At 42.4% G+C, this 288,358-nt stretch overlaps 1 protein-coding gene across 1 annotated transcript; it reads right to left on the reverse strand.

The window, feature by feature from the left end:
• Positions 1–62,786: 62,786 nt before the first annotated feature.
• NECTIN1 (nectin cell adhesion molecule 1) lies at positions 62,787–240,058 on the reverse strand. The gene is made up of 6 exons (XM_040325528.1): positions 239,560–240,058; positions 99,396–99,746; positions 82,322–82,624; positions 81,380–81,497; positions 77,137–77,288; positions 62,787–64,884 (listed from the first exon to the last, which is right to left on the reverse strand). Exons 1-6 carry the CDS (start codon positions 239,654–239,656, stop codon positions 64,358–64,360), a joined length of 1,548 nt encoding a protein of 515 aa, XP_040181462.1. The 5' UTR covers positions 239,657–240,058; the 3' UTR covers positions 62,787–64,357.
• Positions 240,059–288,358: the final 48,300 nt, after the last annotated feature.

Raw genomic sequence — 288,358 nt, forward strand, 5'->3', positions numbered from 1 at the left:
AAAGCATTTCCCCTGCTGACAGGAACGAGAGCTGTGTGTTTATACACACAGCTCCCGTTCCCCGCTCTGTACCGAGCGATCGCGTGTGCCCGGCGGCGATCGCGCCCGCCAGGCACACGCACGGGAGTCGGGGGCGAGCGGGCGGCGCGCGCGCGCCCCTAGTGGCGGCTGGGAGAGAGGACGTCATATTACGTGCTCTCGCCCAGCAGAGCCACCTTGTGGACGCATTTCGACGGTGCGGCGACGGCAAGTGGTTAACTGAATCTGTGCTCTGCCCATGAAGGGCAATGCAGCATTTTCACCTTAGTGCAAACCTCCATGGATGCATATGCGTACCTCCTTTTCACTTTCCTACTGTTCTGATCAGCCAATTATTTAAGTCTGGTTTTTAATCAGGGAATAAAAAGAAAGCTCTGTGTGATTTGCAAGTCGCTGGAGTCAAATTATGAGGTTATCAGCTTCTGTACTAACTAGCCCAGGGCTATTGTCAAGGGTCCATGGTGGTGATCCTTGTGGATTGCCAACTCAGGGTTCCCCAAGGCACAGAGTCTAAGCCCCAGCCTGCTTCTTCACCAGGGGTTCTAAAGCTGGGGATGGCCTTGCAGCAAGCTGGAACCAGGTCAGGGCCCCCAGGTACGCCCAACTGAGGATGTGGAGACTACATGTGTGTGCAGAGTAGAACAGCAGGAGACAAACGGAAATGAGGAGACAAACCAAGGTCAGGACGGGCAGCCGACAATCACAGACAGTAGACGGAGCTGTGATCGTTACACGGCTAGTCAGAAACAGGATTCGTGAGTAGTAGCAACCAGGAGCTCAGAAAACTGTGATGTTGTTCAGGCAAGGAGCGCTGCATTGAGCACATGTACAGTATATATTTATAGGGAAGCAAAAAAGGAGGCGACCCAGAAAATAATAGGAGGGAAAAGGATATAAATCCACAGTAGAGCAGGTGATGCCCATAGGTGAACACGGGAGCCAGAAGTACATGTGAATGAAATCACAAATCCAGAACCACTTGCGCAAAAGATCAGATCTGACCCCACTATTTTAGGCATAGAATTAGGAGGACACAAACACAAAATATGCCTATTTGCTGACGATATCCTCCTATTTCTCTCATCCCCCCAAGTGTCAGGCCCTAATCTCATCCCAATCCTGAATCATTTTGCAACATTTTCAGGCTTAGTAATCAATCCAAAAAAATGTTTAGCGCTGAATATATTCCTTTCAAACATAGAACTGAGTGCGGCCAAAACAGGCCTCCCATTTGAATGGCCAGAAAAATGCATCCCTTATTTAGGGATACATCTTACTGCATCCATATCAGATTTATTCTCACATAACTATCCCGCAATTCTAAAACAAATATCAAATTTAATGAATTCATGGACCCATCTCCCATTATCATGGTTTGGAAGAATCAATGCAGTCAAAATGATGATACTACCAAAACTTTTATACCTCTTTAGAGTGCTACCCATCCCAATACCTGCATATTACTTGAGGATAGTTCAGAAGAGAGTTTCATCTTTTATCTGGGGTTCTTCCAAACCGAGAATAAAAACACAAACTCTATACCTCCCCAAAATAAAGGGGGGACTCGGATACCCCAGCTTTGCGCATTATTCAGAGCTGCACAAATAGCAACACTTGCTAAATATCATGCAAAACAGGAAATACCTCTCTGGGTATCAATAGAAGCAATTGACTGTGATCCCATTCCACTATCCAATGTGCTGTGGGTCTCTCCCAAAGCGCGCAGAAATATAAGAAACCCCATTATTAAACATTTACTTTCCCTATGGGATAGATTCAAAATAAAAAACCAACTACAATCTCCCCACAATCCATTGTTATCATTCTATAAAAATCCGGCATTTTATCCTGCATGGGTCTTTCCCAAATCATTTAAGGAATGGGCTGTTAGGGTTATCCTGTACATCTGAGGGGGGCATTCAAGGGAAAAAAAAAACAGCATTTTTGTTTGTACATGATTAGAGGATAGAAATCAGCAGAGCTTCCCCTTATTTCAGATCTTACCCTCAGATCTACAGCGACTGCACTTGCAGTGCACTTGTAGTGCAGAGTGTATTTGCCTTTATTAATACACAACTTTTCCAGCAATTTTTCCATTTTTCGTCACATCCCTGGAAGTCTTCAAGTGGGATGGTGTTCAGAGCCTGCGTAGGTTGACTTTTGATTTGCTCATTTGAGCCTTTTTGGGGCAAGGTGACGTGGGCATGTGCCATTCTGACTTTTGTTTCTCGGGATCCTACTCAAACACCCATGATTCATCTCCTGTGATCACTTGACTCAAAAAATCAGGCTCTTTCCAAACAGGCCAACAGGTCTTGGCAAACAAGTTGAGGGTGTTCCATCTGATCAAGTGATAAGTTTTGTACACATTTTTCTCATGTTCAAATCCTGAGTCACGATTTCATAAACAATTGACTCGGTAATTCACGTTTCTGCTGCAATCATTCTGATAGTGAGCCGTTGAGAACAGACCTCACCGCACAGTTTTTGACAAAGAGGGGCATCCTGATTGTTGTTCGTCTTCAACACGTTCTCATCCTTCCTTGAAGGCCTGGTGCCATTGATATACTTATGCAGATGATAGCACAGCTTCTCCATAAGCTTCCCTCACCATTTCAAAAGTTGCTGATGCACTTATCACATAACGCTGTTCCAAACTCGCTTGCATTTTACTTTATACAAGGCACTTGAACAGGGTGTCACAAAAAATAATGTTTCGACTCTGACAGGGCTGGAATGAAACTGATCAGTGTTCTAATGTATACTTTGCACCCCACCCAAAGTGACCTTGGCCAGCTTATCCCTTCACAGAGCCCTTTTCGAGTGTAGGAAATTCATTCATATCATATCCTTGACCCACCTTGTATGATTACTAGAGATAATGACAAAACTTGCTTTAAGGCAGAACTTCGCCCTAAAATGAAGTTCTGTTTTATGCCCCCCCTTCCTGTTCCAACTTTGGCACTTTATTTTTATGGGGGGGGGGTGAGTACCTAGCTTTGGCAGGTGCCCGCTCCTACTTCAGGGAAATGCCTAGGCAATTCCACCAGAAGTCAAGAGCTTTCATAACAAGATACAGCTGGAGACTAAAGCTCACAATATTTAGCTCTTAATCCCTAAAGAGCTGCTGAATTGTTGGTTCCTTCCCCTGTCTCCAGTGACAACCTGCCCTGAACTGGGCCTGAAACTTACTGACACATCAGTAGCCTTAGGCCTCGTACACACGACCGCTTTCCTCGACAGAATCCATCAAGAAACTTGGTGGCAGAGCTTTTTTGCAGAGGAAAACTGTTGTGTGTATGTTTTTCATCGAGAAAACTGTCGAGAAACTCGACGAGAAAAAAAGAGAACAAGTTCTCTTTTTCCCCAATGGGAGTCTCAATTTCCACGTTGTATTCCTCGTCGGGCTGGTTTTCAACCAGAAACACGTTCGTGTGTATGCTAAGAAACCCGCGCATGCTCAGAATAAAGTATGAGACGGGAGCGCACCTTCGGTAAAAGTAGGGTTTGTAATGGAGATAACACATTTGTCACACTGTAACAGTCTGAAAAGTGCAAATCGTCTCTTACCAAATTTTTACTTAACACGCAGTTACATGAGATTAGCAAAAGCAGCCCCAAGAGTTGTGCCAGTGGAATCGAACTTCCCCTGCCGCTGTATGTGTTGTACGTCACCGCGTTTGAGAACGAGGAGATTTGGTCTTGACAGTGTGTACGCAAAGAAAACTTGTCAAGTTTCTCCACAAGCCTGACAAGGAACTCGGTCGTGTGTACGAGGCCTCAGGTGGATTCATTTTTAAAAAGGGAAGACAGTCCTGCAATGAAACTTTAGTCCAAACAATAGCAACAACAATAACAACAATAAATCAGACATTGTACACTGATACAAGCAATACAAAACTGCCATCAATACAGTAAAGCAAGTGGCTCTTAAAGGGAACCTTAGGGCAAATAAATCAACAGTTTGGCCTTTCTACAGTTTTAAGGCCCCAACTAAACCACTGGCCAGTAGAAGTATGAGTGTGCCAGCAGTGGGCACCTCAACTCTCACAGGAATGCTCATTTTCAGGAGAGTATTTGCAATCCTCTATAAGGAGATGAGTACTGCAGTTTTATTAAACTACCTCTGCTGCCAGTATTCACATCCTTACAAAGGCAACAAGATGGAACTACATAAACTTGGCCAGATACTAGATAAGTGTTCTTAGATCTATTGTCAGTCCATATACAGTCAAAGATAAGCCATACTAAGGCCCCATACACACGATAGAATCCATCCGCTGAAAAATCCCAGTGAATGGGTTTCAGCAGATAGATCCTATGGTGTGTACACTCCAGCGGATCTGTTTCCGCGGATATTTATCCCCTGGGATGGATTTCCAGCGGATAAATATTTGATGACATGCTATCAAATCTATCCGCTGGAATCCATCCCAACGGATGGATCCGCTGGTCTGTACAGACTCACCGGATCCATCCGTCCGAAGGATCGCCAGAGGATTTCGGCGCGGATTTCGATTCGATGGTGAGTACACTCCATCGCATAGAAATCCGCGCAAATCCTCGAGAGGATTTATCCGTGGAAACGGTCCGCTAGACCGTATCCGCGGATAAATCCTCTCGTGTGTATGGGGCCTTAGGCTCGATTCACACCTATGCATGTTGCTTTTGAGCGTTTTTGCACTGCTTTTTTGCGGTCCTTGCTGCGTTTTTTGACGTTCGTTTTTAACTGCGATTTTGCCGCGATTTGCGTTTTCATTTTTTTTACATCAATTTAATTTTTTTTACATTTCATTTAAAAAACAGGTAAAAAAAACCTGCAAAAACGCAGCAAAATTGCGGTAAAAACGCGGTATTTGCGTTCTGGATGCGGGTCCATTGACTTCTATTACATACAAAACGCTGCTTTTTGCGGAAAAAAAGTCCCAGACCCTTTCCAAAAACGCAGAGGCACAAAAAAGCATTGATGTGAACATGTTCCATAGGAACCCATGTTAAAAAATGTCCCTGTTTTTCTGCAAAATGCAAAATGCACCAAAAAACGCATTAGGCTAGATTCACACCTATGCATTTTTTTGTGCTTTTTGCATTTTGCAGATTTGTACTAAAGAATGTGTTCCATAGGAAACCATGTTAAATGTTCTGTAGTGCAAATCTGCAAAATGCAAAAAGAACAAAAAATGCATAGGTGTGAATCCAGCCTAAGTGTGAATCGAGCCTTAGAGGGTCCCCTTCCTAACGCGTACATTCTCCCTCAGCGCACGTTGCAGATGGGACCAATGGGGTTCTGTCCTTTACGTGCAGAACTTAGCACTTTGCACCTTTCTCCATGCTTTGTGCACTGTAGCTCTCTCGCAGCACCATGCAGAAGCCTTGTTCTCTCCGTTCTGCAACCTTGTGGTCCACTCTCCAATCTAAAGTATGGACACTCTCGCTTAGACCAATGGGTATGGCTAAAGTCCCACCTTTAGAAAAGTGGCCAATCCCAGTCTCTTCTGGTCTCCACCAAAATGGCTGCTGCTCATCTTTATCTTCTCCAGATCTCGTGCAAGTGGGTTGGGCTAAAATCTGGCCAGGCTGCACATACAAAATATCTATATGCAAATTTGCACATTTATTAAAAATATCCACAAAAACTCTGGTGCATGCACAGGGAAAGGACTGTTTTTGGTGTTAGAGAATAATCCTTTAGAGAACGCAGAGATTTTCCAAAAGATTTCAAAATCTGTGCTTGCCTTAACAGGCGTTTATTTGTGCATGCTTATTATACCTCACTAGGGTGCCCGGACATGCTCAGAATGAAGGATTTGAGGCTTGTATGAATGGGAGTATTTGTGCGTGACTCAGTCACCTGTTATATAGTGTCAGATAAAGGCCAGGTCTTTAGAATTTAACAAGTGTGGAAAAAGACATCAGTAAAGAATGAAAAAAATCAAATGTGAGCTATATGTTGTAACATGACCCAAACAGACATGAACACATTCTGTGACTTTTTTAGTAAAACGCATAAAGGATTGCGAGATTTCTTTCTTTGTCACAGTAGTCATTGCGCAGTACCTAAATGTGTGATTATATTATATGTCTGATGTAAAGTATAATTGTGTGTGACTGCCGTGTGAGTCAGTGTCTTTGTAAGTGTGTTTATGTAAATCCCAGGAAAACCGCCATCTGTCACACACTCTTATTGTAGGTGGGTCCACATTTACTAAGCATTGCTTTTCTATAACGCCTCTTATGATGCTGGGCAGATCTCTTTCTTCCCAATAACATCAATGAATCTGAACTTAAGCAGGTTTCTAAACAGCTATATAAGGCAGCGTATAAAACGCCAGTCCAGCTTATTGCACTTAGGCTGAACTATTGTGTGTGTGTGAGTTTAAAAATCTTTTGTAACAATTATACACTTTGTTTATTTCTCTAGTTTTTGGAAAATGTGTTGTAGCGCTACTCCCAAAGGAGCCACTGTATTGTATCTGGTTCTTTCCCAAAATAAATGCAGACACACATAGGTAGATTCAGGTAGAGTTAGGCCGGCTTATCAGTAGATAAGCCGACCTAACGCAGAATCTACGCCGACCTATGTTTAACCGTATGCTCAAACAGAGATACGCTTAAACATATCTAAGATACGACGGCTTGCGCCGTCCTATCTTAGATTGCAATATTTTGGATGTCCGCTAGGTGGCGCTTCCATTGCGGTCGGCGTAGAATATGTAAATGAGGGGATACGCCGATTCACGAACGTACGCCCGGCCGCCGCAGTCGATTTACGCAGTTTCCGTAAGGCATTAGCAGGCCTAAAGTTATTCCACCTATTAGGTGGAATAACAATGTTAAAGTATGGCCGCCGTTCCCGCCGTGAGATTCAAATTTTTTACGTCGTTTGCGTAAGTCGTCCGCTAATCGGGATTTACGCCGTTTACGTCCACGTCGAAATCAATAGGCCCGTGCGACGTACGTAGCCGCAATGCACACTGGGAAATGTAGGCGCCCGGCGGATGCGCAGTTAAAAAAAACGTAAAAAACGTGAGGTCAAGCCTCATTACCATTAAACACGCCCCCTCCAACACATTTGAATTCGGCGCCCTTACGCCCGCCCGCTTTAGGCTACGCCGCCGTATATTAGCAGGCAAGTATATTGAGAATCATTACTAGCCTAGCTAATTTACGGCGGCGTAGCCTAAACACGCTAAGCTACGCCGCCGTAACTTTAATCCAATGTACCTGAATCTACCTAACAGTCAGCAACAGTTCAATCTCTCTGGCTCAATAATCAGCATGGAGCAGGGCTTTTTTCAGCTGGAACATGGAGGAATGCAGTTCTGGCACCTACATTACTGAATGTAGGTAATGGCAAAGTGTGCTGGAGGGTCTACTGAGGCTGGCTGCTGGGTGATCTATTGCTGGAGAAAATCTATTTTTGTGTGATCTATTTTTGCTTGGGGGACTTATGTTGCTGGGGGGGCAGCTGTTGCCAGAACGTATCTACTGTTGAGGGAGGAGTCTATTGATGCTGGCTGCTCAAAGATCTGTTTCTGTCGGTGGGGTCTATTGTTGCTGGGGTTGGTCTTTTGTTACAGGTGTTTGTTTCTGGGGGGGGGGGGGGGGTCTTTTTTATTGCTTGTTATCATAAACAAATTCCATACAGATTACTTTGCACCACTAAATTGTACTTGACTCTGTATTCTTAAAAAGGGGCAGTACTGGGAGGTGAGTAGGGGGTGAAAAACAAGGGACGGTGTTCAGGGGCAGGTAGAGCCATCCCCTTGTGTGTAGCAAAAAGGCTCTTAGAAAATGTAATCCTGGGGTGTGCCTGCATCAACAGGAACTGAGCTCCCAGACATCTCACCAAAGCCCCCCCAAAAATATAAAAATGATTTATGTAAAAAAAAAAATAAAATTTAAAAGTGTAAAAAATAAAAAACTGATGCCACTCTCCCCTGCCCTAACAACACTGTGCACTGCCCCAACTCGCTCCCCCAAAAAGCATTGTGAAAAAAAAAGAATTAAAAACAAATAAAAAAATTGTAAAAAAATCTATTATTAAAAATAAAAAAATGGTTGACACCGTACACTGCCACATACCTCCCATCAGTGGCAGCTGGTGCTCAAAATTTTTGGGGTGGCACAAACAAACTGAGAAAATTCGGAAAAAAAAACACCATCAATTGCAGCCACACTGTGCCCATCAAACGCAGAAACTGTACCAAACGCAGCCACTGTGCCAATCAAACAAAGTCACTGTGCCCATCAATCACTGCCACTGTGCCGCAAATGCTGCCACTGTGCCCATCAAACACTGCCACTTTGCCCCAAATGTTGCCAGTGTGTCCATTTAATGCCGCCACTGTGCCATAAATGCTGCCACTGTGCCCCAAATGCTGCCAAAGTGCCTCCCTCCCGCCTGCCGTCTGCCCGGCCCTTACTCTGTCTCAGGTGGGTTGTTAATCAGTTTCAGCTGCTTTGCTGTTAATTGAAATTAACAACAGGTGCACTAGATGTGCAACAATGAGACGACCTCCAAAGCAGGAACAACAGAGAAGTTTATCGATTAGTGTCTCTAAAGTGTGCCACATCCAAGTGATAAATCAAGAAAAGAAGGGGTATCCCCTAATGGACTTTAAAGGCACCAAAGTATGAACCATATATTCAAAAACATGTATATAAATATAATTTATTATGCGTGTACACATACAGTAGGTGTGCGCAGCCTATTGCATTAGGGTGTGCACACCAAAGCTCAAACACACATGTGTGTGTAATATACCATATATGGCAGTGGGCAAGTCAGTAGGGCTTTGTCAGCAGGGCAGAGATTGGTGTCAGTAGTTTATCTTTATTTGTATTATATTATTATTTTTTTTACAATTTTATTTTTATTATAATTTTTTCGAATATTATGTCTTTTTTTTAGGAGCCCTGTTTGGGGGCTTTGGTGAAATTACAGTGGTCTAAACAGAACCCTGATGTCTAACTTTTGAGACAGAGAAAGGGACTGATGACAGAGATTCCCCAGTCCCTTTCTCTGCAGCCAGGCAGCAGGGGGAATCTGCATAGTACAGGGTGATTAGGGTGTGCCCAGGCACACCTTATACCCTATGTGCGCACGCCTATGCGTGTACAACAAAATCATACATTAAAATTTAATCATATATGGAATGATTACAAAACAGTCTGAGAGTAACAACCCAATGAAACAACGAAATATACGGGACATGATAATCCAAAAAGAAACCCGACGTTTCGGAGAATTGTCTCTCTTTCCTCAGGGGTATATGGACGAATCAGCCCGTTATCTATAGAGTGTACAATAATGCGTTAGCATATAATATTACAGGATATAATGGAATTGGTATTTGCAACAAAAACAATATTATTCATCACAATACTCACAACTTGGTAGTTATTCTCCATATATAACATTCCATATAGCGTATTTAAAAACAGAGAGGTAAGCAGTGTAGCGCCCTGGAATTGCTGGTACGTCCGAAAATAAGTGAGTGTGGCTGAATTAACGCTAGATGCCCGCTAACATTCAAATACACAAATGCTGGAGTCAGAACAACTAGGCCCTGTAAATGAATAAAGTATTTGTAATGTGTAACTCACCATGAGTATAAGGCCTCGTACACACGATGGGACATGTCCGATGAAAACAGTCCGCGGACCGTTTTCATCGGACATGTCCGCTGGCGGATTTTGGTCTAAAGGCTGTACACACCATCAGACCTAATTTCCCGCGGACAGTGAACGCGGTGACGTGGCCGCGCCGTCGCGGCGACGATGACGCGGTGACGTGCGCGACCCTGGAAGGTCAATGCTTCCACGCATGCGTCGAATCACTTTGACGCATGCGAGGGCTTTCGACCGAGCGGACATGTCCGGTGAGTCGTACAGACGACCGAACATGTACGACGGACAGGCTTCCAGCGGATATGTTTCCTAGCATGCTAAGAAATATTTGTCCGCTGGAAACCTGTCCGATCCGCCGGAAAATTGTCCGGTCGGCCGTACAGACGACCGAACATGTCCGCGGAAACTGGTCCGGGGACCAGTTTCAGCAGACATGTTCGGTCGTGTGTACGAGGCCTAATGGAAATGTTAAGTTACAAAGAATGGTTGCCACAAATAAGTCACCCTGGATGTGCAACTATAACTAATACCCACTGCACCATAAAACAGCACATGCGATGCAGGAGTTTGCTTTATGTCACATGACTGTCCATTATACACTTTATGTGACATAAAGCAAACTCCTGCATCGCATGTGCTGTTTTGTGGTGCAGTGGGTATTAGTTATAGTTGCACATCCAGGGTGACTTATTTGTGGCAACCATTCTTTGAAACGTAACATTTCCATTATACTCATGGTGAGTTACACATTAAAATGACTTTATTCATTTACAGGGCCTAGTTATTCCGACTCCAGCATTTGTGTATGGGAACGTTAGCGGGCATCTAGCATTAATTCAGCCACACTCACTTATTTTTGGACGTACCAGCAATTCCAGGGCGCTACACTGCTTACCTCTCTGTTTTTAAATACGCTATATGGAATGTTATATATGGAGAATAACTATCAAGTTACCAAGTATTGTTTTTGTTGAAAATACCAATTCTATTATATCCTGTAATATTGTATGCTAATGCATTATTGTACACTCTATAGATAACGGCTGATTCGTCCATATACCCCTGAGGAAAGAGAGACAATTCTCCGAAACGTCGGGTTTCTTTTTTGATTATCATGTCCGGTATATTTTGTTTTTTATTGGGTTGTTACTCTCAGACTCTTTTGTAATCATTCCATATATGGAATTTTAATGTACGATTTTGTTATACACGCATAATAAATTATATTTATATACATGTTTTTGAATATATGGTTCATACTTTGGTGCCTTATGCCGCGTACACACCATCACTTTATGTGATGAAAAAAAATGACGTTTTTAAAAACGTCACTTTAATTGACTGTGTGTGGGGGAAAACGTTGTTTTATGTCTTGTAAAAAACGACCAAAAAAAATTGAAGCATGCTTCAATTTTATGTGACGTTTTTCAAAAGTGCACTTTTTACTTCACAGAAATTGACCGTGTGTAGCAAAAAACGTCGTTTTCTAAGACGTTTTTTCATCCACGCATGCCCAGAAGCTACTTATGAAGCAAGCTTCAATGGTAAAACGTGGTGGAACGTAACCTCGCTTTGCAAGATCATTGTGAGAAAACGATGGTGTGTAGGCAACTTCGTCTTTGAAAATTGAAGTTTCAAAAACGTCATTTTTTACTTCACAGAAAGTGTCGTTTTTTTTCATCACATAAAGTGATGGTGTGTACGCGGCATTAAAGTCCATTAGGGGATACCCCTTCTTTTCCAAAACAGGAATGTTTTTTCAGGTGGAGGTGTCTGACTGTTTTTCACTAGTTTTGCATTTGGCTAGGGTCAGTGTCACTACTGGTAGCACAAGGCGATACTTGGACCCTATAAAGGTGGCACAGGCAGTCCAACTCCAGGATGGCACATCAATAGGTGTCATTGCCAGAAGGTTTGCCGTGTCTCCCAGCACAGTCTCAAGAGCATGGAGGAGATTCCAGGAAACAGGCAGTTACTCTAGGAGAGCTGGACAGAGCCGTAGAAGGTCATTAACCCCTCAGCAGGACCGGTCTGCTCCTTTGTGCAAGGAGGAACAGGATGAGCACTGCCAGAGCCCTACAAAATGACCTCCAGCAGGCCACTGGTGTGAATGTCTCTGACCAAACAGTCAGAAACAGACTTCATGGGGGTGGTCTGAGGGCCCGACGTCCAGGGGAGGGCTGGCAGCCTTAGGCCTGGGGGGCAAGTCCAGTCAAGTGGCCCATAGAGCGTGGAAAAGTGATGGATCGAGGAACACAGTTTAAGATTTTTCATGATCACAAGAGTCCGCACAGAGGCCCCCTTACATCAGAGTCCGCACAGAGGCCCCCCTTACATCAGAGTCCACACAGTGGCCCCCCTTACATCAGAGTCCGCACAGTGGCCCCCTTACATCAGAGTCCGCACAGTGGCCCCCTTACATCAGAGTCCGCACAGTGGCCCCCTTACATCAGAGTCCACACAGTGGCCCCCTTACATCAGAGTCCACACAGTGGCCCCCCTTACATCAGAGTCCGCACAGTGGCCCCCTTACATCAGAGTCCGCACAGTGGCCCCCTTACATCAGAGTCCGCACAGTGGCCCCCCTTACATCAGAGTCTGCACAGTGGCCCCCTTACATCAGAGTCCGCACAGTGGCCCCCTTACATCAGAGTCCGCACAGAGGCCCGCAAAAACAGCGTTTGGTAGTGGCGGCCGGTGGCTGTGCATAGTGTCACCAGCCCTGGGGGAGATTTCCACCCTGCCCCCCCTGCCAGCCCTCCCCTGCCGACGTCCTCTAGTGTGCTCTGTGCTCAATGCCGGACACTGTGGAGCTTGATTGGCATTTTCCATTGAACACCAGAATTGGCAGGTCTGCCACTGGTGCCCCATGCTTTTCACAGATGAGAGCAGGTTCACCCTGATCATATGTGACAGACGTGACGCTGGTGCAGTGGGTCCTGGGTTCCTCCTGGTGCACGGCAATGCCCGGCCTCATGTGGCGAGAGCATGCAGCCAGTTCCTGGAGGATGAAGAAATTGGTACCATTGAATGGCCCCAGATCTGGGAGGAAATACCCCAGGACACCATCTGTCGTCTCATTAGGAGCATGACCTGATGTTGTCAGGCATGCATACAAGCACTTGGGGGCCATACAAACTACTGAGGACCATTTTGAGTTGTTGCAATGAAATTTCAGCAAAATGGACTAGCTTGCTACAATATATTTTCACTTTGATTTTTTTTTTTAATTCAGCCCTCTGTAGGTGGATAATTTTTATTTCTATCAAATGATGTGCCATCTTTTCATTCCTAACACATTACCCAGTCCATATTAGTATAAATATCCAGCATGAGATTTTTGCCCATTAAGATCTGATATGTTTTGAAAGTGTTTTTTAGAAATATATATTGTGACATACAGTCTCTGTGAGTGGTAGAATTTTGAGGTTCATGAGTTACATGGGTGGCAGTAAGAGGTCTGTAGCAGGATGCTAGGGGTTAAGCTCTGGCCACACCTTGCATGTAATGTATCTTCCTTGGGTTAATCTGTTGTTGGTGCTAAGAGAAGACAAGCAGACTTGTGTGGGTACATGTCTGCAGGACTAGAGCAGACCCCGTAAGGTCTGTTTCATAGCCAGGAGGCTTATATTTGTTTTGCTGGACTTTTATTTATATATTTCAGGTACTTATATAGCACCGTCAATTTTTTGCAGCACTTTACATTGTACATTCACATCAGTCCCTACCCTCAAGGAGCTTACATCCTAAGGTCCCTAACTCACATTCATACAAATACTAGGGCCAATTTAGACAGGATCCAATTAACCTACCAGCATGTCTTTAGAGTGTGGGAGGAAACCAGAGTACCCGGAGGAATTCTCGGTGCAGTGGTGAACACGCAGGCAATGTGGCAGAGAGCATGCTTAGAGTTAGTTTTTGCCTGGACTTACACTTTAACCCTGAAGCTGAACCCTATATATATATATATATACATATATACACACATATATATACACACATAAGTAAATAATGGATTCCAAGCATGCTACATGCCACCCTTGAGATCTTGATGAAGGAGAGGGGCAGGATGCCTAACATCCACAGAAGGCTAGCTACAGAAAGTTTACTCTTGTTTTCACCCCTCCTTCATCAAGAACTCAAGGGTGGCATGTTGCTATTGCTCGGAATCTGCTTTTTTATCTGCAATGAAAAAGGAGAAGAAGAAAAGTGAATATAGAGGGAGTGTTATGCCGCGTACACACGATCAGTCCATCCGATGAGAACGGACCGATGGACCGTTTTCATTGGTTAACCGATGAAGCTGACTGATGGTCCGTCGCGCCTACACACCATCGGTTAAAAAAACGATTGTGTCAGAACACTGTGACGTAAAACACAACGACGTGCTGAAAAAAACTAAGTTCAATGCTTCCAAGCATGCGTCGACTCGATTCTGAGCATGCGTGCCTACTAACAATCGTTTTTTTTCCCATCGGTTAGGAATCCATCGATTAAATTTAAAGCAAGTTGGCTTTTTTTTAACCGATGGTTAAATAACCTATGGGGTCCACACACGATCGGTTTTGATCGATAAACGGTCCATCAGACCGTTGTCCTCTGTTTAACCTATCGTGTGTACGAGGCCTTACTCTACCAACACATGAAATTGGAATAACCTATGTAAGTTAATAAAAAAGTTATGCCTGCTTTTACATTACTTTTGGTAAAGCCCTTGTGTATATATGTTTAGTGATGTGTTGTTGATTATACAGCTGCATAAATGTGCACCCTTTTTATCTAGATTTCAGCTTTAATTAAGTGATGTTCTTGCAAATTAAACATGTCATCTGTTTGGAATATAACTACATTAATTACATTACAACTTCAAAGAGTCCTTGTACAAAAATGTTTTACCCTTTCTTCTCAATACCCACTTCAGCTTTTATCCTGTTTAATGCTGAAATGTCTGAGGATGCTACTGTACTTTCGAATAAAACCCTGCTAGACTCTCTTGTTTCCTATGACCCTTGTAAAGAAACATATGTCTTGGGCTTGATTTGCTAAACAGAAATGCACAAGAGCAAAAAGAGAGATCTGTATGAAGATCACAGGCATGATTGTGTGGAAGATTGAATGAAATCCCTCAGCTGATCTTAAAAAGTGTACACTCTTGTTCGATGCACATGCTGCTTGCCTTTTTGCTTTGAGCGTCGAAAAAAATACTGTGTGTATGTATGTATGTATGTATGTATGTATGTATGTATGTATGTGTGTATATATATATATATATATATATATATATATATATATATATATATATATATATATATATATATATATACATACAGTATATTGGGAAGCCTGCCTTTACACCAGTGTTTCTCAATTCCAGTCCTCAGGCCCCCCCAACAGGTCAGGTTTTCAGGATTTCCCTCAGATGAAAAGGCTGTGGTGATTACTAAGGCAGTGAAACTGATCAAATCACCTGTGCAAAATAATGGAAATCCTGAAAACCTGACCTGTTGGGGGGGCCTGAGGACTGGAATTGAGAAACACTGCTTTACACGCACATGAACTCATGAACTTTAATGGCATCCCAGTTTTAGTCCGTAGGGTTCAACATTGAGTTGGCCCACCCTATGCAGCTACAAGAGCTTCAACTTTTCTGGGAAGGCTGTCCACAAGGCTTAGGCATGTGTCCTATGAGAATGTTTGATCATTCTTCCAGAAGTGCAAGAATGGCCCCCTCCTGTTCCAACATGACTGCACACCAGTGAACAAAGCAAGGTCCATAAAGACAGGGATGAGCGAGTTTGGAGTGGAGGAACTTGACTGGCATACACAGAGTCCGGACCTCAACCCAATAGAACACCTTTGGGATGAATTAGAGTGGAGACTGCGAGCCAGGCCTTCTCATCCAACATTAGTGCCTGACCTCACAGATGTGCTTCTGGAAGAATGATTAAACATTCCCAAAGAAACACACTCCTAAACCTTATGGACAGCCTTCCCAGAAGAGTTAAAGCTGTTATACTATAGCTGCAAAGGGTGTGCTAACTCAATATTGAACCCTACAAACTAAGACTGGGATGCCATTAAAAGTTAATATGCATGTAAAGGCAGGAGTCCCAATACGTATGACAATATAGTGTGTGTGTGTATATATGTATGTATATAAATATGTACATTTTTATTTTTATTTTTTTCTGCAATAATGAATGTGTGTGTCTGTTTAGAGCTTAAAGTGGTTGTAAACTTTTAAGTATACCAGTGACCAATTATTAAACCCAGAAAACTACTTTGTGTAGGCAGCGCTATATATATGTGAACACACTGAGCTGACTCAGATGAAGTCACAGATGACGAAACGTGTCAGTATCAAACAGCGATTCACCGTTACAGGCTTGTCATCCAGCAAATGTCTGGTAAGAGTTGAATTTATAAGGGAATATATTTCTCTAACCTCCAACATTGTTCGGGTGGAAGAGTCAGTGAAAATACTGGACTGCAGTAAAGTTGTGTGATCACAGGGATACAATCATAGTGTAATTTGGACTAAATTAGATGATTTGTTCTATTATTGCACGGTTTTGAGAACTTTAAATTACTCAAATAGCGAAGTTATTACATCACTGCAACAAACTCAGGATTTTGAACTTACATAGTTTATTATGTTTAATGTTAACACATGTTCAGTGTGTTCACGTATATAGCACTGCCTACACAAAGTAGTTTTCTGTTTTTTATATAACTGTTTTTTGCTTGCATACATGTTGGTAAGTATATAAGGTACAAGCTTGTTTGAGCTTTAAATTAGTTATTATAAACATATTTGGATCTATTTTAGCTGATTTCATTAACTCTGTAAGCGCTTAAATCTGTAGAAGGTTTAGGGTATCTACAATTTAGTTTATACCAGTGACCAGCCTCAAATGATACACATAAATGAAACTCTGTATTCCTCCTACATAGGCTGTATGTGCCATCTGTCCTGTACAGACATATACAACACATAGATAAAAGGATTTTTCTCAGCAGCAGAAAGCATGGCAAACGGAACTAATGTCAGACACACTGCAGAGCTAGAGCACAGAGCTCAGTGAAATCTGAGAGCTAATTAGAGGTAAGTGACACCTCCCCTCCCCTTCACAGGCTCAGGGAAACATAGAGCTAAGGGTACAAGTCTCCTGCTGTGTGCTGGAGGGGGGAATGAGCCCTCTTCCGGAAGGCTTAAAGTGATATTAACCCTCCTGGCGGTATCCCCGAGCGTGACTCGGGGTTGATTTTTTCTACCAAAATCGGTAACCCCGAGTCACGCTCGGGGTAGATATGCAGAGCCTGCAGCGTGCGCTGGCTTACCTTCTCCTTGATCCAGCGATGTCACCACGCTGTGTGAGCGAGCGAGACCTCGCTCAATTCACACAGCGTCCTCCTGTGCCGCCGATCTCCGTTCCCTGCGACGTTACGACGCACGGGAGTGGAGATCGGCGCCAAATTCAAAAAAGTAAACAAACACCTTACATACAGTATACTGTAATCTTATAGATTACAGTACTGTATGTAAAAAAAACACACCCTCCCTTGTCCCTAGTGGTCTGTCCTGTGTCATGCATGTCATTTTATATAATAAAAACCTTTCTTTCTGCCTGAAAACTGTAGATTGTCCATAGCAACCAAAAGTGTCTTTTTATGTCAAAAATAGTTTTAGATCAGCTAGAAAACAGCGATAATAAATTATAATCACTTGCAGAATTGTGCGATAGCGATTTGCGGGGAAATTCGTCATAAAAAAAATAAATAATGACAGCGACAATTCTGCAACTGAGCAAATTTCAGTGATTTTGATTTGATTACATTATTGAATCATTTTTATTTTTATTATATTATTACTTGCTATAATTATTTATAATTATTTATTATATTATAATTTAACATTTTGTTTTTAAAAAAATGTCATACCCGGGATGCCTATTAGATTCTTGTTTGGTCAGATTTAAGTGAGTTATTCCTAAAAATCACAGGCCTACAGTATAAAACACCAAATTTCCTTGCAAATAATTGTTCCGCTTTCAGCATGTTTTTTCAGACAGAATCATACCGCCAGGGAGGTTAATGTCTTGTTTTTTTTTGGTTACAAATAACAAACATTATACTTACCTGCTCTGTGCAGTGGTTTTACACAGAGCAGCCCAGATCCCCCTCTTGTTGGGTCCCTCACCAGTACTTCTGGCCCCTTCCTCCTGCCGAGTGCCCCCACAACAAGCAACTTGCTATGGGGGCACCAAAGCCGAACCGTTGCTCTGTGTGTCTATTTAAACATGGAGCCACGGCTCGGCCCCACTCCAGATCGGAGCTCGCCCCGATTAAAATCCCAGGATTTTGCTTTTTTCTTGGGAAATCAGGACTGTTTTTGCCATAAGTGGCAGAGGGCTCTTGTACACTGAAGCTGATTGGTTACATAGAACGGAGGCCCCTCCCCTCTCCACTGAACACATAGGAAACAAACTGGGAACTCATGCAGCTGCCGCCAACCCTCCGCCCCATGTCCGAGGAGAGGGGGCACAGAACTCAGGCTCTGCTGATGGGTACAACACTGATGTAAGGACTCAGGCTCTGCTGATGGGGACAACACTGATGTAAGGACTCAGGCTCCGCTGATGGGGACAACACTGATGTAAGGCGGGGCTCCGCTGTTGGGGACACTGATGTAAAGACTCAGGCTTCGCTGATGGGGACACTGGTGTAAGGAGGAGCTCTGCTGCTGGGGACACTCATGCAAGGAGGGGCTTCTCTGGGGACACTGATGTAAGGACTCAGGCTCTGCTGGGGACACTGGTATAAGGAGGGGCTCCACTACTGGGCACACTGATGAAAGGGGAGAGCTCCGCTGCTGGGGACACTAATGTAAGGAGGGGCTATGCTGGGGGCACCTGATGTAAAAACAGACTCTGCTGGGGGCACCTGGTGTAAGGACAGTCTCTGCTGGGGGCACCTGATGTAAGGACGGACTCCGCTAGGGGGACCTGATATAAGGACGGACTCTGCGGGGGGCACCTGATGTAAGGATGGACTCTGCTGGAGGCACCTGATGTAAGTGCGGACTCTGCTGGGGAACCTGATGTAAGGAGGCACTCTGCTGAGAATGCCTACTGTAAGGAGGGACTCCGCTAGGGGCACCTGATGGCAGACGACGTGGCAGGTGACACACTTAGGGCTCCCACTGCATTATAGTGAGTTTAATTATTTCATTTTATTTTAGAAATGATGCGTTTCAATTATCCTGACACTATAACAACTACGGTGTAGGGATGATTGAAGCGCTAACACCAGGTGTTTGGAGTATATTTATCTGCTGATTGTTAGACTTTCTGGAATACACATTTCTAATGTGGTGTAGGGCCTGCTGTCCCTCCATTCCTCTTTCTTTCCTTACTTCTCCCTCCCTCCCTATTGCTTTCTTTCTTCCTCTCTCTCCCTCCATCTTTCTTTCATCTCATACTCTATCCACACACCCTTTGAGACACGCCCCCTTTAATCCACACCCAACATTTCACTTAAACCATGCCCATTTTTGAAGTGAAGTGCTTAACGCAAAAACATTATCTTTCCCAGCTATGCCACGCCCACTAAAGAATGCCTCGCTCCCTAATTATAATAAGACTCCGTCAACAAGCAAAAAAGTATCCCTATAATTTGTTTTACAATGTTGGCAATTATGCAGGTACACTCTGTGATCAGCAGCAGATGGGAAGCACAAATTCTATATGCAGCAGTTTTAGGACTACCTATGCATATGCAAGTGTGAGTGGGGCTGGCCATGGAGGAACTGTTGTTGCAAGACTATTTAGGTATACATAGTAAACAAGATACACATACAGGAGCCTTGTGAGTTGACATGCCTTTCCACCTGCCCTGGTGAATGACCTTGCTCATCTCCAGTGCATGTCCGCTACCAAAGTGAAGTGCTGTATATCACACCTTATTAGATATTTGTCTCCAAAGTCAGACAGTGGTGATGGCTGAGCCCTTTGATCACACTGCTGTGGATCTACTGCACACATTTAAACTGAACAAAGGGCTACATGCACTTCCACGTTAAAAGCAAAGGAGCAGCTTAAAGCCTAGTACACACCATCATTTTTTTTCCCATTGGCTGATCAGGAGTTGGTTGGCTGCTGGTTTTCTAGCATGCACGTCCGACGGAAGCTGGCCGAATGGCTTGCTTCTGTCAAACCAGCTGCCACACACAGACCAAATGTCGGCTGTTTTTTATTGAACCAGCCGATGTCCTCAGCATTCGGCCCGTATTAGGCTTTAAAAAACTGAACTGTGCTGTCCGTACAAATAAGTCATCATAGGGTTGGGTATTAATCATAAAAACAACTATTCATAAGTAGCAGTATAAGGAATTATGTAAGCATGCTTTCCACGACCCAAGCGCTTCTGTGCATGTATATTCTGGTATCCTCCAGGAACCATACATTATGGCCTTTTTACTTTTTTAGTGCGTGTGTAAATATATATATATTTTTTCCTCTTTTTTTTTTTTTACAGTGGCCCTTAGAAATACAATATCTGTATTTGCTCCATGATATATACGTCCTACATGAAAATCACAGAGAAAATGTTATTTTTTTTCCAAGTAGGGAAGCACTGTGAATGCTGGAGCATGTGCTGATTTACAAACCATGTTGGTTAGTTAATTGCCTTTGCGTACATTATCATAGCTGTGCGTATCTCCATGGGCATTGTGAGCTAATGGCAAATACCTCAAAGATATGAATTGTTTTTTTTCGTCTGAATTGATGCGATGGTGAATATGTATATTCTTTACTAACTTAGGTCCCTTATGTCCACATGTGCTAGAAACACATCTGTACTGGTTTATACCAATGATATTCAGCAAGCACCCAACCTATCCAGCATGCTACATAGACATTTACATTACTCATATACATACTGTCGTGGAAGGGAACAAAAACTGCAGTGAAATAAAAATGCTGTTTTAGCCTTAATGCAATAACAGCTTGTCACAAATGACCCCAGTAATAGGCGCCGAGGCACCTTGGCCAAACCATGATAGGCCAGATCCATAAAAATCTGACATATGACAACTGCATGCTGACAAAGCACAGAGCAATTTTATATCTGCTGTGACAGCTTTCACGCCGTATTATAAAACCAGCTTCATTGCTGATGTACATCATTTGCAGTTAAAATCTTTAGGGATCGAGCCAAAGACATTCGTCCACTATAGAGGGTAAATCAAGAAAGAAGAAAGACAAACCAGAAAATGGGTTCAGTCTCCTTAACACAAGTAGTCCTCTGATTAGTCACAGTGCTTTCATGTTGCAGCTTGTGAATTGATTTAGCAGTCATTACCAGATAGCGTGGAACTAAAAGAAAAACAAGATCTTGTAAGGTTTGTTCATTGTTGGCTTACCAGATCATGTTCATTGTTAGCTCAGTAACAGGTCGCAGTAATGCCAACTATTACCTCTTCCTCAAGGGTGCAAACATCCAGCAGGCTTTACATCGGCAATATAGCTCCCCAATCATTCCAGAAATCATTGAAAACACTTGCCTTATATCCTCCAGCTCATGTTGTGGCCGTATCCATCATATGTGTGGGCATGTGACGCCCAGGTCCTTTTTCTTCTTGGTTTTCAGGGAGAGGTGCATGCTGCCTGATTTTTAGGCACAATAATGCCCAGAGACTCCAGGGAAATTAGTGTCATCATTTCCCAGGAGGCAATGGGGTCTTAGGACAGGAAGTTGAACCACCTAGGACCAGGAACTAGGCAGATTTTTTTTACATTAAAGGCAAGCTGTTAATAGAAAGTTCATTTTTAGGGTGGAACTCCACTTTAATGAAGCTACCACTTTAAATATAACTGAATAACAACACATCTGCCATAGTAAAGCAAATAAAACCATATGTATACACAGTAAATAGTGGCGCTATATCATGTGCCATAAACACATGAAATAATATCACCCAGTAACTGAAGTGAGTAAAAGTCTGAAGCGTTGACACCTATAGGGGAGCGGTGTCACGACCTTCACGTGGTGTGGTGGAAAGCTTTAAAACAGGGTCATCCTATCATGATTTTCTACATTGAACACTTTATCGTTTGTTGCATTAAGGACTTTATAACTTTTTGGATTTTAAATTTTTGGACTTGTATTCACTTCAGTCACTGGGTGATATTATTTTTAGTGTTGAGCGGAATACGCCATATTCGATTTCGCGATATATCACGAATATATAGCCGAATATTCGTGAAATATTCGCTAAAATCGAATATTCGTGATATTAATTTTCTGATTGGCTCTGATGCAAAAGAAGGGCGGAGAAAGTATTCTCGAATATTCGGAAATCGAATATTCGGAATATTTTATCAAAAAAAAAATGTTGTGAAATATTTTGACAACTGTAGTAGGAGAACTCTGATTGGCTCTGATGCAAAAGAAGGGTGGAGAAAGTATTTGCGAATATTCGGAAATCGAATATTCGCGAATACTTTCTCCACCCTTTTTTTGCATCAGAGCCAATCAGAGTTGTCAAAATCTCGCAATCAATTTCGCATTCGCATAAGCGAAATTTCGATAAAATATCACCAATATTCGATTTCCGAATATTCGCGAATACTTTCTCCGCCCTTCTTTTGCATCAGAGCCAATCAGAGTTCTCCTACCACAGTTGTCAAAATATTTCACAACATTTTTTTTTTTGATAAAATATTCCGAATATTCGATTTCCGAATATTCGAGAATACTTTCTCCGCCCTTCTTTTGCATCAGAGCCAATCAGAAAAAAAAAATCGCAAAATGTTCGCAATAAATTCGCATTAGAGAAATTTCGCAATTTTTTTTTTAATATTCGGAATAGCGAATATTGGCCGCGAAATTCGAGATATTCGCGAATACTCGAATATGCCATATTCGAGCCGAATATTCGCAATACGAATATTCGTGAGCAACACTAATTATTTTATGTGTTTATGGTATAGCGCCACTATTTACCGTGCACATATATGGTTTTATTTGCTTTACTTTGTGTTGTTATTCACATCGACATTACCTTGGCTTGGAGTTGAATTAGTAAAGGCAAATAATCTGTTCACTTTGCAAGGGAAGTTGCACTTTGCTAGAGAATTTTCCCCAGAGCTTAGTGAATGTGGTGAAATTTCACTTTTCAAAGAATTCTCAATCACATGCAAACAAAATGAAAACAATGATGGCACATGATTGGTTTATGGAAGTCAGTGTGGCTTCACTTCGTTCTAAGCTCTGAGAAAATTCTCTTGTAAGTGAACAGCCTATTTGCATTTAGTAAATCCACCAATAAGCCTTGTTAGTGCTTTTGTGAAGGTAGTGTCCATGTGAAGCCTGCTGGATGTTTGCATCCATAGGGAAGAGGTAATAGTTGGTATTACTACAACCTGTTACTGAGCTAACAAAGCACGATATCTGCTAACAACAACAATCAAACTTCACGCCCAAAACTTTGCCACTGAGGAGTAGTTCATTGAGAAGCTTAATTGACCAGAACAAATCTCTATTCATGCTGGTCAGTTTACATTTAGAGCAGCTGACATGATGATGCAGCTGTGAGATCCATTACCCTGGAAACATATGCAATCTTTTAAGGAGAAAAAACATGGTATGCTTGAACTAGATCTTTTTAATATATTTTTAACATAAAAAAAGGTAAAAACAGGTGTGCCAGGGAACTTGTAAAAACTGGCTATCCTATGAAACATGTACGCAAACCAACTGCAAAATGTGATAAATCAACACTTTTTTCAAAATATGTGCCATGTTTAACCTCCCTGGCAGTATGATTATGTCTGGAATTTTGTACCAAAAGCGGTACAATTATTTTGCATGGAAATTTGGCGTTTTACATTGTAGGCCTGTAATTCTTAGGAATAACTCACTTAAATCTGTCCAAACAAGAGTCTAGTAGACATCCCGGGTATGATAAAGTTTGAAACACAAAATCATAAATTATAATATAATAAATAACTATAAATAATTATAACAAATAATAATGTAATTATAATAAAAATTATTCAATAATGTAATCAAATCAAAAACACTGACATTTGCTCAGTTGCAGAATTGTCGCTGTCATTACTTTTATTTTTTTATGACGAATTTCCCCACAAATCACTATCGCTCAATTCTGCAAGTGATTATAATTTATTATCGCTGTTTTCTAGCTGCTCTAAAATCACTTTTGACATAAAGGGACACTTTTGGTTGCTATGGACAATCTACAGTTTGCAGGCAGAAAGAACAGTTTTTATTTTATAAAAGTACATGCAGAACACTGGGCAGACCACTAGGGACAAGGGGGGGTGTGTATTTTTTACATACAGTACTGTAATCCATAAGATTACAGTATACTGTATGTAATGTGTTTAAACCGACGTTGCCCACACACCATTGTTTTTAAAAAGTGATGAACAAAGCGCGGTGATGAACAACACGTACGACGGCACTCTAAAGGGGAAGCTCTATTCGCCTTTGGGCTGCTTTAGCTGATTCCGTGTTAGTAAAAGACGATTCGCGTTTTTCTGTCTGTTAGGCCCCGTACACACGACCGAGGAACTCGACGTGCCAAACACATCGAGTTCCTCGTCGAGTTCAGTGTGGAAGCCACCAAGGAGCTCGGCGGGCCGACTTTTGCCATTGAACAACGAGGAAATAGAGAACATGTTCTCTATTTCCTCGCCGAGGTCCTCGACGGCTTCCTCGGCCGATAGTGTACACACGGCCGTGTTTCTCGGCAGAATTCAGCTCTGAACCGAGTTTCTGGCTGAATTCTGCCGAGAAACTCGGTCGTGTGTACAGGGCCTCACAGCGTGATGAATGTGATTACTCCATTATGAACCGTGGTTTTACCAGAACGAGCGCTCCCGTCCCATAACTTGCTTCTGAGTATATGCGGGTTTAAAACATCGTTTTAGCTCACACACGATCATTTTTTACAACCCGAAAAACAATTTTTTAAAACGATGCAGCATGTTCGAATTTTTTTTTTTGTCGTTTTTCAGAAGCCGAAAAATGATGTGTAGCCCACACACGATCATTTTAAATGACGTTTTTAAAAACGTAGTTTTTTTAATGCCGAAAAATGATCGTGTGTACGCGGCATTAGAATTGTAATTCGTATAGTAGGTAAATGGGTCAACTGTATGTTTAAATGTTTGGATGGGGATTTACTTTAAATAAATGTTGTTTAGCATAAAATGAGTTGCACTGAATTAGTATAATTATTACCTAAAATTTAAACTTTCTTAAAATTCTTACAAAATTAATTGTTAGAGTTTAATACATGGCACACGTCAGAAAATGACCTGTGTTGGTGTGCATGGGCAAGTAAGATAAATGATTTTGAAGTGCCTGCCAGATTAAAAGCTACAGATTTTTGGAGATGATTCTTAACCTCCTGAGCGGTGTTCCCGAGTCTGACTCGGGGTGAGATTTTTGGACTAAAATCGGTAACCCCGAGTCAGACTCGGGCTTGCCTCGCTGGATGTACAGGGAGTGTTTACTTACCTTGTCCCTGGATCCAGCGATGCCACCGCGCTGTGTGAGCGAGCGGGACCTCGCTCGATTCACACAGCGTCCTCCTGTGCCGCCGATCTCCGTTCCCTGCGACGTTACGACGCACGGGGACGGAGAACGGCGCCAAATTCAAAAAAGTAAACAAACACATTACATACAGTATACTGTAATCTTATAGATTACAGTACTGTATGTAAAAAAACACACCCCCCTTGTCCCTAGTGGTCTGCCCAGTGCCCTACATGTCATTTTATATAATAAAAACGTTTTTTTCTCCCTGCAAACTGTAGATTATCCATAGCAACCAAAAGTGTCCCTTTATGTCAAAATTGGTTTTAGATCAGCTAGAAAACAGCGATAATAAATTATAATCACTTGCAGAATTGTGCGATAGCGATTTGTGGGGAAATTCGTCATAACAAAATAATAATAATAATGACAGCGACAAATTCTGCAACTGAGCAAATTTCAGTGATTTTGATTTGATTACATTATTGAATAATTTTTATTATAATTATATTATTATTTGTTATAATTATTTATAGTTATTTATTATATTATAATTTATAATTTTGTTTTTAAAAAAATGTCATACCCGGGATGCCTACTAGAATCTTGTTTGGTCAGATTTAAGTGAGTTATTTCTAAAAATTACAGGCCTACAATATAAAACGCCAAATTTCCTTGCAAATAATGGTACCGCTTTCAGCATGTTTTTTTCTGAAAGAATCATACCGCCAGGGAGGTTAAGCAACGACGTGCTACAATTCGAATAAAAGATAACAGGACATAATAATAGGTAGAAAAATGTTAATAAAGCACTGCAGCCCGTATTTCTTACTTTCGCTCTGTTAAGTGCAGTGATTTGTTATTCAGTTTCATTTGTCTAAAGTTAAACCAGGAGTTAGAAATCCTGGGAAGGCGGCGTTCTACTTTCAGAAGCTCTATTGTCATTAAAGATCATATCTGATTCTGGATTTCAAACTGTCTGCTATTAGTAACTGTAAGCATTGGAAGAAGGAAGAAAAACCTTGAGAGTGGAACTTTAGTGCATACATTATTTTTGCAAGACATAACCAGCAAGTAGTAATATTTGATAAAATACAACTTTATCATATTCATAATACTGTTGGGCCTTGATTCCCAGATGTGTATTCCTCCCCCTCTTTGCTGCAAAGCACAAAACTAATTTCTAGTTGAAACTTGTTTTTTTACTCAACATATTATAAGCTATATACTATACTGTACTGTATATGTCCCAGGTTGGGAGTTTTGATCATTTCAAATTCAGGGGTTCCTTGAGCAGGCAGTGTGGCTTCATATGTCTTTGCAATCGTATGTAAAAAAAATGTGTTCTTTTTGTATGTTTGTGAATTATAGTTTTTAACCACTTCAGCTCCGGAAGGTTTATCCCCCTTCATGACCAGGCCACTTTTTTGCGATACGGCTCTACATTATTTTAACTGACAATTGCGCGGTCGTGCGGCACTGTATCCAAATAAAATGTTTGTCCTTTTTTTCCCCACAAATAGAGCTTTCTTTTGGTGGTATTTGATCACCTCTACGGTTTTTATTTTTTTGCACTATAAACAAAAAATGACTGACAATTTTGAGGAAAAAAAACAATGGGCCAGATCCACAACCAGCGGGCGCAACGTAACTTTTGTGATTTAAGTTACACCGCCGCAAATTGTCCAAGTTAGTGCCCGATCCACAAAGCACTTACCTGGAAATTTGCGGCGGTGTATCCTAAATCAGTCCAGCGCAAGGCGGGCCAATTCAAATGGGGCGAGTCCCATTTAAATTAGGCGCGCTCCCGCGCCGGACGTACTGCGCATGCTCCCGACGCTATTTTCCCGACGTGCTTTGCATTACGTTACGTTGCGCCGAGTTTTGTGAATCGCGACGGGTAAAAAAGAGATGCGGCGGGAAAAAAAAATGTAAAAAAAAAATTTGACAGCGACGTGGGAAAGAGGGGTATACTTTTACATGGTGTACTAACTTTACACTTTGTAAAAGCAGCCCTATCTTTGCGACGGCAAACTAACACTTACGGCGACTTCACGAAGGGAAAAACCTTTGTGGATCGCTGTAAGTGCTAATTTGCATACCCAACGCTGGTTTACGAAGAGAAATGCCCCCAGCGGGGGCCGCGGTACTGCATCTTAACCTCCTGAGCGGTGTTCCCGAGTCTGACTCGGGGTTAGATTTTTGTGCTATGATCGGTAACCCCGAGTCAGACTCGGGCTCGCCTCGCTGGATGTACAGGCATGGTTTACTTACCTTGTCCCTGGATCCAGCGATGCCACCGCGCTGTGTGAGCGAGCGGGACCTCGCTCGATTCACACAGCGTCCTCCTGTGCCGCCGATCTCCGTTCCCTGTGACGTTACGACGCACGGGGACGGAGAACGGCGCCAAATTCAAAAATGTAAACAAACACATTACATACAGTATACTGTAATCTTATAGATTACAGTACTGTATGTAAAAAATACACACCCCCCTTGTCCCTAGTGGTCTGCCCAGTGCCCTACATGTCATTTTATATAATAAAAACGTTTCTTTCTCCCTGCAAACTGTAGATTGTCCATAGCAACCAAAAGTGTCTCTTTATGTCAAAAATAGTTTTAGATCAGCTAAAAAACAGCGATAATAAATTATAATCACTTGCAGAAATGTGCGATAGCGATTTGTGGGGAAATTCCTCATAAAAAAAAAAAAAAATGACAGCAACAATTCTGCAACTGAGCAAATTTCAGTGATTTTGATTTGATTACATTATTGAATAATTTTTATTATAATTATATTATTATTTGTTATAATTATTTATAATTATTTATTATATTATAATTTATAATTTTGTTTTTAAAAAAATGTCATACCCGGGATGCCTATTAGAATCTTGTTTGGTCAGATTTAAGTGAGTTATTTCTAAAAATGACAGGCCTACAATATAAAACGCCAAATTTCCTTGCAAATAATGGTACCGCTTTCAGCATGTTTTTTCTGAAAGAATCATACCGCCAGGGAGGTTAAGATCCGACAGTGTAAAACAATTACACCTGTCGGATCTTAGGGATATCTATGCGTAACTGATTCTATGAATCAGCCGCATAGATAGAAACAGGGATACGAAGGCGTATCAGCAGATACGCCGTCGTAACCCTTTTGTGGATCTGGCCCAATATGTTTTACTTTATGCTGTAAAATATACCCAAACAAAAAAATGTAAAAATTCAAATTTCTTCACCAATTTAGGCCAATATGTATTCTGCTACATATTTTTGGTAAAAAAAAAATGCCAATAAGTGTATATTGATTGGTTTGCGAAAAAGTTATAGCATGTACAAACTATGGGATAGATTTATGGAATTTTTATTTATTCATTTACCAGTAATGGCAGTGATCAGTGACTTATAGCGGGACTGCGATATTGAGACGGACAAATCAGACACCTAATGCCTTGTACACATGATCGGAATTTCAGATGAAAAATGTCAGACTGAATTTTTTCATTGGAAATTTTCGACCGTGTGTGGGCCCCATCGGACTTTTTTTTGTTGGAGTTTAGAAATGGAACATGTTTGTTTTTTTTTTCCCGGAAATTCCGATCGTCTGAGTGGAACTTCCGACGGAGAAAAAAACACACATGCTCAGAATCAAGTCGACGCATGCTCGGAAGCATTGAACTTCATTGTTCTTGGTTCATCGTAGTGTTTTACGTAACCACGTTTTGGTCGGAATTTGGTCTGACAGTGTGTAGGCCAAAGTTCCGTCTGAGTTTATCACGTTTGGAAATTCCAATCGTGTGTACAGGGCATTACTGACACTTGTGAAACTTTTTTGGGAACCAGTGACACTAAAACAGCGATCAGTGCTAACAAAAATATGCTCTGTCACTGCACTAATGACACTGACAGGGAAGGGATTAACATCTAGGGCAATCAAGGGGGTTAAATGTGTGCCCAACATGTTTTACTTGTGTGCTGATTTTACTAAGCAATGTGTGTTTTTTCCTGAAAAAACACACATTGCTGCTGTCAGAAGAGAGCCCAGTGTTTGTTTACCTACACAGGGCTCTGTTTGGTAATCTCCTGAGCCGGAAGCCACTGATTCGTTGATGCTGCAACCAATCACAGCACAGCCAGATCAGCGCCAGCACACTCTCTACCCTGGCACGTGGATCACGTACCAGGTACGTGATCTGGCGCAGAGGGGCCGCCCTTCCGCAGTATATCTGTGGTGGGAGCTCATTAAGCAGTTAATGTATTGCCCTGTGCTAGTTATAAATTCACCTGAGAAACTATGATATTTTTTCTTTATTTTTTTGCTTTGCTGGGTTGATGTAGACACACACCAGAGGTCTTCAGGAAAAAAAAACACTACACACTACACTGTATAGGTTCAACATTGTACCTATGTTCTTATCATTACATGTATAAGCAATGGCATATATCCTATCTGAATGTTGTACACTTAATTTTTTTATGAAAACTTTAATAAAAACATAAAAAAAATTACAAAAATGTCTATACTTACCTGCTCTGTGCAGTTGAATTGCACAGAGCGGCCCCAAACCTCCTCTTCTCTGGTCCCCCGCTGGCGCTCCTGGCTTCTTCTCTCTATCCATTGGAAGTCGCTCCCCATGGGAGTACTTGTGTGTGTTTGCTCCTTGAACACCTCTGCTGTGTGCATTGACACAGACAGTGGGACTCGGCCCCACCACTCCCTTGTCACCAGCTTTGATTGACAGCAGTGAGAAGCAATGGCTCCCAGTTCCCTAGCAAAGCCAGTGAGACACAGAAGTGAGGGGAGAAGATCTGCACAGTGCTGGATCGAATGAGGGCTCAGGTAAGTAGGGGGGGGGAGTGAGGGACCAATACTGATGCCCAAACTTTTTTCATTTAAACATCAAGGAATGCTTGAAGATAAAAAATGTTTAGGCTTTAGAATCGCTTTAAAGTGTATTTGCACATTTGCAGTCAAACTGGGAGAACACCCACGTTACATGTTCTCATTCACATAACATAACTTAGCACAACAAAAATTGCAGCTTATAATTTTATATGCTCTTTTCTTAGAACTCCAGCACTGAAAAATCCCACTATAGGGACAGACTCACTCTGAACTTGTTCAGAAATGCTTGCAGTCTGCCAAGACACCTTCTCTTAAAAAAAAAAAGCCTAAAGCCCCGTACACACGATCGGACCTTTGTCCAAACAAAATCACATCGTAATTCCGACGGAATTCCATCGGAGTTCAGATAGAGAACATCTCTATCTGAACTCCGATGGAATTCATTGGAATTTCTGATGGAATTACTCTGATGGGGCATACACACGGTCGGAATTTCCGATGGAAAAAGTCTGACTTTTTCCATTGGAAATTACGATCGTATGTACGGGGCTTTAAAGGTAGGACATATTAGAAAAAATAGGTATGCCCCTCAGGAAATGTAAACTTACCTGGATCATGCTGAATGAAAAGATTGAGTGTCTTGTGGGCTAAACAATTTTTTTTGTCCCCCTAGCTTACCTACTTGCAGGTCCCAGACGCACAGAGCTGACTTCTGACGTTCTATTTCCCCCTCCCTCTCATTCTTCTACTTTAATTTCTTCTCTTTTAGTCTTCTTTATGCTTCCCCCCTTCTCCCCCCCCTTTTTTAATTGTAATTTTGGTACTAGTTGAGGTGCTATTTGACCCTGAAAAATGTTTGAGAGGATGGTTGATAATGGATTTTTGATATTTCATGACACAAGTTATTTGAATTACTACTTTACAGATCACCTCTCAGGCCTCGTACACACGACCGAGTTTCTCAGCAAAAGCCAGCAGGGTTTTTTTTTTGCCGAGGAAACCGGTCGTGTGTACATTTTTCATCAAGGAAACTGTCGAGGATCCCGTCGAGCCAAAAAGAGAGCATGTCTTCTTTTTCCTCGACGGGAATGGAGAAACTTGCCTTGTCGAGTTCCTCGACAGCCTAACAAGGAACTCGACGAGGAAAACGATGTGTTTCGCCCGTCGAGTTCCTCGGTCGTGTGTACGAGGCTTCAGATGTTATATATTGATGGTTCCTTAGGCCTCATGGGCTTTACATATTTTATAGCTGGATCTGTTAGGTAATTCTTCTAGATGGGCCTCTTCCATCATTCAGGTGGTGTGAGCCAGTCTGATTCCACCATTTGATCTCCTAACTGGAATATTGTTACGGTCACTAACAAGCTGCTGGTTTCTTTTTTTCTTTTTATAGAGACTGGTCTATTCATTACCATGCTGATGGACTCTGATGCACAGTTTTGATCAATTCTTACATAGTTTGTTTTCTTTCTTTTATGCAGCCAGACTGGACCCACTGGATGGTCCAACCCCATTTCTTTGATCTTCTTGTGTACCTACTTTACCATGTGTGCAGTTATGTAAGCGTTGTTTTGTTGATATGCTTTGTAATTTCCCTCTTTTACTTGGAAAGATAATTTAATAAAAACGATTGAAACCAAAAAAATTGGTATGCTGTGTAAAAGGAACACATAATGATTTAGTGGAGTTTTTCCAAATGTGACTTTTAAAATAGACATAGGCCCCGTACACACGACCAGTTTCCTCGGCAGAATTCAGCTTCCGACCGAGTTTCTGGCTGAATTCTGCCGAGAAACCCGGCCGTGTGTACACTTTTGGCCGAGGAAGCCGACGAGGACCTCGGCGAGGAAATAGAGAACATGTTCTCTATTTCCTTGTTGCTCTATGGGAGCTCTCGTCCCGCCAAGCTCCTCGGCGGCTTCAGTGCTGAACTGGCCGAGGAACTCGATGTGTTTGGCACGTCGAGTTCCTCGGCCGTGTGTACGAGGCCATACACTGTATGCCATTCTGGGTTTTTGGTATGTGTTGATGTACAATTAAGGGAATTAGGGCTACCTTCAAAGTTTGCATACTCTCAATTTATTTATTAATATATATACTGTAGATCTATATGTCCCAAATTGGTTCATTTAGTTTAGATGCTCGGACCACTCATTGCAGAGGTGTCTTCATGCATCAGCATATCTTTACATGTACTGTATTTGCAACTATTTTGCCTTCAAATTTCATTGAGAAACGTGGAATTTACTTTGATCCACTATTTTCTTGATGTTGTGTGACTCATTTTTCACCCTAACCCCCTTCAGCAGTCCAGATGTTAATTTGTGAGTTTGCTCCTGTTGTTTTTTCATGAAGTCAGTGTAAGCTTTCACTCGCTAAGCACCAAATGGGCATATATTTTTTTCTTAAGAACCGGAGGCCAGATATTTTTTGGAGTTGCGATTCTTTTCCCAACCAAGTGATTCTTCAGGGGAATGAGCTCAGTTTAAAAGACGATCCATATTCATGACTATTGTAGCTTATAACTATTCAACACTCAGGAATGTATATGGAAAAGATTTAACTGACAAATGAATTCATCCTTTATAATATCAGTGTGGACCTTTATCTTACATAGAGCTGTAGATTTAAATAATTTAGTCCCTTTTTGTTTAACTTTATTAAAAAGACAAAAGGCTAAATTAAAAAAGTGAAATTGATTATTATTTTTCAGAACAGCAATTATTTTCACAAATTATAGCCAAGCAGAGCTGAAAATGGCTGTCACCTGGCTGATCGTTATGGAAAATAGAGAGTGCTATAGCTTCATGAAGTGGAATTATAGTTTAGAAGCCACTGCTAATTTTTCACAATCCTCACAAATGTTTTTTCATCAAACTCTTAAAAAAAAAATCGGAACACTGGTAAATGCAGTATGTGTTGAATGACTCAATTTTCTGAGCCAATATACCACTGCTTCCGGAGAAATATATTTTCCATTTTCTCTTCACTCATCTTCCTGCATCATGGATTAGATTGGACCCAAACTTTGGTAGCTGTCACATTTTTTCATAATATCATTTATGTTCTCAACTTTCCTTAGAGAATTTGCAGATTTAGAAATTTAGGTATATAATAAACTTTAATCATTCTCACATAGAACTAACACCACAAAATGAGAGCAGTTGTTACATCTGTGTTTGTATTTTCCCAAAAATTAGTGATCTTTTTTTTTAACCTCTAGTAGGGTCCTTTAAAGTGATGCTTTTCATAAATGTTTCTATTTTAGTTACTAAATAAATTCTAATAAATGTATCTAATTGTGAAGCGTCTTGTAAATATTGCCCAGGTAAGGCGGCCATAGACAGTTCAAATTTCTTTCCTGCAGAAAATAAATTAAATTGTTTCCCCTATCAACACAGACACTGTCGACAGGTGAATCCCTTCTGCTGGTCAATTGTCTTCCCCTGGCGAGGAGGTGCGGGGGAAACCCCCCCTTTGGGAGAAGACTGTGATTATCTCTAGCGGCTAAAGCTGCCACTTGCGTGTTATAATTGCAAGTGAATCTGGCAGGCTGGTTTTACACAAGATGATTGATCGGTCGGTTCAGCGAACCAGATTCAAACTGTGAATGGCCAGCCTAAGTACTTACTTTTAACCTCCCTGGCGGTATTCCCGAGTCTGGCTCGGGGTAAGATTTTAGTACCATTAGCGGTAACCCCGAGCCAGACTCGGGATCGCATTGCAGTTTCCAGGCAAAGTAACTTATTTTGTTCCCTGGATCCTGCGATGCCTCCTCGCTGTGTGTGCGAGCTGTCATCTCGCTCGATTCACACAGTTGCCGAGTGCCGCCGAGCTCCATTCCCTGCGACGTTGCGACAAACGGGGGCGGAGATCGGTACCAAATTCAAAAAGGTAAAAACACAATACACATACAGTATACTGTAATCTTACAGATTACAGTACTGTATAAAATAAATTACACATCCCCTTTGTCCCTAGTGGTCTGTCCAGTGTCCTGCATGCACTTTTATATTATAAATACTGTTTTTTTCTGCCTGGAAACTGGAGATTGTCCATAGCAACCAAAAACTGTCCCTTTATGTCAAAAGTGGTTTTAGACCAGCTAGAAAACAGCGATAATAAATTAGAATTACTTGCAGAATTGAGCAATAGGGATTTGTGGGGAAATTAATGACATAATGACAGCAACAATTCTGCAACTGAGCAAATGTCAGTGTTTTTGATTTGATTACATTATCGAATAATTTTTATTATTATTATATTATTATTTGTTACAATTATTTATAGTTATTTATTATATTATAATTTATGATTTTGTGTTTCAAACTTTATCATACCCGGGATGTCTACTAGACTCTTGTTTGGACAGATTTAAGTGAGTTATTCCTAAGAATTACAAGCCTACAATATAAAAAATAATTGTACCGCTTTCAGCACCAAAAATCTGACATAATCATACCGCCAGGGAGGTTAATGACATTACCTTTAGGTGTACACTTCCGAAGGACAACTTAAATTGTTCCAGCAGCTGCAATCTAAATTAGGGTCAGAGATATTCCTTCTTGCATTAAATGTGGAGCAGCTCTAGGCAACCTTGCACATCTTCTATGGAGATGTCCAAAACTAGTAGAGTACTGGGATTCTGCAATTACTCGAATCAATTCAGTCCTTGATATACCTATTAGTAATCTAGAATATTTTGACGCGAGCATCCTAGACCCCCTCCTCAATGCTAGCTGTAACAGGATTACTATTTGCAGCCTGCAGTTTCATGGTGCTAAAATGGGTCTCCTTTGTACCCCCAACATTAGTGGAATGGTTTGCAAAGGTCAACAAACTGCTATCTTTTGAAAAAAATTATGTGCAAACAAAAGGGTACACGTCACAAATTCTATGACACCTGGGATATATGGTCCGCTGCTACAGAATGGGCTGTACAATAGGTAATTTTTCTTTACCTGACTTGCCCCCAATCCTCCACACCTGATACCCCTGATACAAGTGAAAGCTGATTTTTTCTAAACCAACTCTTTCATGAAGTCACCTCTTATGTAAATGTTTGATCGGGAAAACTACTTGTATAGTCAGATTCTTAGATGTTCGCTTCATTTTACATCCATCGCTATATTCTATCTGCTGTTTTGCCTGCCTGCAGACTGGATCTTTGTATATTGAATTACTGAACCAAATGAAAAGCTGCACTATTAACATGCTTCTGTCAAATTTACCGGCCGGTTTAAACACTACTACTGGGTCACTATTAAAGCGGTAGTAAACCTAAAATGTTGTCTTTGCACATCATTTAGTAATTTTTTATTAAGAATGAATTGCCATGAGTAATTTTTACTGTACCTGCCTCCTGTCCATGTCGATATTTTCTCAAGTCATTACATATACCGCGCATGCGCCGTATCCTCCTTCATTCCAGCAAGCCGAGACCCTGCCGGAAAGATTCAGTGTCCATGTTGGGGCTGCGTAATTTCCTGTTTTAGACGTCAGCCTCGACATCCCGCGATGCTTCATCAGAATTCCTGCACAGCGTGCTCCAGGAGGTATGGTCACTTCTTTCTGAAGCACGCTGTTATTAGTTTCTATTTTTTTCCGCAGTAACCGGAAACGAAGAAGAGGCTTGAATATCTTTACTAGTGCGCATGCATGGGATTATAGATACAAGGACTTCTGTGGGCGGAAATACAGAGCGATTCTGACACGGAAGACCACAGTGAAGATGGCACTGGCGAATATGCTGAAATAATCTTTGGATGATTAAGAAAATATGCAGTAAGCTAACATTCATATATATATATATATATATATATATATATATATATATATATATATATATATATATATATATATATATATATATATATATATATGAATTGGTCATTCGTTTCATAATTAATTTGCCTTTCAGAATATTATGAATCTAGTATTGATGTGGGTGGGTTTACTACCGCTTTAAGAGCACATCAAGCCCAACCATATACAGTGGGGATCGAAAGTTTGGGCACCCCAGGTAAAAATTTGTATTAATGTGCATAACGAGGCCAAGGAAAGATGGAAAAATCTCCAAAAGGCATCAAATTATAGATTAGACATTCTTATAATATGTAAAAAAAAAGTTAGATTTTATTTCCATCGTTTACACTTTCAAAATTACAGAAAACAAAAAAATGGCGTCTGCAAAAGTTTGGGCACCCTGCAGAGTTAATATCTTGTACTGCCCCCTTTGGCAAGTATCACAGCTTGTAAGAGTCTTTCAATTGTTGTTTGAGGTATCTTTGCTCATTCTTCCTTACAAAAGTCTTCCAGTTCTTTGAGATTTCTGCGCTGTCTGTCACGCACTGCTCTTTTAAGGTCTATCCATAGATTTTCAATTATGTTGAGGTCAGGAGATTGTGAAGGCCATGGCAAAACCTTCAGTTTACGCCTCTTGATGTAATCCCCCATAGATTTTGAGGTGTGTTTAGGATCATTATCCATTTGTAGAAGCCATCCTCTCTTTAACTTCAGCTTTTTCACAGATGGCATCAAGTTACTATCCAAAATTTGCTGAAATTTTATTGAATCCATTTTTCCTTCTACTTGTGAAATGTTCCCTGTGCCACTGGCTGCAATACAACCCCAAAGCATGATTGATCCACCCCCATGCTTAACAGTTGGACAGAGGTTCTTTTCAATAAATTCTGTGCCCTTTCTTCTCCAAACGTACCTTTGCTCATTCCGGCCAAAAAGTTCTATTTTAACCTCATTGGTCCACAGAACTTGTTTCCAAAATGCATCAGGCTTGTCTATATGTTCATTTCCAAAGTTCAAACGCTGATTTTTGTGGTGAGGACGTAGAAGAGGTTTTCTTATGATGACTCTTCCATGAAGACCATATTTGTACAAGTATCTCTTTATAGTGGAATAGTGTACCACAACTCCAGTGTCTGCCAGATCTTTCTGGAGGGATCGTGCAGTCAAACGTGGGTTTTGAATTGCTTTTCTCACAATCCTGCGAGCTGTTCTGTCTGATATTTTTCTTGGTCTTCCAGATCTTGCTTTAACTTCCACTGTTCCTGATGACTGACATTTCTTAATTACATTCCGAACAGAGGATATTGACATCTGAAAACGCTTTTCTTTCTTCTTATAGCCTTCTCCAGCTTTGTGAGCATCAACTATTTTCAGTTTCAGTTTTCTAGACAACTGCTTAGAAGAACCCATGGTGCTGATTGTTGGGGCAAGGTCAGATGAGTCTGGGCATTTAAAACCTTTGAGATTGACATCCCCTGGTCTTCCCAGACGATAATTGAGAACAACCCATGACACTGGCAGGTCTCAGCTTTGCAAAGGGTGCAGTGCATGCTACAAATTCTGCAGGGTTTTGACATATTATAAGAATGTCTAATCTGTAATTTGATGCCTTTTGGAGATTTTTCCATCTTTCCTTGGCTTCGTTATGCACATTAATACAAGTTTTTACCTGGGGTGCGCAAACTTTCGATCCCCACAGTAGCCACAAATGCCTCCCAGGACCACACAACAATATATTGGCTCAATAAAAGTAGTTGAACACATAATGGCTTCAACTGGCTCTTTACCCATTAGGAAAGCCCATTGAACATGCTTCACCCATGTGGGGCTTAATCATAGAGGCAGCAGTTTTGTGATGTGTGCAGTCCAGGGAAACCTTTTGTTATTTTGCTGATGCTTTTTTTCCCTGGTATTGTACATATCCCCTTGCTTGTTGAGGTATGTCTGTCTCTGTTAGATCAAAATGTATTTCCCTTGAAAATAAATCTGATTTAAAAAACTTGCTTGTAAAAAGTTTTTTTTTTTTAAATACGGTAGTAGAAACTGTCATGAAAACCTCTCACCTTTCTATGAAGGCCTCTAAGTATTCATTGAAGTGTGTATATTTGTAAGGCATTTTAAATCTCTGAGAATTTCTTTCACAGACAATGAGCATTTATTGTTTGATGTGTTTGCTTTCACTGTTTGGTGTTGTGTTACTGACTCATTGATCTTATGCATTTCCCCCCCTTTTTTGCAGGTAAACGCTACTTTTGTTGATTCCTTCTAACAGAAATGCATAAGGGTTCACAGCAATTATCTATTGTTTTTTCATATTACAAACAAGTTTTTCTACCTGCATTTTACCTTCTCCAAAAGGAATAAAGTTACAACTATGAAACTTCAGTTGAGCACATTAAGGAATGGGCTCCACTAGATAAAGGCTCATAGGAAAGGAAAGAGTTTGTAGAGAACATGAGACGAAAACTTGAATCTACATTTTTTCTTAGCTGTAGCTTATTCTACTTCCTGATATTTAAGTTCCTTATTAAACTAATATAGGTATACCCCACTTTTAAGTACACAATGGGGTTTATTTACTAAAGCTGGAAAGTGCAAAATAAGGCTCACTTGTGCACAGAAACCAATGAGCTTCCCGGTTTAATTACCAAAGCTTAATTGAACAAGTTGGGGTTAGAAGTTCATTGGTTTCTATGCAAAAGCGAGCCTGATTTTACACTTTCCATCTTTAGTAAATACACCCAATTGTGTACTTAAAAGTGGGGTATGCCTGAATGATGAATTGATGAAATTGAAGGAAGTGCTTACAACTGCAAAAAATATAACTTTGTGTCTGCTGGAAAATGGCAGCTGGACTCTTACTGGCTGCTGAATGCAATACTTTAGTACCTAATGTTTGGAACTTTTTAATTGGGCTTTTGACTAAGGTAATGTATAGAGTAATTTTAATGTGCCAGTAATCCCTAGCAGCCAACCACAATAAAAATATTTAAAAAGCAAAATAATAATAAAAAAAAATATTGGTCTTTATAGATCATATATAAATTCCAAACTATTCAAAACACTTACCGTATTTGCCGGCGTATAAGGCAACTGGGCGTATAAGACGACCCCCTAATTTTTTTTAGCTAAAAATTTGGTTTTGGGATATACTCGCCATATAAGACGACCCCCTTCCGACACACCTCACTGTGCCGATTGCATACCTCACTGTGCCCATTGCATACCTCACTGTGTCCATTGCATACCTCACTGTGCTCATTGCCTACCTCACTGTGCCGATCTCCATACCTTATTCCTGTATGCAGAGTCAAACTTTGGGCGTCTATTGTTCAAAAGTCAAGGCCGAGGATGAGAGGACCTCCGTGATAGGCGGAACACTGAACACAGGCTCTTTTGGGAAACTGAGTGTTCCGCCTATCACGGAACAGGACGAGGAGGAGGCACAGCTTTGGAACAATGGACCCCCGCAATCTGACTGACTCTGCATTACAGGTACCGGCATAAAAGACGACCCCCGACTTTTGGGGGATATTTTTAAGTACAAAAGGTCATCTTATACGCCAGAAAATACGGTATGGTTAATTTTCTATCAAGTCTATTTTGATTATCACCTAGCAAGACATGCGGAGGCTCAAAATGGGGGAGATTCCTCAATATTAAAAAATAATCTAGTTACATTGACAACTTTTGACACAGTATGGCTGTGAACATCTGTTCTGTAGAACATACGGACAGCAATAAATGTAGCTGTGATTACCACATTATCGACTTCATCATAATGATTAGTGACCTATGCTGCATATTAAAGATTACAAACCTTTATTAAGCCCGTGGACATCCTTTTGTCATAAGCCGCAGGAAACTTGAGGAATTTACTAAAAGCTTGTGAATTCTAAGCTTTCATCTAAGCACTCTTTTCTGCATCTCTTTCAAAAATATCTAAAACAGATCTGTTCAGTCTAGGCTCAAGGTCCAATCTGCTTTAAAATTAAGCTTGTCAAATTGTAAAACACTTTAGAGAAAGACACACATCTTACTCTACAGTAGTGTCTATTTGTAGCAATGTTGCCTACACAGTGGACACCAATTGCCATGTATGTCTTGCACCACTAAAACTAAGAGATAAAATGACAAAGGGATGCTATCTGCCTAGAGTTGGTATGTTTTCCCCTACTGCTTTACTCCAGGTGCTCAGTTTTCTCCTCCAAAAGCAAAGAAGAACAAACGTATTTTACTTTACCTAGAGGGCGTTTGCATGCTTGTGTGTGACTACGATAAGAACATTATATTGTAAGTTCCACTGTTTAAGGGACTGATGTTAATAGTGATATAGATATAATGTACTGTGTAAAATGGATTACAATTTCCCTTTAAGACAAAGATACAAGATGGGCTTCAAAAACTTAGGAGGCATATACATCAACCTGAAAAGTAGTAGGACCCATTGAGGATGGAAAGGAGTAAATATCTTTATATTCTTATTCACTTAGAAACCACAATTTTCATGTGTATGCTAGAGCATGTAAAAGCTGATAATTACTAATTGTGACACTACACAGATATTGTTGCTTCCCTATGCACATCAACATATTTACATATTATGAGTAAAAGGTAAAAGCACTTTCAAACAAACCCTCACTTACCTTTGTATGTATAGGCATTGAGAAACTCATCTGCAGCCTCCATGATAGAGACACTGGAACCAACTTCTCTTCCACTTTCTTTCTATGAAGAACAACATTTTGGCAGCTTGCTAGCCCTCTACTAAAATCAATCACCTGATGTTAGAAGTTAGAAACCAATTGAAACAGACTTTACAATCTCTGTAGTGATCTTTGAGTATCTCTGATGGCAGTTTTTGCTACTTTTTGAGATGTGTAAAAAACAAACAAAAAGCTTAATGTCCATAATTTTGGCACAAGTGCACTTTAATGAAATTCATTTTTATTGGTGCTACTCTAAAATGTTGAAATTTTGCTATATGTTTATAGGATGGGAGGTTATGCCCATGTCCCTGGATCACACAAGCTACAAAAGAAGAGATTTCCTCCAGTGGGACTTTGTAGGGCAAGAGCTCTTGCCCTACAAAAACCCACTGGAGGAAAAGCCTTCTTTTGTACTTTGGTGCTACTCTAAAGCCTCGTACACACGACCGAGTTTCTCGGCAAAAACCAGCAAGAAACTTGCTGGGAGATATTTTTTTGCCGAGGAAACCGGTCGTGTGTACATTTTCTTCGAGGAAACTGTCGAGAAACTCGACAAGCCAAAAAGAGAGCATGTTCTCTATTTCCTTGAAGGGAATGGACAAAAATTGGCTTGTCGAGTTCCTCGACAGCCTAACAAGGAACTCGACGAGGAAAACGATGTGTTTCGCCCGTCGAGTTTCTCGGTCATGTGTACGAGGCTTTAAGGTTTAATGAGGTCAAGTTCACACCACCATTTCTGCATTCTGGATGCATTTTCTATGTGCTCTAAAGGGTTTTTTCTTCACCTCAGTTGCAGAAATATATTTTCCGCTGCATTTTTGATATGTCCTGCCACAATCCAGATGTGTTCATTACAAAAAAAAATGCAACATTCTACTTTTTTTTTTACCAACGCAGTGGACTGCATCTGGTGTGAACTAGCCCTAAAAGAGCAGAGACCTTTAGCTTAAAGCAGGGATCTCCAATCTACAGCCCTCCAGCTGTTGCAGAACAACATGTCCCATGAGACATTGTAAATCTATGACATTCACAGATATGACTATGCATTATGGAAATTGTAGTTCCTGAACAACTGGAGGGCCATAGTTAAAGTATAACTAAAGGCAAAACATTTTGTTTTAGTTTTGGATAGAGGGGAGAAGAATTAGAGCATCTGACCATTTGTATTGCTGTCTGTGCCCATTAGGGTGATTCACCCTGTTTATATGTCCTATTTATCATTGAAAGTGAAGGTAGGAATAAATCCCATATTTTGGGTTGTCCCCAGAAAAGTAATAGAGGGGAAATCTACCAATAGGGACACTAGTTCCGGTGACCGGGGGGTCCCCAAGAAATTCCCTTAATTTGCAGGGATTTCCTCTTGCTTCCTGTTTGGCTATGGGACAGGAAGTCAAGGGAAATCTCTGCCATGGGGCACAGATGGCAAAACTAAAAAAAATGCTCTTTCCAAAATGGAAAAGGTTTTGCCTATAGTTCTACTTTAACCTCTTGCCGACCACCCCATGTACATGTACTGCAGGATGGCGGCTCCTCTGCGCAAAATCACGTACAGGTATGTGATTTTGCAATTCCAGGATGCCGGCCACCCGCTCCCACTGGAATTGGACACAGCAGTAGCCAATCAACGGGTCTGGTGGATGCTTCTGATCATTCTCGACAGAGGCAGAACGGCGGTCTGCCTATGTGAACAAGGCAGATCGCTGTTCTATTCGTAGGGAAAACAGAGATCCTATGTTTCTGCTAAGCAGGAACATAGATCTCTGTCTTCCCACAGTTAAAGCAGCCCCCACACAGTTACAAAGCACTCCCTAGGAAGACATTTAACCTTTAATTACCCCTGATGTTAACCCCTTCCTTGCCAGTGTCATTAGTACAGCAGTGACAGTGCATATTTTTTTTTAGCACTGATCACTGTATTGTGTCACTGGTCCCCAAAAAATTATCAAAAGTGTCACTTAGGGGTTGATTTACTAAAAGCAAATAGATTGTGCACTTTTGTAAGTGCAGTTGCACTATGCAACTGCAGTTGCCTAAGAACTTAGTAAATGAGGGAGAGCTCTGCTGACTTTCATCATCCAATTATGTGCAAGCAAAAATACAGTTTGTTTTTATTTTCCTTGCATGTGATTGGTTGTTCTTTGCATAGTGAATATTTACCTAATTTACTAAGCTCTGGAACAACTGCACTTGCATAGCGCAACTGAACTTTCAAAAGTACACAGTCTATTTGCCTTTAGTAAATCAACCCCTATGTGTCCAATTTGTCCTCCGCAAAGTTGCAGTCCTGCTATAAGTCGCTAATTTCCGCCATACTAATAAAAATTCCATAAAAATATCCTATAGTTCGTAGATGCTATAACTTTTGTGCAAAACAATCAATAAATACGCTTATTGGGATTTTTTTTTTCACCAAATATATGTAGCAGAATACATATTGGCCTAAATTGATAAAGAAATAAAATGTTTTACATTTGTTTATTGAATGTGTTTTGTAGCAGAAGGTAAAAAATACTACGGTATTTTTTTCTTCAAAATTGTCGGTCTTTTTTTATTTACAGCACAAAAAAATCAAAACTGCAGAGGTGGTGAAATACCACCAAAGGAAAGCTCTATTTGTGGGAAAAAAATGACATCAATTTGATTTGTGTACAACGTCGCACGACCGCACAATAGTCAGTTAACATAACGCAGTGCCGTATCGCAAAAAAATTACCTGGTGAGGAAGGGGGGAACACCTTTCCGAAGCCGAAGCGGTTAATAAATAAAGTGAAGTTGTATTCACTTATACCAAATCACGAAAAAAGCAGGATTTTCACTTTCAAGCGATTGGATGTTTGAAGTAAACACAGCTTCACAATATTCACTGGGCTAAGTGAACATTCATCTGGAAAGTCTCAAATCCTTTAGTAAATCGACCTCCTAAATGTCTATGAAGCGGTGTACTTCAGAACACAGCATGGTTTCACCAGAGAAGCTGCAAAACCTTCACACTCATACAAATGACATTCAGAGACTTGAGACACATACGCTTAACGGGATGTAAGCGAAAAGAAAAACATTGGTTTAGAGCCATCTGAACAACATTGCCATTAAAGCAAGAAATACAGAGGCATCACAGGGGTTGACCTATGACGCAAAGTCAATTATTTTACAGAACTTTATTTTATAAAATGTACATCACGTTTCTTTTAACCATTAAATGTGTACAAGACAAAAATATAGTCCTCCCAAAGTCCTACATTGGGAATTGCCACCCTCAACCAAACACACATTACAAAAAAAATAACCGTTAAACAAAAATACAGAAATCAAATAAAAGTGCCATGCCTTTACAAAATAACAGCACAAAATTCACTAGGATGCTGTGGAGTGCCTTCCAGACCTCACACTAAAAATGGGAATGGAAAGGGTTCTGATGGTAAGAAATGCTTTCATACATGTGTACAGTTCTATATGCAAAGCATGTACACCTTCATTCAAAGGTGCTAAACAAAAATGTCATAGAGCCAGTATTATATACAAAGAAGGGATACAACATGTACCAAAAACAGAATGAAATCAATGCTTTTCAGGGCTGAAGTAGAATGTACCAGATCAGAAAATATTCACATTTCATCAAATGTTGCCAAACTTGGTGGAGCAGTAAGGTCTCCTAGTGCTGTGGTGTTTGCATGAAGGATATATGTAAGCTACAGTGAATGCTTTGGGGCCAAATTTACTAAATGAGTAGAGAATTTTCCATCTGCAAAGTGAATTTTCTTTTAACTTTGTGAAAGAGAAGAATTTACATTAATTTCGGTCATCCAATCAGGGGGAAGCAAACATCCAGTTATTTATTTTTCTATACATGGGACTGGGTGATCAATAGTGTTGAGCAGAATATGCCATATTCGATTTCGCGATATATCTCGAATATATATTCGAATATTCGAGATATATTCGCTAAATTCGAATATTCGTGATATTTTATCGAAATTAAATGATTGCGATTTTTCGCTATTGCGAATGCGAAAATAATTGCGATTTTTTGATAACTGCGGTAGGAGCGCTCTGATTGGCTCAGAATATTCGTGATATTTTATCGAAATATCGCAACATGCGAATGCGATATTTATTGCGCAATTTCGAGAAATGCTGGAGGAGCGCTCTGATTGGCTCAGAATATTCGTGATATTTTATCGAAATATCGCAACATGCGAATGCGATATTTATTGCGCAATTTCGAGAAATGCTGTAGGAGCACTCTGATTGGCTCAGAATATTCGTGATATTTTACAATACAAAATAATTGCGAATATTCGGCAAATGCGGAAGGAGCACTCTGATTGGCTCAGAATATTCTTGATATTTTACAATACAAAATAATTGCGAATATTCGGCAAATGCGGAAGGAGCACTCTGATTGGCTCAGAATATTCTTGATATTTTACAATACAAAATAATTGCGAATATTCGGCAAATGCAGAAGGAGCACTCTGATTGGCTCAGAATATTCTTGATATTTTACAATACAAAATAATTGCGAATATTCGGCAAATGCAGAAGGAGCACTCTGATTGGCTCAGAATATTCTTGATATTTTACAATAGAAAATAAAAAGTGTTTTGCATTGGTGGTGATTCTTTACTCTATCCATCTGTCACAGCCGTTTGTCAATCAAACACCTTGAAGATTGAACACGTTCATGCTGCATGCTTTGGACTTTTTTTCACTTCACATATCAAAGACATTTTTATGAAAGATTATTTTTCTATTATTGGGACTATATTTCTTTATATATTTGTTTCACTGTGTATTTCACAAGTTATTTGCGCTTGCTTATTTTATAATTTGCCCACATGTCTTGTCACTATTTTTTATTCTTGTAGAGCGACTCCATTTTCTGTCTTGTATTAAATTATGTTGTATAACATTTTTGAGTTGCTGCTGTATTCTCCCCTTTTTTTAAGGTATGCGCAATTTTTTCCTTCTTACAAAAAAAAATAATATCAAACATACAAATATTCATAACAGAAACATACACAAAGCCCCCCCCTTTTGCATCAGAGACAATCAGAGTTCTCCTACCACAGTTATCGAAAATTCGCAATAATTTTCGCATTCGCAATAGCGAAAAATCGCAATAGCGAAAAATCGCAATTTTTTTTTTTTCAATTTGGCAACATAAAAGGATCGCCTCAGCTTAGCTACTCGGCCCAGGGTCTCTAATCATACCAGCAATGCTTTTAGACGTCGATAGGATGTGATCTGTTTTAAAAATCAAATTGAAAAAATGCGAATATTCGGAATTGCGAATATTCACCGCGAAATTCGAAATATAGCGCGATTTCTCGAATATGCTATATTCGAGTCGAATATTCGCAATGCGAATATTCGTGAGCAACACTAGTGATCAAATCAAAGTGAACAAGGCTTTACTTATACAGTAAATATTCAGTTTGCCAAGTAAATATTCGTTACCCCTTTAGTAATTCAATCCACTTTTCTTGTTTACAGTATAACATTCTAAAAGAGCATTTTGCACCAATCAGATTCCAAATATGCAAATATATTTACAGTGATCAAAAGAGAAGTCAGTTTAGAGGTCATAGACAATACTGCTAACTATTTTGCTGAGATCCATTGTTAGAAAATCAGGGCTGGCTGGGACAAAGAATTAAAGCAAAGGCAATACTCCAGAAAATGCAGTAAGCGCCACCAAAAAATCCTTAAAGGCCAGTTCCATTCTAAACTGCCTTTAGAAATGAGGTGGCAATTAAAAAGCCAAATGAAGATGTCACCCCTTCCTTGTGAGAGTGTATATAACGTATATACTGTATGTGTGTGTGTTCTGTCTAGTTCTCTCTCCTTACATATGGGTATGTGGTTTTCTAATAAAACTGATAGAGACTAATGGAGAGACTAATTATAAAATGCACACTTCTTCCTTCCTTATGCCTGTTTCACATGTTTTAGCACTTTTTATTTTTTGCAATTTTTTATTTTTTGCATTTATTTTTAAAACACCCATATAAAAAGCTCTGAATACAAAGCATTCAATGCAAAATGACACAAAATGAGAGAGGAAGCAAAAGTCACTGGTGATAAAAATAAATAAATAAAATCTGACATTTTTAGGGTAATTTAGTGTTCCATTTATTTAGAGCATGTAAATAAATGTTGGCCATTAAATTAAAATAAGTAGCCATCTATCTTTTATAAAGCAGGGAATGATGGACTAGAGAGCTGAAATAAATGGGTTTCCAACTGGTGATTTGAAGTACTGTAATTATAGTAAAAAGAGCAGAAAAAGGCAAACTGTTGACAACTCTACACTCCGGTGAATATAACCCATAAAAAAAACGAGCTGAAATGACAAGTAGGAGAAAATATAATCTTGAACTTTAGCATTCAGAAGTGGCAGCAAAAAAATATTCAAATTTCAGTGTGGTAAAAAGTCTACAATTAGGTTTACAATGACTTGCCACACAAGTAAGGAGCTATTTATTGTGACCTCTATCAAAAAAAACAAAAAAAAACCTCTGATGGAATTCTAGGATTATAACCTGTGAATATTGGCCAAAGCAAAAAACTGTCTACTCTGCATACAATTACATTTCACAGACTGACATGATATGTATTATGGTTTTGTACATAATTTCGTATATTATTTATTATAGTCGGAATAAAAAAAAGTTCAAAACATTTTTTTTGATTGGCTAAATATGAAATATTGTATAGATTTTAATTTCTAAACTCAATTGCTTCATTAAAATAAAGCATCTTGTTTACAAGTGAATTAGATAGAGCAATGACTCACCACAGTTACTCATCCCTTATTAGAAATCTCAGTAGTAACAATTCTCAATCATATACCGTATATACTCAAGTCTAAGCCAAACCGAGTATAAGCCGAGATACCTAATTTTACCACAAAAACTTCTTGACTCGAGTATAAGCCTAGGGTGAGAATGCAGCAGCTACAGTAAGCGGAAAAGAGGGTCAACACTGCCCAATTGCACGCCTCACTGTGCCCATTGCAACCTCACTGTGCCAATCTCACTGTGCCCATTGCAACCTCACTGTGCAGATTAAAAAAAGGGCTAAAAAAAACTCGGCTAATACTCAAGTATATATGGTAATTTTATTTTTTCACTGTCTGCTGGACTGTCACTGCAACCTAAAGTGCTTTTGGAATTCTTTACCTTGCATTTAGGCTGGGTTCACATGGTTTGCAGAGCGGCTCGCAGCAGGGGGTCCAGTGCATCCCTGTTCTCCATTTCTGGGGCGAATCAGGTCCAAATTCTTGCCTGAATTCGGAACTTAAATGGAACCAAAGACACATAGGTGCCTTCTGCAATGCACTTCGCGGCAGCGCCGGAGCTGTGTGAACCGGCTCCATTGAAAGCCGGGCACACTCTCCTGTCATGCAAATTGGATGCGGGAAACCCTCATCCAATTCGCATAAGTGTGAACCCAGCTTGAATGTTTATTTGTAAAAGAAAGATTGTTTATAGGTATAAATACAGTAAGCGTTAAAAGAAAAAAAAATGAAAGTTGGTCCAAAACCATTAAAGGTTCCCTTGAAGTGGTCATTTTCACCAATATAAAAGTGATGTAAAATGTGAACTAAATCATTAAATTTACTAAATTTCTTAAGTTCTACATATAGTAGATAAAGCCAATACGGTTATAATTCACCAAAACTGCTTAAAGTGTTACTAGACCCAGGACCCTGCATTCACTATATCTGGTCTCCCACAGTACACAGAACATGGAAATGCAATCATTTAAAAAAATATAAACTGCTAAAAACCTTTTCTCATAAGCAGTATATAGCAGTCTTGTGACTTCTATAAGTGTCTGGTCAAAGCTTGTAGGATGAGCTTTCATTGTACTCTGACTGTCTTATGAGGCTGCAGGACCCCTGACCCTCTCTCTGGACAATGCTGATTGGCCCTGTGCTAATCACATGCACTCTCCCTAGAGAGAAAACATTTCTATAGCAATACACCCCAAACTGAGCATGTGCAGCTTGCCCCCAAGGCTCTGTTCTATCAGGAGATGGGTTGGAGACAGTGGAAGAAGGGGAGGATCAGAGAAGACAGCCTTTTTACACAATGCAGAGGATTAACCCCTTAGGCTTCACAGTGAGTATAACAAGCATGCTAAACTGCATATACAGACTGATTTTACTGTTGTGGGTTTAGAAACACTTTAAAATCCTTGGTTTGCAAAAGAGTGAACCAGCGATTTCAGATGCTTAAAACAACCATTAGATCAATCTTTATAAACAAGAGTGAACAAAGATGTGAATAAATCAAAAAAAGTAGCCTAACAGCTGGGCATGCCTTTTACATATAAGCCTTTTAAACCATAATGTGAAAAGTTATTAAAGCAGCTAAAGTGTATTTAAACCCCAAAAACAAAAATGTAATATATTGCTGTTGACCAGTCCTGTAATGTAGTGGCTGCATTTGTTTTTAATTTAGGCTAAGAATGTTTTAGCAAATGCAGAAAATTCCATTTGATGTTGCAAGGGATATGGTATAATATGGCTGTGGCTTCAGGTCATCAGGCTGTTGTTGAGCTATCTTATGTTAAAGTTTTTAGGGCTTGGGGAGGATTTACAAAAGCTTCCCATACATGGCCCATACTTGACTCGAGAATGATACCACCTGGCTCGCCAAACTTTGAGCAGAAAAAAAAAATGATGCAGTCACTGTTTGGGTATTCTGACAGACATGGGTGCTGGCAGCAGAAGATTTCGTCATCATCATCAATACTTTTTAACCCCAGCGGGGCACCAAGACCTTCATCCCTTTCCTTTCACTATTTGGTTCATCAGGGTCTGGAACAAACATCTACATTTCAAGTGTTGGCAGAAATAACATGCATGTACTTGTAATGAGTCGGGGCTGATTTAGTAAAGGAATAGAGACTGTTCGCTAATGTGCAGAGAGCTTAGTAAATAATGTGTAGTTGGGTTTGCTTTAATTATATGTGTCGTGGGTGTATTTTTTGGGCCCTTGCACCTAACTGTGTGTTCAAAATAAACTTCATCTTATATACTGTATGGAGCCAAGGGAACATGCAATTTACAAAGTGAACAACCTTTCCAACTTTAGTAAAACAACTCCTGTGATTTACCAGGCAGTAATTTTGCATGACAGATTCCCTCCAAAACCCAACTGAAACAATAATTTTTTTCTTTTCATATACGAGTAAAACATCGGAATCTCTGTCAGGTATGTGATCTATGTCCTTGTTTGGGGAATTAGCACATATTGGGGTTTGATTAATAAAACTTGAGAGTGCAAAATATGGTGCGACTGTGCACAGTAGCCAATCAGCTTCAAACTTATGCTTGTTCAATTAAGTTTTGACAATAAAAGCTGGAAGCTGATTGGTTTATATGCAGAGCTGCACCAGATTTTTCACTCTCTAGTTTTAGTAAATCGACTGCTTTATGTCTTGTGAAAAAAGGGCAAAAGCAGGGAGAAATGTTTGTCAGTTGAACAGGCAGAGAGGGCAATTCAAACCTCACTCTACTTATAAATTTTTTTTTTCGTTTTTGTCTCACCAATTTCCCACCAATTGCTCTCTATCTGACCTCTTGCCATTGAGACCGGAAGTGAAGGGATTTGTTCCTAATCGGGACATGGCTTTTAAAGCTAAACTCAACGTTTTTCATATAAATATCTTCTTCAATACCCACAAAGAATATGAGTTATTATTATTAGTGCACACAGTCAATGCTTCACACTGGATTAATGTACAGAACTGGAAGAAGTACACAAAGTACACCAAGAATATACATAACTCTTCAGTTTAGACCAGGGGTCCCCAAACTTTCTAAAGAAAGGTTCAGCTTACTATCCTTCAGACTTGGGGGGGGTCAGGACTGTACCCAGTGGGAGTAAACAGTGCCTGATCTTTGGTATTAGGGGAGAAATAGTTGGTGTCAGAGGAAGTGCCCCATTTTTCGTCAGAGGTAGGAATTATGCCCCATAGTTGGTGTCAGTGGGATCAATGGTGCCCCATTTCTTTGTTGTCAGTGGTAGGAAGTATGCCCCATTGTTGGCCTTAGTGGAAGGAATAAGGCCTCAAGGGCCAGGTAAAAGCAAGCAAAGGACCACAGTTTGGAAACCACTGGTTTAGACGATATCTATATATCATAGAATTCAGCTTCAAAACCTGGCAGAGAGCCTAACTTTTTTAAACTATATGCAAAGCTAAAAATGTTTTTACTGTGGACTATGTCTTTGATGGGAAGATTTTCCTTATTTGTTCCCTAATACCCTTAAATTAAAAGGGTAAGCAGGAATCAACTTAATGGAGACACTTTATCCAAAATTGTGTTTTCACACAAAGTTCTAGAAGATGGGGATATGTGTAAGTCTGCCTTTATGTATTCATGACAAAAAAATTGTACATAACAAGTGACTTTTTTTTATTTCAGAATGATAAAATAACTATAGTAATTTCAAAGACGACATTATAGTTGGTCTGCAATACTACCAATAAGTGATCTTCAAGAATCACAACATCCTATTCCAACAGATTGCGCAAGTGAGTGTTATCTACAAATGCATACAAGTTATTGAATGATTGGAAAAAAATATTGTTTCCTGCTTAAAAAATGGTGAGATAGCAAGGCGCGGGAGCTTTAGTGACTGAGCTATAGTGCAAAAGTATTCCACATTTTCAATTACAGCTGTGAAGACATGTACCCACACAAGAAATTACAGCTATAAATACATTTATCATAACTTTGATGTACATCACAATAAAGCTTACTTTGTGTGTCCAAGATGTGATACAAAATAGTGTCCTAAAATTAAGTTTAACCACAACGTGTTGGAAACATTGCGCTATGAGGATGAGGTAAGATGATTACCTTTAGTTTTTATGGTAAGTTAGCGCCTGTGTCAACCTGGCATCAGAAATGCTTCTCATCCCATACAGGGCAATGAAAATGCAAAAGCAGCTTGAAATAGCTTAGAAGATTAAATGTACCTGTCAATGAACTCTGAATGATCTTATTAGCTTCCTAATTTGATCTCAAATACAAGAGAAATGCACCTGAATGAAAGCTGCATTCATTTGTATTACATAGGCCCAAAGCCTATCAATGTAGGCCCTTAAAACTCTTAAGGAGAATGATTGGTACAGATCTCAGATACAGGCATACCCCACTTTTTAGTACACAATGTGGTTTATTTACTATCGCTGGAGAGTGCAAAATCAGGTTCACTTCTGCATAGAAACCAATGAGCTTCCAGGTTTTATTACCAGGCTTAATTGAACAAGCTGGGGTTAGAAGCTCATTGGTTACTATGCAGAGCTGAGCCTGATTTTGAACTCTCCAGCGATAGTAAATAAACCCAATTCTGTACTTAAAAGTGTGGTATGCCTGTACGCAAGTCAGAATGAAAAAAAATTCACTATGCAGTAGGACCTCCCTCCCTCTATTCACACACTGCAAGGACTAATTGTCTAAAGGGTCAGGGATAAAGCGAATTACAACCAGTCCCCCAAAGCCACCACTCTTTGTTGACAGACCAGTCACAGGGCAGGCCCAGCAATTGTGCATTATACATAAGAATGCAGATGATCTGTCCACATGTTGGTAGCATTGAAGACTGGAGAAGAGTGTCGGCTGCCAGGGAAGCAAGCAGTAAGTTTAAGTATGTAACCCTAGTCATTATCCCTAGGCTAAATGAAATTAACCAATGCATGGGGGGGGGGGGGGGGTAGGGGGAGACATCACTTCAAGGTTATTTCATAAACTGACGAGTTCCAGTAATCTAGTAAACTTTAGTGTTTAACCCTTACATACTTGTAATGTATTGAAGGGAGGTGTCTACCAAACAGTAAAATAGACATCTGGGATAAGTATATAGTTAGTTTTACTTTTCAAAGGAATTCTGTACAGCCAGTCGTATAGTTACACACAGTGTCTATCATCCTTTGTATCTAGTGAGCTTACCCAGAAAGCAGAAATATCAAACTAGAAAGTAATAGAACAATCATCCAGACTAGCAATGAACGAAATGGAAATTTTTATCTTTGCCAAATTTTGGCAAACAATTAGCACATTTTGGAGATATGCATTGAACCTTATTGGGAAACATTTAAAATGAAGGTGGATTTTAAGGGTGCAACAGTCTTTAAGTGGCTTATAAGCATTAGGGAATCTTGTTTTATCCACGGTATCTGTTCTTTTGTCAAAAGTGGCCTCTCACTAGCTTAGACATCCAAACTACTTTTTTTATTACAGTATATTGCCACATCAAGCGTTTTTGTTTAGTGAACCATAATATAATCCCCTATAGCACAGGTGTCAAACACAAGGCTCGGGGGCCAAATCGGGCGCACCAGGCCATTTCATGTGGCCCTTGCACCTCTCCTGCAGCTATGGCACCCCCTCAACTCCGTCCCCACCATGTTTCAGCAGTCGGCAGCAGTGAGGAAGACAGAACTGCTCCTAAAGATCCTGTGCCTCTCTGTGGCACTCCTAGTCTCTGCCACCCCTGGTCTCAGCATTCAGCAGACTCTGGCAGCTGACTCCAGCCTTCCTCTGGTCCTTCTCCAGACCCTACACTTTCTGCTTCCCAGCTTCTTCCTGGCAGCAGCACGTGGTAAGGGGGTGCATTGTGATGTAGTAAGGGAGTGTGGGAAACTCATGACTTCTGATGGTGGGGGGAGCTCTTGACATCTGATGTAAGGGGGGTGGGGTGTTCTGGACATCTAATCTTACAGATACAACCCCATGATGAAATATAATTTGGCACCCCTGCCCTATAGACTTGTTACTACCAAACCAAGCCACAATTTTTCCCAGATTTCAAACTGTGTGTGTATGCCCATTAGACCATTTAATTTGCCTTGACATGCTGTTTTTTGCTAGGGAAGACTTGAAGGGTGTTCATGGGCTTGGGAGGGTTTTAAAAGGTAGGTAATTTTCTTCAAGAAATGTCACAGAAGAATCGCCACATGGCAAAATTAGAGGCAAATTGTTCCTAAATTCCAACGGATGTTAGATCAATTTAGCCAGAATCACTCCTCTCATCCTTAGTCCTGACTAGAACATGTGTGCATATCTCAAAATCTTCTGGCCAAAATGACAAATCCTAATGTGAGTAAAATATTAAATATATCTGTGGTTTACCCGTGTATTTACTGGTTTGCCTAGATAGCCAAGTTCTGATTTCTATGTGTCAGCTCCCCCTTCCACAATTATGAGAAAACTGTGTGTCAGATTCAGAAACAGCTGAACACAGACACACAGGTCATTAAAAGATATGTCAATCAGTTCTAGTTCTATAATGATGAAGATTGAACATATTGATTCCCTGCTTCACTCACGCAGTTAGCGGTCCCTGGAGACTGCATCGGAGAGATAGGATTCTGTGCTAGTTTTCACATACTCCCATAGACACATACGGTTTATTAAACTATATGGCAAAAAAAGTTAATTTCAATTTTTTTTTTTACAGAAAAATATGTCAAATACAGAGGGATGAATAAAGTAGAGACAAACATAAAGAAAAACCTGACACATCGGCAATAGCTGGGAAACTACAAGTATCAGCGCCTGGAAATCTATTTTGGCACTTGTAGTTGACCAACAGCTGGAGGACTGCAGACTTCCATCAGCACCAGGGAGGCACTTACCATAAACAAGAAGTGTCCCATTTGCTGGTGGCTACTGTGTTCGGTTGGAATCCAAAGTCCTCTGCCCCCAGATACCCCAGCAGCAGCGATCTTCCAGTTCTGTGAGGGTTAATATAGGTGTCTGTACCTGTGACAGTCGCTCATCAATGCCAACTATGCCAGTCCTTTCTACCCCTGTGCTTCGATTAGAAGCTGTACTATCAGTTCCCACAATGAACAGCATTCTGTGATTAGAGGAGGCAGACGTTTCATTCATGATTCCATACTCTCTTCATTGTGGGAACCAATAATAAAGCTTCTAAGGCCCTGTACACACGTCCGAGGAACTCTACGGGCAAAACTCATTGTTTTGCTCGTCGAGTTCTGTGTGAAGCTGCCGAGGATCTCGGCGAGCCAACTTTCCTCATTGAACAACGAGGAAATAGAGAACATGTTCTCTATTTGGCTCGACGAGGAACTCGTCAGCTTCCTCGGCCGAAAGTGTACACACGCCGGGTTTCTCGGCAGAATTTCAGCTCCGATCGAGTTTCTGGCTGAATTCTGCCGAGAAACTCTGTCGTGTGTATGGGGCCTAAGAATGTAGCACAAGGCAAAAAGGCCAGGAATAATCAGCTCTTGATTTATACCTATCGTTCTGTAGGTGCAGTCTCTAATATTATCCCCTGCATCAAGAAATCATCACCTCTGTGGGAGTACCTGGGGGGGCAGAGGACTTCAGATTTCAATCAAACAAAGCAGCTCCCAGCATACAGGGCACATTTTGTTCATGTTAAAGGTGTTGTAAAGGTTTAAATTAAAAAGTTTGCTTTGCACAGAGTGGCCCCGATTCTCGTCTTCTGGGCTCCCTCGGCGGCTGTTTTGGCTCCTCCCTGCAAGAGCTAACCCCATCTGGGAAGCTCTCTCCCAAGAGGGTTTGCTTGTGAGCGCGCTCCCGTGTGATACAGTCGGCGGCCATAGCCGCCGACTGTATCAATCGCCCCCGCCCCCCAACGCACGCCATCATTGATTTGATTGACAGCAGCGGGAGCCAATGGCTGCGCTGCTATCAATCATCCAATGGAGAGCCGACCAGAGTTGGGGGAAAGCAACGCAGGGTCATGCCCATGGAGATTCGGGGCTCAGGTAAGTAAAGCGGGGGCTGGGGGTTCGGAGAGTGCAAGGTGTTTTTTCACCTTAATGCATAGGATGCATTAAGGTGAAAAAACATGAAGCTTTACAACCCCTTTAAGTACAATTATTTTATAAATTGTTTACTAAATTTCAGTTTTAACTTCAGGCAAATCTGTTAATGCACAGGTGAAATAGATATAAAAGATCTGTTTTTTGCTTGATAAATTATTTGTATTTCTTTCCTTCCGGTCCAGAGATTTACACAGCCCTGCCAGACGGTACAGCCAGGCTGGTGACACCACTTTGTCTGTTATGGTTATAGATTGTTGAAGGGAGGCAGTGCTGTCTTCTCTCCACTCCAGCCTGATGACTGGACAGTGAGAAACAGCAGAAGACCAATGATGTCAGCTCCCTGTTCACTATGATTCCTTCTCCTATCAGAATGTTCCTTGTCAGCATATTTGCATGCAGCTCACCTGTTTGGCTTCTAACCTTGCTTCTCCCTCCTCCAGCCTGAATACTGTTGTGCATGAATTGGTATTTTAATAACAGCTTGGAATTTATATTTAAACTAGAATGTATATAGAGGTATGGACCTTCTGTTATGGGACTGGAGTATATAAACCATTTTCTCTGTCATTATTTGTTGACAACAGATGTGAGAAAAACCCAGTAGATCCTTGATTGATTGATCCCATATTGGGCTGTTTGCATCGAGTAATGTAAGGAAGGAGCAGCCCTGCACATCAAGCAATGCTATTATACTTGTCATCAGCTGAGAGCAGTCAGAACAATGAAAGACAGTTGTCGATTGGTTGTTATGAATTACTGTAGTTTGCATTTCATTTGAAAGGAACCCATAAAGCTGTGTCCTTCAAGACTTAACAAGGTATACAAACAGCTCTTATGGCTTCTAGATGTCAACAGCAAGTATGTGAGGAATCACTTTATAAAGAAATACAAACTAATAATTGAGTTCAATTGGGAAACTGGTGATATACGGCAATGCAATTTGCCATGACTTAGAGATTTTTCTGTGTCATTTCTCATTTAAAAGCACCTGAAGTAAGCTGTGGTTAACCTCATCAGCCCATGAGACTTGCCCTTAATATGTTTTACCACCTGCATGATGAGAGTACATGGAAAAATCAATATGTATCTTAAAGCTCAACACTTGACAATCAGTCTACATGAAGCACTTCCCTTGACATACAGAAACATACATAGAGTTCAACGTGTGTTTAGAGCACTGGATTTGTACATTTAAACAGTACTCCGTAAAAAAGAAGCAAGCAAAATATATTTAAAACAGAACAAAAGGCATTAATCAGAGTAGGGTAAAGACAAACATGGCTCCTGCTATGTAGCCTAAAATCCCAAACTGGTGACATCTCATTTTTAACAACAGTAAGAACAAGGTGGGTTAAAAAAGGAACGTATAAATTCAATGTACTAAAAATGTATATTAATTGCTACATGGCCCAATGTTTGACCAATGGCCACTTAAAACCTAAATAATAATTTTGGGTATCTTGTGTTTGCTTGGACTCTTATTAATGGATAATAAATTCCATCAACAGTGTAAAAATTCTACAGTCTAAAACTTGTTGGTGTGAAACGTTCCTGCTTTGCTACAATTAAAGACAACTACCGCAAAAACAGGTTGGCTTTGATAATTCTAGCCATTGTGTTTAAGAGCCGGTTCACACTATCGCAACTTGGGATCCGACTTGTGTCGCCCCAAGTCACGCAACATGAGAAATTCAATTGAAGTGAATGAGAGCCGTCTTAATGTACACTACTGAAGTCGTTCCGACTTCAGCAAAGGTTCCTGTACTACTTCAAGGCGACTTCTAGGCAACTTGTACCCATTGATTTCAATGGAAGTTGCCTCCAAAGTCGGATCACTGTCTTAGCTGAAGCAACTTTACAGGAAGAGAAAATAGTTTTCTCAAGCAAACCCTTCCCTCCCACAGAGCTGATTATTGTTTGATTGGCCACTGGCAAAGTTGCCTGTCCTGGAGGTGACTTGAAGTTGCCTCAAAGTTGCCTCAAGTTGCTTCGCAAATTCGTGCCGACTTTCATGTAGTGTGAACCGGCACTAAGGTGAGTTTTCTGTTTTCACTTGACCAAGTAAATATTCACTTTGTTAAGTGAACAGTCTATACTTTAAGTATATTAACCCTACTAAAACAGGTCTGAACAACAGACCAAGATTGTAAAACAATTCCAAAGAGCTTTAATGAGTCACAAGACAACAGCCAACGCATTTTGGGGCCAAACCACTCCCTCTTCATCAGGGATTTAAATAAATCAGAACTTATCAAATGTTGACCTTGTATAAATCTGTTTGGATGGGATCAAATAGTCAGCAGCAGAGCATGTTAGCTACAGTGGCAAATGCATTATATCTCATCTCCAAAGTTGTTACAATGAGGTAACTGCATTGAGCACAAGAGCTCCCTCTTTAAAATTAATCAAACATTACAATAAAGCCTGGTACACACTATTAAAAAAACTGTCAGCTCCAGTCTGAGCCGCTGTACTAACGATATGACATTAGTACAGCGATCTCCCTTGTGTTCTGACAGGGGGGCCGCCCCTCTGCCAGAACACTCCGATTGGGAGTTGGTGGGCTGCTGGTTTTCCATCATGCTCGTACAACAGAAGCTGGCCAATCGGCTGGCTTCTCTTGGACAAGGTACCCTATCAGTAGGTGACACTGTAAAAAAAAAAAACACTTACACGCTTCGCTACCACTTCCTGTCACAGCAGGCACTGACAGCTACCTGCATGGTAAAACACAGCATTTTACCATGAGGGCTAATGTAAACCTAGCCTAAGGGGATGAAGTACTATAATAAAGCAGAATGAGGCCCCGTACACACGTCCGAGAAACTCGACGAGCAAAACACATAGTTTAGCTCGTCGAGTTCCTTGTGAAGCCGCCGAGGATCTTGGCGAGCCAAGTTTCCCCATTGACTAACGAGTGTTCTCTATTTGGCCCGACGAGATCCTCGTCGGTTTCCTCGGCCAAAAGTGTACACACGACCGGTTTCCTCGGCAGAATACGGCTCCCATCAAGTTTCTGGCTGAATTCTGCAGAGAAACTCGGTCGTGTGTACGGGGCCTCAAGTAAACCTGGGTTCCCATCATCCAATCGCATGCAGAAATGTTGTGTTCTTTTTTAATTGCCATGCACATACTGTACTTGTATGCTTACACTGATTACTTTATTGTATTGAAACACCTTCAAGCATAAAAGACCTTGACAACACATGGCAGGAAAGTCTTTTTTGGGAAGACATTGGACTTAATAATTCATGAAGACTTTCATGTGCACTTTTTTTCAGTGGATCTCTGCCTTCTGCAGACTAGTGCATTTGATTCCTTTGTGTTATTACACAAATCCCAGAGTGTTAGAAAACTAAGGGAGCAGAATCATATTGATGCACAGAAACAATAACACGCCAGTATTGATTCTGCAGCGGTAACACAGATGATATACTTCTAACTTTCAGTTAAGTGAATTATTGGGAAATCAGATATTCCCATGAGACCCAAACTGTATAAACAGAAAAACACTAAGGAGTTGCTTTTTGGGCAGCTGTTTAAGCAGATCTATAAAATAGGAGTATCCAACAGGTCTTTCATGAACTGTAAAAGTGGAATATCCAATAAATAAGGTATACGCAAATAAAAAAAAAAGGGTAACCTGTGAAGCAAACATCAGATCAATTTTGATTGCATCATGGCCATTATTTTATAAGAACAGTAAGAACTGTACATATAATAATTTTTATAAGCTAGCATAAGAAGTGGGCCATTTTCTTGCTCCCAGTACGGTATTTCCTACACTGGAGAATAAGAACACAAACAATGACATGTAGTGGAAACTTGAAAGTAAGTGTAGCTAAAAATATATCAAGAGCAGATAAGAATACATAAAAATATATCGCCTATTGCAATTTATGTGGTAAAGACCAGCACAGTTGGCCTAAAATGCTTTTTATTATGACAATTGTAGTAAGTGTCATAGTCCTATTTTAAAACCCATGGTTATTTTAGCTGGAATGAGCGTATTTACTGACAAAAATCTCTTATTTGTAACAGGTTTAATTTAATTTTTCAAATATTTAAAAAATTATTTTCCCTTTTAGAATCTATACCGGTCTAGCAGTCATGTATAACTATAAATATAGTATTTTATTATTTATAAGTAAGTTGCTGGACTCCTTGGGCCCTACTTATTGCCACTGTGGCCATTAATGTTGTAGTCTAGTAATTTGGTTTTAGACCAACTAACACCTCAATATCTCTAATCATGACAATAAACACTGGGTGTGTGTAAAGAATGATATACATTGCTGTGGTAACCTAATTATATATAACAGGTAATTGATTTTAGGCAGAATCCAAGCAATACACACTTTGTATGTTAAATGTTCTTCTTACTGCTGTTAAAAATTGGATTTAACAAATGATTTTAATTACAAACTGCTGAAAACAACCTCACCCATCTTCAGGCCACTGTCCTAGATCTGTAACAGGGGAAAGTTCAAGTACATGATACTGCATGTCAGATTGGCTTCTTGTGGCAATAGTGGTTTGTGTTTACTTGTGAATCCAAGCCAGAACTGTCATTATCCTAAAATCTACAGAGCTACTAGCCAATGGCATACCAGCCTTGTTTTATAGCTCATGCACTGAAAACATTCTTATCCAATGCCTCTAGATATTTTAGGCTAGACTACTGCAAGACTCCTGGCTGATATACTGCTATTTGCTATAGTACCAACTTAAAGACAGAGTCCAACATGTGTAAAATTTTTAAAAATGCATCCACATTATTGATTAAAAAAAAAAAAAACATGCTGTTATGAAATTTTTACATCCAAGCCTGCAGCACATTGCAACAGCCAAATCGTTTCGGGTGCTGTCTCCTACATTGATTTACCCCCAGGTCCATATGGAGTTATGGACCTTCCAGTACGGGGCTATAGGAAGCAAACAATGGACTACAAATGCAGTGACATCACTCCACTTGTGCAGACAGGTTTTGCGAGCCCCTGCCCCTCTGTGTAGTCTTCCCATTCACAGATGCCTGCATGGCTTTGCCAGCATAGGTGAGCTAAATAAAAAAAGCCAGACACCAGTATACTGGAGGGAGAAGCACAACGAGATTCAGGCAAAAGGAAGGTGTGTGTGTGGGGGAATTCAGGGGTTGCAAACTACGACCATGTTTAATGCTACATGCTGAATATGGGTTTAACATGAACTATAGTTGAAAATTTGGAGTGTGCCTTTAGAGGTTAAAAAAAAAACAGTACTTTGCCCATGCAGCGCAAAACAAGTTCACTTTTATTCCAGCCTCTGCAGCAACTTATGCTCAATGAGAGCGAGGAGACATACCTGGGTGACTTACTCTATTTTCTCTGATGAAATGGTGTTGGTGCTTGGGAACTGAACACTCAGACACCAGAGCCATACATGAAGCAGGGGAAGTCTCCTTAGACCAGTGGTTCTCAAATCCTGTCCTCAAGACCCACTAACAGGCCAGATTTTAAGTATTACCTTGGGGAGATGCAGACTAGAATACTGCAATCACTGAGCAGCAAATGATATCACCTGTGATGTATTTCAGTTATCTTGCAAACCTGGCCTGTAAAGCCCTGTACACACTATCGGAATTTCTGTCTGACTTTTTCCATCGGAAATTTCGACCGTGTGTATGCCCCATCTGACTTTTTTATAAGGAAATTCCATCAGAATTACGATGTTTGGCTGGCCAAAAGCCTGATCGTGTGTACGGGACATTAGTAAGTCCTGAGGACAGGAGTTGAGAACCACTGCCTTAGACCATTAGCTCTAACTAGAAATGACTCTACTTCTTTTTGCTCCCTGAATGGAATGCATAGGAGTGATAGGAAGGTAAGTATAAGCTTCCCTGGGGATTTAAAGTGAACCTGTTGATTTAGTAAAAATACACAAAGCACAGGTTCACGTTAAAATGTGTCTTTAATGCTTACTGTGGCAACTATTCAACTGAGCTAGTGGACTGCACATGCCTATATGTAGCCATATATATTTTTTTAAGTACCAATCCTGTTAGAAGATTATTAATCACAAAAAGCAGTCACTAGCTTATTCAAAGACATCTCAGATCCCTGCAAAGATCCAAAGGACTGTTTGATCTTCTAGTTTCCAGAGGGAAGACATCTTTCTGTGATGTCATTACTTTACCCACAAGCAAAGCAGGGAGATCACACTGCAATCTTTACAGAAGACATTGTCGTTATTTGGTGCCCACAATGAGAAGATAAATAGGTAAGAAATGGGCATCAAAAAACCTCATCAGAGGCACAGTTAGACATCACATACATCGCTGTGTTTTGGTGCAATTTAAGGGCCTGTGACCTGTTGGATGGTCTTGGCACGGGCAGACCTGAGGTCCAGGACATTTATTACAAGTTATATTATTATTCACTGTCCTCTGAGCACACCTACTTTCCTCGGCATAGCAGGATTGACTTACTAAGGGATTAGAGCATGTTAACTTAGCTTAGCGAATGGGGCTAAACTTTGTTCAATTTAAATACCCACTCATAAGTGGATGAGTCAACATAACTTCATCTTATTAAATAAGATAAGTGAAAAATCACTTTGTGAAGGAGGTACAACTGTGCTAGGTACAATTATCCAATTGTATGCAACATAAATACAGTTTTTTTCCTTACACGTGTATTCTTTGCAAAGTGTTTTTTCACTTAGCTTTACCTCATTCACTAAAGCTAAGTGAAAAATCACTTTGGAAATGGAAAATGTGCTGCTCCATTGGTAATTCAACCCCAAGTGTGTCAGGTCTTGGGTTTTATGCTGTAACCATGAGTTGTGCTTTCAGAAGGACCTCATCTAACCTTGCGGCCCCCGGATTGCCTGCAACCCTTCACAACCATGGACGTTACGTAGCTATAAATCTCATGATACTAACTGCCACGAGACAATTCAATATTGAGATATAGTCAAAATGTGCCATCACGAATGCCATTAATACATCAACATATAAAGGATGACATTGCATAGTGCATTACAATGCATGATACATAGTAGTGATGAGTATGCTCACCCATATGTGTGTGTGTGTGTGTGTGTGTTTTGTATGAGGCACAGGCATTTCGAATACTGTGCTTAGAGTCCATTGAGGGTTCTCACCTTCTAAATAAAAACCTACCACACATTCAGTCAAGTGCATCTAGATGCACACAAAATCTGTGATTCACAATGACAGTCCCACATGAAACACAAACTCAAAATCTTTTTTAAAGTGCTTGGGAATTGTCATTCAGTCTTCTATATCTGCTGGTTTTATATAACTAGAATGATTGTTCTTTAAGGACACAGTGCAAAATGAATATTCTATAACATGATTTATATGAATTAAACATAAAAAAGCAAACGATAAGACAAACCCCCTGGCGGGAGAGCTGGACATTACCACTGAAAGATAACCAGTATTAGTGATTCTACTTGTAGTCCATGGATGCTGCATCTTGCGGTCCCCTGCGTAAATATCCAGCTTGGCTTTAAACAAGGTCAAAAACAAGGATAACATATATAACAGCCTCAGATCTCACAAAAGGTAAAAACTACCAACAACATTTCTCATCCTTGCATCCTACCAAGGTGAGTGATTTTTTTCCAATTATTTTATCTTCTTGTAAGTGTTTAGATCACTGAACTTGGAGGGTCTTACCCTTAGCACAGCAAAATGTTACATCTGAATGTCCTTAAACAAAACATAGGGGTCAATGAATCTTACAGATTGTAAGATAGTAGCAGTAAGTCATTTTGGCATTATAATTCAGTTTAATTAAATGTTTGCTCTTAAGCAAAACAAATTCTTCACCTTTCGTGTCTGTCTTTTTTTTTTTTACAATCCATGGTTTCTTTAGAATATCCGCAAAGCAGCTGTTGATAGTAGTCTGTATCTATGCCTTTGTATAGGATGGTTTTGTCACTTTGGTAGTTATAAGTGCAGTGCTGTTTGTATGGAAGCATGGAGGACAGGAGCAATGGAAATGTTTCATGTCTGTATGTTAATATACATAAATCTTTATCGGAAATATCAACACTGTCCCAGGCAGAAACAAGGATACACTAGTCCCCAACATTGTCACTAACCACCAGCTTCACTGTCATTTGCTTACCCTGCAACATGCAGGATAAAATATATTATGGCATAGCAGCCTCTGTATCTGGAATAAAACAAAACCCCTCAAAACACACAAAGAAATTAAAAAAATAACAATTATAAAAAAGCTACAAAGTACCCAGCGATAAATTCCAGTGTTTCAGAGCAAATAATGAAGGAAGGCAGTTTACGTTGTGTTCATTTACAACAAGTTTGTAATGCATGCATCAATAGTGGTGTTTCAAAGTGATAAGCTTTGATATGCTAAGTAATGTGATATTATTGTTTTTGTGAACGTACCTCAAGTGTGGTTTTATTATTTGCATTTTGTTTCTCTTCAGTAGTAGGCTCTCGTAATGAGCATCAATGGCATACTGATAAAGCCAAGAACATTACATGCTATTGGGTGTATAATGGCTATGCTGTACAGTTGGATAGGCTGCACAATGGTGTATTTTAACCCTTTGAAAAGAAAAGCATGCTGTGTGTGTGTCAACTTGTGTAAATGAACTTAAACACTATAACGTAGTCACCCTGTTCATATGTCGTACAACATAACATGACGAGGAACTAGAAGTCTGGAAGTTTAACAGTTGGGTATGGGAATTTTGCAGGTGACAATGACCCTGCAGGTATGAGGCATAAAAAAGATATTATATTCATATATCAAGAGATAAGACATTGCTTTCATCACGTGATCATTTCTCCCAACAGCTGAAAGTCTACCATCTCAGGGATAATGGCATGTGTAAGTGTCCAACTGCAAAGTTCAGTTTATTTGGCACATCTCTCTTACACGTACCATTCCTTTTTTGAGATGTAAGAACCATCGTTCTGGGCAACCAGATTATCAGGCAGATCTTCAGGTTCATATTGGAACCCTAGAGTTCTATCCTCACCATAGCCACATCGTTCTCCCTCCTCTACTGTGAAATAAGGGCGCTTAGATTCATCGTCGTACTTTGTGCTCAGTTTACGTCCATCTATACCCTCATCATCTTCCTCGTCTTCATAGCTGATGCTTCCAACAGGGCCTGGCTTCTTCTCATCATCAGAATCCTCTGGGTATTGCAAACTCTGTGCCATAGGCGGATGCTGTGCCACACCTGCCTTACTATAACCATTTCCATAGATGTGTTTCTTAGTGTTGTAGTCTCCTTTAAAGGTGTGATGTCTCCTTCGAAGCACCACAAACAGGATGACAGAAACAGCTAGCACTAGCACTGCTCCACCCACTGCCCCTCCAATGATTGCTGCTGAGAACATGGAGGATTCTCTCTTGTCCGGATGGTCTGTAGGAGTCGGGGTGAAAGGGAATTCTGGGTAGGAAAAGACAAGGAAAGGGAAAATATCAGGTTTTGGCTGTATGGAAATACCCTTAAGCAGAGACGCAAATTATGTGTTAGAGCATGATGATACCTATTACTTTCTGATATTGGTTATACAAAAAAGGTTAATGATTATGGCATATAAACTAACGCCTGACTCCAGCCAAAACATTTTTTAGTTTTAGATAGAGTATTAGAGTATGTTAGAGTTAAAATTCCTGTTAGGTTTTCATTTCTGTCTGTTACCCAACTGGGGATATTTTTCCTTACTTCCTGTCCCTCTTATGCCCGTAAAAGAAAAATGACATGCAGTTGTCAGGACAGGAAGGCAAAGAAGCCAATAAAGGCAATGTCAGTAGTTCTACTCCAACGTCACTCTACTAAAAATGTATGTTTTGTATGTATCCAGTTGGAGAAATTGTGTCCTGTACAAACAGGAAATGAGGTAAAGCTCCAAAACTGGGCCAATGGCAGCTATAAGAAGCTGACAGAGGCTCTAACCTTTCCCAGCTCATTTCAAAACTGAACCTTAATGCAGATTTATGTATAATTTAGGCAAATTCAATAATCTAAGGAATGGCAACATCATGGGATTTTTGGTTTGTGCCAGTTTTAGTTTTGTCCCCTTATGTCTGCACGGGGCCTTCTTGTAACCATTGCGCTCAGTAGAAAAAGCTCTAATTCGCTGCTGTTGACATAGACAGAATGTGTTGTCCAAGCTAATGGCTTCTAGTTTTCAATGAACTGCGAGGGCACTGGTGAGCGCTCTTCTGAGTCCATTGAGCCTCCTGGACTGAATTTGTCTTCCTGACCAAATAGGAGGTACGGGCAGACAGCTACACTGACAGTCTGCAGGAGTTTGACACTGCACCCAGGATCTGCTGATCGCAGGTGCAATGCTTTACAGGCTCCTAAGAAAAAAAAAGTAAATGCACATTTGTTTACCTGCAAAAAAATAAATAAAAAACTTGTGGAAATAATCCATCCTATCCTTTTCAGCCAAGGAGGCTGCCAGCTTAGCCTCTGATTTGCAACTGTCATGGTGCCGCACATGTGATCAGTTATGACACCAGCCATTTGATAGTTTGACAGTTTGGTTGAGAGCACAATGTGACAGTTATTGTTCTCCACATGTCGGGAATCTAACGTTTTTTATTTTAAAAACATTAAATTGATGGGTCTAGTTCCACTTTAACTGATAATATTATGAGAATATCCTAATTCTGGTGTGCTAACTTTGTGAATTGAGCCTATGGTGCCTTAGCAACAGACAATTTAGCACATTTCTCCTTGAGCTCAATGTATATTAAGAATTGAACAAGACAAGTAACAAATACTTTTTCCAGTATATAGAGTATATCTCACAGCTCTGTGTTAGTAGATATCAAATTTGCCAAAAGGCTGGAACTAGCATTAACTGCATGATAATTTTAACTCTGCTTAAAAGAGGATATAACATTGTGTGAGCCCCCCTAAATAAAAATACTTACCTTACACCAGCACTATCACCTAGGAGAATGTAATCTCAATCAGCCTTACCCTGGGATCATGGGAAAGCTGTGGATCCCAATACTATGAGAATGTACTCCTACTTCGCTTTAGTCAGCTTTTCCGGGATCCTGTGAGAAGGCTGAGTGACATCACCCTTTCCTAGGCGGGGTGTAAGATAAAAATATTTTTTTCTCCCTTTTGGTTTTAAATGTTTCATTTATATTTTTAGCAACTTTTATTCGTAGTCTAAGAAATATGTGAACCTTGCAATTTAATGCAAGGGCCACTTTAAGTGCAGAGTATTTCTAAAAAATACAATGTATTCACTAAGAAAGGTTGTGTGTGCGCCGTAGAATCAAGTTCTGTCCAAAGGCACAAAGAATTGCCTTTAGCTTGGCCCTTATAGCTTCAATAAGCTATTTTTTCAATTTGGTTCATGAATTATGCTTCAGTAAATTAGTGAAGGGACCACACATTTCTAAAGATCTGCCAATTCCCTTAATTTAATTGAATTTAATGGATCTAAAACAATTCTGTTTCCCTTTAATGATGACCCAACTATTTACTAAAAAAGAATTGCAAATTTTTATCAATGCGTCCCTGCTTGGGTGGAAAAATCGGGGAAGGGAAAAAAAAGGAACACATTAGGTTATAAGAAACATGGGAAGGAAGCGGAAAGGACTACTGTATATAGATGTAATTGAAATCATTGAACAACAATGTATTATTGGTTGGAAGGTGGTACAGCTCCCATGTAACAACCCTATCCTCTACATGGGAAAATATCCTTGAACCAGATAATATAAATGTAGAGAAGTGGGCATGTGGCATTTACTATTGCTATAAAGTCATGAAAGATAACAAAGTAAACATATATATCACCAAAATAACAAATATTGCAGTAAAAATACATTAGGTTGGCTATTCATATAAACATGCAGGATCCATTTATATGGCAGAATTCATAAAAACTTGTGAACTTTCAGTTTAAATCCACTAAATACATGCCAGATGTTTCAATACAAAAAGGTATACACAGTTTTACATTTTGTCTTCGTCAGAAAGCAGCCACAGCCTGAATATAAAAGCCACTTCCCTGGCAGCATGATTGACCCTTGCTCTTTATATAGAAATGATTATGTACTTTGCATTTAAAATGTCTATATAACTGCTCTATAATTTTTGAAAAACGTAAACTTTCTTAGGAAAAAAACCCTCTCCCGATTTTACTTCTACAAAAGCAGTGTTTAGACCTGCATTTAAATATCCCTTGCCTCTGAAGCCCAGTCCATGGTAGGAGCGCGCTCCAGAAGCAATGGACTGTCTGTCTTAAAGAGGAAGTAAACCCTGATGGGGTTTACTTCCTCTATGTCTCCCTGCAAAGGTAAAGCATATCGGGCTACTATGCATCGCATAGTAGCCCATTATGTGACACTTACCTGCAGGAGAAATTCGCAATGTCACCGTCTTCCTCCATGGCAGCGAGCGTCCACCTTCAGCTCCAGCTCTGTGACTGGCCTGAGTCACGTGATGTCACTCCTGCGAATGCGTGCGGGAGCCACCTTTAACGGCATGACCCGGCTTGAAATGACACAGCATGCCCTTTCAAGACAGCGCATGCGCCGTTGAAGGCATCACTCGGGGAAATTGACCGTGTAGGTCCTCGGAGATATTGCAAGCACCTACAGGTAAGCCTTAATCTAGGCTTACTTGTAGGTGTAACTTCTCCCCGAGGGGTTACAACCACTTTGACCCCATTTTTGACAAAAATCATGACGCACAATGTTGCAGGATATTCACAGTGCTTACTTACTGATTTGGATGTGTAGCGTTTCGGCTGGCTTGTCGCCCACTGAGTGATACATGTCAGGTCAACTTACCTGTTGTCACAGCATTGAAACATACCCATTTGCTGCCTATTGCAGCTTAAGGAGGATGGGGGCGGTTGGCAGGCAGCAAAAAAGCAGACCACACATTTTTGCCACCCTCCGACTGCATATTATATGCATATTATTTGCAGTCCATGGAAAGTAGTAAAAAATGTTAACTGATCATATTTAGCAAATCTGTTCTCCATGTAAATTTGCACAGATCATTCCCTTTTCTATGGAGCAAGGGGCATCTCTCTGGGAACTTGCTACTAACACCACTATCCACGATACAGAGGACACTGCAATGAGTCAGAAGTAACCACTAGTTTGAACACAAGTCTTATTAGAGGTTATTCAAAGGAAAGCGGTATTTGCTCTGTGCACACACTATTTACACCATACTATGGCTGCATTTTATATATACAGTATTTTCTGGGGGTATTTTTGATCTATATAACGCAGTACATCCCCTGTAAAATTTCGGCATAACACTACAGAGAGTACTCACAAATAGGAGAAGAACCCTGTCACACAACCTGTCAAATTCAGAGGTAGACTAATGAGCATTTGCAGTTGTTAAAGGTAAAATTTTCGAAAGTCAAGATATATTTTTGAGACTAATAGGTAATAGTTCTCACATATACGGCTGCAAGCAGAGGGGACGTTTAATACAGTGACATCTTTTCCTATGATCACATGGCTAATAATTGATTGGGACTGACATTGTATGATTAGAAACCACACATGTTGCTTCCAAATACTTTACACATCACCGGAGACTACATGATGAACTCTCTGACAGTGTTTAGCTAGAGTGCAAAGCTTAACTGAAAAATGGAAACACATGTTGCAAAATTAAAGATCTGTTGCAGGTACTCCAAAATATATAATCCCAATAAACAGTAGAATCTCTTCATAAAAAAGGTTCTCGTTATTCCAAAACTGCACTAAGTATGTTATTTGATCAGATTAGACACAAAACTAGTTCAAGAATTGTTTTGGGGAAAAAAGTACCTGCTTATATAGTTTGTCAGTATAGTCCACCTTGAACAGGGCTGAAAATGTTTCTGAAAAATCCAATTTTTATATTTTTTTAAAAAAAAGGGATCTAACTTGCTAGAGACATTCAAAGCCCAACTTCTGGAAAAACTTAAAAGTATCCCTTGCAGTTGGGCTACACATGCACTCCAAGGGTTTAGAGCCCACTAAAGCCGGTCATGCATACCGAAATCTGCTGATCGGCGGAGTTTCGGTCCATGTATAGGTCAGGGTCATTGTACCTAAGTCGATCCATTGATCAACTTGGGTACAACCATCCTGTGGGATTCTTCTACATGAAATTGCTGCCCATGGCTATAGCCACCAGCAGTAATCAATGTATTATGCCAGCCGGGAAGGCCCCCCGAACCCTCCCCCTGCAAGCAGATTACAATAGCGCATGCAGGAGGCAGAATTCTTCTATGGCTTCCTTTAGTCTAGGGGAGAGAAGAAACAGTTGTTTTTACCCAATCCTCCACTCCTCTAGCAGATGGCGCTTTGGCAGTGGACTGTCCTTTGGTGTCATCAGGTCCAGTGCAGGGCTATGGATCCAACTTTGGTCTTGATGACACAAGGACCCTAGACTGCTGGAGCAAGGGCTAGAAGACATTGTGGGGAACAGTCTAGTTGCTGGGAGGAGCGGAGAACTGGGTAAGAAAATATTTTGTTCCCTGGACCAAAAGGAGCTGTTAACAATCTCAGTGCAGGCACAACACCACTGCAAGGGGTCATTTTTTTAGTTGCCTCGAGTTGGGCTTCAAATGACAAATGTTGAAAAGTTACCCTTTTTAAGTAACTCTCTGTCCAGCAATGTGATTTAGTGTATGACATGTTACGCATCCCTGGCAGTTCTTTGGAAGCAGTCTAAATAGACAGAAATGCTTATAGGGCAGTGAAATGGAGGTAGACTGGCTCATACTTTCCTTACAAGGGCTGTTCAGCTAGTACCAGGAATCTTCACTCTGCAATTCCTATAACAAAGAGCTTATATATGACAAGTGCAGGCTTGAGCCGATTCCCTCGCTCCTAAACGGGCTGGGAACAATTTAATTCTACCTGCAATATTTTCATTTCCTTGCAAAGACTTTTGTTCTCACCCTTAGAGAATGAAGGGAACCTATTCATTTGTCATGTACAGCTGCGAGGGTGGGGTGTAGCTATGACATGTAGGCTACAGATTAGCTGCTACGGTGCACACTCACATCTTAAGTACACAGATATAAATATGGGACAGAATAGGGTAGATGTTACATACTTTGTCCAACTAACAAAGAACACACAGTTAACCAAAAGCAGCTTTAAAGCTAAAAATCTAACGTTGTATCCATTTTAATTTAGTTGCTATCATTTTAATCATCTAGCATCCCATTTGCATGATAGGGGACTAAAAACAATGACGACTCTGGAAAACTAGGCTGTAAGAGGCTTATAAACCATTATTTGCTCCAGCATAATATAGAATGCCCTGTCTTATCTGTATCTGGGCATTTACTCTTGCAGCGCTCTTCTGGTTACACATTATGGGCCAGATTCACGATCTACCTGATTTAAGATGCGCTCCCGCAAGTTTGCGAGGCAAGTGGGTAATTCACAAACCACTTACCTCCAAACTTGCGGCGGCGGATCGTAAATCCCCCGGCGGAAATCAAATTCCGCGGCTAGGGGGAGTGTACTATTTAAATCAGGCGCATTCCCGCGCCGATTTAAATGAGCATGCGCCGTCCGCGGAATTTCCCAGCGTGCATTGCTCCCACTGACGTCACTAGGACGTCAGTGGTTTCGACGTGAGCGTAACTTGCGACGCGCGTCTTTCTGAATCGGCGTACGCAAACGACGTAAGAAATTTTAAAAGCGACGCGGGAACGACAGCTATACTTAACATTGGCTGCGCCTCATAGAAGCAGGGGTAAGTATACGCCGGGAAAGTCGCTACGGAAACGTCGTAAGAACACTGCGTCGGGTCCGCGTACGTTCGTGAATTTGCGTATCTCGCTGATTTACATATTATTCAACGTAAATCAGCGGGAACGCCCCAGCGCCATTTTTAAATTGAAAATAAGATCCGACGGTGTAACACAGTTACACCTGTCGGATCTTAGCCATATCTATGCGTAACTGATTCTATGAATCAGACGCATAGATAGGAGCAGTGTAAGTCAGAGATACGACGGTGTATCTGGAGATACACCGTCGTATCTCTTTGTGAATCTGGCCCAATGTATGTATGATCCATATATTCTTTCAAGGATAACCCCAGGGAGATGCACATCCTTTGCAGCATTAAAACAAACAGAGCAAATCATCATTCTTGATTTAATGCCTACTCCCAAAGAAAAATATACTTCTCTTTCCTTTGAATCCCTGCCGCTTTGTTGAGCTGCTGGGAGCAAATAAAACAGCCACTACTTCCAGGTATGGAGAAGCATAAAACACTCTATGCTTGGCCATGTGAAGACCTCAGCTCTGTGTAAGCCCCAACTAAAGTAAGCTTACACAGGGGGTTTTCTTTGCTCCTTGTGGCCAAACATAACAGCAGTGCAGTGAAGGGGATTAGAAGGTAAAGGTAAATATGTGCATCTGGGGCCAGTACAGGGGGGTTGGATGAGGAAGGGGTGGATGCCCTGGGCGGTACAGTTTATTGCAGGGGGGGCGCAGGTGAAGTGGGCTTCTAAAATCTGGCTGGAAATTATGTGTGTGACTTTACACAGACACCAGCCACTAACAGCTGCAGCTGCAACGGTGTGCAAAGTGTGCTCCTGTTGGCACATAAAGCCAACATGCCAGCCCTTCACTTGCCTTCCCTGTCAGTGGAGATACTCAGACTCCCCCCTGACGGGTGCTGGGAGGACTCAGAGGAGCATCAAAGAGTGCTGCTGCTGGAACTGTGACCAATGGAAGCCAAGGAAGAGGAACCAAGCACTGCATAAGCAGATAATTGCAGCCTAATAAGTTAACTTAGATTGGGGTGGCTGAGGGGAGGTTAATTACCAATGGTATTTCATTTTTATAATATACATGCCAATGGTCACTGATGCATTAGTGACCTGTGTTAGTTAATTAACCCCTTTGTGGTGCATTAGTGGCACCAGTATCAGTGTTAATTAACCCAGTGGTGCCACTAATGCAACCCAAAGGGGTTAATTAACTGACACTGGTCACTAATGCATCAGTGATCAATGGCACTACAATAACCCCCTCATGCTGTATATTACAAATTGAGTCAAACACCAGTGATAAAAACAGTCCCAATGTGATAAAAAAAGGTTCTTTGGTAACATCCACACCATCCGTCAACTTCAATTGAGTAATCCTGTGATAGTCACCTCTACCATAGATATAGTGTTTGCTTACCAGATTACATGGACCTCCTATCACATGTAATCGCATTAGGATCAAAACAAGCCGGCTTGCTAATCGCAGCTACCCGTCCTTCCGTAATCGAGAAGTGCAGTGCGTCAGTTGATGGAGCGATGTGCTGATGTCACTGCGCTTCTCGAATCCCGGAAGGATGGGTAGCTGCAACTAGCCAGCGTGCTTGTTTTGATCGTAATGTGATTACATGTTTTTGCTGTCAGTGCAATATTTTATACCTTAAATAAAGTTTTTAAAGGTTTTTACAGTATGGTGAGCAAGCCTTTTGTATTTTGAGGACCATCTGTGATATTGTTTCCTGGATGGTAGGTCCACTTGCCATAAGGGGTTCCTGGGACGGTTAAAGGCACTGACTGGGTTAAGAGCCACAAGTGTCACTGACCTTCCCTGATAGGAGGTCCGTTCAATCTGGTAAGCAAGCATTTTATCTATGGTGAGGGTGACTTTCACAGGCTCCCTTAATTGAAGGTGGCGGATGGTGCAGATGTTACCAAAAGAACCTTTTTTATCACATTGGGACTTTGTTTTTATCACTGGTGCTTGACTCAATATTAATTATCACAACTCTGTTTATGAATTTATGATTTGGGACTGTGCTAAATCTCACAGTAGAGTTTGCGGCTGCTTTAGATGTTCCAGTTTATTTTAGAATAATTAGAAACTTTTTTTTGCTTTATTTGATGCATATTAAAAATACCATTGGTAATTAACCAATTGCCGACCCATCATAGTACATTTACTGCTAGGGGGTTGCAGCTACAGGCGTATGATGCTGCCTGTTTCAGGGTTTCGGGCACATGCCCCCACTGATCTATTCCCCTGTGATTTGACACAGCAGGAAACCTTCAGCAGATCCCAGCCAATGATTCATGGCCGGGACATGCTGATTGGCTGTGTCAAATCACAGCCCAAAGCTCTGTGTTGACAATCAATACAGGGCTTGTTACAGAGGGAATGATTTCCTTTTTTCCCTTCAAAGCACTGACTCTTTGCGTACACGGAGGGGGGGGGCGGGGGACTGGGGAGGGCTTCTACAGTATGCCATCTTCGCCCTGGGCACCAAATGACCTTGTCCCGGAACTGTCTGGGGGAAATGGGCATTAAAGTTGGTATGTAGCTTTGCGCTATATAATTTTGTTGCTGGATTAGATATACATCGTTCATACACAAAAAAAAATGTCAGTTCCTCTTACAACACTTTTCATCATCATTAGTATGACAGATAGCAGACCTTGCCTTCTCAAGCCAGACTATGATGTCTCATAACATTATGTATATTACATGTTAGTGAAATTTATTTTTAAATCCTTTTATGAACATTTAACATGCAGATGCACCCAATACATTATCCTGGATTAATTACTTTATTACTTTGAAAATCACTTGAGATGGTTTGCAATGGACAGTCATTTAACTGACTCTATATCCAAATAGTCTTTGACAGGTACAAACTGATGAAATGATGTACAATTAGATTGGCAGGAAACAATTAAATTATTAAATACTGCCCCATCCATAAAACATTAAGAAACAAAATCAATGCCAGAAAGATACTTACCTGAAAGCCTCCCTAATTTAAAAGAATAATGTAACTAATGTTACACTAAAAAAAGCATGGGCATGAGTGACAATAAGGCGTACAATGCTTATGATGTACAAGAAAGATAACTAAGCAAAAAGGAAACATTAAAAAAAAAAATGCTATTTAAATGGTAAAGGATAAGTCCACATTTTGCAAAAAAAAAAAGAAAATTACCATATATTTGCAGAAAAAAAATGTGCATTTTCTATTTTTTTTTTGTAATTGAACCTGAAAAGCATTGAAACCATGATCAATGGAGGGTGGTAGCAATGCCAGGCTCCTGTAGATTATTCCTCTAGCTTTCTGTCCATACTAAGGAAGTCAAGGAGCTGGGGGAAGTGTCAACAGACTAAAAGTCCATCTGTCACAGGTCTTGAAGTTAATTCATTCATAGATCTCAATTTGATCAACGTGTCAGGCCCCCGTACACATGACCAGTTTCCTCGGCAGAATTCAGCTTCCGACCGAGTTTCTGGCTGAATTCTGCCGAGAAACCCGGCCGTGTGTACACTTTCGGCCGAGGAAGCCGACGAGGACCTCGGCGAGGAAATAGAGATTTATTTAGAGAATATTTCCTCGTTGTTCTATGGGAGAACTCGGCCCGCCGAGGTCCTCGGCGGCTCCAGGACTGAACTGGCCGAGGAACTCGATGCGTTTGGCACGTCGAGTTCCTCGGCCGTGTGTACGGGGCCTTACACGTGAAATGTGTTTGGGGTGAGGTGAAGTGGGATTTCACACAAAAATCCCTCTTCAAACAGATATGTGGGAGGCACCATATCTCTTTCTCATCACTGCTAACTGTGGGTTCAAGTTAAAGGGGCCTAAATTACACATCTCCTGCTGGCTCCTCCTCCTAGCACCACTGGAGCAGAATGGTTTTTGACCTAGTTGAAGCCAAGGGGTAATGTCACTAAGACCCCATACACAGTATACAACTTTTGTTGTCTGATTTCCTTTAGATTTACCAAAACCATGTAGTGCAAGGGCCTGCCTGATTGCATACAAATTAAAACTGTTATGCCTCATACACACAATCAATTTTCTGACGGGAAAACTGCCATGTTTGCATTTGGTTGGGAAAACCGGCCGTGTCTATGCTCCATAAACTGCGAGCAAAAAAATGAGAACTTGTTCTCTTTTTTCCTGCCACGATTCTCTGCGTTTTTTTGCTCACCAGTTTTCCTGTGGGAAACACTGCGAGGGAGCATACACACACGGCCGGTTTTCCCGACCAAAGTTGTCATGGCAGTTTTCATGTCGGGAAAACCAGCAGTGTGTACACAGGGAAAATCAACCGAGCAGGTTCTCGGTTTCCTCCTCGGTTTTCCCCGACGGACTTTTGACTGCCGGGAAAACCGATCATGTGTACGAGGCATCAAGGTTTGACCTCATATTATATGGTTTTGGTAAGTCTGAAGGAAAAAAAATTAAAACTGTATAGTGTGTATCTATCTTAAGACTTGGACAAATATTTTAAAGTTTCTGCGTCAAAGTAATTATAAAAATGTAATGTTTCTACAAAGATGGGCTTCTATTACTAATTGCTATCAGCTAACTTTTATTGCCTTCTTTAGGAACATTTTTGAACCACCTATCAACTGTAGACAGTCAAACATGACTCACTAAATTCTCCAGATTTCTTCATTACAAAGAATACAGTAGTCCTCTTAATTTGACTTTGTAATAGGCATAACAGAAAGGGAGAGGCAGACCTGAGAACGTAGACAAAGAGCTCAACACTGGAATCCCTTACATATAGAAGAATCCAATCAGGTAATTCAATCTGTCAGCATCCACCATAACAGAGATAACAGAGTGGACTAATCCTTTAAATTCACTTTCTCTGTGGCATTATTCAAACCAAAGGCTATTCTGAAATATCTAATACAATGCCATCTATGAATTTTTTATTTATTTTTTAACTGTATTTTTATTGGACTTTCAATTCTATTTCCCAAAAGGAACATGGGTACAAAATAGTTGAAGTAGAAAGAAGACTGGCTCAAGTACATACAAAATCTCTATATACACAGATCAAGATTCTACAAATCGTATAAAAATGTTACAAGATATGCAAAAAAAAGTACCAATGGGCAAGAACCATAGACAGGGTGAGCTCATGTGGAGCATGGAAAACACAGCGGGGTAAATATTAGCACAGATCATTATAATGGAAGGTTTGTGAGAAAGGATGGCGTTGTCAGGGAACCTATGAGAAAGGAGTAAGACCATATTGGGACTGATCCCAAACATCTCATAACTTCTTATATTGTGGTAGGGTATCTCCCACAGTCGATAATTCATTCTCCTGATATCAGCTATAAGCTCTCTTCATAGCTAATAACATGTAAGCAATAAGTCCTTTGAGACATTAATTAATGTCCAGGATAGGAAGGTCTAATGGGAAGGACGTGTCAAATATTTATTGGAGCATCGACATTACTATAACTCAAAAGGATTGGATGCGTAAATATTGCCAAAAAAAAACAAAACATTATAATTTGAGCCTATTTCCTGATGGCACCTCCAGCATTGCCTGTAAAGTATTTGGTTATGGTTGTGGAGAACCTCAGGTGCTTTATACCAGATAATCATTATTTTAAAAGTAGTCTCTCTCTCTGCGCCATGCAACGTGAGGTCTTAGAGGCGGATTCCCATATCGTTTCTCAGTGGGATAAAGGGATGAAGCGCTAGATAAAATATGAGAATCCTCAAAGAGTGCAGCTGCTTTATGAAGACTTTGGTAAAAGTAAGAAATTAGGTATAATTGGAAGACCTGCAACATTGGCAACAAATAGAAACATTATGAAATAGTTACTTACTGCCAATGAGAGAAACATATATAATCCAATGTTATCAATAAGAAGAGCTCTCTAATTTTCTTCTTACCTGTAACATTAACATCCACTTGTCCAGTCTGGCTTCCAATAGCATTTCTGGCCTCACAGATGTATGTTCCAGAGAAAGAGTAGGTAACCGGTCCACGGAAAAACAGGGTGTTATTGTCCACTTCTGCACTGTCTGGAAACGACCCATTAGCCCTGTATTCAGTTTGATACATCAAAGAATTTATCATTTTGACTTCTAAACAAACTGCAAGATCAGATTACACCCAATACCCATCATCATTCAGAAAAATAAACATTTCCCAGATTCACAAGTTTGATACCCACCATTGCATTAGTGAATCTAAGCAAAGATTTAATTCTCCATATGCTGGACTTATGTATAATAGATGGGCAATCAAGCAGTGATTGTGATATGATCCTAATGGCCCACATAGAAAGTAAACTTGGCAATAGGTTGTTCTCGGCTTTGGGTTTGGCACTAAAATCTAAAAACAGAGTGACCCCACAAACCCGTAGAACCCTAACAATAGACAAACTCTTAGGATAACCTAAGATAACCCTCAAAAAACCTTACTTAAACTTAAAAAAATCCAAAAAGCTTTTAAGGCATTTCCGAAGTGTTGTCCATTCATTTCATTGGGCAGGGGCATTTTTGGAGCGTTTTTTTACAGCACTTCAAACCTGCCCAAAAGATGCTGCTTGCAGGCCCCGCAAGTGTACAAGTCTGCAATTAGACAAATCTTCTATTGCAACCTTTGAAAAAATGGCTGTGTATATATCGTGCTGTGTAGCCTGCCAATATAGAGGAAATTAAACCAACTATGAATAGCACGAGGAGGGCCAAGAGGCAGGTGGAAACACATTGGGGGGAAATGTAAACCCTAAAACCAAGATTGGAACCCAAACTACCCAAATTCTGAACCAAAAACAAGTAGCAATAGGTAATTGGTCCCAAAAGGCAAAGGAAAAGCCTAGATAGAGACAGTTTGGAGTTCTGGATGCTGAAGATCCAAGAGGTAAGAATAATGCTAAACAAATAATAAAAGCCAGTGTCTTGTAATATTAATTTCAATGTATTGATTACCAATATTTGAAAACTATTTATTATTTCCAACTTGGTATCCTACCTATTTAACTGTCTTCCAAGCTCTTTTATTATTATTATTTTTTTTTTAGGAAACCTCAATTATCAACATGCTGTAGACTGTTGGATTTGCTCTAGACGTTTATATTAAGACATTTTCTAATCGGTGTCATGTAAAAAGTGATAACACTGCTAGCATTTGCTTTTTGACACTGGCTGAAAACAGACATGCAGGAAAATCCTAGTAACACTCTGAGGCCTAGATTCACGTAGGGCGGCTTTACGTTGTGGGGGGGGGGGGGCAGCGTATCTTATTTACGCTATGCTGCCGCTACTTAGAGAGGCAAGTGCTGTATTCACAAAGCACTTGCGTCCTAAGTTACGGCGGCGTAGCGTAAATCAGCTGGCGTAAGCGCGCGTAATTCAAAGTAGGCAGGTCGTGGGCGTGTTGTATTTAAATTAAGCGTGACCCCATGTGGATGCATGGCCGAATGAACGGCGCATGCGCGCGCACGCCACCTAGAGACCTGCTTTATTTTTACGCCGGCGTATGTCTTACGGAAACGGCGTAACTAATTGTGACGGGCGTACGTACGTTCGTGAATCGGCGTATCTTGCTCATTTGCATATTCAACGCGGAAAACAACGAAAGCGCCAGCTAGCTGCCAGCGTAAATATGCACCCTAAGATACGACAACGTGTGAGACTTACGCCACTCGTATCTTAGCCAAATTTAAGCGTATCTGGTTTCCAGAGTATGCTTAAATATACAACGGCGCAGATTCGGACTTACGACGGCGTATCTACTGATGTTTACAGAAACATTTTCAACTAATACAAGGTAGAAACAGATTGACTGTTTTGATTTTGAGGCCTAATGTACACGGGACGTTTTACAACCTCCCTGAACGATTTAACTTAACAGATAGTAACGGACATTTAAAAACTTCATTTTGGCCACATTTACATGGCACGTTTGCATTTAGAAGCATTTTTTTTAAATAGTCAAAAACTTAAAACGCCTGTAAACAAAACGTGGCTTAACGCGACTTACCGCATTTTCAAGCAGTCACAGGCGTTTGGCCTTTCAAATGTCTCTGAACATCAGTCAAAAACGCATTTTTTTGCTTTTAAAAAAATGCTTCTAAACTCAACTCCCTAGAAACGATTATAAATGACCCTGTGTACATGTACTGATAAGATAACATAAAGGAAAGTTCAGGGGCAGCTGAAAGAAGTGCCCAACTGCTCCTAAACGTCAGTTTACCAGCAGCAGTGTACATGAAGCCTAAAGCCCTGTACACACGATCGGATATCTGATGAAATCGAATCCGATGGATTTTTTCATCGGATATCCGATGAAGCTGACTTTCATCAGTCTTGCCTACACACCATCGGTCAAAAATCCGACCAAGTCCAACGTGGTGACGTAAAACACTACGACGTGCTGAGAAAATGAAGTTCAATGCTTCCGAGCATGCTTCGACTTGATTCTGAGCATGCATGGATTTTTGACCGTTTTTTTCTATCGTTTTTATATCCATAGGAAAATTTTAAAACATGTTCTATTTTTTTTCATCGATGGAAAACAAACTGATGGGGCCCACACATGATCGGTTTGTCTGATTTCATCAGACAAACTGATCGTATGTACGGAGCTTTAGAGTTTTACAGCATTTCAAATATTCACTTTCATTTTCCAAGCACAGTGTATACAAATTACAGGTGAAATTTACTATAGCTCATATCTAAAAGAGGAAGTAAACCCTCTCTTTAAAAAAAAACCTGCAAGACAAAGGCATAATGAGCTAGTATGTATAGCATGCTAGCTCATTATGAATTACTTACCCGAGAACGAAGCCCCCGCAGCAGTCCTCGGACACCTCCTCCGACGCCGCCATGATACCCAGAGTGACTTCCGGGTATTGCGATGACGCCACTCGCGTGGGAGCCACCACTAACGGCATGATGCCACTAGTAGCGGCACGCTCAGTAGACATGCGCCGTAGACATCGATGCTGTCTTTCTTGGAAATATCTCCTTAACCGTGTAGGTTAAGGAGATATTTCTTGGACCTACAGGTAAGCCTTAATCTAGGCTTACCTGTAGGTCAAAGTGGTCTGTAAGGGTCAATTTTTGGATAAATGTATTACAGCACATTTTTTGTGTTTATGTCAAACAGTGCCCTAAATCATAGTATCTAGTCTACCTGAATGTTTTACTGTAACAATAAAGAAACATGTTCACTTTATAGAAAACCAACTAGTAATCTTTCCTTACCTTCCCTTTACTCCACCACCACTTCATTAAGCCATCAAGGGCACAAAGAAAAGGTTGGTGCTTGGTGAATGGCTGCACAGGCACTACTTCTGTCACAAGATGCATGAAGAGGGGCATCAGCCCTGTGAAGGTTCACAGTCATGATTTGAAGCTTACACAGGGCATCTTCTCCAATACAGAGGAAGGAATTAGGCTTGCCATATATGGTGCAAATTTTCATGGGTTGCAGAAAAGAAATTCACTTGATTACCCCATCCACACACATAGTGTTAATGCAGGAATCCCTCCTACTGGGCCGCTGTCTTCTCCCAGCAGGGAAGGTCAGGGGATGCTGTCCTCGGCGGGATAAGACAGTGTTTATTGCTAGCGGCTATAGCAGCCCCTAGCAATAATTGTAAGAGAATATGGCAGGCCGCATGTTCCCAAGTTAATTGATCAACTTGTTAGGCCAAGAAACTTGACGGGCGAAACACATCGTTTTGCTCGTCGAGTTCCTTGTTAGGCTGTCGAGGAACTCGACAAGGCAAGTTTCTCAATTCCCGTCGAGGAAAAAGAGAACATGCTCTCTTTTTGGCTCGTCGAGTTCCTCGACAGTTTCCTCGTCTAAAAATGTACACACGACCGGTTTCCTCGGCAAAAAAAAAAACAGCAAGTTTCTTGCTGGTTTTTGCCGAGAAACTCGGTCGTGTGTACGAGGCCTTACATTCAGCCTGCTTCCTGCTGAACCGGCCGAGATTCGAACCGTGTATAGCCGGCCCTAGAAAGACCATGTTGCTTTTCGCCTTTAACAATATAAAATCTACATGATAAGTTAAAGCTGAGGTATATTAAGAGGTATAAAAAAATGAAATAAAAAATTGCAATACATATAAAAATACCTTATATAAAATGCAAGTGTGGTAAGTGGTACGGTACTTACATTCTCCATTGGTATGAGAACGGAGGAGGATTAGAGTCTGCTTTGCACATCAGTTTCACATCAGAACGCTTAACATACCAGTTTCCATCAAATCCTTCAATTGAGACTTGAGGCGCATCTATAGGAAAGTCACCAAATAAAGCACCATGTGACAAAGACAAATTTATGAATTGTAGAATGAAACAGAGAAAAATAAATATACTAAAGCATATGGTTCATACAGTAGTTTGCATCCACAAAAAAAATAAAATAAAATAAATGTCTCTCTACAAATTATATATTTAGTGGCCTCATATTTTTTAGGCTAGAAGATATGCTTGCAGGGAATGCTGTTCTGCTAGCAATTTGAAGCTTTCTTCTACATGAATATGATGCATGGCACACACAAATATTTGTTTTATAATTGCCTCCAAGCAGAGTGGTCCAAGTGCTCTCAGGCTTGACCCATAGCCTATGGGGGCGATCAGTTTAGATAAAATAAAGTGAAAATTAGCTCACTGATTTCACAGTTCAAGGCTTTTTATAAAATGTTTGCAAGGGAAATATAACCTTTAAAATAATTCTAAGATATAACCTTTCCTTCTTTCATTTTAAGCAAAAAAAACTAAATAAATAACAGATCTTGAATAGTCCTTATTGTCTTGGTGCCCACATCCATCTTAGGCACATGACTTAAGCTAAATAAATGCTTTTTTGAGGAATCAATGGGACATGTGTTATTTCTAATCAATCATATTGTCGCTACAGAATTGTGAAATGCCATTACTATATAGATTACAAATTGCTACATTACTGATAGTTTCACCCTAACATAGGCCAAATCGGAAACATCTACTTGGCCTTTTGCTGTGTGCATTCATTAAAATATACACATTCTTTTCTAGTGATCAAGAACCTTCCCCAGAAATGGCGCACCACTCTGGTCCCAGCCTCTACACTTACATTGTACATTGATGGTGGTGTTCTTTGTATCTCTTTCTGTTTGGTAGTTTATAACACAAGTCAGTGGCTGCTGGTGGGCCTCCCGGGTGGGCATAAGTTTGAATCGACTGATCACAGTCACGGTTCCATTATCATTCTTTATTTCTTGATATTCTGCCTCCCCTTTCAGCTTGGTTTCCCAGGTAATTGTACTTGGTGGCTTCCCGTTGGCTGACATACAGGTTGCAACCACAATCTTATCGTTGCTCAAAGTATTTGCTACCAGTTTTTTGGATGCCACGTCCATTTGATTGACTGGTCTGGCTGTTAAACAAAAGATAGAAAAAAAAACAATATATACATTAATATTACATAGCATATTGCTTAAATCTACGGCTCTGATGTTACACAAACAGATACTCCTTTATTTCATATTTAAAACAGAACTATAATAAAATAATCAATTATAATTCAAAACCCACCTAATTCAAAACCCACCAAACTTAAATTACATTTTTTCAATAGAGAAGAGTAAAACCTTTAAAATGTTTACTTGCAATACCCCATGTTCCCTCACTTCCTGTTGGCACGAATGAGATAGATAAACTCTCCAATAGGGATACAGACTGCTAAAATAAACTTGTTTCAGCTAAGTTATATATGGCCTTCATACATGGCTTGCATTTGGCAGAAATGTGCCCCTGGCAGCACCCTCTGACCCCATTCAGCTGCCTTAGACAGATGAATCTGATGATTTATTTTATTTAGCCCGAAAGCTGAATAAAGGAAATCTATTAGTGTTAAGAACCTGTTCCAAGTTACTATACCTGTATTTGACTTCCTGCCCTCGTGACAACCACTCCCCTCATTTCTTCTTCTAATGTCACAATAACAGGAAGTGGGGTTCAATCTCCCAATTTGGGTCATGGACAGTATCAACATAAAATATATCTAAAGCTTTTTTCCATTCTGGCTACAGTAGGGAATGTCTAAACACTGGTCATGTTTTTCTTGTGCCATCTCTGTCCCACTGGGGGGGGGGGGGGTGATTCCCTTCACCTCTGTATTGTACACAACAGAAGTTAGAGGAAACCTCTCCAAAGTTAGAATAATCTCCTCTTAGACACTGAAACAAGTGTGCCCTTTAGAAGATATCCCTTCTATACCTGTTCTGGTAACAAAAAATGTTGCATTTTTTATTACTTTACGTCTTAGTGAAAATAGTCACCAGGACAAATACTCTTTCCGGGTCCATTCAGCACTAAAAATAAAAACTTTGGCCTGGTATGAATGACCAAAAATAACACTGTGCCACTATCTTTGAAAACCTAGGAAGTCTGAAACTGCAAGTAGGGTTGTCCCGATACCACTTATTTAAGACAGAGTACAAGTACCGATACTTTTTTTCAAGTACTCGCCAATACCGATTACCGATACTTTTTTTAATGTCATGTGACAGTGGTGGTGTCAGTATTTTTTTTTTACTTTTTTCTTTATGTTTTTTTTACAGTGCTTTCTTCTTCTTGTTTTTTTTGCTGGGGGGGGGGGAGGATTGTGTTAGTGTGTTTTTTATTTACATTTTTATTATTTTTTACAATTCATTTTTTTATTTATTGCAATTTTTTTTAGTCCTGTTGGGGGGCTTTGGTGAGATTTCAGGGGTCTTAACAGGCCCCTGACATCTCCCCTTTGAGACATAGAAAGGGACTAGGGACACAGATTTCCCAGTCTCTTTCTTTGCAGCCTCAGCCAAAATGAATGGACAGAAGCTCCTCTCCATTCATAAACTGAAGCATCGTAATCACAAGAGGTTACGATGTTTCAGTTACCCTGTTCATTCGGAAAAGGTAGGAGCCGGGTTTAGTGGGACACGGAGCTGGAGAGCAGCAGGCGGGGGACACAGAGCAGGAGCACAAACAGCAACATGGAGGGGGACAAGGACCCAGAGGGGGAGAGCAGCACGGAGGGGGACACAGAGCACGGAAAGCAGCACGGAGGGGGACAGGGACCTGGAGGAGGAGAGCAGCACGGAGGATGATACAGGGACAGTCAGCAGTGATTGGTGCAGCTTTAGGGGGAGTTGCAAGCACCGATCACCGCTGTATAACTTTCACTAAACCAGATGAAAAGGGGGCAGATCAGTGCTTGTAACTCTCCCCGCCACACCGATCATCCCTGACTGCCCAAGTATCGGGTGAAGCATCGGAGCATTTCCCCAAGTACAAGTACTCTGGGAAATGCTCGGTATCAGTATCAGGACAACCCTAACTGCAAATATGAAAAAGTTTACAGATTACATCCACATTCCCAAGACTTATCCCTGGTTTACCTTGGCTGGCTATATAAAATCCATGAGCCCAACATGACAGTCATGCAAAGGTCAGGCTATACGTGGGATCCTTGAAAGTCAGGCATTGTAAGGGCGTGTTGGAAAACCACCACATGACCTGGCCAAGCATTCTTTTTTCTCTTTAGGAGGGAATTGAGCCATTTAATGCACTTGCCCCAATTTAATAGGTTTTCAATTAACCCCATTGGGTCCTGGGTCTACAAACAGGCCTTTGTGCTGAAATTCATAAGGAAACATCTAAACAGGTATGCATAGGCTAGAAAGTGCTTAATTGGATCTTAAGGTACATGTACAGTATCTATCCATGGCCATACAACAATAGAATCAGAATGGAGAGTGCTTAACCCATTATGGGAAGGGGGCTTCTCCTGGCTTAACTGCACAATTATGTCAAATTATGACAAAAAAAAAGAGGATGGGCGTATTGAATTAGTCTACATACAATTGCACATGCATTTAGTAGATAGGAGATATTATGAAAGCCCATCCCAAACCAAAATGTTTTCGTTTTGAAGAATGTGTGGAGACTTTAAAACTGTCAATTTGTATAACCATCTGTGTTCCTTTTAGGGAGATTCTTAATTCTTCCCTTCATTCTTGTCAGGCCAGTAAGATGGGGAAGCTCTCCAACATGGCACCATGAAGACAAACAAGTTTAATAGAGTCAGGGAACGATTTGAACATCTGACAATGTTTTTGCTGCTGTCTGTGCCCTCCTGCCCCTGTGATGACTGCACCCCCCTTTCTTGCCTGGGTGCCACAGTGGCAGAAATGGGATAATCTGCTAATACCATCAATGAAGATCTTGTGAATTTTTTTTTCAGCACAGCGGGACAACAATTTTACACACAAACGCCTGAAATAATAATGCGAGTACTTTAAGTTGCAATGTTTATCTTAATAAGCATGGGGTGGTGACAGGGTCTCTAATAAAACACACACTATTCTGAGTCAGTTAAAGCCTTTCAGGCAGCTATTTAATATAGTAATACAATCACATAAAGCTGCTAGCAATACTGGCATAAGATGTGTATGTCTCCGTCTCTGTAACCTATCATTAAATATCTCAGGAGAGAAGGCTTCACCGCGGAATCTCCTGAGGCCAAGCCAGCTTTCCTTCTTGTATTCCAAAATCTACTACTGATATTTATGTAAAGACTAGCATGCTAGTGAGACTACTATAAAGCTTGTCTGTAGAAAAACATAGAAGCACATTTCCCTGCTGGCAGCATTCACTAGCAGCACATCCAAATATAAAACACGGCAAAGCGACCAAATGGCTGGCTAGAAAAGAGGGGTTTGGAGAAAATACAGTTTTCAATGGCAATCGGTTCTGGCATAGGATGCTTTACATTAGGGACGTGTTCTAACCTTGTTGAAGTGATTCTGTAGACTTTTAAAAATGTATTGAGATATATACTAACGTAATTAATACAATGAAAATAATCAGTAGAGCTAAAACAATGAATCAACATAATCGATTATAATCGTTTATAAAAATAGTTGTTCATAATCAATTACTTTATGACTTTATTAGGTACACCTTGCTAGTATTGAGTTGGACCCCCTTTTGCCTTCAGAACTGCCCTAATTCTTCATGGCATAGCTTCAACAAGGTTTTGGAAACCTTCCTCAGAGATTTTGGCCCATAGTGACATGATAACATGATGCAGTTGCTGCAGATTTGTCGGCTGCACATCGATAACGTGAACCTCTAGTTCCACCACATCCTAAAGGTTCTCTATTGGATTGAGATCTGGTGACTGTGGAGGCCATTTGAGTACAGTGACCTCATTGTCAGGTTCAGGAAACCAGTTTGAGATTATTTGAGCTTAGTGGCATGGTACATTATCCTGCTGGAAGGAGCCATCAGAAGATGGGTACACTGTAGTCATAAAGGGATGGACATGGTCAGCAACAATACTCAGGCCGTAGCATTAAAACGATGCTCAGTTGGTACCAAGGGGCCCAAATTGGTCCAAGAAAATATCCCCCACACCATTACACCACCACCACCAGCCTGAACCGTTGATACAAGGGAGGATGGATCCGTGCTTTGATTTTTTTTTTTGCACCAAATTCTGACCCTACCATCAGAATGTCGCAACTGAAGTTGAGACTTGTCAGACCAGACAACAATTTTCCAATCTTCTATTGTTCAATTTTGGTGAGCCTAGGCAAATTGTAGCCTCAGTTTCCAGCTCTTAGCTGACAGGAGTGCATTCAGAGATGGTATTCTGCATACCTGGGTGGTAATGAGTGGTTATTTGAGTTACTGTTGCCTTTCTATCATCTCTGCCCATTCTCGTCTGACGTCAACAAGGCATTTTCGTCCACTCAACTGCTGCTCACTGCATATTTGTTCTTTTTTGGACCATTCTCTGTAAACCCTAGAGATCGTTGTGCTTGAAAATCCCAGTAGATCAGCAGTTTTTTTAAATACTCAGACCAGCCCTTCTGGCTCCAACAACCATGCCACGTTCAAAGTCACTAAAATCCCCTTACTTCCCCATTCTGATGCTCAGTTTGAACTTCAGAAAATAATTTTCCCCATGTTTAGATGCTCAAATGCATTGAGTTGCATTGAGTTGCTGCCATGTGATTGGCTGATTAGCAAATTGTACCTAATAAAGTGGCCAGTGAGTGTATATACATATCAGTAAGTGCCTGAGAGCTTGTGAATGTATGAGGAGCAGCGCCTCATTGCACATGTAATCCTGGGTGATTTCAAGCGATGCTAAAGGAAGTTTTTTTTTACCTTAACCCCTTCTTGCCTAAGGGTAAAACAAATCTAAATGCCTAAGCACAATTTTGAAACTTTTACATGTTTTAATAAAACCGTAAATATCATTAAAACTAGTTCAGGTGAATTATACTTTTATTTTTAGGACAACTTGGGCTTTCTTTTGGTGGTAAATTGTAATGGATATCTCTGGCCAGATTCTCAAAGGACTTACGACGGTGTATCTCCACGTACGCCATCGTAAGTCCGAATCTGTGCCGTCGAATCAGAATCAGATACGCCTCTCTGTTGCCAAGATACGAGCGGCGTGAGTCTCCTATGCCGTCGTATCTTGGGGTGCATATTTACGCTGGCCGCTAGGGGCACTTCCATAGATTTACGCGTTGAATATGTAAATTAGCTAGATACGCCGATTCACAAATGTACTTGCGCCCGCTACGCCGTTTACGTAAGGCTTACGTCTGGCGTAACGTTACCCCTGCTATATGAGGCGCAGGTAATGCAAGGTATGGACGTCGGAACAAGCGTATCTTTTTACGTTGTTTACGTAAGTCGTACGTGAATGGGGCTGTGCGTAGGTTACGTTCACGTCACAGGCATTGAGCCGGCGTATCTTAGGGCATGAATTTCAACGTGATACTGAGCATGCGCCGTTCGTTAGGCGCATCATTTACGTGGGGTCACAATTAATTTGCATACAACATGCCCCCTACCAGCCAACTTTGAATTAGGTGGGCTTACGCCGGCCAATTTACGCAATGCCGCCGCAACTTACGGAGCAAGTGCTTTGTGAATACTGCACTTGCCTGTCTAAGTTGCAGAGGCATAGAGTAAATAGGATACGCTACGCCCGCACAAAGTTACGCCCTCCTACGCGAATCTGGCCCCTCCTGTTTTTTTTATTTTTACCAAGAGAATTTATTTTTATTTTTTTATGTAGCTGTATATTTCTTGCTACTTCCATAACTTAACACCACAGAACAACCCAAATAAAATTATCTTGTTCCTGATGATCGAAGTGATACCACATATGTGCATGTTAGTAGTTTGTACCCGTAGTGCAGCCAATAACAATAGTGCCCATTTTACTTTTACTGTCAAAAAATAATAATGATTTGATTTCAAATATATATTTGTATGACAATTTAAAACAGCTTATTTATATTATTTATTTTTACTCTGTATTCCAAAGGCTGTTTTTTTTTTGGGGTAGCAGCAGGGGACTAGAAGATCCTCCTAATTATGTTCCTATGCAGACAAGCTGGGAAATTTCTGGGTCATGTGACAGCTGTATATCAATTGAAAAAAAACTTTTTTTAATAAAAATAATTACAGTGCCATTACCCATATACAGAAATAGAAGGGATAATGTAAATGAAACAGTGTGTGTCTAGTATCACTTTAACCCCTTCGCGCCTAAGGTTAAAATAAATCTCAACCACTTAAGACCCGGACCATTACGCAGGTAAAGGACCTGGCCAGTTTTTGCGATTCGGCACTGCGTCGCTTTAACTGACAATTGCCCGGTCGTGCGATGTGGCCAAACAAAAGTGGCGTCCTTTTTTTCCCACAAATAGAGCTTTCTTTTGGTGGTATTTGATCACCTCTGCGGTTTTTATTTTTTGCGGTATAAACAAAAATAGAGCAACAATTTTGAAAAAAAAAACAATATTTTTTACTTTTTGCTATAATAAATACCCCCAAAAAAAGATATAAAACAACTTTTTTTTTTCTCAGTTTAGGCTGATGCATATTCTTGTACATATTTTTTGTAAAAAAAATCTCAATAAGCGTTTAACGATTGGTTTGCGCAAAATTGATAGCGTTTACAAAATAGGGGATAGTTTTATGGCATTTTTATTAATATTTTTTTTACTACTAATGGCAGCGATCATCGATTTTTTTCGTGACTGCGGCATTATGGCGGACACATCAGACAATTTTGACACATTTTTGGGACCATTGTCATTTTCACAGCAAAAAATTGCTATAAAAATGCATTGTTTACTGTGAAAATGACAATTGCAGTTTAGGAGTTAACCAATGGGGGGAGCTGTAGGGGTTATGTGTGACCTCATATGAGTTTCTAACTGTAGGGGGGTGGGGCTGGATGTGTGACGTCACTGATCGCCTTTCCCTATATCCCCCGTTCTGTGAAGAACGGGGAAGGTGTGTTTACACATACCTCTCCCCGTTCTTTAGCTCCTGTGACCAATTGCAGGACACCGGCGGCGATCGGGTCCGCGGGTCCCGCGTCCGCGGTCACGGAGCTTCGGACCGGGTCGCGGGCACAGGTCCGCGACCCACGGCTGGGCACTTAAAGGGGAAATACAGGTACGTGCCTGTGTCCAGCTGTGGCATTCTGCTGACGTAAATGTGCAGGAGGCGGTCCTTAAGTGGTTAATACCTAAACCTAATTTTGCAACTTTTACATGAGTTAGTAAAACTGTACATATTATCACAACTAATTTGTGCATCCAGGTGGATTCAGGACAAATTGGGCTTTCATTTGGTGGTAAATGATACTAGATGTCTCCTATTTTTTTTTTTTTTACGGGCCCAGATATTTCTTGCTACTACCATAACCTACCACCAAAGAATGATCGCAGCAATACCATATATGTGTATGTTATTTGTTGTTTGTACTCGTAGTACAGTCCAGAAACAATAGTATGCATTTTGCTTTTTTTTTTTTATCCTACCTAAAACACATTGACTCTGACTAACTGACACTGGTACTAATTAAAAAATAAATAAAAATAATCCTCACCAAAAGATACTGACCCTGACCTTTGGCCCAAACACTAACGCTGGCACTGACCTAGATCAAACCTTGATCTAGGTATTTATGCAAGGACAGAGAAATATACAATGAATCTCTTTCATCCATTCACAGAGACAGAAAACACAGGGGCAGGCCTTAGTGACTGATCACTAGGATAGCCAATCAGAGACTATCACAGCGATCAGGTGACATGGAATCGGATGTTCTAGGTCCCAATCGTTAGAATGGGGCCCAGGGCACGCATGAGCCTTTGTGCTAAGAGAGTGCAGTGTGGCGCACTCCCAGCACAAAGGGAGACGCACAAATATGCGGCCCCACAGCAAAAATCCCAGTCTAGTGAGGCCGCATATATGTGTTACGTTGGCACCAAGGAGTTATAATAAAAAACCTTCTGAGACCAGCTCCCCCCCAGCACCCCCTATATGCCTACCTGATCCGATCTTGCTCTGTTCCTGAAAATAGCAGGACTGCTCTCTCTTTCCCTCTTCACAGGACTCATATGTTCCATCTGAAATTAACCCTGCAGATCATGCCACCAGGCCAATGTCTGCAAGTGTCTTTGCAAATTCTTCTTGGTTAACAGGTCCTGAATTCCTGCTGGATCATCCAGAAGAAACCACAGCTAATGTCTTCAGTCTTCTAGAACCTAAGGAGGTTCGTCCTGAAGTCAAGACCTTTGCCACTGATCCGAACCCTAACCTCCAAGTTGGAGACCTTGTTCTGCTTAAGGATCAGCAAGCTGAAAGAATTGAATGGCCCATGGGACTAATTGTAAAGAGCATTCCTAGTGATGATGGTAAGGTACGCAAGGTGGAGGTGAAGGTTTCAAGACAAGGGACTGTAAAGACTTTCATCAGACCTATCATGGAACTTATTCTGCTCTTGCCCTTTGGGGAAGGAACTTGTTTGCTTACGTTGCTGGATCCTACTTGTGACTTCAAAAAGAAAGTGTCTTGAACTTTAAGTGACACTTCTTGATGCCTTATTGCAGTTATTATTGTTGCATATATATGCATGTTCTTTTATGTCTTTCAGGTCTTCAAGACATCAAGGCAAATTATACTGTTTGTTATTTGCAGTTGCATTACTACCGTTCTGATGTATATAGTGACATTTACAATGCCCAATAGGGGTCAAGGGAAAATGCAGAAGACTGCATTTATGTACTGTCATTTTTTGTATATGTGTTTATTCAGGATCTGCATGGTCCACACATTATGCAAACTAATTTGTTACAGCGATTGTTACAATTGTAAAACCTTTTGCATAACTTTTGTAAAGTAAATTAAATATTATATTTTTCTATATTTACTTATACTTTTTTGTATATTATTTTCATTGCCCTTAAAATCCCATTTCTTTGAGGTATTCATTTTTCTATATACTCGGGATGGTGGCAATGCTCGTGTCAGTTTGTTGGGAGTAAACCTTTTTCAACAATAAAATTATTTTCGTAGCGTGGGTTGTCGGGCACCCAGGGCAAGACAAGTAATTTGGGCCCCTAACCGACGGACATTTAGTGCTCCCCGAGTCCCTTCCACTCCTACAGTATTAAAACACCTAATGGTACATTTTGGGATGTACCACTCTCTCTCTTTGTTCTCCTTTTATCCCCCTCTATTCTAATTTCCTATTTTTTCCCCCCATCCCTCTCTCTAGCCATCTTTCTTGTTCTTTCTCTTATTCTTTTTCTCCCTTTTTCTTTGTTCCTCCCCCCTCTTTTCCTCTCCCTTCCATGTATGCTTTATTTTTATTCCTTACTCCTTGGTTGGGGGGGGGGGGGGATAAGTGGCAGTACTGGCTGAAGGCTGGGAGAGTTGTGTGGGCTTCAGTAACAGCCCAGGACTCGGGGACCCCTGGCAAATCGTCATTTGACCCCCGAGGGGGTCCCGACCCCCAGGTTGAGAACCACTGCTCTGGAGGAACCCTAGCTGAGAAAGCCTATTGTTTTATAAGACCCATGATACTCTTGCAAATGTTTTTTTTTAAATAGCAAAATTGTAAGTTAAGACATATCTCCCAACTTTCTGAAATTGGAACGACGGACACCTATTAGGAAAACTATGTACCCTGTTTCTCCGAAAATAAGCCCTACCCCGAAAATAAGACCTAGCGTGAGTTTCTGGGATGGCTGCAATATAAGCCCTATCCCAAAAATAAACCCTAGTTAAAGTCCTTGTAAAAACATGTAATCCATTCTGTAAAAAGATTATATAATGTGCAGTGTGTCTCCCTTTTGTAACTTTATTGTGGAAAATACCTTATTTACAGCACTGCTGGGCGCTCACGTGACCCGCTGGAGCTCTTCTCCTCTCCTTCCGGATGATGTCAGCTGTTTTTTTTTTCAATAAAACTTTATTAAGCCCCTACCCACTGCAGTACTCAGAGTGGGGCTGATGTCATTGGGGATCTTGGCCCCTCCCTCTGCAGTATTTGGAGTAGGGAAGAAGAGCTCCAGCGGGTCACATGAGCGGCAAGCGGCACTGTAAATAATATTTTCCACAATAATGTTACACAAGGAGACACACTGCACATGATATCATCTTTTTACAGAACGGATTACATCATTTTATAAGGTCTTTAAACAAAGGTTTATTTTTGGGATTACAGAATTTCACAAGGCTGACTCCAGAGCTGACTGGGGGAGAAACTTTTTTGTACATACTGTAAATAAATAAGACATCCCCTGAAAATAAGCCCTAGTGTGTTTTTTGTAGCAAGAATTAATATAAGACCCGGTCTTATTTTCGGGGAAACACGGTAGTTTAGGACACACACCCTGCCCCCTTAAAAGAGAATCATACAAAAAAAAATATTGGTTAAACCCACAAGTGCTTTTTTGTCTACCACTACTATTGCTTAATTTTTGCATTTGAAAATTACAAATGGAGAAATTTAGAAATTGGATGAAAATGTGAGCGCAGCAAAACGCTTTTTGATAAATAGTGCATTTTATATACAACTATATAGATCAGACCAAAATAAGAGACACATGAGGAGGAAAGAGGGACAGAAGGACCTTGTTCCAAACCAGGGACAGTCCTTCAAAATCAGGGACAGTTTGGAGCCATGATTAAGACTCGGACACACGCACAGTGTACCCCCAAAACCTGCTGCGCTGAACAGGTACTGTATATTGTTTCTCAGCACAGACTGAGAATTTGCTCTACCTAGGGACAAAAACAGAAAGGAAATCTGGTACTGTATATTGCTTCTCAGCCTTGACTGAGGATTTGCTCTACTTAGGGACAAAAACAGAAAGGAAATCTGGTACTGTATATTGCTTCTCAGCCTAGACTGAGGATTTGCTCTACTTAGGGACAAAAACAGGAAGGAAATCTGGAACCTCTTGCATGCTCCTGTGTAGAGGCAATGCTTTTAGTTGATGAGGGAGTGAAGGCATCAGCATTTCTCTCAATGTCCCAAAGTTCCTAACAATCCTCTTCACATCTTTGTCTGTGTTAATGCACAAATTGTTGTACATTAATGTGGACTGCATGATAGTAGCCCATTTCGTTTTAATGGGCCCACAACATGCATGAAAACATTTACCTGGGTTGTTCTTGGCAACACAGCATACTGTATACATGTTTTGGGGTGGCATAGCATCTATGGCAACTTCCATATGCTGTGCATTTCTATGTGTTGTAATAATTTGCATTAATGCCAACACAAAGGTGTCCAGCCAGCCTAAAGCACTGGTCTAATACTCAAAACAGAATTTCAGCCAAAAACCAACAAGAAAAAAATGAATGACCCATAAGTCCAGGTTCACACTGGGCTGCGAGAGTGAAGTCGTGCGAGTTTAGCTAAACTTTAGCTAAAGTCCCGATTTTGGCCACGATTACAGAGACATCTGTACAGTTTCTGCCGTTTTCGTGCTGAAATCGCAAGTAGTACAGACTTTTTGAAATCGGTGCAGCGCCGCAGATGTGGTGTAGATCGGTGCCATTGCTGACAATTGTTGCCGATTTGACATATCGCATATCAAAACGCAGCAGTGTGAACCAGGGCTAAAATATCAAAAATAATTCTCCAGTCCAGAGGTTTCCCTGTAGTATGTATTTGTTGCCTTTGGACATCCTCAGTCTGATGGTCAGCATCAATTAACCCACTTTATCTGAGCCCATGTCATCCTGGACCTGCCCCAGCCCCAGTTTTTTCGGCAGTGCCAGTGCCAAAACGTTTCTGTGCTTTGCCGGCAGTTTTAACCCTTTTTTGACTGGTAGCAGGGGGTTAAAAGCTCCCCGCTAGTGGCAATATAGCACAGCGAAAACTATGGTAAAGCGCCGCTAAAAATGGCGGCACTTTACCGCCAACGCCCCCACCGCCCCAGTGTGAAAGGGCTCTAAGTCAAAGTCTTTGCAGCTAACCTTAACTAGCCATAATCACCATTTAGTTGAGCCCAAAATGACAATATTAAATCGCAAGTCGTATCCTAGGTCCGGTATGGATGGCCAGACATCTCCTCAAGAATCACAGACTGGAGAAATCTTCTTGTCCTTGCATGACTCCAATATGTACCTATTACTATTGTGGTTACATGGAAAGGTAATGAGAATTTTCTAGGCACTCCAGAAATCATTTTGGAGGAGGGCAGAGCTGATCCAGCTGATTTCTTAATTGAAACATTCATTGCTAGCATTTCAATAATAAAAAACATCCGCTTCTGAAGGAGATTTATATTGAAGTGGTAAGAGGATTAAAGGGCTCCTTACCATTTCAATTCACAGGGGAAAGAGTTTAAAATTTGTTAATTACCAAAAATGCAGCAAAAAGAAAATGATTTCTGATTTGTTAGGCCGGAATCACACTAGTGCGGTGCGAATTTCAGCTCTCTTATCTCTGCAGAGAGATAAGAGAAGTGTTCAGCAGATTAGCAACGTTTTAGATGCAAATTTGGAGACCTGGGAGAAGTTCCGGGTGAGAGGAGAGTGGGGGAGAAGTGTATTGAGCTGAATGAGAGAAATTCCTGAAGAGAACTGAACACATCTGCGAATTCAGCTGCGTACCCATAGAAGATAATGGGCTTGAATTCGCACCTGAGCCGCACCGCAATGCCTAAAAGACGCACACGGTTTGGCGGCAATGCGCAGTGCGAATGCATCGCACATATGTGAACCAGCCTCATTGAAAACAATGTATTTTAAAATGTTCTGCGAATTGGATGCGGTTTAAGCCGCACTCAATTTGCATAGGTGTGAACCTGGCCTAAAACAATTCTAGATGCAGTTCTGTGCGCTTTTTTCTGCACTAAAAGTGCATGCACAGTGTTTTCCATGTATTCCAATGGCTCTAGTTCACACCAGTGCAGGAACTGACTGGAACTGACTGCACTGGTTTGAACTAGAGCCATTGGAATACATAGAAAACACATGCATGCATTTCTATCGCAGAAAAAAAGCGCACAAAACTGCATCTGGTGTGAACTGGCCCTTTGGATTATTTTTAACCCCCCCAACAGATAAAAATATACTTCTCATGTTAATAAATACTATGAATTATATTTTTATTTGACAGAGGAGATCAATATCTGAATTTAGGTAGAGCAAAAAAATAACATGATCAAAAATAGTATATTACAAACCAGGATTTATTTGATTTAAATCATAATTTTTAAAGGGCAACTGTCATCTCTGTCCTGCAGCGGCTCCTCCTCTGACCCGCTATTAACTCACTGCCAGTCTCATTCACTTTAATGGGACAGCTGGTGATGCGGCAGTGACACAACATGGTGAGGGATGTGGTGGCAGCAGGTGCATGCCAGCTAACAGGCGCTGCCATGATGGATCTGAAATGACAGGTGCTCTTTAAATGTAAGGACTTATTCTTGCTGGTAGTTAGAATCTTTAATATTTGCAAACAAATTGAAGATTTCCTATTTAGAATAAGCTGTCAGGTTAGGATAACAGTAATATGAGAACCGATTCAATCATACAGTTTGTAGTGTATATAGATTTGCACAACAATGAGATAAAGGAATATTCCTGAACTTTGTTTTATCTCATAGTTACTATGAGAGTGTGTGAATGCATAAATGCAGTGCATGTTATCTTGCAGAGCTTGGATTTAATGAATGAGTTTACCAAAAATGTAAATATTGCAGAATATACAGCCTCATGCTACATAACTAAGCTCAATTTCATGCAGAATAAACGAAACTATTAATGTATCCTAAATAGAAAACAATCTTTAGATAGATTTTTTACTCTGAAATGATTTTATTAAAATAAATTTGATAAAAAAAAAAAAAATATATATATATTTTTTTAAATCATCGATTTTTATGCACCCCGTTACAAACCCTAATAAATGTAAACTGTGTAATAGAATGGTTATAGATTTCAGCTTTATCTGCAAAAAAAAAAGCTTAAGCCTCGTACACACGACCGGCTTTCCCGGCAGAAAAACTGCCAGGAGAGCTTTTGGCCCGGAAAACCAGACGTGTGTATGCTTCCTTGCAGATTTCCCATCAGGAAAACAACCGGGAATCCCGGCGGGAAAATAGAGAACCTGCTTTCTATTTTCCCGTCAGGATTCCCAGCGTTTTTTTCCCCGCCAATTCTACTACTTACCTATGGGAAACACTGCGAGGCAGTGCCGATGGAGCATACACACGTCCGGGATTCCCAGCCAAAGCTCCATGGCAGTTTTCCTGACAGGTTCTCAGCTTTCCCCTCGGTTTTCTCTGCAGGTTTTATTTTTCACATCCGAGAAAACCGGACGTGTGTACAGGGCTTCAGTCTGCTATCTTAGGTGAATATATTGTACTTGCATGGTATTTGATATCTTTGTAGTCGGAAGACTTTCGTGGTTATATCTTTAGGTCACTTCTGATACAAATCATATGTAGAGAAAACATCTTTAAGCCCTAACCCAACCACATTTATAGCACTGGACATGGAATCCAGTAACCTGGAGTGTGGTAAGGATAGAAACTGTGTAAAACCTGTGTAAGGATTTATAAGATTTCTCCTCATTTCCATCTCTTTCAGGCAGGCTGTTATTGGAGCTGATACCAAATTTCCAATAATATATCATTTGGACTGAACAACACGAAGATGAATGGTCAATCCGAATGTCATGGTTATTTCTGGTGATTTCCAAAGACTTCTGGGAAAGTGTGACCAAATATCTTCTACTATTGCTTGATCAGCCTCAGTAAAGACTACCACCCTTCTATTTTACTACCAATGGAGGAATTGTTAACGCGTCTCTGGCTGTTTTTTGCTCTCCAGGAGCTTCCCAAACCATTCTACACAATTTTTCATTTAAAACAAACTTTTTGGAAAACTAGCAATTTTTTTTTTGATATTTTGGAAATTCTGCATTTTGGAGGTTTGATTATTAAAAACAAAATCTGCAAACCATCATCAAACTTCATCTCTAATTAATACTACTATGTGTATCTACCGACCCCAGTGATAACCACTTTATTTTTTGTTTTGCAATCACAGCTACAGGACGGGAGGGGAGATCTCCCCATAGGGGTCACAGGCAACAATAGAAGCTCAACAGAATTATTTCACATTGCAAGTCTGTCCAAAGCTAAAATAATGTTTTTACTGAAGTTGGACTTTAAGACTGCCACACATTTATTATAGTCATTGTAAAGGAATTTTGCTGTAAAGCCTTTTAACTACTGTATTTATCGGCGTATACCGTGCACTTTTTTGCCCTGAAAATCAGGGCAAAATCGTGGGTGCGCGATATACGCCGATACCCGCGCCGAGTTTGAACCACTGCGCCGGCATATACCGAGCGCAGTACACTCGGGTATGGTCGGGCAGGCTCGGCTCCTCTCATGGTCACGTCCTGGACATACAGGACGCACAGGACGTGACCGCAAGAGGAGCCGAGCCTGCCCGAGTATACCCGAGTGTACTGCGCTCGGTATATGCCGGCGCAGTGATTCAAACTCGGCGCGGGAAGCGGGGATCGAGCGGGGAGGACACCGCAGAAGGACGCCAGACCCGACGAGGAAGACACCACCGAAGCCGCAGACAGAGGCCGCCGCGCAAGACATCAAAACTGTAAGTACTAAAATGTTTTTTTTTTACAGGAATGCGGGTCCACTTTAGGGGTGCACGCTATACGCCGGAGCGCGCAATACCCCGATAAATACGATATATAGCTATAGAAACTGGCATCATATCATACAGAATCTTATGTCGCGTACACACGATCAAAATTTCTGATGTAAAAAGTCAGCCAGAATTTTTTCATGGGATATTCTGACCGTGTGTATGTCCCATCGGACTTTTTTTTCCGGAAATTCCGACGGACTTAGAAAGAGAACATGCATGTTCTCTTTTTTTCCGATGGAAAAAAATTATATTGTAAAATCCGTTCGTCTGTATGGAACTCTGACAGAGAAAAAAACATGCATGCTCAGAATCAATGTTGTTCTGCTAATTATAGCGATTACATGTATAATTTATTGCCTATTTATGTATGTTTTTTTCATACACTTTCACCTATTTCAGTCAGGATATATCCACGTACATATATTACATTTTATATTATTTTTTACTTTTGGTGTGCGTTGGTATGTTTTTTCAAGTGAGATCATTATATTGGTCTCGCTTTTTTTTTTGTGCACATGTGATACCATTTACTGATCCACTTTGTGAGTTTCCTCTACTAGATTGGTTTAGACTTATGAGTGGTCAGTATTGGCCACATGTGCGGTGTTAAGATCACTTATATTTGAAGTATGTTTCATTTGCATGTTAGCCATGATTAAGCACCGACCGCAGTGTGAAACGCGTAGGCTGCTATCTCCACAGTTTTGCTGTACTTTGTAGTGCATTAGTAATTTTTTTAAAATAAAGCCAACCCAAGGGTTTTTTTGGAAGTGCGGCTGTCCATTCTCCTAGCCTTTATAATAGGCTCAGAATCAAGTTGACGCATGCTCGGGAGCATTGAACCTAATTTTTCTCGGCTCGTCATAGTATTGTACATCTCCGTGTTCTTGATGGTCAGAATTTGGTGTGACAGTGTGTATGAAGACAGCTTTGACGGAATTCTGTCAGAAAAATCAGTCTGAGTTTATCCCGACGGAAATTCCGATCGTGTGTACAAGGCATTAGGGTCTGGTTACTTTGAAAACCCAATGTGATATTAAGAAGAAGTCAATGTAATAGTTATGTAACAATTATGTAGCCATAAATAACTGCATTTACCAAATTACGTTTAAATATTACAATAAACTTACCAAGTACAGTGAGGTTCAGTTGACTCTCACGGTTTCCAGTAGGAAATGTAGCAAATTCACATATGTATGGTCCCTCATCTCCTAGTTGTAACTGATTCATTTGGATAGTACCATCACGAATAGAAGGGCTCTGGAAGACCACACGTTCTTTGTATGGAGGAAGGATTGATACACCCATCGAAGGATTAAATATAGCTACGTTCTGCTTAGAGCCATTTGTCGATTTCTGCCATGTGACCTGTGTGATCTTTACATTGGGCATGGGATTGACAAAACTGCAATGAAGGATAACACTTGTGCCAACGAATCCCGAGACTGTATCATTGACTAGTACCATCTGAGTATGGACACCTGAAAGAGAAAACATAGGGAGATATTAATTAATATGAGAAATACATAATGTATGTAAAAAAACACCTCAATACAACAAAAAAATCCTTGAAAAAAGTACATATGAGTGTAAAAATGTCACAAACCAAATATTTTTTCCTTCTTAAATTAAGATCGAGCTATCCGACCATCCTTCAGGTTTTGCTCCAGGAAGTGACAACACTGCAGGGGCTGCATTAAATACACATCAAAGTTGTCACCCACAGCTACACTGGGCTGTATTGGTACACACACACTGAGGTGGAGGGTTATCAGCGAGGAGGACACTGCTAACTCTCCCCCCACTGCCAACTGGAGCTGGGCAATGTACTCCAACAGTAAATCACTCAATACCATCACTTGTTTCTAGACTATGCCAGGGATAAACGGGTGCTGAAGCAACAACCAGCAGGTTAACTGGTGTGAGCATACAGAAAACGATGTGTTGCCAGCATACCATGCACTAATTATGAGTCCAAATATTTAAGCAATCAAATCACTAGTGCATATGCAACATTTCAAGGGCTTGCAGGTCCCCTTCATCAGGCACGTGACAAGGCCCTACAAAATAACAAAAAAAAAAAAAAAAAGAGCATTGCTTTTCCAGGTGGAGAGAGAATAGATTATCTTAAAATACTTTATACAGAGACTAAGGCTGGCCACAGATGAGTTAAAAAAAAATGAACATTTTCCTCCATCCACTTAAATGAGGTGGATGGATGAATCTCCACCGCCGAACCTGACGCTGTTAGAATACACTGATCAGTGGCTACAGCCATTGATCGACAACAGTTTTCCAAGTGGTTTGGTCAACTTCTGTCCAACGGGTATGGCCGGCCACAGACTGATCTAAATTTGGACAGTCTCTGCTGAACCGGACGAATTTCGATCCCTCTATGGCCAGCTTAAATTTAAATCGTTATAACTTGAGAGAGTCCCGCTCCATGGGAAAAAACACTCTCAACCACAAAAAATCAAGTTGATCAATCAATTTGGGTACAACCAACCTGCCAGATTTTACATGCACTTATTGCTAGCAAACACAATGACTCCACGGGAGGAATTCAACTGTCAACACTGAGTTGATGGGGAAATCAAGTGATTTTTTTTCTTGCAACCCATGGCTGCAGGAAAGAAAATCACTCTGTCTGTCTATGGTCAGGTTAAGAATAATGCCTTGTACACACAATCGGAATTTCCGATGAAAAAAGTCAGACAACATTTTTTCATTGGATATTCCTGACCGTGTGTGTGTGCCACATCGGAGTTTTTCCTTCGGAAATTCTGACGGACTTAGAAAGAGAACATGTTCTCTTTTTTTCCGACGGAAATTCCGTTTGTCTGTATGGAACTCCGACGGAGAAAAAAAACATGCATGCTCAAAATCAAGTCGACGAATGCTCGGAAGCATTGGACTTCATTTTTACCGGCTCGACGTAGTGTTGTACGTCACCGCGTTCTTGACGGTCAGAATTTGGTGTGACAGTGTGTATGCAGGACAGCTTGAACGGAAAAATCCATCTGAGTTTATCCCGATGGAAATTCCGATCGTGTGTACAAGGCATTAGGCTTCACTTTGACTGCAAGACAATAGCTTCAGGTGTCCCACAGAAAAAAATAAACAGAAAAACAACAAAATCAATAACGTACAAAACATGTTTACTGATGTTGTAGCCTCAAACCATAATCCACAGTTACATTTTTTTTTGTTAAAGATATTAATCACATCATGGGAGGTTTTGGGGTACAATCGTGTGAATAAGGATGTTTTTTGTACATTATAAGCTATTTTTTGTATATTATTGTTTTTATGACTATTCTGTGGGACACCTGAAGTTCTTTATACATTGTCGCTTCCATAACTTTAAATCTCATCATTGTTTGGTCAAGTGAGAGCTGGCTAAATTGAATGAGGATCAGCCATTTAAATGGATGACAAACACGCGCAGCAGATGTATGGGCACACATCGTTCAGCATTAGACCATCTGCTCACACTCCCAATCACATATACAACAGTATGCAGGGGAACATCTGAAACGCTGTATAGTTAGTAGTACAGCGGATTGTTGACTATAATCATATTTTACATCTCTCAGCAGTTCTGATTTGGCAGATGTCTATAGGAAATGTTGTCATATTCAGAAAATGATCATCTACTCCCCTTAGCATCCTTTTTACTTTGGAATTTGTACTGCCCTTGAAAAGGAGAGAAAAACACTGCATAGCAATGCTGATTTAAAAACAAAAGTTCCCCCAGACATTTCCTTTCACATGGAAGGATTGTTTCGTGAGCAGACTAGCAGGGTCTGATTTACTAAAGTCATAAGCTTGCTGCTTAGGCCCTTCGTCTCGGAAGATGCAGGAAGGATGCATTACAGCAGGTGCAGACAGACGCTTAATAGGCCATGTGAGTCCTTGCCAGCATTGGATGGCGCTCAGCGGCTCCCCCTGCCCACTGCCTATAAAATTCATTGAACCCTGCGAACAGCAGTCCCGCTGTGTGCGTGTGTGCTTGGCTGTTTTGCTGAGCACAGTGTAAAGCATCTCAATAGCACATCGCAATGCAGGCAGGACTCAGATGGCCTCTCAAGCTGCCGTCTACACCTGCCCTTAGACTGATTTACTAAACTGAAATAAAGAGTATGCGCCTCCCAATGCTCATAACATTCTATTCCGCTTTACATCCACATGCCTTGTAGAAGCAGGTGAGGCTTAGAAAAGTGTCATTACAACTAATTAAAATACAGAAAGACTAAAAAAAAAAAAAAAAATACAGAAAGACTAAAACTGTATGCAAGTTGGAATAAAAACTTTTATATATTCAGGTTCTATCTATATTATACATCAGGGCAGGGTTTGACAAATTTGCTTGGAATCTAGGAGCCAGCTAAAAAAGTTAGGAGCCAGAAAACGCACCCCGTCCCGACGAGCTTGCACGCAGAAGCAAACACATACGTGAGCAGCGCCCGCATATGTAAACGGTGTTCAAACCACACATGTGAGGTATCACCGCGATTGGTAGAGCGAGAGCAATAATTCTAGCCCTAGACTTCCTCTGTAACTCAAAACATGCAACCTGTAGATTTTTTTAAACGTCGCCTATGAAGATTTTAAAGGGTAAAAGTTTGTCGGCATTCCACGAGCGGACGCAATTTTGAAGCGTGACATGTTGGGTATGAATTTACTCGGCGTAACATTATCTTTCATAATATTAAAAAAAATTGGAATAACTTTACTGTTGTCTTATTTTTTAATTAAAAAAGGTGTAATTTTTTCCCAAAAAAGTGCGCTTGTAAGACCGCTGCGCAATACGACGTGACAGAAAGTATTGCAACGATCCCCATTTTATTCTCTAGGGTGTTAGGATAAAAAATATATAAAATGTTTGGGGGTTCTAATTAGAGGGAAGAAGATGGCAGTGAAAATAGTGAAAAATAGTGAAAAATTACATTGGAATTGCTGTTTAACTTGTAATGCTTAACTTGTAATACCAACGGCCACCACCAGATGGCGCCAGCTTACACATCTGGTGGTAATAACTTGTAATACCAACGGCTCACCACCAGATGGTGCCAGCTCACAAGCCAAGTCGCAAGGACCCTATTTCTAGTCGCCATGGCGACCGGGATTTGTCGAGCCCTGCATCAGGGTTTAACAAAATTAATTATTTGTATGGCGTTGCCCGCTACCCAATAGTGAGGAATAACCATTGTTTTTGTATTTGTGTTGGAAAACTTTATTAAGATGTTACACTGAACTCTAAAGGGTTACTAAACCCAGGACCCTGCATTTACTATATCAGGTCTCCCACAGTACCCAGAACATGGAAATGCAATTATTTTAGTAAATATAAACTGATAAACACCCTTTCTCATTAGCAGTTACAGCAGTCTTCTGACTTCTATCAGTGTCTGTTTAAAGCTTGTAGGAGGAGTTTTCATTCTGCTCTGACCGTCTTATGAGGCTGCAGGACCCACGACCCTCTTTCTGAACAGTGCTGATTGGCCTTGTGCTGATCACATGCACTCTCCAAAAAAAAACAACTCTCTAGTAATACACACGAAACTGAGCATGTGCAGAGCGCCCCAAGACTCTGTTCTATCAGGAGATGGATTGGGGACTGTGGAAGAAGGGAAGGTTTAGAGAGGACATGATCAAGCAGCCTTTTTACACAATGCAAAGGATTTAAGCCCTGAAGCCTCGTACACACGACCGAGGAACTCAACGGGCAAAAACACATCGTTTTCCTCGTCGAGTTCCTTGTTAGGCTGTCGAGAAACTCAACAAGCCAATTTTCTCCATTCCGATCAAGGAAATAGAGAACATGCTCTCTTTTTGGCTCGTCGAGTTTCTCGACAGTTTCCTCGACGAAAATGTACACAAGACCGGTTTCCTCTGCAAAAAAATATCTCCCAGCAAGTTTCTTGCTGGTTTTTGCCGAGAAACTCTGTTGTTTGTACGAGGCCTAATGTTTCACTGTGAGTATAACAAGCATGCTTTACTGCATATACAGACTGAATTTACTGTTGTGGGTTTAGTAACATCAACATCAGATGAGGCCCTTGGCTTGCCTGTATCTGGCTCTTGGGGCACCATAAGTTCTGCTGACGCCAACAATGAGGCACCATTCCTTTCACCGACGCCAACAATTCCTCCTACTGATACAAACCATGGGGAACTATTCCTGCCAACAACACCAGTGATGGCACACTATTCCTTCCACTGACCTCAAATATGGGACACTAATCCTTCAGCTTAACACCAAAGATGGACCACTATTCCTCCTCCTACTGATGTTGTGGCATTTTCCACGTCTTGTGTCCACAGTCTGAAGGACAGTAAAATGGCTCTTTGTTTATCATGTTTGGAAACTCCTGGTTTAAACCAAAATAACCAGTGTAATAATTTTACTTAAAAATATGTATAGTAATATTTTAGGTACCTTATAGCAGTGGTCTCCAAACTGTGGCTCGGGGGCCAGATGCGGCCCTTTGCTTGATTTTATCCGGCCCTTGGGGCACTATTTCATCCACTGATACCAACAATGTGGCATAATTTCTCCTACTGATACTAGCAATGGGGCACAGTTTCTCTCAATTACACCAACCATGGGGCATAATTTGTCCTACTGACACAAACAATGGGGCCCAATGACAACAACGATGGGACACAAATCTTCATAATGATGCTAAAAACGGGGCACAATTCCTTACAATGACACCAATGATAGGGGACAATTCCTCTCAATGACACCAACAATGGGGCACAGTTTCTCTCAATGACACCAACAATGGGGGAAATTACATCAGTGATGACACAAACAATGGGACCCAATGACGGGCACAATTACTCCTACTGAAACAAACAATGGGGTGTTCACTTTTCCACTGACTACTGTCCGACCCTCGTAATCTCTGAAGGGCAGTAAACTAGCCCTTTGCTTAGAAAGTTTGGAGACCCCTGCTTTATAGGATTCAAAAATGTGTTGGTGCAAATGTGAAATTTTTTTTTTTTTATTATATTCCTTAAAGCTGAACTCCAGGTAGCTATAACGCACAAAGATTATTGAAGTTCTGTAATCTTCCATACATCTTTAATGTCAACTTTTCGGACACCCTCTTTCCTAGGGGATTTTTTGGCATACCAGGTGAAGAAAGATATACTTCCCCTAAGTCCACCATTCAGGTCCCTTGCCCATCTCCGTTTCTTGCTGTAGGGACCACCTATCTAGGTGTGCAGGTTATGCCTTGCTGGCCAGTTTACTGCTTTCCCCTTACGATGATGCCATTGCTCTTTTGGATCCTGAGAGCACCTTGTCACCAAACAGCCAAAAAGGCAGTGTCCACATGATGCAGGCCGTGGTGTAGACACCCAAAGAAGGACCCCACCATAAGAAAACAGAAGAGGAGTGAATGATCGGGACCGGAAAGTCATGTGACACAGGCTTTAGTTAGTAGAAAGGGTATTAAAGTTTTTTTTTAGCATTCTTTTTTTTAAGTGTATTTTGTGCGTGTACTCGAGAGAGGAGCAGGACTGCAGGAGTTGGGAGTAGGCAGGCCTCCCCCAGAGGCAATCTGCCCCCTTTCTCCATGCCCCGGGTGGCAAAGGTGGGTGTGTGAGGGGGTCCTCCCACACAGCCTGCCCTACCTGCTCTGCTTTGAAGCCCAACGGGGCAGAGGGACTCCCTATAAGGGAGTGAGAGAATCTAGCCCGCTCAACCAGCCCCGTTAGTCCTTCGCCTCTCTTTTTAGAGACCGCGTGGTCAAAGTGCGTGCATGTTAACCCAATTTCGAGTGCGTGTAAGTGTGGGGGTTTTTGCGGGAGGGGGGTGGGCGTACTAAGCGCAAGCTTACCTCGCATAGCACACCCTCCGTGACCCGGGCTGAGACCACCAAACTCAATTCACATGTAGCTGAGACCGGGATCCGAACCTCTAGCTGAGGTGAATGGCTTGTCAGCGCAGTGCCAATCGCGTTGAGCCACCGCAACTCCCCTTTTTTTGCATTCTAACATTTAGTTGGGGTACAGTAGGAGGGATGGGCAGGAGGGAGTTTGCTTGGGCTTTAAATGCATGTTTTGAAACTTCTACCTTGACTTGGTATTAAACTTTAGAGGCAAACTCAGAGAAGGAGAAGCGACACAAGGAGCACCAATCAGATGTGCTGCAGTACATAAGAAGATCGAACAGATTGACAGAGCTCATCCGCTTGCTGCATCCTCTTTACTGTCCAGTCATAGGCTGGAGGTGACAAGGAAACCTGTAAGTCAAAGTGAAACTGCACCACAGAAAGATCAAGTTTCCTCCCCTGCCAGACAAGAGTGTGCTGCTGGATATCTTTTACTTAAATAAATTGGTTGCAACATCATATCCAGAAGACAGAAAAGCCAATCATGGTGTTTGAACATGCACCTCGTTGAATAGTAAGCTCCTGACTACATTTTTCTGTTCTTGGGATGGTCTCTACCTGTCTATGGGCAACGTATGATCGGCCATTTTCACTTCTAACCTTCTTATAAGACCTTTCCAAACATAACTACAAATTAAAAAATGACTTTATTTTACAGCAGTGTATGTTTGTTTTATTATCCTGCCTCCAATGATGCAATCTATTTCTACTGTCATCTAATAAAAACTTGAAAGTGTTTGGGGAAGCAGATAAGAGATCTATTAGGGACAAAGAGTCTATTGTTAATTCAACAAGAGATTCTAATCATGTTATAAGCAGGTAAGGACATCATGGATAAGGCAGGTACAATTTACATGAGTCTGCTCATAAAGATCTGAGAAGTGGGAAAAATATGTGATATTCCAGATCCACACCCTTTCACAGCCATTACAGAGCCAAGCAAGGATTCTCACTTACGGCGGTATTTTTTTAAAATATGTAAGTGAGCTTTTGGCAGCAGCAGTAAGGAATGGAAATTAAAATTAAATTGATATTAAAGTTTTTTTTTGTTTCCTTTTAATAAAAAACATGTGATACTTACCTGCTCTGTGCAATGGTTTTGGACAGAGCATCCCGATTCTCCTCTTCTTGGGTCGGCAGCTGGCACTTCTGGCTGCTGCCCCATGACAGTAAGCATGTACCAGTGCCCCCATAGGAGGCAGCTTTCTGATGTGGGCACAGTGCATGCGCGCTCTCAAACCCCACTCTATGCATCCATGAGACACAGAGTTGTGGCTTTACCCCCATTGGCTCACTGGCTGCGATTGCCAGAGAGAAAGACCTGTGACAGCTGAGATTCCTGTGCACATTGCTCGATCAAGGGGGGGCTCAGGAGGGTATTAGTGGGACTGTGGGGGGAGCAGAACAAGGAAGGTATTTTACCTTCATGCATAGAATGCGAAAACCTTCAACCTTCACTACCACTTTTTTTTATATATAATAACAAACATGTTATACTTACCTCCTCTGTGCAAGGGTTTTGCACAGAGTGGCCCCCAATCCTGCTTTTCAAGGGTCCCCTGGCGGCGTTCCTGGCTTCTCCTGTTCTTGTGTGCCCCCACAGACAGCCGCATTCCATGGGGGCACTCTCCCCTCATTTTGCTTAGGGCCCCAGGGAGGTCAGGATCAGCACTGCATAGGATGCATTAAGGTGAAAACCCATGAGGGTCTACAACCCCTTTAACAACCTCAATACAGGGCACTTTCACCCCCTTACTGCCCAGGCTATTTTTCAGCATTCAGCCTTGTCGCACTTTGAATGACAATGTGTACCCAAATTACATTTTTAATAATTTTCTTCATACAAATAGAGCTTTCTTTTGGTGGTATTTCATCACTGCTGGGTTATTTATTTTAATAACAAAAATCAAAAAAATTTAAAGTTTTTCTTCGTTTCTGTCAGTAGATTTTGTAAATAAGTAATTTTTCTCCTTCACTGATATGCACTGATGAGGCGGCACTGATAGGCACTGATGAGGTGGCACTTATGGGCACTGATGAGGAGGCACTGAAGGGCGCTAATTAAGTGGCACTGATGAGGAGGCACTATTATGTCGCACTGATAGGTGGCACATGTGGGTGGCACTGATGGGTTGCATTGATGGGAATTAATTGGCAGCACTGATGAGCAAGCACTGATGGGCACTAAAAAGCAGCACTGACTGGCACCAGTAATGGGCATTGATTTGTGTCACTGATGGGCAGGGCAGCTCAGATCCTCCTCTTCTTGGGTCCCTCTTTGATGCTTCTGGCCCCTCCCTCCTGTTGAGTGTCCCCACAGCAAGCAGCTTGCTGACCCCCCAACAGGCAATTGCAAATTCCCTGGATCAAATTTTCCTATACATATTTGTATCCAGTTGTATTATGTGTATTTAGGAAAATATCCAGGCCCTTTTTTTAAAAAATTCTAGACCGGACCCTCTAATGGTCCACAATACTTAGACTGAAGACCAACTTTGCATTTAAATGGCCTCTTCCTATATTAGATACTTCAGAATTGCCCTATTTAATGATCACTCATGACTTTTTTCCCTCAGCTTTACTCCATTCATACCGTCGATTCCCACCGAATTGTCAACTTGGTCGATGAAGTATTTTTAATGGATGGGGAGATGGAATGTTATTAAGCAGAATGTCCTCTGGCATATACTTTACCTTCTCCAGTCGTTCCCAATCCATATTCCTGTTCTCTTCAACCCTCCAAAACCTCTTGAACAAATGTGTCTGGTTCTCCAAACCTACATGCTTGAAACATTTTATGCAGAGCAAAATCTTTAGGGGGATCAGTGCTCCCTGATATCTGAATTGGTGCAGACATAAAAGATTAAAACAAGAGGAAATGTGTGTGTATTGCAGAGATGTAATTCGGCGCATCGAGGCCTATGGGTAACTGACTGCGTTTTGTACTTTTTTTGTACTTGTAAGAATTTTATTAAATAAATAAATAAATAATGTACTGAATAAGATTTTATTTTTTTGCCCATATGCTTTAAACAACTAAAAACCTTCACTAGATCAGATGGTTTGATAACTACAAAGCTAAACAAAGCTACATATGCAGTAATAGTTCAACAAACGAGAGTCACCTGTCCGTGAGTCTATAATTTGCTTCCTAACTTTGCAACCCACCTGGTTGGTTGTTGGTGGTTCTACCAGGAGCTAGGTCCCCTGGGGGAAAGTCAAATTGTGGAAGTTGCAAGACCCCCTCCTGGTGTTCAAATTGTTTTGTTTATGTTATTTATTCATATGTTAAAGAGATGTGCCATGAAAAAAAAATATTAAAAGCCAGCAGCTACAAATACTGCAGCTGCTGACTTTTAATATTAGGACACTTAGGCCCCATGCACACGAGACGCTATTACAAATGCCTCTAATCTCAGCTTTTCAAAGGCAAAAACCGGCATTTAAAACGCCCGTTTTTGCCACGAATTGCGTGGCGTTTTGCCGCGATTTGCGGCTGTCAGCGTTTATCTCCAAAACACTGTAGACCCTCCCCAAGCTCAGAATCAAACTATTTGTACCGCGTTTAGCGGCGTTTTGCGTCTAAAACGCAAAAGCTGAAAGCTTCTGAACCCCAAATTTTGGGTTTGGAAAAACGGCCCTAAACCCAACTGCTTTGAAACGCCAAAAAACGTGATCGTGTGCATAGACACATAGGATAACATTAAATGTGTTCAGGGGCAGTTGAAAAAAATGCCAAATGCCTCTGAACTCGAGTTTAGCAGCGTCTCGTGTGCATGGGGCCTTACCTGTCCTGGAGTCCAGCGCCGTCCGCAGCAGAGGACGAGCGATCGCTCGTCACTCTGCTGCTCCCCCCGCCATCCTCAGAGAGGGAACCAGGAAATGAAGCGCTCCGGCTTCACTACCTGGTTCCCTACAGCGCATGCGCGAGTTGCGCTGCGCTGCTGATTGGCTCCCGCTGTGCTCTGGGAGCCGAGTGTTCCCAGAGCACAACAGGGGGAAGACCGGAGGTGACGTTCTGCCCGCAGTTTACCCGAAACTGTGTGGCTGGAAGTGGGTGCAAATACCTGTCTTTAGACAGGTATCTGCACCCCCCTCCCCCCTGAAAGGTGTCAAATGTGACACCGGAGGGGGGAGGGTTCCGATCAGCGTGAGTTCCACTTTAGGGTGGAGCTCCGCTTTAATAAATGGGCTGCTGTGGCCTTTTAAACCCACATCACGCAGTGTTGTGTCTTTTATTATAAATTCAAGGACCGTAAATTGACGAATCCTATAGTCATGCTGTATAACACTCTGAGAGCACAATAAGCAGCTTTTAGTTTCTCCTTGCAAATGAGCAAAGCACACAGGCTTCCTGAATCTGATTTGTATGAGTAAAGCAAACCCCTGAGAATCCCCTATTGCTACTTCATTACAAAGTGCAAGAACCTAGGAAAATGTTGCTTTTGTTACTGCAGGAAATTAAGTGGTAAATTAAAGGGGGGTTCCAATCACATTTTGCAAATTTTATAAGTATGTTATTTCATCTGGCAAGACAATTGTGCATTTAAGTTTGCTTACTATTTTGTAAACCGCCGCCAATCTGCCGAGTGACAGTGTAAAGAAACTTTTAAAATCCTTTTCCCTGAAGTTCTCATTTTGCTTGTGGGCATATGCACATACTTCCTGGTCTGTGTTGACAAAAGTGACCATCACAGACCGCCCGTCCCACCCCATTCTCGCGCATGAGCCTTGTAACAGCAGCGCCGTCAACCACTCGGGTTGCCTTCACAATGGGCAGTGGCGTCGGAAGTGCCCGCCGTTGTGATGGCAACCAACATCAACAATGAAGAACAGTGTAAAAAGCTGCTGAAATCTTCATTGAATCGCGTCACTTCCTGTTTCGAAGTCCCACGATTCCAGCACTAGGGGATGCGCACTGCATCCTGGGAAATGATGACACGCATTTCCCAGGAGCAGTAGCGTGCTGAGGAGCAGAGGGAGATGACAACACAATCCGAGGTGATTCAAATTTCGTAGGACCACATAGCAACAGGTATTTCCAGGTGAGTAAAAAATAAAATGTATCCAAAGGTTTTTTTTCAGGGTATTATATGCACATTTATGCTGTATTGTATTTTTGGGGAAACTTAAGTATGATGCCGCGTACACACGACCGTTTTTCACAACAAGAAAAATGCAATTTTTTTAATTGGTCGTGAAAAACGGTCGGGTGTAGGCTCGACGACAAAAATGGGCGTTAAAAATTTTGACCCTGCTCTGTTTTTTCTTGTCGTTTTTCACGTCGTAGTTTTTCACATCGTGAAAACGGTCGTGTGTATGCTTTAACAAAGGGGGGAAAAACGTGCATGCTCAGAAGCAAGTTATGAGTCGGGAAATTAGCATAATCAGCACAAAGGGTGGCGCCATTCGAATGGAACTTCCCCTTTATAGTGCCGTCATACGTCTTGTACGTCACTGCGCTTTGCTCAAACATTTTTTTTCACGACCGTGTGTATGCAAGGCAGGCTTAAAGTGGAGGTTCACCCAAAATCTCAATTTTTAACATTAGATTGAGGCTCATTTTGGGAAGCAGAATCGGGTGTTTTTTTTTTAAATCGAAGCAGTACTTATCGTTTTAGAGATAGATCTTCTCTGCCGCTTCCGGGTATGGGCTTGCGGGACTGGGCGTTCCTATTTAATTGACAGGCTTCTGACAGACTTCCGACGGTCGCATACAGCGCGTCACGATATTCCGAAAGTAGCCGAACGTCGGTGCGCAGGCGCCGTATAGAGCCGCACCGACGTTTGGCTTCTTTCGGCTACTCGTGACGCGATGTATGCGACCGCCGGAAGCCTGTCAATCAAATAGGAACGCCCAGTCCCAAAGACCATACCCGGAAGCGGCGGAGAACATCTATCTCTAAAACGGAAAGTACTGCTTCGATTTAAAAAAACACACCCGATTCTGCTTCAGAAAATGAGCCTCAGTCTAATGTTAAAAATTGTTTTTCGGGTGAACTCCCGCTTTAAGAGTAATCACGTTGAGAAAAGCGTCTTTTTTTTCAATGACATGAATAACGGTCGTGTGTACGCGGCATCAGAGTATGCTTACTGGCATGCATCACTTTACTGTGAATTAAAATTTAAATTAATTATCTGTACTAAAATCTGTGAAAATTAGCAGCAATAGTTGGGAAAGCTGTGCCTAGAAGTATTCAGCAGAACTGCAAATTGAATATATTTATTTCCAGTGTTTATATAGTGCTGATGCATTATACAGCGTGCATGTCTGTTCTCATGACATCATTTGTAGCGCAGTGATTTTATGTTACTGCATGGCCATCGAAAGTCACATATGTTACCATTCATGGTTCTACAGTGGCTTGGCTGAATACCAATCAAAGCGCTTCTCACTAAATAAAATGGTTACATTACAGTCCTGTTCACACATTGTGCTTGCTTTGCTTCAAAAATGATACCTCATGGTGCTTTATAGGTGCTGCAAAGCAGTCTTTGACAACGCTCGCTTGCAGCACATTTTTGGAGGACTTTTATTCACCTTTAGATTTGCATTGTTTTGGAGGTTTTGCAGGTATGAGATAACCCAGGATGCACCAGGAAACCAACAAGCGAACTGGAAAGAGGTCATCAGCAGTCACTTCCAGTTCATGTGTACATATTTTGGGAATGTCTGGTGTAGACATCACATTTGGTGTGCAGCGTAGAGCAGCAGGAATGTGAACGGGGTCCGAACTGGAGCAGAGCAACTAGAAGACAGCAGAGGTGGTATGCAACATAGGAATGCTATACCGAAAGGTGAACAAGACTATAGACTGAGGACTGAGCGGCAGAGGATCAGCGGAGTTGGGGGACGACAGCAGGAGAAACAAGCAGATGTCACAGAGGTGAGCGGGGACCGGAGATAGAAGAGGATCAGAAAGCCATAGGATTAGCAGAGCTGGAGGTTTCTACTTAGTGGGTTGATCAGCAGAGCTGGGAGTTACTACTGAGGGGGGATCAGCCAAGCAGGAGGTACTACTGAGCAAGGGATCTGCTGAGGGAGGTACTAATAAGCTGGTGAGCTGCTAAATGGAGATACTAATGAGCTGGGGATCTGCTGAATGGGGATACTAATAAGCTGGTGAGCTGCTAAATGGAGATACTAATGAGCTGGGGATCTGCTGAATGGGGGTACTAATGAGCTGGGGTTCTACTGGGCCCCTTTTAAACAAATAAAAAATCATCACACACACACAGGACATTTGCCAAGCTTCATTAAAGCTTAAAAAAATCATCAAAAACACACCAAAAAAGCATGTTGAAGTGGTAGGTGCTTTAAAGTGGTTGTAAACCCACATTGAAAAAAAATAAATAAAAAGAAGACCTGCACGACAAAGGCATAATGAGCTAGTATGCATAGCATACTAGATCATTATGTAATACTCACCTGAGATCGAAGCCCCTGCTGTGGTGCCTGTACACAGCACCGCTCGGCGACATCGTTCCAGGAGGTACTTCCAGGCAGGGCCGTTTGAATTTGGGGGCCCCAAGCAAAATGAGCCCCCCCCGAAAAGCAAAGCCTACGTTAGCGCTACACTAATGTTTCTACCCCTCCCTATGTTTTTCTATTCTCCCCTTCTTCCCTGTAGGCTGCCGCTGTAGCGTGGCCGAGCTCATCTTCCTCCTGTCAGTCCAGTGTTGTATCATTATGGGTCTCCAGTCCACTATCAGATAGTGCCCGTGCCGGGCTGGGTACCGCACGGTACAGGAGATTTAGTTTGCTGTGTTCCTGGCCGGACTAAAAGGAAGTGAGCACTCAGTGTGCACTTCCTGTCAGTCCGGCCGGGAACAGGAAACTGAATCTCCTGTACCACGCGCGGCACCCGGCCGGACTGACAGGACTCCAGGAGGAAGGAAGAGGAGCTCGGCCACGCTACAGCCTGGGAAAGGGAAGTTGGGGGCCCCAGGCCAGCTCGGGGCCCCAAGCAATTGTTTGTTTTGCCTGTCCTGTAGCGACGGGCCTGCTTCCAGGTATCGCAGGCTCCGGCGCTGTGATTGGCCGGAGCCATGATAACGTCACTCCCACACATGCATGTGGGAGCCGCCAGTAACGCCATACTCACTGAAGCATGCCATTGTTTCAGTGCGCATCTGCTGATGACGTTGGCACATGCACATACAGGGGATATCTTCTAAACCGTGTAGGTTGAGGAGATATCCAGGGTAACTACAGGTAAGCCTTATTATAGGCTTACCTGTAGCCAAAAGTGGATTGTAAGGGTTTACAACCACTTTGGCTGTGGAATATTTGTATATTAGAATATTATCCAATGGAACATTAACTATTCCAGTTCACACCCTGCTGTCATTATCCGTGGCATATATACCTAAACTACTACTTGTTTATTGTTCGAAGTCCTTACTATTTTCAGATCACCTAAAATGGTTGACTCTACCAATATTTTTATGTAGAATTGGCCAGGGCGAATCAGATAGCTCACTGATAGTGACAGGTGAGGAAACCTTTACCCACGCCCAAATGTATCAAGAAGCTACAAGGACCCAAAACCTTCTTTATTTAAGACAACAGTTGACAGCAGTAGATGCCCGGCGGAGCCTTCTTTCCTGTTTCTTCATGAAAGAAAAAGAAATGTTCGCTTACTCTCTTTAACAGGAATTTTACAAAAATGTGGAAAGCTCTGTGCCTGACATAAACCAGTTATAATTACTCCCTAAGCAAGCGTCACAAATCAGGTTCATTGCTTGCAGAGACCTGTCCATATTTGGCCACCCGGAGACCTATAGACAACAGACACACAACACAACATACTACACCTAACTGTACAATGGAAACACAGATTTGTGACCACATTTCTAAATATATCTAAAGAACGAACACACTGCCGGACTGCACGCTGAAGAACAAAGACAGAGCACATGGCTTGGAGACTCCACCCTTCTACATAAAGAATAGGAGATCACAGCACTGTAAAACCACATTCCCTAAATATACACCATGATAGAAAGCGAGAACAAAGGATTGTTGGCGTGCACTTTAAATATACCAAACGAAAGAACAAAGCTGCTCGATGCATCACCTACCAAAACTGAATGAAACATAAAAACACAACCTTTAAGATCAAAGACTCGTCAGGCTAGGAGAGCTGCAACCTAATTATTTTTATTTGCATGCACTGTGTCTTCAATAAAATAAGAAGACAAATGCCTCATACACACAGCCGGGTTTCCCGATGGGAAAACTGCGAGGAGAGCCTTTGGCCGGGAATCCCAGCCGTGTGTATGCTCCTCACAGTTTTTCAGACGGGAAAACTGCCCAAAAACTACCGGACAAAAAAGAGAACCTGCTTTCTTTTTCTCCGCCGGTATTTCCGCTGGACTTTTTCCCTGCAGTTTTTGACAGTTTTCCTATGCGTCGTGTAGGTCACACCCTGATGCGTTTCGTCATATCCTGACTTCGACAGACGCCCTTCTATTTTCAAGTACGTGCAATATATGAGGGGATTGCTTATGTGGGGGGCTCTGTATATTTACAATAAACTGAATTACGCTATGTTGACATATCTCTGTCCTTCGTGTTTGATTTGGAGCCTCTAGCAGCTAGTGTATCCCTGGGTTGTGACGAGTGCAACATCTTTTGGAGTTTATACATCGCCTGGTTTTAATTCCTTTCTGGTGAGTGTCTGTCCCACGAGGTGGATTTGGATTTCACGGTGGAAGGTGCACGCTGTCTTCTCCAATAGGATCACCTATGGGCATTTTTTTTTTTGTTTTGCACTCTATCAGCCATCTTAACTACTTTTATGGAGTTGGTCTTATATATATTTTTTGCCACATTTATTTACCAACACCAGCGCTGTTTTGGTATAGGACATTTTGATGATCTAGTTTTTTAATACCATTTATTTTTGATTTTCTATGTATTTTAAACAGCAGTTTAGTTTTATACCTCCTTTTTGATTGTTTATTTTTCTAAAAAGGAGCTCTTGATTTATTGGTTCTTCTATATTCATTGCACTTCACTCAGTGTGTAGTTTGATATATATAAAAAATTGCAATTTTGTTCCATGCAGGCGCTGGGAGGTGTATAGTAGGCCTTTCTTATTTCTTAGTTATATTTTACATTTCTTAAAGTATTATTAAACCCTCAATATGGAATCTGATCTATAGCAGCAATCATGTTTGTACTTTTGTGTCTGCAGCCTATTCATTTTTTGCTGTCTTCATTTGAAGCTTCACTGTACTCTACTTCCATGAAGAGTGGTCATGTGACAGTGCTCACATCTTCACCTCCCCGACCAGACGTTGAAGGAGCAATCATAGCTCTACAAGAGTGCCTGATTACAAATGTAGATCATTGAGAATATGTTCTAAAAAAAAAAGTAGTAGTTGGTGTAGGCTGCCTTGTGCAAGTGAATACTTCTACAATAATCAGGAGAGTTTAGGACAGGGGTGCCCAACCAGTGGCCTGTGGAGCCCTCTGATGTGGCCCGCGACCTCCTGCTCTATGATGGAATAGAATAGAATACTGTTATTAAAGGTCAGTTTATTACTAAAATCAGTGTATATATGGGCACATCTTTTCTGCAGTGGTTACTGGGCTGCTTTCACACTGATGGGTAAACCGCAGCGCATCAGTGTGAAAGCAGCCTTGGGCCCCTTTCACACGGTCAGTCCAACCAATTGGACCCTTCGTTCACCTCTAAGCATAGCAGAGCAGACACACGACATGCCATCCACCAGCTCCGCTCATTGTGGCCCGCGAATGGTTACCAAGTCGCTTAAGTGGCCCTCGCTCTTCAAAAGGTTGGGCACCCCTGGTTTAGCACTACTTCTGTCCCAATGCCTTTCCTCTCTTTAAAAGGAGTTGCAAAGGAAAAAAAAAATTTGCCTAAAATTAATGTCTGCAAGGTAGACAGACAGAATAGTGTAATGATTCTGTTAAAAACCGAGTAAATACCTATTAAATTCCTTCATCTATATCACCTCCGGCATTTTAGTTTCTGTTTTCTTATTCACTTCCTGGTTTGCGGCGCTCGTTCATGTAAGAACTACATTTCCCAGTATGCATTGCGGCACACCCAGTAATTTACACCTCCTTGAAGTCTCTAACACGTAGAGAGCGTCCTGCCACACAGATGTAGTTCCCAGGAGGGGGTGAGCACGTCACTGACCACCGCAGTAAAGCCTCCCTTCACGGTGGTCAGTAACAATCAGACAAGCAGGAAGTGAACAGAACAGAGAAGAATTAGAGCAACTTCTGAGCAAAAGCGAACAATGAAGAAGTGAAAAGAGGAATGTCTGCAGGTAAAGGATGCTTATTATGAAAAAAAAAATCCTTTACAACCCCTTTAAATCCCAGAAGTTCTAACTTAGCATGTGTTTTTTCTGGGAACAGATAGTGATTTAACTCGGTAGAACACTTGAAATAAATATTTTAATGAAAAATGAAAAAAATATATATATTCATGTAGTATTTTGCAGTGGCCAAAAAAGGGGTCAATGTTGAGTTTACTATATAAAAAAATTAAATGTTCAAAGGTCACATATTAACTTCTTAGCGCTGAGCGCACGCAAATCTGTGGCCTCTTGGCAGCTGGGCCTTGGCGCTGAGCACTTGCATATTTGCGTGCAATAGCGCTGTGTCAAGAGCATGCGCCCTGCACGCTCCTGGCACAGTTACTGACGGCTAACTGAAAGCTTCTGTTCGCATCTTGCAATCGGGAGCTTTCCGATCATGTGACCACCGTGACAGCCAATAACGGTGGTTACATGATGATAAGCCCCATTTTGCTTCCAGGCATTCTAAACCCCAGCATGCACCGGCTCTAAGGGGTTAAAGCAGAACTTTACTCAAAAGGGGAAGTTCATCTTTTCTACCTCTTACCCCCCTCTATTATTTTTGGAATTTTTATTTTTTTGAGAAGCGGGTACCTGGTTTTGACAAGTACCCGCTCCCACCCGCTCAGCCCCCCTCGGCTTTGAAGCTGCAAGGAGTCAGAGCTGGCTTTCTAAAGTAAACATGTCGGTGCCAGAGACCCCAGGACCGGTGAAGACAGCGCTAGAACCTTGGACAGGTAAGTGTCCTTTTATTAAAAGTCAGCAGCTACAGTATTTGTTCATACAGCCTGAAGATCTCCTTTTACTGCCACTTCACAGAGGTAAATAGATTCAGCCAACTACATTTTTCTTCAAGTGGAAGTTCTTAATTGCCTTTCACCCTTTCCAGTTCAGCAAGAAGCCTTTTATGAGTAGATACTTCACTGCCAAAGCTCTTATCCCTGTTTTCGGTGGGAAAGGGTTGGCACTGATCACTCATTGGGTACTAAGTGCGGTCTGGCACTTCTGTTGTAAGTTTCCTAAAAAAGTTAGCAATGCTCCAGCCTTCTAAGGGATTTTCTATGAGTAGGGCCAAGTAGCATGGATGGAAAGGCCACAGCCACCACAGGAGAGTGATCAGTTCTCTTTTCCTGGTGCAGGACATCAGTGAAGAACCCAACCCATAGGAAACTGGTATGGTCCAACACTAACCAAAGCAGCGTTAACCATTTTTGATTGATGTTTTATTAAAGGGGTTGTAAAGGCAGAAGTTTTTTTATCTTAATGCATTCTTTGCATTAAGATAAATAGCCTTCTGTGTGGACATCAGTGAAGAACCCAACCCATAGGAAACTGGTATGGTCCAAGACTAACCAAAGCAGCGTTAACCATTTTTGATTGATGTTTTATTAAAGGGGTTGTAAAGGCAGAAGTTTTTTTATCTTAATGCATTCTTTGCATTAAGATAAATAGCCTTCTGTGTGCAGCAGCCCCCCCCCCCAGCCCCCCCCCCCAATACCTTTACATGAGCCCCATCCCTATCCAGCGATATCCACGAGTGCCTCGGCTGTCTGGGACTTTCCCTTTTAATTGGCTAAGACACAGTTAGCCAATCAGGAGACATGACAGGAGAATCTGCAAAGTGACAGCATCGGGCTGAGAGACACGGAATCAGACTACAAGAATCCCTCAGCTATACCAATAGCCATCTAGACAAGGCTCTGAAGAAGAGGGTTACCTCGAAATGCGTTAGTCGATTTGTCTGGACTTGATGATGTTATGTCTAGGCTATGATGTAAGCATTGGTTTGTGAGTACATTCACATTCACACCTTCATTGTTTCCTATACCTACAGTCAAATTGGACATCCCAAGTCTTTTGAGGGCAGTGAGGAGCACATTATCCACACACACAGCAATATGTCAAGATAGTAGTTTAACACCACACTGGGACTTATCGTACAGCGCAGGAGATTGAGGACAGTGACAATTTCAGAAGCCAATCAGGAGAGAGAGGGGGCGGGTCCGAACTGCAGCTTTGTGTCTAAATGTATACATGGATTGCAGATCAGCTTGGGTGCCCCCATAACAAGCTGCTTGCTGTGGGGGCACTCAACAGGAGGAAGGGGCCAGAAGCTCCTGCAAGGGACCCGAGAAGTAGAGGATCCTGACTACCCTGTGCAAAACCAACTGCACAGAGAAGGTAAGTATAACATGTTTGTTATTTTAAATAGAAAAGAGACTTTACAATCACTTTAACTAGAAATACTCTTTGGATATTCTCACTCTCTTTTTCAATGCAAAGTTAAACATTTACAACATGGAGAAACAATCACACAACCTCATTCACGAATATTTACGGAAGGAAAGAGTAACAGACTGCAAACTTCTGCTTTCATTCATTTATTTTCCATAATGCTAGCATGGCTTTCAGACTGCTACAGAGAATGGATCAAATACCAAGCAATATTGGAAGGTGTTGCACTACTAATTGAACATGCAATTTTGCCTAGGGATGGAGTTTTAGTGATTGGATTGAATTTAAAGAAACTCCCTCTTCACACTCTCATAGGAAAACATGCACAGCTGTGACTGTTATCCACAGGCTGGGTGCTGGGGATCCCCTTCCCTGTCTCCCTTGATCACTTTGAATCAGCACAGCCTGTCAAAAATTATAGCAGAGGAACAAAACTGCAGACAGAAATCACACTCAAAGCTTTGAATGGAAGCAAGCTCACATTATAAAAGAGTATCCTTTCTTCATTTTTCATTTCAGAGGTTCACAACCACTTCAAGTGCATTCCACTACAAAAGGAACAACAGGAAGATTCTACTACACACAGGAGCAAGATTGGATTTTGTATGCTTTAATAAAGAGTTTTGCCACACATTTGCCAGGTCATGTAACATTCGCTGTCATCTGCCAGTGCCAATGTGTAAAAAAAGATGGAAAATCCCATATTACTCTTATACCTATCTCCATTCAGATGCAATACTGAACCTACTCACAAGTGTTAAATGGCAGAAAGATAAAGCACACTAATAAAACGATAAATAGGAACTGTAATTGTTGTGCTCAGGCGTTTCCCATGTTGCTCAGGTTTCCGGGGCCCGGGAGTAGATTTAGGTCTATAAATCCTTATTTCAGAGTGATAATAAAATAATATAACTGTCATAAATGTTCTTGCCGAATGTCCATATGTAACCAACTAGCAGTTTCTGCAGACTGGGAACTGCTCATAAAACAACCTCCACTTAATGTCTCAAAATTCTGATGTACACACACACACAGAACTAACCTCATTCGGTAACAGGGCCATTTTATGCTGTAATATTTAAAAAGGACCTCTTAACAGACAGTCATCAATACAGTTTACATACATACAGTTGTATACTAAGGCCCGGATTCTCAGTGGAGATACAATGGCGTATCTCCAGATACGCCGTCGTATCTCTGCGTTGCGCCGTCGTATCTATGCGCCTGATTCTTAGAATCAGTTACGCATAGATATCTGTTAGATCCGACAGGCATAAGTCTCTTACGCCGTCGGATCGTAACTGCATTTTTACGCTGGCCGCTAGGTGGCGCTTCCGTCGAATTCCGCGTTGAGTATGCAAATTAGCTAGATACGCGGATTCCCGAACGTACACCTGGCCGACGCAGTAAAGTTACGGCGTTTACGTTAGGCTTTTCCCGGCGTATAGTTGCCCCTGCTATATGGTGGCATAAGTGCGGCGTAACAATGTTAATTATGGCCGTCGTTCCCACGTCGAAATTTGAAATAGTTACTTTGTTTGCGTAAGTCATCCGTGAATGGGGCTGGACGTCATTTACGTTCACATCGAAACCAATGACGTCCTTGCGGCCTACTTTGGAGCAATGCACACTGGGAAATTCCACGGACGGCGCATGCTCCGTTCGGGAAAAACGTCAATCACGTCGGGTCACAGTGCATTTACATAAAACACGCCCCCCTGATCCAAATTTGAATTAGGCGGGCTTACGATGGCCGATTTACGCTACGCCTCCGCAACTTACATGGCAAGTGCTTTGAGAATACAGCACTTGCCCGTCTAAGTTGCGGCGTCGTTACGCCACCGCAGAGATACGCCGCTGGACGTGAATCTGGGCCTAAATAAATGTATTTTAAATGCAACTAGTATTTTCTCTGGGCCAAAGCTCATTTAAAATGGTCTGTTGCAAAGTGGAAAACTGTTCTGTGGTCAGACAAATCTAAATTTGACCTTCCTTTTTGTCAAGAATGGGTAATGTGTCCTCCAGACTAAGGAGGAGAGGGACCTACAGGCTTGTTACCTTACCAGCATTCAGTTTAAAAGCCTGCATCTCTGATGGTATAGAGTGCATTAGTGCGTATAGAATGGGCAGCTGCACATCTGGAAAGGCACTGAAAGATATATCTAGGTTTTAGAGCAGCATATGCTCAGGCAAGAATAGGACAACATTCCTCTCACAAAACTCCAGCAACTGGTCTCCACAGTTCCCAGACATTTACAGAGTGTTGGTAAAAGAGGAGGGGATGCTACAATGTGGTAAACATGGCCCTGTCCCAACTTTTTTGGAATCAAGGTAGTACTTTGCCAATTGTTTGTTTCCCTGACTCAACTTTTTTGCTGCCATCAGTTTCAAATTCGTAATTTTTCCCCTTAAAATGGTACATTTTCTCAGTTTAAACATTTGATATGTTTTCTATTGGGAATTAAATATGAGTTTATGAGATTTGTAAATTATTGCATTCTGTTTTTTAATAGATTTTATTCAGTGTCCCAACCATTTTTTTGGAATGGAGTTGTAGAAAAAAACACGTAGACTGCCATTGCGAACCTCCCTAGGGAAACGTTAGCTGTTAGGTTGTCTCTATCTTCATATTGAAGATCTTTCGAAGACTTGTTCCATGCCAGTGACTTAAAAGGTCAGGATGTAATAGCAATACAACTAGGAAAGGATTTTCAGAAGGAGAGGTCAGAAATTATAGTATACATATTTTTATCATGACAGATTTCCTTCAAAGGGACTGTGTCACTTTCGAACTCCCTGCAATAGAAGACTGAGAATGACTACTCACCTTTCCGGACAGCAGCGAGAACTTCTCTGCCTTCCACTGCTGTTGCATCCATCAGAGTCTTTAGCATTCAACACTCCCAGTAGTGTCAGATGCCCACATCCTCCACTGCTCACTGTGGTTCCTTTATGTGTCATTGTGGTGCTATAGTAAATGAAAGAAGGAGCAACGGGGGGGGGGGGGGGGGACACAGGCATTTACTTCTCCCACCAGTGATGAATTTGGAAGAATTTGCCAGAGGTTTAAGATGGATGTGTTAATTTATAGGCCTCTACTCCAGCTGATGTATTTGTGCAAGTCCAAAGAGTACAACATACCTTTCCTTAATCCTATGAGAAACTGAGGATTTCAAATCTCAACTTCCCTCCCAACTCACATCACTGGGTGGTTTTTCAACTTGATAGGCAGCCTTGGTGTCCAATAAGAATATGTAGGGCTCACGGGACAGTCCCTTGGTTCTATAGGGACACTGGTAGTCCCGTGCGTGGGCTCTGGTTGCCGCCTCTGGTGCCCTTGGTGTGCGGAGCGGGGTAGGGGGCGGTTTGACGGAGGCCGTTGTGCCCCCCCTCCTGCGGGCTGTGGGCCCATGTGTTCCAACCACCTCTGTGGGTGGCCTCCGGACCCATTTTCGGGAACGGAGCCATTCGCGGAAAGACCAAAATGCTCATACGTTGCCTACACCCTCATGGCTGTTCACCATTACATCACCCCCTACGTTTCTGTACATCCCCCGATACGGTGCAGACTATGAGCCCCCTGTTTGGTGCTCGGCAAAATAGCAGTGTTTGTCTGTCGAATGTTCTAAGAATATTCGACGGAGCAGCTAAAATAGTACATGTTCCTCCTGCAAACTATAGTAGAATTCTAATGTTGTATGACTAGTAATAATTATAATTATAAATTATTATTAGTAGTCAACCAACATTCAAATTCTTCTATAGCCTATGGGTCGAGCATTTGACCGGAAATGTACGATTGCGGCGTCGTACAGTTTAGCCGCTTGTCGAATCTTCTTAGAACATTCGACAGACACCATAAGCCTTCAATGACAGATTCGACTTTGTATGTTTTTCGCTGCTTTGTCGAATCTTCGTCGTTCATGTCAAATGGTCTACCCCAACACTGTCTCTATAATGTTGAATCTTTCCTCTCTATGTTGAATCTCCGTCTTTCAAGTCAAATGGTCTACCCCAATACTGTCTCTATAATGTCGATTCTTTTCTCTCTATGTCGAATCTTTCCTCTCTATGTAGAATAATCTTGGACTAATAGAGTTAGGTTAGGCACATTTGACCACAGGTTTGATAGACACAGATTGCTATTGTCAGCGTCATGTTGAATCTTCTATCTATATCGAACTGTTGTAGCAACGAAAATGAGAATAAAGCATTTTTTATGTTGGATCATTCGGGTTTCAGATTCTGCGCATTCGTTTTTGCTTGTAAAAACGATAACGAAAATACCCGAAATTCGGACGAAAATGCATTCAGACGAAAACAAATGCACATGTCTAATATCCACTAGAAAAGGTTACTCAAGCTTAGTCCTATATATGCCTGCTAAAGTTTGGTACAGTAGGTACTTATATCTCCAGCCATCCTTCCTATTAATATTTCCCGACTGTAATTGAAGGGAGTTTGGAAGTTGTTGAACAATGGTTAAATGTCTCACTTTGTAGAAGCCGACCAAGACTGACATTCTTCAGTCTGCCATTTAAAAACGTAGATATAAAAAATTCCTTTGTGTGCTTAACTGGCTACAAATGCAGGTTAGGAAAATGTACAATATCAAAGTTTTCGATGAGCCCTGTTGGCTCTGTTATAAGGAGATAGAAGCTACATCAAATCAACCAGACTGCCTAGAAAAGACCCTCCCCCTGAACTCGCCACATGAAGGTATTTGTATGGGAAAACGTAGACAGGTCATCAACCACTTTAAAGGCAATACAAAGAAAAGTAACTGGCTTGTATAGGAGGGTGGCACAAAAGAAGTCATAAATAAAAAAAAACACATAAAAGCACATATGGCCTTTGTTAAAAATGACAAAACTGATCCAGATGCAATGTGGAAACAAGTTTTATACAACGAAGATAGAGGCTTTTTGGTAAAACGTGATCACAGTCACTGATGGTCAAACATCATCATACTTCTATTTAGATATGGTGGCGGTTGCAGTTTGTTATGGCACTGCTTGTCATCAGCAGGAACAAAGAATGGGGTTAAAACAGAAAGAAGAATGGATGAACAAAGGAAAACAAAGAAAACTTTCAGACTGCCGAAAAACGAAAGCTTGGGTGAAAGTTCACCATGACAAGATGATGCAATGTCTTTTGCTGGTGAGAATTTAGCATACACAGCATGGAGAGAGGTTATGTTTATCTCTATATGTCCAATTTAAGATGCCTAGGTGTTTTGTTTTAGAGGTATAGAACTTTATGTTAATAACAGGGAAGCACAAGGCCCTTTATAAATGCTCTATAGTGACCATACATGCTTTGATTCTATTATCTCATTGATGTGCAATAACAATCAAATCAGCAAACAATTAAATAGTCATAACTTCCCTTACGATCGATTTAGACCCTATTTAGATCACACTCAAACAAAAAGTCAATTGGCAAGGGCAGAAAATTGCTCATCACTTTGCATTTACAGTATCAGCAGCACTGAGATACTTTGTTCATTAATATAATTGTACTTTGATTGATCATTACAAGAGTACATGGTGAAAACAGAAATGCGATTCATAATTTAGGATCGTAAATTACAATCCGATCTTAACTGTCTTTTCCCAGTGTGTGGCACATCAATTGAATGGGTTATCAATAGGGATGCACCGAAATTTTGGCCTTTTCGGCAATTTGCCGAAAGAGAACTCACGCCGATAATGGGGCAGAGTTCCAGTCCCCCCACCAAAACTTTTAATATTAGGGCACTTAGCTCTCCAGGGATCCCACGATGTTGGCACCACAGCCAATTTTTTAATTGTCTCTCGGGTGCTGCTGCTGCCATTCGTTGTAAGGGAAACCGGCATGGAATGCCTGAACATATGCGAAACGCGCTGCGCTTTCTGAACGGCCTGGCAGTGGGGGAAGGAGGAGGGTTAAACTTCCAGGGGAATTCATCACGATGAAGTCCCCCGGAAGTGGGAGTGGGTACCTGTTAAAAAGGTATCCACCCCCCCCCCCCCCAAAAAGGTGCCAAATTTGGCAGTGGAGGGGGGGAGCAAACAAGCAGGACTTCCCCTTTTGGGTGAAGTTTCACTTTAAGTAAAAAAACTAATTTGCTTTGATAAGTCAGTTTTAGCACCCTGTTCTGTCACCTAAATGGCTCTATCTGCTCTTGTTCAGCCTATAAGCGGAATGAGAGAAAATCAATAGAATCCTCTATTTACATTAACAATGTGGATGGGGGAAGCGCCTGTATTCACCAAAGCAAAAAACATCCAAAAGGCACTGGAGACTTTATTGTGAGTTCATGCAAAGCAGTGAAAGGACAAAAACATTCAGAGAGCTCAACAGACAGGGCTACCCTCCTCTGGGTGCCCAACACCAAGAAAAATATACACCAATGAAAGTAGCACCAGACCAAATGATGAGTCTAAAAAAAAGTAATTAATTTACAATAAGAAAAAAAAGTATTTTGTGTAAACCAACAAATTAGTTTGGACTTTTCACCCAAAATTATTTACCCAGCTTAGTTGAGTTTTAAGTGTAATTTTTGTTGAGCTGTGTGGTGCTTACTATTGATGTGCAATATGAAATTATTTGTTTAATTTCAGATTAGTTCAGTAAGCTAAATCATTTTATTTAGTTATAATCATTATGCTAAAATTATTCGTTTTCAGAATTTGTTTTGTATATTCAGATTCGTTCTATATATTCATTGTTCCAAATCGGAAGATTGGCTATATTTGCTTTAACATGTTAATTTGTTATTTTGGGAGATTACTTATGCACTCTGTTTGGGTTGGATGGAGTTAGAGCCAGAATCTTCTTATTTCTACTGTAATTATTGCAATATGTTGCCATTTGACAGTAGTACATTTTTTTATAATAAAGAAAAATTTTAATGCAACACAGAAAATAAACTGATCCAAATCAATTTTTTTTTTGGCTCTACATACCTTATTATGGCTATTTTCCACCCAGCTTCTGGGTACTTACTCCCGCGGGAGTAGGCGTTTCTATGCAGAAGCGCAATGTCACCTGGGACTTCGCCCAGATGATTGACGTCCTTGAGAAAAAGTTCCCCCCCGCCCCCCTATTGCGTAGGCGTGTCACAAGAGTCACAGAGTTTCCGAAAGTAGCCGAACTGCGAGTAAGCTCTACACGGCGCCTGCGCACCGACTAGGAGCCGTGTACAGCTGACTGTGCAGGCGCCGTATAGAGCTGACTCGCATGAGCCTTTCGTTTTATCGTAACCGATAAAAAGATAATTCTCAATAGACAAGAGATTTGTACAAATTTGCCCCTGTACAAATCATTAGTAAGACCTCATCTGGAATATGCAGTTCAGTTTTGGGCCCCAGTTCTCAAAAAGGATATTGGGGAACTGGAGAAAGTGCAGAGAAGGGCAACCAAACTGATAAGAGGCATGGAGGAGCTCAGTTATGAGGAAAGATTAGAGGGACTGAATTCATTCACTCCTGAGAAGAGGAGATTAAGGGGGGATATAATCAACATGTACAAATATATAAGGGGTCCATATAGTGAACTTGGTGTTGAGTTATTCACTTTACGGTCAACACTGAGGACAAGGGGCACTCTTCACGTCTAGAGGAAAAGAGATTTCACCTCCAAATACGGAAAGGTTTCTTCACAGTTAAGAGCTGTGAAAATGTGGAATAGACTCCCTGCAGAGGTGGTGCTGGCCAGCTCAGTAGATTGCTTTAAGAAAGCTCTGGATACTTTCCTAAATTACATAATATAACTGGGTACTAACAATTTATAGGTAAAGTTGATCTGGGGAACATCCGATAGCCTCATGGGGGATCAGGAAGGAATTTTTCCCCTGCTGTAGCAAATTGGATCATGCTTTCCTGTTTTTTTTTTTGTTGCCTTCCTCTGGATCAACTGTGGGTATAGAATTGAGTATATGAGATTGTATGATATTATTATTATTTTATTTCTTATGGTTGAACGTGATGGACTTGTCTTTTTTCAACCTGACTAATTATGTAACTATGTATGTAGATGAAAGCTAGCTGAATTGGATAATATGAAGCACCACTGCTGCACAATGGTGTTCAAGATGTTTGTAAAACTGCCCTGGTCACTATTTTACCTACCGATAAGCCAGGAGCATCTTCTGTTGCCTGTTTTGTGCTCCTCAATGAGTAACCCTTACAGGAGTTGTAAAGGAAAAAAAAAATTTGCCTAAAATTAATGTCTGCAAGGTAGACAGACAGAATAGTGTAATGATTCTGTTAAAAAAACAAGTAAATACCTATTAAATTCCTTCATCTATATCACCTCCGGTGTTCTAGTTTCTGTTCTCTTATTTACTTTCTGGTTTGCAGCGCTCGTTCATGTAAGAACTACATTTCCCAGTATGAATTGTGGCACGCCCAGTAATTCACACCTCCTTGAAATCTCTAAGGCCTCATACACACGACCGAGAAACTCGACAGAATCCATCAAGAAACTTGGTGGGAGAGCTGTTTTGCCGAGGAAACCGGTCGTGTATACGTTTTTCATCAAGGAAACCGTCGAGAAACTCGATGAGAAAAAAAGAGAACAAGTTCTCTTTTTCCTCGACGGGAATCTCAATTTCCTCATCGTGTTCCTCGTCGGGCTGGTTTTCAACGAGAAACTCGAGCGCGTCTATGCTAAGAAACCCTTGCATGCTCAGAATAAAGTATGAGACGGGAGTAAAAGTAGCATTTGTAATGGAGATAACACATTTTTTCACGCTGTAACAAACTGAAAAGTGCAAATCATCTCCAACCAAACTTTTACTTAAAGCGGGGGTTCACCCTATTAATAAAAAATATATATATTTTTTTTCTTCTAGCATAACATGAGGCATAGTAGCGCGAGCTACAGTATGCCTGTCTTTATTTTTTTAGTCCGGTACTCACTGTGTAATCGTAGAGACAAGATTCCGACCCCCCTCGGGGAATGGGCGTTCCTATGGAGAGGCAGCATGATTGACGGCCAGCTCTGGCACGTCACGCTTCTCCGGAAATACCCAAAATAGGACTTGGCGCTTCACAGCGCCTGCGCATAGTCTGTGCGCAGGCGCCGTATAGCGCCGTGAAGAGCCGAGACCTGTTCTGGCTGTCTTCGGGGAGCGTGAGGTGCCAGAGCCGGCCGTCAATCACCTTCCCTCTCCATAGGAACGCCCATTCCCCGCGGGGAGTCGAAATCTTGTGTCTACGATTACACTGTGAGTACGGGGATAAAAAAATAAAGACAGGCATACTGTAGCTCGCGCTACTATGCCGAATTTTATGCTAAAAACATGTTAATAAGGGTGAACCACCGCTTTAACACGCAGTAACATGACATTAGCAAAAGCAACCCCAAGGGTTGTGCCAGTGGAATCAAACTTCCCCAGCCATTGTATGTGTTGTACGTCACCGCGTTTGAGAACGAGTAGATTTTGTCTTGACAGTGTGTACGCAAAGCAAGCTTGTCGAGTTCCTCGACAAGCCTAACAAGGAACTCGTCGAGGAAAACGATGTGTCTTTTCCGACGAGTACCTTGGTCGTGTGTACGAGGCCTTACACGTAGAGAGCGTCCTGCTGCACAGTTGTAGTTCCCAGGAGGGGGCGAGCACGTCACTGACCACCGCAGTAAAGCCTCCCTTCATGTGGTGAGTAACAATCAGACAAGCAGGAAGTGAACAGAACAGAGAAGAAATAGAGCAACTTCTGAGCAAAAACTAACAATGAGGAAGTGAAAAGAGGAATGTCTGCAGGTAAAGGATGCTTATTATAATTTTTTTTCCTTTACAACCCCTTTAAGGATGCAGGTATGTGCCCTGCTATGCAGTTGTTTCTGCAAGAGGGTGGTCAGATGGTACCTGCATATGAAACAACCCTCTCAAGCCTATGGCCCTAGCAAGCTTGGAAAGCTTGGCACATACACATATATAGAGTCTTTTGCAGCAAAGTTACAAGAGCATACCCCGGGGGCAGTCAGATGGTGCCTGCATTATTTAATACCCTCCAATGTCTATGGGCAACCTAAAAATATGAATGTACAATAAAGATTCTAAGGTGAGCTTTCATTTAAAAAAAATAATTAGTTATGCGTTTGCTTCCTTCCACTAGCGCAATCATGCATATTGTTGCCAGATAAATCTTGCAATTGGTGTAGGAATACACAAGATAAAATTCAGATATTCTTCCAATTCATACAAAATGTATGAGCAGCTAGCACTGGGTGTTACTAACACGTGTATTTAAAGATCACTCACAAAAATTATTCATGGTTTTATTTATGTTTTAAATATTGTTAAACGCAAGCAGACTGGATAATCCAGTTCCACCTCTGAAGGTAAAAGGGGGAGGGGTGGGAGCGTTCTCGCAGACAAAGTGACATGTGGGAACTGGAAGGAAACAGAATAGCTGCTGTTTAAGGTGATGTTACAAGACGCTTTCCGTGCATTACTCACTCCCATGGATTTATACAGACATCTAGATTGATAAGATGATCTGCAGACTGCTCGGAAAACCTCGGTAGGTGTTGGCAGGTGAGCTAGTCTGCAGCTTGTGTGACTAAGAGAATAGATGACCAAAGAGAGCACACAAAGAACAGGATGTGAACAGGTATTGGCAGGTATTTCAGCGGATGATTACTAAACACCCACGACCTATTTCATTGTAACTGAGAAAGTACAAAAAAAAAAAGTTAATCATCAATGTAAAAGAAAATCATAATTAAATGTTAACTTTCTATATCGGTCAGTAATCATCCTTGTCATTGTAGTACTCAACCACAGTGTAAACACTTCAGGCGTTGTCATTGTGCCAATATAATCTATCGGGAAGAGAATCAGAAAAACGACACGGCAGTTGAGTCTAGTGACCACGGCTGGCAATACGTAGGCAGAGGTCCACATGAGAAGATGTGTGCCCACCAATAGTTGCAACAGGAGCCACCACTCTTTTTCATGCGGATTGTCATATAGGTAATACAAGGGAAGGTTTGACCACGTCACTCCATGAGCAAAAATAATGTTTTTTCTTTCGTTAACTTTTTACAGATTTTTAGGGGTATCTCTTATTCAAGGTTCTTCATGAGATGTAGGCACAGACAAGACACATGGGTAATAGGTCAATATGTGGTTTGGGGAGATATCTGCCATACTTGAGTGAATACCAACTAGACTAGAGCTAGGACCCACCAGGATTTTCTCCTGATCCCGACAACAGTATACAGTACATGCTCTACTTCAGATCCAACATTTTGTTTCCCACAAAAAGAGGGATTAGTATGGACACTCACATGCAGGAAGCCTTTCCAACCATCTGAAGTGTCCATTATACTCTCCAGCAATGAAGAAGAGAACCAAGCTTTCCCCGGACTTAGGCCTCATTGACATCTCATGATTTGGGATCACTGTAGAATGTGCAACGAGATTTTGGGTGTCATTATTCTTTAATGGCAACCCAAACACCATGCAATTCTGTCACGATTGTCGCACAGCAATTGTAGCAATTGTAAAATCATGTGAAGCTTGTAACCCGAAAAGGAGCAGGAGCCTCTTTTCAGGATGACAAACGTGCATAAGGCAGCCCATGCAAGTGATTAGGCTTACATTATTTTTCTTGACCAATCCCCCCCCATCAGCATGCAAATTTAATTCCTAAAGGATAGAGAAGAGGAGGGTTATACCCCCTGTCAAGTCTTTTCCCCTTCACTTTCTGTCCCATAGTCAAAATAGGAAGTGAGAGGAAAACCCTCCAAAGCAAAGTGAGGGAACCCCAGTGTGTCACCAGGGTCACTAGAACTGGCGTCCCCATTAAAAGACTTGTGTTCTAATGTCAACTCAAAATTTGGGATTTTCTTTTACTTTCACTTCCAAAGAGAACAAATAGAGAGGGTGAATTTCCATAATGGGAGCACAGACAGCATTAAAAATAAAGACAGGTTTTCTAATCCCTCTCCACTCTATCCAAAACGAAAGAAAAATCGGCTTTCATTACATGCCTTATTTTAGATTTGGTGACATCATATTGCAAAGCAACTTAGATTGCATTCCTGCTGATTCGATCCAGATATGGCTGGCTTAAAGTGATTATAAAGAAAAAAAAACCATAAACAAACATCTCAATACTTACCTGCTGTGTGCCATGTAATTGTACCTCCTCTTCTCGGGTCCCCTGCCGGCACTCCTGGCTCCTCCTCTCTGCCTAAGCTGCTTCCCATGGGGGCACTTGTGCATGCTCAATCCCAAGTACCGCTCCCTCGTCAATGGCTTTGATTGACAGTCGAAGGAACCAATGGCTCTCATTGTCCCAGCAAAGCCAGTGAGACCTGGAAGTGAGTGGAGAGAAGCGCTGCAGATGTGCACAGCGCTGGATCGAATGAAGGCTCATGCAAGTAAGAGACGGGGGGGCTGAGGGGCCAAAAACGATGCCTAAACTTTTCTTACACTAATGCAAGTAATGCATTAACCAGTTAAGCCCCGGACCAATATGCAGCCTAAAGACCCAAGGTGTTTTTACAGTTCGGGACTGCGTCGCTTTAACAGACAATTGCGCGGTCGTGCGACGTGGCTCCCAAACAAAATTGGCGTCCTTTTTCCCCCCACAAATAGAGCTTTCTTTTGGTGGTATTTGATCACATCTGCGGTTTTTAGTTTTTGCGCTATAAACAAAAATAGAGCGACAATTTTGAAAAAAATGCAATATTTTTTACTTTTTGCTGTAATAAATATCCCCCAAAAACATATATAAAAACATTTTTTTTCCTCAGTTTAGGCCGATACGTTTTCTTCTACCTATTTTTAGTAAAAAAAATCGCAATAAGCGTTTATCGATTGGTTTGCGCAAAATTTATAGTGTTATATAGTGTTTTTTTTTACTACTAATGGCGGCGGTCAGCAATTTTTTTCGTGACTGCGACATTATGGCGGACACTTCGGACAATTTTGACACATTTTTGGGACCATTGTCATTTTCACAGCAACAAATGCATTTAAATTGCATTCTTTATTGTGAAAATGACAGTTGCAGTTTGGGAGTTAACCACAGGTGGCGCTGTAGGAGTTAGGGTGCACCTAGTATGTGTTTACAACTGTTTGGGGGTGTGGCTGTAGGAATGACGTCATCGATCGTGTCTTCCCTATAAAGGGAATGACGCGATCGATGCGCCGCCATAGTGAAGGACGGGGAAGCCGTGTTTACACACGGCTCTCCCCGTTCTTCAGCTCCGGGGAGCGATCGCGACGGAGCGGCTATAAACAAATAGCCGCGCCGTGGTCCCGGATCGCTCCCCGAGCGGACCCGACCTCCGCATGTAGCGGGGGGGGTCCCGATCGGACCCCCCACCCGCTAATAGGCGAGGACGTACGTGTACGCCCATGTGCCTGTACGTGCCATATTGTGGACGTATATGTACATGCGGGGGTCGGGAACTGGTTAAGGCAAAAAAATGTTTAGGCTTTAGAACTACTTGAAGGCCTCGTACACACGACCGAGAAACTCGTCGTAAAAGAAACATCGTTTTCCTCGACAAGTTCCTTGTCAGGCTTGTCGAGAATCTTGTCAAGCTTTCTTTGCGTACACACGGTCAAGACAAAATCTCGTCGTTCTCAAACGCGGTGACGTACAACACGTACGACGGCACTATAAAGAGGAAGTTCTAATCCATTGGCGCCACCCTTGGGGCTGCTTTTGCTAATCTCATGTTACTGCGTGTTAAGTAAAAGTTTGGTGAGAGACGATTTGCGCTTTTCAGTCTGTTACAGCGTGACGAATGTGCTATCTCTATTACGACTGCTACTTTTACCGAAGGTGCCCTCCCATCTCATACTTTATTCTGAGCATGCGTGCGTTTCTAACCATACCACACAAACATGTTTCTCGTCGTAAACCAGCCCGACGAGGAAATTGAGACTCCCGACGAGAAAAAAGAGAAATTGTTCTCTTTTTTTCTCGTCGAAATCCACAACAGTTTTCTCGACTAAAAACATACACACGACCGTTTTCCTCGGCAAAAAAGCTCTGCCACCAAGTTTCTTGATGGATTCTGTCGAGGAAAATGGTCGTGTGTACGAGGCCTAAGGCTTATGAGGAAAGATAGAGGATGATGGAAGTGAGGTGGGCTCTATCAGACTTGCTAAGCTGCTCTGAGGCCTCGTACACACGACAGAGATTCTCGGCAGAATTCGCCGAGAAACTCGGTCAAAACCCGGATTCTGCCGAGAATCTCTGTCGTCTGTACAGTTTTGGCTCGATGGAGCCGCCGAGGAGCTCGACGAGAAAATAGAGAACATGTTCTCTATTTTCTCGTTGGCCGCGTTGTTCTATAGGAGAAGGCGGCCCGCCGAGCTCTTCGGCGGCTTCATCCCAAAACGAGACGAGGAACTCGACGTGCCAAGCACGTCGAGTTTCTCTGTCGTGTGTACGAGGCCTCACAGTGTGCAGTGGAATCAGAATAAGCTATTTCACTATAGGAGAGCAGCCTGTGCATCTGTGCAAGACGGACGTAAAGACTGCAGTTCAGCTTTAAAGTGAACCCACAATGGGGGTTATTTACGAAAAAAGGCAAAGCCACTTTGCACTGCAAGTGCACTTGGAAGTGCAGTCACTGTAGATCTGAGAGGGACATGCAAGGAAAATAAAAAACAGCATTTTAGCTTGCACATGATTGGATGATAAAATCAGCAGAGCTTCCCCCCGATCTACAGCGATTGTACTTTCAAGTGTATTTGCAGTGCACTTGTAGTGCAAAGTAAATTTTCCTTTCGTAAATGACCCCCAATGTGTAGTCAAAGCAGAATAAACAACACTGCTACCAGTATGCAAATTTTGACTTCTTGCTAAAACTCAGGCAGCTAAATCCTTAGCTCTACCTCTAACGACTTGTTATGTACACAGAAATCCGACTGTCCTTGATGCACGGGCTGTTATCGGTATCCTGGCTATGTCTATGTTGTATGAGTGGCAAGGTGGCAATGAATGGCCAACAGAGAATATCTGGGTCTCAGAGCACAGACTGGAGCACAGTTTGTATTCACTGACTATGAACTAGTAAGTTGTTTTGAAGTTGAATAGTTCCCTTTGGCAGTACATTCTGTAAACATTGGCAAGGAAAAAGAGTTGCTTTAAAAATGTGTACGCCTGATCCAACCGCCCTGAGAACACTGCAGAACACATTGTTACCTTGACTGCTGACTTATGTGCACTGGGAATGATAAGTTCACTAACCTGGCCAATCTACTCAGAGTTTAGCATGAGATCCTAAATATAAGACCCTACGTATATTGGCCCAGATTCAAGTACATTTGCGCTTTATTTGCGGAGGCACAGGGCAACGATTTTGCCCTGCGCCCCCGCAAATATTTTGCGCTGCCCTCGATTCACGGAGCAGTAGCTCCGTAAATTGCGAGGGCGCGCCGGCAAAATTGCCCGGCGTAAGCGCGCGCATTGTAAATGATCCCACCGGGTGCGGGAATCATTTAAATTAGGCGCGCTCCCGCGCCGAGCGTAGAGCGCATGCTCCGTCGAGAAACTTTCCCGACATGCATTGCGGCAAATGACGTCGCAAGGACGTCATTTGCTTCAGAGTGAACGGCGTCCAGCGCCATTCACGAATCACTTCAAACGACGTAGATTTTAAATCTCGTGACGCGGGAACATGGGTATCCTATAGCATTGGCTGCGCCTGCTATTAGGATGTGTAACGTTACGCGAAACCCGACGTACGCAAACTACGTAATTTGCGTACGCAGGGCTCGCGCAACGTTGTGAATCGGTGTTAGTATGCAATTTGCATACTATACACAGATCACAATGGGAGTGCCCCCTAGCGGTCATCGCTAGAATGCAGCCTAAAATCTGCGTGGCATAAGAGCCTTATGCCACGCAGATTTTAGGCTGCAGTCGGCGTAGCGATGTTCCTGAATCAGGAGCATTCGCTACGCCAGAGCAAGTAAGCAATTGCGCCGTGTAACCTATGGTTACACAGGCGCAATTGCTTCTTGAATCTGGGCCCCTGCTTATAATTATGCATGAAACTTTGCACTCAGTTTATAAGCATAATAGTAAAAAATTCCTAGAAAAAAATGTTTTTATATATATATATATATATATATGGAATATAATAAAAATAAAGAACATACAGTATATATTCTTTCCGTAGACCATAACATCAAAGAATAATGAAAGAAAAACAAAATGAATGGTTATTATAACAAAATTGATCTGCCGTCCAAAAGCTTATGCCTAGGATCGATATCACACAAGTTCATACACCAAAGAAGATACCAAGGTCCACACCTTGTTTTATTAAACAATAAATGTAATCTTGGGATCATATAGTGTGAACATACACCTTCTCCATACAATTTATCTTCCAAATCTTATACTTTGTATTAGGGTTTTCCCGATACCGATACTATGGATGCATTATGGAAATATTTCAAAAAGACATAAAAAAATAAGACCAAATAAATCAAAAAAATCCATGTGCGTCTAGTAGCCATACCACATGATGTGATGCGTTTCACTGTCAAATGCATTAATTGAGAAAGTCACTACACACTAGTCACAATTGTATTTTGTGATGCTAATTCTGCATCGGTGTATGCTGTAAATGAGACTGCTGGGATTTGTAGTTCCTTATTAGCTGTGCCCGGATTGTTGCCCTGTGCCTCTGCACTTATCCCTTCTTCTGCCCTATTGCCACCCTGTGATTGGCTATCTGATCCCTCACCATGCTGCTCTGTGGACTTCCCCTTGTAACACTCCTTGCTTGTTGACCATCCCCTTCAAAAATGAACCAGGAGACCAGGAAACACTCTCCATCTACATGTGTGTAGAGGGGTTGTAAAGGAAGTCTCCCTGCCAACGGAATACGATATCTTAGAGGGAGGGATTCCCCCATCCACATAGAATGTGTGAATAGGGGAATCAGTTATTTTTTATTCAGCCTACTGGTTAAATGAAAAAAGAATCATGTGTGGTTTGCCTTGTTAAAGTGTTACAAAACCCAGGACACTGCATTCACTCTATCTGGTCTCCCACCCTACACAGAATATCGAAATGCAATTAGTTTAGTAATTACAATTTTCCTATCAGCAGTTAGAGCAGTCATGTGACTTCTATCAGTGTCTGGCTGAACATGGGTTAAAGTTTGTAGGAGGTTTCTTCATACCGCTCTGACTGTCCTATGAGGCAGAACGACCCCTGACCCTCTGTCTGGACAGTGCTGATTGGCCCTGTGCTGATCACCCACCCAAGACGAAAAAAAACTCTCTAGCGATATACACCAAACTGAGCATGTGCAGCTTGCCCCAAGGCTCTCAAGAGATTGTTTGGGGACTGTGGAAGAAGGGGAGGATCAGAGAAGACAGGATCAAACAGCCTTTTTTTTACACAATGTAGATGAATAACTCCTTAGGTTATACAGTGAGTTTAACAAGCATGCTTTACTTCACATACAGACTGATTTTACTGTTGTGGGTTTGGTAACACTTTAGGAATGTGTAACTACCTGAATGTGCACAGCCTGGCTGTAGGTCCATTTTAAGATTTGTCCTTTTCACCTTAAAAAGCAGGACTTCACTCTCAATCAACATTAAATATTTGTAATCCTACTGCTGCTAGCTTTAGTAAATAGACAGGAAAGTATATCAGATTTGCTTGTTCGAAACTTTTTTTTTACATTTCTTCAGCTACTCCTGGATTTCCAGGCCTAGGCAAATGATTTATGCATCCCAAGAGTCTCAGCTAAGCACACCCTACTGCAGGCATACCTGAATTAAAGGGGTTTGTAAAGGTAAAAAAAATTCCCTAAATAGCTTCCTTTACCTTAGTGCAGTCCTCCTTCACTTACCTCATCGTTTGCTTTTGCTTTTAAATGTCCTTATTTCTTCTGAGAAATCCTCACTTCCAGTTCTTCTGTCTGTAACTCCACACAGTAATGGGAGGTTTTCTCCCTGGTGTGGAGTGTCGTGCTCGCCCCCTCCCTTGGACTACAGGAGAGTCAGGACACCCGCTAACACACAGCTCCTTTCTCTATCTGCAACGTAGCGAGCGTCCTGACTCTTCTGTATTCCAGGGGAGGGGTCGAGCACGACACTCCACACCAGGGAGAAAGCCTTGCATTACTGTGTGGAGTTACAGACAGAAGAACAGGAAGTGAGGATTTCTCAGAAGAAATAAGGACATTTAAAAGCAAAATTGAAGGATGAGGTAAGTGAAGGAGGACTGCACTAAGGTAAAGGAAGCTATTTAGGGAAACAAATTGTACCTTTACAACCCCTTTAAAGCGGAGGTTCACCCAAAAATCCACTTTTTTGACATTAGCTGTAGCATACTGCTAACATCTGCAGTATGCTGTTTATTTTTATTTTTTTCTTGTACTTATCGTTATATGAGCCCTTGTTTTCCGGCTCCGAGCGGGGAATCCTGCGGGGAATGGGCGTTTCTAAGCGAAGAGGAGTTGATTGAGGCGCGTCACGCTTTCCGAAAAAACCCGAAGTCACACTCGGGCGTTTACGGCGCCTGCCGTGTAGAGCTGACTGCGCAGGCGCCGTAAACACCCGAGTGTGACTTTGGGTATTTTCGGAAGGCGTGACGCGCTTCAGCAGCCGTCAATCAACTCCTCTCAGCTTAGGAACGCCTATACCCGGAAGTAATCCCCCGCTCGGAGCCGGATAACAAGGGCTCGTATAACGATAAGTACAAAAAAAAAAGCCCCCCCCCCCCCCCGCCCATCTGAAACAGACCCTAATGTCAAAATGCAACTGTTAAACTGCAAGGATGTGAACTGGGTGTAATTATAGTTTGTGTTGTGCTGGAGCTGAGATGCTACTAATTATCTACATAATACATCAACTCGCTTCTTACATCCCGGAAAATATAACGAGGTCCCTACAGGTACCAAGAATATAATAAATATGTTTTCCAGACTGCTCATGATAAAAATAAATGTACTGAAACATTTGCACCATGCATAGACATATTTACAGTGAGGAATCAGCTAATCTTATGTAAGCTTCTATTGTTCTTGCTTATCTTGAGATTTTATTTCTTCTCGTTCTTTGCGCTAAGTGTTGAAATGTTCCTATATAAAATATGGAAAACTTCAAGTTCCCATCTATAATCAGTAGATTTACCAGGAGACAGAGCGGAGGATACAGATACAATTCCTTAGTAAAGTATAGGAGAGAGACTCAGACTGATGCCTGCAGGCCTAAGAGGAGGCTAGGGAATGCTTGTAAAACGCAGGGCTGGGCTGACATACGGGTTTAAACATGTCCTAAGAACTTCACGTACACACACAGTAAAACTTGCTGCTCTGTGCATTACTCCAACCGGAACTATGTATGAGGCCTCGATGATGAGTTGCGTCTTGCTCACATCTTGCTCCAGGGCAAACTTGGAACAGGATTTCTTTTTCCATTCATATCTCCAAAAATAAAATCAATCTGTAAACACCGTCATGTATGAACAACGCACGAGCAAGTAGATGAAACTACTGAAAAGAATGGTGTTCTCCGCTTGGCTATGCACTGCGGCAGAGGTGTACGGTATGGACCACAATGGCTAATCTTTTGAGAGGGGTGCAACAGTTTACATGTATGTAATTCAGCTGCATGTTTATCAGTTTGCCTATAGGTTATGGCTGAACTCCAAGCAAGCAGGAAAATACATCGGGGGGAACGACATAACACATCGGATCTATTTTACCTTACAATATATTTTATATTTCTATCCACCCAATCTGGAGATATGTACAGCCGTACTAGGTAGAAGAACCAGGATGGTCACCTGTATTTTCCCTACTGCAGTTAAAGAACAAGTTTGGAGTACTTAAAAGGGAGTTCCAGCCTTTTTGTGTTTATTAAAAATCAGCAGCTACAAAAAGTGTAGCTGCTGATTTTTAATAAACAGACACTTATCTGCTCCACAGTCCAGCGACGCGGCCGCGGCCGCCCGGAGCTCAGCTTCTCACCCCCCCCCCTCTCCGGCCGGCGCCTCCATTCATAGTGTGACAGCTTTCGGCTTCACGGCCGGGCACTCACTGCGCATGTGTGAGTCTCACTGCGCTTTATGTATGGACAGGCGATCTCCTGGGACCTGTCACGTGTCCCTGGAGATCGCCTAAAGGGAGGAGCTGCCTAAGGCGAGAAGAGAAGTCGCTGAGGCAGGCCCCTGGCCACTCCTACCGAAGCCGCCACTCCCCCCTAAAAAAATTACATGCAAAATGTGGCATGTAAGGGGGTGAGGATTGCTTAAAGCGGAAGTTTCACTTTTGGGTGGAACTTCGCTTTAAAGTGGTTGTAACCCTGAAAAAAAAAGATCCTGTTCCTTAAAATGTTTGTTAACCCCCGAAAAAAAAAATCCTGGTCCCTTAAAGCAAATTAAACAGAACAGTGCTTGTGCTGTGTAATCTGTCCCCCTCTAAAACTATAAAAAACCTGCCTGATCCTGACATTTCCTGTATCCCCCTCTCTTTACTGACCACGGTGGTCAGGGCTACTGAGCCCTGACCACTGTGGTCAGAGTGTGCGTCCCTCTCTCATACGCAGCTCTGCTCATAGCTCTCGTCTCTCCCCCTCACCCCTCCTCTCTGCCTGTCATCTCTGCATCTGTGTGTCTCAGTCTTCACCCTGCCTCCCCGCCGCTATTAGTAAAATACAAAATCCTAAATGGTCCCTGCCAGCCCCTCTATCATAGTCTGGCATACCACACTGCATTCATCATTTACAAAAACGAGCGTTGTAAATACTGATTTAGAGGGATCTTCAGGCCGGTCACGTGACTCTCGGCCGGTTTCCATGGCTACTGCAGGAGAGACTGAGCGGCCATATGATCTCCCCGGCTGAAGTCAAAGGGAGATCTCAGTTCCTGTCTTGTAATATACCTGGTTGGTCCTGCCTGTTCCTCGGTCCCCCCGTCTGTGATGATCACGGCAATCATGGCTGCTGAGCCATTAATTCCGTGGTCAGGTTACGTGCCTCTGTCAAAAGCAACACACAAATAAATCACCTGCGCTGTGTGGTGGGCCGTAATTGAAAGTTCCTGTACTGGTGCTTCTAAATGGATAATGCATGCCTCGCTGCCTATCATAGACTGGGGAGGTCTAAAGTACTGGAACATAAAGAAAATAAAAGGCGTGTGGCCTAGCACATTATCCTCATTAAAGGATTTTTATTTTACACAGAAATAGGCATTTAACTCACAAGTGAAGACTTGAATAAAAGCACATCATATCATTCCTCCATAGGAGTCCAATTGAAACAGTCTCGCAAAGGCATAGGCTGATGCGTTTCAAGGAATTCCTCTTTCTCCGTCAGCCCACTGCTCTGCTGTGAGTGTCCCCCCCCCCTCCCTGCCTGTCAGAATGAAAGTGGCTCTCCTCCATGCCCCTCCTGCTGCTTTTCAGCTGCAATACGCAGCAACTATACATGTATCCCCTCAACGTGATGCTGCAGCTGCACCAAAACAGCTCTGAGGCCGAGAACAGAGTGATCACGTGACCACTGATCCTTCAGTACTTGGTTCGCTTGGAGCAGAGGGAAGTGGCTTCCAGCCATTTCTCCCTGCTATGCACTTCCAGAGCTTATTGACACTGATTGACAGCAGCAAGGGCCAATGGCTCCTGCATAGTGAAGCGGGCACGGACCTGTCCTCTGCCAGCTCAGTGGGAACCAGCGGACAGATCCTTCGCTGAGCAGGCTGATCCACTTAAATGGATTCTGCCCCCTGTGAAAGGGCCTTACTATGCAGGCTAATGCGCATTGTACTGTTTTTTTCCCCCTAATTTTTTTTGAAGTGTCATATAGTGACACTTTATTCATGTCAATGTACAGAAGCACAGGGTGTTGTGTTGCTGTGCAGTGCCATGCAGTGCCATCCAGTGTGGTGCAGAAAAATGGTGACATGCTGAATCTTTCCGCTCTGCAATGCACCACACATCACACCCCTGTTGTGATGTGAAAGGGGCGCATGGTAAACAATTGTTTTGTATATACTCTAGAGGTAACCTGCGTTTATCTAGCGTGGAAAGACGCAGGAGGCCACACACAGTGTGAACGAGTCCATTGCCTATTTACTGTAATGTACCATTTTGCAGCCAGGCATCAGTTCCCCTCTACTTATAATAAGATTAGAAGCTTTTGATGGGAGATTCTTTTTACCCTTTGTAACACTTATTTCAACAGAAACTCTTTGGGTTGTATATCCCATTGTATTGAGCTGCAGATGGAGCGAGCTCTGCAATTTTAGATGTCACCGTAAATCCTCCATGAGATAGGCATTAGGTCACCCAGTATGCCTATAGGAGAATCAGAAGCGCATTCCCCAAAAAGAAAAGGTGCAGATAAAGCAGGCTGCATCATGTGTCTGCTACATTTAGCACCTTCTTAGCTGTCACAATGAGTAACGAGATATAAAGGACATAGAATTACAGTAAATCAGCTTCCTATCTCACTGCATACCTAACTTAGTGATAATGGCCTCAGAATGAATAGAAATGATAAATAGAGCTGTAGGTGAAAAGAAGCTTTCTTCTTTCCAGGTTCCTAATGTTCATTACGACAATACATTTTTAATGCATATGTTCAAGTATATCTCCAATTTGATGCATCTGTTTTTTTTTTTTTTTATCTTTTAGTAATTATGGTTTATTTCCCAAGCTAAATCAGAGATCTGCTCATATCAAGGCTGAAGTGGGCGTCAGATGATTGGTTTACAGCAAGAGATATGATGCCCTTATCAGCCAGGTACTGGATTCTCTGCCACAGCTTAGCTGCCTTGCCATTCATACTGCAAACTGCTATTCAGTCTGGAATTTCCATCTGCTCCAAATTAATCAAACTCATGGCAAAAGCAATTAATTCTCCATGTGGATAATGGTCAGGCTTGATTTTCAATCAAATCAAAGTTCTACTGAGTTCTGAAGATATGGAAAAAAAAAATGTTTTGTTATTTCTTTCCATTTCTCCAAGCCTTTTATAACCAAAAGCAGAAACCTAATTTGCCTGTCTATTAGACTTGGAAAGCAAAGCTAAATGTAAGGTAATTTGTTGGTTGCACAATGGGTATTTTAAAGAGCATACTTTAGGCCTCGTACACACGACCGGTTTCCTCGGCAGAATCCATCAAGAAACTTGGTTGGAGACCTTTTTTGCCGAGGAAACTGGTCATGTGTAAGTTTTTCATCGAGGAAACTGTCGAGGAACTCGACGAGCAAAAAAGAGAGCAAGTTTTCTTTTTCCTCGACGGGAGTCTGAATTTGCTCGTCGTGTTCCTCATCGGGCTGGTTTTCGACGAGAAACTCAAGCGTGTGTATGCTAAGAAAAACGCGCTTGCTCAGAATAAAGTATGAGATGGGAGTAAAAGTAGAATTTGTAATGGAGATAACACATGTTTCAAGCTGTAACAGACTGAAAAGTGCAAATCGTCTCTTAACAAACTTTTACTTAACACGCAAACACATGAGATTAGCAAAACCAGCCCCAAGAGTTGTGCCAGTGGAATCGAACTTCCCCTGCCGTTGTATGTGTTGTATGTCACCGTGTTTGAGAATGAGGAGATTTTGTCTTGACAGTATGTATGCAAAGCAAGCTTGTCGAGTTCCTCGACAAGCCTAACAAGGAACTCGACGAGGAAAACGATGTGTTTCGCCCGACGAGTTCCTCGGTCGTGTGTACGAGGCCTTACAGGTTTTACTCCCAGTCACTCGTATATAGGCACTTCCCCTCTCATGGAACCACATGGCCCATGGTTATGCTCCGTTCAGCAGGAGATCCATAAAGCTAAATCTGAGCAGAGCAGTTATCACATTTGTGACATCCAAGCCCATGCAGGTTTTGGGTTCTCGTTTTGACAGAAGACCTATGTTGCATCATTGGGTTGCTGAATGTAAACAGACTTGTGATTGTTTACACCAAGCTACCTCCAAACCACCTGAAAAAATGGAAAAAGACACATCCCTGTGCCATTCCTTTTATGGACCTGGATGAACTCTGAGGTAGGCAGCTGAAACTACAAGCCCATGGAGACCTGCATGGAGTTTACAATTAGGTCTGCCCATGTGAAAGGGGCCTCCTCCCTTTGCCTCTTTGCTCCTCAGTTGTCTATCTTTTTGATCTAACCTAAAATATTTACTAATTAAAACAGCACTAAACCTACCTAAAACGATCACCCTACCTCAAAAAGATTGCATTTGCAAAACAGTGGTAAAAAGAAGTACTTTAGAAAGGCCTGGAGCTATGAAACATGAATTAGGGCTGGCATGACAGGGGGGAAGGGGAACCAGGCAGCTTGGAGTTAAGTCTTTGAAGATATATGAAAGGAGGGGTACTTACGTGCTTGGCTGGGGAGACAAGGGGGGGGGCGTAGGGGACTAGACTCCAGTGAGGTGTTGGGCTGCAACAGTCGGAGTCTGAAGCCATCACAGGAACAACCCTCCCTCTCGCCCTGGTGGTAGATTAAGAGGAGTTTTGGGTGGGTATTCGGGGGACAAGGTCGGCGGTTCGAGGTCCTTGAACAGGGTTTAAAATCTGTTGTCTGTGATAAAAGTGGGGACCCATCTGTTGGTCTGATGGTTGGTTGTGGTCCAATAATATTAACCAGTAACTGGTAGACCTCTTAAGTGTCTGAGGGCAACTGGGAATGTCCCTGAATTGGTGTCTTGCTGCTGGGGGCATATATGTTTAGCAAAATGGTGCCACAGACACAAACGGGTTCGTTTAGGGTGTTTTAAGGATTTACTAACAAATTGCGACTTAAGTAAACCTGTTATTTATCGGTTATTTGTCATTTTGGTAATAAGTGTTATTTTGTCTAATAAAAGGCTTTACGGCAATTTAAATCCATCTTAAGTTAAGTTGTGGGTAACTTTTGGGGTACAGGCGGTCCCCTACTTACAAAAGACTCTTACTTACAAATGGAGAGAGACAACAGGAAGCGAGAGTAAATCTACCCCTAGGAAGGAAAATTCTCTCCTGTAAGAGTTAATATGGGAAAAATGTGTCTCCACTGATGCTTTATCACCAATCCTTGTTTCCCTAATAACCCACAATTTTCAAAATCCAACTGTCATTGAGACAGAAAGTGAGGTGAAATGTTCGGAACAGGGGCACAGACAGCAAAACAAATTTTACAGGGGTGATGATAGCCCTTCCCTATGATCATAGATGTGCTCAGCCTATTGGATTAGGGTGTGCACCCCAAAGCTCAAACTCATGCTACAGATCACTCACTGTGTTCACTCAAAAAGGGAAGGTGCCAGTAAATCACATATTTCCCGGCCTTTTCCCCACTCATTCTAAAACATCCCCCTCTGTGTGCATGCAGCAGCAGCTGCTGGGAAAGGAGAGGTGGGAAGCTGGAAGCACTGTGGGGGGAGGGGGTGCCCAGTGCAGTAGGGGGAATCTGTGCTGTACAGGGTGAGCCTGGGCACACCTGGCACACCTATGCCTATGATATCCAAAAACCTTAAAAATAGATTTTTCTTGGCTGGAGCTACTCTACTGAAGGGTTGAACAAATCATTTTTTGCATAATAAATTTTAGGGGAGTGTTGTTTACCCAAATGTGTCCTTCCTCATCATCTAAAAAGTTGGAAGGCATGTATTGAATTTAATTCCAAGCAATCATCTCTTTGTGGGAGCAGCAGTGCAGTACTATTTCAACTTGCTGTAAAAGGCTTCTATAAAAACATCAGTTGCATTCCATGCAAATTTTTAAATAGCAGGCTTTAGGACTGAAAATGTCAGTTATAGAGTGTTGCAATTCACGCCATGCATGCATTTAACACGTTGTGGTTACACTCATTCTCGATGGCACTCCAGTGCAACATCATAACACCTCCATTGCAGTGCACCTTTATGTGCATGACTGTTTTTTGATGTTGTGCTACACTGGCAGCCTATTTGCTTGAATGGACATCAATATGCAGCATAATGTATCGTAACGAGTTTGTTTTCAAGCAATGCACCGGAATGCAAAGGTATAAATGGGCCCGTAAAGAAAAATTGTCTACGATTCCACTAACAAGCAGTTAAATGTCTAATCTGCACAGAATAAAAAAATGAGAGGCGAGATGCTTTTTATTATTTGTGGCACATATACCCTTTCTCTACAAAATGATTTAACATGAGGCCTATTGTTCCTGAAAGTGTGAATATTTTCCAGTGCATATCAGACGGACATCGGTGAAATGGTAATGCAATGCGTAGGAGCAGCCAACACCTGTGTTGCTGGAGCAGCATACTTCTCACAGGTGGTGAAGTGGGAAAGGAATACAAAGCAATCCACAATAAAATCCCAAGGGTTGTGTTCAACACTTGTTCTGCTTTGCTGGAACACCTAATTGACCAGCTCAGGTTCATGATTTATGAACCATAATATGGAGCTACCTAGTGGGGAACAGAACCACCTGCAAACAGTTTATTTAAATACAGACTTAGTTTCTATGATTTCTTCTAATAAATACACTAGTCCTGGATGTATGAAAACGATACATCAATAAAAAAAGCTGGATTAATTCTATCTTCTCCTGTCAGTTTTTCAGGCAGACCTGATCCGAATCTCCATTCTTCTCTATGGAGCAACAGATGTCAGCGGACCTGCCAGTATCCAATCCAGTTTTCTAAATACAGACCATCTGTCCAGCGGATCAGATGACAGTCAGATGGAAACGCACAGGCGGCCTTTTTCTATCCAACCGCCCTATAGCGAACAGCAGGCTGTGTCCGTGTCTGCTCTGCATTAGTGGAGCGGACACGGACCTCTCAAATGCATGCTCAGCAGAAATCATACAAGGGGGATCCCGTGCTGAACGGACGGATCCACTGCCGGTGTCTGCCCCGTGTGGAAGGGGCCTACAAATAATGGTTTTGTATCCCTCAACCTCAATTAACTGTTTAACTTTAGTATCAAACTAAAAATATCAGAGGCCATAGCCACAAAATGGGAGAGTAGAGATCGTCAACAATGGCTGAAATCCCTGGGTGGATTAATGCACCCATAGGCTTACTATGTGGCATTCGTTGTCGGCATGCCCTCCTTTTTCCTGAAGCCACTGCTGGGAGCCAATCATCTGACTGGACCAGAGCACCCTGAGGATAGGCAAGTATAAGCATCTTCCTTCCAAGGGTAGTTAGAATAGGAGTTAGAAGGGAGGTGGTTTAGATATAGACTGGAATTTTACTTTATTATGCATGCACCCAACATGAATACATCCAACAATGGGTCTGTTTTAACCCCCAGTCTGGGCGCCTATTTAAGTGGCTCTTTATGACCAGGGGCGGGATGGACTTCCCAATTACATGACCACTGACAGAGCCCATCCTGCTGGCTTCTAATCAGGACTATAGACCTTCCTCCCTATCTACCTCACTCAACTATCTAGCCTTAGTTTAATACTAATAAGATCATAGCCGCAAAAGTTACACCAAGCTTGAGGATACACATAAGACAGTCTGTGTCCTTCTAGTATTGATAAGAGTACTGCAAACTCTCCCTACTTTTCTTGCAGTTTGGTTCTGTGTGTGCAGACCCTGAGTGGGGGACCTAAAAGTCCCATACTCCACCAGCAAAAATGTGCAAACCATATAAGAATAACACTAATGAGGAGCAGGCAAATAGTACTAGCAGGCAATGTTAATTTCATTGATAAAACTATTTTTGTAGATTAAATTAACACTATTTTACTTAACTAAAATAGAACTAAAACAATTCACAGGACTAAAATATGGCTAAAACTTAAAGCAGAGTTCCACCCAAAAATGGAACTTCCGCTTTAAGTGCTGGTGACCCCCTGACATGCCACATTTGGCATGTCATTTTTTTTGGGGGGGCGAGTACCCTGTTTTTACAGGCACCCAGATCCCACCCTCCCTGCAATCTTATAAGACATGTCACAGGTCCCAGAAGATTGCCCGGCCATTCACAGGGCGCAGTGCGGCTCACGCATGCACAGTGCATGCCCAGCACCCACAGTTAGAATGCCGGCACCGCAGAGAGGAGGGGGAGAGGAGTGAGGCTTTGTGCGGCCGCATAGCTGGACCGTGGGACAGGTGAGTGTCTGATTTTTAAAAGTCAGCAGTTTTTGTAGCTGCTGACTTTTAAATGGGTGGAACTTTTAAATGGCATTTTACTCAAAAGACTGACTAAAACGAAATTGAAATTTGACGTCAAAATTAACACTGGTTATAAATCACAAAGGCTAAATTCTGTGTCTGTAGTGCATGTTCAAACCTTACATACCATAAATAATGGTATAATATCAGTAACAACATGTTTTTAGATTTTTACTCCAGCAGTATATAATAAGTTTGGAAATTGTGGAGAAATGCCTAAATAATGCATTACAATTTACCTGAACTTATTAGGTTTTAGTCAACTAAAACGTACTGGAGATTTTAGTCCACCTAAATGTAGGAGATATTAGTTGACTAAAATGAAAACAATTTAGATAACTAAAATATGACTAAAACTAAAATGGCATTTTAGTCAAAAGACTATGACAATGGAGCCAGTTCATACAGCGCTGGGGCAGCGGCAGTCCACATTGGAAAAAGGGTCCTGTGCGTCTTAAAGCGGGAGTTCACCCATTTCTAAAAAATTTTTTTTTCTTCCCCTAGATTCCTGCTCGTTCGGTCTAGGGGAATCGGCTATTTGTATTAAAATAGGTGCAGTACTTACCCGTTTTCGAGCTGCATCTTCTTCCGTCGCTTCCGGGTATGGTCTTCGGGAGCGGGCGTTCCTTCTTGATTGACAGTCTTCCGAGAGGCTTCCGACGGTCGCATCCATCGCGTCACTCGTAGCCGAAAGAAGCCGAACGTCGGTGCGGCTCTATACTGCGCCTGCGCACCGACGTTCGGCTTCTTTCGGAAAATCGTGACGCGATGGATGCGACCGTCGGAAGCCTCTCGGAAACCTGTCAATCAAGAAGGAACGCCCATTCCCGAAGCCCATACCCGGAAGCGACGGAGAGGATGCGTCTCGTAAACGGGTAAGTACTGCACCTATTTTTAAATAAATAGCCGATTCCCCTAGTAATAACGAGCAGGAATCTAAGGGGGAAAAGTGCCCTCTAAGGGTGAACCCCCGCTTTAAGCTCCGTTTTTATGTGTAAATTCAGGCAAAAAATCTGACCTGATTTGCACCTGAATCGGTGTACAGGGCAGCACCGGACCCCCTGCTGGGACCCGCGGGCGCATCAGCCTAAATGTGTGGTTAGTCACATGATGTGTGGGTGGCTGTGTGCCACCTTGGCAGCACTGGCACTCGCAACCATGGTCTACCTTGGCTATGCAGAAATCTGTCCTTGGCCAACAATAAAGTCAAAAAGAACTAGAAGTCAATTTGCAAAGTGATATGTTTATGAAGTCGCATTCCATGATGCATTTCTGTTAGACAGACTTGAATTGTTGCATTAAAAGTCCAGAAAGTCCCAAAAAAAAAAAGGATACGACCTTGAACACACAACAATGAAATCAAGTATTCAGTGCGTATAATGTATCTGATGGCTTGTTATGGATGTGTATGAGATGTGAATTAAGTAGCTTAGTACAGACATTCTGTAAAATAAACTCGGCATCTGTTAGCTATAGAGCTTCATTCGCTTTATTGTAGGAAACACTGACAAGCATGCAGAGTCTTTCTGTATTTAGACTAAGGGTACACATCCGAAGTCAAACTGTCATGTATGCATGGAACGGCGTACGGATTTACAACAATTGGATTGTGCTGCGCATCAAGACCTTGATTTACCATGTCATGCTCTATAGGGAGTTTGTCTGATATGGAGTGCTCAGCGGAAACGCGTAGAATATAAAAAGCAGTCATCTTGAGGGTCTGATCATCTCAGAAGTGACACCGGGAACTCTTGCCTTCCATTATGCATGCACTCACATATCTTTGATGTTCTGTCTTGTGATTCTCTATAGATCTTGCAATACATCTTTTTTCATGACTACTGCTTGCTTGGAAAGATGCTTTACCCTACTGTGCCATAAATATAAAAAAACGCTTTACAGAAGATTGTGTTTATGTACAACTGAACACCATAAAAGCTGAGGATTCGCACCATAGCAGAATAGAAAACTCCAGCTGCTCAAAATTGGCTGTTTGGGCAAACATACTGAATGAAAGAGACTTTAAGCAAAGCTAGTGTATTACTAGGAGAGATGTGTGAATACATGCTCAGTATGGCCATTTCTGAAAAGTCTGATAATAGAAGGTTTACGCGCTACATTTTTCTGCTTCTAGACATGGACTAATCTATTTGGACATGTGATTAAATAGCACTGAACAACAATTCTGAGCAAACATATATTCCATGTCAGCACTCACTGTGAGAAAGTAAATACACGGAGCCCAGTTTTCTTTTTTGACGTGAAACTCTGGGACAAAACAATATAATGGTGTTTGCTTGTAATGTTAGATGGTTGGAACCAGTTACATTATTCGCACAGGTATATATATGATTGCTAAAGGTTACACCATCATAAGCTAGCTATACACTCCACCATGTAACCCACTGCAACCCAATGGCATGGTGTCTCAGGTTAGGAGGGTTATGGGCAATTGAATGGCTCTGTGTTGCAGGGTGTCTATAAATCTGATAGGTTGCATATAGCGGTAGAGAAAGCTCCGTCCACCTCCCGGTCTATTAGGTTACTGCTATGGTAGACAGAGAACTTAGGGCTAATGTGCATAAGCATACAACTTGTAGGGTACAAATCTGTAGTTCTGGACTTTGTGAGACAGCCATTGTAAGATGAAGTACTTTGATTTCTTTAAAGGTAAAAAATTGCATTAAAAACATTAAAGGGGAAACAATACCTAACAGGTATACATTGATGGTCAGACTTTCAGGCCAAGGAAGTATAATAAAAAATAGTTTAATAGCATATTAAATTACAAACAATAATGGAACAATATAATTTACTGAAAGTGACCACTGTATGCACAATCCTCAGAAGTCGCCAACGCACGTTTCGCCGTGGGGCTTCTTCAGGACGAAGACGAGGAATACATGAGTGACAAAAAACAGAAAATTATATGACAGATGGTCCTCCAACGGATGCATCCATAAGGCATATACGGCACAAATAGGGAGAAGTCAAGATCAATAAAGAACTTGAACAGAAGTTTCCATGAACCAAGATCTTGAAATGACCAACAAAGGTCAGAGCAAAAACCACAGGCTTAAAAACATTGCTTAAAGGGGTTGTAAAGGGGGCTCCTGGATTCCGATAAGCTCCCCGCCCGCAGACCCCGACAACCAACGGCCAGGGTTGTCGGGAAGAGGTCCTTCCCCAAAGCACCTACCCCCCCATGTTGAGGGCATGTGGCCTGGTACAGTTAGGGAGGGAGGGCACTCGCTCACCCCCACCCCTTTTCCTGACCGGACGGGCTGCGTGCTCGAATAAGGGTCTGGTATGGATTTTTGGGGGGGCCCCTAAGCCGTTTTTTCTGCGTATGGGGGTTCCCCTTATAATCCATATTAGACCCAAGGGCCTGGTATGCTCTTGGAGGGGGAACCCATGCCATTTTTTTTATTTGAAATTTGGTGTGGAGTTCCCCCTCAAGATTCATACCAAACGCAGCTGACACAGTGCACTGCGATTACCTGTGGTTATGTGCCGATAGCTGCGCCAGATCGCACCTAGACGCATTTAATTCTATTTTTTCTATTCGCACAAAACCGCAGGTAACAAAACCGCAGGTAACCGCAGTGTGTGAAGGGTGTCATACGAAAGCAACCCGCAGCTGAAAGCACCATTCTATATCTCCGTGTGAAGGGGGCCTTCATGCCTTCCATACTGACAGAACAGCAAGAAATAAAACAATGGAAAATGTGCATGTATTGCATGGAAATGCAGAATATATATTTTTTTTACATAGTTTGCGCTCACATGCACTTTAAGTATTGGCAAGTTCCCCCTTGCACAACCTCTGCCTGAAGCTACCCATATTACCATGTGTATTTTTGCTCTTCTAAATGTATAAATTGTTGGTTCTTCTTTATCATTGCAGTTATGCACAGTCTATCATGACCTTGAAACAGCATAAACACTTTAAATAAAGCGACTTTGTGAGGGTTTTTCTTGTGTTGAATAAAGGCACAAATTATACAATGGACGGACGGCTCATACAATGGATGAGTTGGAAGCAAATGAAATGCACTACAAACAATTATAAAACACATTCAGGAAAAAGTAGGAGTTGTGAATGTAGCTTTGTGTTCTGGTGAGTGCATGCAGCGGATACTATGGCTATGTATGTGCATGTTAAACTCCTTATTAACAGGAATTGAATATAATTCTACGATAAGCACAATGCACATGTATATTTAAAGTTTATGCCTCAGGCTGTTATGTAGAAGGTTTGTGTAGGTTGTATGAATTAGTACTATGGTTTTATCCATCATGGAAAATATGCTGTTTACATACACATTCATGTAACACAAAACCCTCTTATAGACAAGTATGGAATACTATGTGTCTGTCAGTGTGTAAATATACACTATATCCAACACCTAAAAGCATTCATTTAATATGTCATCTGCTTCATGTACTTGTAGGTTTGCCCCATCAATCACCTATTCTATTTTCTATCTCATGTATCTAATGTACATATTTGCACCCGTTAACTTGTCTAAAATAAAAAGGAATTACCAATAAATTAGCTGTTGGAAATTGCCACGTTAAAATAAACAGAGGTTGAGGTACACCCTTAGGCCCTGTACACACGGTCAGTCCATCCAATGAGAACGGTCCGATGAAGCTGACTGATGGTCTGATGTGCCTACACACCATCAGTTTAAAAACCGATCGAGTCCAAAGCGGTGACGTAAAACACAAAGACGTGTTGAGAAAAAAGTTCATTGCTTCCAAGCATGCGTCGACTTGATTCTGAGCATGCACGGGTTTTGAATCGATGCTTTTGCGTACTAACCGTCGGTTTTGACCAATCGGTTAGGTGTCCATCGGTTCAATTTTAAAGCAAGTTCTAAATTTTTCGACCGAAGGATAACGGACTGATGGGGCCCACACACGGTCGGTTTGGACCAATGAAACTGAACTTCAGTCCGTGTTGTCCAATCGTGTGTACAGGGCCTTAAGGCTGCATTCACACTACAGCGTTTAAAATCACGGGCAGATTTGCCTGCGATTTGTCAGCGCCAATGTGTGAATGGCAAATCGCAGAACTCACATTTGAGATGCCATTTATTTGACTGACAACTCAAATAGTGGCGTTTGTCACGCGATGCAAAACGTGCTGCAATCCGCATTGTGGGAAGCATGTATATATTACACATATACATACACACACTATATATATATATATATATATATATATATATATATATATATGTAGTGCCCACCCCAAATCTAGGGAGCGCTATTTCACATTTAAGGGAAGTCTGGGCCAATACTTGGGTCCAGACCTGTTTGATTAACACAAATTTGCCTCTGTTCTGGCTGTAGTACTACTTGTTGCCTTTAGGTGGTGTTTGAACGCAGGTGTACCATGGTGTATTGGGTGTCCTTTCTCGGCAGCGGTACAGTGGGAGTGGTGACCCCGCTGTGTATGCTGGGGAGGGGTACTTAAGGGGCAGACGCTGTTTGTCGGGGACCTTCGCCTCGTGGCCCTCCTAGCACAAGGTGCATGTGTGTGAGCCCGACTTCTGGGCCACATTGGCCCGGAGATGTTTCGCTGTTGAGTAGGCCCAGCGAAGCTGGCTGGGGCCTGCAATCCTAAAAGGGGATCCCAAGCTGTCTGTCCACAAAGGAGGAAGCTGTCTTAATGAGGGAGACCGGGGGAGGACCTGCCCTGCAGGAGACCGGCAAAGTGCTATCATCTCGGGTAAGGCCTGGTGACCTGATTAAGGCGGGATCCACTACATTGAAAGCCCTGCAGTCTGCTGGTTCCGGCTTAAAGGCTCTTCTACTGCTCGGCTGGAGGTTCGGGACTTTGAAATCTTGTGGCAGAGGATTCCTGGACGCATCCAAGTTCATTCAAAGGTCTGTGGCAGAGACCAAGTTCATTTCAAGAGGTCTGTGGCAGAGACCGTCTGGACATTAGTTTGTGCTTCATCCCGTCTGCTAGGCCAAGTGAGAGGGGACTATCCGGGTGAGCAATACCCACTCAATAGCTGAGAGTGGAAACTGATTGATCCTATACCCTGTGCCTGAACCTTCCCCTTGCTTTTCTCCTCCCTCCTACTTTCTCTATTTCAAGTTACCCTGCAGTAAAAAATAAAACCCAACTGTTGAAGGTTTTACATCTGTCTGGACATTGCATTTAATATGGACTTTCCCACTCTGACAACGAAGCTACAGAGGTAACATGCAAACCCAAAATTTAACCAGCAACTCCTTCAGGGGGTAGTGCTATATATATATATATATATATATATATATATATATTTTTTACATATTTATCAGTAGCCACAAATATAAAATTGTGAACACACCAAATGCCTTTGAAAACCCTAGATCAGTGTGTTGTGCATATCATATGCAGAGCTACGGAAGATACCCAGCAGGTTCCACATACTACAGGCTACCTACAAAGCATTACAGGAGGCGGGGACAAGACCAGTGACCCTGCACAAGGAGCGAGCAGCAGTGACTGGTCTTTATTACAGGAAGCACCTGTACAGAGTCAGTTTTCTGCTGGGTTACTTTAAAGATCTTGAAAAAGTACAAAAAGAACACTAATTCAAGTATAAATAGTTAGACAATATTTGCTGATCCCGGAATCCAGCTTTTAATTCTTGGGACTTCTTCATACCGAGATATACAGTTTCAATACATTTGAAGTCAAACAGTGTCAGGAGGCTCTTGCAGGATAACATGCCAATAGTTCAATTTCAGCATCCAAATTAGCTATTTGTTTTTGTTGTCTCCATTTAGATTTGAACTCAGCAAATACACCAACTGAAAAATAAGAACTGTGACTAAGCTTATTTACCGACAGTGGCCTTGCAGGGCAGACTATTGATTGAAATTCCAGAATACACGATTAGCACAATTGTGCAAATAAACGTAAAGTTCTTTATTTTTTAAAGGCGCCATGCTGCTACAAGAAATAGCTACTAGAAGATATAATAAAATATTGAATACTGGCAAAGAAAATGGTTAATTGTGTCCTTCTATAGTTAGGAGCTCCTGGCAGGGACTATAGAGTGTAACGTAGAAAATATTCTCTGAACAGCTGGAAGATTACATTTAATGATATGGTCACTAATTCTTTTATCAGGGAGTGTCAATACTCCATCTAACTGAAAAGTGGAGGGATTATCTCATCCAGATGACCTGGGAGCAATTTGCAAATCCCCAGGTAAAGCTGACCTCCAGACAGAGAGGAACATTTCCTCTTTGTGGTGATTAAAACAAAAACATAAAGCTGAACCCCAGGCAAACAACTGAATACACCACTGAATCACATTAGCAAAAGTGGTTTTACCTCAAAAATATTTTATTTAAATTCTGTCCCTCCAGTCCTGAGATTTACAGAACCATGCAAGACAGCACAGACAGCCTTGACTTTTCCAACTACGGTTAAGCAACATAGCCAGTCACCTCCCCAATCCCAGTCTATGAGTGAACCGTGAAGAAGCAATAGCAGATTGATGAGGTTATCTCTCTGCTCTCTCCTGTCACTATGTTCTTTGCCAAAACATGTGCATGAAGGATACCGGATTGGTTTTAAGTGCTGCCTCTCTGTTGCTAAGTTACACCGATGGCTAGCTAAAAGAAGCAAAGCCCAGTGATGCTCCCTTCTTTGCCCAATCTGCAGGGCAAGGTCAGTGACCAAGCTGTATTATTTGGTCTGGACAGCAGTGAGGTACCAATGACTAAGCTATATTATTTGGTCTGGACAGCAGTGAGGTCACCAGTAACCAAGCTGTATTATTTGGTCTGGACAGCAGCGAGGTACCAGTGACCAAGCTGTAGTATTTGGTCTGCAGAGCAGTGAGGTACCAGTGACCAAGCTGTATTATTTGGTCTGCAGAGCAGTGAGGTACCAGTAACCAAGCTGTATTATTTGGTCTGGATAGCAGTGAGGTACCAGTGACCAAGCTGTATTATTTGGTCTGCACAGCAGTGAGGTGCCAGTGACCAAGCTGTATTATTTGGTCTGGACAGCAGTGAGGTCACCAGTAACCAAGCTGTATTATTTGGTCTGGACAGCAGTGAGGTCACCAGTGACCAAGCTGTATTATTTGGTCTGGACAGCAGTGAGGTACCAGTAACCAAGCTGTATTATTTGGTCTGGACAGCAGTGAGGTACCAGTGACCAAGCTGTTTTATTTGGTCTGGATAGCAGTGAGGTTACCAGTGACCAAGCTGTATTATTTGGTCTGGACAGCAGTGAGGTACCAGTAACCAAGCTGTATTATTTGGTCTGGACAGCAGTGAGGTCACCAGTAACCAAGCTGTATTATTTGGTCTGGACAGCAGTGAGGTCACCAGTAACCAAGCTGTATTATTTGGTCTGGACAGCAGTGAGGTCACCAGTAACCAAGCTGTATTATTTGGTCTGCACAGCAGTGAGGTCACCAGTGACCAAGCTGTATTATTTGGTCTGCACAGCAGTGAGGTACCAGTGACCAAGCTGTATTATTTGGTCTGCACAGCAGTGCGGTACCAGTGACCAAGCTGTATTATTTGGTCTGCACAGCAGTGCGGTACCAGTGACCAAGCTGTATTATTTGGTCTGGACAGCAGTGAGGTACCAGTGACCAAGCTGTATTATTTGGTCTGGACAGCAGTGAGGTCACCAGTGACCAAGCTGTATTATTTGGTCTGCACAGCAGTGAGGTCACCAGTGACCAAGCTGTATTATTTGGTTTGGACAGCAGTGAGGTCACCAGTGACCAAGCTGTATTATTTGGTTTGGACAGCAGTGAGGTACCAGTGACCAAGCTGTATTATTTGGTCTGGACAGCAGTGAGGTACCAGTGACCAAGCTGTATTATTTGGTCTGGACAGCAGTGAGGTACCAGTGACCAATATGTATTATTTGGTCTGGACAGCAGTGAGGTACCAGTGACCAAGCTGTATTATTTGGTCTGCACAGCAGTGCGGTACCAGTGACCAAGCTGTATTATTTGGTCTGGACAGCAGTGAGGTACCAGTGACCAAGCTGTATTATTTGGTTTGGACAGCAGTGAGGTACCAGTGACCAAGCTGTATTATTTGGTCTGCACAGCAGTGAGGTACCAGTAACCAAGCTGTATTATTTGGTCTGGACAGCAGTGAGGTACCAGTGACCAAGATGTATTATTTGGTTTGGACAGCAGTGAGGTACCAGTGACCAAGCTGTATTATTTGGTCTGCACAGCAGTGCGGTACCAGTAACCAAGCTGTATTATTTGGTCTGGACAGCAGTGAGGTACCAGTGACCAAGATGTATTATTTGGTTTGGACAGCAGTGAGGTACCAGTGACCAAGCTGTATTATTTGGTCTGGACAGCAGTGAGGTCACCAGTGACCAAGCTGTAATATTTGGTCTGGACAGCAGTGAGGTCACCAGTAACCAAGCTGTATTATTTGGTCTGGACAGCAGTGAGGTCACCAGTGACCAAGCTGTATTATTTGGTCTGGACAGCAGCAAGATCACCGACCTGGTAGGGGCTCCTGGCTCACCAGAAATACAAATGTATGGGCAAAAAATGTTAACATATAAATTTTACCTCAGCGTTTGTTTGTCTAGGTTTAGGTGAAACCAGAAAATGCGAGGCCTTAGTTGCAACCCAATTATAATAACAGAATCATGAGATTATATAAAGGAAATGTTTCAGAGAAAGAAATTAAGGTTGCCATTGCTGAAGTCTCATTCTGCAAATTCGGATCCCCTGGCTATCATGTCAACTTCAATTCTTGAAGTCACTAATTTATTATATTGATGCCAGTGGGTCAATATAACAGCAAAGCAACTAATGTTTTCAGAAGGTGGTCAGCAATGACAGCTTTTATATTTAATTTTCAAAATCTTACTTTAGGTTATGAAATAAAATACCACATCAATGATCAGAGCCAACTCGAGATAAAGCTTGAGTGTAAATCCAAGCACCGCACCATGGTTTAGAGTCCAAAATGAGGTTGTATTCCAAATATAGTAGGTGCCACAGTCAAGGGCCCGGATACACGTAGAACCGCGTATCTTTGTGCGGGCGTAACGTATCCTATTTACGTTACGCCTCCGCAACTTTGACAGGCAAGTGCCGTATTCTCAAACCAAAGTTGCGGCGGCGTAGCGTAAATAGGTCGGCGTAAGCCCGCCTAATTCAAATGTGGTAGATGTGGGCGTGTGTTATGTAAATTTAATGTGACCCCACGTAAATTACGCTTTTTACGAACGGCGCATGTGCCATCCGTGAAAGTATCCCAGTGCGCATGCTCCAAATTAACCCGCAAGAAGCCAATGCTTTCAACGTGAATGTAAATGACGCCCAGCCCTATTCGCGAACGACTTACGCAAACAACGTAAAACTAGAAAAATTCGACGCTGGCCCGACGTTCATACTTAACAATGGTGCGCCTCATCTACGCCTCATATAGCAGGGGTAACTTTACGCCAGGAAAAGCCCAACGTAAACGGCGTATCTGTACTGTGTCGGCCGGGCGTACGTTCGTGAATTAGCGTATCTAGCTGATTTACATATTTCTAGGCGTAAATCAGCGTACACGCCCCTAGCGGCCAGCGTAGATATGCAGTTAAGATACGACGGCGTAAGAGACTTACGCTGGTCGGATCTAATACAAATCTATGCGTAACCGATTCTAAGAATCAGGCGCATAGATACGACAGCTCGGACTCAGAGTTACGACGGCATATCTGGAGATACGCTGGCGTAAATCGTACGAGAATCCGGGCCAATGTGTTTTAGAGACTGCACATTACATAGTATTCTCAGAAATGTACTGACTACTATTTTGAGATCTCTTCTCTTTATACCACTTTTTTATTTAAATGATTTTATGCTTTCACAATACATTTTAGCCTTAATGAAGGGCACCTTCATTAAGGCTAAAATGTATTGTGAAAGCATAAAATCATTTAAATAAAAAAGTGGTATAAAGAGAAGAGATCTCAAAATAGTAGTCAGTACATTTCTGAGAATAAGTGGATGTACTGTGTACATAGACCATATATATTGCAGCACTCTATCGTTTACAAACTTAAACCAGTAGCTTAAGGACCACTATTATGAGATATCTTTCTCTTTTATGCACTATTTTAGTTGAACAATTTAATATTTTCACTAAACCTAGATACAAAGATGCTGTGGGGATACACACTACACACACCTACTATCATGGTTAATATATGATAAATAATAAGCTTTGGTAATTTGGGTTACGTTCATGAAGATTTTTCCTCTCTACAGTTATGAAAATTGTAAAAAACTGTAGTAAACATGGCCCCATGGAAAGGGCTATTAACCACTTAAGCCCCGGACCAATATGCAGCCTAAAGACCCAAGGTGTTTTTACAGTTCGGGACTGCGTCGCTTTAACAGACAATTGCGCGGTCGTGCGACGTGGCTCCCAAACAAAATTGGCGTCCTTTTTTCCCCACAAATAGAGCTTTCTTTTGGTGGTATTTGATCACATCTGCGGTTTTTAGTTTTTGCGCTATAAACAAAAATAGAGCGACAATTTTGAAAAAAAAGCAATATTTTTTACTTTTTGCTGTAATAAATATCCCCCAAAAACATATATAAAAACATTTTTTTTCCTCAGTTTAGGCCGATACGTATTCTTCTACCTATTTTTAGTAAAAAAAATCGCAATAAGCGTTTATCGATTGGTTTGCGCAAAATTTATAGTGTTTACAAAATAGGGGATAGTTTTATTGCATTTTTATTTTTTATTTTTTTTTTACTACTAATGGCGGCGATCAACGATTTTTTTCGTGACTGCGACATTATGGCGGACACTTCGGACAATTTTGACACATTTTTGGGACCATTGTCATTTTCACAGCAAAAAATGCATTTAAATTGCATTCTTTATTGTGAAAATGACAGTTGCAGTTTGGGAGTTAACCACAGGTGGCGCTGTAGGAGTTAGGGTGCACCTAGTATGTGTTTACAACTGTTTGGGGGTGTGGCTGTAGGAATGACGTCATCGATCGTGTCTTCCCTATAAAGGGAATGACGCGATCGATGCGCCGCCATAGTGAAGGACGGGGAAGCCGTGTTTACACACGGCTCTCCTCGTTCTTCAGCTCCGGGGAGCGATCGCGACGGAGCGGCTATAAACAAATAGCCGCGCCGTGGTCCCGGATCGCTCCCCGAGCGGACCCGACCTCCGCATGTAGCGGGGGGGGTCCCGATCGGACCCCCCACCCGCTAATAGGCGAGGACGTACGTGTACGCCCATGTGCCTGTACGTGCCATATTGTGGACGTATATGTACATGCGGGGGTCGGGAAGTGGTTAAGTATTCTTCTAGTAAAAGGCCCTTTGTTATGTGAAACGTTCCATACGCCCTAAATGTACATTGCCTATATGTCAAGTACACTTTATTTAAATGCTTTCCATTCTCAATTCTCTGAAATGGCAGTAGATAAATTGTACATACTCAGGTATAGAACACAGCTGTATTTTATCCTGAGGTGTGACCACGGAATAGCAAAAAAACAAAAAAAAAAATCCGGTATGTACAGTAAGATGCTTGTGTTCTCCCCCACTTCAACCTGGAGCACTCCAAGTTGTAACCTGTCAGCCCTAACCAGCCCTTCTAAAGAAAAACAGGAACAGCAAAGAATAAAGTGAGGGAGGAACCGTGATGTGTTCAGACCTGCACATGAGAAAAACTCCAACGAAACCTGTATGTTGTATCTGTACACTGTTTCTATATTCCTGGAATGCTGTAATTGCAACAATATTTGTATAAATCTCAAAGTGTTCTGGGACTATATCTAGTAAATAAGATACATTAACTTAACATGGAACAAATTAGTTAGATCGTCGATAACATTAGAAAGTGATGGGAACTTCAAAATTTGCTTTTGGAGTCAGTAGTGGGGATCATACAGTGGGGATCGAACGTGTGGGCACCCCAGGTAAAAATTTGTATTAATGTGCATAACGAAGCCAAGAAAAGATGGAAAAATATCCAAAAGGCATCAAATTACAGATTAGACATTCTTATAATATGTAAAAAAAAGTTAGATTTTATTTCCATCATTTACACTTTCAAAATGACAGAAAACAAAAAAATGGCGTCTGCAAAAGTTTGGGCACCCTTCAGAATTGATAGCATGCACTGCCCCCTTTGCAAAGCTGAGACCTGCCAGTGTCATGGATTGTTCTTAATCATCATCTGGGAAGACCAGGTGATGTCAATCTCAAAGGTTTTAAATGCCCAGACTCATCTGACCTTGCCCCAACAATCAGCACCTTCTTCTAAGCAGTTGTCTAGAAAACTGAAACTGAAAATAGTTGACGCTCACAAAGCTGGAGAAGGCTATAAGAAGATAGCAAAGCGTTTTCAGATGTCAATATCCTCTGTTCGTAATGTAATTAAGAAATGGCAGTCATCAGGAACAGTGGAAGTTAAAGCAAGATCTGGAAAACCAAGAAAAATATCAGACAGAACAGCTCGCAGGATTGTGAGAAAAGCAATTCAAAACCCACGTTTGACTGCACGATCCCTCCAGAAAGATCTGGCAGACACTGGAGTTGTGGTACACTATTCCACTATAAAGAGATACTTGTACAAATATGGTCTTCATGGGAGAGTCATCAGAAGAAAACCTCTTCTACGTCCTCACCACAAAAATCAGCGTTTGAACTTTGCAAATGAACATATAGACAAGCCTGATGCATTTTGGAAACAAGTTCTGTGGACCAATGAGGTTAAAATATAACTTTTTGGCCGGAATGAGCAAAGGTACGTTTGGAGAAGAAAGGGGACAGAATTTAATCAAAAGAACCTCTGTCCAACTGTTAAGCATGGGGGTGGATCAATCATGCTTTGGGGTTGTATTGCACCCAGTGGCACAGGGAACATTTCACGAGTAGAAGGAAAAATTGATTTAACAAAATTTCAGCAAATTTTTGATGGTAACTTGATGCCATCTGTGAAAAAGCTGAAGTTAAAGAGAGGATGGCTTCTACAAATGGATAATGATCCTTAACACACCTCAAAATCCATTACATAAAGAGGCGTAAACTGAAGGTTTTGCCATGGCCTTCACAATCTCCTGACCTCAACATAATTGAAAATCTATAGATATACCTTACAAGAGCAGTGCGTGACAGACAGCCCAGAAATCTCAAAGAACTGGAAGACTTTTGTAAGGAAGAATGGGCAAAGATACCTCAAACAAGAAATGAAAGACTCTTGGCTGGCTACAAAAAGCGTTTACAAGCTGTGATACTTGCCAAAGGGGGCAGTACAAGATAATAACTCTGCAGGGTGCCCAAACTTTTGCAGACACAATTTTTTTGTTTTCTGTGAATTTGAAAGTGTAAATGATGGAAATAAAATCTAACTTTTTTTGACATATTATAAGAATGTCTAATCTGTAATTTGATGCCTTTTGGAGATTTTTCCATCTTTCCCTGGCTTCGTTATGCACATTAATACAAATTTTGACATGGGGTGCCCAAACTTTCGATCCCCACTGTATATCCTGTATGTGACCTGTTTTCTTTTTGAGGTGGATGTAAACCCGATTCATGAAATTTTAGCTGGGCACAGCTATATCTGCAGTATTTTGTTATCTCTTTTCAATAAGCATTCTTCTGAATGGTTCCTCAGTTATCAGCCTGAGAACTCCTGACATATTTTTTGACTTTTTAGACAAAAGTAGCCTGAATCTTTTGTCAAAGGAGGTTGCTAAAATAGAGTAGCAGAGAGCAGCTCCTATTACAAATCAGCTCTGAGAGTCTCTGCCTATGAGGAGAGGGGGTGTGTGCCTTTCCTCCAATCAGCAATGTTAGCTATCTTGGCTGTATGCCCAGACATCACACTCTGTGTTAACCAGGAAGAGAAAATCTCCTAACACGATCTCAACTTTCTAAACAGTATACAAATGTGAAGACAGCATTTATACATATAAAACCTATGTAGGGAGATTTGGTTAATCTCTGTGTATCATCTGAGGCTGTTCACTTCACTGGGTGTTTGAAGGGTTTACATCCACTTTAATGTCTATTCTTCCAATATCTTTCAAATAGGTTGTTGTGTAAACCTAAGGGTACTTTCACACGAGGCGAAAGTGTAAGCCGGCGGATGACAAGTGCCTCTCTGCTCACTGAGCGGGGAGGGGCTTGTGCAGCGCCGCTGTCTCCTATGGAGAGATTAGATAAAAACGGACAGCATGTCCATTTTCATCAGATCTCACCCGATCCGATCTGATTTTGGCAGATAGTATCGGGTCGGATGTCAGCGGACATTCGATGCTCCATAGGATTGCATGAAGCCGACGTTCAGGTCCGCTGACAAAACTGACAGGCGGACCTGAACGGTCCGACCATGTGAAAGGGGCCTAAGATGTCTATTATTCTAAATGCCCCCAAAAGATCTGATTAGGATAGTGACAGACAATGAGACTATGGTGCTACAGCCATGGGCTAAGCAGTAGTGCCAATTAAAACTTTACAGGACTGAATAGCCTTGCTAGAAGAAACTTCAATATCATAATTGAAATAACCAGCCAATCTAGGCAATACATTACAAATTTCAGAATTAGTCATGTCACCAGGAACAGTTCACAGTGACCCATAGTAAGTAGCGATAAACATTCTGTTCAAAAAATAATCTGCATCTCCAGTAATTTGCCCAATACTTTCCAGCAGTCAGCTCTGCCAGGTTCACATGTACAAGTATTTTCTGTACCTGCTGAACTAGCAATTTATTACATTTTTGTTTTTTTGGGGTTTAGATTTGCCTAACATTGCTATTCCTATCCAGTTTATTAGGGTAAAATTCCACCTCACTAGATTCACTGTTTCCCTCACGTCCTCTTTTAGAGACAACCATTACAAGCTTAATTTCCCCCCATTTTCTGCACCAATGACAATGGTTACTGGGACAAATCATGAGATCATAAATCTCCCTGGTGGGCTAACCCTTCTCCACTCTATCCAAAACCATTAATGCTTTGGTTGGAGTTTCAGTTTAACTGCCTAGTAACATTATTGGGCATTTACTTGTCTGTAATCTGAAGTATGACCACACCTTCAACATGCATTAGGAGTAGGCTCATTGAGTAGGGGGTGGATTGTTTCATTAGGGAAAATATAGGTGAAGCTAATTTGGGTGTTGCATCCAACAACTCATATTACATGTTCCACTGCTGTCTTTGGATGCTAATGTAGGTTAAACAAAGGACATTAAATAGTAATTCCTGTTTTTGCTGATGGGGACATAACTGTTATGTCCAAGTGTAAGTAATGGCCAGTTTCTGACAGTCTATTGGAACTATTCATGTCCCTTTTTCTCAGTGGACACTAAGATGATAGTAATGTTGATATTACAACAAAACAGACACCTCCCAGGAGCACCAGTACTCCATAACAAGTGGGAGTGTGGTTGGTCAAGTTGTTGGCATAAGCTTTCAATATGAAAGTATTCCTGCTGTAGTGCCTCTAACACTCCAATACTTCCCAACCAAGGGGCACAACCTCTAATGTTTACAAGATAGTATCTGCAGCACAGACTTAAGCCCGTACACACAGGCCGGTCAACAGAAACAAGCCAACATTTGTCTGTGTGCACGGCAGCCAGTCTTGGCTTCTGTTGAAGGGGCATGACCGAAAAACATTGCCGATAAGTTCAAGAATAGTACAGATTACAGTCCCCCTGCCAGAACACAAGCTCAGCGGGGAGAATCCTATACTAACATTGGATAGTTCATACAGCGAGCTCGTCTCAAGCTCCTCAGTCTTTTTTTTCATTCAGCTCACTGGGTTGAAAAACAAAAACTCATAGGGGGGTATTTACAAAAGGCAAATCCACTTTGCACTACAAGCACAAACTACAAGTGCAAAGTGCACTTGAAATTGCACTGAAAGTGTATTTGGAAGTGCAGTCACTGTAAATCTGAGGGGTAGATCTGAAATGAGGGGAAGCTCTGCTGATTTTATCATCCAATCACGTGCAAACTAAAATGCTGTTTTTTATTTTCCTTGGCTCTACAGCGACTGGGCAATTTCAAGGGCACTTTGCACTTGTAGTGCAAAGTGGATTTGCCTTTAGTAAATAACCTATCTATGCTTTCCCGAGAGCATTCACCCCAACAGGAAGCTTAAAGTGAACCGGTCACATACCTAATGCAGTAGCCATGGGCTAAATACTTTTCTGTCTGGTTTACAAGCTGCATACTAGGTCCAGAGCCTTTAGCTCACTCACAGATGTTGAACAGCTACTTTGTTGCAGAGTCCAATGGCAGGCTCCATCAGAAAGCTACTTGTAATTGTTGGTTCTTTTAAGCCAGCCTTATGCCACGAACACACGATCCAAATATTGTACGAAAAATGTCCTCCGAGGAAGAATCGTCCAATAATCGGATCGTTGGTACAGGGCTTCTGTGAACCGATCATGACAGTTCATCCGATATTATTTTATCAGACATGTACGAAAATGTTCCTCGTATGATACCAGATCGTACGATTTTCGTTTGGTCAGTACAGTTGTCGTCCGAAAATACAACACAAATACATTACAACACATGACGTCATTTTCGTGACTTTAGCAACCTATTCAATTTCTACTTGCGACTAGTAAACGGAAAAAGTCGGACGATCTGCCATCCGATTTTCGGATCGTGTGTACGTGGCAGTAGACAGTTTAAAACTCGGTTGGTTTAGCAGGAACTGGTCGAGATTCTAATCATCTATGGGCAGACTGAATGTACACAAGTTAATCGATCGATCAACTTGGGTATACCCAGCCTGCTGGATTTCATGTGATCATTGCAAGCGGCTGTTATAAACACTACCGGCCGTCCCTGCCGGTAGAAGACACTAAACAATAATCACTGTCTTCTACCGGCAGGGACGGCTTCCCTCGGCACTACAAAACTCGGTGGGAAGGATTCCCTGTCAATACAGTCACGGGTTGCAGGAAAGAAATTTGCTCCTTCTATAGCCAGCATTAAAGGATATTCTCTTCTGCTGCATATGTCTGAATGCAAGGAGAACCTCAGCACCTCCTGGATCTCTAACTAACCTCTACATTAATAGTCAGTTTAGCAAAATTTGCAATTTCACACAATGTTGCTTTTAAACCACACTGGAGCTATTATGTCTAATAAATGAAAAAAAGGAAAAAAAATGCTGTTTCTCTCACCCTTATATATCATTCACAACTGAACTACATATATTACTAATTCATTGTGGTCTCTAGGAAGGCTGATGGCAAAGGTGGAGAGAAATATAAAGAAGGGAGGAGAGATAATGGAAGGAGCTTTGAGAAAGTATAAGAGAAACACAGTGACATGAAAGTGACTATAATGACAAATGATCTGGCTGCTGCGTCTTTGCTGGTTATGTTCTTTATAAAGCAAGTTGCTAAGAAGCTAGGGAATGGACTCTAATACAAATGTTAGAGTATTATAGTTAATGGATACTAAATGATGGGCACCCGGAAGCTGGGTTCATTGCGCTCAGACATTGCACCCTCTTACTATGTTCTAAGACACTGAGAGCTGCTAAGACTCACATATTCCTATTTTTTCATGCTGTATTGTTTAATATAATAATTGTTTAATATAATACAGTGGACATACCTTTGCCACCCCTCAAAACAATACACATGAATTACAGAAAAGTGTTTTTTGTAGGCGGTTAGGAGTTCTTGGATCCATCGAATGCACATATTAGGCACATTGGGTTTGGTGAAGCATACAACACATTCAGGAACAAAAGAATGATTATGAGGTTACCTCATAATGTCTGTTTTAACTTCTTGGATTTACATCCCTGTCACCATAAATGTATTTTCTTATGAAGCTCATCAATGTTCTGTCTAAAGGCACCCATGGACATTAGGTTAGGACCTGATTCTGGCCAAATCAAGGGACAAGCTAAAAGTCTAAAGGCACTAGCAGACTATTACAGACCTGGTTTTAAGACCAATCTTGGGTTTCTAAAAAGGGCAATTGAAAACAGTGAGGCCTCAATTACTAGAAAATACCAAATGGTTGGAAATTATTCATCATTAACAACTTCTTACCCACAAATTGTATACTGCAGGCGAGACATCGTGCTGAGATTGGCTGATAAATTTCCCATGCAAGCTCCTAATTCTGTGACAATGGTGTATCCAAAAGATGTCCTGCCAGATATAGTGATCAAGAATCTATCAGCATGGTTACCAATCATGAGACTGCTATTGTGCCTTGTTACTGTGCCTCACAGTGCAAGGACAAACGCTTTTTAGATTCATATTATATCATATTAGATCTAGTCTGAAAAACATACTGTTTCTTTTACCTTGTCCTTTCACTCAATTCTGAATGACAGAGTTAAGCCTTCATTATCACCAGTTGATCAATTTTAGTATTATTAAATGGATAGAACGCACACTCATTTGGGTGGAGATACCATGGCTGTATATTTACTATAAGCGATCAAATTAATAAAGTAACCCAGAAGAGCACAGATTGCAGTCCAGTTCTTATCTAGTTATTTGTATTTTTTAACCTGCACTCAGTCTGGAGAACGATTGAAGAGCAAGTCTTGAGGAGTGATAAAATGACAAACAAGGCCTTAGATTTCCAACTGCAAAGCTTTGACATTTGATTAAATAAAATGTTTACAATATGTGTATAGACCTACGCTTTTCTGCACTAGAAAAATGCAGGTCTCTTCAAGGGCATATAGAGAAGACAGATTGTATGTGCCCTGTTCATTCTACAAAAGAGCAAAGAGCTGCAGAAAAAATGCAGCATGCCTCCTAAAATTCCCAGTCTGTATGTTTATATGCATCACAGATACAATTTTTTTTTTAAGGCCCATTTTTCTGTGCAGGCTAAAGAACAGGCCTGAAACATGATGCCCAGCATTAAGAGGAGGGCCTGCACGACTATGTTTGTTGCATAGGCGGTAGTTAGGCAGAATAAAAGGGGGTTGCAACCTAGTAGTAAAGCATACTCAATTGGTGGGAAGCAAGGTGTGGTAGGGTGCGGCTAAGTGGGGCAGGGTGAGGTCAATATGGTTTAAACAAAAGTGGGTGTTGTCTGAGGGGCAGTTGGAGCAGGACAGGCAAAGAGAAACTTTTCCCTCCCTTCCTCCCCCATATGTTTACTTTTATACGCCTTTTGTTTTGTTGCCCTCCCTTCCCCCTTTGAGGTTGGGGCTATAGGTGGGTTTCGTTATGTTTGGGGTGTTTAGAACGGGGGGGTTGCAGGTGTCATAGCAGTGTGCAGGGGTCTCAGGGTTTTGAAGGTGGGCATGGTCAAAATTGTCTGTGGAGAATGATGGGTGGGGCCCATCTTTGGTATAGGTAACCTCCTGAATAAGTGACGTCAGTAAGACAATATCGGTATTGGGGCTGTATCAGGTGGTAATGTTGTAAATAATTGTCCCCGAATCGTTGTAATTGTGGTTGGGGGCCATGGTATGGAACTCGTACTTGATACAGTCCAGTTGGTGGACCATGCTTGCCTTCAAAATACCTTGACCTAAAAAGAGTCAGTTACTTGACATTAATGGGGTATAGTTTTATTTTCATGTAAATATTTTGGTGAAAATATGTTTGTTAATAAAAGGCTGCTATGGCCATTTAAATCCAATTTAAAGTGGTGGTATCTTATTTATAAGGTGGGAATCAGGTACAGTCACTGTAGTCGGTAAGTCAGCAATACATCAGTCATGTAAACGAGTTCTAGAATGAAAAATGATTTTTAACAATGTTAAAACTGATCAAATTGCTTGATATATACAATTGTTTTAAGGGAAAACTGGCTTTTAAAACATAGCATAGCCTAATTTAAGATTGTTTCCTGTTTTCTTCTGTATGAATAGGATGAAAGATATGTGTAAGAGAACCTTATTGATATGTGAGGGCTTTAAGCACTCAAATGGTCATAGAATAAGCCAAGACTTGGAAAGACAGAAGATAATTCATGTTTGAACACAAAGGGGGATATACCGAGCAGTCTTCTAACAGAAGATCATACTTCTAGAGGGAAGGGGTAAACATTGTGAGTGGTCTAGTTAACAAGAGGGGACCCAGATCTAAGGAGGGGCCCTTCAAAAAAAAATATGCCTTGGCTAAGAGTCAAAGATCTGAAAACAAGTTTCATGATGGATTTTCCACAATTTACGTGACAAGTCTTTTGTAAATGCCACATTTTCTTTTAACACAAAGCTTCTAAGAAAAAACTGAACTTGGCACCATTGAAATTTAAAGAGACCCTCCACCGCAACTAATAAACTGATTGTGGACCACATCTCTGACACATAGAGTCAGAACATGAATTCCTTAGATTGGAACTTTAAATCGGGCCACAAACAGTTTGATAGTTAAAAAGTATTAAGAATTTATTGCATATTGATAATATATAACAACATGAACATGGGGATATACGCAACAAACACAAATATTGGGAACAGAACTGGAAACCAGCTGCAAGGAAAATCCCAGAACTTCCAACTCATTTCGAAAAACAAAATGCAGATCTTTTTCAGGACAGAGGGCTTAGAGGTTCCAGATCTGTGGCTTATATCCCAAATGTTGATGCTCCACCCATAAAGACGAAGAACATAACTCAAAAATAAAATTAAAAGAAAGCTATGTCCGTCAGAGCAGAGCCCAAGCAACAGAAAACGTGAATGACATCAGCCAGAGGTGCGTATAATGTGGAATGGTCTTATTGTATAATTTAGTGGTATAACTCTATATAGACCATAGCTATAGAGGAGAGGTAGAATAGTACTTTCCCCTCGACACAGGTCTGGTTAATAGAGAGTGTAGCCAATTCCAGTAACCATTTTAGGCTCTTCCTAAAAGGCAGTAATGTTCTCTGTAATCAAGAACACTAATTAATATGTTTTTGTAAAATAACCCTAATGTAAAGCACAGCACTGTTGTGTAAATGTTTATTACTTTATAACACACCACCATGTAGACAAGCTCCCCTTATTACACATGCAAATCTATCATTTGGACTGGCTTTGCTGTGTCGAATTTCCAGGTGTACCGTGCCTGATTCCACAATCGTGTAGCTGCTGTTTCGTAATTAAGCTGCCAGTGTTAGTCGAGCAGATGAAGGAGGAAAACATCAATTAGAGCGCACTGTTAAGATTAATTGAAGAAAATGGTAATGTATGCACTTTTTTCAGAGCAATCATTCAACAATTAAACATAAAGTGGTGGGACTGCCTTCATTCACAACTTCATTGGAGCTTAAAGCTGAAGTTTAGTTGTTTTTTTTTCGAGATACAGCACCAAACACATTAGTTATGTGTAATGATGTGTATCCAATGTTCTGCAGGTGGCTGCTTCTGCTAAAAAAAAATCTTCCCCATAGTGCCTTTTTAGAGCTGTGGAATACTATCATAAGTGGTCGTCTTCCAGTTCTTATGCCCCGTACAGACGATCGGAATTACCGATGGCCTTAAATCCAATGGAATCTTTTGTCGGAATGTCTTCACACCAAATTCCGACTGTCCAAAACGTGGTGACGTAAAACACTACGACGAGCTGAGAAAAATAAAGTTCAATGCTTCCGAGCATGCGTCGACTTGATTCTGAGCATGCGTGGGTTTGCACACAGACAATAGGAATTTTCTATCGTTTTTTTTCCATGTTCTATTTCTGAACACTGACGGAAAAAAGTCAGATGGGGCCCACACACGAACAGAATTTCCAATGAAAAAAGTCCATTGGACTTTTTTCATTGGAAATTCCAATCGTGTGTACGCGGCATTAGAGAGGTTACTGCAGCCACTGCTCCTGAGAAAAGTTGCGCCACTTCTGCCCTCTTCACCATTCATGGAACTTGTATTACTGCACTTTTAATGTATCGTGTTCTGTGAATGGAAGAAAAGCAGTTGAATGATACATAATCCATTCAAAGAACACAATGCATTGTGGGAGTCTAGTAATACAAGTTCTGTGAATGGCAGATAGGGCAGAAAGGGGCAGGTGAATGGTGCAACTTCTCTCTACAGGTGCTGGAAAACCGCCGCTTAGGGCCGTATGTGGCAGTTACGAGGAGGCACAGCAGGAAGAATTTTTTGCAGAAGCAAGGTAATGAGATACTCACCATTACACATAATTAATATGTATTCTGCTATATCCCCAAAAAACAAAGCCCTAAACTTTAGCTTTACAAAAGCAAAACAGACTTCCAACACTAGGAAATATATTGGAAAATAAGTGAATGCAACATTTATTAGATATTCACTGGAAGTGAGTCCAAGGCCCCTTTCACACGGTCGGGCCATTCAGGTCCGCATGTCAGTTTTTTCGGCGGACCTGAATGGCCGCTCCATACATCTCTATGGAGCGTCGGATGTCAGCAGTGACATGTCCGCTGACATCCGTTACAATCCGATCCCCTAAAATCAGACGGATGGCGAAACTGTTTTTTTCTTATTTATTTTACTTGATTTCATTGATTTTGAAAGTGTTTTTTAAAAAACAAAAAAAGTGGGTCACTTTTATTTCTATTAGAAGGAAAAAAAGCATGACAGGTCGTCTTAAATATGAGATCTGGGGTCAAAAAGACCTCAGATCTCATATTTGGACTTAAATGGAATAATAATAAAAAAAATATATATGGAGACAGGTGGGGGCCATCTTTCCCTCACTCCTCTCCACACACAGCAAGGGACAGGACTGGATCGCCTCCGCCGCTACTGACGGTTTCGGTAAGCGGCGGAGGGCACCGGAGAGCAGTCTTTCCCACCACCAATAAAATAAATCTTGCTGCGAATCTGCCGCAGAGACCACTTTTATCTTGTAGAGGACCGCCCGCTGAAGAAGAGGATACCGGGGTTATGGTAGCTAGCTGCTACCATAACAACGGTATTCCTCTTCAAATTCATCACGTAAAACTACGGCGGGTGGTCCGTAAGTGGTTAAGATTGTCTACAACAGCGATTTTCAAGCTACAAGTAGCACTTGTGGTTTTTATTGAGGCACAGGAAATGGTGATCACCAAACTTTGGTGGAACAGTTGTGCATCATGGTCTGGTCATATTTTTGGCTTTCCGAACTATACAAGGAGCAATTTGTTCCCCTGCCAAGCCAGGGATGAATGCAAAGTTCCAGTCCAATGCATTCCCTGTAGGCTAATCAGTTAATACATCATGTCACTCTCAGAAGCCCCATGGGACAGGATCTGTAATCTGGAAGGAAAACAAATCGATTTCCAGTGAAGCTCTGAAGACAAATGAACTGGCTAGTTTCTCCATGGAAGCCTCTCCTCATGGTAGACTCTCTACAGGTCAATTTCAGGGAATATTTTCAGTGCCGCCACACTTTAGTGCAAGCTCTCTTTTCCCTTCAGGGAAGTCTCTTCATTGGTCATACTCTTCAAAGCAGTCTATCTGCACAGTATCCTTCATAGCATTCTCTCGGGCAGTCACTCTATATGCAGTGCTCAAGGGTGTTCTTTCTCTATGCGATAGGCCCTCTTCAGGAAACTCTCCCCATGTTGTATGCTCTACCCACACATTTTCTTTAAACATGCTATACATATTAGAAAGAAGAAAGCCCCAATTTGGTCAAAATAGTCCAGACATATTTTTTGATTTTTCAATAAAAGAGATAGCCAACACGTCAAATATATAGGATGCAGAGGCAAATGAAAAAAGGACTGGTATCCTGATTGATTGAGCTTATTGGGGAACATATTAGTGGGGCTTGCTCAGGCTGACCTAAACGATCCCAACTTGTACCTCTCCATTGCAAACTTTTAAAAACCTGATTAGGAGGGGAATTTTTGTGACAAATAAAAAAATCAAACTAGACTATTTAATCTTATCTGTCACCTATTTCCTTCTATTTACATACCACTTCAGACCTACAAGACGCTATCTAGATCCATCAGATTTTTGTGAGCTTCTTTCACTAATGTACCACAGTAAACTGTAATTGGAATACGCACCCAGAATTAGATCAGCACTCATCATCTTTAATTCTCTCTCAAAATGGAAGTAACTCTTTTGAACAGTCTATCTGCATGGTTATCCCTCTCCAGGGCAGTCTGTCCATGTGGTTATTTGTCTCCAGGACAGTTTCTTCACATGGTTTTCCCTATCTAGAGTTGTCACTCCTTTTAAGGGGTGCAACGGATCAAAAAACTCACGGTTCGGATCGTTCCTCGGATCAGAGTCATGGATCGGATCATTTTTCGAACAAAAAAAAAAGACAAGACAAATGCAAAGGCTGCCATCTTGCTATACCCCACACTCCTGCACAGTAATTATAGAGTGAGAAGAGGGCAAACGGACATCTTGCTACACCCACCAGAGTTTTAGATTTCACAGTTATTTTCAACACAAAATGGAGCTTATATGCTTAAATACAGTATTTATAAATCCGACGGACTGTTTAAATGTGAAAATCAGAGGTGTTCGGTCACATTAGCAACCATGAAAAGTCAGCAGGTTTGCTGCTGCTTTTAAAATGTAACATCTAAAGTCCGTCGGATTTCCAAATACTGCATTTAATGAAGGAGCTAGGCCAAAGCCGCAGCCTTTTCCTATGGCCAATGCCGGACCGGGAGGCCCGCGGATCGCGTGTGCGCCGACCTGAAGGATCCATTGCACCCCTACCCCTTATGGTTGTCTCTCTCCAAGGGTAGTTTCTCTGTGTGGTTATTTGCCTCCAGGACAGTTTCTCCACATGGTTTTCCTTATCTAGAGTTGTCACTCCTTAAGGTTGTCTCTCTCCAAGGGCAGTTTCTATGTGTGGTTGTCTCAATCCAGGTCAAAACACAGAAGGGTCTCTCCAATGCAGTCTTTACCTTATAGATACTCTCTAAGCATCTAATTGATAGTTAACTATGCCAAATCAAAGAGATTCTAGCTTATGACGTATAATAAAAGTTAACTTACCCTTTATTCAAGTTTTGCTATCATAACGACAGCAGCAAAAACATGCAAATATGGGTAAGAATGTGTTAAAAGCCAACATTAAGCTTTAATGTTTTCCTAGAAATGTAATCCCTGAGGTTTAATTAACAATATTTCAGAACTGTCAGCCCCTTATATTTCAATACACTGACCCAGAACAGGATGGCATAAATCTCTTTTTTTTACCCACAGTCAGTGTTAGAAAACTGCTAATGTGTTGTGAAAACCAAGCTATATTTAGTCAACTTGTCTATACCTATATGAAGATGATATTAACAATGTCAAAGTAGAATTGCTTGCAAACAATGACAATCTGACACCTTCCAGGGAATACAATCCATCTACACGGTTCCTGCACCTCTGAGACTCGCTAAGAAAATAAAGGGTGTCATGGTGAACTGATTGCTCAATTGGGGAATTGGGTGAACAGGTAGAAGATGTAAAACACCAAAGGAATTAGGAATTTGTAGCTTCTCTGCTGTCTGTTCGGTTGGGCACTGACATGCAGGCGTCTCACAGAGACAGTGATTGAATTTCCATGCTGTGACTTAGTGCTCCTGTTGCTTTCAAAAGATCAAATAAAATGTAATTTTACCAGGTTTAAAAAGTGTCAAGGCCAAAACTATTTCCCCCACATTTTAGATCCATCTGGCAACCTGCAAATATACTGAAAAATACCAGCTTTTTTGGTTCATGAAGTTTAGGTATATGCCATTTAAAAAAGATTACAATTATACAATAGGTAGTTAGCCAGAAAGCAGTTGATTTTTTAATATCACTGTATATGTTTATACAGAAAAACTGTCCATTTGATTATGGTAATAAAACAAATACACTGCAAAAAATAACAAGTGCGTCACTTCCGGCCCAGCTGGTTGAACGCACGCCAGAGCTCAGGCAGTGTCCATCTTTTTGTATACCATGTTTATATTTATATTCAGTGATGCTTTTTCATACACTTGTTATTTTATAAATAAATCTACATAAGGACGACATGACCTATCAAGCAACGCGTCGGGCGGAACGAGCGGCGTGCTGACGTAACCACCCACCACTGCTCCATCCCCAGATGGACGGGTCTGCGCAGCAGGCTTAAGGATGTTTTTGTCAACTACATTTGTGAGTGCAACACATTTTTTATGTTTTTAATAAAGAAATACTATAGGTTTTACACTATCGAAGCATCTGTTTTTCTTACATGCCTCATCATTGCCATTTGGTTTACTGTCATGGAGTATGCTGACTAGTGAGGCTGTGGATTCAAAGTACTACTGTTATCCATCTGAGACACACTACAAACATCTCCGGGTCCTCCGTTACAGGGGACCACAGGGCTCTGGTAAGCGGATTAACTTGTCATATGGTGGTGATCACTTTGGCTTCAGTCCTCATTTGAAAAGTTTGGACTTTACTGGATTTCTGCATGGGTGTTTTTAATTTTTTTATTATTTATTGGTGATACACCCAGATCATTCATTCTTTAACTTTATGAATTTTATGTGCTTTCAATTTATTGATTTCTATTTATTGATTCATTTCATATTGATTTTTATCACATTTATTTTATATCACTTTGAACCTAGGGTCATTTATGGCATTATGTGTTTTTATGTGACTCTTTGATTTATTACCTATCACCCATACACAGGGTTTAAGATTTAGGTTTAGCGCAACTTTATTTTTTCCAAATCTACATAAGGATTTGTACACTGAAGCCGCGTACACACGATCAGTCCATTCAATGAGATCGGACCGATGGACCGTTTTCATTGGTAAACCGATAAATCTGACTGATGGTCCGTCGCGCCTACACACCATCGGTTAAAAAAAATTTTGTGTCAGAACGCAGTGACGTAAAACACAACGACGTGCTGAAAAAAACTAAGTTCAATGCTTCCAAGCATGTGTCGACTTGATTCTGAGCATGCGTGGATTTTTAAAGCAAGTTGGCTTTTTTTTAACCGATGGTTAAATAACCTATGGGGCCCACACACGATCGTTTTTTTCTAATGAAAACAGTCCATCAGACCGTTGTCCTCTGTTTAACCGATCGTGTGTATGAGGCCTAAGAGAGGCTATCTCTCTATTTATTTTCCACCTGCCCAACTACAGTACGTTGGGAAGAACATACCGGATTGCAACAGGGAGATGCAAGGACCCTTGAGAGCAACCAGGAATCAACAGGAATTGAGGGATAGGTCCCCCTAGAGACCTAAAAGCCTGTTGTTATCCTTACTGTAAAGTAAGGGAGTCACTGACATTTGGTGAGTGTGGTGTGTAACCATTACAGCATGTGGTGGAATATACAGGGGGAACCCTGGGAATTTAACACGAAGCACCCAAGACTTCACTAAAGACTTTTTTTGCACCTTCTTTGCACAATGTCACTTCTTTAATAGTATATTATTTGTGGCACATATTAGCATAGTTTATATGCTATAGCAAGCACTGCCTGAGACTAATAGTAAATAGTATGTAAGGCCAAAATGTTTTAACCTTAAAGTTACTAAACCCAGGGCCCTGAATTCACTATATCTGGTCTCCCACAGTACACAACCAAAGTTGAACCTTTTCTGAAGTCAAAGCGATTTCAGTATTGTACATTAAGACGGCTCTCATTCACTTCAATTGAATTTCTCATGTCGCGCGACTTGGGGCAAAACAAGTCAGATCCCAAGTCGCGGTAGTGTGAACCGGCACTAACGAGACACATACTGAAAAAAAAAACCTGATGAGGGTTTTAGCCATTCCTTGCTCCAATAATAAAAACAGTGTTTTGGCTAAGCTTGACATAAACTGTAATACAATACTACAACCTAATGTTACATTGTTTTATTTTAGTGACTTTGATTAACAGGTGCAATGGCAAGGAAAAAGCAGTGCAAAGTTTCTTTTAGTTAAATGGTTTGACTATTTTCACTTAAAGGTAAAGCCATCCTTTTCAGGCCCCTAAATATCAGTATTAATTTTACAATCTTTGTGACTATAGATAGGTTGTTCCCATGTAAAGCTAGGCTGAGGGTAGGCAGAAGATTCATGTCTTGCTCCATTTTTGTATATAAAAAAAGCTGGGCAGTCTGCTATTGGATTTCCATGGTGGGACATGTTTTGTTTTGCAATACATTAGCAATCAAAATGACTTTCTTAAACATGAATAGTATGAACTCTGAAGAAACATTCACTAAACCATTGTTTCCAATCAAAGGTATGCTAATTTTACTAATTTGCGCTAGGCAGACAAAACTAATTAGTGATTGCTGAACTGTCACTTAAAGTTAAATTGCTTGGCAGCTAAGTAATTTATAGTAGCGTCATCACTCTTGTTTCTACACACAAATAATAACAAAAATAAAAATACCTTAGACCCAATTCAGGATCTTTATTTTTTATTTTTTTTATCTACGTGACTAGTTTTCAAATTTCATAGACCTCTGCTGAAAAATATTACTTAAAAATAAATAAATTAGGATCCTAAGAGCCGGTTCACACAGGGGCAACACGACTTTGTGCGCGACTTTGCAAGGCGACTTCAGCGCGACTTGGGGCGACTTACAAGGCAACTTCAAGTCGCCTCCAGGACAGGCGACTTTGGCTGTGGCCAATAAAACAACAATCAGCTCTGTGGGAGGGAGGGGTTTGCCTGAGAAAACAAGTTTCTCTTACTGTAAGGACAGTGATCCGACTTGGGAGCGACTTCCATTGAAATCAATGGGTACAAGTCGCCTAGAAGTTGCCTTGAAGTAGTACAGGAACCTTTTCTAAAGTCGGAGCGACTTCAGTAGTGTACATTAACCACTTCAATACCGGGCACTTATACACCTTCCTGCCCAGACCAATTTTCAGCTTTCAGCGCTGTTGCACTTTGAATGACAATTGCGCAGTCATGCTACACTGTACCCAAAACAAAATTTTTATCATTTTGTTCCCACAAATAGAGCTTTCTTTTGGTGGTATTTGATCACCTCTGGGATTTTTATTTTCTGCTAAAAAAATAAAAAAAAGACAGAACATTTTGAAAAAAAAAACATTTTTTTTTTGTTTCAGTTACACAACTTTGTAAATAAGTAAGTTTTCTCCTTCACTGATGGGCACTGATGGGGCTGCGCTGATGGGCACCGATGAGGTGGCACTAATGAGGTGGCATTGATGGGCACTTATATGCAACACTGATGGGGCACTGATAGGCGACACTGATAGGTGACACTGATATGCAGCACGGATGGGCGCTGATAGGCGGTACGGATGGGCACAGATAGGCAGCATGGATGAGCACGGGTAGGCGACACGGATGAGCAGTGATAGGCGACACGGATGGGCACTGATAGGCGGCATGGATGGGCACAGATAGGCGGCACAGATGGGCACGGATAGGCGGCACGGATGGGCACTGATAGGCGGCATGGATGGGCACTGATAGGTGGCATGGATGGGCACTGATAGGTGGCACGGATGTACTGTAATATAATGAACTGGTGGATGCCAATCAGTGCCAAACAATAATGCCTGCCAATCAGTGATGCCCATTGGCACTGATTGGCATCCATTGTGAGCACTGATTGACATCTATTGTGGGGCACTGATTGGCATCCCTGGTGGTCTAGGGTGGCATACCTGGTGGTGGGCATCCCTGGTGGTTTGGTGGCATCCCTGGTGGTCTAGTGTGGGCATCCTCGGGGGGCTGCGCTGATAATCGATCAGCACAAACCCCCCTGTCCGAGGAGCAGTCGATCGGGATTTCATATTTTATGTATTTCAGGATTTTTTTGTAAATAATATATATTTCAATATTTCATACAGATTAGTGATAATGTATAATACAGTTACTTTGTAAAAAATAGCTTCCGGTGACTGCTGCTGCTGCTTGATAAAAATGGTTGCATCAATGGTTAATAGAAGTAATGCAAAATGAACCTAGGTGGCCAGTTATTCAATCGATATTGTTTCTGTATACCTTGTTAAACTGACTGAAATAAGCTACTTTTGCAATATACAATGACTATGTTTGTTTGTTAGAGAGTTTCTTCTTTTTGTAACTCGTTCTTTTTATTACGCTTGTACAAATCTTTATCAATTCAATAAAATACTTTGACAAGGAAAATGGTTGCAGAGCGGTAAGTAACAGAGAAAGCCAAACATAAGCATATGCCGATGACTTTGCCAATGCAACACAGCAGCAGGGGACTGTTTCATCGAAACTGAGAAGTGATCCTAACACTAAAACTGGAGATAGAGTGAAGCTATAACTGATAACAAAAATAGGTATCTTCTTTCCTAGAGACTGAAACTTTAAACCTGGTTGGTATTAATGTGCAATAGTCCCCTCCCCCCCTTTTTCTTTTCTTTTCAAAGTCAGCAGAAATTGGTTTCACCATGACTAATATATTTATACTGGATTATATAAAGACATGGGAAAGGCAAGTCTATTATGTGGTCAAAGTAATTTGCAGTATGGGGAGGAACTCTTCCATTTTAATAAAGTAAAAGTTAAAGAAGAACTGCAGTCTGCTCACATAATTTGTAATAAAAACATCTTTGCCATTCTGAAGCTTCCCTCCAACCACTTTGCATATTATTTTATATATAATGTGAATCTGTACTTACCAAATATGCGGCAGAAATCTCAAAAGTTATAGTGTCTACAAAATAGGGGAAAGAATTATGATTTTTTTTTATTATTATTTTTTTTTTACTAGTAATGGCGGTTATCAGATTTTTTGTCAGGACTGCGATATTACGGCGGACACATCGGACACGTTTGACACATTTTTTGGACCATTCACATTTATACAGCGAACAGTTCTACTGATTACTGATTACTGTATAAATGTGACTGGTAGGGAAGGGGTTAACACTAGGGGGCGATCAAGGGGTTAAATGTGTGCCCTGCTAGGTAATTCTTACTGTGGGGGAAGGGGACTGACTGGGGTAGGTGACCGATCGGTGTCCCTATGTACAAGGGACACACCATCGGTTTCCTCTCCCTGACAGGACGTGGATCTCTGTTTACACACAGAGATCCACGTCTATGGCTCTGTAACTGCCGATCGCGGGTACCTTGCGGACATCGCGGTCGGCAGGCACGAGCATCGGCACCAGGGGCCGGGAAGGCGTGAGGACTTTGTATGACGTCCTTTCGGCATTGTAGAGCCACCTTATGGCTGTCAATTTTCAATTGCCGGGATGGGAAGTGGTTAAATGTATTATAGTACATGATTTATGTATCTTCTTAATCTAAAATGCATCTCTCACATTTTGCCCGAGCTGAAAACCTTACCATTAGTAGCACTCAAACGAAGTGTGTTACTCAAGCAAGTGGGCAGAATCAGCTGGCCATTCCCTCTGGTGGTGCGCTCACTATGAAATAAAACCTCCCGCTGAAATCACCCCACCGTGACATTAAAGGTCTTTTACCCCACTGGGATATAGCATGAACTGTGGGAGACTGAGAAGTGGTAGGATGGCTACTATTCTATCTCAGTGCATTTGAACCACCATCTAGATCAGTGGTCTCCAAACTGTGGCCCTGGGCCGGATGCGGCCCTTTGCTCGCTTTTAACTGGCCCTTGGAGCTCTATTCCTTCTACTCATACAATACACTATTATGCCATCTGACACCAACAATGGGGCACCATTTCTTCCACTGACACCAACAATGAGGGATTATTTTTCCCACTGGCACCAAAAACGGGGCACTATTCCTCCTTATGATACCAACAATGGGGCATTATTTCTCCCCCTGGTACCAAATGTTTTGATGTTTACTCCCAAAGGCCACAGTCCGGCCCTCCTAAAGTCAAGAAAAACAATAAACTGGCCCTTTGTTTAGTAAGTTTGGAGACCCCTGACCTAGATTGTACTGAGATGTATCAATAATGATGGCTACAGAGCAGAAATAATGAGGGGTAAAAATGCAACCTATGAAAAAATGTATTTTAATTCAATTTAAAATAATTAAAACTGAACAGGCAAAAAAAAAAAAAAGGTCTCATGCAAAGTGACAGTAACGTAATTTCCAGCCATTCATCACTCTTAATGGACAGAGATCAATCAGTAAAGCAGTGTTTAGTAAACAACATTCGAGGGTCAAGAATATCTGCTCTCTCGACCTAGCCCTAGTGATCAAGCAGAAGATGAAATTTGTCTGAGCAATTTTACAAAGCACATCTCTTAAAAAAAATATATATTTTTTTTTTCCTCAGTGGATGATAGATTTCCCTACCATGATCTAATAAAACATGCAAAATTATTCAGAACCTTCTTGAAGCTTTATAGCCTCTAGGCCCTATAACATGCTATTGCCATAAAAATTACTGAACAGTAGAAATAGAGGAAGGAAAAAAATGAGTAGTTTTCAGCAGTCACTTGGGGGGATGGGGGTGATAATTATTCCAGGGTCTATATCAGGGGTCCGGAGGGAAGAGAGTTGTAAGTGCTTATTAGAACAGATGGGGCTTCAGGTGATAATCAGTACACACGTGGATGTTTGAAATAAAGAATGAGAAAAATAGAGTCATTTTAAGAGGGTCCCCAGTGGAAAGCACCATGACTCTTTTCTGGGACTGCTCATCTGTCCACCATAAAGACACAGGTGGGTGCTAATCCTAGGTGCAGCAAAACAGAAGTGTGTGCAGACTGCACCTATGCCATTGTCCTAGTCACCAGGAACAACTTATTTCCACAGAGCCCTCCTCTGCCTCAGGCAAGGGCTGTGTTTTATCTATGGTGAAATCATTTTAAAGGTCCATTGCTTTCCTCGAGACTACCATTACCAATTAATTAAATGGCCCCTTGTAATGACTTTTGGGGTAGCCAACCTCTAGGGGGTGTTTGTATATGCAGAAAAATTCCGGGAACCCTACTGCCGACATCAAGGGACAGCAGGACAGGTAAGTGTCCATTTATTAAAAGCCAGCAGCTGCAGTATGTGGCTATTAAAACAAAAATCTGGACCTCCTCTTTAATATACATTCAAATCCCTTTCTTTCAAAGAGCTGAACATTGTACTTAACTTCATAAAACCTAAACTCACTCTCTCACTCTTTAGATTTGTTTCCCCAAGTATTTTTATGTGGTTGAAAAGGCTGAAGTTTTTTTTACCTTCATGCATAGAATGCATGAAGGTAAAAAAACTTCAGCGTGCAGCCCCCCGAAGCCCCCTAATACTTACCTGAGCCTCATCTCGATCAATCAGCTCTGTGGGAGGGAGGGGTTTGCCTGAGAAATGTATGTTCTCTTCCTGTATTGTTGCTTCTGTTAAGACAGTGATCAGACTTCTGAGGCGACTTCCATTGAAATCAATGGGTACAAGTTACCTACAAGTCACCTAGAAGTCGGATTGAAGTAGTACAGGAACCTTTTTTGAAGTCGAAGCGACTGCAGTAGTGTGCATTAAGACGGCTCCATTCACTTACATTGATTTTCTCATGCAGTGCGACTTGAGGCGACTAGGGGCGACTTGAAGTCGGATCCAAAGTCGTCCCTGAGTGAATGTGAATGGGCTCTGAGGCCTGGTACACACGATAGGATTGATCCGCGGATACGGTCCGCCGGACCGTATCCGCGGATAAATCCTCTGAGGATTTTGATCCGATGGAGTGTACACACCATCGGATCAAAATCCGCGCGGAATTCCCATCGCGGTGACTTGTCGCGCCGTCGCCGCGATGATGACGCGGCGACGTGCGCGACGCTGTCATATAAGGATATCCACGCATGCGTCGAATCATTACGACGCATGCGAGGGATGGGTTCGGACGGATCGATCCGGTGAGTCTGTACAGACCACCGGATCGATCCGCTGGAGCCGATTCCAGCAGATAGATTTGTTAGCATGTCTACAAATTTTTATCTGCTGGAAATCGGAAATATCCGCGGATAAATATCCGCTGGAACGTACACACCAGGGATCTATCCGCTGAAACCGATCCGCTGAGATTTTTCAGCGGATGGATCCTCTCGTGTGTATGGGGCCTCAGGCCTCGTACACACGACTGAGAAACTCGTCATAAAAGAAACATAATTTTCCTCGGCAAGTTACTTGTCAGGCTTGTCGAGAATCTTGTCAAGCTTTCTTTGCGTACACACTGTCAAGACAAAATCTCGTTGTTCTCAAACATGGTGACGTACAACAGTACGACGGCACTATAAAAGGGAAGTTCTAATCCATTGGCGCCACCCTTGGGGCTGCTTTTGCTAATCTTGTGTTACTGCATGTTAAGTAAAAGTTCGGTGAGAGACGATTCGCGCTTTTCAGTCTGTTACAGAGTGACGAATGTGCTATCTCCATTACGAACGCTACTTTTACCGAAGGTGCGCTCCCGTCTCATACTTTATTCTGAGCATGCGCGGGTTTCTAAGCATACACACGAACGTGTTTCTCGTCGTAAACCAGCCCGACGAGAAACACGACAAGGAAATTGAGACTCCCGACGAGGAAAAAAAGGAACCTGTTCTCTTTTTTTCTCGTCGAGATCCACGACAGTTTTCTTGACGAAAAACATACACACAACCGTTTTCCTCGGCAAAAAAGCTCTGCCACCAAGTTTCTTGATAGATTTTGTCGAGGAAAATGGTCGTGTGTACGAGGCCTGAGTGTCCAAAACCCACGATTTCCATGCAGTGGAGGCAGGTGCTTCAAAGTTGTGCTGGTGATGTGAGTATAATGCCTCGTACACACGGCCGAGGAACTCGACGTGCCAAACACATCGAGTTCCTCGGCCAGTTCAGCCCTGAAGCCGCCGAGGAGCTCGGCGGGGCGAGAGCTCCCATTGAACAACGAGGAAATAGAGAACATGTTCTCTATTTCCTCGCCGAGCTCCTCGTCGGCTTCCTCGGCCGAAAGTGTACACACGACCAGTTTCCTCGGCAGAATTCAGCCAGAAACTCGGTCGGAAGCTGAATTCTGCCGAGGAAACTGGTCGTGTGTACGGGGCCTTACTTGTACAGCGGTGTGGGGCAGTTATTCACAAACACAATGTCACTTTACCTTGGTAACATGGCCAATAACAGTGTCATTTTAGGGCAAGCTGAAGATTGTAGGCAGTTTGTCTTATTGGGATAAGGTCAGTCAAGGAACAGTTTGCAAAATATAATTTCTTGTTTCAACAAGTAGCAGTATTGTAAACCAAGTGTGAAAAGTGACGTTTCAAGTTAGACCCTAATGTGATAAAGCTGCTTGTTTAAACCAGAGAGGAAAGTTTTAGGTGTTATCAAAGCCTGGATTATTTGCTTCTCAATTTTAACACCTTGTTCATATTTTTTTTATAAATAAAGCCAATATTAGGTGTTAAGAAAGCTTTAGATTTTCAATAGCTTCTGCAGGTGAAACGTGTTTAATTTAATCTGGCCGTTACAGAGCACTGCTGGATCTCTTTATTGTAAAGATAAAGTGATAAATTCCTTTAACAAAATTATATTTTCGCCTCCTGACGCTACCTTCCTGGCACACTCAGGCCCCGTACACATGACCGAGTTTCTCGGCAGAATTCAGCCAGAAACTCGATCGGAGCTGAATTCTGCCGAGAAACCCGGGCGGGTGTACACTTTTGGCCGAGGAAGCCGACGAAGATCTCGGCGAGGAAATAGAGAACATGTTCTCTATTTCCTCGTTGTTCAATGGGAAATTTGGGCTCGCCGAGATCCTCGGCGGCTTCACAAGGAACTCGACGAGCAAAACGATGTGTTTTGCGCGTCGAGTTCCTCGGACGTGTATACGAGGCCTAAGAAAGAGGGCTGGTATCCTGTAAACTGGAGTTCCACCCATATAAAAGTCAGCATCTTCAAAAGGTGTAGCTGATGACTCTTATTAATTGGACACTCACCTGTCCCACGGTCCAGCAATAAGGGTGAATGAAGCCCCACTCCTCTCTGCGGCGCCGACATTGTCACTGTGGGCGCCCGGTTTTGACTTCACAGCCGGGCACGCACTGCACATGCACGAGCCACGCTGCACACTGTGATTGGCCGGGCAATCATCTGGGACCTGTGACCTGTCCCAGATGATTGCCGAGGGGGAGGGGGGAGAAGTGATCTTCCTTCTGGCGCCGCGGAGCCCCGGAAAGGAAGTGAGAGCTGAATCTCTCTAAAAAAGGGCGTCACCTGCACGCAAAGCGAAAGTTCCATTTTTGGGTGGAACTCTGCTTTAAGGAGCTTCCTCTCATTTTAAAAACAGCCCATGTGGCAATCATGAGGGGATTAAAAGGGGTGCTGGAGGTCGTAATCCCATTGATTTACAAAATTAAAGGGTTTGTTACCCCAACATTTCATATTCCTGATATGTGTCTGCTGTACCATGTACTTGTATGAAAAAGTATCCTGTTCTCTTTGTATTACTTCCTTCATGTAAGATGCCTGGTGTTCCTGCCAGTTCCTCTCGTTTTCTATTAAAAATTGACCATACTAAGCAGGAGAGCACACCATGGTCACTTCTCTGTCTATGAATAGAACTCCGCCTGCTCTCCTCCAATGATCAACTTGTCCTGACACACACCCATGCACATTCTTTCACTGGGAAGCTCAGTGTTCTGCTGCTTCTCCTCCCCCATCGCGTATGCAGTTGAGAACAGAGGGAATGTGATCATTTACAAAAAAAAGGGGGGGGGGGGTATTTATATATATATTTTTTTTAAATCTATAGACAATTGTTTTGCCTTTCATTTCTATTTCAAACTGAATAGGTTGTTTTACAAGGTGATCATTTACAACCACTTTGAAAAAAGTGTTCTTTATGTGAGACATAGTGGGACCTTTAGAATAAAGACCACACTGGATCGCGGTTAACAGTTGCATTTTAGTTTAGATAAATATAAGTCTTCAAGGTGTTTTTTTTATCTATTGTTATGGAGTCTTATTATTATTATTATTGCAATTGTTATCATTTTTTGTTATTGTTTTTAAACTTAAAAAAAAAAAAAAATAGCTTATGGTGAGCCATCAGTTTGGAATTCCAAGATCACTATAATAATTTATTGATAACAGAAGGATTTTATTCCTCGTATTGTTAATTTTTGACAGGCTGCGATTATTAAAAAAACTGAGATTTCCCAAGTGAAAAATGGATCACATCAAACTGCTTTACATATTAGTCTTAAGGGAACAAAGCTCTATTTATCCAGATGTACAAACAAACAAACATCCACGCAGTCAGAATAATATTGCACGTGCCTTTCAGAATGGTTAGCAATTAATGTGATCGGAATCAAAAGCTTTCTATAGTAAAAATGTCACCCAATCAGGACTTAGATTAAATTATCAAGAAACTGTGTGTGTTTTTATTTCTTTTTGGGAATGAGTAGAAGTACAATGTACCCCATACTCATTCACATAGTGTGGGGGGGGGGGGCAGGATCTTGGGGCTTCCAGATTCGGATAAGCCCCCTGTCCACAGACCCCCACAACTACCGCCCAGGGTTGTGGGCATGAGGCCCCTGTCCCCATTTACCGTATATACTCGAGTATAAGTCGACCCGAATATAAGCCGAGGCACATAATTTTACCACAATCTGGGAAAATGTATAAGCCTAGGGTGTCCATCTGCATGCCTCACTGTGCCTCACTGTGTCCATGTGCATGCCTCACTGTGTTTATGCCTCACTGTGCCCATGCCTCACTGTGTCCATGACTAGACTGACTTAATTAAAATGGGATTCTATGGAAGGGGTGCCCAGGTTTGAAAAATTAGTGCGTCCCAGCCATAGGTCCCCTAGACAAAAAACTTTGCACACTTGTAGGGGAGAACTGGGGCTACATGTGTGCCAAGTGGGACCTACGACCGGCTGGTACCGGGTCCCCAAAATAACTTGAGAAATTACCGTTTAACATGGGAGTCTATGGAATGGGTGCCTGGCCGCAGGTCCCCCGGACAACAAACTTTGAACACTAGTAGAGGAAGAGTGAGGCTACATGTGTGCCAAGTCCGGGAGATCAGGCACAAAAAGGTGACTCGAGTGTAAGATGAGGGGGGCATTTTCAGCACAAAAAAATTGCTGAAAAACTTGGCTTATACTCGAGTATATACGGTACATGGGTTGTCAGATGTCAGAATATGATAGCAGGCAGAGAGGGTTCCTCCATCCACACTAAACAGTTAAACAAATCTATTAGATTCAGGCTGAACAAGGGAAATCTATACATGTATGGCCAGCCCATTATTATCAATCACAACCATGGTATTCCAACAAGAAACCACAAATACTATTTTTTTTTGTAATTGTTGTATATGTTAAAATATTACCATGATGCCCATTACTATCTTTATTTCTATAAAAATGTTCTTACTGGGGGCCTGCCATTCCACTGTCCAATGAGGAAGCCAATTATTAGACTAGCAAAGCTTATCTAAAAACTCAAGTGATTTAACATAGGCGTTTACATAAGATCGGGGAATATCAGGCGCCGGACACACAGTGAAAGCAAATCAGAGAGGCATTTTGTGGTGTCTACGCTTAGACAGAACATTTACTTCTACATGTTTCCAGTGGAGTACAGGATCACTTTACAGGTGACCTAAGGATAATACAAGCAGTAAGTGCTCTTGAAAGAGATGCCGTTTTCAGAAAACACTCTAGGGTTATGTTACATTAACGGTTAAGATGTAATTAGTGCTTAGCAACGTTCTTTACTGTTCATCAAGTGAAGCAGAATATTGAATTACAATGGAATTAGACATTTTAAATGTATTAAAGGTATGAATTTGGGAGAGTTCAGCCATATATTACACTACCATAAAATACATTTAGATAGACATTGTCGGGGAGATGTTGATGGATGTTCAGCTAATTAAATGGTAGTGATTTCTGTGGCATGCCATAATCACCTGTGTGATGCATTCTTTTAAAAAACTTTACGGTAAACTGTGACTTTGTGCATGGCTAGCAATCAACAGCGTTAGACAGACAACTTTCTCCTACATACTCATATAAATATAATAAAAGTGTGAGCATTTTGACTATTCTTTGTTTTTGTGTGATGAAAATAAATTTTCAGAAATACGAATTGTCTTTAAATTCACCGTATCCATCTGTAATTTTACTCAATATTAAAGGGGAAGTAAAGGATATGTTTCACCTTTTTGATTTGATTTTTATAAATGCACATACCGTATTTATCGGCGTATACCGCGCACTTTTTTGCCCTTAAAATCAGGGCAAAATCGTGGGTGCGCGATATACGCCGATACCCGCGCTGAGTTTGAACTGCGCCACCGACATTTACCGAGCGCAGTACACTCGGGTACATTCGGCCAGGCTCGGCTTCTCTCGCGGTCACGCTCTGTGACGCCTCCTAGAAGCCGAGCGTGCCCGAGTGTACTGCGCTCGGTATATGTCGGCGGCAGCGTTCAAGCACAGTGCGGGAAGCGGGGATTCGACTCAGAGACACCACCGAGGCCGCAGACGGACGCCGGACTGGACAAGGCCGCCGATGGACGCCGGGCAAGACACCGACGAGGGGCATTCAAACTGTAAGTATTTTTATTTTTTCTGAAATTTCCCTTCCAGGTTGGGGGTGCGCGCTATACGCGGGTGCGCGAAATCCCCCGATAAATTCGGTATTTTTTTAGGAAAAATATTTTCGTATTTTTTTTCACATGAGCCTACAGAGAATTGCACGTGTGACTAGTGGGTTGCAGGTGCAATGTCAGGCTCCTGTAGAAACATCCTCCAGCTTTCTTGTCTGTACCTCTGTACAGGCTCTGTGTTAGAAAGCTGGAGGTAGTGTCAATGAAGTACTTATCAGGGCTCTTGCAGTTCATTATGTGCTACAGGCCATCTGCCATGGTGGAAGATGGAACTTGTAGTTCATTTATTCACAGATTGTTGTAAATGAATGACAACGACAGACTCTTATGCCCCGTACACTTGATCGGAATTTCAGATGGAATTTTTAGTCGGAATTCCGTTCAAGCTGTCTTGCATACACACTGTCAGACCAAATTCCGACCTTCCAAAACGCGGTGACGTAAAACACTACGATGAGCTGAGAAAAATAAAGTTCAATGCTTCCGAGCATGTGTCGATTTGATTCTGAGCATGCGTGGGATTTTTCTCCGCCAGAGTTGCACACAGACGATAGGAATTTTCTATTGTTTTTTTTCCATTGGAAAAAAATAAAACATGTTCTATTTCTAAAAACCGACGGAAAAAAGTATGATGGGGCCCACACACAGTCAAAATTTTCTGATGAAAAAAGTCCATCAGACTTTTTTCATCGGAAATTCTGATCGTGTGTATGCGGCATTAGGCCTGGTTCACACCAGAGAAACACAGATACGGTCTTGTATACGCTTCCCCATGCACAATTTTTGATGCCTTCCAGATTCGTTTTTTCTCTTGTTAATAAAATGTGTTTCTGTGCTTTTTTAACGTGGATCTAAGGCCCCTTTCACACGGACGGCTGTTCTGCCGCAGTTAAAAGCATGTTTCTTTCTTTTGAAATTCAAGACTCCATGCACAGCGATCGGCTGCATTTGTACACTGCGATTAGCTGCGTTTACATGCAGCTGCGTTAAGCTGCGGTTGGCCATTAGTGTCATCCCCATAGCAACCGTTTTTAATGCTTTTTGATGCATTTTGCCATGTCCCAGCACAATTACTTGCAGAAAAAAATGCAGCATGTTCTACTTTTGTTGAAAATACTAGAATAAACTGCAACAGTGTGAACTTTGCCAATGGAATCAATGTAACCTACTGTCCATGCATGGACTGGTGGTAATTAAAAAACCTACTCTGAGCCGGTGTTTGGAGGTACGCCAGTTTTTGTGACATCCATGTCCATTCAGTTTTTTGTTCGCATTTTGACAATAGAATGTGATGGGCCGCTGTTGGATTTATCTGCTGCTGGATGTAAATGGACTTGTGTTCTTTTACATCAGACTATCTGTGATTTATCATATATAAGTCCAGACTGCGTCCTTTTCCATTTTGTTTTGTCAGACTTGAATGGACTTATCCGGGGCACACAAGTCTGTTTTCATCCACCTGTCGATTAATCTACATAGAGCTTCTGATCGGGTCCTGAAAAACTTCCCTATGGGATCACGGGCAGTAATACACATTTGACAGAATTATTTACTTTTCTAAGTCAATCCAAAACTAGGAAGTAAATATTCGGCTGGAGTTGGACTCTAGGTACAGGAAAACAAAGATACCAACTTTAGCCAAGTAAATTCAGTTCTATCCGACTGAAAACGCCACTGCCCATTAAATCAAATCGGAAAGTCAAAATGCTGTGTGTGTGTGTGTGTGTGTGTGAACATTATTACCTTGTGAAGGTTCTATATAAGATAATTTCCAAATGTGCCTTAATAAGTCAGAGAAATGTAGTATGTTATAATGAACCAATATCTGCAGATTTATGATTGTTTCAAAGTCATCAAGTGTTGCTTATAAATCAAAAAAAGAGATCAATGGAAGGCAGACAAATATTTTGATTGAACGCTTCGTGCTAATAGATTTTAGAATTTAACTTTGCTTTTCATCCTTCACTGTTCAGGGTAACAATTGCAGCATCTTGGCAGGAGTGAGAAATGGTGAGATAACGTGTCAACTTGCCAAGAGAGAGAGGGGAGTGTACAGCTGAGTCAGAGATGAGGTAATGTGGAGTATCAGGAAGTCGGGAACATGGTCATACATACAGATCTCCATGAAGCCTGGAAGAACACATCAAGGACTTTTCCACAAAGTGAAATGCAAGGAATATAAAGCTATTGATGTTTAATAAGCTGCTACATAAATACACAACTTCACTAGAAATTACTTATCACCTATGTGACGCCTACAGAAACATGTTACCTTTTCTGTCAGGGTTGTGTCAGTCTTAATTATCAATTAACGTCAATGGTAAAAAAAATGAAAATACAAGAGAACAATTCAAAGGCTTTGTTCTCAGCATTCAATATGTGTCCTTATCAGTAATATCATGAAATAGTGCCCAGGGGAAAAAAGTGGTGGGTAACTGTAAGGCCATACGTGGTGCAAATTTTTTTGGGTTGCAGGAAAGGAATTTGCAAGATTCCCCCATTAACACAGGTTATGTTGACAGGGGAATCAGCAATTGTCTTCTCCTGGTGGGGAGGCAGGGGAAGGTGTCCCTGCCGGGAGAAGACAGCAATTAAAAATCAATTGACAGAATCCAGAAGGCTTGATGGATCGATCAACTTGGTACATTTAGTCTGCTCATTAACGGTTCAGATCTCGACCGGTTTCTGCTGATCCGGACGATATTTAAACCATGTATGGCTGGCTAAGGAAGGTACATTTGCATGGCTTGATAAGGGCAGCAGTTAAAGCAATCCAGTCACAAACGTTTAATCATAAAACACAGAGAAGAGAGTAAATACTTACCTTTTCCGTTGTCCACCCCACCGAATACTGCAAGAACCAAAACATCTGGAGGTGTGGATTTCCTGGACTTTCAAAGCACACAATGGTTCCTTCTGCCATCCTCCACATCACTACAGGACATAGTAGTGTCCCGGGGGTTGGCAGGAGGAACTATTACGTGCAGTGATGGGCCAGGTTATCGACACTCTGAGGCCTCGTACACACGACCGAGTTTCTCGGCAAAAACCAGCAAGAAACTTGCTGGGAGATATTTTTTTGCAGAGGAAACCGGTCGTGTGTACATTTTCGTCGAGGAAACTGTTGAGAAACTCGACGAGCCAATAAGAGAGCAAGTTCTCTATTTCCCTGACGGGAATGGAGAAACTTGCCTTGTCGAGTTCTTCGACAGCCTAACAAGGAACTCGACGAGGAAAACTATGTGTTTCGCCCATCGAGTTCCTCGGTCGTGTGTATGAGGCTTCAGAAATGTTGATTCCTGAAGAAGATTTCAGCAAAGGCTTCCTCTGCATTTGAACGGGCAGTGGGAACGCAGAGTTTTAACTCTTTTCTGTAAAGCAGGCCATACATTAAATCTTTTTTTTTTGTTCAATCAGCGGGTTGAACAAAACCAAAAGAAGGTTACCCAATTCCACCATCCACACATTCGAAGTGGATGTATTATATTGTGTTCTGACGGCGGGGCTGATTGTGCCAAAATTTTCCAACAGGCTGGTTGTACAGAAGTTGATTGGTAGATCGGCTTCTGTACAAGCTGCCTGCCCATACAGGGATCCCAATTCATCTGGTCCCTGCTGAACCAATTAAATTTCGATCCAGACATGGCCGAATAGGTAAAGTGTTTCGATTTTTCATTTTCACAACCGGATTGCTTTAATTGCACCTGTTGCGTTACCCAGCAGAGGATAGCCGGATCTTGCCTGTGTGTCTGACCACCCTTCTAGATCTGCGGACACCTCTACTGAATGAGCCATGCAGCTTTCAAAGAAGTGATTTCACTGAGTTATTTATATAGCTGTTCTGCTTTCATCTTCACTTCGACTTAGCAGATAACCTTTATCACCCAACACTGAAGTCCATCAGATGACTTTATTTTCTCCCCCTAGGCTTCTGCAAATCTGACTCAACTGTACTAGATTATAATTGATGTGACATTCACAGTTCAAAGGTGTTCTGCACCGGTAATCCGACCAACAAATCTATGAGTGTGGTTATTTTATGATCGCAACAGAAAATTTGTTAAATGTGTCAATATTCTTTTCCATAAAGAACAACAAAAGACTTTACTAAATATGTACAGTTTCCTGAACTTTCACATTATGGCTTCCTATGTCAGCTCAATGCAAGGGCAGGTATCATCACATTGCTTTTGAGGGCAAATTGTTTAAAGCAATAAAATACCTCAATTATGTGTTAAAACATCCATGTTCTACTGCACTGAATAAGAGACATAAACAGATACATTTTTATGACATTTATTATATTATCAGAGAGAAACTGTCATCTTCTATTTCACACAAAGCGAAATCACTTTCTGCACAGATGACTGCAATGTATTGCCTCACTATTCTTTTTACATTTACCTACACACAGCAAGATGACAATACGGAGAGGCAAGAGAATAAAAAGAATATACCGTACCTAAAGGGAAATGTTAAAACTATTTTTTAAAGATTTATACAATTCACGCAGGTAGCTACACAAAGTGATAATGTTCATTTACAGGTACTGGTACATTTAAAGTAAATACTCAAAAAAAAAAAAAAAACAATGTATACATTGTTAAACCAGTGATTGGAGGAGGCTGTTGATGATCTTGTTTCTGTTTACCTTGAAGGATCTCTTTGTTGGTCCAGATTCTCTCCAGCCCTGGTTTTAATTTAAAATGTAATTTAATATTTGAGCATTTAAATGCACCAGTTGCTTTAGGGCCCTTTCACACTCACGGATCCCGTGAGGATCCGTACCTTTATCATCTGCTTGCTCAGTGGGGGGTCGCTCCGTTAATCCCCGCTGAGCCGGCAGATGACAAGGCGGTTCCTTGGGATACATGTATGTTCGTATTTCATCTGAAAACGGACATAAGGTCCGCAGGTGTGAAAGGGCCCTTAGGAGAATGTTATCACCGTAGCTACCTGAACCTTCAAACATACACATTTTTTCAAAGAGAATTGATTTAATAATTGTATTTATTTATATATATATATATATATATATATATATATATATATATATATATATATATATATATTCTTTATTTCACTCACTTCTGCAGACTGGTATGTTTACTGTTTGTATTTACTATTGAACTGAAGCCTCAGTTCCAAGGATGTAGTGTGTGGTCATAGCTTATCAGAGAGCTGTGTACACATTTTATGTACCACCATCTTAGCTTTTTACCACAATATTAAAAGGTTCAGTGTTTCTAAAAAGCTCATAGAAACCCAATATTAATAAAATATAAACATTTAGGCCCCGTACACACAGCCGAGGAACTCGACGTGCCAAACACATCGAGTTCCTCGGCGTGTTCAGTCCTGGAGCCGCCGAGGAGCTCGGCGGGCCGAGTTCTCCCATAGAACAACGAGGAAATAGAGAACATGTTCTCTATTTCCTCGCCGAGGTCCTCGTCGGCTTCCTCGGCCGAAAGTGTACACACGGCCGGGTTTCTCGGCAGAATTCAGCTCTGAACCGAGTTTCTGGCTGAATTCTGCCGAGAAACTCGGTCGTGTGTACGGAGCCTTAGGCTTCATTTCCATGGACGTTTTTACAGCCACTTTCTTTAGCCTTTTTTACAGCTTAAAAACGCCTGTCCATGTTTATTTTTTTTATTTATTTTTTTAGCTCGAGCTCAAAAACGCAATAGTAGTGTTTTTGAGCGTTTTCGCGCGTTTTTGAGCATTTTTGAGCGTTTTTTAACGTCTGGCGTTTTTACAGCTCTACTCTGAAGCTTCAGAACGCCCTGGTCCTGCGTTTTTTTTACAGCTCAAAAACGCCTATGCCATTTGCAGCTCAAAAACACCTATGTGGACATGATGCCATAGAATAACATAGACAGGCGTTTTTAAGCTGTAAAAAACGCTCAGAAAGGTGGCTGTAAAAACGTCAGTGGAAATGAAGCCTTAAAAAAAAAAAGAAGAAATAGCAAAAATGCTACAGAGCAATTTCCTTTTAAATAATGTACACAGGGGACATTGGGTATGTAAATAGCCGATTGTGAAAAAATAAATAAAGCATCTGTAGCAGGGATGTAACAGAGATCCAGCTTGAAGAAAGATTTTATTTACATTTTCTTCATGGCATCTAATACATATGTGAATATATTGGTTTATGAAAAAATGCATGTCACCTCCTAGGAGTAAAAATGTTTTCTCAGTCGCAGTCAATCATGGGTGCTCAACTTGTAGCCCTCCAGCTGTTGTGAAACTACAAATCCCATGAAAAAAAAAAGCAGAGGCATGATGGGAGTTGTAGTTCCATAACAACTGGAGGGCCACGGGTTGAGCACCATGCTTTAAGGCTTACATTTGGTAAGGCACGGCACTCTGTACAGTGCACTGCGGTGCCATTCATTTTGAATGGCTGCCTTGTACCAAGCGTTAGCAGGCCATGGTGCACTGACAACACAACATTAAAGTGTAAAGAGAGCCTTAATTAATGGGCTGCCTCAACACAATTTTCAGGCCAGGTTCACAAATGTGCGGCCGTGGTTTTGTGCCTGGGGTCTGGTGGGTTTCTGTTCACCGGTTCAGGTGCAATTCAGGTCTGAATTTGTGCCTGAATTCGCACCTGAAAGGGACCTAAAAACACACAGGACCTTTTTGGAATTCGCACCGCGGCTGCCCGGGCCTGTGTGAACCAGCTTCATTGAGAGATGGCCACACTCTAAAATCATGTGAATTGGATGCAGTGAAAACCGCATGCAATTTGCACATTTGTGAACCCGCCTCATTGATATCAGAAATACTGCATGATGATGTGCAGGCGGTAATGCACCACATTAGGATGGGCAGAAATGAATGGGTCCTAAATATTCGAAGATGATTTAATCTATTAATTGAATGACTAAATGACTGGTGAAGACACAGAAGCCCATCCTTCGACTATAATCTGTGTAATTATGAATGAGATAAATATTGTCATGGAACTTGAGAACACCAAGAGGGAACAACATTTCGATCATAGGCTGCCTTGGGTCCTGTATATAGCCTCATCCATGGCTATTATATAACTGTGCCGAGTAATGCCTTTACCATTACCCACACCCTAATCCCTTACCATATAAACAGTTGACAAAAGACTGAAGGTACTCTGTGAAAACCATCTGTAACTAAGTAATTGTGTGAAAGATAAGTCATCCTTGCACTAAGTTATATATACTTCTGTGCTGGCCTTGGAGGAAGCCATTTCTAAATGGCAGTCCTGATGAACTTTAGGGCTTTTTGAAGCTCACAACATATGAGTTTTGTTGAAACTTGGTCACGGTTGTGCTCATTTCATCCTATGGTAATTTTAGAGTCTTGTGGTACGTAGAAACTATTCCATTAAAAACCTGTCTCGATCTATCACTGAGCAGCGACTTAAAACAACCGTTCCTTTTTGCCAATTCAGTTTGTCCATGCTTGAAATAAAATGACGGAGTGTATGTGGGTGATATGGCGGAGTAAAACAATGAAGTTTGTTACTGCATGACCAACACTGACAGGGAAGTATTTTTTTTAGCGTTGTGACATGAAACTTAATATAGCTGTGCAATAGAACACTTTACTTTCATGTTAACCCTGAGCAACATCACACAATACATCAGGCATGTTGGCCAACAACTAAAGTAAACCAATAGAGTACATGGGAGACTGACTAGCCGACAGCAACATTAAACTTTGATACATGGCCAACACTGCTTGAGATTGTTTTGTCTTTGTGACATAAAAGAAGATAGATATCTTAGGATATCCTAATTCTATCTAAACAAACTTCAGTTTACCAATATTTTTCCAACCTTTAATTACTAAAAGACCCTCAAACTGATCAACTCCTGCCTGTCTATGTGCACAAATTAGGGCCTGTTTACAACATTTTAAAAGGGGTATTCAGCTTGTACTTCAATCCCTCACCAAGCACCCACTACTGTATTTGCTGGTGTATAAGACTACCTTTTACACAAAAAAAAAATGGCCAAAAAGCAGGGGTCGTCTTATACGCCGGGTCAGCTGCTCAGATGCCTGCTGGATGTGCGGTAATACTGTATGTAGCTTTGGCTACATACAGTATATACTGCTTAGCCAATCCTGGTGAGCAATGTATTCAAATGAATACAGAGTCTGCTCGGATTGGAGTAACAACCTCTGCCAATTGGCTTTGAGAGTCAGAGAGGCATGGGCTGAACATGTTACAGCCTCTGCCAATCCAAGCAGGCTTTGTATTTATTAATAGAATACTGTACGTCGCTCGCCGTGATTGGCTCCATCTCCAGCCAGAAAGATGAAGAATATGAAGAATATGGCTCTAGAAGGAAGCCTCGGAAGGGGGGCCGTCTTATACGGAGAGTACAGGCAAAAAATAGTAAAAAAATATAAAATTAGGGGGTCGTCTTATACGCCCGGTCGCCTTTTACACCGGCAAATACGGTAATTATATGACAATGTGTATGTTGGTGAGGTAGTAGGGTTGATTTACTAACCCTAGATAGTGCAAATCTGGTGCAGCTGTGCATGGTAGCCAATCAGCATCTAACTTCAGCTTGTTCTGTTAAGCTTTGACAATAAAACCTGGAGCCCAGGTTCACACTGGGTACAATTTGGTACGGCAATTGTCGGCAATGACACCATCCTAATCGGTGCGACGCTTTCAAATGTAGTTCCTGTACTACTTTTTGCAATTTCGAGCCGCGATTTACATTGACATCTGTGCAGAAACCTGCACAGATGTCTCTTAAATCGCAGCCAAAATCGGGACTGCCAGAGGGAGTGAAATCGTGCGAGTTCAGCTGAACTCGCATGGCTTCACTCCCGCAGCCCAGTGTAAACCTGGGCGAAAGCTGGTTTCTATGCAGAGCTGCACCAGATTTTGCAATCTCCAGTTTTAGTAAATAAACCCCACAGTGTTATTGCTAGGGCATTCCCAATGATGAGGCTGCAGCAAATCTGTTTGGGATCGAAAACCAAGCGACCAACTAAAAGATATGACATCAGTAAAAAAGTAGAATCAACAGGTGATAGAGAGTGCTACTGAAGTAAATAATAAATTGTACAGGTTTACCCCACTTTTAGGTACACAATGGGATTTATTTACTAAAGATAGAAAGTGCAAAATCAGGCTCACTTCTGCATAGAAACCAATGAGCTTCTAACCCCAGCTTGTTCAATTAAGCTTTGGTAATAAAACCTGGAAGCTCATTGGTTTCTATGCAGAAGTGAGCCTGATTTTGCACTTTACAGCGATAGTAAATAAACCCCATTGTGTACTTAAAAGTGGGGTATGTCTGTAGTCAATGGTCTGGTTTAAGTACATCAAAAATATGAGCTTGATCTGTATAATCCAATTAATGCATAATAAAATATTTTTAAATCTTGTTTCCATGTATAATATGTAATTATATATGCACATGAGGCAGCTCCCCACTTTGAAGTGCCACACAATCGGGGTGATTTACCAAAACTGGAGAGTTCAAAATCTGGTGCACCTGTGTATGGTAGTCAATCAGCTTCTAACTTCAGGTTGTTCAATTAGGCCCCATGTACACTGGAACGGACGTTCAGCCCAGGTTCACACTGGGTACGATTTGGTTCGATTTGAGATGCGATTTCACATGTGAAATCGCATCTCAAATCGGCGGCATTTGCCGGCAATGACACTGTCCTAATCTGTCTGACGCACCGATTTAAAAAAGTAGTTCCTGTACTACTTTTTGCGATTTCTGGCCGCGATTTACATAGACATCTGTGCAGAAACCTGCACAGATGTCTCTTAAATCGCGGCCGAAATCGGGACTGCCAGCGGGAGTGAAATCGTGCGAGTTCAGCTGAACTCGCACGGCTTCACTCCCGCAGCCCAGTGTGAACCAGGGCTCAGGCCCGGTTCACACTGATGCGAGTTTATAACGAATGTGATGTGTCAACAACATTCTAAATTCATGTCATCCATAAAGTCATTGTTTTCAATGACAGTCGTTCACATACATGCGTTGCGATTCCTCTACGAATGCGATAAAAAAAGGGTCTTGTGCAAGTTTACAGCGATGCGTTGTGAATTTAGTCTCCATAGATATTAATGTAAATCGTTCTGGGATCGCATTGATGGTTCACATATGTGCGAATTCCACCACACTACTCTCCACAAAAAAACAGGAAATACACAGGAAGTTAACACCTTTTTTTTTTACATTTTGATTCCATTGGCTAGAACATCAATTCGCAGAATGTCCAACTCCTGAAATACGCAGTAAAATCATGGTAAATTTGCAGTAAAATCGTGGTAAATTCGCACCCCACACAGGACAAAAAACTGAACAAATTTGCAGCGCAGCAGTGTGAACTGAGCCTTAGAGGCAGTTGGACACTTTTTTCAACTGTCCCTGAACTCATTCAAGGTTATCTTATGTGTACATGTACACAGGTTTGTTTATTGTCGTTTTTAGGCAGTTGCACTTACTGTTTAGGTCTTTTTTTTAAGGCAAAAAATTAGTTCAGACACAGAAGTTTCCAACGTTTCAGACGCCAAACGCTTCTAAACGCGGTAACCCGTGTTTAGCAGCGTTTCGTTATTGGTGTTTTTCGTTTTTAGCCATTTAAAAAAAAAACGTGAACGCGGCATGTAAACACGGAAAAACTGACGTTTTAAACGTGGGTTACTATCTGTCAAGTTAAATCATTCAGAAAAAGTTGTAAAAACGTCCCGTGTACACGAAGCCTAAAGCCTCGTACACACGTCCGAGGAACTCGACGGGCGAAACACATCGTCTTGCTCGTCGAGTTCCTTGTGAAGCCGCCGAGGATCTCGGCGAGCCAAATTTTCCTATTCCCGTCAAGGAAATAGAGAACATGTTCTCTTTTTGGCCCGACGAGATCCTCGACGGTTTCCTAGTCGAAAAGTGTACACACGACCGGTTTCCTCTGCAAAAAAAAAAAAAAAACAGCAAGCTTCTTGCAGGTTTTTGCAGAGAAACTCGGTCGTGTGTACGAGGCTTTAGACTTTGACAACAAAAAAGAAAATCTGGAAGCTGATTGGTTTCTATGAAGAGCTGCACCAGATTTTGCCATTTTAGTAAATCAACCCCAATTGTTGTACTTTACAGCTCCTTAACAAAAGATATAGCATGGTTGCAAAACAATAGTATATAATAAATTCTTATAGTAAAGACTAAAGATTCGTTTGGGAAGCTAATACAGCTATAAGGCCTGATTCACATCTATGCAGGTTGCAATTTGCATATTGCAGGTGCATTTTGTGTTTTTCAATATACGCTTTTGATCCATTGAAGTCTATGGAACCAAAACCAGAAAAAAGTCCCTGGCCCTTTCCATAAAATGCAAACCATGTAATATGATGGATTGTGGTGTGTTTCTGCAAAACTGAAAATGCACTAACAAATGCATAGCTGTGAACCAGACCTAGATGTGTGATTAGTTCATTTGTGCATGTTTTACCATTGTTCTCCTATCTCTCCACATCTGTCAATCAACCTAATTTCATTGAAGCCAGAAACATACATTATGACACCGTCAGGCCTCGTACACACGACCGAGGAACTAGTCGAAAATTAAACATCGTTTTCCTCGACGAGTTCCTTGTTAGGCTTGTCGAGAATCTTGACAAGCTTTCTTTGCGTACACACTGTCAAGACAAAATCTCGTCGTTCTCAAACGCGGTGACGTACAACACATACGACGGCACTATAAAGGGGACGTTCGATTCCACTGGCACAACCCTTGGGGCTGCTTTTGCTAATCTAATGTTACTGCGTGTTAAGTAACAGTTTAGTGAGAGACGATTTGCACTTTTCAGTCTGTTACAGCGTGACAAATGTGCTATCTCCATTACAAACGCTACTTTTACCAAAGGTGCGCTCCCGTCTCATACTTTATTCTGAGCATGCGCGGGGTTCTAAGCATACACATGAATGTGTTTCTCGTCGAAAACCAGCCCGACGAGGAACACGACGAGGAAATTGAGACTCCCAACGAGGAAAAAGAGAACTTGTTCCGTGTGTACAATTGGAAAAAGGAACCAAGACCGTTCTCGGTTTTCCCCTCGGTCCGTTGGGAAAACCGATCGTGTGTACTAGGCATAATGCATCCATCACATATAAGAATTGGTAAGCTGCAATATAATAAATGTTTGCTTTTGGGTTTAATACTGCTTTCAGCTTTTATCCAGGATCAGGTTGTTCTCTAGTGAATGCTCTCTTTGTATTATATGACTAGAACATCAAAGTTAATGGCCAGCCATAATTGTTTGCAGGTGGTTAGACATGCTGGCATAATGCATCTATCCTAAGACCTGCATGGTTATGTTATGGAGGGGGAGACACTGCCATACACCTCTATATTTAACTTACCAATAGCAAAAGCAAAGCAGTCATCCCAGAAGGAACAATCTGCCAGTTGAAGGTGTAAGGAAACACGTGCTATTAACATGAGCTTGTGACTCAATCAAACTGAAAACGGCCAAGTTGGTTGTCCGATGTCTGAGAAACACACTATTAGTATTTCCAATAAGCATTCCACATCTACTACTGTAGATAGCCAGTCCACTGTTTTATTTTCTAAAAGACAAAGGCCCCTTCCAAACGAGGCGGACTCCATGGGTGTCTGTCTGCTCAACGTGGAATCTGTTCAGACACAACCTGCTCTCCTCGATGGGCACTTGGATGTAAATGGACCGCCTGTCCATTTTACGCCCGGCTCCCTCTGAACTGATCCGCTAGATGGATGGAGAATGGATCCCCATCTGTCTGTTTTTAGCAGATTGGATCAGATGTTGGCAGGTGTAAACGGACACAAGTCCAATTATACTTGCCACTCCATAGAGGAGAATGGAGGGTTTGATTGGGTCCTCTAAAAACTGACAGGTGGACCTGATCAGGTCCGCCTGGGGCCTAAGTCACTTAGCCCATTTAGCTGTGATGTTACTCTGTCTATAATGTTACAGTGCTCAGGCCAAGTAATTGCCGCTAGGCTCAACCACTGCACACCAAGCAGCACTACGTAATGGTCAATGGGAGCCACAAAAGAAGGAGCAGCAGAGGAGTGCCGGAGAGGTGAGTTTATGGTGGCTGGGCTTTACACAGACACTATCACTATGCCCTAAATGGGTAAGGTGTCCGTGTCTAAGTCCAAGAAACACTAACAATTTCTGTAACAATACACTGTGGTTCATTTGGGCTCACCTCTTGTAATATTCTCTCTCTCACTATCAGTTTACACTGCCAATAACCATAGTAACCCATCATATAACCTCAAATATTAGTTTGCTGCAATCAAGGGCTTTATAAATCAGATGGGTTGATATGGATTTCTGTATTCTGTACATGTTTTATTGGAGTTCCCAATACTGTATTAAATAAGCCCAATAGCGTTTTTACTCAACCTAAATGTATGAAGATCTAGAAGTTCTAAGAGGTACGTCTATCACACGCTGTATTCCTATTTACCGATGCTGTGCAGAACACATTTTCATAATGTTAAATTATGTTCTGACTGAAGTAGCCTTGGCCATAGGTCTGATTTCTTAGAATGTATTTTTATATTACCAAGGAAAAAAATTAGAAAACGTATTTTGCAGCAAATGAATTCAGTGGACTCAGGTGTGTATTGTATTAGATGCCCAGTGTGTGGTGTGAATTGATAGATTCAATTTATTTTCTTCTGAACACTAAACTAGTAAAATGAATCGAATGTTAACCACCTCACGCACTTCCGCTGTAGGTATTGCCTTTTCCATTCTCTACTCCTCTAGTAAACGCCATGAAGCCGTGCTACATTTTTTCCATTCCCTCATACTTATAAATCAATCTCTGGTTCAGTGTCCCAACCTTATTACTTATATTCTTTACATTAAGCATCCTCTATCTTTCAATAGGCTTTAGATTTCTATAAATTGGCCATACATCTGCTTTGTTGGCTTGTTCACAGTAGATGTGTTGTCATACATTTTGCTGTTGAGAGAAGGCAAAAATCATGCTAATGCATTGTGGGATGTTTTGGATGCATTGTTATAATACACATCTAAAAGGCTACAGCACGGGCAAGGGACTGCAGCTGGTCACATGGAACCACCACATGCAATAAAAAAAAACAAGACTTAAAGCGTAACTAAGGCCTCGTACACACGACCGAGGAACTCGTCGTAAATGAAACATCGTTTTCCTCGATGAGTTCCTTGTCAGGCTTGTGGAGAAACTTGACAAGCTTTCTTTGCGTACACACTGTCAAGACCAAATCTCCTTGTTTTCAAACGCGGTGACATACAACACATACAACGGCAGAGGAAGTTCGATTCCACTGGCACAACCCTTGGGGCTGCTTTTGCTAATCTCATGTTACTGCGTGTTAAGTAAAAGTTTGGTAAGAGACGATTTGCACTTTTCAGACTGTTACAGCGTGACGAATGTGCTATCTCCATTACAAACGCTACTTTTACCGAAGGTGCGCTCCTGTCTCATACTTTATTCTGAGCATGCGCGGGTTTCTTAGCATACACACGAACGTGTTTCTCGTCGAAAACCAGTCCGACGAGGAATACGACGAGGAAATTGAGACTCCTGTCGAGGAAAAAGAGAACTTGTTCTCTTTTTTTCTCGTCGAGTTCTTTAACAGTTAACACATACACACGACCGTTTTCCTCGGCAAAAAAGCTCTGCCACCAAGTTTCTTGATGGATTCTGTTGAGGAAAATGATCGTGTGTACGAGGCCTAAGTCCCCCTATCCTTTACAGCCAAGGAAGCCTCCATCTTAGTCTCGCTTTGGTTTGCTGTTGACATGGGGCTGCACATGTGATCAGTTATGACACCAGCCATTTGATAGTGTAAGGCCCCTTTCACACTGGGGCGGGAGGTGCGGTAAAGCGCCGATATTTTTAGAAGTGCTTTACCGTCAGAATTGTGGCAGTATTCGGCCACTACCAGTGTGGTTTTACCCCCTTCTAGCGCCCAAAAAAGGATTAATACTGCCCGCAATGCGCCTTTCCCGGCAGTATAGCTGCGGTTTCCCATTGCTTTCTGTATACACACCGCTCCTTCACCGCTCCAAAGATGCGGCTAGCAGGTCTTTTGAAGCAGTCCTGCTAGAGACAGCAGCCGCTGTTTCAGGTCGGTTTGCAGGCGCTATTTTTAGCGCAATAGCGCCTGCAAACCGCCCCAGTGTGAAAGGGGACTTACAGTTTGGTTAAACAACTGTGGCAGTTATCATTCATGCCATTGCCTTGAATGTAACTGTTTTGCCAAACAGTTAAATAATAAGGTTTAGTTCCACTTTAAATTTGGCAATTACATTTTTTGCTGTGACAGAAAATGAGCTTAAAAGATAAAAACATGGGAACCTATACCATCAGTACCAAACAAAACACAAAAAGATTTGAGCAATAATACTAATAAAATATTCTCCACTGTTGAAGAGGTTGGCAGACCACCTGAAAGCATGATGGTGAAGAGGTAGGACACAATGATGGCAAGCTTGCTGCGGTGTGCATTGGTCCTCTGAAGACCCCATGGAATTCTAGCTTTTGTACCCTGCAGGAGCACAAAGCTGGAAAGCACTAGAATGGGTGGGAGGCAGCTTCTTTTTTGTGGAGGACACACACCAAATAGGAATGGTCTGATGTACCAAAGAGGAGCTCCAAAGAAAACTGATACCATGTAGGGTCTGCACATAAGTTAGAGCCCCCCATCTTGCCATTCTGGTATAAAAAAGCTCTGAAGCTTATTTCAAAAGCATCAGAGAATGTAGCTGATTCACCTGCCTTTACTTTAACAAAGAACAGTGAAAATAGGGAAAGTAATATAATCCATTTCAACTAATCAAATGTTAACTTTCATCACTCAGGACAATGAAGGGTGATTGCTGATGTCAGTTATATGGATTCCAGAGCTTTATGCATTTGTGAAGTTACTGATTCACGCAAGAAGGCTCATCTAAACGTGTCCTTATAGGTTTCTGTATCCAGCAGCTGCTGAACAAAGGTCATTGGTGATAAGCTTTGTCAGTTTACAGAATGTAAACAATTCAGTCTTCCTGTACTCTGCCCCATTTTCAATTGCATTCATTATTCCAAAATACCTGACTACAGTATTCTCTACAAGAATTCCTAAAAAATCAAGTGATACTGCTGCCCAGAGTCTTCTCCTCTTCTGTTTACTTCCTGAAAAGGTCCTTCTTATGATGTCCACATCACTCCTTGAGAGACATGGACACTTCTCATGAGATGGCCGCCAGCAGGGTCCCCCCAGGAGAGAAAAGAGGACGACGTCATCACAGGAGAACAGCAGAGGACCAGTGGTCTTGGGGCACCATCACAGCGCTAGACCAATGGGCCGCCTGTCCTGGTAGCAGTAAGGGACCTGGACTGGGGATTTAAGCTGGCCCATACATGGTTAGTTTTCTTATTGTTCAACCAGTGAGCTGAAAAAAAAAAAATTCCTCCACTCACATAAACAAGGAATTTCCTGCCTTCTCAAATTGGTTGTCACTGTTAAGTAGGTACAGCCATATATGCTGATCAAAATCAGGCTGAAATCGTCAAATTTTAAGCCGTGTGGAGCCAGCTTTAGCTAAGTATTTCTCTATCCACCAGATAACATTAAAGAAATAAGGCTAAAACTCTATCTCTGGACCATTATTGCTCCCCACCTTCCACCCCTCCCTTTACTCTTTATCAATAATCAAGTTTATAACACAAACACGAGTGAGTAGAAATGTAATCCGCTTTGCAGTTTCCTGCTAATCATCTGGCTTGAGTACAATCAGATAAGTCCTGCACACCTGACTATATTCTTAAGGCCTCATTCACACAGGATGTACTGAAGCCTAAGCCCAAGGAGGGCCGTGTTTACCCACATGGGAATGTAAAATTGCTCCATACATCCAAGTGCAGGTAGTCCTACTGATGTCAATTGGGCACTTGGATAACCATTTTATGGATCTGGACTGTTTTACATTTATATATTTGAACTTTTGTGTTGCTCACATATTGTTGTCATAAATCTTGTTTTTTTTTTGTTTGTTTTTTTGAGACAGGTGCACAAGTTTTAAGGATTATTTTCATCATATGCATATCACATGAATTGGATATATTTTATTTCCTTTATTAATGTATTTTCACTGGATGCTATTGGTGTTAATACACCTTAAAGTGGTTGTAAACACACACAAAAAAGAGACCTGGAATACAAAGGCATAATGAGCTAGTGTGCATAGCTAGATCGAGTAAAAAGTGGTTTACAACCAATTTAAGGGGCAGATGAAAATTTTGCAAGGTCCATAAATTTCATTATTTATATATTATATTAATTAGATATAATTTATTCAATTTATTGCTTAAGAATATTGAGATTTAAGGAGGCATGTACACTTTTACGTTGGTTTAAAATTTTGAAATTGATAACAGCAGCAACACATCTCAGAAAAGTTGGGACAGGGCCATGTTTACCACGGTGAAGCATCCCCTCTTCTTTTAACAACACTCCATAAACATCTGGGAACTGAGGAGTCCAGTTGCTACCGTTATTCCACAAGTCAGCTTGACCGCTTGGAACTACTAGTTGTTTGTAACACATGCTGTGTAATTCCGTAAAAAGTGTGATTTGATCATTCTATTATAATATTGGTGGAATACTACACTATGTGGATTTTCCTCTGTACTTTAACTTCCTCCATGTCCTCCATGGAGTTTATCTTGGCTTAGGAGATTGTGGAAGAACCTTTGCATGCAAGATTGTGGTGTATATGCCGGCTATGTAGAGAGGGCTTCTGATGGTCTCCTTGTGGGATCAGAACAGCTACTAAGGAGCTCATTCAAGTGTTTGTGATGATTCGTTTTGGGAGGTCTTTTTCTTTGGCTGTGCACGTTATCGTCATTCCTTCATAGCAAAGAACAAGGAACTTATGTTTAGTAAATCTGAGCACCCTTTTTGTCACTATATATATATATATATATATATATATATATATATATATATATATATATATATATATATATATATATATATATATACTTTTTTTAAATTTGCACAGTGTTTGCACATTTTATATGGACTTTATTTGCACAGATATGTCAATTGAGGATGAGTTGGTCATATGTTTAGGGTACTTATTATTGGTGTTATTTTTTTAAAGGAGTCGCCAAACATCTTTGAAGACTTTATTTGAGGTGGATCAGAGCATTATGACTGGTCATGTGCTGGCACGTGACAGATTTGGCCAATCAAATTTGCTTTGATCCATCCTGGCATTCCTAAGGAAAGAAGATAAAGAAGACACTGGCTTTAAAATCATGGACCCCTGCACTGGCTGCATGGGCAGTGAAAGTTAATTATCCAAGTAGGAAAGTGCAGTGGGGACTGAGAAGAGGAGGATGTATGGTGTTCGTTCACCTTTTTGTGAACTTATACTTTAAGTTACTGAAAAAATATTTCTGCAGAAGGGTCTTGAGAAACAGACAATTTGCTGTGAGTGCTGCATTGCTCAAGAGGTTCCTACTACCGAAGAACTAAGGGCAGGGGAACAGCAAGCTAAAAGTCCTGGATTGGAAGGTATTGATTTTAGAAGATACTTCGGTGAAGAATTACTTAGCAACAGAGTAGAGTCGCAAGCGCAGGCAGTAGGAAAGGTACATTTTTACTCAGGATAAGCTTATTTCAGCAATTAAGTGACTGAGTTGCTTTAAATGATCCACTTTAACAACTGAGCTAAAATGGCTCATTTCTCTTATTTAGAGATGGTACAGTAGAAAAACTCTAATTTCTCCCAATGCACACACAATAGAACAATATATAAAAATTGATAACATTTTGAAACCCATGTGCAAAAACAGATTCCTGCACATGTATTAATCAATCCCCCAGTCCCCAGAATTTAGATCCATCTGCCAAAGAAGAGAAAAACTATTAATGAACTAATTAAGACTTTGTCATTAGGCGACTACCATGTGAAGCTAGTTTTTTTTTTATTATTCATTATGTGCTATAATTTGGGTTTTCTGGATTTGGTTCTACAATCTGCCTGTTAGTGGGCATTCCTCCGCTGGCATGTGAAGTGCAGGAAGTGCAATTAGCAAGAGGGCGTCTTTTAGTCAACACCTCTCTCCAGCTGGCCTTCAACTGTTTTTCCACTTTTGCAATCAAATATGAAAAACAATACATTTGTTATATGTTCCTATTCTCACAGCATACTTTGCCTATTTCTTTTTTTTACCTTTGTAGTTGTTTTCTTTGAAACGGGTTCATAAATACAACTGAAAGTTAGGCTGGCCATAGATGGTTCGAATCTCGGCCAGTTCAGCAGGAACTGAATGCACCTAGGTTGGGTATAACCAGCCTGCCGGATGTTACATAATAATTGTTTGTATAGCTGCTAGCAATAATCTCCGTCTTCTCCTGACGGGGAGCGTGGGCATACAATGGTTCGGTGGGAGGGGTTCCCCTGTCAAAACCCATGGTTGCAGAAAAGGAATTTGCTCTGTGTATTGGCTGCTTTAATCTGAACAATTTCAAAGTGCAAATAGAGGTAAAAACTGAGAGAAAGTGCATTACCATACAATGTACCACACAAACCTTGTGATCTTTAAAGGCTATGTTCACCTTTAGGTCATGACACAGGAAGGAGTTGACCAGCTGACCTCATTAGCACACACCCTGCATTATCCACCCTCAGTTGGTCAACTCCTTCCTGTCCAGGAAGTAAGGCAGAAGTAATGGAGCAGTGTTTTCAAAGAGCCACGAGGACAGTAAGGTAAACGTGCGTAGAATAAATGGAAAGCTTTTTATTTGCAAAATAAGTACATTAATGCTATATTGGTACATTGGGGAGCTGGAATGTAGAAAAACACCAAAAAGGTGAACCAAGGTGATCTTTTTCTAAAATAAAAAAGATTTATAATGACCTGTTCTGTATAATGATATTACAACGATATGTGTAGAAGTCATTAGATTCACAGACAAACAACTGCTATTTTTAAAAGGTGAAGTCAGTAGTGGCGCTCCACATATTTCATTTATTTATATTTCTTTCAGCCCTTTAAAAAAGATTCCTTTCTTCTTTTCGCATTTAAAAATGGAATATAGTTAAGGTTTGACCCTTGTGGTTTGCTTTTGTTTATACTGTAGTCAAATAGAAGCAGATGAAAAATATAAGGTCCATTGCTTTTCCATTTGTAATGTGTTTTCAGTCCTTCCCTTCTAACGGAGAAGGTCAACCTTAACCTTGTTTTCCACAATTGCCATGCAGAAAGCAGCAATGATCAGACTGCATTTTCGCAGGAAGAAGACAGAGGAAGTGGCAGCCACAATTGAGTCTAGGGCTCCTTGGGGCCCAGTGAAGAATGCTGCTTTCTTTGTATTTCATTGCATCCTCCTACAGTACAAGTGGTTCTCAATTTGAAAACATTTAAATCCCACTTTTCTGCAGGAAGAGAGCAAGGGAGTTTTCACTCAGTATAGTGAAGGGGGATGGAATTTCAATTGGCAAATACTCAATCACATGCAAAGAAGGTTTACAAACACAGTATTTATGCCTGCACATGCCTGGATGATGAAAGTCAGCAGCGCTTCACCTCATTCCCTAAGCCAGTGTTTCTCAACCTTTTTCTAGTCGGGGCACCCTTAAAAAGTATTTTCAGTCTTGAGGCACCCCAGTCCAAGGCTTGGTTCACATTACGGTGTGTCGCAGAACACGGGCAAAATCGTGCTCACAGACAAATTCTCTGCTCTTTAGGGGTACCATTAATTCTTAATGGTACCCCCACAGATTGGAAAACGTGGGGTGCTTTTGCTGCAGTGCAATTTAAAAAAAAAAGTTTGAGGACTTGTTTCCCTGCATTTTGTGGGTACGGAAATAATGGACTGCCCTACACGCAGCTACACAGATGTGAACCAAGGACTTGTTCACATGTCATAGGGGCGGTAAAACCACATGGTTGAGCTGTTTTTACCACCCCCAACTTCTCCACCTTTAGCTGCAGAGGCAGCAGCTGAGGGTGTTCACATGCTGTGGCTGCAACTGGAGGTATACCGAGGGTGAATAGGGCTGCACTGCAACTACTCCGCAACTGTGTGCATTGCACGGTTGCGGTGTAGTGATGCTGCATTTACGGGCCTAAAACAGGTGGTGAGGAAGCAACATAATGCCTTTTTACCGCCTGTCAAATGCCTCTGAAAAGCGATCTGTGCATGGATTGCTTTTCAGAGGAGCAGCAGTCCTTGCTGCTATCAAACAAGCCCTACAAAAGCCATTCTGATGGTACAGGAATGGGGGGGGGGGGGGGTCAGGATTAAAAGTAACATACACACATACATACAGACACACGCTTACACAAGAGAAAAGAGAAAAGCCCTAAGGCTGACGCAGCGCTAAAGGAAATTAGTGAAAATAAAAAATGATTGTGTATCATATGTTGAAAAAAGAAATTAAATAAATGAAGCAGCTAGCACTAAAGTTAAGCACAAAAACCTCAAAGCAATACATAATACAAAGGAGTACAGCGCTACAATACCCACTCATATAGAAAAATAATGTGGAAAAAAAAAAAATTATGGATTTATATACCACTTTTTTTCACTTTACGCACGCATACACACATGCTTACACACATGCTTACACACACATACACACACATACACACATGTTTACACACACACATACCTACATGCACACACACACACATACATACATGCACTCACATGTGCAGACACACACACAGACACATGTATAAAGCCATTTTAAAATTAATCTAGCTTCTAGCTCAGTACCTTTCCAGATTCCTCAGTGAGCCGGGTACTGCACTCTAGGGGGAAGCAGAGAGCACAGCACACTCCTCTGCACTTTATTTTCTATTTTGAAGCCGACAGAACTTCTCACAGTTCGGCAGGAGAGCTTATCTGACAGCCTTCTCTCCACTGACCCCGCGGCACACCTGAGAACCTCTGACGGCACACCAGTGTGCCGCGGCACACTGGTTGAGAAAGGCTGCCCTAAGCAATGGCAACATCTCCTTGAAAAGCGAACAACCTATTTGCCTTTAGAAAATGAATCCCAATGCAAAACTAAACTCAAAAACAAAATTTTTATTATTGCAGTCTTTAGAAATGGAGGCTGCATTATGACTATACATGAACTTAGGGCACTGCTCCAAGATTCCAGGGACTGTCGGGTGCAGGCGGAGAAAGAAGAGAGATTGTACCCACTGTATACAGATATTCTTGGAAAGAAGAAATTCAAACCGCTGCACACCAGAACCTAGATAAAAACTCAGCAAAACTCGGCTTCAGCGAGGCTCCATCCAGGCCATGTCCTGGTGCGTTTCACCTTGCCTACAGGGCATAGTCATGAAGATCCATAACTAAGCCCTGTGGGCGGGGTGAAATGCATTGGGTACGTGGCCTGGATAGAGCCGCACCTAAGGCATGTTTTACTGACTTTGTATCTGGGCTGTTCTGGTGTGTGACGCTTTGAACTTCTTTCCATCGTGGCGGCATTTGTTTTATTTTTTTGGGCACAGGCAACAGAAGTTTTTTAGCCAGTCCAGAAAATACATGTCGATCTTGCTAGAAATGAATTATCTTTTTCATATCCTGTGAGATGAACTGATGGCGCAAAATATGTTATCTTTCTTCTGTAAACTACTAATCCCACCTCCCCCATGTAACTGAAGTTCAGCCTGGGTAACGACCTATGCTTCCTCCATGGATAAAGTAAACAGAGCCACCCAAGAACAGGAAAGAGTGTTATTTGTAGGATTGGCAGGGAAAAAACACAATAAAAAAATAATTGCATCCAACTAATTTGGATGCGGTGGTGAGGGGTTAGAACCACTGTCAGGATTTTATTGCTGTCTATGCCCCCGCTGGGGAGATTTATCCTAACTGTCCATGAAAAATTTTCTCGTACGATACCAGATCGTACAGTTTGTTTGTTTGAAAATACAATAGAAATACATTACAACACATGACTTTACTTTTGATTTTTTATTCTGTCATATGAAAATTTTCGTAACTTTAGTAAACTCTTCATATATATATATATATATATATTTTTAAGTTCGGCAGCGGCACTTTTAACCCATTTTTACGGCCGCAAATGGGGGTTAAAAGCGCCCCGCTAGCAGCTGAAAAACGCTGCTTTACCGCTAACGCCCTCGCCCCAATGTGAGAGTAGCCTTAAAGCGGGGGTTCACCCTGTTAAAAAAAAAAAATATGTTTTTTTTTATTATTCCATTACTTTCGGCATCGTAGCGCGAGCTACGGTATGCCGGTCCTAAATTTTTAATCCCCGTACTCACTGTGCTATCGTTGATTGAAGAATCCGGGGAATGGGCGTTCCTATGGTGAGAGAAGGTGATTGACGGCCGGCCCTGGCACGTCACGCTTCTCCGGAAATAGCCGAAATAGGCTTGGCTATTCACGGCGCCTGCGCATAGCCTGTGCGCAGGCGCTGTGAATAGCCGAGACCTACTCCGGCTGTCTTCGGGGAGCGTGACGTGCCAGAGCCGGCCGTCAATCATCCTCCCTCTCCATAGGCACGCCCATTCCCCGCGGGAGTCGGATTCTTCAATCAACAATAGCACAGTGAGTACGGGGATTAAAAATTTAAGACCGGCATACCGTAGCTCGCGCTACGATGCCGAAAGTAATGGAATAATGGGGTGAAGGAGGGTGAACTACCGCTTTAAGGATACTGCATTTCCTTTAAGATCAATAGGTATTTTTTGTACTTGCTGAAAATATTTAAAGTTTGTGGAAGGACTATAAACTTCAACAGAGTAAACTTATTTTCTTCGGTTAGATATCCTTTAAATCTAAAAAAGAACCTCTTTTGCTGCAGTATTGCTGAAGCTATGGTTACGTCATAAAATAATAACAAATTGCAACATTGTAAACCTGCTACAGTGATGAGAATAAGAATGATCACTGAAGAAGAAGAGGAACACCTTCTGCTTACAGATCCGGACAGGAGATGTCAGACAGTTGGTTCAGGCAGGAGTATGTACGTGGGAAGGGAGAAAGGGGATATAGACATTTAATAAATATCCTTGAGGACTAGGTTCAGGAAATAAATCAAATGCGCATTTGTGTGTTTATGCTGATGCATGAAAGTGTTGGGGTATACCCTGAACATCATGCACACTTTTAAAAACGCGGCCACAGAGAAAGCGTTTCCCTACTGTTTGCGCACCCGCAATCGCGTGAACCGAGCCTAAGGGCAGATGATTCATGTAGCACTTACTTCCTGGAAACCATCTGCCTTTAGTTCATGCATGGTGGCAAGAGAAACCCCTCCTAAAGACGTCTGGGATGTATGACATCATTTTGGCCTTGGCCTGGAAACCAGGAAGTTACTGAAGAAATGTAGTTAATATGATATAACTTTCCTATCTATTTACCAATGCCAGCAGCACAAGAATTAAAAATAGTCAATGTTGATTAAGAGAGTACAATTCTGCTTTAAACCTATGAGGATGTAATACTACTTTAATCACATGAGGGAAGTATGTCTGCATGGGGTCAGCACAACGTTCTTCTCTGGTCCTTCCAATCTGCTGAAAAAGCGGTTGCCTCTGGATGCCCCAACCTATTCCTCCTCCCTTCCCTCTTGGTCCCCCTTCTTCTCTACTCTTCTCTTCTCCTTGACATCAGCACATCCCGGTTGGACACCCATACTGGTGTTACCAGCAGGATTGGAAGTTCCCCCAATGACAAAACGTTTTTGTGCCCCTTATTTTCCTTACATGTACAATTTTTTTTTAACCTTATGCCTTCGCTAAAGCACGCCCTTTAAGCTCCGGGACTTCGGCTCATTACACACTATCGTTTTTGAAAATTGCTCTGAACACAGAGCCATGTTTGTTGTTTATACCTAGCCTGTCCTTTTTGGCCCCCAATATGCAGACTTGAATGTAATTTTTCTTATTGTGGATATGCCTTAATTAAATGTATTTCTAGTATTCTTCTTTGTAACACTTGTCATGGCCCTTGGGCCCTTATGTACTGGTTTTCTTTCAATAAAGTATTTGTTGAACTAAAAAAGTGGTTGTGTGCACCAGAATTTCCCATTGAAGAAAATTGCTGTCCCTAAGCACACAGAGAACATTTTAAAAAGGGAAGAACATTGGGCCAGATTCACCAAAGAGATACGACAGCGTATCTCCTGATACGCCGTCGTATCTCTGTGTTAGGGCTGTCCTAACTATGCGACTGATTCATAGAATCAGTTACGCATAGCTAGCCCTAATATCCGACAGGTGTAATTGAATTACACTGTCGGATCTTAAGGATGCAATTCTAGGCCGGCCGCTAGGTGGCGAGGCCATTGCGGACGGCGTAGAATATTCAAATGAATACTTACGGCGATCCCCGAACGTCTGAGCGGCCCGTCGATCTAACTGTACGTCGTTTCCGTCGAGTTGCGCCACGTAAAATTAGGGCTGAGCCCTAGTTGTCCTAAGCCATGTTAAGTATGGCCGCCGTTCCCGCGACCAAATTTAAAAATCAACGTCGTTTGCGTAAGACGTCTGTGAATGGCGCTGGACGCCATTTACGTTAACGTCTAAGCAAATGACGTTGGTGCAACGTCATTTAGCGCAATGCACGTCGGGTAATTTACCCAACGGAGCATGCGCAGTACGCTCGGCGCGTGAACGCACCTAATTTAAATGGTGCCCGCCCCATTTGAATGGGGCGGGCTTGCGCCGAGCGCATTTACGATACACCGCCGCAAGTTTACAGGTAAGTGTTCTGAGAATCAGGCACTTACGCTGTAAACCTGCGGCGGTGTACCGTAAATCACATACGTTACGCTGCCCAGGAGCAACGTAATTATATGTGAATCTGGCCCTTTATTCTTAATGCTGTGGTTCATACAGTCCTTTTCAAAGATCGCCGGAGTGAAGAAAAACAGCGATGGTTCTGGGCAGGCTGGACAAAGTTGTTGGTGGAATTCTTCTTATCTCAGTCTCACTGAAATTTTGATTGACGTTCACCAACCTTGTAGTTTTCTCCTGACTACCACACCTCATCCAATCTGCCTGTCGTCACACCGAAATTAACAACTTAATTTATATTGGTAATTTGAAATCATTGTGCCTTATGCTAATTTGGATTAAACTAAAATTGCTTCTAGTTATGATTTCTTTGTTAATATAAAGCAACACGAAACCTGGCTGCTATTACATGTGAATAATTTTTTTTAATTTCCCAGTAATGCTATTAGAACGTCACATGACTGTGCTTGGACTACAAAACATATCAGCGGTGGAGAAAAGTAACTGATTCCCACACATCAAGGTGCCCGTTTAATAGAAATCCGCACTTTAATGAGTTGGAATTAAAGCAGCCTAGCCTTTCCGCGTGACTGCAGCAGTGATTCTGTGAAGAAAAAGTTAATCTCCGTAGTACGGCTCAATATGAAAATATGACATGGGTGGCCAATTATACATTGGCCTACAAGGCAGCAAGCTCATAATCCACCTTGGTTTATACACAGAGGTACAGACTGCATGTATCAGCATGGAAGTAGCAAGTTGAAAGGAACCGCTAAAATATTTTCGGTTTGGCAATACAGAATATTAAAGAAACGTTTTTGACACATATGGCCCTAAAAAAAGCTTAAAATCTAAAGCCTCGTACACAGGCTCGGTTTACTCTGCAGGAAAACTGCTGGCTGAGCTTTCTTGCCGAGTATACCGACCGTGTGTACGAGGCTTTCAGGTTTCTCGTCAAGAAAACTGCCTAAAATCTCGACGAGAAAAAAAGAGAACCTGCTCTCTATTTTCTCGTTGTGATTCTTCGGCACTGTTTTCCTGCCGAGAAACCCAAGAGTGTGTATTCTTACCTGTCGCCGTGGAAACCCGCGCATGCTCAAAATGACTTTGACGCATGCGCGGTAGCTTCCTATGCATAGGTAGGGTGCAGCAAGATGGTGGCGACGGCATCAAATGTGACGAGCGCATGCTCGTTGTACACGATGACGTCACCGCGTTCTTGCCTTTCAAAAGAACCACGTTTATTTTTAAAGGAGTGTCTGTACATTTGGGCGGCAGGAGATTCTTGCCAAGAATCTCGTCAGGAAAAACAATGTTTTTTTCCTGACGAGATTCTGGCCTGTGTGTACAGGGCTTAAAGCCTGCAGAAGGTCCAGCTAGGTGTTAGGTTACTGGTTACTAAAGACGTTCATAATTTTTTTTTTTTTTATAAAAGCATTAAAGTCAGTATGAGCACACACTGTCATTAAAAGCATATATCGCCATATTTTGATATTTTGACCAAGTCTATTATTCAGTATGTATATATATATATATATATATATATATATATATATATATACACACACACCGGTGCCTGCTAAGCGTTAGCCATCTTAAAAGACATTGCTGAATAACACAGTTTATGTCTATGTTTTCCAAGTCAAATGGCAACCCAGTAATGAGTGAAGCGTGGAGCTCATGAATCCTGCTACCTGCAAGACATTATTGAAATTCACTTATTTTCTTTGAAAACTGTTGCAAGGCTTACGGGAACCATCAGGACCATTTTTACAGGTTGTATTTTCCAAACTGACTGACATTTTTTTTTTTGCTAATATATATACAGAAGATCAGCCCAAGACAGGAAATATCTGTTTGTAACATGCACACTGGGAGAATACAGGCATGCTTACCACTATAGATGGGTTTACGAAATCTGTCAGTAAGAAGCTGTTACTCCAGGCAGTCGAATCATTGTGGTGGAGGCTTTCCCTGCTGTGCAGCATTGTGTATATAAGGAGCATGTATACATGCAGATGAGAGGCGGGGAATGCCTCTGCTGTTTATGATTGGTAGCTTCTTGGCAGGATACAGTGATAGCTTCTTGGCAGGATAGCTCGGGCAGGTTCATGTTATGTTCGTAAAACGCGTCAAACAATGCTCTTCTTGTGTGCTTCAAAAAAAGTACGGGGTTCTGTAAAAAAAAAAAGTCACATCGTGTTCCTCGGCCAGTTCAGCACTGAAGCCGCCGAGGAGCTCGGCGGGCCGAGAGCTCCCATAGAACAACGAGGAAATAGAGAACATGTTCTCTATTTCCTCGTCGAGCTCCTCGTCGGCTTCCTCGGCCGAAAGTGTACACACGACCAGTTTCCTCGGCAGAATTCAGCCAGAAACTCGGTGGGAAGCTGAATTCTGCCGAGGAAACTGGTCGTGTGTACGGGGCCTTAGAATTGAGCTATCAAAGACTGCTAATCGTTCGGTTCTCAGTCTTCAGTGAGCAGAGAGCTGGTGGCTGTCAGTCACCGGCTCTCTACTCTGCGCCTCCAGCACTCACTGGAGCACTGGGTTGTGGAGGGGGTGGGAGCAGCTGGCTTGGTCTCCCAATGGCTTGCTGAGAGGCTGCTCGGGCATCTGGGTGGATACCGACATTAAATTCAATCTCTCACACAGTTTTAAGCTCACTAGCCTACGTTTTAGGTCTCTCAGATCATTACAAACTGTGGACTGCCCTCATATGTACCATGACCACTCATACCATGTTCTGCTGGGCCTGTCGGCATACGTATCTAACTGAGAGTTTTTCAGTGTTTCTTGAATATGTGTCATTACTTCTTTTCGTTGTTTGACTGTAAACTGCCACTTTTGGAAAATAAAGAAATTACAAAAAAATTCAGGATCTCTCAAATCATCTGTGCAAATAATGGAAAGCTTAATAACATGACCTGTTGGTGCGCCTTGAGGACTGGAGTTGAGAAACACTGATATATATATATATATATATATATATATATATATATATATATATATATTTATTTATTTTTTTACTTATTTTTTATTTTATTTTATTATTTATTCTTTAGGTATGCTGTGCGAATGGAATCACAAACATACAGTGGGCTTTTTTCAAATATGACTGCTAAAGTGGAAATTCAGTTTAAAGTAAGGCTTTATAGGGTATGTAAACTAACAATAAATTTCTCTTCCTTTCTCACTTTCGGTCTGTTAAATATATGATTGAGAGCGTTTTTTTCCCATTTAAAAATGGCAAGAAAATATCTGCTCATCCTGATAGAAAACCAGTGCTGTCCTGTGCTCTCTGCTGCCTTATCTTAACAAAGCCTTATCACCACTTTCCAGGTTACCTATAAGAACCACAGAACACCTCCCCTCAGAGTTATGGAGATGAGGAGGGGGGAGCACTCATTTCGTCATGGTCAGCCTAGGGCAGAATGTGTATTAATTAAAGGAGGTATTAAAGAAAAATAAAAAAAAATAAAACGAATGCAGCCACCACATTATAGGATTGGTAAACTGCTATATATTACATTTTTGTTCTTAGGATTTTAACACTTTAAGCACTGAATGCTCGCTCAGATAGTGATCAGCCTTCCTAATAGGTAGGGTTGAGAGACTGGATTTACATGACATCTACATATGCCCAAATTCTTATGATCCAGCACTGGCATCATTTATCTATAGATGAAAAAATGCCTCTTTGATAATTAGAGGAAGTGAGACATCTGTTCATCCTCTGTAGCGGCAGGACCCACCGCTCTTTTTGTCTGACTCACCTGTCGGACTGAAGCAAATCAAGGCCGGTTAACACCTTGATCATCAGCCAATTCATACAAACATGTTTCAACAAGTTAAAATGCTTTCGTTATCGCCTTCTTAGGGCAACCTTAAATGGCACAAATATTTATCTAAGCGCTGTATCATACCATTTATGGTACGGTCCTAAAATATAATATATTTCACTCAAGGTTAGTGAAGTCTTTGTTTCAGTGCAAACAAGTTAATTATGTAAAAGATCTCTTACCATAATCCTTCTATAGCTATTCCACACACGGTGGACTTTTTGCAGGTCATTGTGGCTGGTAATCAGCTCAGCATGGAAAGGGTGGTAAGATGTATAAATGATATTACAGAATAATAAAACTGCTGCAGTATATGCATATTAATGAGAATGTAGATATTCTAGGATTTACGGAAAATATCCTCCCTCAAAAACAACCAGAGTGAAAGATCCTGTCACGGACATAAGAGGACAATAACCATGCATCTTGGCATTGCATCACCCAAGGAGGAAAATTTCTGATTAGTGCCCCACGCATGAGGGAGTATGAATTTATGCTGCCAAACGTCATAAAAAATGCCTCTAAACGTACTGCTTTTCACTTACATTTAGGTGAGTTAATACGTTTTTACAAGAATATGGCTTTTAGAAGCATTTGAACGTGAACGCTTTCTATTGGCTAGAATATTCATGTATTCTAGCCATTAGAAAAAAAAATGGGCCAATTTTTTTCTGCTACTAAATACTGTGCATAAAAATGTTCTAAAATGCCCGCATGTGGATGGGCACATTAGCTAACATGCATTTGCATTTAGAGGTGTAAAAAAAAAAAAAAAAATACCCCCGAAAGTATTTTTTGCATCTCTGTGCATGAGACCTTAAAGGGATTGTAAACCCTTGTGTTTTTTCACCTTAATACATCCTATGCATTAAGGTGAAAAAACTTCTGATAGTGACTGCCCCTGCAGATCCCATCGCGAACACGCGATACCTCTCTGCCTAGGGTTCCCGGCTCTTGATTGGATAGATTGAAAGTTCCCGGCTCTTGATTAGATAGATTGATAGCAGCGCAGCCATTGGCTCCCACTGCTGTCAATGAAATCCAATGACGCGGGCCCCGGGGGCATGGCCTAGTCCTACTTTCAGTGCCTATGGATGCCGAATGCTGGACTCGAGAGCGTGCCCGCAAGGTAACCCCCCCCCCCCCCCCCCCCCCGGGAGATCGCTTCTCCTAAGGGGTTATACGATGTGGGGAGGAGCTGATAGAGAAGTCAGAGAACCCCAGAAGAGGACGATTGGAGCCAAAAACAGGAAGCTTGGCAAAGGGGAGTCTTTGGTAGTGGAGGACTGGGTAAGTAAATGCAGTTCTCCAAGTCCCCTAGACATAACCAAGCATTTAAAGCCCAATTCTGGGAAGATTTTAAATTATCCCTTGCAGTGTGGGTGCAGGCTCGCTGCAAGGAAGCATTTTTACTTTTCCTGGAGTTTGGCTTTAACGCAGGCTTATTTAAGGGAAAACAAGAGCAATCAGTAAAAACTAATTTTAGAGGAAACAGAAGAAATTGGGACATATTTTCTAACTTCCCAGATATCAGTCTACCATCTTGATCGAGAACCGCTCATGAATGTGATCCTGTTGGAAGGCTAATCTTGCAACTTTTATCTCAAATCTATGGATGGCTAAAGACAATAAGAAAATGTTCCTTTTGAAAAGAGTAAGGAATGGTTAGAACCTCTGTGTGTTTTATGCTGCTTATGCCTCGTACACACGGCCGGACTTTCCGAGAAAAAAAAAGTCAGGCTTTTTTTCCCGGAAAGTTAGCCCATGTGTAGCTTCCATCTAACTTTTTTTGTCAGAAGTCCAATGGAACTTAGATAGAGAACTTGTTCTCTTGCTTTCCGTCGGCATTCCGACGGGCTCATGGCAGACTTGTGCACGGTCAAAAGTCTGACCATGTGTACAAGGCATTATGTCCCATTTCACCTTGATTCCTGCCCCAGGGACACAACAAGAAATCCCCTTGTAGACAATTGTCACTAGAACAGGTGTTCATTTTGGAATATATACTTTTACCTTCTGTTCCTTTCTGTAACAATTTGGAATTCCCATCAACTTTTGTCTTGGAGACAAAGTTCACCAGGACAAAGAAAGAGAGAATCTTCCCATTAAGAACATAGATAACAATAAAAACCTAAAAGAGGTCTAACCCTGTCCAAAAACTCATATTAAAAAAAGCATTTACAGTACTTTAGGTATACTTTCATGTATTTAATTTTAGCCACCAGGCATACATTGCCTTCCCCCATTTAATTAGATGATGACATTGAAAACTGGGACACCACAGAATGAGAAAGGACACAATTAGTGTAATTGTATTAACTAGCTTTTCTTGTTGACAGAAGCAGGCGATTTCATCACTGCCTACACCAAGAGACTTGGAACAAATTCCTGTATGGGGTTCTGTCTAAAAGCATCAACTCAGAATTTGAAACAAAAATTATTTATTGGCATATGTCTGTTGTCCAGAATAATAATCTGCGTGTAGAAGATTAATTTATTGTGAACAGATTAATTTATTTAAGAATTGCATTAATAAAACCGCCGATTGAATTTTATTCCAGACTCAGACCTGTTGTACATCGGAAGGGTCATTGTTCAGATGGTCTTTCCTGTTTTTGTCCATGTGTGCCAATGGTCCTGTCTGACCATAAAGCATTCCAACATAACTTCTATACAGTACAGACAGCTAAAGAAATGGTCTAATAATCTACAGGACCACTATGATTGTCCTGTGATCCAGCCTGCTAATGTCAGTTCATGAAGTAGTTCATCTTTATGGAAACCGTGGCTTCTCTAGGTACCCCGGGGTTAACCAGTTTCAAGAAAATAATTGATGGGCGGGTTTGAATCTCTATTGTTTTCCCCTGAAGAAAGCTCCTAAGCTCATTGAGTGATCTAAAAGATTATGGGTTTTTTTTTCGAGATCGGATCAACTCTGTGGTCAAAAATAATTTATTAGTTTTGAATGGATTAGGGAAGGGTTGGAACTTCTATCAGGTTTACATTGTTTTCCCTGCCCTCATTGAATAGGAACAGGGGGTGTAGTTTTGTCTTGGTGACAAACAGAGTAAAGCCAGCCATAGACAGTTCAAATCTCAAAAGGAACTGCCTGAGATTTAAACCATGTATGAGCAGGCTGATTGTACCCAAGTTGATTGATCGATCAGCTTGGGTACAACCAGCATGTTAGATTTTTCTACATATGGTTACTGTCAGCGGCTAAAGCCGCTAGCAGTAACCATTGTATTATGCTGGTTGGGAATGATCCCCGTACCCCCTGCTGGCAGACTGCACTGGCGCAGCAGGAGGCTGACTGTGTTGATGGGGGAATCAAGTGATTTTCTTTCTTCCACCCTTTAAAGGCAAACACATTTTTGGCCAGCATTTGTCAGGTCATGAAATTTACTTTTTTTGTGAAGTGCCACCTTCCAAGCCAAGTCGCCAGGATGCTATTTCTAGTCGCCATGGCGACCGGGATTTGTCGAGCCCTGTATTATATATATATATAGTTATTTGAGCTGCATGTACTGTGAGCAAAATGGCGGTGTCTTTAAACCACAACTATGCCCATTAGCACAGGCTATGATGTTTTGAAGGTAACACTGCCCATTTTATATGACGGAAAAAAAAGAAAGAAAACAGACTGTTGGGATGGTGGGACATTTTTTATTTATGAGATTCACCACTTTAGATTTCAATCTGCTTTATTTTATTTTATTTTTCAGTTGGAAAAAAAGCTTTACAACAATAGGTGTAAATATGATCATATCAGTAATGATCACAGCAGGAAATTCAAAGATCAAGACAAAGCAGGCACATTATTGTTCTAGAATTCATCTGACATCAGTGCAAGCAAGCGTAGAGAAAACCTGAGTATATAGCTCCTGCTCCGATCTTGGTACACCTATTAATACAGACATTCTGCATTACCATCCCGCCTGCTGATCAGGTATTGCTGGCCTGCCTTCTAGTCAAAAGATGACTTTACTGGAAAAATTCATTTTAGGTGACTTTTTTCTTTGCCCATACAGGGCATAAAACTCTAAAAACTCCCCGCACATCATATACACATCTTTTCTCAATCCCACAGCACTTAATTTGTTCACCCAGACCGGGAATAAAAAGCGCTGTGTAAGCTCCAAACACACTTGTCAGAGCTTACAGAGGGCTATGGCCCTGCCCACTTGACGTGACAGTGCCCAATCATGAGGCACCAGTGCTATTACATAGAAGAGGAAGGAGTTAACTACATGCTCCCAATGCCTGGGTACTTCACTTTGCCCATAGCATCTAAATAGAGCTACATGGGAGTGAGAGAAAGATGAGCTGTTCAGCAATCTAATTAGATTTCTAAACTGAATATTGATCGACCACTAGGGTTTTTGTTTTTTTCCCTCATTTGTTCAATAACATGATTCCTGGAATAATAGCCTATCAGTGCATTTTAATAGTTTAGCCCTGTTTGCTAGTTTTCTAAAAGGGTCAGTGATGACACCTCATACACGGGACACTATAGAAAATGTGTTTGCTATTCATTCATTATGGTAATCATTTTGTTTGGTCATATTCTCTGTGTTAGAATTAATTATTTCCTGAATTTGTTTTGTATATTCAGATTAGTTTTGGCTATTTGTTGTTCCGAATTGATTCATATTTCAGAAGGTATTTGGGAATTTGTTATTTAGGGAGATGACCGATACACCCTGTTTGGATTGGATGGAGATGGATCCTTTAGAATCTCCATATCATACCATAATGAATGGAAAGAAATTAATTTCGGCATCATGCCGTTAGTGGCGGCTCCCGCGCTGTGACTGGCCGGAGCAGCGATACCCGGAAGTCACTCCGGGTATCATGACGGCATCGCAGGAGGCAAACGAGGGCCGCTGCGAGGGCTTCGATCTCGGGTAAGTAATTCATAATGAGCTAGTATGCTATGCATACTAGCTTGTTATGCCTTTGTCTTGCAGGTGGTCTTTTTTTATTTATTTTTTGACAAGAGGGTTTACTTCCTCTTTAATTGCAATAGGTTTCCATGTTATATGTAGTGCATTTTTTATAATAATGAAAAATATTAATGCAACATAAAAACAAATGCATCTAAATCAATTTGGATCACTCGCTATGTTGTTAGGTTTTTCCACATGCTTCAAACATTAACAAGAGTCCCAAACTATCACATCATGTCATCCACATAAATACTAATGAATTTATTTGGTTATAATTTATTTTAGAATTTGTTACTATTGTGACATCCGAATCTCCCAATAATTAAAAATTTTGCCTGAATTTCAATTTATAACAAAACGAAACACACACGTCTATGGCCACAGGACACCTCTACGCAGCTTGTGTCCCATAGATACAGTTTATCACTATACAAGGCCTCTCGCACATGGGCATAATAATTTATTAATGTTTATTCGCAGGCAGAAAGCTCCCGAGTTAAAAAAAGAAAAAGTTACGTTTCATAAAAACCTTGCCTGGGGGTGGCCCGTCCATTAAGGGCGCTGCCCCCCTATCCACACGTCCGGCATCCTGCATAGACTTCCAACGTGGGGGTTGAGGATTTTTTGAAGCACCTAATTAGAGCCAGAGGCTCTAATAGGCTAAAAAATAGGATGGGCTCGGGGCACAGAGAGTGCGAACCGAGCCCACCCAGGTGTGTTACAATAGCGAATCAAAATGTGTCATTTGTAACACTGAACCTCCTCCTGGCCAATCAGGAAGCGAGTCTTGAGACATGTCACCCGATTGGCTGAAATGACAGGCACAGGAGGAAACACAGCAGAACCCCCGTGATGGAGAAGAGGACACAGGAGCCGCTGCCAGCTGCCTGCCGCCTGCCACCCGCCACCTAGATGGGGTAAGGGCCGGACTGACCGGCAGACAGCAGGCGGGTGGGCGGGGGAAGTTGCCACTGGTAGGCCGACTAGGAGGGGTATGGGGATGGGTGGTTGGTTGGTAACACAAATTGCTAATCAACCAATCACATGGCAGCAACTCCATGCAATTAGGCATCTAGACATGGTGACAACTGCGTGATGCTATCATGTTACTATATACCAAAATCTTGGAAGAATGTTTCCAACACCTTGTAGAATCTATGCCATGAAGAATTAAAGCAGTTCTGAAGGCAAAAGGACTATGAGTATGGACTCCAGAGAGAGAGAGAGAGAGAGAGAGAGAGAATTTTGCCCAAATGTTCAAATCATTAGTAAGAAATCATCTGAAATATGCAGTTCAGTTTTGGGCCCCAGTTCTCAAAAAATATATCGGGAAACTGGAGAAAGTGCAAAGAAGGGCAACCAAACTGATAAGAGGCATGGAGGAGCTCAGCTATGAGGAAAGATTAGAGGAACTGAATTTATTCTCTCTTGAGAAGAGGAGAATAAGGGGGGATATGATCAACATGTACAAATATATAAGGGGTCCATATAGTGAACTTGGTGTTGAGCTATTCACTTTATGGTCAACACAGAGGACAAGGGGCACTCTTTACGTCTAGAGGAAAAGAGATTTCATCTCCAATTACGGAAAGGTTTCTTCACAGTAAAGCCTCGTACACACGACCGAGGAACTCGACAGGTGAAACACATCGTTTTCCTCGTCGAGTTCCTTGTTAGGCTGTCGAGGAAGTCGACAATGCAAGTTTCTCCATTCCCGTTGAGGAAATAGAGAACTTGCTCTCTTTTTGGTTCGTCAAGTTTCTCAACGAAAATGTACACACGACTGGTTTCCTTGGCAAAAAAATATCTCCCAGTAAGTTTCTTGCTGGTTTTTGCAGAGAAACTCGGTCGTGTGTACGAGGCCTTAGAGCTGTGAAAATGTGGAACAGACTCCCTGCAGAGGTGGTTCTGGCCAGCTCAGAAGATGGCTTTAAGAAAGGCCTGGATTATTTCCTAAATGTACAGAATATAACTGAGTACTAAGATTTATAGGTAAAGTTGATCCAGGGAAAATGTGATTGCCTCTCGGGGGATCAGGAAGGATTTTTTTCCCCTGCTGTAGCAAATTGGATCATGCTCCGCTGGGGTTTTTCACCTTCCTCTGGACCAACTGTGGGTATAGAATTGGGTATATGGGATTGTACGATATATTTTTTTTTTTTATGGTTGAACTAGATAGACTTGTGTCTTTTTTCAACCTAACTATGTAAAAGGGGGTCCGACTCGGTACTAGCAAGGTGTACCTAATAAAGTGTATTTCATATAATGATTTCATTGGCAAGAATGGAGCAATGACAGGAAACAATACCAAAACACAATAGGAGAGACTGTGCTGCCTATACAAGCTATAGACTATATTTCCAGTGAAATGTATATGACGATCTCCTCCAATGTTCTGCAGTACAATGTCTTCATACAGACGGCACATTTAGCATATCCTATATGTGTTCGTCGTCCTTTATTGTGTTTGGAGACAGAGATGTAATAACTACACCCATGTTTGCAGTGTTTATGGCATGCTGCAATATTCCTGCATGTACTTGTATTGTGTTAGGAAGTAAACCTGATAATAAGTCCACTTATCAGTAACTTGACACAATCTATCTGTCATCACTTCCATCCAGGAGACTGTCTTTCTATGTATTGCCTGCATAGGGTGTGCAGCCAATCTATCTGTCATCACTTCCATCCAGGAGACTCTGTCTTTCTACGTATTGCCTGCATAGGATGTGCAGTATGGCACTGCTGTTATCCTCAAGCAGTCTAATCCAGCATCCATCTGTCTAATCCAAGAATATGAAGCCATCCATTGTGTATGATTTGTCTATACCCTACCAGCATTATGTACTTATATAAACCAAGCGCCCTCATGGAGATCAGTGCTGCAATCTGTTGTAATGTTAAAACCGTATACTGTTTTGTCTGCACTTCTTATATGAACTGTCAGCACAAATGCTGATTTTGTTTCGGAAGAGCTGTACAAACGAAATCAATAGACCTTAGTTCATGCACGCACCACTTCATGTCTATAAGCACCATCAAATTAGAACACGGTTGAATAGAACCATAATTGATTTATAACATTACAATTTTGCACACCCTGGCTAAAACAGTTTTTTTAATTTTTGGATCCAAAATGACAATACTTTTCACCCCTGCATGCCAAATCTGGATTGCAGTAACATTTACATAAAACAAACTGCATCTGATTGGAAACAATTTTTTTTTTTTTTTTTCCGTATGCAGGCTTTGTTCAAAAGAATTGATTGGCTGTGTGATAACTCTATCAACCGTACTAGCGGATACATGTTGGAAAGATTCTCGAAAACCCAGTTGTCAACCTCTCCTACAGCATGATTGCTAAATTTAGTAATTGTGGTTCTGCAATCCAGATGCACAGCAGTCCGTTTTCGGTTTAATTGAGTGAAACAGACAAGCGCCATGAGACAAGTGAATTATTTTAAATCTATGCCTCTTAAGCACCTTGACACTTGGTATCAAGAACCCATAAACAGCGGTTCTTTACGGCGCTGATTGGATTCAGTCACAGATGAAAAACTTAGCCTGCGTACTTTCTCATCCTCTCGGCTTCAGACACTGGGTCGCAGCAGAGAACTGCAGTGTGGATGCAGAGCATCCGTCTCTTCTGTCATACAAAGAAGCCAGAGAGATACACACAGATGTATGACCGGGTATGTCAGGGGAATAAAACGAGGGAGTTTACCAACCTCAGCTGATTGGATATGTTTGTCATGACAACTGCAGAGACGTCTGCCCCAATCAACCCACCAGGCAGCATTGGCACCGCAGCACATGTCTTTCATTGTCATTATGCGGTGCTCTTTATATACAGCATTAGAATACATTGTTATTAAAACCATAAATTATTTGCCCAGGATACTTATCAGAGAAGTGTTCCAGTGCTAGTTACTCATAATACTATTGTCAAAGGAATGCAACACACTGTAATATATTCTTATTTACTAAACTTGACTACACATGGCTTGTGCAGCATTTATAATGCATTACTTTGGTTAACTGGAATGTTATAATATTATCAATAGATAGTAAAACCCAAGCACATCATTTTGAAAAAAATAAAAATAAATTCAGTGTCAAAGGAATGCCAAGCTGGGTAATACTTTAATTAAATGATATCACCACGTGGCAACATGATTCAAGCCAGTCTTTCTAACACACAGGAACCCTTGAAATAACATTCAGGTCTCAGGCCACCCTGTTAATAATTTCTATATCCACAGCCCAGCGGATGGTATGTGAGTGTGAACAGTAAGATAGAAGAATAAATGAAAGAATAAGGAATGTGGTGTTCGTGGAGCACTTGACACCTAGGGTTGTTCCAGACTACAATTTGCTTTCTATAATGATAATGGAATAAAACAAATAATATCGTAAAGAAAATAATTGTAGACAGTTAAATGTGTAGTTTCCTACACTTTGGTGGTCAATGGAGAAATGCCTGCTTACTGTTATGGTTGGTGTAAAAGTGGCACTTTACATTAGTGCTCTGTGTAGTGCCACCTTACATTGGTGGTCGACAAAATGCTTCCTTATATTGGTGGTCAGTGGAAAAGGGACTCCTTATGCAGATTAGTGGGAGAAGGACCTCTTACATTGGTGGCCATGGAGAGAGTCAGTAGGGAAAGGGCTCCCCTACATTGGCCAGGAATTAAAATGCTCCCCAATTTGGTGGTCACTGGTGCAAATGCTGTTACATTGGTGGCCAGATGTTAAAATGCTCCCTTACCTTGGTGGCCAGATGTTAAAATGCTCCCTTACATTGGTGACCAGAGGAGAGAAGCCTTATAAAGATGGCCATAGACAGTTCAAATCTCGGCCACTTCAGCAGGGATAGGCTGAGATTCGAACCATGTATGAGCAGGCCGATTGCTCCCAAGCAAATCGATCCATCAACTTGGGTACAACCAGCCTGTTGGACTTTCCATGTGATTATTGCCAGCGGCTATAGTCACTAGCAATAATCACTTTGTGTTCTCCCAGCTAGGATGGCTCCCCATGCCCCCCACCAGGAGAATACAATAGCTCTGTGCCCCTTGCACTTACTGTGTTGATGGGGGAATCAAATGTTTTTGTTGCTGGCTGAAGGAAAGGAAATTGCACTGCCTATGACTTGCTTTAGACAGGACCAGTGGGAGAAGGACCTCCATACATTGGTGGCCATGGGGAAAGTGAGTAAAAAAAGGGCTCCCCTACATAGGCCAGGAATTAAAATGCTCCCTAAATTGGTGGTCAAGTGGTTAAAATGTTCCCTTACATTGATGGCTAGTGGGGCAGGGCATTCTTAGACTGGTAACCAGTGGGGGAAGCAGGACCCCTCACCTTGGTGGCCCATGGGAGGGAGTAGGTAAGGTAAGGGCCCCCTTACATTAGTGATCAGTGATTAAAATACTTCTTAAATTGGTCAGGGGTTAAAATGCTCCTTTACAATGGTGATCAGTGAAATGTTACCCTTACATAGGTGGTCAAAGGAGAACAGCCTTCATAGACTGGCGACCAGTGGGAGAAGGACTTACATTGGTGGCAGCATAAAAGTCAGTAAGAGAACATTGGTGGTCATAGGGAAGAACTTTCCCCTTAGGCCTCGTACACACGACCGAGTTTCTCGGCAAAAAACAGCAAGAAACTTGCTGGGAGAAATGTTTTGGCCGAGGAAACCGGTCGTGTGTACATTTTCGTCGAGGAAACTGTCGAGAAACTCGACGAGCCAAAAAGAGAGAATGTTCTCTATTTCCTTGACGGGAATGGAGAAAATTGGCTTGTCGAGTTTCTCGACGGCTTCACAAGGAACTCGACAAGCAAAACGATGTGTTTCGCCCGTCGAGTTTCTCGGTCGTGTGTACGAGGCCTTACAAATAGATAACAAAGATAACTGATGTCAATAGTAACTTGTGTGAGAGTAAAAAACTGCTAATTTCTCAGGGAACCCCCAGCAATTTCTAGAGGAACCCTAAATTTCCATGGAACCCTGGTTGAGGAAGGTTGCTTCAAGTCCTTGAATAATCTTTTCACTTGAACAAGCTTGAGGCTGCATGCACACTGGAGCTGATAAACTGCAGTTTATTGGAGTTTGGGCGTTTTTTTTCAAAGCCCATAAACTCCACGCTATGTTAGCCTATGTGTCCATGCACTACTGGACGTTTTATAGCTTTAATGAGCAGTGGAGTTTATGGGCTTTTTTCTGTTTTTTGGCGTAAAAGAAAACGCAAAACGCCAAAAAAGCTAATAAACGCCAGCTCGTCAGCGTTCTTTGATCCATTGAAAAAAAAAAAAGATAAATAACGCTAACGCTGAAAAACGCTATTGAAAAAACATTAAAAAACGTTCAAAGGCTCCCTGCAAAGCTACTGCCGTTTTTATAGCTTTTTTTAGCGTCCAGTGTGCCTGGAGCCTTAACAAGAATGTTGATATTTTGTTTTGTTTTTGTGACACTTTTGTTTAGCAATACAACTCAACCATTGTTTTTTTTTGTTGCCATGTTTTTATTAGGAAAAAAAAAAACAATAAAATCCATTGACAAGATTAAATACACTGTTTGTATAAGGTAATAACTGAATTGCCAAACAAATTGCAGAGTGGAATTGTCATCCAACTAACATACACTGCCTGTAGCACATCTGCCTGGAAGAACAAGCCAAGATCCTCCTGAATGAAGTTTCAGAGGAGGAGCTGGAAGTCAGTAAAATGAGCCAACTGGTCCACGTCCTGCATACTTCCGCGGGGCACTGATTACTTAAAGCTCGGATGCATTTCCCCTGCAAGCATACTTCCACTACTAAACATGACCTCTTGTAAATAAGGTCCTCTTATCCCCTGGAGGTCACTTTGCTCATTATATTGACATAATGTCACTCCATCTCTCACTAATTCACCCAACATCTTTGTCACACCTCCTCCAAATACTGTACAAAGAACAACATTAATTGTAGTTTCCAACCTGTAGAGGCCAAAGCGGAGCAAAGACAGAGCCTGCGCTTTTCTACTATACATTTCTCTAATTAATGAAAGAGTTCTCATATTTAGCTCATTAGTGGGATCCATGTTAATAAAATGTGCACAGAGTGTATTTCTGTTTTATACACTGTGGGAAATATTTCTAAAGCTGATTAATCAACGCATTCTCTTTATATGGACCTTTCTGCCTTATCTCTTGAAGCAGAAATACAGTTATGAATTTATGGATTGAAAAAAAATATGTACAACTCTCCCGAGCTGTTTATATAGCCTTAGATCAAAGATAAGATAGATGCATAACATCTCCCTACACATAGGAAGAGTATGGCAAAATAATAAAAAGGGAAGACTTATATAAGGACCATAAGCACACAGATGGTAAGAGGCTGAAATATGCTAAGTTCAAATGGTAAGAGGCTGAAAATATGTTCAAATTCAAATTCCCAGGGCGTTACCCGAAACCAGAGAGCCGCAGTTGCCGCAAACAGCCTGCCATACAAGTGAATGGCCTATTTTACCATGCTCTTGTAAATGTCCATGCTTCTGTTCATCTTTAACCTGCGCATGTGCATACATTGTATTTCCTGAAGATGCATTGTACGATCATGCATGGCTAGACACTGGGGCATTTTACATGAGTATGGTCGTGCACTGCCATTGACTTGTATGGCAGGCCGCATGTGGCATCTTGGACGCAGAAGAACACCATGGCCCGGATTCACGTAGGAGAGCGTATCTTTGTGCGGGCGTAACGTATCCTATTTACGTTACGCCTCCGCAACTTTGACAGGCAAGTGCAGTATTCTCAAAGCAAAGTTGCGGCGGCGTAGAGTAAACAGGCCGGCGTAAGCCCGCCTAATTCAAATGTGGAAGGTGTGGGCGTGTATTATGTAAATGTATTGTGACCCCACGTAAATGACGCTTTCTCCGAACGGCGCATGCGCCGTCCGTGAAAGTATCCCAGTGCGCATGCTCCAAATTAACCTGCAAAAAGCCAATGCTTTTGACGTGAACGTAAATTACGCACAGCCATATTCGCGAACGACTTACGCAAACAACGTAAAATTCGACGCTGGCCCGACGTCCATACTTAACATTGGTACGCCTCATATAGCAGGGGTAACTTTACGCCGGAAAAAGCCTAACGTAAACGGTGTATCTGTAATGCGACGGCCGGTTGTACGTTCGTGAATTGGCGTATATAGCTGATTTACATATTTCTAGGCGTAAATCAGCGTTCACGCCCCTAGCGGCCAGCGTAAATATGCAGTTAAGATAGGAGACTTACGCTGGTCGTATCTTATACATATTCTGGCGTATCTTTGAATCAGGCGCCAAGATACGACGCTTCAGACTCAGAGATACGACGGCGTATCTGGAGATACGCCGTGGTATCTCCTACGTGAATCCGGGCCCTAGTATTTGACACCCAACATAATTTGAGCCTGGAACCGTCCATGCGTATGAGCTACATTCCCAAATATTGGAGCTTTCCATCACCTATCAAATACAGCAATACGACACCCATGGATGCATTTGTTTTCCAGTTTTAAGCCACAAACAATAGATATCGTAGTGAAAATCAATCAAAATCACTGCAAAGCCAGTAGACTATTTCCCGCACCATTTTCATGGTCACTTGAAACTGGGAAACCATTAAAATCACACAGGCTTCTTGTTTTTTTTTTTCAACTATTTATACGCAAAGTGCAGTAACCCAGAACAACCGTTTTCAGCTTTTATCCGCTGACAGCAGACAAGACAATGAAATGTGATTATTGATCGGTTGTTACAGGTTATTACACTCTGCAGAGTGGGCTTTGTATTATGAAACAATCCTGACAGTCCCTTCACTAATGGAATCCCATTGTTACAGTAAGCCAATTCCAGTGTCCCTTCAGTTACCCTGTGATGCATTCGGGTTTAGATGGCAGGCAGTGGAAAGAGCAGCAGAGATAGGCAAAGTGTAGTAATTATACAATAAAAGGATAATAGTATACCATTAGCTTAAATTACAACCAAAAAAATGCTTTTATATGGTTTAACGTGATTACAATAGGCTTGCTAGAGATGATTATAATCAGAAACATAATAGTACAACAAAACAGGATTGAGCAGGCTGGTATATTAAGAATTCCATGATTAGAGATGGTACACAATATGAAAACGCAAAAAGAAAGGCGGGTCAAGTAGATTATGCATGTCCATAACAAAAGAAGTGTTTAAATGGTTAAACCTAGACGGAGGTGCCCTTATACCCTAAAATATTGCTGGTGATCTTACTAGGGTATCTTGTAGGTAGATAACGTTCTCTATCTTATTGCTTCTTTTCCCATATCATTGTCATTGCATTTGCATGTAGCCTACAAGTGCTTTAATAGCACCTGCTACACACCTTTGTTTTGTCTCAGGCCTCGTACACACGACAGAGTTTCTCGGCAGAATTCACAGAGAAACTCGGTCAAACCCGGATTCTGCCGAGAAACTCTGTCGTCTGTACACTTTTGGCCCGATGGAGCCGCCGAGGAACTCGTCGAGAAAATAGAGAACATGTTCTCTATTTTCTCGTTGTTCTATGGGAGAAGGCGGCCCGCCGAGCTCCTCGGCGGCTTCATCCCTGAACTCGACGAGGAACTCGACGTGTTTGGCACGTCGAGTTCCTCTGTCGTGTGTACGGGGCCTCAGTCTTATCACTAGGACAGCTGTAGTATATAGAGAATAGTTGCTAATTCATGCCGATTTTGGACTGTTTGCTTTGTTTCTTACATCTGGTAATGGTACTAACATATTCTTGTAATCTTATGCTGTGTACATTCTATAATTATGTAGTTTTCAGTTTGCGCAATCAAGTTTTATTCCCAATTATATCTCTGCTAATAGCCTTGTTTGTTTAGCTTATTACAAACCTAATGTCGTTGTACCATATAAAGCCCAGTTTTCACCAGTAGTTTACCTATGCAATGTTTATCATGTATTACTTTCACCAGTAGTTTACCTATGCAATGTTTATCATGTATTACTTTCACCAGTAGTTTACCTATGCAATGTTTATCATGTATTACTTTCACCAGTAGTTTACCTATGCAATGTTTATTATGTATTACTTTCACCAGTAGTTTACCTATGCAATGTTTATCATTTAATAATAATAATAATAATAATAATTTATTACTTTCACCAGTAGTTTACCTATGCAATGTTTATCATTTAATAATAATAATAATAATAATTTATTACTTTCACCAGTAGTTTACCTATGCAATATTTATCATTTATTACATATCTGGTGCTGATGGCAACTGTATAATTGGCACCCATTACACAACCCATTTCTTTGCTGTAGTAGTATGCAGGCCTTATCCCTATCAATATCAAGCTGATGCAGCAGCTCATGGAAACCAGATGTCTGTGCATTAACGTAAAAACGGTGGAAAATGAATTCCGACTGGTTACTTTAGTTCGCTGCACTTTACGCACTACTCCTTGCATTATTAACCTCTTAAGATGCCTCAAGCAGCCGATTAAGTGAGCTTTGATGCCTGTAAGGTGGCGCAGCTTCTGTAATATGTGACCTCTGTGATTGGCTCTGACAGCAGTCACATGATTGAGAGCTGTCAGTGTGCTGGGGGCATGCCGTGAGCACATAACCTTAGGCCACCATGGACACACATGAACATTGAAGCCCACTTCATCTGCATTACACGGTCGGCAAAAGGTTATATAAGTCAACTTCTTTAAATGGGTTTCTCAGACAAGCAATGAAGGTAGTCATATCTAAATCAGTCGACAATGAAGATCATTTTACTATCAGCCCATGATATCCCTGTGGAATGCCATATTGGGGATGATTTACTAAAATTGGAGAGTAAAAAATCTGGTGCAGCTCTGCATATAAACCAATCAGCTTCCTTTTTTTTGTCAAAGCTTACTTGAACAAGCTGAAGTTAAAAGCTGATTGTTTTCTATACAGAGCTGCACCAGATTTGGACCTCTCTCGTTTTAGTAAATCAACCCCATTGTGCCTTGTGCTGCTGTGATGTCCTTAAAGATGGCCACACATGGATGGATGGTTCCTGATCAACTGTCCATGATAGGCCTTGTTGGCACGCTGCCTTCCAACATCCTTTATTCTGAAAATTGAAGGAGCTGGACAGAAAATTGTTGGCTGAACAGTGCTCACATCCAATCAGATGCAGCCATTATTCCCTATACTGGCAGCTGCTGGTGCTGGCTGTCAGAATTCTGTTTCGCATGAATAGGGTAATCAAGTGACCTCTCTTGTTCAGTCCATGGGCCAGAACAAGGCAAATCTAAGGTTCATTCTGACTTTGCGATTTGGATTTGCAGGCAGAAGTGCTATAATTCTACCTGCAATTCCAAATCGTGCGGCATTTGCAGCGCAACAAGTGTATTATCCCTTAATGGCAGCCCAATTGCGAAGCGATCATCTTGTGGTGATCTCTGCAAACCACACCTTTCAAAATTGCGTAGAGCTTGATGCCCAAAAAAGTTGGAAGAGCTTCTTTTTGGGCAACAAAAACATGTAGGGGAGCCAATTCAAGTGAAAGGGCTGGCCCTATGGGACAAGTGTGTGCAAATCGCTCTTTGAAAATCACATTGCAGGAATGCTTGTTCCTGCTACATGATACGTTAGCTGGGCATATGTGTATGGCTTAAAATGCATGAAAACGCACATGTAAAAATGTGGATCTCATTTGTTTTTATGCATTTTGACATAATTTTTAGTAAACCACACATGAACATTTCAATGCTCAGAGTGAAGCCTTGTACACACGCTCGAGCGTGTGTATGAGGCGTAGGCCCCGTACACACGACCAGTTTCCTCGGCAGAATTCAGCTTCCGACCGAGTTTCTGGCTGAATTCTGCCGAGGAAACTGGTCGTGTGTACACTTTCGGCCGAGGAAGCCGACGAGGAGCTCGACGAGGAAATAGAGAACATGTTCTCTATTTCCTCGTTGTTCTATGGGAGCTCTCGTCCCGCCGAGCTCCTCGGCGGCTTCAGGGCTGAACTGGCCGAGGAACTCGATGTGTTTGGCACGTCGAGTTCCTCGGCCGTGTGTACGAGGCCTTACAGGTTTCTCGTCAAGAAAACTGCCTAAAATCTCGACCAGAAAAATAGAGAACATGTTCTCTATTTTCTCATCGTGATTCTTGGCAGTGTTTTCCTGCCGAGAAACCAGAGAGTATGTATACTTACCTGTCGCCGTGGTAACCCACGCATGCTCGAAATGACTTTGACGCATGCGCGGTAGCTTCCTAGGCATAGGTAGTGTGCAGCAAGATGGCGGTCATGGCATTGAATGTGACGATCGCATGCTCGTCGTTTGCGATGACGTCACCGCGTTCTTGTCATTCAAAAGAACCGTGGTTCTTTTGAATGGAGTGTCTGTACCTTTGGGCTGCAAGAGATTCTGACGAGATTCTGGCACTTGTGTACAGGGCTTGAAAATTGACTTGTCGTCACGCCTCCAATCTCACCTGATATTTATTTGAGCCGTGTATTAAAGCCCAACTTCAGGAAACCTAAAAATGCAAGTGCACGGCCAGGGTTAACAGTCATTCAGCCCTGGATCACACTGGTGCGGCTTTGAAATCAGGCTACTTCAGCATGATTTTAAAGTTGCAGTCGGTTTCCTTGCGGCTTGCGACTTCATTTATCAGAAGTCTATGCAAGTCGCAATTAAAGCAGAGCTCCACCCAAAAAAGAGGAAGCTTCACTTGTTTGCTTTCTCCCCCCTCCGCTTCCACTTTTGGCACCTTTTTTAGGGGGGGGGGGCCGTTTTTGACAGGTACCCGTCCCAACTTCTGGGAGACTTTGCCGCGGCGAGGTCTCCCAGGAAGTCCGACCCCCTTCTCCCTCCATCGCTTCGCATATGCGCGGTGGGGAACTGGCTGTGAAGCCGCAAGGCTTACAGGGAATGGCGGCGACCGCCCCTGAAAGCCGATAAAAAATTGGCTGAGGTACCAACATTGCAGGATCCCTGGACAGGTAAATGTTCTAATATTAAAAGTCAACAGCTAAAGTATTTGTCATTTTTTGGGTGGGGGAGCCTGGAGCTCTTCTTTAAATTGGAAAAAGGTAGTGTAGAAACCTTTTTTTTATAATTGCTGTGATATGAGTCCCATCCATATGAACAGTTCCATTGCTGGCAATAGGGTGTGACTTGTCATGCGATTTGGAACGGTCAAACCGCATTACAAGTCGCACCGGTGTGAATGAGGGCTTAGTCTAGGGGACAGGTAAAGCACTTTTGCCTACCCGGTGCTCCAGGCGGTAGACTGTCTCTCAGTGCCCTCGCATCCAATGCAGGGCTGTGGCCCCTACATCGGTCTTGATGACATCAGAGGACCTTAGCAAAGCATTGGAAGACGCTGCAATGACCTGTCTAGCTGCACAGTGGATCTGGCAGGAGTGGAGGATCTGAGAAGTAAAGCAGGCCATACACGGTCGAATTTCGAACAAATTTTCTTTTCAAAATCAGAAAGTTCGTTTTTTTTGTGATCCGATGATGCCACCATTGATTTTCCGAAATTCGGCCGACAAAATATTCATGTTGCCGGGAATATTCATTTCTCTCCGGGAATATTCTTTTCTTGCACATGCGCATTTTTTTCTATTACATTTCTCGCACGATTCTCCCATCATTGATCAAAAAATCGTTTGTTTTTAAAAAAAATTCCAACATGTCGGATTTCTCAAATTTGTTTGCCGCACGAAAATCGGCTGTTGCTGCAGCCCACTAATGGTGCGAAATTCGTACGAAAATTCTTGGATACGATTTTCGAAATTTGAACCGTGTATGGCCGCCTTAAATCTGCTTTTCCCTTCCTCTAGACAGATATGAGCAGTTAACCCTTGCAGTACAGACACAGCACCACTGCACCACTGCAAGGGAGGAGTTTTAGTTTTCCTGAATTTTATTTTTAAAACCTCGAACCAGCCCGAGAAACCAAGAACAACGTGTTTTCTACCTCCACAGCCCTCTAAACACGGCCATGTCTGCACATCACTTTCCAGTGCTCAGCCCCAACTTCCTCCCTGTTTGAGTCACAAGGTCTGAGTTAGAGGATACATTGAATCAGATGTGAAACAAAGCAGAGCAGCTACATTCTAGATCTCCAAACAAAAGGGAGAGACGTTATCACAGGCTTTAATTTTCTGCAGCAAGATGGTCATGATCTTGTCCTAATAGAATTTGCCTTTCTCATGGAATGACTTTGTTCTCAGCCTCACAGGGTGGAAGTAAAGTTTGCTACAAGCTGGCAGATCAGACAGCTGGGGGGCTGTTGTGTGTGGCAGACACGGCTTCCCGTCCATTCTGCTCTCCAATTAAATCCTCCGCATGGCCTCCCAGCAAAAATGAAGTCTGCTCCAGTCCTTCCTCATGTCACACAGCCATGGACCCCAGGCACAGCTTCCCCTTTCCATGTTGATGTTATTGTAGAGCGAGGAGGGAGGTCTCATTCTCCATATTGGTTGGCACTGCATGTTCTACCCACCCTCCCCCAAGAAGGGTCACATCACAAAGAGCTGAAATATTACCTCTACATTTATTTTCCAGCCACCCTTCTCCCAGTTCATCCAATGGACCCCCATGATTCTGAGATTACACATATCTCTGCTGGACCCATCCATAACACATCTATTACTTCTATAGACACATGTGAGTTTGTGGACGCCGATCGGACGCAGACCTCTAGAGCTGCATTCTCTGCATTAAACTACTTGTTGCAGAATTCTGACATCAGAATGTACACCAGACACCCACCTCCATCAATGTCTCTGACCATTGGCATCACACACACAATATTATATATATATAATATTTGGCAGCTGTAAAGTGTAGTTGCCCCTGTATCAGTCCCTTACATCCCTGGCACACCAAAGAATAGGGCAAGGCTGGGCAGGCTGAATTTTTTGATGGTGCTAATAAATTGGCTGGTGATTATTTGTTAGCGTTTAGCAACTGATCGTCATAGATATTGAACATGTTGTAGCGATTCATCGCTTATGATTGCACAATGCTTCAAATTTGGACAGTCGGTCGCTATCACATGCAACTATATGTGTAGGGATTATTTGGTGCCGATATTTGCAGCACAATCGTCTATGTGCATGCAGCATAAGTGTACATTTCCCAGACTCGTCATATAAAGTCTATAGAATAAATATAGTGCTGGGACTTCCCATTATACATGCAGAGGTCTGGTTGCTGCATCCTCTATCCTGACCCCACATCCACCTCTACATCTCCATCCACCCATCCTTGTTCTGAGGGGGGCTCATCCTATAAAACTCTCCATCCACCCAGCCTTGTTCTGGGGGGGGCTCATCATATAAAACTCTCCATCCACCCAGCCTTGTTCTGGGGGGGCTCATCCTATAAAACTCTCCATCCACCCAGCCTTGTTCTGGAGGGCTCATCCTATGAAAGTCTCCATCCACCCAGCCTTGTTTCGGGGGGCTCATCCTATGAAAGTCTCCATGGAAGTCTCGACCCCCCCCCCCAGCCTTGTCCTAGTCCTGGGGGGATCACCCCATTAAAGTCTCCTCCCCCCAGCCTTGCCCTAGTCCTGGGGGGCTCACCCCATAGAAGTCTCCATCCCCCAGCCTTGTCCAAGTCCTGGGGGCTCACCCCATAGAAGTCTCCATCCCTCAGCCTTGTCCTAGTTCTGGGGGGCTCACCCCATAAAAGTCTCCATCCCCCAGCCTTGTCCTAGTCCTGGGGGGTTTACCCCATAGAAGTCTCCATCCCCCAGCCTTGTCCTAGTCCTGAGGGGCTCACCCCATAGAAGTCTCCTTCCCCCCAGCCTTGTCCTAGTCCTGGGGGGCTCACCCCATAGAAGTCTCCTTCCCCCCCAGCCTTGTCCTAGTCCTGGGGGGCTCATCCCATAGAAGTCTCCATCCCCCAGCCTTGTCCTAGTCCTGGGGGGCTCACCCCATAGAAGTCTCCTTCCCCCCAGCCTTGTCCTAGTCCTGGGGGGCTCACCCCATAGAAGTCTCCTTCCCCCCCAGCCTTGTCCTAGTCCTGGGGGGCTCACCCCATAGAAGTCTCCATCCCCCAGCCTTGCCCTAGTCCTGGGGGGCTCACCCCATAGAAGTCTCCTTCCCCCCAGCCTTGTCCTAGTCCTGGGGGGCTCACCCCACAGAAGTCTCCATCCCCCAGCCTTGTCCTAGTCCTGGGGGGCTCACCCCATAGAAGTCTCCTTCCCCCCAGCTTTGTCCTAGTCCTGGGGGGCTCACCCCATAGAAGTCTCCATCCCCCCAGCCTTGTCCTAGTCCTGGGGGGCTCACCCCATAGAAGTCTCCTTCCCCCCAGCCTTGTCCTAGTCCTGGGGGGCTCACCCCATAGAAGTCTCCATCCCCCCAGCCTTGTCCTAGTCCTGGGGGGCTCACCCCATAGAAGTCTCCATCCCCCCAGCCTTGTCCTAGTCCTGGGGGGCTCACCCCATAGACATCTCCACCCCCCAGCCATGTCCTAGTCCTGGGGGGCTCACCCCATAGAAGTCTCCATCCCCCCAGCCTTGTCCTAGTCCTGGGGGGCTCACCCCATAGAAGTATCCTTCCCCCCAGCCTTGCCCTAGTCCTGGGGGGCTCACCCCATAGAAGTCTCCATCCCCCCAGCCGTGTTCCGGGGCACAGCACACACAAGTGACGGGTCTCCTCACCTTGGAAGACTGAAGCCATCAGGGTAAGAGTCAGGGAACAGCTCAGCCAACGGCACGGTCCTCTCCAGCCGGGAGCCATAATCCAGCGGATCAGCATCAGATCCTCCTTGAGAGAAGAAGCGCGACCAACTTATCCAGACTCGGTTCCCTCTTCCAGGGACGGCTCAGCCGCAGCCACATCCAGCACTCCCCGGCTCGGACAGTAGAGGGAGGAGGAGGGGGTGTGAATCAGACTCTGATCATTAGAGTGTCATCCCGTCCAGGACTCGGTGTCTCCGGGCTCCTCCGGTTACTCAGTACTGTGCTGTGTTGTGCGGATCCCAGCCTGCGCCGCCTGTCCTCCCTCCTGTGACTCCGGCAGGCTGCCTCCCTCCTCCCCTCTCTGTATGATGTCAGTGATGGGGAGGCTCGGGGCGGCCTCGGCCTCTCATAACACTTAGTGCAGGCAGGGAAGTAGACGCCGGCGCCCAACCCTCTGGCCAGAAGCTTTCATGTGCGATCTGTGTCCCCAGAGCTGACACTCTGCTTCCCAGGAGCCACCAGACCTGTTCTACTTAGTCACATGTGGCCCCCTCCCCAGAGAGCCCCTACTGAACAATGGCTGGGAATGTTGGCTCTGTTTAGACTTGTCTTCAGCCTTCCACACCTGAGTTCTGTACACTTTCCTTTCCACATCACAGCTACTCCATGGAGGTCACTTTGTACAATAGTGACTTTGTGTCATCATCTTGGAGGCAGGGTCCTCCATCCCCATCCTGGAGCACCACCCTATGCTGTCCATCCTGGAGCTCCGCCATATACTGTCCATCCTGGAGCTCCACCATATATCCTTCATATATCGTCATATACTCAGTCCTAGAACTTGCCCATATACTGTCCATCCTGGAGCACCACCGTATGCTGTCCATCCTGGAGCTCCACCATATACTGTCCATCCTGGAGCTCCACCATAAACTGTCCATCCTGGAGCTCCGCCATATACTGTCCATCCTGGAGCACCACCGTATACTGTCCATCCTGGAGCTCCGCCATATATCGTTCATCCTGGAGCTCCACCATAAACTCAGTCCTAGAACTTGCCCATATACTGTCCATCCTGGAGCTCCGCCATATACTGTCCATCCTGGAGCACCACCATATACTGTCCATCCTGGAGCTCCACCATAAACTCAATCCTAGAACTCATCCATAAACTGTCCATCCTGGAGCACCACCGTATACTGTCCATCCTGGAGCTCAGCCATATATCGTCCATCCTGGAGCTCCACCGTATACTGTCCATCCTGAAGCTCCACCGTATACTGTCCATCCTGAAGCTCAGCCATATATCCTTCATATATCGTTCATAAACTCAGTCCTAGAACTTGCCCATATACTGTCCATCCTGGAGCTCCGCCATAAATCGTTCATCCCAGAGCTCCACCATAAACTCAGTCCTAGAACTTTCCCATATATTGTCCATCCTGGAGCTCCACCATAAACTCAATCCTAGAACTCATCCATATACTGTCCATCCTGGAGCTCCGCCATATATCGTTCATCCCCGAGCTCCACCATAAACTCAGTCCTAGAACTTGCCCATATACTGTCCATCCTGGAGCTCCACCATAAACTTAATCCAAGAACTCATTCATATGCTGTCTATCCTGGAGCTCCACCATGTGTGGTCCATCCTGGAGCTCCACCATAAACTCAATCCTAGAACTCATCCATATACTGTCCATCCTGGGGCTCCACCATAAACTCAATCCAAAAACTCATTCATATGCTGTCTATCCTGGAGCTCCACCATAAACTCAATCCTAGAACTCATCCATATACTGTCCATCCTGGAGCTCCGCCATATATATTGTTCATCCTGGAGCTCCACCATAAACTCAATCCTAGAACTCGTCCATACTGACTTTGTGTCATCAACTTCAGAGGCAGGGTCTTTCATCCCCATCCTTGAGCACCACCATATACTGTCCATCCTGGAGCTCCACCATAAACTCAATCCTAGATCTCATCCATAGTGACTTTGTGTCATCAACTTCAGAGGCAGGGTCTTCCACCCCCATCCTGGAGCACCACCATATACTGTCCATCCTGAAGCTCCGCCATATACTGTCCATCCTGGAGCTCCGCCATATATATCGTTCATCCTGGAGCTCCACCATAAACTCAATCCTAGAACTTGTCCATAGTGACTTTGTGTCATCAACTTCAGAAGCAGGGTCATCCATCCCCATCCTGGAGCACCACCATATACTGTCCATCCTGGAGCTCCACCATATACTGTCCATCCTGGAGCTCTGCCATATACTGTCCATACTGGAGCTCCGCCATATACTGTCCATCCTGGAGCTCCACCATATACTGTCCATTATGGAGCTCCGCCATATACTGTCCATCCTGGAGCTCCACCATAAACTCAATCTAAGAACTCGTCCATATGCGGTCTATCCTGGAGCTTCACCATTTACTGTCTATCCTGGAGCTCCACCATATATCGTTCATCCTGGAGCTCCACCATGTATATATATATATATATATATATATATATATATATATATATATCGTTTATCCTGGATCTTCACCATATATATATATATATATATATATATATATATATATATATATCATTCATCCTAGAGCTCCAGCATATATATATCGTTCATCCTGGAGCTCCATAAACGCAATCCTATAACTCGTCCATATGTGGTCTATCCTGGAGCTCCACCATGTACTGTCCATCTTGGATCTCCACCATAAACTGTCCATCCTGGAGCTCCACCATGTACTGTCCAGCCTGTATATATGGTGGAGCTCCAGGATGAACAATATGTGGTGGAGCTCCAGGATAGACAGTACATGGTGGAGCCATAAACTCAAACTCATTGTGTCACCAAATTCAGAGGCAGGGTCCTCCATATAAATCCTGGAGCACCACTGTATACTGTCCTTCCTGGAGCTCCCCAATAAACTGTCCATCTTGGAGCTCCACCATGTACTGTCCATTCTGGAGCTCCACCATAAGCTCAATCCTAGAACTTGTCCATATGCTGTCCATCCTGGAGCTCCAACATCTACTGTCCATCCTGGAGCTCCACCGTAAAGTCAGTCCTAGAACTCAGCCATATACCATCCAACCTGAAGCACCACCATAAACTTAATCTATGTAACTTGGCCATATGCTGTCCATTCTGGAGCTCCACCATAAACTTAATCATAGACCTCAGCCATATGCTGTCCATTCTGGAGCTCCACCATATACTGTCCACCATGAACTCAGTCCAAAAACTCGGGCCACATACTGTCATGTCCATCCTGGAGCTCTACCATAAACCCAATCCCAGAACTCTGCTACTTACTGTCCATTCTGGAGCTCTGCCATGAACTCAATTCTAAAACTCAGCCATATACTGTCCATCATGGAGCTCAGCCATATGTTGACCATCCTTGAGCTCCACCACTATTTTTTGCGGGGCTTTACCGTCCTTTTTGGGGCAGTATTCGGCGGCTAGCGGGGCACTTTTATCCCCTGCTAGCAGCCGAAAAAGGGTTAAAACCGCCCACAAAGCACCACTGCACCACTGAAACAGTGTTTTTCTCCAAAAAACGTGTTTGAAAAATTGACCACCACTTTATTCCCTAAGGTGTCTGCTAAAACATCCTATGCATTAAGGTGAAAAAACTTCTGACGCTGTCCAGCCCCCCGGCCTCCCCCCCCCCCCCCCCGTTTTACTCACCAGAGCCCGTTCGTTCCCTCAGCGGAGACGCGCTCTTCCTCTCTGCCCGTTGTCTGGGCTCTTGATTGGATAGATTGATAGCAGTGCAGCCATTTTTTTTTTTTAATGTTCATGGCAGACAAGGCTCTGCCTCACCTGCCTCCCCTGACTGCACGTCCCTGGTTAACGCAGGTGGTTTGGAGCAGTGGTGGCCCATCTATTAGAGGCGCAGGGGCACCCCCCAATCCATGCACCTGGTCCCTAATCTCCATGCAGGGTGCCGGACTAATGGAATTCAATGAGGGTTTTTTTTTTTTTAGCACGTGATAAAAACTGGAGGCTCTAATTGACTTACAAAAGGGTGGGCTCAGGGCGCAGTGCACTGCGCCCTGAGCCCTCCCACTTGTATGACATTAGCAAATTAATATTCACTAATGTCTTCCTGCTTCTCCTCCCGGCCAATTATAGGAAGGGGGTTCCTAAGACCCAATTGGCTGGGAGTCTTAGGACAAGTCTCAGGTGAGGTCCCGCCTCCGGTTCGGCCTTGAGGAGAAGCAACTGTCCCAGCAGCAGCAGCAGCAGCAGCAGCAGAGTCTTCTAGCAGCCCCAGATTTGGCAGAGCACGGCCACCTCGTCCTCCTCCCTACACGTCTACCGCACTAAGATAAGGCCATGGATGGCAGTGAGAGAGGATCGCGGCCTATCAAGCGGCGGGGGGAGGGTTTGTGTCAGCGGACAGTGAGAAAAAGAGGGGCAGTAAAAATGCAGTGCAAAAGATGCAGATGTCTATGTACATCCAACCCTCAGAATCTAATATAAGGGGGGGGGGGGTTCATTTAAAGTATACACGGCACCCGCTATTCCGTCTGAGCAAAGGATTCTAGATTGATCCCCTGATGAGTTGGATCAGAACAGAAATAGAAATGACATGCAAAATCCATGTCTGTGTTTTTCCTCCACCTTGTGATGGAGGAGATTCAGAACAGTGTATTTCCTATGGACAGCCGGACACCTATATCTGCACACATCTGGTCAGGTCTTTAAAAGTGCTTTTCGTGTTCGGTCCAGTAAATGCGATCTGATCTATCTATATGAATGCACTCCAGTGATGGCCTCATGGCATTTCTAATGGCGCTTACACGCGACCATTTTTAATGTCCTAGAAAAAACTAATTTTTTTCGACGTGATTCTTGTCAAGCCTGCCTTGCATACACACGATCGTGAAAAAAAAAATGCTCGAACAAAGCGCGGTGACGTACAACACGTACAACGGCACTATAAAAGGGAAGTTCCATTCAGATGGCGTCACCCTTTGGGCTGCTTTTGCTGATAGACAATTCGTGCTTTTCAGTCTTCGTGCTTTTCAGTCTGTTACAGCGTGACGAGTGCTCCCGTCTCATAACTTGCTTCTGAGAATGCGTGTTTTTTTCACGTCGTTAAAGCCTACATACGACCGTTTTTCACGACGTGAAAAACGACAACGTGAAAAACGACGCGTAAATTTAGAGCATGTTCTAAATTTTAAAGGGCAATTTTTCACGTTGAGAAAAATGCTCTGGAGCCTACACACGATCGTTTTTAATGACCATTTAAAAAAAAATGTAATTTTTCACGTTATGAAAAACGGTCGTGTGTACGCGGCATTAGGGCTGGTTTCCTGATGGTGACAGAATAGGAACACGTCTGCATAATGTGTGCTGAAATGGCCATCATTAAAAATGCATGTGACAGGCTGACAACACAGGAGAACAACAGAGAAACAGGGACAGTGTTGTCACATTATAACAGGAAATTCCTTTTATCCCATGCCCAGGATAAAAAAGTATTATTTTAATTTAAGATGTATATTTATAAATATTAAAAATTATTTTTGTAATTGTTTACCAAGTGACCAAGTGGCAGTCCTATCTAGACTGCCTCATCTGTACCATTCAGCAGCCTGTAGAATCTCTTTCAGGTCTCTCTCTATCCCCCCACCGCTGTCGCTACTGCTGTCATCCCTACAGCAGGACAAAGGGCAGGAACTGAACTGCCCATCTTTTCAAGTTAACAAGGGGGTGATTGGTTGCCTTGAAGAAGGGTGGTCCTAGCCACCAGTTAACTGCTTGTTAACATGAAAGGTTGAGTAGCTCCCACCCTCCAACCATACCCGCTGTTCCTCCTTCCCTCTACCCTGCTGTATATGGTAGTATAAGTGTGATGTAAGCGGGGGGGGGGGGGGGTATGTGATGTGAAGGGGACACTGATGTAAAGGAGGGGGGCTGTGATGTAAAGTGGGGGTCTTAATTTTGAAATGCGACAATTATGTAAAGGGGAGGTCTGCTATGTGAAGAAGAACTGTGATGTAAATAGTGGTTTACAGTGTTAAGGTAGACTGTGATTTAAAAAGTGGGGGTTGCAATATTATGGGGAACTGTGATAAGGGGGGTCTGTGAAGTAAAGGAGGTAGGAAAGAGACTTTCATCTGAAGGAGGGTCTGAGGTGTGACGAGGAACTGTGATGTAAAGGAAGGGGGGTTTCAATGTTATGGGGGACCGGGACTGTTATATAAAATGGGAGCTGTGATGTAAGGTGGGGACTGTCATGTGAAGGGCTGTATGATGTAAAAAGGGCACTGTGTTGTGATAGAGGGGGGCTGTAATCTGAAGGTGGCTACAAAGTAAGGAGAAGGCTGTGATGTAAAGCAAGGACTGTCATATGACAAAGGGGCTGTGATGTAACGGGGGGTTGTAAAATGAATAGGAACTGTGATGTAAAGAGGGGGGGCTGCGATGCAACGAGGACTGTGATGTAAAGGGGGGTGGGCTGTGATGTATAAAGGAGGCTGTAATGTAAGGAGGGGGCTTGGATGTAAAGGAAAGAAAACTGTGATGAAGAGAGGACTGCCATGTGAAGGGGGTTGTGATGTAAAAGGGGTTCGGGCTATGATGTATAAAGGGGGCTGTGATGTAAAGGAAGGGGGTTGTAATGTAAAGGGAAAACTGTGATGCTTGGAGGGGGCTGCCATGTGACGGGGGGGCTGTGATGTAAAGGAGGGGGGTTGTAATGTGAAGGGGGAGCTGTGATGTGTAGAGAGGGCTGTCATGTGACGGGGGGCTGTGATGTAAAGGAGGGGCTGTGATGTAAAGGAGGGGCTTGTAATGTGAAGAGGGAGCTGTGATGTAAAGGAGGGGAGTTGTGATGTGAAGGGGGGGACTTTGATGTGAAAGAGGGGGACTATGATGTGAAGGAGAGAGATAATAATGTTAAGAGGGGGACTTTGATGTGAAGGAGGTGGACTATGATGTTAAGAGGGGCTTTGATGTCAAATAAGGGGCTGTGATCTGAAGGACCAGGGCTATGAGGAAAAGGGGTGACTGTGATATGAAATGGGTCTGTGATGTAAAAGGGTGGGGGATCTGTGATGTAAATGGGTAGGGGGTCTGTGATGTAAAAGGGGTGGGGGGGTCTGTGATGTAAAAGGGGGTGAGGGTCTGTGATGTAAAAGGGGTGGGGGGTCTGTGATGTAAAAAGGGTGGGGGGTATGTGATGTAAAAGGGGTGGGGGAGTCTGTGATGTAAAAGGGGTGGGGGGGTCTGTGATGTAAAAGGGGTGGGGGAATCTGTGATGTAAAAGGGGTGGGGGGTCTGTGATGTAAAAGGGGTGGGGGGGTCTGTGATGTAAAAGTGGTGGGGGGGTCTGTGATGTAAAAGTGGTGGGGGGTCTGTGATGTAAAAGTGGTGGGGGGGTCTGTGATGTAAAAGTGGTGGTGGGGTCTGTTATGTAAAAGGGGTGGGGGGGTCTGTGATGTAAAAGGGGTGGGGGGGTCTGTGATGTAAAAGGGGTGGGGGGGTCTGTGATGTAAAAGTGGTGGGGGGGTCTGTGATGTAAAAGTGGTGGGGGGTCTGTGATGTAAAAGGGGTGGGGGGTCTGTGATGTAAAAGGGGTGAACAGTCTGTGATATAAAGATTAATTGTACAAACATAAGATTCAGACCTCTGCTGGAAGAAATGAATAATAATGCCCCTCCTATAGGATTGGGTTTACAAATACTTTAGGAATGCTGTACTGTGTTATGCACTGATTAAAGGGGGAGCTTTCTGGTTCCTTTCGGTTCCCCTCACTGCACACCAGATTTACTTTCTTCCTAGAATCCTATTACCTAACATAGAACTGTGAGTAATGTCATTTATTTATTAGATACTGACACTTTTCCCACAAAGCTGTAGCATTCGCATCACTTCCAGACACACAAAGGATCTGGAAATCAGCTGACCTCGGCATTTTTGTGAAATCAGGCTAGTTGAAGGTTAAACAAAATGAGGAACGCCCCAAAGATTGAAGTGCTCATATCACGCGAAGAAATTTTACGTCTTTAGAATTTAGAATCATTTATCAAGCGAAAGCAGAAATATTTCTTCACCGTATTCATTGTAAAATTGGGTTGAATAAGTTGCCCCCCGGTTGAGTGATCATGACCAAGATGAGAAGATCTCTTAGTTCCCATCCTAATCTATGACAGATCTCCTCTTTTCTTCTCCTTCTCCCAGTTTTCTTTGCGCAGATCTGTATCATCTGCTGAAGATCTCTTCTCAACACATTAGATGGCAATGTTGCAGTAAAGCACCAAATGTGTGTACACAATTGCCTGCCTTTGTTTACAATACATCATCTTCTGTAACATGATTGTAGAGATTGCCAGCAGCATATTCTTCAGAAGCAATGCCTAATTCTCTCAGGCTAGCTCCTGTCTTGTACAGCCATTCACAGGCTCCATTGTAAGGGGGGGCCTTGTTAGGACTCCTGGATTAACACATTAAAGGCTTGGCTACTGAGGTTTAGACAAGTGTTTCATAAACTGTTAAGAAAAATGACCAAAACACAGATTTCAGACATTTTATTGGGATGACTTCATGAAACATCACATTCAAGGGAAGTCCTGCAAAGCATATGGCCACAAATAAATGTCTAATAGTGCATGCCACACAGAACAACAAAATCTGTGACAGTGCTGACCCCGTCTGTTAGGGAAAAATACTCTGATCCGCTCACTCTGTGACAGATCTCCTAATCCTTAGCCAGGGACCAACTGTTGCCATAAAAACCAAGCATGTATTCATGAAGGTCCCTTGACCTTTAGTAAGGCACTTTGGTGCATTTTTTTTTTGTATTTAGCCTGGAAAGTGTACACTGTCATCAAAAAACTAAAATAATTTTGAACTCCAGGAAACATAAGATATATATATATATATATATATATATATATATTCACACACACTATATTACCAAAAGTATTGGGATGCCCTTCTTTACACACTCATGATCTTTAACGCATCCCAGTTTTAGTCCTTAGGGTTAAATATTAATTTGGCCCACCCTTTGCAGCTATAACAGCTTTTACTCTTCTGTGAAGGAAGGCTGTCCACAAGGTTTAGGAATGTATCTATGGGAATGTTTGCCCACTCTTCCAGAAGCACATTTGTGAGGTCAGGCACTGATGTGGACAAGAAGGCCTGGCTCACGGGCTCCACTCTAATTCATGCCAAAGGTCAGGGCTCAAGTCCTGCGGGAACGCGTGGGAATGGAGTTCCTGCACTTTTTTCACAGCAGGAACTCAGTTCCCTTTGCAGGACTAGAGCAGCCGAGCTGCCCGAGCCAATCCTTCACTAAGCGGCGATGCCCAGCTCGAGTCACTGTCAGGGGCAGGCGAACCTTAGTAATCCTTTATGTTACTGGCCGCTTCCTGTATATGTATTCATCGGGTAGTGTGTGGGTATTCCGTCACTTCCTCGATGCCGCAATGTCTCCTGGGAGCCTTTGTCATTGTTCCCAGGAGACATTGCGGAGGTCTGCCACGAGTTTTTGCGGGATTTAGAAAGAACTTGCTCCCAGGAGACATTGCAGCATCGAGGAAGTGACGGAATACCCGCACACTACCCGATGAATCCATATACAGGAAGCGGCCAGTAACAAAGGATTACTAAGGTACAGTGGATCGGAAAAAAAACATGCGGTTTAGTAATTATGCATATGAGCATATCATTTTTTTTTTTTTTGGGGGGGAGTGGATCTTGGGTGAGAGTTCCCACACTTTTTTCCCAAGGACTTGACCCCTGCCAAAGGTGTTCCATTGGGTTGAGGTCAAGACACGCTCATCCATGTCTTTATGTGCCTGGTTTGTGCACTGGTGCTCAGTTATGTTGGAACAGGAAGGGGCCATCCCAAAACTGTTTCCCACAGAGTTGGGAGCATGAAATTGTATAAAATGTCTTGGTATGCTGACGCCTTAAGAGTTCCCTTCACTGGAACTAAGGTGCCAAGCCCGACCCCTGAAAAGTAACCCCACACCATAATCCCCCCTCCACCAAATGATTTGGACCAGTGCACAAAGCAAGGCCTATAAAGACATAGATGAGCAAGTTTGGGGTGGAGGAACTTGACTGGCCTGCACCTCAACGCCAAAGAACACCTTTGGGATTAATTAGAGCGGAGACTGCAAGTCAGGCCTTCTCGTCCACATCAGTGCCTGACCTCACAAATGCACTTCTGGAAGAATGGTCAAATGTTCCCATAGACACACTCCTAAACTTTGTGGACAACCTTCCCAGAAGAGTTGGAGCTGTTGTAGCTGCAAAGGTTGGGCCAACGCAATATTGAACCCTACAGACTAAGACTTGGATGTAAAGGCAGGCAACCCAATACTTTTGGTATTATAGTATATATATATATATACACACACACACACAAATGTGTGGGAGAGTGGGAGAACTTTAGTGGCCTCTATAGAGCTTTGATTTCATCCCTATTCCATCCAACAACAGTAGCTGCCCTTACAACTGCCTCTGTAGCACCTCCTAGTGTGCTACTGGTGTTAGTGCAGGCAAATTTAAGTTTATGACTCATGATAACTGTGTGAGTCTGCAATTAGGTTGGGTAACTGCAGGCAAGGCTGGGTGGCTCTACAGTGCAGGCCCCCTGGATCTAGAAGTTTGGAGAAGCTTCTGGACGTTAGTGGACGGAGGCTGGGAGGTCCTGATCTGCATACTTGAGGGAATCCGAGCAATCCCCAAGCAGGGTGGCTGGGTCAGCCCTTAAATTTGGTGGAGCCTGACCAGCATGAGAGTCGGGTGGAAGATGAAGTGCTGAAGAGGCCGTCGGTGGCAGACGAGGGGACCCCCCCTGATCTAGAGAGGCTCTGCCTCCAGGCTGGCTTGGAAAGATCCTTTCAGAGTCCAAAAAAAATGTGTGCACAGCCTCTATGAGCCCCCCTAATACTTACCTGATCCTCATCTCTATCGATGTGGACGAGTGCCTTGGCAGTCCAGGACTCTTCCTTCTTATTGGCTGAGACATTGGCTCATGCTACTGTCAATAAAAGTCATTGAGCCAATCAAGAGAGAGAGGGGGTGGGGCTGAACTGCTTCTCCGTGTCTGAATGGACACACAGATCTACGGCTTGGCACTGGTGCCCCCACAGCAAGCTGCTTACTGTGAAGGCACTCGACAGGCCGGAGGAATCTGGAGCACCAAAGAGGGACCCGAGAAGAGCAGGATCTAGGCTGCTCTGTGCAAAACCACTGTACAGAGCAGGTAAGTATAACATGTTTGTTATTTTTAAAGCAAAAAAATAAATAGACTTTAGTATCACTTTTTATCCCCTGTCCTGTGAGATCTTTGAAGCAGCCGGGTGGGATGGTAGACAAAAATCCAGGAGGGCTGGTAGTACCTGCAGGTGATAGAGCTATGAACAGTTCTACTAGAGGAGAGAAGATACACTTGCATACAGTTTTGCAACATTTTGTGCTATTTTCCAAAGGGGGCTGAGAGCTCCTGGTCTGTAAGGGACTTTGCCACTGATCCAAGAGACTGGGGGCCAAATTCTCAAAAGAGATACGCAGGCGGAACTGCTGTTCAGCCTGCCTATCTCTGTGCCTAACTTTGGAAACGATCCTCAAAAGGCTTTTTCCAAAGTTAGGCAGAAGATCTGACATGTGTAAGACACTTACACTGTCAGATCTTAGGATGCAGTACCGCATCCGCCGCTGGGGGCATTTCTCATTGAAATGCCGCTTTGAGTATGCAAATGAGGACTTAAGCAGATCCACAAAGCTTTTAAGCATTGTGATTTCTGCGTAAGTTCCGATTTGCTTGCGCAAAACTAGGGCTGGTTTTACAATGTGGAAAGTTAGTAACACCATGTAAAAGCCCATTCAAGCGACGGCATTTGGTATGCATTCCTGAGGGAGAACTCCACGGCAATTTGTAAAATCAAAACCGGCATGGGTTCCCCCCCAGGAGCATACCAGGCCCTTAGGTCTGGTATGGGTTGTAAGGAGACCCCCCCTACGCCGAAAAATCGACGTAGGGGGTCCCCCTACAATCCATACCAGACCCGTATCCAAAGCACGCTACCCGGCCGGCCAGGAATGGGAGTGGGGAAGAGCGAGCGCCCCCCCCCCTCCTGAGCCGTGCCAGGCCGCATGTCCTCAACATGGGGGGGTTGGGTGCTCTGGGGCAGGGGGGCGCACTGCAGGCCCCCCACCCCAGAGCACCCTGTCCCCATGTTGATGAGGACAGGACCTCTTCCCGACAACCCTGGCCGTTGGTTGTCGGGGTCTGCGGGCGGGGGCTTATCGGAATCTGGGAGTCCCCTCAAATAAGGGGGCCCCCAGATACCGGCCCCCCACCCTAAGTGAATGGATATGGGGTACATCGTAGAAGACCGTAGCGGAGAAGACCCCCGGAGAGCGGAGAAGACCCCCCCCGGAGAGTGGAAGAAGAAGCCCCCCCTGGTATTAGAGCTAAAGAAGACAGGGGGGGGCCTCCGGAGCAGACTAATAAATGATTTTAAAAACCCTTGTGTTGTGTGTTTAATAACTATCACTTTGCCTCCAGGTGAATGGGTAGGGGTACGATGTACCCCATATCCATTCACTTAGGGTGGGGGGCCGGTATCTGGGGGCCCCCTTATTTGAGGGGACTCCCAGATTCCGATAAGCCCCCGCCCGCAGACCCCGACAACCAACGGCCAGGGTTGTCGGGAAGAGGTCCTGTCCTCATCAACATGGGGACAGGGTGCTCTGGGGTGGGGGGGCCCGCAGTGCGCCCCCCTGCCCCAGAGCACCCAACCCCCCCATGTTGAGGGCATGCGGCCTGGCACGGCTCAGGAGGGGGGGGGCGCTCGCTCGTCCCCACTCCCATTCCTGGCTGGCCGGGTAGCGTGCTTTGGATACGGGTCTGGTATGGATTGTAGGGGGACCCCCTATGTCGTTTTTTCGGCGTAGTGGGGGGTCTCCTTACAACCCATACCAGACCTAAGGGCCTGGTATGCCCCTGGGGGGGGAACCCATGCCGGTTTTTTATTTGAAAATTGGCATGGAGTTCTCCCTCTCAGGAATGCATGCCGAGCGACGCTGTCATTTTTTAATTTTTCTTCCCGGCGCGTAGTTTTTTTTTCACCCGTCGCAACTTTATTGTCCCGTCGCAATCCACAAAGCCCGGCGTAAATTACGTTCGCGCGCTGCACGTCGGGAAAATTACGTCACACGCATGCGCAGTACGGCCGGCGCGGGAGCGCGCCTCATTTAAATTGTAAACGCCCCCCGGAGAGGAGGACCGCCTTGCGACGGAGGCACTTAAGTTACACGGCGTGTAATTTCTAGGTAAGTGCTTTGAAGATCGGGCACTTAGGTAGAAATTTAACGCCTGTGTAACTTAACTGCTGAAAGTTAAGTTAGGCAGCTTTTTTGAGAATTTGGCCCTGGGTGTTTCTAACAAGGAGAGAGCAGTCCAAGATCTTTTCTCTGTATATAGGAAGGAAGTTGTCCTCATCTGTTGTTCTTTAAGTCGGATTGGGCATCACATAATCCCAGTATCCAAGTTGTTTTAGCATTTTGGTGTTTTTTTCTGGGCATAGTTTAACCGCTTCAATACAGGGCATTTTCACCCCTTTCCTGCCCAGACCAAATTTTAGTTTTCAGCGCTGTCGCAATTTGAATGACAATTGCGCGGCCATGCAACACTGTACCCAAATGAAATTTTTATGTTTTTTTCCCCACAAATAGAGCTTTCATTTGGTGGTATTTGATCACCTCTTTGTTTTTATTTTTTGCGCTATAAATAAAAGAATAGCGACAATTTTGAAAAAAAACACAATATTTTTACTTTTTGATTTAATAAATATCACATAAAAAAAAATAAAAAAAAAATTCTCCCTCGGTTTAGGCCGATACGTATTCTTATACATATTTTTGGTTAAAAAAAAATCGCAATAAGCGTTTATTGCTTGGTTTGCACAAAAGTTATAGCATCTACAAATAAGGTATAGATTTATGGCATTTTTTTTTTTTACTAGTAATGGCGGCGATTTGTGATTTTTATTGTGACCGTGGCATTTCGACGGACACATCGGACATTTTTGACACGTTTTTGGGACCATTTACATTTATACAGCGATTAGTGCTATAAAACTGCATTGATTACTGTGTAAATGTGACTGGCAGGGAAGGGGTTAACACTAGGGGGCAATCAAGGGGTTAATATGTTCCCTCGTGAGTGATTCTAACTGTAGGGGGAGGGCATTTACAAGGAAAGGAGACCGATGTGTGTTCCTCTGTACTGGGAACACACATTGGGCTCCTCTCCTCTGACAGGACATGGATCTGTGGGCCGGATTCAGAAAGAAGATACGACGGCGTTGCTCCTGATACGCCGTCGTATCTCTGAGTCCGTCCGTCGTATCTATGCGCCTGATTCATAGAATCAGGTTACGCATAGATATGCCTAAGATCCGACAGGTGTAAGTGACTTACACCGTCGGATCTTAGGCTGCAATTCCAGGCCGGCCGCTAGGTGGCGCTTCCATATCTTTTACGCGTTGAATATGCAAATGAGCATTTACGCCGATTCAGAAACGAACGACCTGCAGGCGTTTTTTTTTTTACGTCGTTTGCGTTCGGCTTTTTCCGGCGGAAAGTTACCCCTGCTATAGGAGGGGTAAGTGCGGCGTATCCTATGTTAAGTATGGCCGTCGTTCCCGCGCCGAGTTTTGAATTTTTTACGTCGTTTGCGTAAGTCGTTCGCGAATACGGCCGGATGTAATTTACGTTAACGTCGAAACCAATGAGCTCCTTGCGACGTCATTTGGAGCAATGCACGCTGGGAAAATTTGCGGACGGCGCATGCGCTGTTCGATCAGTGCGGGGACGCGCCTGATTTAAATTGTAGACGCCCCCTAGCCGCGGAATTTGAATTCCGCCGGGGGATTTACGATACGCCGCCGCAACTTTAGAGGCAAGTGCTTACTGAATAAAGCACTTGCCTCAAAAACTTGCGGCGGCGTAACGTAAATCAGATCTAAAGATCCGCTGACCTATCTGAATCTGGCCCTGTGTGTTTAAAAGCACATTGGGTCCCGAGCGATGCGGCGGGCACGTGCATGCCCCCTAGCCGCCCAGGAAGCCCAGGATGTCATATGACGTCCACCCGAAGGGAGAGAGGGTTCCTGCCAATGTCATTTTACAATGACTTGGTAGGAAAGGGGTTAACATGCATTTTGGCGTTTTTTTTAAATGCGCATTTTAGTGTTTTTTTTATGTGAATCTTGGGGCTGTTTCTTATCACGCATTTTGGCACTTATATAATGGCCATTCTGGCACTTTTCTAATATGCATTTTGGTGCTTTTTTTTACACACATTTCGTTATGGTTTTGAAATGTATACTTTTTTTATGTGCAATTTTTTATATGCATTTTAGTGTTTTTTTTAACATGCATTTTCTACCAGTATCAGGAAACACGCCAGAAAATAGCAATCTAATATCAGTACCATGCGGTTTTGTGCAGCTCATTTTCAAACGTAAAGCATGCACTACTTTTTGTGTGTTTCTGTGCATTTTGCACCCTTTTTAAAAGGATAAAAATTGAACACCTAAAAAGGTATGGAAACACAATGAAACTTGTGTGTTAAACTGGCCTCCTTCACACCTGTGCATTTTGGTAATGTGCAGAAACATGCATTTTTGTGTGCATTCTGAAAACGCATCAAAACACACGTCATGCTTGCTAGACTACCCCGTAAACTCACAATATTTTGCAAGATCTGCTAATGACTATAGCTGCTGGCAGGAATCGCATAGAAAAAAAAGCAGACAGGCTGTTTGATGAATTTGACTTGGGTATATTCAGCCTGCCCATGCATGGATCAAACATCGGCCGATCCCTGCCGAACCAGAAAAATTTCAATCCAGGCATGGCCAGTTTAAGGGACCTGGCACTAGGAAAACTAGCTGTTGCTCAGACAAAGCCTGGGGCAATGAGCCAAGCATAAAGAGAAAGGATGTCCTGGCTGGGCTGGGTGTGTAGTGAATTGAATCAAAAGCAGGTGGTTAACCAGCCCGATACACAAGTCTTGTGGGATAACCAGTAACAGCCGACAGCCAAACCTTACACGTTAAAGTCAATGACCTACATGTACTAGCATGTTTGCTGATCTTCGGGCATAGAAGAGACAGATCTGCAGCAAAGCTGTAGATTAGGGATGAGCTCCGTGTTCGACCGTTCGTCAAATTACGAACGTTATGGGCCGTTCACGCCAAATTCAAGTGGCGCGTCACGGCCCCTAATTCACTGCGGCATCACAGTGTATGCTGGCTGATGATTGGTCAAGCATGCACTATGACCCGCATGCTTGGCCAATCACAGCTTGCAAAAAACGGAGAGCTATTATTGGCCAACGCCAGGGTGGCTTTGGCCAATTATGGCTCAGGGGGTTTAGTACACGCCCCACACTATATACGGCTGCCTGCAAGGCGGCCTCATGTAGTGTGTTCCGGCTTTGTTAAAGACAAGTCAGACATACAGTCGACATGGTGTAGTGTGTTGCGATGGTTTACAGAGAGACAGAGAGAGAGAGTGTCATTTTTTGGAGTTAGATGGTGCAGGCAGGCAGGCAGGCTAGTCAGTTAGAGTTACAGTGTGTAGAGGATATATATGCATCCCAGGTGTTGTATATATATTTATACACTGTATTGAGTTTAGCTAGATCCGCTCTTCCTAATATACTGACAGGCAGGCAGGTGATTGTGCTAGCTGCAGTATTTTCACGTGGTGTACTGTCTGTGTCCTCTGCACAGTGTGCACCTAAAACTACGTGGTGTGTGTACTGTCTGTGTCCTCTGCACAGTGTGCACCTAAAGCTACGTAGAGCTGGTGTTCTCATATTAATTCCTACAGGCAGAGATCTGCTCATATTAATACCACAGGCAGGGGATCATTCTTCAAGTATTTTCACGTGGTGTACTGTCTGTGTCCTCTGCACAGTGTATACCTAAAGCTACGTCAATAGATTTGCTGGTGTTTCTCATATTAATTCCTACAGGCAGGGATCTGCTCATAATAATACCACAGGCAGGGGATCATTCTGCAAGTATTTTCACGTGGTGTACTGTCTGTGTCCTATGCACAGTGTGCACCTAAAGCTACGTAAAGCTGGTGTTCTCATATTTATTCCTACAGGCAGAGATCTGCTCATATTAATACCACAGGCAGTATATATTTTTTTTGCATTGATACATGTTCCCTGGGGCAAGACTTGGGTCCCCAAACCCGTTTTAGGACAATAACTTGCGTATTAGCCTTTAAAATTAGCACTTTTGAATTCGAACTTTTGAGTCCCATAGACTTCAATGGGGTTCTAAAGTTTGTGCGAACGTTCGGTCTGTTCGAAGTTTCTGGTGCGAACCGAACGGGGGTGTTCGGCTCATCCCTACTGTAGATATCTGACAGTCTTGGCTAGTATACCTCAATTTCTACGAATATTACCAAGCAACACATCTAGCCAGGATTTTGGAATTGTATAGGAACCAGTAGTGACCGCTCCATAAGGGGCGCAGGGGCGATGCCCCTCCATCAATGCGTCCGGCCCCCTTATTTTTTTTTTTAAGCATGTGATGGCTTAAAAAAAAGGGTGGGATCAGGGCACCCAGATCCCACCCAGTTGTGTGACAACTGTACTTCCTTATTCTCCTCCCAGCCAATCAGAAAGCCCCTATTGGACACACTTCCTGTTTCTGCTCGGCCGGAAGGAGAATGTCTCCTGTTTTCTCGCTGGAGTGGCCCTAGCTCTTTCTTCTCCCTGTCTCCATGCCTTCATAAGGTAAGGCAGCCAATACTCCTCTCGGGTAACCGCCACCGCCTGTTTCCTGCAGAAGGGGTGGGGGTGATCGCTGCTGCCTTTTTCCCATGGAGGGGGGGTGTTCGCCGCTGTCCATGGAGTACACAGGGGGGGGGCTGGAGGTTCGGGGGGTGGGTTAAAGCCAACATCCGTCTCCCACGGGGGGGGGGGGGGTTGGTGTTAGTTTGTGTTGCCCCTCACAAAATATTGAGAACCAGCCGCCACTGGTAGAAACGTGAACATCAAACTATGGATACTACTAGAACAGGCAAACTTTAATCACTTGACGACTACCTCTCTTACATTTACGGTGGCAAAGTGGCCTCTCTGCACTGGATCACGTATATGATCAGTGTACCCCTGAGCTGGATTAAAGGGACATTAAAGGTTCAGGTTTTTTTTCTAAATAACAAACATGTCATACTTACCTCCACTGTGCAGCTCATTTTGCACAGAGTGGCCCGATCCTGGTCTTCTGGGGTCTCTCGACGGTTGTCTTGGCTCCTCCCCGCATCAGCTAACCCCCTTCATGGGAAGCTCTCTCCCAAGGGGGTTAGCTTGTGGGCGCGCTTCCGTGATACAGCCGGTTTTTGTGTTATCATTCATATTCTCTGCCAGGGTATGTAAACTTAAGAGCACAACTGTAAATAAATAAATAAATAAAAAATCCAATATCTATACCAGACGCTATAACTTTCATGCAAACCAAATAATATACACCTATTGTGTGGGGATAAAAAAAAAGTGGCTGTAAAGGAAAAAAAATTAAAAACCCCCAAACATGTCTATACTTACCTTCTCTGTGCAATAGATTTGCACAATGCGACTCTAATCCTTCTCGTTTCGGGTCCTCCCCTGGTACTCCGGGCTCATCCTCTCTTGCTGGTGCCCCCAATAGGAAGCTGATTCCTATGGGGACACTCCTGCAAGCTCGTTCCCGAGACCCACTGCTATGTCTATTGACACAGACAGCAAGACCTCCCCCCCCCCCCCCCCGCTCCCTCATCACTGAAGCTGATTGACAGAAGCTTTCAATCTGCCCAAAGAGGAGGAACAAAGCCAGGAAAGCCACATCACTGGATCATGATGGGGCTCAGGTAACTATAAGTGAGAGGGGAGTCTGTGACACAAGGTTTTTATGCATTAAGGTAAAAACCTTGAGGCTTTAGAACCACTTTAACATACTTCTTCTGTCTATCCTTCCATGGCTATAAACGAAGGGTAGAAAATCACTACTCCCCCACTCTATTACCAAACCTACTTTGAAGATCACTTCCTACACAGGCCAGTATCTTCACACTTAGTGCACTCTTAAACCCGGTCTTGGAAAACCCACCTTTGCCCTAGGCTTCACCAACAAAATGTGTCATAGGCTACAAGTAGCTAACAAACTCTGCCATAAAGACTTTTTATGTGATTAGAATGTCCAACCTACTGTATGTCAAAGATCAGAAAAATGTTAGACCTTCCTCTGGATGTATGGAGACTCACTTAGCTATCACATTTTCTGTCCTCCCTTTTCCCCAGGGGCCATTCACCTACCTCACTTACAGTGTTTGAAAGAATATGGCCTGACAATGGTACAGTACAAAATTCAATCAATCATGCATACCAATTCCTGTTCAAACCATCAGACTCCTTCATACCACGGTTCCTCATGAAAGGGAAAAGAGATCTTACTTCTCCTTCTCTCCAAAACAAAGATACAATATACTTCAATTTTCTCATTGTTCTTCTATATCCAACAGTTTTCAGGAATCTGGCTCCAAAATCCTGATGAGGTGGTGGAGAACCCCCATGGTCTTTTAATACATTTAAGCACACACCCCTAGTATTTGTTGGAGATGTGGAGAGGCAGAAAGGACCTTCTTGGTCTTGTAGCCTCACCATACCTTGGCAGATGTTGACCATAGTCAAGAACCAGCAGCCTAGACTCTCCATCTCTCCACCCTTGATAGGTGCAGATACAAAAAATCTCCTTTACCCAACCTACCTGCAGCTAGCATATGTATATGTAGCCCTGCCATCTGGAGATAGGAATCATCTGACTCTTAATGTGGTATTAAACCCAAAACCAAGAACTGAATATATTGCAGCTTAAAGCGGAGGTTCACCCAAAAATCAACGTTCTGCCATTATATCCAGCATACTGCTGACATCTAAAGTATGCTGTTTTTTTTATTTTTTTGTACTTATCGTTTATCAGCCGTTCTTATCCGGCTCCGAGCGGGGATTTCTTCCGGTTATAGACTTTCCTGAGCCAAGCGGATTTGATTGACGGGCTGCTAAAGCGCATCACGCCTTCCAAAAATACCCGAAGTCACACTCGAGTGTTTACGGCGCCTGCCGTGTAGAGCTGACTGCGCAGGCGCCGTAAACACTCGAGCGTCACTTTGAGTATTTTCGGAAGGCGTGACACGCTTTAGCAGCCTGTCAATCAACTCCGCTTGGCTTAGGAACGCCTATACCCGGAAGGAATCCCAGCTCGGAGCTGGATAACAAAGGCTGATAAAAACGATAAGAAAAAAAAAAAACAGCATACTGCAGATGTCAGCAGTATGCTGGATCTAATGGCAGAAAGTTGATTTTTGGGTGAACCCCCGCTTTAAAGGGGTTGTAAAGGTTAGTTTTTTATTTTCTAACTAGGTTCCTTTAAGCTAGTGTATTGTTGGTTCACTTACCTTTTCCTTCGATTTCCCTTCTAAATGTTTTACTTACTTCCTGTAAGCTTGCCCCCATCACCCCCTGGGGGTTAGTCAGCCAGAACAGCTTACTGAGGAGGAACAGGAAGTGAGAAATTCAGACAAAGAAAAAAAACATTTAGAAGGGAAATCGAAGGAAAGGGTAAGTGAACCAACAATGCTCTAGCTTAAATCCGGCTCTGCACAGCTCGACCGAGGCGCCAAACTCAAACAGACGGACGCCAGACAAGGCCGCCGATGGACGCCGGGCAAGACAGCAGATGGACACGACAAGGCTGGACAGACCCCGCGCAAGGCCGCAGACGGATGCCGGACAAGGCCGCCGGGCAAGACAGCAGACGGACACTGACAATGCTGGACAGACCCCGCGCAAGGCCGCAGACGGACGCCGGACAAGGCCGCTATGCTGGACAAGGCACTATCCCCCGATAAATACGGCATTTTATTGTTTAATAAAAAAGGCCAATTATACTCCAACTCCGGTGTGGTCTAATTATTTGGTAAAAAGGGGTAAGATAGTGGTAAATGTTACAAGAAAGGGTAAAAGGGGGCAATGGGGTTTTTATTGGGGGGGTTGAGGATATCTCAAATACACTGGTCATATATTGCTATTCTTTCTGATAATAAAGAAATAAACAATAATAACATTGGTGCCCACTGGAAGACATGTTGATCATGTCCTCACCAATGAACTATCCTTGATAGAGGCCAGCTCAGCATGGGAAGGTAAGGCAGAACAGGTTTGGAAGGTCCAGGACAGTGAACCTTTCATCACGCAGTCACTAAATATAAGTGTGGCAATCAGACGCAGGGTATTTGGGACCTTCTTAAAAACAGGGCCCAAGGTTACTGCTTGAGTCATCACACTTTTAAGGTGAATTTGTGGCCAGGCGATAAACATTCAACTAATTACATTTGCAGACTAAGCATTACCTTTAATTAACTTTAAAACAAGTCCTCCCATCGCTGTAGGCAATGTAGTCTAAGTCTATATGAAACTTCTCATTCAAGTCGTTCTCTACGGCTGCTCTGCTAATCCTAATCACTCCCCCTTCCTTATGTGATGCTGCAGCCTTTCCATCTCAGCTTCCTTCTAATCTTCTGTCCTCTGTGTGTGACAACGCTGTCATAGGGGCAAACTGACCAGCTCCAGAAGTGACTTTACAGGGTTGCTATGATACAGCAATCATAGCTCTCCTAGAAGAATTCAATATGGCGGTGCTCATGATGTTTTAACAGTGCTATTCAAAGATCACAGATGAGAAAATTTGAGGTTGAATGCTATCTTGAACACAATCATTAACACTATAGCAGCCAGGTCTGCAGGGTAAAGCAACTGGATGCCTTTATTGCCTGTTCTCCCCCCCCCCCCCCCCCAGCACATACTTCGCTTTTGTTGGTTTAGAGGTTCAGATGCAATTTGAACTTTTAACATGTTGGGTGGGAATTGCCCAACCAAATATCCTACAATACATTGCAAAACCAAATCATTGGTCAAAGTTTTGCAACAATGCTGGTGCACCAATGATGGGTGTTGGTCGGAGTCCCTGCACACACACTAAAAAAAAAGGCTGATCTCAGTCTGCTGAATTGTTTGAGCACAGTGTCAGCCAATTCCTACAAGAGCCTGCACAGTAATAATTGCATCTGAGGTTGGATAGGAGAGCATAAAGGGAGGGAACAAAAGACAGGGAGAACCAATAGGCACCGATACTCCTGCTAAGTTGGCTCCAGCAATGAGGATATATCTGGGTGCCAAAAATATTAGAGGAGGAAAGTGAGAGAGGGAGACATCAGCAAGGCAGGATGTCATCCAAGGTAGCATGCAGAGGAGTGTAGGGAGCAGAGGTCCGATTAAACCAGATAGGCCTAGTACACACAAGAGGATTTATCCGCGGAAACGGTCCGGGGGACCGTTTCCGGGGATTTTGATCTCCTGGTTGTACTAACCATGAGATCAAAATCTCAGCGGAATTCCGTCCACGGTGACGTGTCGCGCCGTCGCCGCGATGATGACGCGGCGACGTGCGTGACGCTGTCATTTAAGGAATTCCACGCAATGCGTCGAATCATTACGACGCATGCGGAGGATGGATTCGGACGGATTCATCCGGTGAGTCTGTACAGACCAGCGGATCAATCCGTTGGACTGAATTCCAGCGGATCGATTTCTTAGCATGTCAAGAAATTTTGATCCGCTGGAAATCCATCCCCGGGGACAAAAATCCGCGGAAACAGATCCGCTGGATCGTACACACCAGGGGATCTATCCGCTGGAACCGGTCCGCGGATCAATTCCAGCGGATCGATCCTCTCGTGTGTACGGGGCCATAGAGTTCCAAGGGTTCAGGCCATTTTTCCCAACAGCTCCATGTCAGCCTACTACTGGGTATGCTCCACCCATACCCCCACCTGCAGGACCTAACTCATAAATTTGACTCCCGTCCTTAGGCGTGCATTCCTCTTTTTCTCCTCCCCTAGTAGGACAAAGCACCCCTTACCTGGCTGCAATAAACTTGTGGCTGTCCACCTGTTGCTCCCCAGGTGCAGACCCTGCTGTATGAACCCTTAAATCGGCTTCTTACGTGGGTGTTATTGCTAAGGTTGCCACCTGTCTGGGATTCACCCGGACAGTTCGGGGTTTGAATCATGTGTTCTGGTTTCAGTCCACCTGAAACCCGGACACAATATTCAGACAGGAATGTGGCTTAGAACAGGGCCCCATAGAAGGGTGAGGGGGCACTATACACGCCACATTACTATTTTTTTTGGAGTGCCCAAAGGTGTCCCAGGTCTGTTACAATCCCATAGCTCCCAACTGTCCTGGATTTCGAGGGGCTGTCTCTGATTTGGAGCATTGTCCCTCTGTCCCTCTTTCCTCCTCATTTGTCTCTCATTTTGGTCTGATCTATATAGTTTTATATAAAATGCACTTTTTATCTTTCAAAAGGTGTTTCCCAGTACTAAACTTTTCGTCCAAGTTCTAAATTGCTGCATTTGTACATTTTGAAATCCAATGTAAAGGAATAGTAATGGTAAAAAAAAGTCCTTGTGGATTTAATTAATCTTTTTTTGGGTTAATTCTCATTCTCAAAATGGTGGGAGGTATGCAATCCTATAGTGTATACCATGCTCTGCTAAATGCACTACTGTTCCCAGAGGTGACACCATGGTTGCACCTATCAGGTATGCAACTCTGCCTGATTTTATTGCCTTTTTGTCTCTGTGATGCATGCTGCATCTTCCTTCATTCAGTGATGTTTCTCTAGGTTGAATGGATCCCCCACATGGCAGCTGGGATGCATTTTTGAGCTCCAAAGCAGCCTGGGGTTGTATAAGGCACCTGCTTTGGGCTATTGAGGCATACCCCACCTTTGTTAAAAGGTGCAATAGTGATATTTTTTTACTATTCCCTTGGGTGATCTGTGTGCACGGGAGAATATTATCATAATCTGTTACGGAGTCCTACTTCTTGTTTCTGTCCTGAACAAAACTTTTTCCATTGTCCTGCTTCTGGCATGACTGGGTTTGATGAACAATCACCTGGTGATGCCTGAGCTGATCTGGGAAGCTGCAGTATTTAGTCTTCCTTAGCAGTAGTTAACGCCTTAGAGGGTTTTTTCCACATACACTAATTCCCATTGCATTGAATTTGTTACTGCTTTTTTTAGTCTGCAGGGCTGTAATTTGAAGTAGATGGGTAACTTTTAAACATTAGTTATCTTAAGTTACCAGATGGCTTGGGTAGCATTGTACATGTTGTATTTTATTCCTAATGTGGCGTTCTTTAGACTTGCACAGTAATCCTGCTTGTCAGGGATTGATTTTTACTGAGACAAGTCCTTGTGCAGCAAGCAGTAAAACTCTTTACTGTTACTTCCTTGTACAGTATTTATTGCTGTCAGTTTGCTGCAAAAGCCACGAGTGTCACCTCATCCTAGTAGCCAGTCATTGCAAGGAAGGTAATGGGGCACCGTTCAGATAATTTTTCTTTTGGGTGTATGGGAAGCGAACTATGGGCTCTTTCAATTGAGCCCCCTGGAACAGTAGGCATCATGCACCGGTACTCACAGTGCAATCCTCTATAGAAGATTCCGACTCCCCGCGGGGAATGGGCGTTCCTATCCAGACGGAGGATGATTGACGGCCGGCTCTGGCACGTCACGCTTCTCCGGAAATAGCCGAAATAGGCTTGGCTCTTCACGGCGCCTGCGCATAGTCTGTGCGCAGGCGCCGTATAGCGCCGTGAAGAGCCGAGACCTACTCCGGCTGTCTTCGGGGAGCGTGACGTGCCAGAGCCGGCCGTCAATCATCCTCCGTCTGGATAGGAACGCCCATTCCCCGCGGGGAGTTGGAATCTTCTATAGAGGATTGCACTGTGAGTACCAGGCGAAAAAAATCAAGACAGGCATACTGTAGCTCGCGCTACTATGCCTAATTTTATGCTGAAATGTTGCTATGGAGGGTGAACCACCGCTTTAATGAGAGCCTTTTAGGCCACGTACACACGGTCGATCCATCCGATGAGAATGGTCCGACGGACCGTTTTCATCGGTTCACCGCTGAAGCAGACCGATGGTCTGATGTGCGTACACACCATCAGTTCAAAACCGATCGGGTCAGAACGCGGTGACGTAAAACACACGACGTGCTGAAAAAAACGAAGTTCAATGCTTCCAAGCATGCGTCGACTTGATTCTGAGAATGCTTTTGTGTACTAACCATCGGTTTTGACCGATGGTCAGCCGTCCATCGGTTCGATTTTAAAGCAAGTTCTAAAACTTTGGTCTGAAGGACAAAAGTCCGATGGGCCGTATACACGGTCGGTTTGGACCGATGAAACTGGACTTCGGTCCGTTTTCATCGGTTTGGACCGGTCGTGTGTACGCGGCCTTAGACATCGCCAGCTTGAAGTTGTTTTCAAGTGATCCGTCAGTGGTGTATCTGGATACCGTGGTTACAATATAAGCCAGCTGAGGTGAGAGGCTGGTGAGAACGGGTCACTTTGGAGTGGAGCACCTGTCAGTTTTGCGGTGGGATTTGGGATTTGCATGAGATTAATTCATTATTGATTGTTTTTTCAAGGAGCACATCCTAAATCATTCACTCATTTCACATGAATGCATGAAGTATTTTTCATGGTCTGAATTATTGCTATTTTTGCACATCTTTTGGCACTTTTTTTGCACTTTATTATGCTGGTTGATACACATTATTTATGCACATATTAATTGTTATTTCACATGATATTAATTAATTATTTTCACTACTATTTATAGCTATTATATGAATATTATTATTGGATTTTACTTATCATAATTATTGGCAAGCGCCCCAACACCCCCCGTTTTTTATACTTCCAGCAGATAGCCCCCTTGATTATTGGGTAATAAGGATGGGTCATTGGCCAGAGCTTGCCCAGTATGAACTCAAGCTTGCAGCCAGCATGCTTTTCATACATTTAGTGCTGCGGAGAGATTTGTTGCAGAACAGAAGAGTCCATCTGTCTCCAGACACAATTGACCAGCTAACCTTTGGGAAAATGAATCAGTCCTGGATCAGCAATAACTACCAAATCCCTGCTGCAGATGCTACAGATTAAAATTTGTTTTGGAATCCTGGCCCAAAAATATTGTTTTAGTGTACATCGTAAGCATCTCATTTCACAGCTGCAGGTCTGACATAAATACCACCTCTTGGCACCATTGCTATCTCCTGTCCCCATGAGCACACATTGCTACCATTAACATCTCCATATTCAGCTGCTGGCCTAACACTACAACCATCTACTACCACTGCTGTAAGTCGAATTTAAAATGAATCCTTTTTTTTTTTGCTGGATAACTACTGTGTTGACCATTGATATTTGCGTGATTAAAGAGCGATAACACAGAGTTCCACCCTGAAAAAAACCTTTCCACCAAAAATCAAAAAAAATAAATAAATAATAAAAAAAAATGTTTTACTTACCCTAAATATCTGTTGCTATGCGGAAGTGTCGAATCTGCCTCTTCATCCACCGCGGTCGATTCTCTTCCTCCTCCTACACACTGTTTCTTCTTGTGAAATGGGGCGCGCTGCATTCTAGGAACTGTGTGTATCCCAGAAAGCAGCCGGCCCATTCACAAAGCGCCGCGCTGCTCGCACAGGCGCAGTAGGAAACGGGCAGTGAAGCCAAAAGAAAGCTACATTTGTGGGGAAAAAGGACGTAAATTTTGTTTGGGAGCCACGTTGCACGACCGCGTAATTGTCAGTTAAAGCGAAGCAGTGCCGAATTGCAAAAAGTGGCCTGGTCTTTGGCCAGCAAAATAGTTTAAGTGGTTAAAATACAAACTTTCCTCTATTGCAGACACCCTGTTGTTGATTTGCTCACGTTTTTTGGGCTATTTTCATGTTGCATGACTCATTTTCACATGCTTAGGATCAAAGACAGAGAGATAATTTCCTGGTAAAACATGGAATGCATTAGGCCCTCAGGGCCAGATTCTCGTACATCCGCGTATCTTTGCGCGGGCGTAACGTATCCGATTTACGTTACGCCTCCGCAACTTAGATGGGCAAGTGCTGTATTCTCAAAGCATTTGCTCCATAAGTTGCGTATCGTAAATCGGCCGGCGTAAGCCCGCCTAATTCAAATGTGGGACAGGGGGGCGTGTTTTATGTTAATGTTCTGTGATCCGACGTGATTGACGTTTTTCACGAACGGCGCATGCACCGCCCGTGAAAATCTCCCAGTGTGCATTGCTCCTAATACGCCGCAAGGACGTATTGGTTTTGACGTGAACGTAAATTACGTCCAGTCCCATTCACGGACGAGTTAAGCAAACAACGTAAAATTTTCAAATTTCGTCGCAGGAACGACGGCCATACTTAACATTGGTACGCCGCACTTACGCCACCATATAGCAGGGGTAACTTTACGCCGGGAAAAGCCTAACATAAATGGCGTAACTGTACTGCGTCGGCCGGGCGTACGTTCGTGAATTCGCGTATTTAGCTGATTTGCATATTTCGACGCGTAAATCAGCGTACACGCCCCTAGTGGCCAGCGTAAATATGCAGTTACGATCCGACGGCGTAAGAGACTTACGCCTGTCGGATCTAAGGGAAATCTATGCGTAACTGATTCTAAGAATCAGGCGCATAGATACGACGGCGCAACTCAGAGATACGACGGCGTATCTGGAGATACGCCGTCGTATCTCTTTTGAGAATCTGGCCCTCAGTGCCTTGAAATTCTAACATGCAGCCAGATCCTGAGGTAGCAGTGCACCCTACACCCTAACATTATTATGCTCCTTTCATCCCTACTCACAGCTGAAATTATGTTTTGGTAGTGATAGTGGCCCGGATTCACAAAGCACTTATGCCGACGTATCTCGAGATACGCCACGTAAGTGTAACTATGCGCCGTCGTATCTGTGTGCCGTGCCCACAGTCTGAGATACGCCTAAAAATAGGCTTCCTACGACCGACGTAACTTGCCTACGCCATCGTATCGTGGGCGCATATTTACGCTGGGCGCATTTGCCGCTCCCATTGATTTTCTATGCAAATGAGTGAGATACACCGATTCACGAACGTACTTGCGTAAGTCGTACGTCCGGCGTAAAGTTATTCCCCATATATGAGGCGCAACTCATGCAAAGGTATGGTCCAGGGAACACAGCCATCGTATTTTATGTCGTTTACGTAGTACGTGAATAGGGCTGGGCGTAATTTACATTCACGTCGTAGGCAGTGATCCGTCGTATCTTAGGGAGTAGTTCCGACATGATTCTGAGCATGCGCACAGGGATGCGGCCATGGGACGGCGCATGCGCCGTTCATTTTAAGTACTTCTATGGCGCTTGCACCGTCATTTGCATGGGGTCATGCCTCATTTGCATGGCTCACGCCCACTTCCACCTACGCTGGCTTACGCCGAGGAAACCCAGCGTATCTTTAAGAGCGAGTGGGAGCAAGTGCTTTGAGAATCCAGTGCTTGCCTCTGTGCGCTGCGTCGGCGTAGCGTATATTAGATACACTACGCCCGCATAAATATGCTCCGATGTATGTGAATCCGGGCCAGTGTGTTTAGTTTGAGTACATTTACCAGAAAGTTGAAAATTTGTCTTATATACCCTAGATCACCCACAAGGCAACTCAGTTAGGGTCTTGCTGCATGTACAAGGGGCAGAGCCCCAGCCTTTATACTCCTCCAGTAAATTAAGGGGATTAGCACAATTGGTCAAAGAGATCCCTGATTCTCTGCCAGCTTCCCCAGAGCCAGGGGTTCCCCCTATCTTCTTCATGCCCAGAGATGAAATAGGGTACACACACACACCTGTAGGAGGAGCGACTCCACCATCTTGGCTACTCACAATCTCCTGGCCTGAGGCCCACCTCCAATAGTAAGGAAATGTCCACACTGTTGGAGAACATCCCTTTGGCCAAAACGTGCATAGGGCAGAGTTTAGCAGTGACGTTATCACTCTGGAGAGTTGACGGTGCTGTGCGATATGCTTGTCATACTATCGGTTTTGTGAGTACCTACTTGGTTTATTAACCGCTTGCCGCCTGCCCACCGTCAAATGACGGAGGGGCGGTGTGGCTCTCATTCTGGGACAAAGTCATATGACGTTGTGCCCTGTTGCTAGAACATGGCGCAAACCCGATCTCTGTAAAGAGCTGTGGCTCTTTAACCATGTGATCTACAGACTCATACCAGGGGTATCCTGTTCCCATTACTCATTTGCCTTGTATTCTCCCCACACTTTATTATATATAGACACCATATTCCACCCAATAGCCACAGCCAAATGAGGGACCTTACTAAAAGGAGTACTAAACCCTGTTTGCAAGTATACCTGCCTCTTTCTTCACAAGGGTGGCTGAACGTGAAGGAAGTTGGTGACTGATGGGACAGGCCATGCCAGTACAGGTATTGCATGATATCTTATACATTTTTTTGAATTTTGTAAGCAAATTCCTCATTACCACGAATCTCTCCATTTTATTTTTGAAAACCTAACATTTTCATGCAAAAGTTATCATTAAAAAAACAGAACAAATAATAACATAAGGAACAAAAGATCCAATAGGAGCCACACATTTTTGATGGCTGATTTTTGTTGCATTGAAACACGGAAAACCTTTTGTAGGTGGATGACCCTGATTAAATACGTTTTTAGCCTTAAAGGTGCATAAGTAATTACAGCGTTTACTGTAACTATAACAGTTGAAGTGTGTCACACACCTTCCCCTGGGGGTCCCATACTCAGATCCTAGCCAATGATAAAGGCTTACTACAGGAAAGCTCTCATCTATTCATTTAGTAGGTAAAGCTTTACAAACTTAGCATTCCTATAGTATCATTATCTTTGTGGGGGTAGTCAGTCTTACTGTGAATAGATGCATGAGATAAAAATTAGTCACATAATTCAGGAATCGGTTTCCAATTCCAAACACATTTTATATATTTTAGGTTACATTTATTTTGTTTTTAGGGCTCATTCATATCATCAAATGCACTGATCACTCAGATGCTGGTGTGTGTTTCCTTTTTTTCCTTTTTTTTATTAGAATATTATTAAAATCTCAGAAGTGACATTTTATTAACCCCTTGTCTATTGAGGTACTTTTACTAAAATCCTGGTATTCAGGGACTCCTGCAGCCATGAGCTTAGTGTAGATTTTTTCAGCTAGAAATCAGGTTTTAGGCTCATTTTACACTTGTACAACTCCAAAGTTGCACTGCCTTTGGACTGCAACTTTGGTGCAACTTTGATGCAAATTTGGATGGGTAAAACTTGGATAAGACTTTGGCTTTGACCAGCGATAATGGACAACTGTTGCATTGTTTAACATTCAGGTAAGACTTTCATGCAACTTTTGAGGGTTAACATTGAAGTCTATGGCCCTCAAGTTGCATGAAAGTCAGACCAAAGTAGTGCATGAACTATATATGTGTATATGTATATATGTGTGTATATATGTGTATGTATATATATATATATATATATATATATATATATATATATATATATATAATATATATCAATGAGAAATATAGGGAATGACTTGGCTCCAAATCTTATGTGCAGGGCTGCTGATAGGGGGGGAAACTCGGTCCTATTGTAGGGGGCCCCAGCACACAGAGGGGCCTGGATAGCAGGAGAATTGGTGGAGAACAATGCCCGTCATGTCTCTCACCCAGGTCCCCCCCCCCTCTCCCTCCCGCCGGTTTTTAGCTGCTGGGTGAGAGACACAGAGTGATGATGAGCCTGATCAGCCACTGCTGAGCTTTTTCCCCTACCCTCACTCACAGCTGGGACAAGAAGACAGGAGGCTGGAGCAGAGAGGAGAGATCCAAGAGGTGCGCTGCATTGTGCTCTCCTTCCTGTCAGAAGAGCATTTCACTATACATCACACGAGACTGCAGATCGCTGTTACTGTAGATCGCGTTGCACTGCATAGACACAGCGCCCCCTATCCAAATTTCCTGCTTCCGGAAGAAGAGCAACCCTTGGAGGAGATAGGAGGTGGTGTGTGTACAGTGCAATGCAATCTACAGTAAGATCCGGTCTCATGTCCTGTATACTGTAGGTGAATGGTCTTCTGACAGGACAGAACACATCACACCTCCTGCTGCATATTAGTGGCTTCCCCCTGTAAGTTGGGGGCGGAGGGTTGAATCATGAGAGGGGATGCTTGTGCTAGGGGGGGATTTTGGTAGGGAGGAAGAATTTGTGCTGGGAAGAGTAAATTGGAGGGGGATTTGTTGGAACTTGTCCTAGGAGGGGGATTGAAGTAAGAAGATTTGTGCTGCGAGGGGAGATGGGCGGATTTTGTGCCAGGAGCGGATGGGGGAATTCAGGGCTAATATGAGGGATTAGGGTGGTATTTGTGCTCGCAGGGAGGATTTAGGGAGAGAAGATTTGTGCTAGGATAGAAAGGGGGGGGGGGCTGTGATTCCTAACAGCGGCCCTGCTGATGTGCAATAAGGTGCCGTGCTCCCCTTTTGTGCCCTCAATCACCAAATTTTGAGTGTAAAAATGCCTGTCATAGGTGAATGCTCAGATATCATTTCTCCAGCTCCTCCACAAATTATAAATGCAAATGAGCCTGTTATAGGTAAATACTTGCCAGTTGCCATCAGTTCTACAGACGTGCTTGGTTTCCTGCCAGTAGTTGCATGCCTACATCATAAGCGCACTCCTGTACACATCTTTCCCTCGGGGACACAAACATCAGACATTTTTATGGTTTTATTGCTGTGGTAAAATGCCCTAACATTGGGAAAAGGAGGAACTAGGGGAACGTGCATTCCATGATCTCTTCTGTGACTAATGAAAGGGTCGTGCATTGCATCACCTCTAGAGCGGTCATTCACTGGCTACTGTAGAAAGGGAAGCAGTTAATCAAGCCCAGTCTATGTTTGATTAGCTGTAGTGGAGGGCAGAGGACACATTGGATGGTCTAATAGACTCCTGTTGTCTTCATAAAGAGTACCTGTCTCCTGTCCATGCTAGCACGTAAAGGGTTTGTTAGGCCCCTTGCAATAGCAATAAAGTTGCTTAAAAATGTGTTGAAAAATTAGTTATAATAAAATAAATACAACTTAAAAAAAAATAAAAAAAAATAATACACCATGTTGGCCCTGTACACACGTACAGTATGTAAATTGCACCACAAGTGAGGTTTCACTGCAAACAGGTGGGAGAAAGAATGCTAGGGCCATAGTTAATTTCAAACTGTTCACCAGTGCATACCTCCCAACTGTCCCTGATTTGGAGCAATGTCCCTCTGTCCCCCATTCTCCTCATGTGTCCCTCATTTTGCTCTGATCTATATAGATGTATATACAATGCACTTTTTATCTATCAAAAAGTGTTTTCCAGTGCTAAACCTTTCAGCTGATTTCTAAATTGCTGCATTTGTAAATACTAAAAGCCAATATAAAGAAATAGTAGTGGTAAAAAAAGCACTTATGGGTTTAACCAATCCTATTTTTTTTTGTACAATTCTCCTTTAAGGGGGTGTGGCAAGGGGTGTGTCCTATGCCTACATACTTTTGCTTATGGGTGTCCCTCATTCCCATCTCAGAAAGTTGGGAGGTATGCCAGTGAAGGCTTTTATAGCAATTTTAAGCAATTTTGGGTACCATAGTTAGTTATCTATTTCTTGGGTGCACTTGATGTGTATGGTATCTATTTACTTGATTAAACCCCATCTTTTATATAAAAATAAAAAAAGGGTATCTTATTGTTTAAAATATACAAATTTGAGGTATGAAAAATAAGCTCTATTAAATGTGATGTGGTAGTTTTCATTGTGACTCATTGCTCTGAAGTACTGCATGCAGTACTTTTCTCAGGGCACACTACACCAGGGCAGGGGTGTGAAATGCCCTCATAGAGAACTAGACATTTTGCCTTGCATTGAGACTGCCCTGGTGTGAATGTGCCCTCAACTGATCAAAAGACTTTTAAAAAAAAAAATGCCATAAATCAGTACAAACACAGTACTGATGTTTTTAATCAGAACTAATGTTATAAAGTTACCTGTACATGGCAAAGTTATCCTGCATTCGCTTTTGTAATAGTGAGTCTGTTTCATTGTTGCCAACCACCAGTGTTTTTAGTGGCAGCCAGTAAAAAATGGGCACTTTTCTCCTGCCAGTAAATGCCAGTAGGAGGAAAAGGTTGCCAATAAAAAATATGGCTGTGACATTCGGCTCGGAACTGCGCATGTGCAGCTCAGGGCCTGGAGGCGGCCGAGACCATCCAAGTGCCTGCTACAGTGTGTTCGGGCGGTGCAGGGGCGTGTCTGGTGGAGGCGGTGTCTGAGCATGTCAGGTGATGTCATGGTGCAAGAGAGCCAAGCGGAGTGACCAGAGCCTTGTGTGCAAGTCTGCAGGATAGGATTAAGGCAAGCCAGGAGTGGGAATGTCAGTGTTGTTTGGACTGGAGTGGACTGAAGGGACCACCTGGCATGGAGAGAGACTATCAGTGTCAGTCAGGGGGGGGGGGGCATGTCAGTATTACTGTGAGAGTCAATTTGTGTCCCTGAGCTAATTACTTACTATATTGAAAATAAAATAAGAAATATGCTTTTTGCCTTAATATCTACCTTAAATCACATTGCTAATTGCACATTGTACATATTTGTAGCCTAAATACTGAAATGTGCACTTAAAACTTTAATTTTGTAACTTTTGGAACTGCCAGTAAAAACTTGGCTATGCCAATAAATTTTGGGTGTCGTGTCAGTAAATTTCAATCTGGTAGGTTGGCAACACTGGTCTGTGTACAGAGGGGTAGATGTGCCCTGAGAGAGAAAGGTATCTGCTTCTTTACCCAGTATTCAGGATATTACAGTAGGGTTTGTTATAGCAGGGCTTATTTACTAAAACTGGTACAAAATCTGGTGCAGCTCTGCACAGAAATCAGTCAGCTTTCAGGTTAGGCTGGGTTCACACAATGGTACGACAAACGCTCCGACATTAGGGGCTCATGTCGCATTACGTGTGAAAATCAATGTTTCCATATGAGAGCCGTCTTAACTGGTCCGACACAAGTCGGTCCGACTTTGAAAATGCTCCCTGTACTACTTTGGTCTGACTTTGATCCTACTTCAGCCCATTGAATATCACTGAAGTCGGATCAAAGTAGGATCCTTGTCCTTACCATCCGTCTTTGGACATCTGACATGGTGATTACAGCAGCAGTAAAAGACATTTATCTCACACTGGGATTGTTTTAATTGGTCAAAGGACAAGTCAGACTGTCACAAAGTCGGACCAAAGTAGTATCCTGTTCATTCAAGTCGGATGGATGTAGGACTGATGTCGCAAAGCAAAGTAGGATGAAAGTCGGATGACTGTCGCGTAGTATCAGTGTGAACCCAGCCTGAACAATCTGGATTTAGAAGCTGATTGGCTACTATTCACAGCTGCACCAGAATCTGAGTGCATCGGTTTTAGTATATCTCCCCCATGGCGACCTCATCTGCTTTTTTTTTTTCATGAAAGCTACTATCCCGATATGCACAATTTAGCAGTTGGAATTTATAATAGATGAAATGTGGACTGCATAGAATCGCCTTGCAGTGATGAGCTCTGCTGCTGATATCTGGGAGTGACAATCACATTTATCCAGGTTGCTGTGGACACCAGGTTCTTGTAGATGTATACCCTTAGGGTAGGGCTACACTGGAATGTAAATCTCTTTGCTACTATTTTTTTTTTTAAATGTATCTAAAGCCAATTTTTAGAACCATTTTTTATTAAATGTCTGCATTCACATTAAAAACATTCATGAAGTCTATTTGTCCTGGTGACCAGTGTCATTGGGATTAAAAAATGGGGGAAAGGTTAAGCCCTGTACACACGATCAGTTTGTCCGATGAAAACAGACCGATGGATTGTTTTCATCGGACAAGCCGATCATGTGTGGGCCCCATTGGTTTGTTTTCCATCGGTGAAAAAAAAATAGAACGTGTTTTAAATTTTTCCTATGGATAAAAAAACTACAGAAAAAAACAATCTTTGTGTAGAAGTCCATCGGTCAAAAATACACGCATGCTCAGAATCAAGTCGACACATGCTCGGAAGCATTGAACTTTATTTTTTTCAGCACGTTGTAGTGTTTTATGTCACCGCGTTTTGGCACGGTCAAATTTTTGACTGATGATGTGTAGGCAAGACTGATGAAAGTCAGCTTCATCGGATATTTGACGAAAAAATCCATCATTAGATTAGATTCCATCAGATATCCGACCGTGTTTACGAGGCTTTAGAGTTGTTATCGAAACAGCAATAGAGGGGAACTAATCAATTCAAGCAATTCATCATTAATTACGATATCAAAAGATCCAACCCATATGACAACGACATGATCTATCAAAAACAATCTATTAAATTGATAATTTTATTAATCTATATAAAGATTGGTTCTAGGGTTGCCACCTCATCCCTTTAACACTGAACACATATTAAAGCGGAGTTCCGGCCACAATTTCACTTTTTATATATAAATACCCCTGTAATACACAAGCTTAATGTATTCTAGTAAAGTTAGTCTGTAAACTAAGGTCCGTTTTGTTAGGTTGTTATAGCATTTAGACACTTTATAAAATAGAAATTGACTGGGGCCATCTTAAGTGTGGGCATCATGAAGCCAGACTGTATGACTTCCTGGATTTCAGCCTTGCAGATCTCGCACATGCTCAGCGCTGCACAAGCAGTGTAATAGGTTTCAGATCAGGTTTCAGCACCTGTACTGTCCAAGTCACATGATTCTTTGAGACTGGGGAGTGCACAGACTCCTGGAAAGTTACACCCACTGCATTCCCAGGAGTCTGTGCGGTGTAGGTTAGGAAGCTTAAGCACCTAGGTGCAGGAAGTGGGAAGATTAACTATTCTGCCTAGCAACAACACTTTGAAGGCATCTAAAAAAAAATATTTTTTTCATAAAGGACTAATAACATTTTTTTAAAACTACTGATGTAATGTTATATTTATGGGTGGAACTCCACTTTAATTACACATATTCACTTGCCGACTGGCTCATGCCGATATACGTCGGCAGAGTGGCACCGTTTGTCGAATTGGGGGCGCCCGTGCCTGTGGCGATTGGATTAGTTATATAACCGATCAGTCTTCATGTCCAGGCCAATGATTTCTGGCTTGGAACTGCTGGTTCTGTTTGAATATTCCAGACTTGGGGTAAAATCAATTGATCCCTAGCAATTAGCCATGGCAACTATAACTGCCAGGTAAATTTAAGAGCAACCCTGCCTAAACATCAGGGTGCTACATCAAGGTCTATTATATAGCATGGCTGATATAATTCACTACAATAGAGCCATGCACTGTATGTAAACAGCTTTAAAAAACAGGACTGAATTTATATTAGAGCATTAATTAGTAATTAGAGGAAAATGCTAATATATGCTAGTTGCTATTGCATCTTGAAAACAAAACCTTAAATGTTAGAGAGCAGATGGTGGGTCTATATTGCTAACTAAGGAAAACTCCCCTTATATAAACAGCAAATTAGCTATTACATAAATTAAACAGATACAAATATTATTTCTATTCAAATGTCATATCTTGTGATTCTTTTTAATAGTAAACCCCAACAAATCCATAGGTCAAACCTTAAAGAAAATTCCCAGCAGTTTTCTATAATTACACACCATCACCCTTGGAAGGTCATACCCAGGGGTCAAGTCCTGGGGAAAAAAGTGTGGGAACTCCCACCCAAGATCCACTCCCCCACCAAAAAAAATGATACGATCCACTGTACCACTGTAAGCAAGTTCTTTCTAAATCCCACGATAACTTGCGGCAGACCGCAATGTCTCCTGGGAACAATGACAAAAGCTCCCAGGAGACACTGCGGCATTGAGGAAGTGACGGAATGCCCACACACTACCCGATGAATCCATATACAGGAAGCGGCCAGTAACATAAAGAATTACTAAGGTTCGCTTGCCCCTGACAGTGACTCAAGCTGGGCATCGCCGCTTAGTGAAGGATTGGCTGGGGGGGCTGCTCTCGACTGCTCTAGTCCTGCAAAGGGAACTGAGTTCCTGCTGTGAAAAAAGTGCAGGAACTCCGTTCCCACGCGTTCCCGCAGGACTTGAGCCCTGGTCATACCCAGATCTTTACATCAACTTCTAAAATCACAAAGTTATGTCAGTACAAGTGTGTTGAGTGCAATAACACTCATGACCGCTTTCCTGTAAACATGATTAATTCTTAATAATGGTACATATGAACCGTAATTCATAGTCAAAAGTCCACAACAAATAATATTTTCAACTGCCTACTTACTGACAATATTGATTCAACAGCATCCATAATGGATAGCTTTTCTTCTCTGAGGTGGAAAACAAAGTGAGCTACAATGGAAGAAACTGCCCACAGAAGAGGGAATACATGTCTGCTAGCCAACCCTTTTTTGTTTTGTGCCAGTGGAGTGGGATTCATGGTTTACGCTTGAGCTGGGCAGAAGTATGGATTCATTCCAAGTGTGGGTAGGTGCAGAAAACACACGGAGTCCAAGTTCAGTAACATGAAAATATTGTAACAGAAATCTAGCAATACACAACAGACCTGGCGGGGAGTCAACCTGACCGGGAGCACTCACAAGTTGTAAGTGAAGTGGCAGCAGATGCTGTTCTGGCTTGGCCAGTCTGTAACCAAATAAGGAGGCCACCAGGAAGGATTGCTTGTCCCTGCACTTTCCCTCCCTTCTGGAACCTTTCCCTGATGCTAAGCACTGTCCCTGACAGATGGGTATCCTGTCCCTACACTGCCATTTGCAGAAATGTGCTCCAAACTTGGGAGACAGGGTCTTAAATAGATGCTGCCTGATACGAGCTGGCTGCCAAAGTCCCATGGCGTGTGTCACAATCTAAGGATTGGAACACATGGGACTGTAAAACTCTGGTTCTACCTGTAGCCCTGTCTGTTGTGAGCCAGTGAACATCTCTAAGGCCCCATTAACACTTGACGATAGTAGGAATGACTAAATGGATGCGCCAGATTACCAGTCCCACCAGATGTAGGAGCAGTGTGACTGCACGCAAACAGATGTGTGTCAGAGTCTCAGGATCTATGGAGCCACCTGGTCTTCACCAGAGCCACTGGAGGTTTAGATGTTGTGCTGCAAGGCAGCCCTCAGACTGAGACTCTCCAACACACTCGTGCAGGCACAGTGCTAGCAAACGGCACACATTTAAAGGATTCAGGATACACACCAGATACAAGGTACAAAAGAAAGACTATGGCAGCAAGCTAAGAAGAGACACTGGGTGAAAGACACAAGAAACAAGCGTGAAGCACAGGAGAACTGAGGAAGCTGGCTGGAAGTGCAGAGAGAGATGGACACAGCAAACAGGAATGAGGGGAAGGAGGCAAAATAAAGAAACAATGCTGTGGAGAGCACAACAGCAACAGAAAAATAAAGGGATACCCAAAAAGACACCTCAGGGAATATAAGAGCGAATATGAGACCAAGCTGTTTTTGACCAGTTGTTAACGCAAATGGTCCATCCCATCTGGTAAGGAAGCATTTCTCTTGTTGGTGGAGGTTACATCACTGTCATCTTCAGTTATTTTTATATGGACTTTCATTGCACTGCACTTACATATTTTTTTAATTTTTTTTCTTTTGCTACATTTGAGGTCATGATTACCTTTTTTTGTGTTCAGCTTGCAATATTTTTAGTTTAACTGTATTATCTGTGCGCTGATTGTTGCTTTTATTGTTTAATAGAAGAGCGCCGCAAGAAAGAAAACCTTGAGAGCAACGACAAGACCGAACAAACACACAAAATAGGGTTGTACTCAAGCAAAAGCAGATACCACAGGAAACAGGAAGGGCCGGCTTCACCATGGAGACACGTTGCTCAAACACTAACCCACTGGTAAAAACACTTAAAAATACATAGGTTCAGAGTGGATTGGCAGGAAGCCAAGCAGCTCAGACAGGGGGCAAAATACGTATCATTGAACACGGAATCGTGACAGGGTGCTAGTATCCAATTGGATAGCTGCCTCCCATTGACCCAGTGACATAGCGTGGGGGGTGCAAGGGGGGCCGTGGCACTGGGCGTAACATTTGGGGGGGCAAAATCCTGCGCCTGTGTATGTGTCACCCTCGTCTCCATCTTCCTAATTTTAATTTCCTGTGACCCCGCGCTCCGGCTGCCATGTTAAGTCTCAGGCCGGCCCCTGGCACCCTGTGATTGGGCAAAAGGGGTCATGTGCCGCAGGCGGGGCTGGCCTGTTCTCAATCACGGGTGAGCGGGGCTGGCCCAAAGGCCGAAGTAGCTGTAGCTGCTGTCTCCTCCTCAGATCCTAGTTCATGTCCCCGTCGGGGGAAGGCAGTCTGGCAGTGTGACAGGCGGTGGCGCAGATAAAAGAAAAAGGGTAAGAGACTCCCTCGTAAGTTTTATTGCTGGCCCGGGGGAGTAGATATGGTCTGGGGAGAGGTATAAGCCAGAAAATCAGTGGATAGTGTGCAGTGGTCAGTGTGTAGTGGTCATTGTGTAGTGGTCAGTGTGTAGTGTAGTGGTCAGTCTATAGTGTGTAGCGGTCAGTGTGTAGTGTAGTGTTCAGAGTGTAGTGTAGTGGTCAGTGTGTAGTGTAGTGGTCAGTGTGTAGTGTAGTGGTCAGTGTGCAGTATGTAGTGTGCAGTGTAGTGGTCAGTTTGTAGAAGCCAGAAAGTCAGTGGATAGTGTGCAGTGGTCAGTGTCCAGTAGTCATTGTGCAGTGGTCATTGTGTAGTGGTCAGTGTGTAGTGTAGTGGTCAGTGTATAGTGTAGTGGTCATTATGTAATGTAGTGGTCAGTGTGTAGTGGTCAGTGTGTAGTGGTCAGTGTGTAATGTAGTGGTCAGTGTGTAGTGGTCAATGTGTAGTGTAGTGGTCAGTGTATAGTGTAGTTATCAGTGTGTAGGGTAGTGTAGTGGCCAATGTAGGAATTGGCAGGTCAGTGCAGTGGACAGGTAGGTAAGTGTAATGGTCAGTCTAGGAATCATGTAGGTTCGTGTAGAGGTTAGTGTAGTGGTCAGTATAGGAATCAGGCTGGTCAGTACTATTGTATTTGAAGGGACTCAGGGAGTGCGAAAAGTCCGCAGGTTAGGGGGTGCAAATTTCTTGCCTTGCCCGGGGCGCTGACAACCCACGCTGCGCCACTACACTGACCAATGGAGTCATAGAGGAACTAGGTCCCCTTTACTTCTTCCCCATCTGCATTGCCGCTGTGGATGAGCGCTACCTGCCGTGGAGAAAATAGACAGCACCTGCCTACACACTACCTGATTGTCAAGAGGCAATCACGCAGATACTGCTGGCCAGTAACTCGCCTGATCCAACAATTAGCTTCCCTACATAAATTCACACAGCAAAACCCTATTTTGAGTCCATTCAAGGTTCTTATTTTACCTGGATACCTGTCTGTTGTGAGCCAGTGAACTCTATAAGGCCATATTCACAGTTGGTGGAATGGAATTGTGGACGGAATCGGTGAGATTCTGCCTACAATTCCAAATCTCGTGGCAAAACACGCAACGCACGTTTGGGTGCCATTTTTTTTTTGCCACAGTTGTTGAGCGATAAAATCATCCTGCAATTGTGACATAATGGCACTTGCTTGCAGCTTATCGCCCAAAACAGAGCAGAAACTTTGTTAGGGCATCCAATTGAAATGAATCGTGACAATTGCCCACACAAAATCACGAGCGGGAACATGAGTTCCTGCTGCTCATAGCATGAATGGGGCCTGAATGTTTTTATCCTCAAACTATTTTATATGAACTCGCATCACAGTGCCCCTTGGGTGTTTTTTTCTTAACAAGACTGTTATAGTCCAGTATTCCCCACACATGATTAGTGATTGATTTCACTAGTAAATGCCCAACCACTTAAACCCCCCTCCTGCCCAGACCAATTTTCAGCTTTCAGCGCTGACACATTTTGAATGACAATTGCGCGGCCATACAACACTGTACCCAAATGAAATTTTTATAATTTTTTTCCCACAAATAGAGCTTTCTTTTGGTGGTATTTGATCACCTCTGCAGTTTTTTTTTTTGTTAAAATAAAAAATACTGATTTTTTTATTATATATTTTTATATTTTGTTATAAAATTTTGCAAACGGGTAGTTTTTCTCCTTCATTGATGTATGTTGATGAGGCTGCACTGATAGGCACCAATGGGCTGCACTTATAGGCACTGATAGGCGCCACTGGTGGGCACTGATAGGTGGCACTGGTGGGCACTGAGAAGTGGCACTAAAAGGTGGCATTGATAGGTGGCAGTGATGGGCACTGATGGGTGGCAGTAATGGGCACTGATGGGCAGCACTGCTAGGTGGCACTGATGAGACATTGATAGTTGGCACTCGTGGGCATTGATAGGTGGCACTCATGGGCATTGATAGGTGGCACTCATAGGCATTGATAGGTGGCACAGGTGGTCACTGTGGGAACTTGCAGGTGGCACTAGCAGCGGGTACTGGCAGGGCTTACAGGCGGCACAGAGAAGGCAGAATTACCTCCTTCCTTTTCGGGACCGATATCCCTTTCACATAAGTCGTGATCTGCCTTTTTTTTCTTCTCACGCTGTCAGCGCGAGGAGAAAAAAAAAAGATTACCGGCTTTTGTTTACATCACGTGATCAGCTGTCATTGGCTGACAGCTGATCACGTGGTAAGGGGTCAGGGCCAGCCCCTTACTCGGATCTGTGATCACTCGAGTCTCTATTGACATCCTCCCGGCATTTGGGACCTGCGCTGTAGCCATCATTCGGATATAGCGCGGGCGCCAAGTGGTTAAAATACACATTCTCCTAATAACAATGGTGAGTTGTGCTCTCCTGCTTCAGTGCTTTATGCTGACAAAGCTGAGTAACAATCACACAATTCAGAAAGCTGCCTCACACAGGCTTGCACTGCAGACGAAGAAAGAAAGTTTGTCAGACCAGATTATGTTACTGATTGTTGGTTACTAAAAGCACTAGGTCTAATTCTGGTGCTTATTGCACTGAACATTCATATTTAGTTGTGACTGTAGGGATAGGTGCCCCCTTTTTCTTAATCACTCTAACAAAAATGTTAAAATAAAATGAAATCCCTCTAAAGGGATTGTACAGGTTCGTTTTTATTTTCTAAATATGTTCCTTTAAGCTAGTGCATTGTTGGTTCACTTACCCTTTCCTTCAATTTCCCTTCTAAATGTTTTTTATCTTTGTCTGAATTTCTCACTTCCTGTTCCTCCTCAGTAAGCTGTTCTGGCTGACTAACCCCCAGGGGGTGATGGGGGCAAGCTTACAGGAAGTGAGAAATTCAGACAAAGAAAAAAAAAATTTAGAAGGGAAATTGAGGGAAAAGGTAAGTGAACCAACATTGCACTAGCTTAAAGGAACCTATTTAGAAAAAAAACAAAAAAAACCTTTGCAACCCCTTTAAGGCTGGCCATATACGGCGCAAACTTCTTTCCTGCAACCATGGGTTACAGGATAGAAATTTGCACGATTCCTTCATCAACACAAACAGTGATGACAGAGGAATCCCCCTGCTGAGCAATTGTCTGCTGTCCCTGCCGGGAGACAGCAATGATAATCGTATGAGAATCTGGCAGGCTACTTGTACCCAAGTTCATCAATCAACTTGGTACAATCAGCCTGCCCATTAATGGTTTGAATCTCAGCCGGTTCTGATTTGCACCATGTATGGCCAGATTTTGTGTATCACAACACTTAACTAGTGAATATTTGAAAAAGGTAAGGTGCTACACCACTCAATTTTGTATACACACAATGGGCCGGATTCAGAAAGAAGATACGACGGCGTATCTCCTCATACGGCGTCGTATCTATGCGCCTGATTCATAGAATCAGGTTACGCATAGATATGCCTAAGATCCGACAGGTGTAAGTGACTTACACCGTCAGATCTTAGGCTGCAATTCCAGGCCGGCCGCTAGGTGGCGCTTCCGTATCTTTTACGCGTCGAATATGCAAATGAGCATTTATGCCGATTCAGAAACTAACGACCGCCCGGCGCTTTTTTTTTTTTACGTCGTTTGCGTTCGGCTTTTTCTGGCGGAAAGTTACCCCTGCTATAGGAGGGGTAAGTGCAGCGTATCTTATGTTAAGTATGGCCGTTGTTCCCGCGCCGAGTTTTGAATTTTTTACATCGTTTGCGTAAGTCGTTCGCGAATACGGCCGGACGTAATTTACGTTAACGTCGAAACCAATAACGTCCTTGCGACGTCATTTGGAGCAATGCACGCTGGGAAAATTTGCGGACGGCGCATGCGCTGTTCGATCGGTGAGGGGACGTGCCTCATTTAAATTTTAGACGCCCCCTAACCGCGTAATTTGAATTCCGCCGGGGCATTTGGGATACGCCGCCGCAACTTTAGAGGCAGGTGCTTTCTGAATAAAGCACTTGCCTCAAAAACTTGCGGCGGCGGATCGTAAATCAGTAAATCTAAAGATCCGCTAACCTATCTGAATCTAGCCCAATATCAGCAATATATCTACAATATATACAACCATGTAAAAAAAATAAAACTTTTAAACCAAATGAAAGTCCATATAGTGTCCATAAATATAAGTAGTTGAGTCACATCCTAACACAGCGCTAATAGCGGCAAATTAATTGTATCTTCAGTGAATTGTACAGAGCAGGTAAGTATAACATATTTTCTTAAGCAAAACAACAATTTTGAGTCTATTTGTAACAAATATTTAAAATAAATGAAAAACAGAAAAAAATGTTCATACTGCTGCGCTGTGCGACATCGCATGTGATTCACACCACACTGCTGTGCAAATCCCCATGTGATGTCTGTGCGATGAGAATTCTCATCGTATTCGAACCAAAATCGTGCAGGACCCTTTTTTTGGTCCGCACCAGAATCGGTGTTCACTCTCATGCGATCTGATTCCTGTCCGAATTGACAGTTCGCACTGCGATATGCAAACTGATCTGGGGGTGTCATTAACTTTGTATTGACACTTCCAGCGGTTCGCATATGGCAGTGTAAACGATGCGGGAACCCGCGGTGGATTCCCAGGGTTCCCACATCGCACCAATGTGAACCGAGCCTTAAAGTGGATGTAAACCCTTGACTAGGGCAGTCAGATAACTTACTGCGCCCAACCACACATGCATATACACCTTACATTTAATATAAATAAAACACTGACACCTGCTGGATTTAAATGGCCTGTTCGGCCTTTTATTTAACAAAAACAAAATAAAGTATATATAAAATATATATATAACCATTAATCAAATATTTTAATAATTTAACATTTTAATATATCAGTTTTAACACTACTTGATTGTCGGCCCGTGACCACACCATTCTCACTTTTTGAGCCTGTGGTACCTTGTAGTTAGCATCTATCCCCAGCCGCCTAAATCGCCTCGAGGGCACTAACTGACCACAGACCCACCAACTTATCACCCGGTGGTTCAGACTAACACCAGACCAACCGAGGAGGACTCTATCCCTGAGAGGGGTCCCACCGTTTTCCACCTACCTCCTGTTTTTCCACCAAATGTCAGGGACCCAACCGCAACCCCTCTTTCTCACATTCCAGCAAGAGGGAAACCTACCTTTAAAGGGCGGGAGGCCAGGACTTTCCACAACAATTTTTCTCCCAGACTGCTGCCCCCAACTCCTCCTCTCTCCTGGAGTATCTATACCACTCCTCCCCGTCTGATCCTACCCACCAATCAGGTAAGCACAGTTCTTTTACTTAACACCCCCCTTATTCTTAACCTCTTCCCCTACTGTAAGCTACTTACACCCTGTCATGTCTGTCCTACGCCTGCGCTACACTATGGCTGCGTATATTTTTTACATACAGTGGGCTGGATTCAGATAGAATTCTCTATCTATCTGTGGGCGTAATGTATCTTAGATACGTTACGCCGATGTAACTTTGGGCGCAAGTTCCGTATGCAGAAAGAACTTGCGCCCTTAGTTACGGTGGCGTAACGTATGTGTGGCGGCGTAAGCCCGCCTAATTCAAATGGGGATGTTGTGGGCGTGTTTTATTCAAATTTGAGATGACCCCGCGTATTTGACGTTTTTTGTGAACGGCGCATGCGCCGTCTGTGAAATATCCCAGTGTGCATTGCTCCAAAGTACGCCGCAAGGACGTATTGGATTCGATGTGAACGTAAATGACATCCAGCCCTATTCGCGAACAACGTAAAATTTTCAAAACTCGGCGCGGGAACGAAGTCCATACTTAACATTAGCTACGCCTCATATAGCAGGGGTAACTGTACGCCGAAAAAAGCCTAACGTAAAAGACGTAAAAAAATGCGCCGGCGGGACGTACGTTTCTGAATCGGCGTAAATACCTTATTAGCATATTCCTTGCGTAACTATACGGAAGCGCCACCTAGCGGCCAGCGTAAATATGCAGCCTAAGATACGACGGTGTAAGACACTTACGCCAGTCGGATCTTAGGGAAATCTATGCGTAACTGATTCTCTGAATCAGGCGCATAGATATGACAGGCCGCACTCAGAGATACGACGGCGTATCAGGAGATACGCCGTCGTATCTCGTATCTGAATCCAGGCCAGTATATCCAGTGAAGTGAACAGGGTGTATATTAAGTTTTTTTATTTTTATATTTTTTACTGGACCAAGAGTAGGCCCATATTTGCAACTTTGATGTTTGCCGGAAGGCGCTAGTGTGCAAAATGACCTTTGTACTTGGCTTTTATTCATGTCAGTACTGCTTTTATCTCCATGCCATTCAAAGCAATAGAAACTTAATGAACTGTAGAAAGAGGTCAAATGCAGGTCATAAAAAGGTTAGAAGCAATTGTGGAGGAATTCAGATAACAGCATCTCAAACTAAACTCGAACATAATCTGAACGCATGCTGCATTTTCCCATCAACATCCTAAGCATATTTGTGATTTAGTGTAATCTTTTTTGGGTCCCTCAGCAATAACTGAAACGAAACAAATAGAATCGTAGAATTCTGCTCGGCCCGTTCACAACATTAGCAAACCTAAACTGAGTTTCCAGTGCTGCCAACACATAAATGTTATTGTATAACTGATGTTGGTAACCTTAGACACAAGGGCAGGTTTGATTTATGTCAGGGCTTCTAGCCGTTCTCAATCCTGAAGGACATTTGCTTACAGAGCATTAAAACCATTGGATGTGCAAATGTTGTTATGTTGTTTTGAAAATTACAAAGAAATTTTTTTTTTAAATGTTTTCACTGGTATTGCATCCAAGTCAACTCAATGCATAATTTGTATGCATATTTAATAGATGTTACAGAATGCTTGCCTAAACAATGTTTTGTAAAATATTCCTACATGGGCAGGTTAAGAACCATCATTAGGCTTATTCAGGTGATAATGTCCTGCTTGTGGATTGGCCTGTAGTCAATGCATAACCAAAAATCCAATGGCTGGGATAATAATGTGATTTTTTTTTTTAACGGTCTACTAAAGTTTGCGCTTTTATTCTCAACTATTATCCTTTTCTTGACCTTGATGCACTCTACATCACAAATTCGTGTAATCTACCTATCCTCAAAGTTATTACTAAAAAATCTTCCTGACTTGCTACAATAGTGTGAAAGTGTCAAGCCTATTGACAATATTTTGTAGCAATTCTATTTTCTGACCATACCCTTAGAGCCGGTTCACACTGGGGCGACTTGGGATCCGACTTGAAGTCGCCTCAAGTCGTCCCAAGTCGCGCTGTCGAGAAAAACAATGCAAGTGAATGGGAGCGGTGTTAATACACACGACTCGAGTCGCTCCTACTTCAAAAGAAGTTCCTGTACTACTTCAATACGACTTGTAGACGATTTGTACCCATTGATTTCAATGGAAGTTGCCTCCAAGTCTGATCCAAGTCTGATCACTGTCCTAACTGAAGCGACTTTCCAGAAAGATAACATACATTTCTCAGGCAAACCTCCCCCTCCCTCCCCTAGAGCTGATTGTTGTTTGATTGGCCACTGGAAAGTCTCCTGTCCTGGAGACGACTTCAAGTCGTATTGTAAATCGCCCCAGATTGCCCTCTGGTTCATGCTCAAGTCGTGTCAGAGTCGCCTCTGAAAGTCGCGCTGGAAGTCGTGTCGCCCTAGTGTGAACCGACTCTTAGGATCAGTCATATTGCATCTTTAACCACTTCAGCCCCGGAGGATTTGGCTGCCTAATGACGGACCAATTTTTGCGATAAGGCACTGCGTCCCTTTAACTGACAATTGCGCGGTCATCCCGGAAGAGGATAAAGCAGTAGTGGTTGGCACAATCATCAATTCCCGACTCAACTACGCAAACTCCCTCTACTTAGGACTACCCAAATACCAGATTTCGCGTCTACAAGTCATCCAGAACACGGCAGCCAGACTGGTAACAGGTAAAAAAAACGTGGGAATCTATCACCCCGGTCTTGAAGTCCCTCCACTGGCTAGCCGTAAAGGATCGGATCACATTCAAGACACCCAGCCTCACCCACAAATGCGCACAAGGAAGCGCTCTGCAATACTTAAACGAGAAAATTAAACCCTACGTCACCAATCGGGTGCTACGATCAACTAACTAAAACCTTCTCGAAATCCCCACAGCCCGCTACAAATCTAAGGGAGAACGTAGATTTTCAGTCCAAGGACCTCGGCTTTGGAATGCTCTACCCACAACCATTCGCATGGAAGAAAACCATCGGACTTTTAGGAAAAAACTGAAGTCCCATCTCTTCTGAAGGATCAGCACGACTCTGGATACAAGCGCCTTGAGGCGATTCGGTTCGCATTTGTCAGCGCTATACAAGTTACTCACTCACTCATGCGACGTTGTACCCAAACAAAATTGTCCATTTTTTCCCACAAATAGAGCTTTTATTTGGTGGTATTTGATCACCTCTACGGTTTTTATTTTTTATCCTATAAACCAAAAAACGATTGACAATTTTTAAAAAAAAAGTTATATTTGTTATTTTTTTGCTATAATATATAATATAATAGTTATTTATTATATATAATATAATAAATATCCTCAGTTTAGGCCGATATGTATTCTTCTACATATTTTTGGTAAAAAAAAAAAATATTGATTGGTTTGCGCAAAAGTTATAGGGCCAGATTCATGTACAATTCCGGCGGCGTAACGTATCCCATTTACGTTACACCGCCGCAAGTTTTCAGCGCAAGTGCTTGATTCACAAAGCACTTGCCTGTAAACTTGCGGCGGCATAGCGTAAATCCGTCCGGTGCAAGCCCGCCTAATTCAAATGGGGTGTGTATCATTTAAATTAGGCGCGTTCCCGCGCCGAACGTACTGCACCTGCTCCGTTTTGTAATTTCCCGCCGTGCTTTGCGGGAAATTACGTCGCACCGACGTAATTTTTTGAAGGGCGACGTGCGTTACGTCCTTTCCTATTCCCGGACGACTTACGCAAAAAAAAAAATTCAAAATTCGACGCGGGAAAGACGGCCATACTTTAACATGGCTAGTCTAAATATAAGCCATTGAAATAGCATCCGTAACTTTACGACGGGAAAATCCGACGTAAGAGAATGCGACAAGCGCGCGTAGCTTCGTGGATCGCCGCAAACAGCTAATTAGCATACCCGACGCGGAAAACGAAGCGAACTCCACCCAGCGGGCGCCAAAGTATTGCATCCTAAGATCCGAAGGCATACGAAGCCGTACGCCTGTCGGATCTTACCCAA

The sequence above is a fragment of the Rana temporaria genome, chromosome 10 (genome assembly GCF_905171775.1).
Source record: "Rana temporaria chromosome 10, aRanTem1.1, whole genome shotgun sequence".
NCBI lineage: Eukaryota > Metazoa > Chordata > Amphibia > Anura > Ranidae > Rana > Rana temporaria.

Bases quoted from the DNA above. Each gene is read 5' to 3' on its own strand.
- NECTIN1 (XM_040325528.1), bottom strand. From the start codon at position 239,656: ATGCTGATCCGCTGGATTATGGCTCCCGGCTGGAGAGGACCGTGCCGT. The intron at 82,625-99,395 runs GTAAGTTTATTG...TTTGTTTAACAG, and splicing joins ACTGAACCTCACTGTACTTG to CCAGACCAGTCAATCAAATG. The intron at 81,498-82,321 runs GTAAGTGTAGAG...ACTTTCCTATAG, and splicing joins CACCACCATCAATGTACAAT to ATGCGCCTCAAGTCTCAATT.